Source organism: Amblyomma maculatum, chromosome 5 (genome assembly GCF_055883805.1).
Source record: "Amblyomma maculatum isolate TAMU_Amacu chromosome 5, ASM5588380v1, whole genome shotgun sequence".
NCBI classification, from domain to species: Eukaryota; Metazoa; Arthropoda; class Arachnida; order Ixodida; family Ixodidae; genus Amblyomma; species Amblyomma maculatum.
In genome coordinates, this window is record NC_139348.1 from 18,144,729 (window position 1) to 18,433,086 (window position 288,358).

Below are 288,358 nucleotides of genomic sequence, written 5' to 3' on the forward strand. Positions count from 1 at the left end.
TTCGCGGGTACTTTTTTTTTTTTTTTTTCAGCCACCCGTTTTTCTTTTTTTTTTCTCCTCCTTTCTTGATCCTTATTTAATTTTCTATTTATCTTTCCGGCAAAACCAACTCGCATCCCTTTGTTTGTTTTTAGAGCCAAGCTGTATTGGCTGTATACTCTCCACAGCAACCTCCAAGGACTCAAGGTCATTTAACGCTGTCGGATGATCTTCAAAAGGGGCGGTGTGCTAGACTACCACGTGACTGACACATCAGTGCTGCGGCGCACGCCGCAACAAGAACATTGGCCACAGCCACGGCATCAGTCGTGTCCGACTCTTCAAGACCCTATGGACCATATCACGCCACGTTTTCCGGTCTCTCACTATCTTCCTAACATCACATAACTTCATCTGCAGCGCCTCGAGGATGCCATCAAACCATCGCATTCGCTGCCTACCCCTTCTCCGGTGACCCTCAACCTTTCCCAACATCAAATCTTTCTCCAGCAACTCGATCCTCTCTTCTCATCAGATGACCAAAGTACCTGAGCTTTAACTTTAGAGTTTGACCCTCCAATGAGCAGTCAGGGTTTATGGTCAACAATATCGACTGATTTGATCTTCTGGCCGTCCAAGGAACTCTCGATCAATAGTCTCCACCAGCACCACAATTCAAAAGCGTCAATTCTTCGGCGGTCAGCCTTTTTCACAGTCCAACTCTCGCATCCATACATCACAACTGGAAAGACCATAGCACGAGTTATACGGATCTTGGTTGGCAGTGTAATGTCTCTGCTCTTTACTAGGCGGTCAAGGCTAGCCATGACTACCTTTCGCAGAAGCAGGCGTCTCCTAATTTCATGGCTGCAATCTGCTTCCGAGGTAATCTTGGAGCCCAAGAAGAGAAAATCTGTCACAGCTTCCACTTCTTGTCCCTTGATGCTCCAGGACTTGATAGGGCAAGACGCCATAATTTTTGTCTTCTTGATGTTCAATTTAAGCCCAAACTTCTCACTCTCTTCTTGTACGCGCATCAGAAGTCTCTTAGTTCCACTTCACTGTTTGCCATTAAAGTGGTATATCATCCGCATATCTAATGTTGTTGATACGTTTCCCAGCAATCTTCACTCCAGCTGAAGACTCGTCCAGACCGGCCTTCCTCATGATGCACTCAGCATATAGGTTAAATAGGCAGGGCGACAGTGGGCAGGCTTGTCTCACTCCTTTCTCAATCGAAATCCAATCAGTAAGACCATGCCCAGTTCTGACTGTGGCCTCTTGCCCTTCATAAAGGTTCCTGAGGAGACAGATGAGGTGAATTGGAACTCCCATCTCTTGGAGAGCTTGCCACAATCTGCTGTGATCTACGCAGTCAAACGCTTTTGCATAATCCATAAAGCAGTAGTAGATGGGTTTCTGGAACTCTCTTGCTTTTTCCATGATCCAGCGAAGGTTGGCAATCTGGTCTCTAGTTTCTCTGCCCTTGCGAAACCCAGCTTGCACGTCCGGAAGTTCCCGATCCACATACTGCTGCAGCCTACCTTGGAGGATTTTAAACGTCACCTTGCTAGCATGCGAAATAAGCGCGATCGTGCGGTAGTTGGAACAATCTTTGGCACTGCCTTTCTTTGGAATGGGGATGTAAACTGACCTCCTCCAATCCTGTGCTCATTGCAGGGTTGTCCAAATTTGCTGACATAATGTATATAGAATGTTAACAGCATCGTCATAGTTGAGGTTTTGAAGCAACTCAGCTGGACTGCCACCAATTCCGCTAGCTTTGTTCTTAACAAGGCTGGCTAAGGCCCATTCAACTTCACTCTTCAGGATGCCCAGCTCGAGATCAGGAATCCCAATCGTCTTATGTTGGGTTTGCACATCCAGGTCCTTCTTGTACAGTTCTTCTGTGTATTCCTGCCACCTCTCCTTTATCTCTGAGGCTTCAGTGAGGTCTCTGCCTTGTTTGTCCTTTATCACGCCCAGCTTAGCACAGAAGCTTCCTTTGATATATCTTTGATTATCTTATACAGAGCTCTTGTGTTCCTCAAGTGGCTGTCATCCTCAGCTGCTTGGCACTGTATGTTCAGGAAGGCATTCTTATCTCTTCTTGCTATTTTCTGAAAATCCGCATTGAGAACCTAGTATCTTTCTCTTTCCCCCATAACTTTTGCCGCCCTCCTTTCCCCAGCTATTTGCAAAGCCTCTTCAGATAACAGTTTGCTTTCTTGCATTTCGTTTGCTTTGGAACTGCCTAGCAACTTCTTGTATTATATCACGAACAACAGTCCACATCTCTTCAGGCTCTCTGTCTTCTAGATCTAATTCTTGAAATTTATTCCTCATTTCCACAGCATATTCTGATGGAATTTGATCCAGATCATACCTGAAAGGTCTTCTAGTTTTCTGCGTTTTCCTCAATCGGAGCTTAAATTTGGCAACAAGAAGCTGATGATCGGTGCCACAATCTTCCCCAGGCCTTGTTTTTACTGCTTGTATAGCGCTTCTCCATCTCCGCCGGCAAAGAATATAATCAATCTGATTCCTGTACAGACCGTCCGGTGAAGTCCATGTGTACAGGCGCCTCTTGTGCTGTTGAAACTGAGTATTCACTATGATCAGGTTGTTTTCTTGACAAAACTCTACTAGCCTCTGCCCAGCTTCATTTGGCTCACCAAGACCGAACTTGCCTGTAATTTCGGATATTTCTTCACTCCCCACCTTAGCATTCCAGTCTCCTATGAGAAAAAGGATGTCCGATGATGGAGTGCTGTCTAAAAGGCATTGCACGTCAGCATAAAATCTCTCAACGTCAGCTTCTTTAGCAGTAGTGGTTGGTGCATAGACTTGGATAACTGTTATGTTGAAAGGGTGACCTAGCTTGGATCCGAAGTGAAATCATTCGGTCGTTTTTGGGGTTGTACCCTAGCACTGCTTTGCCCATTCTTCTATTTACTACGAAAGCGACCCCATTCCTTCTCCTGGATTCGTGCCCACAATAAAAGACATAATGGTCGCCGGAATTAAATTCTCCCATTCCGGTCCACATGAGCTCGTTGATACCCAAGATATCAATGTTCAATCTGTCCATTTCTCGCTTGACAACATCCAGTTTACCTTGCGTCATAGATCTTACATTCTATGTTGCTATGTGATATAATCTCCTTGCAACATCGGACTTTCCGGTCACTTTCCGACACATCCACAACTGAGCGTCCTTTTGTCTTTAGCCCAGCCACTTCATTTGTCCTGGATCTACTAGGAATCGCCCTTTGTTCATCCCCAGTAACATGTGCGACGCCTTCCATCTTCCGGCGCCATATCATTAATGCTATTGTGACTGGCCATAGCGTTTTCTTGGCAGGAAATACTGGGGTGGGTTGCCATTACCTTCTCCAGTGAATCACATTTTGTCAAAACTCTCTACTGTGACCTGTCTATCTTGGGTGGCCTACACAGCAGAGCTCACGATTTCATCGGTTTCGCAAGCCCCTCCGCCACAACAAGGCAGTGATCACATGGGTGACGTAACATGCACGTCACGTACGCGTATCCCGCGGAGTCTTTTTTTTCCAAAAGTATCCAAAAGCTCTGGGCTGGTGTTCCTGACACTACTCTGGGCTGGAGTGCAGCGCCCTCAGTTTTCCCTATAGTTAGTGTAAGAAACTCTATTGTTAATACACGGCGCCACGGCCGCTCAATCGAAGCGCACTAGGTGCAGCCTGCTGCGTCGCCCGAGACCGGCGGGAGATCAAGGGGCTTTAGCGGGAGGCGCTTACTTCCAGTCGCCACCGCCGCGGCGCCACTGTCCGGGGAGAGCCGCGCGGAGAGCTGCGCCTGGTGTCGGCATGATCGGAGCACAGCGGCCGTGGTCGGAGCCTGCTATTTTAAGGATTTAAGAGCTCCGTTTCACAAGATTTGGCAAAACGAATTTGTATACTATGTCTGCTGTGAGCATGTCAGCAATTAGTGTTCGCTCGGCAAGAATGCATACTGTACAACGGAAAACTTAATGTGACGATAGTTCAAAAACACTCTATTGGAGTGCATGTGCATTCCATTGTCAGATGAAAATGTCAGCTGCAAACAATTCGAAGCTGTTCAACGGCCATGGTAGCCTAATGCATAACCCTTTAAATCACACTGTGCGTGTCATTTTTCATACCGTTTACTCATTCATCCATACTGCTTGTATACACATAAAGTTGATGTCAACCTGTTCGAAGCTGCTAGCGCTAAAATAATGTAGCTCTACTGTGAGCAACATCTGTAAAAGTGCGACTTATAGCCAACCTTTTTTGGTCTCTCTCTCTATAACAAATGTTAAGATGCTGATAGAAAGGAGTTTATTAGGTAAAATATCTAGCTGATAACCAGGGATCTTCGACTTAGCTGGAGACCTTAAACTTTGCATACTAGAACGCTATCTGGGATGGCTGCTCGCATAGTGCACGACTAGTCAAAGTAAACACCCTTCTGTCGTGCCGGTCTGACTCAAGGTGCTATGTATGTGCGCCCAAAGCTTCTTCTTCCTATATTTATGTTTCTCGCAAACCCATATCATTTGGCTCATTTGTAATTTCAATGGAACGCGCATTGAGTGTTCCAGTTTTGAAACTAACTTAACTGCGATCATGAGAATGGCTCATTGATTCGGTAATATTCAGCATATTTTCGTGGAACATCGATGATGCAAACTGTCATTAGTTAGAAAAAGAATACATTATAGCAAAGTTTTGAAATGTTTCTAAGCGCAACTGCAGCAGAAAAATACCACAAACTGCATCAGCGAGCAGCTAGGTAACTTTATTGCATGGTCACACACAAAAATGGAAGAAAAAATTCAAAGACGGAGAACCTTCCTCGAGAAGGGTTTGTGCCATAGCTTTTTTTAAAACGTCGCTCCATTGTTGAGTTGACATTTCCGGCCCAGTTCTATATCAGGGGGCGCAACAACTTACTTAAAAATATCTTGCATAGCTCCGCAGTGCGGGCACGGTCATTGCTTTCATATATTAGCTGCGGGCACTGTGTAAAGTGCAGAAGCAATAATGAAATTAATGGTTTATATAGCTTGCTGCTTCGCCGGACCTCTTGGAATTTCATTATGCGGTTAATGAAGGTACACTTAAGCAGAAAAAGTCATTGTGGGTGCATCAAGCCTCCATTGTCCATGTTTTTCATTAACCCATAAACTGGTCCGGTTGGCTCTTGTTCCTGCAACAGGGTCTTGCATGAGTGACGTGTCATCTGAAAACAATTAACAACTATAGCATAAAGCAACAATTTAGTATAGTGGTAAACAAAACTAAGGTTAAATCTCTATATACAAATTCTTGTTAGCGTACCCGCTAATTCACCACTGTCTCATAGTAATTAGAATACAGTCATAATTAAGCAACCACATAATTCAAAATAGTACCCGACGTAGATATAAAGTCCCTCTTTACCTAAGCTGTACGAACGTGCCTGCGTGCCTGACTCAGGGTCTAAGGGTCTCGCTTTCAATTTCCATTTCACCCTTCCATCTTTATGAAAGTTGGCAGCTCCTATGAACTTGAACGCGTCATAGGTTCTCAATGCGCCACAGGTGTCTGGCCTTTATCACCACCAAAAATACTTCCTGCCACAGGGGTATATTTACGACTTTTTTATAGAACCTGGCTTTTCACGCTATTGCGCTGGCTCAAACAATTTTGACAGTAAAACAAATATTGTATGCACAGGATTCTTTGCTTTCAAGGTCGTTCAGACCACTAGCAAAATTTACAAGGTGTATGTTAATTTATATTGATAAACTGTTCATGCCTTTTCTTGACATGTCCTCGCAACTTAACCTGCGAGGAAAGCTACTGGTACCACCTCAAAATGCTCGCCTGCTTCAGAATAAATCATTAAAAACCCGAGTTCACTGGCAGTTAAGCTCCCTGGTAGCAAATTCAACCGCAGCTGGCACAGCATATGTTCCAGCATCTGGACAGCGTTGCTTTCATTTCAAAAGACGTGGGTGCATTTCCACTCCTCGCTGCTTGATGCCAACCTGAAAAAAAAAAAAAAAGAGGAATGTGACCTTGATCAGCACATTTTGGAATATTTTTAATCATGTAGTTTGTCTGCCGTAAATATTGCAGTCCTAGCTGGCATCCACCCTGTCGTTGCCGCCTTTGAACTGCCCAGACAGCTAAACGCGACTCCACAGGGTCAATGTTTAGCCCGCATGTTAAGACGTAGCCGAAGCTGCAATTATGAAAGTCATTTGTATAACCTTTTGTAAACAGCTAAAACTGAACCGAGAACAACTTACTTTATGTGGTCAAGAAGGTATTCGATCAGTGCCACTGTTGACCTTCTTGTCAGAAGTGTGGCTTCGTAGGCCTCTTTTGTCATTCTCATAAATTTTCCACCGTTCATTTGGAGATCTTCCACGTAACAGATGAAATCGACCTCCACCTAGGACAGTCGTTTATCGCCTGTTAAAAGGAATGCTTCCTCATGCGGCCTTTTAGCTTTCACTGCATCAATATCATACACGGCATACCATTTCGCGACTATCTGCATGAAACTGATAATAGCCAGACATGCTTCAGGATGGCATTCCAGGTTCTCCTGAAGAAATTGGAGCGTCCCTATTACTGGCGGAGAAAAGATTTGAGTGGCCCTACAAACTTTTATTTTCTCCAGGCTGTTTGGTTTAACACGTGCATGAGGAAGGAACCTGACTGGCTTAACCAGTAGCTGTGACTGAACTTCGAAGAGCTTCTTCAAGTAGAAACCACCTTGGATGAGTACTTCGCGATCCGTTATTTCTCATTCAAGAAAGTTAGTGTGAATGTTCTTTATGAGGTGATTCAGGTCGAATGACAAGAACAGTGGGTGGTCTTTTCGCAAAGGATGAGGCACTGCATGAGCAAGCGTGCTGTCTTCTGAAAATCCTTTGAAAATGGCAACATTTGTCTGGTGGTTGTCAGTGACGATCCTTACCACACGAAAGCCCGCATTTTTGACTATGCAGCTGTGCAGAATGTGCAGCTGTGCAGAATGTGGCCAAACTGGGAGACGCTTGAATGACAGCTTAAGAGAATTCACTTGCAAGAACGTAAAAAATGCCCACTTACTGCCCGACTTGTAAGGTCTGTTTCCCTGAACTTGAGAGCACCTTTATTAGAAAAAACAAAGAACACGATAAATTGTGGTTATTGGAAATGATATGTAATCTGGGGGAAGCATGTGCCAGTTCCGTATCTATCATTCTCTCTGAAAAAGAGCTGGCCTATTTGCGTATGTGTTGAAAATGACACTAGCCCTGTATACATATGGACTCGACAGCACCAGGTTGAGCAAGCGAGGTCACCCTTACTCGACCCGATTGGTGTCTACATGAACTCGCTTCCTAGCAAGTAAGTATCGCAGCAGCGAGTAGCGTTGAGATTCGAAGTTATTGTGCAAGTTTCCTGCTCGTATTTGATTCCATTGCCTTTTACTATCGAGAGCTTTGATTATTATTTTTTATCCTTAATGAGGTCTAGAAAGCATTCAATTTCGCTGACGTTCCTCGCCACCCTAGAGGCTTTTCGATCCCAGACCCCTAACTCGACTCCCTGACTCGACAGCGCCTACATGCTTTTAAACAAGTGGGTCGAGCAAGTTAACTTACCCCGTGCGAGTGAGTTAACTCGACCCGCTCTGCCGCCTATTTTACTCGACCCAACTGCGTATAGATAAATCCAACAACTGATTTTTTATTTGACATGCCTCTTGACCCGACTCCGTCGAGTTCATATATAGAGGGCTACTGGATTGTTCAATGTATATATACATGTGAACCAATCACAATAAAACTTGTTGGAAGTTCAGCGCCGTCCTTGTCATCTCGTCTAAGTTCTTGTACTTTTTGTGCTGCAATCCTTTCAACACATGCACCAACATGTCAAATTTGCCACATTAATGAAGAAAAATGAACTTTCAAACACGATAAACTGAAAAACACAGATTACCACATAAGCAAGGACTATTCACCCAATGCACATACTGCACGAAAACATCTTGTTGAATTTGGCAAGGCACAACCAGAAAAATTCAGGCTCTGTCACGACAAACTCTCTATCGACAAGAAAGCATATTTAACCGTGCTATGCAGAAACTTGTCCCACATACCCTATAATTTGAATGCAAAGGTAACATGATTTCAACCACCAAAGCCATTCCTTTTCTGTAGACCAACATCAGGGGCACAAGCCACCAAAGTTTGACAAACGTTGTAGCCTTATCGACACGACAGATAGCTAACTTATTATATTAAGTGAAACACAGGTAAATTCAACTTAGTCATGACCCCAAAATTTTAACATTTCTTCCTAATTTTAGTATTTTCTGATGCGATTAGGAAAATAGATGCAGCAGTGATATACTAATAGCTACTCATCATAGCCTACATTGCACTGCAATTAACATTCATTGCCCATTAGAAGCCTTCACCCCTTGTCTCATTCTGCCTCATTTTCTAATCACTTCCACGACACTATCTACTTCTTTACTTCAACCTAGCTACAGGCTTCCATGCTTCTTTTTGGGGATTTTGACTTTCCTGGCACAACATGGTCTGATATCATATCAACAGTAGATATACGGTGCAAAATGAACAGGACGAAACAAACAAATAAACACTGGCAAGGCGCTACTGCAACTGAAATAATTATTGTGAGAACTTGCCTCCTAAAGCAAGGTGCGAGCTGAGAAGAGCACGAACAAAATGCATGGCATGACTTAGTTGCGACAGCTTTAGGTCAGGAACAAAATTTTTTTCCGTCAGCAAAACAGAAGGCATGCTAACACAATCTTCACTTCCTTTTTTGATTAGACATGCTTAAATAATTTTGTATCTTTATATCTTTGTGCTTACTGATGACACGCGCATCAAAAAACATATGGGAGAACAATCTTTGCACCCTCAAGCAACTGCAGCTCATTAAGCACGTTCCAGTTTGTCTGATGTATTCCTTGCCGCAAGATAGTGGAGTACTGTGAGCCACTCCCACCTCACACGGTACAAAAGATTTATGGTATTTTATGCGACAACCCTTTCACTGACTCCTTTCCAGAATTTACCTTTGCACACAGTCTACCTGACCAAGCGTGCACGTTGATTTCATAAGCTGTCGCCACAGAGTCATGTCATGTGTTTTGATTGTGCTCTTCGCAATAAATTTCAGTTGCAGTAGTACGTTGTCTGTGTTTATTCCTTTGTTTCGCCCTGGAACTTCAAACATCTATTCTACTTATTACTAACTTCCCACCCTGATGTCTCGCACCTTAAATATCTACCCAGTATTAGCTATAACAAAATAATACACAATTTATTCCAAGGCCATTTATCTCACACGATAAAAGCATATTATTATTATGCTTTTATCATTTATGCTTTATCATAAAGCATAAATGACAAGCTGTCCGAGTTTACTATGCGGTACCAGAGACCTTCTAAAGACTCTTGTGGTACTAAACATATTTCACTACTCACTCTAATGAAAATAACGCCGCTTTTTAAAAACAAAACACAAACTTATCACCACCCACATTCCCATCATAATCGTAATGGTAACTTGGTTCAACGCTGCCCTAAAACCTTTAAACAAAAAGAGACAGCACTACTGTGCTTCAGCTGCCTGGGAAAAACACCATACCGTCGACAAAACATTTGTCACTTGCCGCTAAAACCAAATCAACGATTTATTTAAATATGTTACCTAATTTGTTGATCGATTCACTGGTCACTGACCATGGTCAATTTTAAAACAAATGATGTTTCGGGAGCGCTACGGCTCCCTTGTTCACAATGAACAACCGGCCGGACGTCCCGGACTTTTTGTAGCAGTTAGTACTGTTCTTAGAGATTTCGCGTAGATAGGATGCAGTGTGCCATCATTCTTGTTTATTGTGTTAGATGTTGTCTGGATGATTAGTGACTCGAGATTTCGGCGGGCTGATACGTTCTTTTCCGTTGTCATTATTTCTGCTTCATCCCAGTTAATTTCATGGCCAGTCGCTAAAACCAAATCAACGATTTATTTAAATATGTTACCTAATTTGTTGATCGATTCACTGGTCACTGACCATGGTCAATTTTAAAACAAATGATGTTTCGGGAGCGCTACGGCTCCCTTGTTCACAATGAACAACCGGCCGGACGTCCCGGACTTTTTGTAGCAGTTAGTATCATTCTTGTTTATTGTGTTAGATGTTGTCTGGATGATTAGTGACTCGAGATTTCGGCGGGCTGATACGTTCTTTTCCGTTGTCATTATTTCTGCTTCATCCCAGTTAATTTCATGGCCAGTCTCTTGCGCATGCTCTGCGATTGCGTTCGTTGTCACTTTTCCTTTACGTACATCGTACTGATGATCTTTCAGGCGTCTCGTGAAATCTTTCGTTTCGCCTACGTAAACTGCTGAACAGTCTGCGCAGGAAATTTTGTAAACCACGCCGGGGAACTTCGCACGTGGGAGCTGATCTTTCACATTTACAAGCTCATTTCGATACCACAGTGTCGAGGAACGAAAGGCAGCCGTCGGTCTCTTCCTCAACAGTAAAGTTGATTGAGGGCTCCAAGGCGTTGAGGTGATCGAGGAAAGTGCTCATGTGCTTTCGGTCTATGACACAGAAGCAGTACAGCGAACAAATTGTAAAGTATTGGAAAATTCTTAACCTACCTCCTTGCAATGCTTGATCACCAAAACAATTCTATTCCTGATCCAAATGTACCGAAAGCAATGAATCCCTTTTTTTTCATGTTTTTAACTAACGAACCTGGCAATGAACTTCCATGTTCTATACAATCATTCCGTCATGCCTGCCATGTCTTTTTATGCTAATGGCATTGCGAAGCTAGCCGATTCTTTAAAGGACTTGTCTTCATCTGCGTTTGATGGCATCACTTCCAAACTAGTAAAAATATAGATCATTCAAAGCATCATTCTGTCATGCATATTTCAGCATTCATTATCATCTGGAGTGGTGCCACCGAATTGGAAAGTAGGCAAAGGTGATTCCAGTGCCTAAAAAAGTTTGCCATCTTCATGCGCCACAGTTATTGTCCATATCCCTCACAAGTATTTCTGCAAACCTAAGGGAGCATGTCATTTACACGCACATCACAAATTTTCTTATATAGTTGTAAATTCTTTTCACCTAAGTCAGCACGGTTTTCATGAAAGAAATGTCATGCGACACTGAATTAGCTATATTCATTCATGACATCAGTTCTAACCTTGGCCTTGATCTAAACATACCAGTAGATGTATTCCAAGATTTCAAGAAAGGCCCTGCTGTCGTGGTGCAGAGGTTAGGGCACTGGACTACAGTGCCTAAAGATGCAGGACCAAATCCCAGCCATATGGTAGGCGCTTTTCGATGGGGGCAGAAAGCAAAGTGCCCGTGTGCTGTGCGGTCTGTGCACTTTGAAGAACCCCAGGTGATCCAAAATTTCCAGAGCCCTCCATTAAAGAAACTCTCACAGCCCAAGTTGTTCTGGGACGCTAAACCCCATAAATTAAGACATAAACCTAGATTTTGGGAAAGCTTTTGACAAAGTTCGCCACAAATGGCTTCTACTTAACGTTCATATGTCCGAGCATTGACCCAATCATTCTCATTTGGGCACAAAACTTCCACACTAACCGCAAGCAATTCGTGCATGCCAATGGACATTCTTCTCCCTTAAAGGGTCCATGAAAAGTTATTCATGAAAACTAGAAAATACACACAAGCTATAGGTATTCCATTAATCACTGCCACAACGCAAAAAATTTTAAGTTAACTTTATTAGCACTAAAGATATGGGTGATCAAAAATGATGCCTTTTCTCTCTCCATTCAACTCTACTCAAGCCAGAGCGCAAGAAAAAAAGAAACAAGTTACGGCATGCCCCATCATGCCCCGTCCCTCCCGTGCAACCTGGGAGCATCCAATGAGCGGATGCGCCCAGCAAGCCCATGCAACTTCACATGGAAGGAATGCACGCAGGGATGTTTTCCCCAATCAAGCACCAGGAGCACATTTTAAAAATTATTTGTAAATTATATGCTTTACGCAAAGCTTTCAAACTTGACTCGAATACTTGTAGGAACCACCTTTATCAATTCCTCACATTAGAACGTTTAAGCTTTAAAATTGCAGATTAATAATATTCATTACATGACCAATGTATTGGGAGCATAGTTAACGGGCAAGGGTTTTCAGACAAGTGGGCCTTTAAACCCAGTTTCTGATATGCCACAAGATACAGCATTTGGCCCTTCTCAATTTATATTGATGACCTGCCTGCTAATACGCCTTCTAACATGACAGCCGATTACTGCACAATCTATCATCCTATCACTAACAGCAATGATGCAGAACTATTGCAAACTGACTTGAATTACCTTGCATCCTGGTGCCACAAATGGCCGTTTTTAGACACGAATAAGATGTCACCAATTACATTCCACCACAGACAGTCCTTTCACACAAATAATGCATATATGGCTCCGATACTTCTGCATTTGACTGTTACAGATATCTCGGTGTCACTATTTTCTATTTTAGACTACCATCTCCAATGTTACTAAAGACTCCAAATCTCATGCTTGGTTTTTTACCCTGTTGCTCGAGACTAGCACCTCCTTCCGTAAAACTGGCCACGAATTTGATGCTAGTTGGTCCCAAACTGGAATAAGCATGTGCAGCTTAGGACCCTCACCAGTCTAATCTTTCTATGTCTCAAATCCATCAAGAACTAGGAGGCAATGTTTACTCTCTCAGACCAATAATTTTTTCTAATTTAACAATTTTACCACTCACCACTTCGAAACTGTCATGCCTTTCACTGCATTTCCCATCTACTGAACTGCAGTATTCTTAAATGAATGCTTTCTTCGTCCAGATAGCCACCCTCCTGCCAATGTCCTTCGTCACACATCCAGCAAACTTCAAAGCATTCATTGAAGGATCTATTGTACACTGCATTTGAGGTATAAATAAACACTTTTTTTTTTCTAATTTATCTTTTCTTTAAAAGCAAATATTCATAACTGATACCATAGTGGGCACTGTGTACCCCCTGAAATTTGCCTAAATTTATGCCACTAAATATTGGTATTCCTAATTTGAAAGTTGCAGCAAGAAAGAAGATATTGAGAAAAAGACGGGGAGATGGACCCATCTTACAAGTTTCATCTGACTTACCTAATAGTTTCTGGGCAGGAGAGCCTTTTTTAACACCACTGGTAAGAAGGCAAAGGAAACGAACAAAGTGGAAGCCTTTTATTGACAACAAACCAGTTGAGAACTGGCAAAAACATTTTCTCCCGCTCAGAAAAGAAAAAAAGAAACGAAAATTACTTAGCCAACTACAGTGGCTAAGAAATCCCTCTAGACAGCAAACAATGACTAAAACGCTGACACACACTTGGCTACAGCTCACTGATAAAAATGACAACACCACAAGCATGTTTGAAACCTAAATAACTGAGGAAAGAAAAAAACAATCCACTCTCACCAAACCTCCAAAAATAGACTTCTGCAACAAAATTAGTATGCCAAAGTAAGTACAAAATATCCGCTACAACCCTCTGAATGACAAACCATTCTTTATAAAATATGGCTTTTTAATGTGCTGAACAGTTGCATGTTTGAGGTGTCTGTTGATGAATCATTCAAGCAGACCTTCCCTCTTTTACAGCCTGTGCACCATAACGAAAGCCAGTTGGCCCAAACTTTCCCTAGTTTGATTACCTGGGCTAAAAAAAATGTGAACAAAGTTTTGAATTCTGTGCCGCTGCCCTTGGGAACACCCGAGATTGAAAAAAATGAAAAGGTCGGCAAGAGTGAACATTATTTGTGAGACAGAAGTGCCATATTCCACGTTGCCTGACATGGTTAGGAATGCTCCCTGCTGCTGCTCCATTCTCTCTTCATGCTTGAGCGTGTTATTACCAAAGGTGAAGCAAGATTCTCTGGAGTAAGCAGAAAGGTAGGTTTACAATGCACTTCTGGACATTTTAGCAGTGTGCGTGGACGTTGGCAGTGCTAGAGGAATCGGTGTGACTTGGTTGAAGCCAGTGTAAGTGTGCAAACAAATTATGTCCCTTTCTTGGTTTCAGGTATTTCCAGAAAAAATGATCATCCAGGTGCATTTAAAACTTAGAAATGCAGCTAAAAAGGTGAATTATGCATTAGATGCAAACCCAGGCCTGAAAAGTAAACATGCCCAACTCCTTCGGCCCTTCTGGCATTTGCGGCGAATTTTCCATGGTTTTTCATAACAGCATTGTAAATGACAGCAACACTGGGAGCAAGGAAGAGGCTACATCTCTCTTCAGAGTTGTGTGCGTCAGTGACCAAATCATGATGCACATGTTTTGCAAGTAAACATGCGTTCGAAGGCCACCGATGCTACTTTAGCAGTTTTTGTGATTTGAAAAAAGGTAACGCATTTTGCCCTAGCGTGCCAATATCAGCCTTAAACGGGCACAGAGAAGGAAAGAGTTGCAGTAGAAGCAAAGGAAGTGTAAAAGCAGCCACTAATATCGACACAGAACAGCTCTGCTGGCTCAGGTGGCAATCCGTTGGTGCGCCCACATGGACGGCTGACGTCCGGCGCAGGACCAGACAGTCCTGAAAGAGAAAGTAGAGGCAGATGTCATTTTGCTGATGATGAATTAAAACATACCCAACTGAAAAAAATTAATGCCAAATGCACCCACAGTAATGCAGCAGGTCCAACTTTGACTTCTGCAAATGGTTGCATTTGCTTTTGAATGCTACTGGTATGGATGAGTGGATGACGCTTCTTTTCGTTTTTTCCAGGGTGCAACAAGTGCAGTGGTGGAACTGGCAACTGGCTTCTTGTAACAGCTTTTATAGCAGAAGAAATTGCAGTTTGTAGCAGAAATTTCAAGTTTTGTAGCAGGAAAAATGGCATTTTGTAGTAAATATTTGAGCTTTTGTAGCAGAAAAAAAAAACAACAACATTTTGTAGCAAACTTTCAAATCTCGAGACGCCTAAATAAAGAAGGCTTGTTTTATTTCTGGAACCCAATTGCTCAGGTGTTTATAACGACCATAGCCATGCACAAACAAGTTTCAAGCTAAAATGTAGTCTAAAGTGCTGTTCTTTCTTTCAAAAGCAACAAATTAAGCAAACAGGATGTTCTGCTAAAAACAAAGCCTGTTTTATTCAGAGGAATGACATAACGAGATAACACTATAAACACTGTAGCCTTGGAAAGAAGGTAGCTGTCTTAATATGGAAACTCTCTGTAGGAATTCAGAACTGCAGCTTCTCAAAACTGCAACTTTAAGGCACTCCAATAAACCCTCGTTAACTCGAAGTTGTAAAATCCGGGAAAATTTTCGAGGTAAGCCGAGTTTAGAGTTAAACGAAATGCCAAAAATTTCTGGCGACAATCCCTGGCGATCAGCCGCACGCCGCCGCCGCCAATGCCTGTTGTTGCCGCTGATGCACACCGCACAGAGCGACGGAACTCTGCGACAGAGGCGCGTTTTCAGCATTGCTTTGTTACTGCCGCCTCGTTGTTTGGTCAGGGGGGAGTACAATTACCCTATATCCCGTTTCTAACACTAAATAGCATGACATACGGTAAAACAGTGATAAATTTTTTTGCAACGCATAGCGTGTAAAAAAAAAAAAAAAAAAAGGCCACAGCTCAGCGGTGCGCTACTACACTGCAATACAAGCAGAGACACCTCTTGCTCCTTTTGAAAATTAGCAATATCTAGCCACACTAGCCTTTTTATTTTCCTTTATTACTCTACCAAGCTTTTGCTGTTCTATTGTCTCGATGCGCTCATATATGCACGGATCAGACGAAGTGAGCGTCTGCAGGTTCTTCGCTCAAACTGGACTAGCAAAACCAACTTCGCTCGCGCAATAAAAAAAAAAAGGAAAAAGAAAACAGGACGAAAACTGAGTAGCCCAAAGCCTTCTGCGAATGGCTGCCTAGCGAGCTGCTTCTGGGTGATACGCCAAATTTTCTAAAAACCCAGAATCAGAACCTAAGCGTGACAGCGACGAGCGAAAATGCTTTGGCGGCCTTCGGCCCATCACGTTCGTCGACCCTCCCCTGCACAAAGGGAGCTTCTGTAATAAACTGAAAAGAATTCTCAGAAAAAACTAACTTTATAATTTTTGAAGGAAGAAGTGGGTAATGCTTGCCCACTTCGCGTTGCATTCGGCCTAACAAAAGCTTCCTCGAGCTGCTAAACGCGTCGCATAAGTCGTTGGTCGCCGTCGCTGCATTCAACTTTGTTGCGGACACCACATACACAACAAAAATCAGTCAATGCTTCATGCACATGGCGCAGCGAAACAGAACCACACAATCACTAAATCTCTCTTGCTGGTATGCACGTGCGGAGGGCAGCTGACCGAACCACGCCTAACAAGACTCATCAGCATCCGTGTGCGATTGGCGCTCACGTGACTGCTCCCAAGGTGAAAAACGGCTGCGTCCGTGGGAATTTCGTATTCGCTCTTCGAACGTGACTGCGTTCGGCACTTAGTATAAGAACAAAGCGCTTGCTTGGAGCCCCTATCACCTTTCGGTAATGACCTTTGCCTTCGGTCTTTCCGGTCAAAATTTCGAGATATCTGCATTACGCCCGAAAAATGCTTCAGGATAAACGAGAGCTAATACATAGCACCTATGGGAGGTGAAAGCGTGGCATGGAAAATTTTCAACTTCCCCAATTTTTCGAGATATGCGAGTTTGTGTTAACGAGGGTTTACTATATTTCTTCTCATGCCGCTGTGTGTCTTTCCGGTCCATTCTTCAGAAGGGCTTGTCCACTCTCAAAGTCTGCAAAATTTTTGACCTGACGCCTTTTGAGAAAAGCATATTAAAAGGGTAAACTAGCCAAAGGACTACTACCCGATGACTCTAATCACTCTAAGCTAGTCAAGAGAAGCATTGCGAAAGCCTGTTTTAAAAATGCCGTGGATAAAAGTTGTTGCCATACCGTGTCAACCAGTGTTACTGCACAGACCAACCTGTTGTGTGAAGCTGGCTACCCTAGTGAAGTGACTAGAGCTGTAGCTCTAGTCACTTCATTAGAAAGAAATGAATGGCAGTGTACTGGAACGAAAGAAAGATGATAGTGACCAAAGAAAGAAAACGCAAGTACTTCCATATATCCACAAAGTGGCGCACAATGTTAAAAAGGTCGCCAAAGCGAAAAAATTAAGCGGAACAAGACGAAACATATAATCGTGTATGCGAAATGTGAGACACTTGTCATACACAAGCTTCTTCTGACCTGTGGAAAATTTTACATAGGTCAGACAGTGTTAATGAAAGAATGTGCCAGCACCAAACAAAAGTAGGTGCAGGAGAGGCCGATAATCTTGACTTTCACTGCAGCAGGTGTGCCAGCAAATGTACCCCACGTTTCGATGAAGTGTGTATTCTTGGCCATGGAAAAACACGCAAGGCACGCGAAATCTTCGAGGCCTTTCAAATTGTAAAACATGGCGAGTCGTGTATCAGTACACCATCCTTAGCTCTGATGATTAAGCAACTTGATTTTTTAAATGAAACGTAGATTACGTGTCTTGGCTTGGCGCATGCGTGGACGTTCCTTGGCGGTATGTTTCTTCAATAAAAATTCAGTTGTTAGTCCAGTTCGTGTCCTGTGAAGTTCTCTCTCGTGTTTGCGTCTTTTTTTGGCTGGTTTACCTTTTGAATATAAATTAACAACAGGCCCACCATTCAGCCTTGCTTGAGAAAAGCAGTTCAGCATTGGTGTTCATATTCCTGGCCAGGCTGATCTCTTCCTATACCTTTTCCTGATTCTGGCAGTTTTTCTGGGTGTTCTTGTCCTGTGCATCAGGGTAACGCCGAATCGCCTTTTTCCTTCAAGACCCGTAGTGACTGGAGGGAAAGGAGGAAGAAAATATTTTTGCAGGTTCTAGATGGATATTTTTTTTTTTCCCTCGAGAGAGGCGGACTGCTGGCGCTGCTCAATCAAAAGATGCGATGTGCGGGGATGTAGAGTGAGCCCCGATTCTGTGCGTTTGCAATCTTTGCTTTCATTCTTTTTCTTCCGGTGGTTTAGCTGGTTAATCAAAGCGATGCAGTGACTCACAATCATGAGTCTGCTTCTTCACAGCACACTGCAGGGATTGTGCTTATGCTTTCCTCACTGTAATGAAAATGTCCAAGGGTACTTACTGACCGTATGCGGGGCTGCGCATATGTTATTTGCACGCGCGCGCGCCTACACACATGCAGTTTCGTAGTGGCAGAAAAGAAATACAGTAGACTCCCTTTAAGACGAACTCCAAGGGACCATGAAAATTGTTCGTCTTATCGGAAGTTCGTCTAATCAGGAGTGCTTCCAAAAATGATGTTTGAGCATGCAGAGTGTGTCCAAATACCTCGTAAATGAGAATAAATGAATAAAATGGCCTTTCAGGAAAATAAACTGCAATACAAGCATTTATTGGACTAATGATTGTCTACTACACTTTGCAGTAGTAAGGCATCAGGCATTGTTGACTGCTACCCAGTCTGTTATTTTTTGTTTGTGTGTCGTGAAAATCGACGGCCTGCTACAAAAGCAGACATCTCGCTTAACTTTTGAAGATACCCTTCAGTGCCCTCACACTGTTCAAAAAACTGCACTAAAGTGTCTAGGCAGACATCAGCTGCATCACAGGTAACTAGTGCAGATTCAGGCATAACATTCAAGCTGTCATCTTCAGCAGCAGTTTCCGATGGTAGGTCAAGCACTTCTTCAATCAGAGTGTCCAGTGAGTCAGCCCTACACGTTTCCACACTTTCGTCAATGCTGACATACGCACTGATGTCAATGAACACACCCTTACTGCTCAGCGCAGAAACAATGCTTCTATCCTCCAAGTTTGCAGTGTTGTCCTCATTCATAGTATCGCAGTCATTCTGCACTGAGCAATCCCTAAGCGCCACAAATCCTGCATGGCGGAAGGCGTTGGCAATAGTGGCTTGAGTAACCTGCTCCCAGGCGCTCGTCAGTAAGTGGACAGCACTTAACAGGTTAACTGTGTACTCCTTACTGCGCTCCATGCAAATCAGCATCCTTTGCAGCAGAGAGTGACGATAGTGCCTCTTCAAGCTACTTATCACTCCCTGGTCCATAGGCTGCAGCTTCGCCATTGTATTTGCTGGTAGAAACTCCAGTCGGATGGCATGAAGTCCGGCGACGTGGCCGTGTCCGGGACAGTTGTCAACAACAATGAGAACTTTTCTCTTCTGTCTCTGGAAGTGGCAATCCATCTCTTGAAGCCACTGCTCGAAAAGTGCCTGCGTCATCCACGCTTTTGAATTAGCCATGTACGTGACCAGGAGAGTTTTTATGTTTTTAAAGCAGCGTGGTGCTTTAGATTTGCCAATCACCACCAACTTTAGTTCGTCAGTCCCAGTCATATTTGCGCCCACGAGGACCGTTACTCGAAGCTTGCTCCGTTTGCCCGCCACGCAGTCATCACCAGCAAATGCGAGCGTTTTATTTGGGAGTAGCTGGTAGAAAAGCGCAGTTTCGTCCACATTGTATATGTCTTGAGGGTCATATTCGTCCATGAGTTCATTCATCTTGTTCTGCCTCCAATCGCTGCAGACCGCTTCATCCACTGCAGCGGCCTCGCCGACAACAACGAATGGCCAGTCCAGTCCAGCCACCCATCGCTGCACGCAAACTCGACATTCAGTCGCAGGGCAATTTCTTCTGCCTTAGCTTTCAGTAGCACTCCATTCACTGGCAAATTCGCACTGCGCGCTCTCTTCACACAGGCAAGCAGAACGTCTTCAAGGTCTTTGTGCATAGCTGTGCGCATCCTTTTCCGCTTCGGCGCAAACTCACCATCTTCCAAAGCACTGGTAATCCGCACTTCGCCCTTCACGATACCGCTTACGGTACTTTTCGCGATGCCGAACTTGCACGCTATTTCAGTCTTTGAAAGCCGGCTGGCGCGAACTTCGGTCAAAACTTCGGCCTTCTCACGAAGCTCAAGTGGCTTTTTTCGAGCGGTTGGCCGACTAGCCATAGTAGCAACACGGCGAACACGACGCGCACGAAAAGAAACAGCGCACACCACGAGGTGGCAGCGTACAGCCTGGTAGAAAATTGCGGGACACGACGCGCACACCCGCCACAAACAATGGATCTGTGCACTGCGCAGTAGGCGTCGTTGGCGGTCAGCAAAGGTGCGGAGCTCGGTAGCACTGGCATAACGACACTATCACGTGATCACCATTGGGAGTCGTCATTGGCTGCTTTTTCTTCTCACCGTTTTTTTTCCAATGTTTCGCTAGTTTTGCTGGCCGGGCCGTGCATGCTCCTTTTTTTTTTTTCTCTCTCTCTTCCTCTCTGTGCTCTGTTTCGTCCTTGCCCGAGGTCGTACCAAGACAGCCGGCGCGACGCGAAACGCGAACCTACTTCTACTGCGGGGACAAAAGGAGTGAGCGGGGGAACGGTGGGAGAGGACGAGCAGCGGCACTCTTCCGCCTTCGTAGAATCGCATTTTCGACGCCGATGTGCTTGGGTCTGCGTGCGTCGGCGGCACGGATGGTCGTGGCACTGAAAAGCTTTTTGTTTTTTTCTGCTGAAGCGCTGCTCGGACGGTCGAGTAAGCTGCGCGGGTGGGGTGCGGCCGGCCGTGAAAATTCATCTTAACCGATTAGCGATCAAGCAGATTTTTTTTGCATTGACTCTATGGGGAACCAAACGACCTCCACTGTTCATCTTAACCGAGGGTTCATCTTAAGCGAGTTCGTCTTAACGGGAGTCTACTGTAACTGTGAAGACTGAGATAATCTTCTAAAGGGCGTGTAAATGTAGACATTTGGAATTAAGCTGTGAAATTATACAAGATGTTCCTCATAAGGAGTTGAACTTAAGGTACAAAAGCGGCCAACAGAGTCCAGTGCGTGTGCACCGAAGCAGTGAAATCCTTAGCGCTCCCTCCGCTGTTACTCAGGCCATTGCAGCCCATACCTCACTGGTACGAAAAAAAAAAAAAAAAAAAAAAAAAAAAGAAAAGGAAGCAAGCGTGCATACTGCTCCAGCTGCGATTTGCAGAGGGCAGTTCGAAACAGTCACTCGCTTGAAACCATGCTGTCTGCGTTTGCCAGCCTCCTTGCACATCCTTTGCACACACATGCACGCACGCGCGAGCATGCAGGGCAGCTTGAAGCAGTCACGCATTTGAACGTGCTTCAGCCCTTCGACGGTCAGCCTGCCAGCCCTTCCTTTCACCCTTCCCATGCATTGGACTCGAGAGATATTTTGCAACCCCCCCCCCCCTCTCCCTCCCAGTAGATCAAAAAAAAAAAAAAAAAACCTGGCAGGAGATGAAGAAGTTACATACACAAACGTCAATTTTGTGTCACGTGATTGTCTGCCCAGGACCTGCAAAAATATTCTTCCGCCTTGCACAGTGTTGCCAGCAGATGTAGTTTCGGTTTCGCGACAGTTCAGTTTCGCTGTCGGCAGAGTTACTCAGAGACTTTTAGCGCAGGAATGGCGCAGAAGTAGGCAAAAAATCAATTCTGTAGCAGCATGTAGCAGGATTTCTGACTTGGCGCAGTTTGGCACAATTGGCACAGCAGTTCCACCACTGCAAGTGCTTTATTTATTCATTCCAGATACCTATATCGCCTGTACAGCATTATTGCAGGGGGTTTAAGTACAGCGGATCACACAAACTTTGCAATCATCGAAAAACCAAAACAAACGTCACCCACTCATTTGTGGCAGTAGCCTTCAAAAGCAAATGCAACCATTTGCAGAAGCTAAAGTTGGATGTCAGTAAATCCAAAAACAAGTATGCACTGAAAAACTGCAATAAAGGAAAACAAACTGACAAAGCAGACCAGTAGCATAAGTTCAGAAATCAATAAGGTAAGATAAAGTGCGTCAGAATCTCAAATTTTCAAACACTAGATGCAGCCATCATTTCATTAAGGAGCTCATAATTATTGTGTTAGAAAAAATGTCAATGCATGCATTTTTAATTAAACGTACTGGACCCATCCACAACAAAAGGAGCATTACCGTAATACAATCAGTCCTCGAGGGTGACGTTTCGGAAAAGATAGGACATGGACTCCTTGTGGTGGATGCGGCGGATGGCCTCCGACAGCAGCACACTGATGTCCACAGTCTTGATCTTGTGGCACTGCATCTTCTGCACCTCGTGGGGCACAGTGTTGGTCACCACCACCTGCACCCAAGCTGGGACTGTATGCAACCTCGACAAGCACACATAAGCTCACTTACAAAGTGCATGTATCGTCAATACAAATTTGGTAGCATATTGGTCATATGAACAGTGGATCATCGAAGTGACTTGTTACAATACATGGCTTATGAAGTTAAACATTAACAAGTGTGAAATCATGCAAGTCTCAAGGATAACTATACTCCAACTCCCTGTTAGCTAAACGACAGCCCTTGGAGTTCATATAACCACTATTCTGTCATGGTCGCTTCACATTCAGCACATAATAAGCAATGCTAAGTGCAGTATCTGTGCCCTTAAAGACCTGCATAGGGGTGGCTTCCCAGGATGCCCATGGCATGGCACAACTTAGAAATTCCAGCATCCTGATGTTGTGGAATGCAGACAGCAGAGGTTCGAGCGCCAATAGCAATGTAGAGCCCAGTTTGAGAACCCCTGGTCTACAGCTCTGCCATGTTTCCTAGCAACAAAACAGGTGTTGTAGCTATGATGCATGCAATAGCGCTTCGCTCAATTTGCCTTCTCAAATACCTACATGTAAGCTCTGCAGCTCCTCTTGGCAATCCATGTTCACATACATGCACTCTGCTTCCATATATCTTGCCACTGCATTACGCGAGAGACAAAGATGCTTAACCAAGCTCTGCCTGTGTGGATCCCAAGTTGGCAGCTGCTCCTCCCATGTCCTGACGTCCCAAAGTGGATCAGTAGCCGTCATTATTTTCCACGCCAAACAATGCTGGATGGCCTGAAGCCCTAAGTAAAATCTCATTAAAGGTACCCTGCAACGCTTGTCCATTATGCTTTAGATGAATTCGTTATGTCACATGATAAAGAGTCGAAAAGAATTGCCAGAATGTGTGCACTAAAAGCGGAAGTTATTAAAAAATGAATTTTACAAATCCAAGCAAACCAAAAGTTGTCCTCAACTTAATTTTCCTCGTCTTTCGTTTTACGATACCACTCGCCCACTGACAACATGCAGTGGGGCCAATTGAAAAAGCCTTCATGAGCACTGTTGAATATTAGAGCATGCACTCGCAAGAGGAACAAGCTAGAAGAAGAGGTTTGGACTTTGGGTGTGCAGGGGTGAATGAGCACTGTATCTGACCTTGACAGCAGGGGTACAGCCGGGGATTAAAAGCAGTTAAAGGCAGCCTGGTGTCTGCCCTCCTCCTTATATAAGCATGTCACTAAACATAGCGAAAAATGGCTTCTCAATGTTTGCTGGTCGCTGTGACAGGTTTTTACTAAAGTTGACGACCTCTCTTGCATGACTAAGACCACGTGGGCATCTCGCAGAAATGAAATGAGGAGACCGGGAGCAGACAGGGGAGATATTTCTTAGTCATCATGCACATATACCTCCAAATATTGCACTTCTCTCGTGAGCCCGCTTCTTTACCATTCATTTCCCTCTATTTGCAGGCATCCTACAATAGGGAGGAGCAACTGGCAAGTTTGTTCAATTCTTTCACGGCTAACTTTGGCAGCACAGCAACAGGTAGGTGTCCAAGTGTACAGGTCATAAAATTCTTGTAGTAACCAATGCCTCTGCTGGTGCATTTTGTGTCACTTGCTTTGCAGTGTCTTTATGTAAAACAAAAATGTTGGATCCATTTGCTTAATATAAAATACAACAATGCGACATAGCATATTTTTCCTAATGAACCCAATTTGCATGCCATTTGCTATTATGCAATTGTCACATACTTGCCAGTTGAAGTCACATCCGCTGCAAAGAACCACCACTGTCTGTACCACGATCTGGGTTCTCTAGCAAATTAAAATATTAGCTACGGAAATATGCAACAAACAAATATTACCTACCAAATATGCAACAAACAAGTAAAATTACGTTGCAGGACCCTTTGAAATGACCTTGCACTGAGTGAGCACTTCTTCCCCGTTATGTAGTACTGAGATCCATGTGGTGGACACCACTGGTATATCATAGCACAGCAAACCCCGCACTCACCTCGTCAATGGGCGAGTTCTCGATGAGCTGGGGTGCATCGTTGGACAGGAGGCCATGGGTGGCCAGCACGTAGATCTTGTATGCCCCGCGCTCCTTCAGCACCTCCGCGGCCACCACAAACGAGTGCACGTCATCCACCATGTCATCCTGACGGAGAGGGAAGACGACGAGAGGGCCATTTCTTCTCGTCACTCCTTAGGCGTCACACATCTAGGCTGTGCTTAAATCTTCGAGTACAACAGCGCGGGAACTGTGTCACCTCACTCTGCAGTGCATCAATCCTATCACTACAGGCGTGCACTTTGGAAGACGTCAATGCAGTCTGGCATAGAATTATTGCAATGTCTTTTTCCCTCACTGCTGTTGGATAAGAATGCAGTCAACGTGAATAGGCATGCAAGTCTAGGCAGTGCCCCATGCTCAGTCTGAAGCAAACCACATCAAGTCACTACACTCTTCTGAACATTGCCAAGTTAAATTATCAATAAAATCTTCTGCAAACTAGGGCCAGAAAGAAAGCAAGTTTATTAGAGGTGTGGGAGAAACAAATTTTTATGTGCAAAGTAAACACTACGAATAATGAAAGCTGGTCTAAAACAGAATGTTCTTGAATAATTTCAAGTATCAGTACAGATAACGAAAAATTAGAAATTAGGATAAGAAAATTAGAAGAGAAGAGTGTTCCCACAAAACACAACTATGAAATGAAACAGAGATATTACAAAATCTGCTTTTTCACCCATCATCAGCATAAATATTATACCCGTAAGGACTACCAGGTATACAAGAAGAGAGCAGGAATCATGCAGTCAATATCTTGTTTACAATTACAGTGAAAGCTCGTTAATTCGAATCTCAATAATTCGAGTTTTCGGATAATTCGAACTACACTACTTGGTCTCGCCAAGCTCCATAGAGATCTGTGTACAAAAAAGCCCGTTAATTCGAATGCGAGTCGGTTTCACTACGAATAATTCGAACAACGCGCCGCCGCGTCTGGGCGGCTTGGCGCACATCACGTGGCAAAAAGGAAAAAACACCTAGGCGAAAGAGTGGAATAGTTAGAGACTGTGCACGTCCAAAAAGGGGCAGAAGATGGAACCAGGTAAAACCATGGAAAAGTGGGTAAAACCTACATGGCGCCATGAATGGCGCGGCGGCCGGCAGCGTTCGAGAGAGGGGACCACTGCCGCGGCGGCGACTGCCTGCTCTCCCTTCCGCTCAACCTCAGAAACTCGAAACTAGATACTCGTTAATTCCAGCCCTGCTAATTTGGAAATACGGATAAGTACTGTTGGTGCAGTCCCAGCCAACGCCTATGAAAGGCTGTGATTTCAGACGGGCACTATGGGTTAGACCTTTTTTTTTGCAACAACCATCCATCCTTCCACACCCATCAGCTGTCAATGGAAGCACGCAGTCAGCCACGATCATGATGCCGGCTTTTAGCATTGTTCCTTTCAAAAGGCGTTTGCTGCTATTGTGCGGTTCCAATGATTTGAGTGGCAATAGACGGCGCCCGCCCAAATCGCTCATAGCATGGTAAAGCAAACATACCGAAAAGGAGGCTTGCATAATAGGACGAGCACTGGCACTTTGCCAAGTTCGCTCCCCCCCCACCCCCTCTGCTGGAGCTAACGTCAAAAGGTAAACACACCGTTTTTGCTGCACAGCATGTTGGCGCACTGCCAAGAAATGTGTTGTGGACCGTGACGGCGCGAAATGGAGGAAGGCATTAACAACTGATGCCTTCTTTCTTTCTTTCTTTCTTTTTTTTTTTCAATTTCTCAGGCACAAATTGGGGCTGGGTGGGTTCATTATGCGAGTGGATTCTTTATGCGACTAAATACGGTACATTTACCATAATGCAAATGGTTCTTGTCAGTTTTTTCGTGGCCATTCCATAATTCGAACATCGGATAATTAGAACTTTTTTCCCTGTCCTGTGAAGTTTGAATCAACAAGCTTTTAGTGTATTAATGCAAGTGTATTAATGCGAAAGCATTAATAGGCTATGTTGGTGAGGCCACAGCCTGCACCCAGAAAGATTACTTAAAAAGTAAAAGCCACAATTGTGTACGCCAACCTCCATGGGATAAAAGTAGGGGTGTCCACAAGGAAAGTGCGACCAATACTGCGCCTTTCCTTTCCCATTAACCAATTATTAATGAGAAAACATTAGTAGGCTATGCAAAAACAAATTATGGTAATTAATCAAAACAATGGTAAATAAAAATAGCAAAAATAAATGCAATGACACAAATATAAAATATTAAAAATAAAGATAATGTAAAATAAATAAAAATACACGATAAAGTGCAAAGAGTACAAATGACGAAAAACAGCGCGGTAGCACTAATAGTTTCGCATTCTGCCAATGCAGTTTCTGCAGTGCTCTCGAAGTTTTTTGATAATGTTTGCCACCATGAAAAAAAAAAAAATCTGGGGGTGGACACTAAGCTTTGCCCATAAGAGAGCAAGAACTAGGCCTAGTTGGTTGTAGGTAGTGCTTTTAGTCTTCAGGCTAAACTCTTCATGAAATGGAACAAATTGTACACGAACAAAACCCCACTTCAGCCCTTTCTCTTGTCCATGTCCAGTTTGTTCTGTTTCATGAGGAGTTTAGTGCATTAGAAAGCAGCTTCGCCCATAAGGATATAATGCGACAGTGGCAATGGCTCCCATCTACTGCAGATCTTCTCGTGTACATGCACATTGGTATTTACATTCTCAACAATGCCTTAATTTCCGCCTCTATTACTTTACACTTATTCAATGGCGTACTGCCACAAGCCACCCCATGGGAATACAGCCCCACTTTAACCAAGCTTCCACGTGGCCTAAAAGTAGCGTGCCTGACTTGGCATCCCCACCTGGTCCTGAAGGGTTACATTTCCATATCACCTCTGCCATCTTGGTGATGTCATGTGGTCACTAACCAGTGCCACACGCTCGATTTCTCACTGACAATGTGGACTATCATGGTTCGACTCGTTGCCCACGTCGGAAAGAGTGTTTACAGAGTGCTGACGTGGTAAGCATTGCAGGGTAGACACTGGAAGGGTGACATCCGCGGCTGATCACCGTTGAGGCAGGGCACTGGCAAGTTGCGAAAGGGCATTTCGCAAAATGGATGGAAGGCCCACTACCTGAGCAGCAACAAACAAATTTATTTGTTTTGGGGCCATCCTTTTCCTACTCCCTCACAATGGCCAAAGACAAAGCATCGGTTGTGGAACGCCACCCTAAGCACGGCATTCAGGATGACATGTAGGCTGCCTCGCATCCGGGAGGTACGGGGTTCGATCCCCAGTGCTGCTGGGTACCCACCGGTTTCCAATGGGTACAAGATTTCCCCCGGCCTGGTGCTCGGCTCTTCTGGGGTGAAAAGCTTGAAAAAAGGGGCCATGAACCAAAAATGTTGGTTCAAGAAGAAGAAAAAAGGGCCACATAATGGGCTTTTGCCACACAAGGCGGACTTATTGTTGTCCGATGGCGGAACTGATCACTGCCACATCGGCACAACTATTTGGGACCTATGACCCCTTTCCCAAACATTTCACCCCAAAGAGCCGAGCACTAGGCCGGGGGAAAGCTTGTACCCATTGAAAAGCCGCTGGGTACCCGGCGGCACCAGGGATCGAACCAGGTACCTCCCGAACACGAGGCGGATGCTCTACCACAAGGCCACGCTTCTTCTTGAACCAACATTTTGGTTCATGGCCCCTTTTCCCAAGCATTTCACCCCAGAAGAGCCGAGCACCAGGCCAGGGGAAATCTTGAACCCATTGGAAACCGGTGGGTACCCGGCGGCACTGGGGACCGAACCCCGTGCCTCCCGAATGCGAGGAAGATGCTCCAACAAACATCGTTCTCCTCTACAACACCTAGCACCACATCTTCTTTGCAGCCATTACAGTTTTCCCTGAGCAGCCAAAGCCCACTGGGCGAGTTACACAGTCTCACGAAAGTTCTAGGGCTTCAAGCGCTCAACATGAGAAAATCTTCGACGAATGGTCGCAGTTAGACGCGCAATCTCGTAGGTGACGTCACCGATGGGGGTAATGACGTAAGGTCCATCGTAGTGCGCCAACAGTTTCTGGTGATGGCCACGCCAGCGAAGCGGCCGCCAAAGCAAGACCTCATCACACAGAGCGTAGGTAACATGTCGACGGTGCTCATCGCAGCGTGCCTTGAAGTATTCTTGAGGAGCTACAGTCTGCAAGCGGGCAATTCGCCGAGATTCTTCGACGAGGCACAGGGTCTCTGCAATGCAGGGATCGTCGCTGACTGAGAATGGCAAGATTGTATCCAGGGTATAGCGCGGCGGACGGGCGTATAGAAGAAAGGGCTGTAACCTGCCATTTCATGGGTCGCAGTGTTAAAAGCGTAGGTTACAAAAGGCAGGATGGTGTCCTAGTGTTTGTGATCCGCGGCCACGTACATTGACAGCATATTGGTCAACGTTCGGTTTATGTGCTCAGTCAAGCCATTTGTTTGCGGGTGATAGGGCTTCGAGTGGCGAAAAGTTGTTGCGCAGAGACGCAGGAGTTCTTTGACAACATCGACAGTGAACTGACGGCCGCCCTGACGGTGGCCCGTGGCGTAAGATGACCGAGTGCAGCAGAAACATAGACACGTGATATGCTGTATCCGATGGAATAGCGGCCATTTCGCAGTACCAAGTCAGATAATCGGTACAAGCAACAATCCAGCGATTGCCAAAGCAAGACTTTGGAAACGGACCCAGCAGGTCGATGCAGACTACCTCGAAGGGTGCGCTCGGAGGCGGTACAGGGTGCAGCAGCCAAGCAGAAGCAACTGTAGAACTTCTGTGGTGCTGGCACTGCATGCAACTGGCCATGTAGCGTTCAATGGTCGATCGCACCTTAGGCCAATAAAACCCTTCTTGAGCACGGCGGAGCGTGCGAGCCGATCTGAGATTATCAGATGTGGGGCCGTCATGCAATACGCACAATACAGATGAATAGAGACTTTTAGGAACTATGAGTAGTTGTCGTGGACTCACTAGAGAATAGTTCTTCTTCCACAGGAGACAGTTGCGTACACAAAAACGACCAGTAACCCGACAAATCTGCGGGGAGTTGAAGAGAGGTTGGAGACAGATCTTTTTCCTGTTCCGACGTAAAAACTTGAAGGTCTGGAAACTGTGCAACCAGGACAGAAAAATAATTGCCGAAGTTGTCGGCGTCACACTCGGTGGTGGCTAGGGGAAGCCATGAAAGGCAGTCTGCGTCGGCGTGCCGCCGGCTGCTTTTGTAGACTACATCGAAAGTATACTCTTGGAGGCGAAAGGCCCAGCGCACAAGATGACCACAAGGATCCTGAAGGTTTGTAAGCCAGCAGAGAGTGTGGTGGTCAGTGACAATGGTGAATGGCCATCCATGTAAATATGAGCGGAACCGTTGGATGCCGAAGACCACTGCAAGGCACACCTGCTCCGTGATCGTGTAGTTCCGCTCAGGCTTGCTGAGAGAACAGCTTGCATATGGGATAGCATGTTCTTGTTCGTTGCAGCACTGAACAAAAATAGCCCTAATGCCAACACCACTTGCGTCCGTGTGGACTTCTGTGGGTGCGGCAGGGTCAAAATGGCGTAGAATAGGATGCGACGTCAACAGAAACTTCAGCTGATGAAAAGAAGCTTCACACTCGGTGGTCCATTCGAAAGAAGCGCCCTGTGTAGCAGACTTGTCAGTGGGGCGGCGATGCCAGCAAACCGGTGTATAAAACGACGGAAATAAGAACATAACCCAAGGAAACTGCGAAGCCTTTTGACAGTCTTGGGTAGTTTGAACGACTCGATCGCCGCTGTTCTCTGAGGATCAAGCCATACTCCGTGCTCGTCAGCGAGGTGTCCCAGCATCAATGCCTGGCATTCGCCAAACTGGCACTTCTTGGAATTGAGGACGAGGCCAGCGTTATGTAAACAGTTCAAGACAATAGCTAAGCATTCGTTATGCTCATTGAAGGTCCTTCCAAATATGACAACACATGCCCGACACATGTCGCACACATGTCCCAAATATGTCCCACTTCAAACTGCGCAATACCGTATCCATAAATCTTTCGAAGGTTGCCCGAACGGCATCACACTAAATTCAAAAAGTCCATCCGGCATGACAAACGCAGTTTTTTCCTTGCAATTAGGGTGCACAGGGATCTGCCAGTAACTTGATCTGAGATCGACACACGAGAAGTGAGAGGCAGCAGAAAGGCAGTCAATGGAGTCATCTATACGAGGTAGTAGTTATATGTCCCTTTTAGTGATGGCGTTCAGATGACGATAATCGACGTAGAACCTCCACGTACCATCCTTCTTGCACACTAGGTTTACAGGGGCCGGCCAAGGACTCGAAGACTCCTGAATTACCCCCTTGTGAAGCCTTTCTTGGACTTGCTCAATGATCACCTTGCGCTCGAATGCTGACACTCGATAGGGCTTCTGGCGGATCAGGCGGTAAAAACTGGTGTCTACGGCGTGACGAGTGCGAGATGCAGGGATAGAAGGCGGTCCAGTGGGCAGGGCGAAGTCGAAAACAGATGAGTATTGTAGCAGAAGGTCCACCAGGGCCTGGTGCTGAGTGGTACTGAGGCTAGTGTTGACTATGAGAAAAATTGTGGATGTTGCTGACAGAGCCTTTGGAATAGGGTCGGATGGAGCGACTCCAACCGATGCCAACGCAGAGGGCATACCGTGGCCACAGGAGGCAAGTTTCAAGCCAACTGGCAGAACGGCAGGTGCGGGGGAGGAATTAATTGTCCACAACCAGGCGTGGCCCTTCACCACAGAGAGAAGAAAATGAGGTACAAGGAGATTCTTCTTCTTCACACACGCTGAATAAATAGGTTGTACAACAGCCTCAAACGTGTCACTGCTGCGAGGCGATGAGGGAACTGGGACGCACACTGCAGTCCATGATGGCACGACTGTGTCTTGGGACACGTTAAACACAACTTCCGCATCGTGCAGACTTTCCACGAGACCAGGCACAATGGTGTGCTCGAAATAGACCACCCAACTATGACAGCCAACTGTACCGCCACACATGCTCAAAAACTGCAACCCTAAAATTATGTCATAAGAGGAGCGAGCAATAACAATAAATTCCACTTGGAAAACTGATCCACCCAGTTTGACTGCCACATTGCACACTCCTAAAAACCGTAACGATTCACCACTCACTCCACAGAACATCGCTTTAGACGCACACTGAAACATCACTTTGAGCCCTAGCAACTGTTTAAATACAAAGTTCATTACTGAAACAGCCGCCCCGGTATCGACAAGAGCCAATGTAGAAACACCATCGACGGACACGTTAACTTTGTTCTTAAGCATTAAAACAGGGGGAGGTAGATCGGCGCTGAGCAGACGTCCAGCAACCTCACCTCCATCAGTTGCGCTGGCTAGTTTTCCGGATGAGGTGATAATGAGCGCCGGAGTGGTGATGGCGATCAAAGTGTCCGGGATAGCGGAGGAGGGGGTCATGCTGCGATCTGACGCAGGAAAAGGGTTCCTCAAGTTGGCGTGCCAGTGGTCCGGTGCAGCAATTGGGTTGAAAGGCTGTCCGTTGGAAAGAGGCTGATGGACGGGCCGTACAGTGTAGATCGTGGAGCCATAGAGAGGCGAGTGGAGGCGATGGCAAAACCGCGAGATGTGGCCAGGATTACCGCACCGGTAGCACACCAGGGGCGGACGAACAGAAGGCGGCTCTGGGAAAACATTGGCAATATTGGGGCTTGTAGGGAAAGCATCACGTCGTACTTCTTCCTCGTAGATGATTGGCAGCGGCTCACTAGAGCGCACAGGTGGCTCGTGCTACAGGTGTGGTGCGGTTGGGACCGTCAAGACAGATGGAGCACTGGCTACCCCTCGTAGTCCACTGTGTTGACAGACAAGGGTTGAGGTGAAGCCATCGGATACGCGCATGGCTGCTCGCTGGGATGTCAAGTTATATCCTGCCAGCGGGTTAACTCGTCACATACAATCTGACGAATAGTAGCGGAAAGACCGCTGGCAGCAGAAGTGGAGTCAATGGCTGCCGCTGTTGGCACAGTAGGCAAGCGACCAAATTTCGGCATAATTCACCGCATTGGGTTCTCAAACGTGCGGCAATGCGCAATCCCGTTCGAGACAGATGCCAGGTTTTCCTTGCTGATAAGGTAGGTATAGACATCTTCAGCAAAACCTTTCAGTAGGTGGTCCACCTTGTCCTCGTCGGACATGCGAGGAGAGACAACTTTGCAGAGCTTTAGGACCACCTCGATATACTGAGTGCAGGTCTCTCCATGAAGCTGTGCCTGTTGAGCCCGTGTCTGCTCGGCTCACTTCTTTTTCGCTGCGGAGTCACCATAGCCCTTGGACAGCTCTTCTACAAAGCGTGTCCAGGATGTGAGTCTTCGTGGTTCTCATACCAAGAGCCGTGTCGGTGAGCGTGAACGCCACGTTGGCAAGCTGTGCGCTCACGTCCCACTTGTTATACCGGCTGACATGTTGGTAATGCATCAACCATTCGTCCACGTCCTCTCCGGCGGTATCCGCAAATGAGCGGGGCTTACGGTAATGCGGCCAGGAGCTCGATGCTGACCTGGACGCGGAGTCTCCGTCCAAGGACATCTCTGCGATAGAAGGTGGTAAACCGGCAAGGCGTCGACTGCGGCGAGGTCCGAGCGGTATATCCCGTGGCTGATGAGGTCGATATCCAGCAAGCCTCCACCAAGCTGTTACGCTCGAAGGCCTTCCTGAAGATTGGGGTGTCAGAGACGCCTTGTCAGCTACTAGTCTCTCAGGATCTGCGAGCGTGCCCAATCAACAAACATCGTTCTCCTCTACAGCACCTAGCGCCTCATCTACTTTGCGGCTGTTACAATATATTTATGCGCCCTGCTTTAAACAGTTTCAGCCCCAATTACGAATGTTGCCAAGATGGCTGTTGTAGATGTAGCAGTCATTACAGATTCAAGCGTCAGACAACACGGGGCCTTCTTATAGACAATATATAGATACACCAAGAATGCCTATGATCTGCTTCGTCAGTACCACACTGGGACGCCAATGTGGCTCATGGGGTATCACCTGCCCAACTCACCACCATGATGGCAATGCGGCCGCCCACGTCCCCCACTACGTAGATGGGTGGCTTCTCCTTGGCCGCAGGAACTGCAACAAAAGAGGAACAGAGGCTGCCCTCACAATTCTCCACTAATCAACAGAACATATAGGGGACACCGATATGGGCAAGGCTGTGACTACAATGCAGGCAGAGCAGATGGTGCCATCATGGCTGACGCATGTCTTGGAATGACTCAAGCGGAGTGATACTTGGGTGCACAATGCACAGAGCTTTGGCTGTTCTCCCCCATACCATACCACCGAGAATGATAAAAACATGTGACCCATGACTACACCCTCAAGCACTAAGCATTGCTCACACAAAACATTGCTCACATATAGCCAACGTCCCAACTGCCATGGCACAGTGAAGTCTCATTGGCGTGATTTTCACAGGAAGTGGAAATTAAATCGCATTATCCAAAACAGGTCCCAAAATGTCCTGAATAAAACATGTATGCCACAGAACTTTTCTTCCATGCCTTTAATGACCTGCTATTTTGCACTGGTTTTTGTTTCTCAGTGTTCAGAAGCAAGCTGTTCTGAAATGCATAGAAATAAGTCGCAGTTTCACTGCTTACCTACACACCCACACCAAAACTGTGAAGGCCACCTGAAACTTGGCGCTCTGCCAACTTTGTCAAAATTGTCACCAATGCAGGAGATCCAAAAAAAGTTAATACGCGAGGATGTCTTATCCATGTGCCTCATTTGGGTACACCGCTGACTGTGAGAGTGGCAGAGTCACAGAGGACCACTAAGAAGGTTGGGAAAAGTAAATTCTCAATGACAAAAAGTGGGAGAGGGATGGTTCATTATGCAAGCAAATACCAAAACAGCAGCCAGGAGCATTACTGTTACAGCGTGCTATTGCCCCTACTACTACTTTTTGCCTTCCACTTGGAGGAAGTGGAAGCAAGTTTTGCATATATTTTTGCAATTATATTGTCTAAACCCATGTGGAAGTACCATCACTTTAGCTGTACAAAAAGACACGACCTCTGTAGAGCACTGGACAGAAAAAAAAAAAAAAATTGTATGATGGTAAAAACTGCCGGATTGCATGAATAAGGTTCAACAGTAAATTTGAATTGCGAAGAAGATGGGCCTCTTCGCTGGACGCTGACGAAGAGGAAGCAGTTGTGGAATTGCCATCGTGCAGATTGTGTTGGTCTTGATCGCCCCGTTTCCCCACCGACCTCGACGCCGTCCTCGACGTACTTCTACATTTGGTGGAGGTGCGACCAGATATCCTTGCCTCACGCTGCAGCTTCGCACCCGCATGCTCCCGGTAACTCGCATGGCTGGCGACGAACATCCCCCGGCCCCACCGATGACCCCGCCGGTTGTCTGCTCTGGCTCCTTACGCCAGCGATACCCTGCGCTCTACAGCAGGACCGACGACACAGACTGTGATGACTGGCTTGAGTCGTACGAGCGAGTTCCTACAATAAGTGGGATAAAGCCACAAAGTTAACGAACATCATATTTTATTTGACCGGCGTTGCCAACTTGTGGTATCGTAACCATGAAACCGATATCACGACTTGGGACTCATTAAAGGCCAATCTTAGAGCCGTCTTTGGTCGTCCTGCTGTACGAAAGCTCCGCGCCGAACTACGCCTGCAAGAGCGACAACAGCGCCTTGGCAAAACATTTACAAGTTACATTGAAGATGTGGTCCATCTGTGCAGTCGCGTCAACGCGCAGATGTCCAAGAAAGACAAGATAAAACAGATCCTGAAGGGCATCGAACATGATGCATTTCAAATGTTAACATCCTGCGATTTGACAACTGTTGCCCAAGTCGTTAACCTTTGCCAGAGCTACGATGAGTTGCGCAAGCAGCGCCTCATCACTCGCCCACCTCCCGCGCCTGTCGAATCACTTTCTGGTCTCTAACGAAATCAAAAGCAGCCATCAAGACGAGTGGCACAAAGAGCTACACACAGTGGATGAAGCGCAACTTTTAAGCGTTAATTTCCTGGAACGTAGAACAGCTTACATTATTATACTGTGGTGCACATCAGTTGCAAAAGGTAAATAATGCCCGTCAGGCATATACAGGTCTGTATTTCTACATTTGAAGTTTGTTTATGGCAGAAATTTTAGACTATACGAACAGTTTTTGTGACACTGACGTTTGTATCCTTAAAATGCCAGAGAAAATAAAAAAAAGAGAAAGAAAAAAAAAAAGTCAAGAGTGCAGAGGCAGCAGGGCAAGCGAGAGTCCCATTGTGCCATGCCAGCTGAAAACTGCACAGTTTCACATCCCAAGGAAACACAGGGGCTGTAAGGAACGCCGCAGAGGTGGACTCTGGGTCACCCCATACAGACCAGCTGCGGCACTCCTATTCCGATTGGCAATCGTATGCAGTCCTCTGTGCTTTTGTGCCTCGTATGTTTACAATCTAGTTGCTGTCATCTCTGCTGCCAACCTGTGAGAGTACCTCAGCTTATTAAAGGTGGGTAAAACCTATTTTTTCACCCACCATTTTCACACCAAAGCTTGGGAAAAAAAAAGAAAGCTGCAACCACTTGTGTCCCCATGACAAGAACAGTTATAGCAGAAAAATGAAAAGAGCATGCAGTTACTCGCAGTGGTGCCTGTCTCGGTGCTTCGTAATCTAGTATTTATTTATTTACTACTTACGCTATACGATTACATATGCTGCACCTTGAAAAGGGCCCCAACAGAAGGGGCAGCAACTTTCAATAAGTAATGCTCTCAAAACCACCGTGGTTAGTACATGAGGAGAAAGTTTGTTTCAAACGCTGATTTTAGCTCTATACAATGTTAGTGATTCAGCATGGCTTAATAAATGGATAGGGACACATGAAAAGTCTTATTTTTGAGCCAATAAGGAAATTTCAATCTTTGAACCTTTTTCTGTGCTTGCTGTGACTATATGTGGTACTGTGCCATTAGACTGGAACAGTATTTGCTAAAGATAAATCCAATGCATCATTTATAACGCCTGGATATTATGCTCTCCAAAAGGCTCCTCACCAGACAGTCTTTTCAGCAACTTGTAGCTGTGCTCCCCACACAATGAATAAACTATGGTGCACAGCCAAGCCTTTGGCAACAGTTCCAGCTGGTGTTCCAGCGTAAAGGGCAGCCCCCGGGCATGACAAAATGCATGCATATCTGCCAGAGAGCGATAAAGGCAAGCCAGACCTTAGCAGAATGGAATTTGAAAAATGCCAGACTGCCCACACACAGAGCACAGACTGAGATGAAAGAAGTGCCCTCCCTGTTCTAGTCACACACAGAAATGCCTGCATGCCTGTGGTTTCGAAGGTGGAAGCAGAGTCCAGCCGTCCCGAACAAACACACCCCGTTTATTCACACATATACACATATATATATATAATCAATAACAGAAGCGCCCCTTGAGGAATAAAGAATTCAAACCAAAACCAAAACTGAATACTATAGCAATGACCCCTGCTGCAAGTGTTACAGCACCAGACGCATTTCCATCCTGTCATCTAGGGCAATTCATAAGCAGTTGGAAACCCTTAATTCAAAACCAGTTTCAGGAGCCATTTTTTGGACGCTTGTGTATGGTGGCACCATCTAGAAGCAGGCAACAAAAACTATTCAATGCTGTCTTCAGAAAAACATGCCCTTCTTGATTCTTATGCCTCTTAATTTATCTGTTGGGCTGTTATGTCGGTGAAGTTTTTTTCTCTGTGTCTGTTTAGCTGATCCTGTTGCTAGATGGATTTATGCTTAACTTGGAGACAGCTTACTTCGAATGATCATGGGTGTCGCCACAATCTGTAAGCATCCAAATTTGGCCAACTGAGGCGGCCATTTTTCAACACCCAGAGTTTCAACACCCAGAGGGAGCTTCTGCAGGTGGTGAAATCAAAGAGCGGCAAAGTAGTACTGACCAGGCATGATGTCGAGGCCCACATCCATGGTGCGGGCAGACGAGAGCACTGTGGGGGGCGAGTAGCGGCCATCCACCATGTCCGACTCAGACTCCTTCTGCTCCCCATGGATGACGGCAATACCTGCGCCAAAGCGGGAACCCACTCACACAGAGAAGGTTGGCAACATCCAGCCCCACAACCTTTTGCTCGCGTCCTCTCCCCACAACAACACCTGAGTGTAGCCTTCGGGCCACACACCCAAGTTCCAAAGCAGAGTTGCAACAAATGCTCATACAGTTCACTGTCTCTTCATCCCCGGTTGTCCCATCTAAGACAGCACTATCAATTGCGAAAGAGTGACAAGATTGTTGCTGGGTCAGTTGGTGCACATATTAGAAAGGTGGAGAACAGTGCAAAGGAACATGGATGGGAGGGTAGTGACACTCTACTCGTGATGTATTAAGTGTGTGCTAATATTTTAACTTTGACTACAAACTGAATATACTTGTTAATAGAATCATATTCGAGAGACTGATATTTAGAATTTTACCAATCCTTGAAAACCACCGAATACACTGAAAATATCAGAGTTAACTGCAGTTTCACTGCACTGCATACTACACCACATTAAGAGACCGTGTTGACTGTGTGGTGAAGCATCCTCAAAACGTGATGGGCATTTCTTGACAGTGTGCGCAAAGCCTTGACAAAACACTTGACAAAACCGGGAAAAAAACACTGTTCTCATGTGGGTTCCATATTTCTGAATTCAGACAACCATAGTGCACGTGTTCACCAAATCAAAAAATAAAATCTCGGTGATACGAATACGAATGATACGAATTTGCAAAATTCCCCGGCCAGAGTGCATTGTGTACAATGTGCAAAATTTCGGACGTTCCGAAAACTCTGTCGCGCCACTACAGATGATACGAACGCGTGAACTGTGACCGCAACCTTGAACACTAGCGTACTGCCCGCACATTGTTGACTCAGTGATCGCCAGCTGCGCTGCACGCACGCATCGCAAGCAGTTTGCGGTGACGCGCTGTCCGCATCTCGCCGGCGTCGCAATTGTCTGTCAGGCTTGTTAATAGAATCGTATTCGAGAAACTGACATTCAGAATTTTACTAATCTGGAAACTTTCATGAAAAGCTTTCAGCGATGCTTGGCCGATGTAACTGAAACTGCGGACGTCGCGACTCAGTAGCTGGCAGCAACATACGGTGCAGGAACGCATAGACCACACATCGCTGGCTTCGTGATCGCAATCCGCAAGCAGTTTGCAGCACTGCACAGTCCACATGCCCCCATCGCTTGCCATGCTGCACATGGGGCGAGAAGTAGGCGGAGGTGGGTAGACTGCACATTGCCAACATCGCGATCGCTTTCCACGCCGCGAAAACATTTGCAGCAGTGCAAGCAGCGAGTATGCACGTCATAGACTTCGCAACGCCTAGTCGCGCTGAAACATTGTGAGTAGTCTGCGGCGCCGCGTGGCCATCTCTTGTCATGCTGTACGCGCCACGAGAAGTCCGCGGAGGCACATGGCCCGCATGTCGCCAATATCGCGATCATCTGTTCCGCTGTGTGCGCCGCGAGTGGTGAGCTGCGATTGCGCGACTGTTATAAACCTTCTTGGACATAAACAGATTTGAGCAACTTCCGTTCCCATGCTTCTGCATACTAATTTTCTTTCATTTTGATATGAATGTTTGGATGATATGAACTTTTTCATGACCCCGTGAGATTCTTATCACCGAGGTTCTACTGTACTGTGATGCAAACAGTTTTCGGCAGTTTTTTCAGGACCATTCAATAATTTGAGCTTTCATTTCATTTGGACATTTTTTGAGGTCCTTTGAACACCCAGTTAATGAAAGTACACTGTATTCGGCAGATATATGACAGCTCCACGCAGTTTTATACCAGTCCTTCCTGTACAGAAGGATTTGTCCGTGAGTTAGTTTGGTCACGATACAAGGTATAAAAAGCAGCCAACAAAAAAAGAGACAATACACAGTGAGGAACGGTTCATATACACAGGGCTGACAAACAACTCAGCCCTATTTGAGCAAAACAGGCACATACATACGTAAGTGAAGGAAAGGGAAACATGAAGGTGTGGAATACAATGGTGAACAATCAGATGCACTTGCATCACAAGGTAAAAACATTAACACACAACAGTGTAAAAGGCCAATCCTGAACAGAAGTTGTCGCGTCACTTGGTAAAAACAATAAGAGCCAGGGATGTAGGGCCAACTTCAGAACAACCAACCCAGGGCACAAAACAGGGTAAATACAGTAGAATCTCGGTGATACGAACTCGGCTGATACGAATTCATAAATTTCCCCGGCCAAATTGCATTGCGTTTAGTGGGCAAAAAATCGGATGTTCCAAACACTTTTTCTTTTCGCTACGGGTGATACGAACTTCGGTATCACGACCGGTCGAGGCCCACGCACACACGCACAGCGAGAAAAGCGTGCGCAGCGGCGCAGCACTGATAGCATGGATCACGCACACGCGCGCGAAAGAAGAAAAAAAAATTACAGCGGGAAAAAACCGGCTTGGCAACCTGCGGCAGCAGCGAAGTTGGCGAAGGAAGGCGGCGGTATCTTGCCCCCCCTCCCGCTCTCTCTCTTTCTCTCCCCTCCCCCCGCATTTTGTATTTTTTTTTAGTTGTGCGCACGGCCTTGCGGCCCTCTCCACATTTCTCTGCCGCCCCACAGGCCACGCTCTTCTGCTTTCCGGAGTCTCCGCTGCAGCGGCAATACGTTGCTTCGTTTTCTCGTTTGTTGAGGCTGACACCGCGTTGATAGCGCGTCGTTTTGTGATCATCTCGGCAACGCGAAAAGGTACATCATGCTGCAATGTCACGGAAGAGAAAGGCGCTGACCTTTAAAGACAAATTGGAAATTTTAAATAAGGTGGACAAAGAGCCCAAGAAAAGGCGCACTGACATGGCCAAGGAGCTAGGCCTGCCGCTGTCAACGATCGTTGGTCAGCGCGACCAAATTATGCAGAATGTGCAGCACTTCGCGATGAATTCTAAAGAAGCCAAAACTGCCCACCATGTGAAGTTGGAAGAGGTTCTTCTAATGTGGTTCAGAGAGGTCACGGCGGCCGGCGTTAACATCGACGGAAAAGTGCTTCGTGAGAAGGCAGCGGACATCGCACTCACACTTGGAATTGGCGACTTTCAGGCCTCCGGTGGATGGATTCACCGGTTCGAGGTGCGTCATAATCTTTCCTACAAGACCGTTTGTGGCGAAGGAAAAAATGTCGAGGCCTCCGCCGTGGAAGACTGGATGACAACCACACTGCCGTCTTACATAGCGGGATATGAGGCACGTGATGTTTTTAATGTAGATGAAGCAGGGCTGTTTTACAATCTCCAGCCCGAAAAAGTTTGTGCTTTAAAGGCGATGGGGCGGACAAAAAAGCAAACAACGTATCACAGTTTTGTTTTGTTGCAACGCCGACGGATCGAAAAAGATGCCGCTGACAGTCATTGGCAAATATCAAAAGCCCCGATGCTTTAAGGCAGCCGGTCGATTGCCCTGAGTCTACAAGGCAAACAAAAAAGCATGGATGACGTCTTCTTTGTTTATGGAATTCGTCACGTACCTCGACCGCAAGATGTCTTGCCACAACAGAAAAATAGTTTTGCTGCTGGACCAGTGCACCGCCCATCCAAAGCAAATGACACTACAGAGTGTTAAGGTGGTGTTCCTGACCCCGAACGCAACAAGTCATTTGCAACCACTGGATGCTGGGATTATAAGAAATGTTAAGCACCATTTCAAAGCTTTGTTGGTGCGCCGCCTCCTCGCGAAGATTGAAAGGAAGGACGCGAATCTCCAGATCACTCTTCTGGACGCTGTGCATTTTCTTGCAATTGCCTGGGATCGCGTCGTTCCTATGACCATCGCCAATTGTTTCGCGAAGTGTGGGGTTTTCAAATCCGCTGTGGCTACTGCCTCGCAAGTGCCAGACCAGATTCCCATCGATGTCTGGAATCAACTTGACGTCGACTGTTGCGTCGACGATTTCGTCACCGCGGACGACGACCTCGCCACCTGTGGTCTCTGCACGGTTGAAGATATTGCGGAGGAAGCGTCATCACAGCCTGGCATTCCATGCAGTGACGAAGATGACGACGACCAAAGCGTTGATGACCCACCGCCGACGGCAGTAGAAACGATGCACGCCATCGATGTTCTGCAGCGCGCCGTGACCTCAGAGTCTGTGCGGGAGAAGACAGCGGCCCAATTTTTCAGTTTTCAAAACTCTCCGTTATCAGATCTCACGGAAAAGAAGGTGCAGAAGGATATACGCGATTTCTTTCAACGAAAATAAATATTTCGTACCTGTTGGAAGGCTTGAAAACGAATTTTGCTCGTTTTTTGGTGATACGAAATTTCTGGTGATACGAAAATTTTCGTCTCCCTTTGAATTTCGTATCACCGAGATTCTACTGTAATAAGCAAACGAACATAATAAGAAGCCAAAAAGAAAGCAACCACAGGCACATTTAAAGTGAAAGAAGGCTCAGTTCCAAATACTGTAATAGGGCGTTTATTGACGCTCAGATGGAGAGCTCTGAGAGCAGGACCTTGCAACGGCGAGCCCAGCGTACTTCTTCTTTGTCTTCGTCGCACAACGCACAGGTTCATGTCGATGGCTGAAGTGCTGACTATCACAGTACATTTTCCCCCCGGGTAAAAAAAAGGAGCCATCCTGGCGACTTATGGCGCGGAAAGCACAGCGGGGTCATAGAATGGCTTCAATCGGTTCACGTGAACTGTTTCACGACCACGGCGACGCAAGTCCGCAGAGGGCGTGACGGGCTCAACTACGTAGTTGACTGCAGATGTTTGCTGGAGGACCCTATATGGCCCGTGGTAGCGAGCAAGAAACTTCTTTGAAAGGGCAGGGGTTGTGGAGGGCACCCAGAGCCACACCAGTGTGTTCGGGAGATATGACGAAGCTTCGCCGGTATCACGGAGGTATTTTTGTTGCCACTGATTTTCTGTTGTGAGAGAGCGGGCGAGCTGACGGCATTCTTCTGCGTACGTGACGGCATCGGATAGCGGGGAAGATTCGGAAACGTCAGGGCGGTAGGGAAAAAGTGTGTCCATAGTACAGGGCGGCTCGCGCCCGTAAAGGAGAAAGAAAGGAGAGAATCCAGTAGTGGCCTGTGTCGCGGTGTTATATGCGTAAGTAACAAACGGTAGAACTTGGTCCCAATTGGAATGGTCGGTGTTCACGTACATAGCCAGCATGTCACCGAGAGTGCGGTTAAAACGTTCTGTCAGTCCATTCGTCTGAGGGTGGTACGAGGTAGCGGTGCGGTGTATGATGCGGCATTCATTTCAGGAGAGCCTCAAGAGCGTCTGATAAAAAAACGCGTCCGCGGTCGCTGAGCAGTTCGCGAGGGGCACCATGGCGAAGAACCAGGTTTTTCAGAATAAAGGCAGCCACGTCGCGTGCGGAAGCAGAGGGCAATGATGATGTCTCAGTGTAGCGGGTTAGATGATCCACTGCCACGATAATCCAGCGGTTGCCAGCTGAAGTTGTAGGAAGGGGACCGTATAGATCTATGCCGACACGATCAAACGGACGGGCAGGACATGGCAACGGCTGCAACGAAGCAGGGGACTTGAGAGGAGTTTTTCGGCGTTGGCAAGTCTGGCAAGAGCGGACAAAATGGCGGACAAAGAGGTACATTCCACGCCAGAAGAAGCGTAGACGCAAGCGCGTGTAGGTTTTCAACACTCCGCCGTGGGCGCACTGGGGATCAGTATGGAAAGCAGCACAAATTTCGGCGCGGAGATGACGGGGGATGACTAAAAGCCACTTCCTTCCGTCGTGAAGGAATACTTTATTTTTTCTGGCTGTTTTGTTTACCTTGCTTTCTGTATAAACAACTGGTATGCGGAATCCTGCAATTTACGCTCAATTTTTCTGTAGGGTACGCACTTCTGCGCAATTCTATTTTATTTTACTTGCAAATACCAAGTGAATTGGTAGAGTACCTTTTCCGAAATCCTGCTTGATCCTTTGCTTGATTAAAGTCTAAGGTTGTCATGATCCTATTAGCAATTACCTTTGTAAAAAAACCTTGTACGTAACGGATAGTAAGCTGATAACGGATAGCACAATATCCCCCCGTCCTTCAGCCAATCTGTAGTTACCCGATCCTCCCCACCTGCAGGGTGTTTATTAATAGAATATTCATGGGAGGTTGTGGGCAATTACTGCACCAGGGTGGTCAACTCCAGTTCTGGTGAAGGAGTGCATTGCCGGAGGTGTTCATCGGCATTAGCTCGCACGCTAAATCTGCTTATGCAATTCAGTCGACACAAGGATTTTTACTTTTATGTTAAGGCGATAGCCTTTAATGGCTCATGCTCGCAGATTGTGTTTGTCCGTTCGTCCGTAATGCTTTCGTTACGTGGGAGGCGGCAGCTTGCAGCTGACATGACCGAGCACTAACTGGATGTTGGGATGTCAGACATTACGTTTGACAGGAGCTGCCAACTTGGGCCTCCCCTTTCATATGGAAGGGTGATATCAGAATCAGCCTGCAAAGACCCTTGTATTCAAGTTATCCCTAGGCCACGCAGGCACGTTCATATGGCTCGGTTAAAGCGGAGCTTTGTTGTTGGCTGGTAGCTTATTCTATCGCGTCATCGTGACGGTGGAAGTGAAAACAGAGGGAGGGGTGTTGTAGTGGAAGGTTTCAGACCACCGTGCGATAGAGGCTTTCACCTCATCACAGTTTAGTGATCCAAGTGACCCCTAGAACTTTTTTTTTTAATCCAGTGGAGAATTGTGCGGCACCGGGATTCGAACTACAGTCCACTTGTATGTGAGGCGGATGTTCTACCTCTACGTCACTGCTGCTTCCCTTAAGACCTTAAGAAAGCAGCACAAATGAAGTTGCTAAAACGCGAAATAAGAATGGGAGAGGAAGGAGCACTCTTTCCTGTACTATTTTTGTCTAGCCGTCGAGTAACTTCATTTGCGCGGCTTTGTGCATGTCAGGTACAGAGTGAATCAAATATCTGCACACTCTTACTATCAGGTAAGACAATCCCCCGCATATATTGGCACTCACCCAGTCTTAAGCGCTCGGCATACGATGTGGCCTTGTTCGCTGTAGATGGATTCCGAGCAACGATGACAGCATTCCTGTAGTCTGGGATCTGCACCCACAATCACAGGTCCCTTAGAGCACAACATCAGTGGCACAACCATATGCCAGGGAGGGCATAGTAAAATGAAATATTCATGGAAATGAAATGTCACGCGACTCATCCTTTGAAAGCTCTGTCAATAGTCTTTCTGTGCCAAAAAAGCTGACTGCACTTCTGAGAAAACTGCACACAAGGCATACCCAATGTTCTCCTCACCAGTGCGTGACGTCACTTTTATGCTGTGCACTGTTTGCAATGAATAAGCTGGATGCAGTGCAACATCTGTGTCACTTTTTTTTCTCCAAGTCCACGGCTCTAACTACCACACACTCTGCTGCCACTGTGGTTCAGAAGTAAGCCTGCCTGCAGACTTTGGGGAAGCTTATGTGGCCTTAACCGCACAGTATGAGGTGGTTGAACAAAGGCCCTAAACAATCTCACTGAGCAAACATTCTGCAGTGGCTGAGAAGTAATGGCTCAAATCCACCAGGGTTGACCTCTTTCCTCTTCAGATTTCTTTCTTCACAGGCACTACACATGGTAGTGGAATGACATTACAATGTTGTAGACCCACGACTAATTGTGCACTGGCGTCTGAATTATTGGCGCTAGGTCATGTATGAGAGCTATTTCAGAAAGCGCGTTACGTTGGCACTTCCTAAAAGTGCTTTGTGCCTGGCAATGCTGAGCTTACAATGTGCAGCTTGCCTATGGTAACTTGAAATCGGGGGCAAAATGAGAGTCTGACACCGATTTGATTGTGGGAAGAAGGCAGACAGAGATTGAGAGGACAACACGCACACATTCAGTGATGTACTGCAGCAGGAAAGGTGAGGCTCGCAGGTTGTCCACGGGGATGTCGAAGAAGCCCTGCACCTCCTTCTGGTGCAGGTCCATGGTGATGATGTGTGTCAGCCCTGCAAAAGAGGGGGGACGAACTCACAGACTGTCCTCCCCAGCAGCCATGCTTAAACCCCCAAGCCCTACTCGTTAGCCACTCCTAAGGTGTGCTCCACAGACTACAAATCGCAGTAAGGTGAGCCATAATTAAGGAGTAGTGCAACAGAAGGCACAGAGACAGATGCTCAACCACTGTTTATTCAGAAGAATGTCAGAACAAATGCGATACAACCATATTGTTATGAAAGGGATTTACTGCAAGAGTGCTGAACTGATGGAGAAGGTAGAGAGCTCAGCTGGCTGAACAGCTGCGCCTGCTAACATGAGAGTTCAGCCCAACGTCACTGCCATTTTCCTCCTGGAGAGGTGCAGCAAAGAAAACAAAGACAACAAGGCACAAGGAGAACAGCCCTTTGCACTGCACCTCTCTATGATGCCTCACAGAGTGGCCCACACAAAGGTACTAATCGATGCCCTTTTCCTCCATTTTTCTTTCAACTTTGTCATCAGGGCTGCCACAATATGAACAAACATCAACATGGCCCCTGACAAGCTTATCGCAGTTCACCTTTCCTTATACAGGAATGGAACCTTCTCAGTTCTTTCTTTCTTTGTTTGTTAAGAGAAAAATAGACGAGGTGCAGATGCATGAAGCTCCTGCAAGAGCTATATACAGCTTGGTCTTTGCCATGTTCTCTACAGGCCCCTACAGCCGCAATGCTCAATATGTTTTGAAACAAAAAAACCTTGTGCGTTCTTTGCACAAGTCTCGATTCCTTTTGGCAATGCGACAGCATCAATCGCTGAAGTCCAGTTTGAAGCATCTCTCAGTATGCGACCCAAGTGTTAAGCTCCAATGAATGAGCTTTGGGTGCTTCCTAAAGCACAGGCGTGGCAGCTGTGCTGGCGCTGTGGGGTGTAATATTGCTGTGGCCTTTGCGGTCATGTTCATGCTTTAGCATTATCACATATAAGCAGTCTTAAATCTATACCAAATTTTAGCATCTCGGTCTTGTGGACGTGCTTCACACGACAGCATTTTATCTATTCTTATTTCGAAAAAAAAAACTGCAAAGGTGAACTGTGATTAAGGTTGCCACAAGGTCCACACCTTACATCCCTGCGTGCATCTGTATAGTGGTGCCATTTTTACTCTGACACGCTCCTGAATAAAATTTAGTTGAACGTTTAGCGCTTGTCCCTTCTTTCTGTCTTCTGGTGCGCCACTGCTTAACTGCAGTCTTCTTGACAAGCCACAAAATTGGGTGCCCTCTCTGCTGCTCCTGTGGACAAAGGAAGGTGTTTGCTGCTACCGATGCCAACATGCTTGAGTCAACTTGCAGGGACTCTAGCCAGGTTGCTCTTGGTACATCATAACAGTATGGTAGACTATTTTTCACATTTCCATTGCTGCTTTACTGTGTCAACACAGTTCGCAGCGCCAAAGCAGAACTGCTCAAGAATGGTAAGGGCCTCACCCAGGCATCCCTCATGGTGTGACACAGTAGCAGCGGTACTACCCTCTAACAAGCAGCCTGCATCGTGCGTGAGGCTTCAACACGTGACATTTTTGGAGCAGTTGAAAAAACATGTGAACGAAAGCGCAGAAAATGCACAGTACTCCCAGCGATCATCTAATGATCATCAAAATGCCTTGCAACTGCGATCAGAGAGCTAGCTAATGCACAGCTGATACCCATCATCACTGTTGGCTGGCATGAAAAGTGGAAAGCTCACAAAAACAAAACTCATTATCAGAGGCGAGGCCTCTAGTTTTCATTATGATTGCCATTATGTGCATATAAGAGGTGTGTCAGCAACTCTGAGAAATGCAGTTTTGGTTTGAGGAGCGCTGTTTCGACGACCCCTTAATGTGCTAATCGTACCTGTCTAACCAGTGTGCAACCTACACCGTCAGTCTGACAACTCAGCCTTACAGGGACATTGTAAAGGACCGCACTGAAGTAAGAGTTGTCCAAATTAATTGGGTTCAAATTAAGGTACGTTTAAGTCTCATAGTTCATGCAGAACCGAGGCCAGACAGCGGCCGTCATGACCACACCATTTTGTTTTGTCCATTTTATCATCATTTTACTTGTTTTTATCTTCTTTCCCCATTTTCGGAGGCAATACAGCATCCCGGAAGTATTTTGGCCATATACCGGCCCCAAGCCACCTAGGCGCAGTGGTGCGCAGTTTGAGTGATCCGTGGCAGACTTGTGCTCGAATTAGCAGGCATTTTTTGTGCACTCTTCTAATGGAACTATCATGCTAAATGAGTTCGAAGTATCCACAAATTTTAAAACGAGCTTCACTGCATTGAATTTCCAAGGTCCACAATGTTTAGACACTGGAGACTAGCGTGAAATGCATCGCTTCCTTCAGAGGTGAGAGCACTCTATACACATCATGTGCGCTTAACAATGCACGAGTAAGGTGGCAGCTGACAGCAAGGCACTGAGCAGCGTCCCATGCAGGGTGGCAAAGTGAAGCAGGAGACGCACCAGCCTTGACTAGCATCTGTGCGAGCAGCTTGGAGACAATGCAGCCACGCTTGCGCATCTTGCTCTGCTTGCCGTAGGGCAGGTAGGGGATCACGCCCACAATCTTGCGTGCACAAGAGGTCTTGCAGCAATAGGCCATGATGAGCAGCTCCATGATGCTGTTGTTCACATCTCTGCGCACATCACCACCCGAAAGGGGGGACAAAATATGATGGGTACTCTTAAAAAAGAAAGAAAAAGAGAAAGCAAATAAAGAATATCTGAGAAGTGCGACAAACTGCCTGGATTTAGCCTTCTTAGATGAGCACTATGGTTTCATTTGGCCGGATGCAAGCAAGACAGGGAGCAGCCATGTATAGCTGGCCACAAAGGATGGTAGCACACGAGTGTTGTGCATAACACAGGTCAAGTGCCTTGCCCACGTTTTCGTTTCTGTATCTCCACAATTGTCTGCACCCACTTATTCATCATGAACAGCCTACCCTTTTTTCTACTGCACATACACACACATCTTCCCCTTTGTCTCTGTCCAGCAAATGTCTCATTTTAATTTTTTAGCCTCGCAACACATGTCCACCCTTCCTCACTCACGTGAGAGCATACTGCAAGTGATGTCATACACAAACGGGTGGAAATTTGGGCAAGCTGTATGTGATCCGTGTTCTTGTAGCATCACAAGAACAAACATGTAAGAGAAGCACTTTGGCCTTCCTGTTCTCCCTTTGAGTGTTTGCTCTTGTGGTGCTGCAACAATATCAATCACACACAACTTCTAACATGCACATTGCCAGTAACTAGTACTGGTGAAACTACAGCAGCAAACAGAACACAGCCTGCTTGCAATATGCTAGAATGTTTGCACGTCCAGAGAAAGCCAACAAAGAAGATTCTAAATAAAGAGGGAGAACTCAACCAACCACATCCAGCTGGCCAAGGCGGCCCGAGGGAAGCAAAGTGCAAGAACACCCACCCAAAATTTTGTTGTCATAAGTAGCGCAGACTCTTGGCGAGAACTGAAATGAGCTATGGTGCAAAGAGATGGAACCGAGTAAGTTGAGCTCAGCTCTTCGTCTGCTGCAACCAATGTCTACGGGACTTGAGTGAGCGCAGACGTCGGTAGGTAGAGAAGCCCTCTTAAAAAATGCTGAGCAATGAGTACAGAACAAAGGGCGCACATTCAGCACTTTTGCTGCCCAGTCGACTCAGAGGAAGGAAGTGTCCTCAAGTCAGCCACACAAGTGGAAGCCTGTTTCCCTCCTCGGGAAGATGAAACACGTGCACACGGAATCACTACACAGAGTGAGAACATAACAGGAGAAAAACAAAATACCTTGTTGCCACTTGAAATGACCAGCCGAGCAGTTCATACAGGTCTCTAAGCACTCACTACAGCCCGTTTTACTCAAAGACACCAGGAAGGCAATATTAGGCATATTATCCACCGCATCTTTACGCCATCCTCTGTGCACCTCATACGAAGAGACCAAATGGACAACCTCAGTGGCTTGGCCAGCTTTTCTAGGGCACTTTGTTTCACCAACAGGTGTACATCACTTAGGCTACTTCACTAGGGTGCCGCACAAAATGCCACCTGTGCTTACCAGACAGTCAACCTGAGAGAACATGATCAGCAAAAATTGTGTCAAACGTGCATTTACCAAAGTAAACAAAAGAAAGAAGATGGAAGGGACTCACTTGGAGCCAGTCTGAATGATGTACACATCCCTACACCTCACGGACTCCCCAATGTCCACAAGGGTCTCTGGAAAGTGTGCAAAGACAAACAGTGACTAAACATCACAGAATGTGTCCACACAAAATGTGGCTTCTGTCGGCCACCTGCAAATGAATTAGGCAACAATCAATTAACAAAAACTTTTATTTCCCCACCACTTCTACTGGCTGAGAATTGACCAATGGGAGCAAGGCTAACTGATCGGCTGGTGGCAGATTTGCAACAGTTTTTGCGATTTTATCGTTGCATATTACAGCCCCAGTGTCATAACTATACAGTTTGAGTGATCATGCACACCTGCTGCCTGGAAGTAGTACAAAACATTCAAAATACTGTAAAACAAAAAAAAAATGCAAGCTACGCTAGAATAATAATAATGCAACATATCCATGTTTTGTCAGTAGGACATAATTACAGTGCCATGATGCTGGGTCAGGCTCCTAGATGCAATTAGGCCCATCTGCAAACCAAACCCTGAAATTGCGTCCCAACAATTCTGGTCAGGAATGTGCCCCACTTAAGAATGCTACAGGGACAAGCAAGAGGTGTTACTAGGCCTCTTCGATCATTCAGGCATCGCTCTTCATTCCAAGGCATCAAATCTCGAAACTGTGCTCACATATGTGCGCTATGAATGCCATGTCATGTGAGAAGAAGGAAGATGGACCTCTTCTTTCTCATCTGCTACTAGCACAAGGCCTTTCTAGAGCAATTAACGTCTTTCTTATCCTATCCTATAACTGCCATGTTTCTCTTTTCTTTTTTTTTTTACTGGGTGGAGGGAGGTGATATAATTGGGCTTACTTTACCTATAGCTGTAAGTGGTGACGCGACAGAACAAGCCACAACCAAAACTAGCCACTACAAGTGGGTAAGAAAGTGCCTTGTAATGTAGTGACAAACATATACGATGCTGCGGCTGAGGAGAGCAACGCCTTCACTTGTGGCATGAGCCATGTTTTGAGGACATTCTTTCGAAAATCCTCCCGCTAGCACGTCCCAAGAAAAAATGTACTCTTTAGCATGCCATGGCAGTGATGCTTTTGTTTGTGACCTGAATGCGCTTAATGAAGGCAGAGTGCATGAATGTGGTGCGTCCCATTCTGCATCCACTCTGCTTGCACTGAACTCATTCAAGTTGCAAAACAACAGAGTACCGGTTACCTCCCTTCCACGCTACTGAGAGTAACTTCTTCAAGCACTCTATACGTTCGTCCCCTAACCAGCTCGAAAAACCACCTTAATGAAGATGAAGGAACTCTGATATTCCCACCCATAACAAGGTGCATGCAACATTCATGCCTTCACTGCACACTACGCACAAACAGTGCTAGCATACCAAAGTCTGGCGAGAAAACACAGCAAACCACCAACCACCTTCCCAGCAACACAGCACCGTTCTCTCTCTCTCAGCTTACATGCAGGGAAAGGGAAGCACTGCAGCATGCCACATCACCACACCAAATTGGGAAAGAAAAAAAACAAGGAAAAGTAGCACAGTACAATCTTGATCACTGCATTTCAGTCGGGCAAGCTGATCTGCAAGCTGTGCGACACTTGGATAAAAACAAAACAATAAGAAACACTATTGCAGCCATTGCTGCTGCTCAGCTGCCATGTACAAGATGGCCTCCACACAAAACACGAGTCTCAGATCCCAGAAATTCCTGGCATATCGATACAGGATGCAAGACCACCAATACAGCTTCCATTTCTGTTTCCAGAACTAACTAGGATGATGGCATTTCCTTCAGACTTCACCACTGCCCCACACAAAAAAAGGAGATTTGCAAAAACTACATCTGCTATAAAAATATTTCTTCAAACTGCAGACAATGCCCACAGCCATTGTCACAGATGTAAACAGTCCATTAGATAAAATGCTATGAGAGTGCAAAGGATTCACGACTGCAGATTATGCAAAACACTCAAACAAGAATGGAAGAAGGAAGGCCTGTTCTTGAAACATCTAGGAAGTCTGGAAATTAATGTCTCACTGAACAATGAAAAATAATAAATTGAACAATGTATAAAATACAGTCACTGCAAAACCAGTTATCAAGGATACTCAACCATTAAATGCGTTACACCCCATTAACTAAACCATTAAATGAGAAAAATCTCTCCTGAAAATACAGGGCGATTTTTTCTGCCTTGTACAAAATTACATCTTAAAAATGGAGAAATTCATCTCTAAGATCTGTGCAGCTGTTTTACAGCACAGATGGTACCCCGTACATGATGGAGCATATCAATTAGAAGAGTAATTAACTACAGTTAACTAATTACATATATTTTTTATTTTAAGGGAAAATATTATACTGCGAAATTGAAGGCCGTCGACATTAATCATGAGCCCAGCTTTTCCTCTTTCTTAATCAGCAGTGTAGATCAGAATATTTAATTTTAAGAATGCGCATATGAAAGCTCGCCGACTCAGCATTGCCACACTGCATAATCATATAATGCCATTTAGTGCGGTAATTCCCCCTGCAAAGATGTCAACCTCTCCAACATCACCAATATGCAAAATACGCCTGTATTTGAGATGAAAGAAATGTGATAGAGGCAATTTTATAAAAGTGCGTGAGCACTAAGTGAACCAAACTTCCATTTAAATGGTATTTTTGACTTTCAGTAATTAAAACCTCACTCTAACTTTTAAAAAAATTTAAAAATGGCCTCACCTTTGCTGTTGATAGCCTTTAAGTTCTCAATATAATGTTGGCATTTAAAAATAAAAATGCTGCTAAGCTAATTTCAGTAACCAATCCCTTAATCTTTGAGCTCTATCAAGTACTATTATGATCAATATGAGCTGCAATGCATGCAATGCAGTAGGACCTCAGTTCTAGACGCTTAAAGACTTCAACAGTGCTCAAAATACCTATTTAGCTGTGAAAATAGCAAATAAAGACTATATAATTGAATATATTTTTACCCATTGCATTCCTGGTGTGTAGCGCGTTCATTTTATATACAGCTGAAACCACAGCTGAGCCACTTGGGGCTCGTTACGGCTCATATCTTTCCTAGCTTTGAGAATACAAGTGTTTACACCGTTAAAAAAAATCACCCCGTATATCCTATAAAAAGCTACAAGCTCCTTTAATGAGGTAACAGTTACCCTGTTAATGTATTCAGCTTGTTTACTTCAATGCTGCACAAGTGACTACCTCTTCATTGCTTTTTCTCACAATTTTGTTTTCTGTATTAGTTAATATTCATTAAGGTCTTTACAATGTTTTTATTTGATTCTTGTGCAATGAAGGTCATTATCTGTTAATTTATTAATTTCATTTTTCAAAGGCCTCTGGTGAGACATCCTAATAGTACACACTTGAACATCTCTAACGAGGCTAATCGTACCCTTAGTTTCATACGGTGCACCTACAATTTGCCACCCCATCCATCAAATCATTAGCATACCTAACTTTTGTCCGTCCTAAACTAGAATATGCTTCAGCAATATGGGATCTTCACCAGTCAACCTCTCTTTAACCTTAGAAAAAATAGAAAATCGTGCTATCTGTTACACTTATTTTGATTATTCATACTACCCCAGTGTGTCTGCTTTAATATCTAGAGCCAACTTACCCAGCCCTAAAACGCATCGAAAAATTTCTCGATTGTGCCTTTTTCGTGTGTTTTATCAGACATCCCGGGACTAGAATGATCTACCACAGGGCGCCGTGCAACGGCATCCATTCTAAGAATGCTATCAAGGCCATTGTTGTTTAACTGCCATGCCCATTACTCATGTAATGCCCCATACAAGGAGCCTTTGAGGTATGAAATAAATATTGTTACTTGGATGACGTGATTGTCTTCTCGCCCTCGTTCGAAAGCCATCTTCGCCGCCTTTCTTCCATCTTGGCACTTTTCTGCCGTGCCGGACTTCAACTGAACTCAAAGAAGTTCAGTTTTGGTCGCCGCGAACTTGGCCATTTGGTCAATGCCACCGGCGTGCAACCCGATCCCGACAAAGTTCGCGCTGTCAGTGCTTTTCCATCTCCCCGTTCACCCCGTGATGTCCGCAGCTTTATAGGACTGTGCTCTTATTTTCGCCAGTTCGTCCCAAACTTTGCCACTGTTGCTCGTCCTCTCACCAATCTGCTAAAGAAGGGCGTTCCTTTCTCTTGGGGACCAGAGCAGGCTAACGCTCTAGAGTAGGCGTTACATGGGTGAAAAAGTACAATGAAAGTCACGGTACCGCAAGAATGCTACGGGGCCGGTTAATGTGGCAACTTCGATGGGTAGGCCATTCAATGTGTGGGCATACATCCCATAGCATAATAGCTGTTAAATTTTCTTCCACGATGCTGCGAAATTTCCTGTCTGTGGCCTCATTTGTTAAGCTGTATTCATGAAAGTTTTTTCAGTGGGCCTCCATCATCCTGTATTTGTTACTTGATGCAAAAAAAAAGCAGAAAAACTTTGAAAGCACTGCAGTGAATTGCATTGCAGAAATGCGAAAGCATGGGCATTGGCTGCTATTTAGTAGCTACTAGTGTGTCCATGACTCCGCACTTTTGAGTGTCATGACCGATTGACTTAAACAAGTCATGGACTCCGTAGTCATAGACATTGGATCTCTGACCTGACTGACTCAAGACAAGTGACTGTCTCATGACTACACTATAATGATTCACATGACATTACATGACATGACATTTATGTACGCCTTGTCATTACATAGTATGAAAGAGCACTGAACAAGGAGGGAGCCTCAGTTTGCAAGTCGAGCCAATGTTTTGACAAGTCCACTTGCCGAAACGTTGGCTCGACTTGCGAAATGAGGCTTCCCCTCTACCCTTATTCAGTGCTCTTTCATACTGTGCAGCCATCTTCTTTCTCTTGCTCTACCCTTGTCATTACATACACATTCATGACTACCAGTCTCAGCTTGATGTGATGTCATACTACACATTACATTTTGCTTCCACTCTTTGCAGGCCTGTTTTCGCAAACATAGCCAAGTAAGGCCTTAAAAATAAATGCTTGAATGAACAGTCCTTCACAGCTGCCAAAGACTAGGAGTTGAGGAGGGCAGGTCCGCAGCCATTAATTAACCCATATCACTGCCATCTGTCAAAACATGCCATGACTTGCCACCATGTAACAAGTTCATACACGAGCCAACCGGCTGATGGAGCAAATTAGAATTTTTTTTTTTTTCACTTTTAACATGTGTGCATTATACCGTCCTTGCAAGTTTAGAAATTGAGCTAGGTTTAGTTATGCTCGCAGTGGGGCACAGCACTGGTCCAAGTTAATGTGGAGAAAAGCCGGTGGCATAGGAGGAACGACAGTTCCTCCCAGCAGGTACCAAAAATGAGGGAGCCACAGACTGGTGGCGTTAGAAATAACCAGTGGATACCTCTGCAATGCCAAAATAGACTTTTTCCTAATCGGGTGGAAGCAGGCTCGAGCATTTTGGAGCAGCTTTGGAGCAATGAAATGAGAGTTTTGGAGCATTTTAATTATGTTTTGGAGCACGTTTCTAATAATGGAGCCTTTATAATTGCCATTTTCTTTTTCTGAAATACAAAATCCCCAATCTGATTCCTTTTTATGCAAGTTCAATGCTTTCCCAAATTCGCACTCATCTCTGACAAGACAAACGGCCAAAGCATGTAAATATATATCTTATAACACAAGCTGACCTTAGCAACAACTTCGAACAGACTAACAGTAAACAGAACGCTTGCTGGTACACTTCATATATGAACGCCTAGTCTGACATAATGCGTTTACCTATTTTTAATTGATATTTTCAAATGTCGAGTCTACCACTTAGATGCGCTAGCAGCAATACTAATTTGGAGTTCAGATTAATGGGCACGACATTTCCCCTTCCTATCTTGTGCATATCTATCTATTTATCCAGAATACACCTCAAAGCCCCCTGATATGGGGTATTACATGATCCTTTTTAATCCTATGCCTGGGCTGATAAATTCCTGAGCACTGGTTATTTTCTATGCCAAAAAGGCGCCTTTAGACCACAATAACGTGCCTTGACAAGCTTGGCGTCAGTGCCGCTCTCGTGCTTTCTGCCTACTGTGGGATCGTAGATGACTGCAGCGCCCCCTCGATTGGCTTGTTTGTTTGTAAACATGGAGGAGGTCTACAGGGGTGGAAGCAGGCTCGAGCATTTTGGAGCAGCTTTGGAATACAGACAGATGGCATCTAAGGGTATACAATCCTTCAGCTTTACTTCACTGCCTCCTGCAAATAGTTCATCATTCTTTGCTTGAGCAATACTTGGGCTCATTTTTAATATCTTTGCGATAGGCCATATGCCTTTCCAACATTCTTGAGAAGCTTCCTAGTGACAGACAGCTTTGACGTACCAACCCATAATGCTTCAAGTATGATTTTATCTGAAGTAGACCTGACGTGCTTATCATGGACAAAGGAGCTTGATGTTGAAGTACTGGCTTGTTTTCATAGTAAAAGCATTACAAAGACGTGTATTTTTTGCAGTTGGACAAGTTTTCAAATGGCTCGCTGTAGTTTACGCACTCTATCCACTTCGTTTGCTCTCTCCATGGCGATTCAAAAGGCTGGGAGGAGGTGCTATGTCACATGCACAGTGCATTTTTTCTTCGCAATTAACTATCTCTAATTACCTGTGACTCATACTAAATTTACTTGCGAACAAATATTTTTAATGTTTCATGCTTCCTTCTTTTACAAAAATTTCATTTGTATTAAGCTCAGTGCAAGATGCGTTATATTTTTGCCCCAGTGCTGAGACATTCTTCCGGTGTTTTGCTAAATTTGATGGCAAAACATCAAGGCAGCTAGTTTGGAGCAGTTATGGAGCAATATTGCATTTCGGAGCAGGATGGAGCAGAAAAAGCAGTTTGGAGCAGAATGGAGCAATTGGTGCAGCACTTCCACCCCTGTTTTAAGAATGCACCAGTCTTTACACATTTTTGCAGTGAAAACGCCATTAGTTACAAAATCCCGCAAGTTCATACCTTTTATCCGCCATTTTCAAGGCCTGTGCATTTTAATTCCTTGTCACTACATGGCAAAAACAACTGACCTTACGAATGTCGCAACAGATGCTGAATGTGCCGTCCAGGGCGAATAAAAAAAAAAACCAATGCCTTCTGAGCCACCTGTAGCAAGTCATGTGACCAGCACGACCACAAAGTCCTGAAGAGCGTAGAAACCAACACAAGCTAGGTGCCAGTCATGATCAAGGCACTGTGTGCACTATGTGCTGGAGCCGCCTCCTCTTTTTGAGCCCTTTGCCGCACTGGCCACACAACTCAGTGTGCATCAAGAGTGGAGACAGAAGCTGAGTGCACTGTCCAGCATGCACAGCTGATGGCAAACGGTCCTCAAGACTCAAGTGATGGTGCTGCCATCTTTGAACATTTTCTATTATGCATTATGCACTTTCTACAGAGTATTTCAGTGCATCCATCTTTGAACCATTTCTATAATGCATTAAGTGCTTTTTGCAGTTGGTGACAAGACAGGTTAAAAAAGGACAGCGTTATGTTTCCTTTTTGTTTTCCCTTTGTTCCCTGCACAGCTCAGCTCACATGACCAGATATTTCTCGTACTGTTACTGCTCCCACCTGTGGAGTGCTAGTCAGTGCCCTCCCTAGGGTTGACTCCTGAATAACGGAGAGCGCCACATGACTGCAGCTACGAGCAAGACTCTCAATGAAACCCCCAGCCATGGGTTCTCAGATTTACCCTGCACATTAACTCTACAGCCGAGTGAGTGATTCAGTAAGCCACAGAATCTATGATAACCAGGAAGCTTGCAGCAGGAAAGTTTAAAAATATACGCATTCGGATCCTGCACCTATGCCTCAATCCATGGAACCAAAGACGACTGACTAGAGCTGGTGGTGCCGCTGCAACCCACAGCATCGCACACTGACGTTGCAACTTTGTACAGTGATGAAACACTGCAATGCAATGCCGGAACAGATCACCATCCTTGCACGCACGCGCGCACACACACACACACACACACACACACACACACACGTCACACTCTGTACCGTGAACACAGAAGGGGTGTCACTGAAAACAAAACCCGGTATATCTCCTGTCTGTGTTGTCCTTGGTGCCCTTTAGAACCATGTATCATAAACCCTAGCAAGCAACAGCGTGGCTGTGCAACACCACGGCATCACAGTGCATACAATGGCATCGCTGCATAAATGCGTGGTACAAGATGACCAAAAAGCAGGGCCACTGCTGCTTTACAGCAGCAAATGGGATGCAGATTAGGAACAGGAAACCCCATTATATTAGTACACACCTTGAGCAGCTCAAAGCACGCTACATGCCACTGACCTCCGCAAGCAATGGCCCCTTGGCATATTTTGGCCCTGACTGACGGACAAGCACACGTCCACACCTGAGAGCACCTGTTCTCAATAGAATGGAACAAAGCTGCACACACAGGGTGACTTTCTCCTCTCATGTTCTTGCCACATGGAAACCAATGACACAGCGATGCAACAAATGCTGGAATGATAGAATTACGCCACCACGCAACCAGTGTGGTCAAACACACAGACACCCCTTAGAGGCAGCAAGATAATTCTAAAGCACCACATCTGCAGCTACAGCATCGCTGCTTTGTCGTAGTTAGCTTGTTTGTGCAGAGAAGCAGACGAGAAGCTGACAGCAGAGGCGTCTATGGGAAGGAAGTCCGAGAGCGTCAAAGAGGAAAAGTGGTAACAAACGACTGAGGGACAGAAACAGAAGCGGATGTCTGCGCAAAAGCCCACAAACATTTGCTCACAGAACTCGAGGGGCGCTTACCCACGCAGTTTGTGTGGTCGCCAACTGCAGTAGAGATATGGGATGGGGGAGGAAGAGAGAGAAGGGGAAAAAAAAACGGGGGAACAAAAACAGAACAAAAAGAAGGCTTTAGGAAAAGTCCAGCATGACCAGGGAAAAAAAATAAAAAAAATAAGTGCCCTCTCACCATATTTGCTTATAAAGGTCAATATCAATCAATAATATCAATAATAATAATAAGAATTATAAGGAGCCCATCGTACTGCTATAAATAAAGGCTGACCACAAACCTCTAATTGCCAAAAATTATAGCAGCGTTCTAGATTTGCTTACAACAGAAACAGTATTAAAGTGAAAATGGTACATGTAAGGTGAAGTGGCAGATTGCCACAGTTGCCCACTAGACCAGTGAGCATGATCTATACTGACTCAAGCTGACTTCATTCAGCCCAAAGTAGCCTCTTGTGAGAAGTCAGTTACAAGAACAGAGCAGGGTGGCTGCTTCAAAATGGGTAAATGTTCTGCCCAGAACAGCTCTAGAAGCCACGAAGTAATGAATCTCATGTACGTCCTTAACACATTTCTCTAACACAAAAGCAGTGCATTTAAAGGTGCCCTAGTGGGAATGCATTGAAGCTTGCTTTATATTTATAGCAAGAATGAAGAACATGAGGAAAGTTCTTTTGGAAATACAAGACAGAAGAATGAATTCTTACTTCCCCACACAAAAATATCTCTGGAATGGGAGCAGGCACAAGAAACCCCTCAAAGCACACAATATCCACAAGGTGCAAAAATTTACAAATAGAGACAGCAAGTAACTCCACCCTCCGGAAAAAAACATTAAGTGATGAACATCATGTTTATTGCACACTCCAGCAATATAACTTTCATTATGAGACTTCTGGCATATACCTGACAACATTACAATTCTCCAGCTTAAAGAAACTTCTTATAAACGCTGCAGTATGCCTTCCAAGGTTCACTGACGCTGTCTTATGAACGGCAAGAATCTTCCTAATGCATTTTTTGAAGAGGTGACTTTTAGGTAGTAAAGCTTTTTGCTTTGCTTGCAGTTTCCAGCCTGTTCAAAACTGGAGCTCCACCCAGTGACTGTCTATGCAATCAGGCTTTTTGTTTTGCCCCTATTTCATATTCTGGTGTGGAAGAAGCCACTTCGTGTCATGGCTCATAAAATGGCCATGCTTCATCTCCTCTTCCCCCTAAATTCTGTATTGCTTCAAGTGACAGTTTAACGTGTTCAATGAACAATGGCTTCAAAGCCATCATCATCATCATCAGCCTGACTATACCCACTGCAGGGCGAAGGCCTCTCCCATATTTCTCCACTTAACCTGGGTCTGTGCTAGCTGCATTCACTTGACCCCCGCGAACTTCTTAACCTCATCCGCCCACCTAACTTTCTGCCACTTCCTGCTACGCTTTCCTTCTCTTGGAATCCAGTTTGTTACCCTAAGCGACCATCGGTTATCCTCTCTTCGCACTGCATTTCCTGCCCATGCCCATTTCTTCTTCTTAATTTCCACTAGAATGTGTGACTTCAAAGCCAGTGCACGCCAAGGCACTAAAGTAAAACCTGGCTATAACAAGACTGTAAACTGTCCACAATCTTTCGTTACATCCAGGTTTTCATTACATGAAGACTCAAAACGAAAACCAGATTAAAAACTTATTGCAACCATCTTGAAAGAGTTTACAGTAAACTGCTTCAAACCTAGTTAGCTTGTGTTCATGACCTGAAATACTGTTTTTAACTATGATGGCTATGCCAGCACAAAGCCTGATTGCCTTCTCTGTGTTGCAGTGGAAGACTTTATAGTTTTCAGGATATTCACGTGTCAGTGACCCAGGTTTGTTCCCTGACACGTAAAGCAAGAGGTCCAGCTAATATGTCTTTATGAACACTACTGTATACTTGAAGAGAAACAAACTAGGCCATTTTCAGTTCCATGATTCAGGGCTTCTCTTTTTGTTGGTCAAAGAATTTCCGCCTCCTCTTGGATTACGACAGCACACGACTATAGATAGTAGTGTCCATCTCATCTTCAGTTGCACTGGAAGTCCGTGCAGATCGCATGGATACTTTTGAGTTCAGCTTTCCCGTGCGAGAGAGGCCTTGGGACCGGCTGTCCTGAAGGACTGCGCAGTCTGCTTGATGGGTGATGCAGTAGCTCCTTCCATCTAGGATGTGGACACCCCTGAGACAGCCTCACTATGTGTGCCCAAGGCATGTGCTGAAGTCTGCTGCAGTGCTGTGTCCCGTTGCAACATAACAAAGCATGTAGGATTACGTATAAATGATAACCACTTTCACGCTTTGCATGTCATGTTTCCTGCGACTTTCAGTGTTACAATTTTCTTTTTCTTCTTCCATGTTGAACAAGATCAGGAATAGGCTGCGTGGTTACCATCACATTTATGCACAGGCGTGGTTCAGTTGGACAGTTCTCAGCCACGTATTCATGTGAAGCACACTTGGCACAAGTTACCTGTCCCCAGAAGCTCTGAGACCTGCGGCCATACTTCTGATAGAACAACGACGATAAGAATGCATCATCTACTGCTCAGCTTCACATATCCTACCTCAACCAACGTTGCTAGAACCAGCTTCAATTTAATAACTCCGGAATGCTGCGCAGTTCTACCACTGCCTAGAGTGGCGGTGCAGCCGAATCAAGCTTCAGTGCGCAGGCACGTTTGGCTGCAGTCACTTCAGCGGTGCGAGTTCAAAGCATTAACTTTATGCCATGGAAACTAGCGTCTCCGGAAATATGATGTATTCAGTATTTCTATCGCTTTGAGTTCTTTTTTCATAGTTTGCTGAATTGAGTAACAGATGCCATTCGGTGTGGTGCGCAAAGTTGTCGCTGCATATAACGGCAGCGATGAGAATAGGAAATGAATAACTTTATTATCCTTGCCTACAAGTTCATTTTGAAAGCATGCATATGTCCATATGTAAGACAAATGCTTAAAGGTCCCTCTCCATGATACTATGTACTACAGATGAATAAAGGTGCACTTAAAGACCCAATTCACGCTGTCCAGGAAGTTACTTTCCAACAATTCTGAGAAAAAGGCAGTGCACAGTGTAAAGAACTTAGTGCGGCAAGTTGGAGAGAAAAAAGAAGACGTACACAGTGCGCTCGTCTACACTGACCACGCTTCCATCCCATATTTACAGCAAAATGCAACACTAACTTGCTTGGCAGCGTGTGCTCTCATAAAAACATGGCAGCACATGTGTGCAGGTCCGTGCACGTTTCTTACCTGCATATTTATGTTTTTTGCATTTGTAAGTGAGCAGATTTCAATGGCCCCTAGAAAAACAAGCGCGGGGGTTCGAGATAGCAAAAGGAAAGCAGCGTGTATTGCTTGAGTGCTCAAATGCATGGAAGAGATTTATGAAACTGTCAGTCAGTTTGCTTCGTAAACACAGCATTTTGTGCTCCTTTCTGGTCATTCGTGGTGAGACACCAATGGCAAAATTATGTCTGTTTCTTAGTTGTTTTCATTATACAGGATTTTCAGCTTCATTTGAAGTATTTCTCCCTTCTTTGCCCAAAAGAGCGCCCCTCTACTTCTGTTTATAATTTAAACATTATGCACACAGTACAAATAAGAGAGAGCATAGCTCGATTTGCAGCCGTGATCTGGATCCGCACGGCATCACAGAGCATGCTTAACGCTCATGCCCTAACATAGGCTCGTTATTAGTGCACTCGCTTGGAGGGCACCAGTTGACGCCACATGCTGCATGGACGGGCCTGCCTTGCTTGCCAGCCACATCGGGATCACTCAGCATGTGTGCAACAGTGATGTACAATACTCTGAAGCATCCTTTCAGACCTTTAACGCAGCTGTTAGTTGGAATTGAGGAATTGGCTGCAGAAAGTAGCTAAATCAGAGAAGCTTTTTGGAAATCTCTTTCAGTTAACTGTAGACAAACTCTGCGAGAGCTTATTTGCTCCAATCGGATGTGAAACCAACTATGAGAAATTCACTGTGCAAATCATAAAATACAACTTAGGTTTGCATATGCACTTCTAAACTAGATTTCTGTCAGAAAAAGGTCACTCTACAGTAAGTGAGGAAGTTAAAATCACATGGAAAAAGTCGCTTATTGTGTCCTTAAGTACTATATGCAGCGCAAAAAACAGGGACAGAAGAGGAAGACAGCACCAGTCCTGTTGTTTGTGTCTGCCTCTTCTGTTCCTGTTTTTTTTTTGTGCTGCTATATACGTTTACTTAAGGTGAACCATCGACTAGCCCACACCAAGATTTTGATTATTGTGCTTATTTCTCCGCATTATACAGCTACGTATATATTGTGAATATTTGTGTTCGTGCATAATCACATTCTTTTGCCAGCCCTGTACGTAACACTTTCTCAGTGTGCAATAATGCATGTTTTGCATCACACACTATAAAAGGTGTATTGTATTCCCATTTGCTTTTGCAATCCCCTTGTGCTATTTCTCTTTCTTGCATACATTTCTGAAGGTGTTAATATATTGAAGCATGCCAGTTTATCATGTATTTACAAAATCTGACTTACATGAATATGTGAATAAAAGAACTACTGGGGGCACATAGACCTTCTCATATGCTGTGAATGCAAAAGTGCGTTAAGTGCTCCTGCCTCACTTCTGTTGAGTGTTTTTAGCCTAGTTAAACAAGCGTCAGCTTAGTTAACACTCGGTTTTATATGTTTTTTTGCACGTTTTGTTTGATTTTAGATTCTACTCATCGTGACCTCTTTAGTGATATATGACTTAACCTCGTAGCCAAAGTTAACTACAACCTGAAATTAGTGCAGTGCAATTGTACTTGATATAAGCTATCAAAAGATATATGAGGATTTTGTAGCATAAATTCAGCCTTTATACACAATTAACTAATTATGGGAATTAATAAAGAGATGCAATGATTGAGTACAATTATATCTGCCACAATCGATCCAACAATATAGGACTTGATGCTTAGCATCAATTTAATCCGCGTTCAATTTTAATCACAAATAACTAACTAATGACAACTAAATAAGGCCAGCAATTAGTCTCATGCAAGTATACTTTACATATGAGCTATCATAAATATATGACTTAATGATGCAGTGCAATGTTCAATAATCCCAATTAATGGTTAATAACGAAGAACTGCAATTAGTCCAGTGCAATCATACTCGACATAAGCTACACAGCCACTGTGGACACATTCTGTAGACGCGGTGGGTAAGAAATAAGTAATGCTAAGCATTAACCCTTTTGCTGTCAGGCGTTTCTGGCCGTGACGCATCCCCAGTGTCGGCTCGGTTTCAGGGTACTAGCATATCTGGGAATGAGCATAGAGATTTATTTTTGATTATGTTTGCTATACAAATAACGTAGTCAACGAAATATGGACATCACCTGGAGTTATGTCTGACCATTTCATGTTGTCCACGAATAGTATTCAGAGAGCAGTGTGAACCGACAGGTAAGGTCATTTCTCTGGACAAAGTCCGTAGAGACAGCTTCTCAAATAGATGCTTATGCAGGATTTCCAGTCGCAGATCACCGTTTGGCCCCTTTTCGACTTTGTATGCAGGTATAGTCAGTAAGGGTTCTAGAGACAATAAATGATGATACAATCCGAGCAGCCTTTTCTCGTTCTTCAATGTGAACGGCAGGCCTGGAAAGTTGATTTTGTTGGTTCCAAAGAACCAAACTTAGCATTTCGGTATGGCCACTTTTCAGAGGCATTCAAAAGGAAAGAAGTAGCCATAAAAAAGCATTCAGCCAGGGTGGCAGCCACCTGTCACAAATACCTCTCCACTATAGAGCCTGCATCAACCACACGTGCTTCTTTCAATACGGCATCAAGAAGGTCGAGCTATCACTGACAGAATTAAAACAAGTCACTCTTGAATACTTCCAGGATCACCATACAAATTGTATGCACGTCTACATCGACAGTTCAGTGAATGCCCGAGTTCTTCAGGCTCCATGATCATATCCACAATTACTACAGAAATAAAAGTTAGGACAATTCACCGAACTTCTTCAACAGCCGCAGAGCTAACAGCTCCTTGTGTCGCAATTAGGCATATCAGTCAGCAAAGCCCTCAGCGGTGGTCTATTTTCACAGATTCAAAAGCAGCCCTGCAAGCAGCTATTCGTCGTGGCGCCCATGAGCAACTCGTCGCGGAAATATGACAACTTCATCACTATGCCATAAATGGAGGACATGACGTCATCTACCAATGGCTTCCAGGACACAGCGGTGTAGCGGGCAATCTCTGGGCGGACGAGGTCGCACGAGCAGCCCACCAAGACAGCGATTGTGTGTTGGTCCCCTTTTCCAGGGCAGACGTAGAAGGCAGATTTCGCGCACTTGCACAGGAACACATGCTCTCCTTGTGGAATTCTGGCCAGTTTGTGAACTGCTGCTTAAAATCCCTGGGCCCTGACCTGAAGCTCCGGCTTCCACCTGGCCTACCCCGACATGAAGAAACTTTGCTGTGCCGCCTGTGGGTTGGTGTAGCATTCACAAACTCTTATTCTTTTGTGATAGGTATGGACATGAAGAAACTTTGCTGTGCCGCCTGTGGGTTGGTGTAGCATTCACAAACTCTTATTCTTTTGTGATAGGTATGGCAAATAGCTCTGCATGTACAAACTGCGGGTGCGACGAGACTATAGGCCACATTCTTTGTGAGTGCCCCATATACAGTGAGGAAAGACGGTGTCATGCCGTGCGCTGGAGTGTCTAGATGGACGCCCACCGACTGAAATTAAGATTCTAGGTCCCTGGCCACGGCGATCATCTGCGGTGAAGGCCTCCCAGGCACTGCTTCGCTTTATAAAAAGCACAAGACTGATTGAAAGGCTATGATTTTGCTGTTACGTGATATGACTGTGACGTGATGTAACATGTCAGTGATGTGAATGTACTGACTTCACCCACCCCTCTCTTACCCAGGACTTTTATATCCACTCACCCCCTTCCCCCAGTGCGGAGTAGCAAACCGGTTTCTTTTACCGGTTAACCTCCCTGCCTTTCCTCCTCCTCCTACCAACGAAGGGACATGACAGGAACTTGCAAGCAAGTCCCACCCAAGCTAGCTGTACACCCTCACTACAATCAAATACGACGTAACACAGGGTGGTTTTCTCTGCCCCCTTGCAAAATTGTAGCCCTGCATAATGAATGGAAAAGAAAGACATGTGGGATGTGTGAAGTGTCATGCCAAACCATATGTGGACTGTGCCAACAGGGTTGCGTATGATTGCCTTTTTCGCATGACAGCAAAGACTGGGCAAATGTGTAAATGACAGGGTGAAGCAGCACAAGTGATCAGTTACGAACGATGCCAATCTACACCTACCAGAACACTGCAAAATTTGCAAATGTAAATCAATGTCAACCAAAATATCATGCTACTAGGCGGAGGTCGTGACACTCTGGCACGAAAACTTGTGGAAGCTTTTTACATCAGAAAAAATGCTGATATGTGTACTGGCCTTTTTTCTGACACTTCTGTGTGCCTGAAGCAAGATGACGAGCAGTGAGATGGCAATCGAATGATTACTGAAATGTATGTATGTATGCGCAACCTTTATGAATAAACAGTTGCGAGATAGCGCCAGTCTTCTCCCCTTTAGGTGTTGGATTAAAACAAATTCCACTTTGAAAAGATGAACCAACTAGCTCTAAAACAAACACTGCTGAACTGCCACGTGAATATATGCCAGAAGGACTCCAAGGCAATGGACAATGACGGCACTTGAGGAAAGAGAAGACACAAGAACCAGTAGTGAGAAACATCGAGGAGAAGAGAACAAGTGTGGTACTATACGAATGAACAGTCGGTAGATGACAAACTTACAGAATGGAATGCTTTGGAAAGAATGAGAATGCGGGACAAATCGCGACAGTTGAACAAAACAAACAGTAATTTGGCAAGTTTAGAAAGGCTAACCAGAAATTTCATCTGTGGCTGCAAGAACAGTGGCAAAGCCAATGCAGATTACTACTACATCTCTTCAGGACAGACCTCGACTGTCTCCATACGTCCTTCGTGGCACGGGCAGAGGTATATTTATTACTTTTGGGCAGCCTCACCATAGTATATGTCTTCATATGTGTCTCCTCTCCCTTCTTTTCTTTTGCTGGCGAGATGTCCCGTTAGCCTCAGATAATGCTGACTCAAGCAGTAGCTGAGGCAGGCAAATTAATAGTGGGCAACCAAGTACAAAAGACTGAATTCTCACAGTCACTCTGTCGGTCCTTATTTCCCTTCTGACCAAGCAGTCTGCTTTCAAAGGACGACTCGGGGTGCACGCGCGCATTAAAGTGAAACGCGTACTGATGCAGATGCTTGCCAGATTCATCAAAAAGTTCTCGAACCAAGATGAAGACGAGATTGAACAGGAGATGATAGAAGCCTTTTCTTTAATAAAAATTAATGAGTTACCACACTAGCGGACTGTTCATCACACTTACTGACGCAGGCATTTCTGCTCCTGAGAGTTTTCTTTGTGTTCAGGTTTCAGTGTAAGCACGTGTTCTGCACTTTCTGCCACGGTTTGCCTTTACCTGTAGTTTTTTGTAGACTTTTTTTTTCCTTTTCTTAATGTTTTTTTTTTAATCTATACTTTCAGTGTTTTACACTGACATTGCGTTGTCTCTCCTTGTGAGTTAGGCCACAGGGATCCCATCAACAGCTTTACAAAACTTGTCTACACTGTGCATGCAGATTTTTTTTTGTGCAACATAGTTGTACTGCTTTTAATGCAAAGACATCTTTTTTTAAGGGGATCTACATGCCAGATACATTCTACTGTGTCCTTACTTCCTCACTTTGACAACTGTTGGTACTGTAATATGAAGCTCAACTTTCACGACCATATGATTCTCTGTGGGAAGTTGACAAGGCACTATGTTCCCGCTCAGAGCATAAGAATGCCATAATTCATCTTGTAAACCGAAAAGTCAGCACACAGGACGGAGGACTAGGGAGCATGGACACCACAAGAGGTTGCACTGTCCACTCTTCCTAACCCTTTGGCCGTGTGTGCTATTTCAGTTCAAAATTTAGCCCAAAGCCTCTCCCTTGTTGACTGATGTTAAAGAGGGGCTCTAACCAAACCATGTGCCCTCATGCAGCCAGTTCTACCCTCACTACCTTCACTCAACAGGAACAAGCATCCAGAGACTTCCCCACAGTGCTATCATCACATCTAAAAAATAATGGACTGCAAGATGGGATGAAAACTAGGACAGACACTGTAATGTACTCCCACAAGCACTAATATTCTGCTCACATATTCGATGGCCGCCCCTTTGCCTCTGCCCCCAAGGTGAGGCCCTCCCGAGACAAGAGTGTCATTCAAACCTGCCAGCTGTCTGGTTCTACTTATCAAAGGTGGAGGGCAGTACTGAGACTGAAATTTTGCTGCATTCCAGGACTGTGGGCAATTAACTCCATGGAAATGTAAGCGCGTGCTAAAGAGGCTGCAGCTGCACCTGTAACTTAACGCACACATTCCCAAACGAGTATGACAAGTGAAGAACCTATGATGCAACAAGTCCCATGTTTCCATCAACTTTCATGCGCACTGTTCAAATGCAATGGCTGGCTCTTTCAAGCTGCGACCCAACAGCCACAGCAATCCATGCACAGTTGTCTAGCCAACGTCCCTTAAAAAGGGGCCTTTCTCAGACAATGTGCGGCAGTAGACGCGGCTGATGCTGAAATAAAGAGGAGCAGGTTTCCAGGGGTTCTAGGGGGTGCAAAAAAAGGCCATGCCGATCACCACACAGATGTGGTGGTGTGGAACATTCCCATGCACATGGCATGCTTCTTCCACGGCCAGCTACCTCCAGAACATGCCTCCTTGGAATGGGGCTCACCTCGGTTGGCCGAGTGGACGACGGTGCAGTTCCCGACCCGGATTCCCAGGCGGCTGCCAGAGAGGGGTAGAGTCGAGTGTCAGTGAAATGCATTTTGAACAAACAATAACAGTAGCCCCATGAGTGAACTTGGCACTGTCTGAACCAATGCCATTAGAGCAAAAGTTGCTGCATGGCTGAAAAACATGTGAAAGTGACACGAGGACGAAGAACAGATCGTCACAGGCAGGTAACTCTAACTGAAGTTTATTCGAGAAAGGCACACGAGTAAGTAAAAATCGCAAATGGAACAAAAACCAAAACAAACAAACAAAAGCAGCAACCTTCATCTGACACCCCCACAAAGAACCAAAAGTACAACACATTATCTTTGAAACCCAGGCTAACGATGTAAATTAAAATTTCAAGTTCCCTATCAGCCCCACAGATGGAAGTTTGACTGATGCAATTTCCCCTTCTCAGACGCACATAAAAAGCTTCATGAGCACTCGAACATGTTGGTCATGATGCCTGAAAAGAAAGATAGTTGTCTCAAACGATGGTATGCACTGTTTCGTTTTTCTCGCGTTTTTTCAGCCATGCGTCTCAACCTACTTTTCCCAATTTTCTGCTCTTCTAAGAACAGACACAAAGTTTTGGCTGGAGTTTTCTAATTTCAAATTATGCGTTACACATCTGAATATGAGGCACTCTTCTGCAACCACGTTACAATTTAAAACTGAATTTCTTCCTTGGTGCTGCTTCGGTTTCATCAGCTACATATGCTGTGATGTGTGGCTGATATTTTGATCAAATCAGTCATAAGACAACTAATGCAATTGCTGATATGTAATTTTAATATGCTTACAAGGGCCGGAATGGCAACAAACACCCCATGAGGGCTTGAAAGGCTGTTTTCTACTGTCTCGCGTGACCTAAATATGAATGCAATGTCACATACATTGCTAGCTGATGAAACCGAAACAGTATCAAAAAGAAATTCAAATAGAAATAATTAGCTACTGAACGTCACACTGCTGCTGGCAAGCAGCATTATAAACAAAACTGGTTCATAATTATTTCACGCAGGTGAAAGCTCGTCACCACCCAAATGTGATACTATCTTACAAGTTACATGACAACGCGAGCACTCTCAAATTTTTTTTTCAGAACAGACTTCCAATCGACACAACATGGAGCCCGGCCTTCTGTGGGGCTTATGATAGCAGTGCGCATGTCTTCAGGCACATAGGCTGAATGAAAACACAATAAAATGGATATGCAAATATCTCAATCAGCAGCCGTTGATGGATTCAAAGCATTTCCCACTCAAGCTATGTCGCAGTCCCTTCCACGTTGCTGCAGTGCTCAATCCAAGGACCCCCCCCTTGTGCCTTATATAAATGATGTATTACTTAAAGTAGTACCTCATTTCAAATCTCCCCCAGCAACAGAGTTTTGATGACAATTATGACCACGTCTAGTGATCTCAAAGGCACAGAAAACAATTTAGATAACACAGTTGCTTGGAGCACATGCTTGAGGATAACATTGAAGTGACCATACTATCCCATTCACACAGCTGCCTCAATTACAGTATTAACAAGCACACACACTGCTGCAAGCACGTTCAACAGCCCATTTGAACCGGTGAGGTGTGAAAACAGTCAGCTACACTCTTGGCTGTCTGGATATAAAAACCTGAGGGCAAACACAGAGAAAATGTACCAGCGTCAAGACTGGTTTGGTTTAGAGGTTTAATGTCCCAAAGCGACTCAGGCTAGGAGAGATGGCGTAGTGGAGACCTCCGGAAATTTCAACCACCTGGGGTTATGTGTACTGACATCGAACAGCACACGGGTGCCTAGCTTTTCGCCTCCATCAAAAAGCAGCCGCTGAGGCGGGGATTCGATCCCGCATCCTTGGGCACAGTAGTCGAGCGCCGTAACCACTGCACCGCCCCAGTGAGGTCAGCGTCAAGATTGCACCATAATTTCATGGTCTGCTAGCGTATCAGCGATAAAAGTGTGCCTTCTGGCAACACTGTTCTTTTGTTGCTTTTTCCATTAAAATGTAGTCAACACATCTGGGGCGTGATCCTCTGGCTGCCAACGCCAGGGACGACACAGGATTGAACCCGACAACATTTTGAAGGAGCCAAAATGCAAGAACGTCCGTGTACTTATCTGTGGCCCACATATAAAGTGGTCAAAAGAGTCCACAGCATTCCACTGTAGCAGCTCCCATAGATCAAGTGCAGCTTTGAAACGTCATGAGGGAATGCGGCAGTTAAAATTATTTCAATACAAAAGCATTTCTTGTCTCACGAGTGGCGTCATCCCACCATGTCACAACAGAGTGTCCTCATTAATTACTAATAAGAAAAAAGAATTGTGTCCATGCCAGGACTTGAACCACTGTCCTTCTGTGCCCCAGTTGAGAATACTAGCCACAACTCTATGCCAACTTCCTGCGAATGTGTCCATAATTCTTCTCTAGCTTAAGGACGCTGGAGGGAGTTGAGAGAAATAAAAAAAAAAAAAAAGAATTACATTTTTAATAAAAAACCTAGAAATTAGGCAATAAAGATAAATAAAATAATAAAGACGTTGATTACGCTTTCACATTGCTCCAGTGAAGGTTCTGCTGTGCTCTCCATTTTTTAAAATTGTATCTGTAGGAGAAGAAAACAAACTTGGCACAGTCATGGAGCTTTTAAACCGACAGCATTAGAGACCCCATTCTCCAGAATAATCTGGCACTGCATTGTGAGCAAAAAAAATGATGGGCATGATTGGCAGGTGGCAGTAGCGCGATGTGATGTGGAGGTGTGACTTTGCCAATCTGGCAAAGGCAGGCAACTCAGGGTTCCCAATCCTGTTGGGAGGCTAAGTGTGACCAAACCCACCAGGAACCCTGCATTCTGAGGCCATGCATGTACAGCCTGGTTAAAGCAGGGCTTTATATTTACGTCATGTGGCCTATGAAGGGATCAAACAAGCGCATGTGCACGACCGAGGACCCGCGGGGGAAGCCGCAGACAGAAGGCGTTAACACAGCCACATCGTAAAGTGAAGCTTAAGTGACCCCGCCAATTTTTCTTTCCAGGCTTTTTTCATGGTGACACTAAGATAAATTGTGCTCTGTCTTCGAAACTCCACAGAATTCAGGTTACACCGGGACCATCGGAAGCAAGGTCCACTGACAATGTTCAACAGCCGCACGTAAAAGAACTAATTTTTAAAACTTGTACCCCACATTTTGCTACAATGACGAGACCTAATCCACATTATACATCAGAATAGAAGCAATAATAAATGATAAAAAATGAGAAGCCCACACAGCAGTTCACCAGTCTGCAATGCATTAAAAATTTTGCAAGGGATCTTGTACATAGCTCCTGGATAATGTGGTTGTCATGAACAGTCTTCTACACACATGCTCAATGACTATGTGTTGTGCAGGTTTGTGCACGCCAACCTGCATAACACTGACCAGGACAAGGCTGTGCTTTAGCTGCCACACTCCTTTTTTCTTTCTCACTACAAAAGGATGGTGTCTATCCCATTCACGTTAGCATTATAAAACAGCCAAATCATGTTATTTTCAGGCTGGCTTTCTGTACACTTTTCTCTGACCATCTTAAGTACTGCCAATTAAATAAGAACAATGACCATGCATTTAAAAAAGATCATATCATAATGCCACCATCATTCAAGTGACGGGTGAAGACGTGCACGTTAATTTATTCTCAAGAGGCACAGCTCTACCTAAACAAGAGAATGCTTTTCAGTTTACCTGCTTGTTTCACATTAATGATATGCAACTGAATGGATTTGTAGTTAACAGTGTAAGATGTTTGGTGCCTTTCCAAGTTCTTTATGAATGGTGGACTAAAATTAAAACCCTCCGATAAAAACTGTTAAGCGCTACAGCTGCAATACAGCTTGTGCAGAGTCGGTCGCACTTGTCCAGAGTGCTCGAGCACTGTGCCTGCACTACAGTGCAAGTGTCATCTAAAGTCAGTGTCTTCTTCAGAGTGTCACTTTACCTCCTCCATACAGCACCGCTCAAGTGAGTTACTGACTGTGCAATTACCTTGTTCACTTGCACATTGAACATGCTTGCATAATGTCCACCTCCCCAATTTTGGCTCAAAGACTGCAATTTTCCCTGTCACATAATAAGAACACCCCATTTGTTCTTTGTGTGCGGTCAGCTGATGACGACAGCAAGTGCTAGTTGGCACCATTAGTAAAACATCAAAACAACTGTGCAGTACAAAGTCTGTAAAACACACTCCACTCTACAGGACAAACAGCCAAGAGGAATGTCTTGCATGAAATCCAAGAATCAACAGAACCCACGCCTGGTCAGAAAGGACTTCTCTGCTCAAGAGCCGTGACACCAACATGTTGCAGGTGGGCTTCATGCTTAATGTTATGATATATGTTAGAGTGAACTCCAACAGCACTTTTTTTTGGACAGCATTATGACATGCACAACTTGAATGTGCGTGCGGTAAAAGTTGTTGAATATGTGGAAACTGTGCTGCCAGTAGGCACTTGGGTTAACAATGTGTGTGCTATATGGAGGTGGCAGCATGAACAGCAGCAAATATGATGTGTCAGTGGACAAGCCACTGCATGGCATGGATGATCCATCAATGCACTGTGCCAATGCAATTTCATATTATTCCGGGAGATAGTGCCACGACAAATGTGACATATAAAGTGAAAATGACGATGGATTTGAATAAGTCGGAGCCAAGGGCTATGGTTGCCAGGTATGCAAATAAAGCATTCCAGTGTTTTGTTTTGAGTTATTCATTCAGTTCAACTTTATGTCCATTTTTTGCTGCTTCTGAATATTTTACCCAACGCAACAGATGTTCAGATCCTTTTTAGGAAAAAAGTGCTCTCATGAATATGGCATTTTGAGTGCTGATGTGCAATTATTTCCTTTGCTTTAATGCCATTACATTTCTGTTGTTTGCAAACCCACAGTCCACTTGCCATTTAAGATAGCTTTTTTTTTTTTTTTTTTTTTTTTTTAAAGGAAAAATGTGGGTACTTCCAGTACGAAATGGAACAAAGTACGAGCCTTCCATCGTTGTATGAGCACAGTGTTGGTTAAAATCCCCTAATAACGTATGACAAGCACATTCAAGCTCGTTCTCTAGCTAGTTTTGCTTATAATACCTAAAAGGTGGTTTTCAACAATACCTCAGAAGCAGCAAAAATACGTTATTGCTATTTTTGACAAACTGACTGTTCTTTTTCATACTGGAGGGACTTGCAGTACAGTACGCTGCTGACTTGGTTGTGTCACTCGACGAGTTGCACTTCAAAGGCAACCTCGCATGCCGCAAGCGCTCCTTCCAAGCGCGCTGCTCCGAAAGAACGAATGTTCAAACCGGAGTAACAATTACAATTAGGTTGAACAACTGGTTACAAGAAGAAGGCACAAGAACAACAGAGGGTAATCGCGCAAAGCGATAAACACCGCGCACCGCCAGACGATCGATAAGCGCCTTATCAACAGCGTCGTCTTCTGAGACACACCGGCGCGACATGCGCCTTTATCGCCTCGCGTCTGACCTTCCGAAGGACCCAAAGACGAGAAGTCAGGAAAAATGTCCAGACAATTCAGCGCTACTGAGACGAATAAATTGCAAGAGGGTTCAGCAGGAAATATCGGCGGGGGAAAAAACATCAGCGTCGTCCGGAGAGAAACTTACTCCGCAATCTTCTGTGCCAAGTCCACGTGAGAATTCCCGGCAAGCAGGATAATCTCCGAGGCACGCTCCACTTGTGCCATGCTGATTCTAAGGTTAGACGACGCAGCCCCGAAGCACACGACGCGAAATTCAGTTTCACGCACCGAACGATGACCGCCGTAGGAATAACAAGACAACCACGATGCGCAGCTGACCGCTCCAGTGAACAGCCCGAAACACGACACAACACCAGCTATACGTAGAGGAAATGGCGTAAAGGAAATAGAAGTAGCGAAGTAGTGTGTGGATATATAACAAATAAGGTGTTAGTACTTCTACCATGGTTAGTATGCGTTCTCTAGTAGCTAGTAGTACGTCACAAACTTGAAAGTTTTGCTGGTAAAAAAACAAATAGTAAAAACTTATCTTGCTTTAATAAACAGTCTAAACTTGTTCTGATAAATTGTAATAAACTGGAGCGGCTGCTGAAAACTGTACTCAGGGTGATCTGTCTCGGCTCGTCTTGGTTGCAGTTAGCGGCCAACATGGCAGCTTCCGTGCAGTAATCGTCGAGGATGAGCCACTGCGCGCTCGAAGGGCCAGTAACGAAACTCTGATTAAATGTCACAACCCGGAGGTGCTTATCGCTGCACCGAAGGTGCTCCCTCGGCATGGCAGCCAAGACGCAGGTCTACCTCCAAAACTTCTTCGTCTACAACCCCACGTACGGCAAGCGGGAAGATGAGGTAGTTGCTGGCGGCCTTCACTGGCGCGTCGCGTTCTTGTCTTGGCACCCGGCATGTGTCAACACTGCTCGTTGTGCATGCCCCCCGCGTGGCGAGGCTGTCAGGGCCACACTGTGCTCTGATTTCGAGCCGGAAAGGTGAAGGGATGCCTGACAGAGCCTGACGGAGCCCGACTTGATCGTACCGAGCTGCCGTCAGGTTCGGCTCATTCTCTCTCAGCCTTGGCCCGATCGAGCCTTTTTCACTAGCTTCAGCTGTAGTGATCGCAAATCAACTCGCCCGCTTATCCACCCATATTCGAGCTGTAGGCTTGCGAACGGGCGGGCAATTAAAACGTGCTCGCCCGCGGACATTTTAAACCGTGAGGACTCGTTAGTTTTGTCATGGGAGATCTCCTGGTTCCGTTGGGAAGCAGAGGTAGCTTGTTTCACTACACTCCTGCGCACAGCAGTCTGTTTATTTACTTGCAAGATAACATTGGGAAGTATACTGAGTCATAGCTAGCTTATATTGCAGCTGGCGTTTTCTAGTTAGCAGTATAAGGTTGAAAAGTTATTTTATTGCAAGTGCTCAATACATTAGGAGCTCATGTCTTGCATGTGCTACATTTTGCACTGTGTAGAACGAGAGGAAGAAGACGGCTTACACGGTATGAAGGAGCACAGAACAAGGGTAAAGGGTGGACGCCTCAGTTCGTCGGTCGAGCCAACATTTCGACAAGTGGACTTGCTTTTGTCTGTGCCCAGACGAAGACGAGTCCACTTGTTGAAATGTTGGCTGGACCTGTGAACTGAGGCGTCCCCTCTTTACCCTTGTTCTGTGCTCCTTCATATTTTGCACTGTGGTCATCCTTTCCTCGGAAAAGAGAAACTGACATTTATATATTTCTTTTGCAGGAGCACAAGAAGATAATTTATTACTTTCCGGAAGACGCCGAACAAGATGTGAAACTGCGGAATGTCGGCATTTGCGAGGCACTCGTAAATTTTACCCAGTGAGTGATTGTGATGAACGTCACTCCTTTCCTGTCATGTTATCGCATTGCTAGGGCAGCAGACGGAAGCAGCAGTTTCCATCGCTGGCTAACAAAGTGGTAGCACAGTAGCAGTGGTCCTCTTTGATCCTTTCGGTGGCATCAGTTGATACTAGAACAAAGCGTTTCTGCTAGTGCCTCAGTAACAAAAGAAAAAGCATTTGATATTTTTTTGGCATACCACATGTGCGATGCCTGTTGCTATCGGCCTCCCTGTGCTCACATTTGTACTGAGCTGTAAGGGAGAAGCAGCAGCAGCTAAACAAGCCAAAGTATCAAAAATTTGTATGTTTATATTTCACTAGCCATTACATTTTTTTGTCCAAGATTTTCAGTTATTTCGTGAAATGCCTTTCTTGTAAGCGTGATTGAGCATGTAGAGACTTCGCTGTGTGGCGTTTTTGCCGCATTTTATTTTGCAGGGCTCAGTGGTTCAATGTCAGCCATTGAATGATGACGAGTAAATGTTTTGGAGGAACATCCGCTCACTTTTTTGCAGCTGCACCTATACTGATCAGTTATGGGTTGGTTGGACTGCTGACATGAATATTCCTTGTAACACATAATTTATCTTTTTTGATAACTAAAAAGAAAGTTTTGGTTCTCACAGAAGACTAATGTTGGGCACAAACCAGGCAGTGACAATACAGAGTCAAGGAGCAGCGAATGCGGAATGAAAATAGTACCCCAGCACTGTGCTTTTATCCCTTCTTTTACTGTTTTCTCTGTCATTCACTAAAGCAGTTTATTTAGCACAAGTGGCACATCTGTGATACTGGGAGCAGTACAGCATGCTTGGCTACTTTTTCTTGTGACTGCTAATGTGATATGCTCATCTCATTTTTTCCTGAACAGCAGATAACTATGCTGCATGAGGCTGTGGATGAGGTGGAATTTCTTTTTGGCTGTACAGTATAGCATTTGCATTTGGTCGAGATAATGGGCTTGTTCTCAACTTTACAAGCTCCTGTGTTGTAAAACCCTGACTTGAAAACAGGTACAAGCTAGATGCACTGCTCGTCGGGCCTGCTGAGCACTTGATGTGCTGAGCTCCATGCTGATTGTCACCAAGGTGCTTTGTAAGGCTGGACAGAATAGGGTAAGAGAGGTCTGGGAAAAAGTTGTTGGCACTGCAGCTTTTCAGAAAATTAACATGGCAGATTGAACGTGCTGATATAGCATGACAGGAATGAACAGTTGATGAGGACACACAAAAAGGTGTCTTGATGTGTGTCTCGTTGTTCCTTGTGTCCTCATGTATTGCATGCTGTTCACTTCTGTCTTCCAGATAAGCATGCAAGTTTTGAATGGTTGTGTCATTGATGTGAATTAGCTGAAACCTGTCTATGACAAAAACAAGAAGAAACAATGCGTGATGAACAGGATAGAAGGAAATCTTTTGTGGCAAGCGTATGGTGTACTCCATGAGAAAATACAAATTTTGTACATCTTTTAAAAACTAAAAAAGCCGCTTTAGAGTCCTCCACATTGCAAAAAGGGGTACTTTTTCATTCACTTCTTAGTTGTGAACTGCGGTAACCAAAGTGCTCTCATTCGCATTTCATACCCACTGAGCCCTGTTGTCCTATTTTGACATCAAACCTCTAAACCCATAAATACTTGCACAGCAGAAATGAATTTTTGCTGCCTGGCTAGTTACTGGACCTTAGACAATAAAAGGAAGCACAGAGAAAGGGAATGGGGAAATATGCAACCAAGATTAAGATTGCAGGACTGAAAGGGTAAAGCATGAAGTTCAGGGCCCAGCTGTGACTGTGTCTGAGCTGTGACCATGACCTTGGACATTTAACATGTAATTGCCACTGACGCACAATATGTGGTGCAGTGCCAAATTTGGCCCAGTTTAATTTAATTAAACACCTTGATCTTGACAGGTGGAATGGGCACAGCCTTGCATTTGCATTAAACACAAGAGGATCAGGCTCAGTTGAGTAGCCTTTGGTGCTTAGATTTCCGTACTATAGGAATTCTGTATAAGTGACATCAGCATCGCAGAATCAAAGTGTCAAACTAGAACTGAGCCGATATATTGAGGAACTTTTGTGCAAAACAAAATGGGACGCTAGGAAGAAACGCATACACATGAGCGCAAACTTTTAACGATATTTTCTGAAAACAAAACGCTGCCTTAAGAAAAAGCTAAGTGCATTCATACAGAAAGCAAAGGCACATGTTTAGGAATCGATGGACTAAGATATAACATCATATTCAGATATGTGGCGCAAACAAACACAAACACAGGAAAAGATACACAACACACGCGCTCACTACCAACTGTAAGAAGAACCGGAAACACTTCCTCTTCTACACTCAGGCATGTCTCAACTTCCTCTTCTTCTCATCTTCCTCTTCTTTGCCAAGGGGAAAATGGCACTCTCTTCCTCGCAGACCATAACCTTGTCCAAACATGGCGGTGACCAATCTCTTCTTCCTCTTCTTTACCAAGGGGATAGTGACACTTTCTTCCTTTCAGCCCAAAAACATCACAGTCACAAATTCTATACTGTCTTGTACATCCACACCTCTGCATTGCCCAGTAACTCCTACCACGCTGGACAGGCAAATATCACCACATAGTCACAAGTCATACACTAAAAACACCACCACACAAATACAGTAGGACATGTCCATCTACACCCCATAACTTAAGTAGTCCCTATGTACTGAGAAACTTTATCTTGCCAACATCTAAGAAGCCACGAGGCCCATGTACATGAGGGGAAAAAATTCTGTAAACTCCCATGGCCCCAAAAACGTAAGATGAGTCCAAGAATAACAACTTTAGGCCAAGAATAACAGCTTGAGGCCCGATAATAATCTCGTTCTTTGCATAACTCAAGAGGATTGCTCAATAAAATTAAATTCTTTTCTATGTAAACTCAACGAAGCTTCACTAATGCATCTCTCATCTTTCTTCTGTATCCAATACGCCTCTAAAATTTCGCGTGCCATCTTATCCCTTATCTTATCTTGGCAAAGAAGAGGAAGTTGAGACGTGCCTGAGTGTAGAAGAGGAAGTGTTTCCGGTTCTTCTTACAGTTGGTAGTGTGCGCGTGTGTTGTGTATCTTTTCCTGTGTTTGTGTTTGTTTGCGCCACATATCTGAATACGATGATGCACCAACTAGCCCCTCAAGCCGTTATTTTAAGATATAACAAAGCATGTCAAAATGGTAGGCAGGCAGTCAAGGTATACAGCTTTCCAGCGCAGAAACCCATCAGCAGAAATAACACAATTTCTTCACGTGTGGCTATGCTTTCCGTACATATGTGTTTATTTTCTCCTTGAGGCGGTGTTTTGTTTTCCAAAAATATAGTAGCTGCAAGTTTGTGCTCATGTGCATGTGTTCCTCTACTGTCCCGTTTTGTTTTGCGCAAAGTTTCTTCATTATGTCGATTCACCAACTGGCCCAACAGTCTACACTACTAAGCTCATATTTCTGCACATAGCTGGAACCACACTGAACCCATATATGTTTCCCCCTTCTGGAAACTGAGCCTGGACCAGAATGATTCAGAGAAACCATTTCGAAGAGTTATAGGATGTGGTTCAGCCCCACTTTTGGTACACCAAGGCACAATTATCATTCTGTTTTTTGAGACACAATAAGAAGTCTTTCTGCACATATTTAGCTACCGAGAGCTGCCACTTGACCCCTGCGAGCTACTTAACCTCATCTGCCCACCTAAATTTCGAATTTCGAATCGAATTTGTTACCCTAAACGACCATTGGTTATCATGTCTTCATTCTACATGCCGTGCCCTCTTGATTTCTACTAGAATGTCAGCTCGAGCTATTTCTCTGACCGCAGGCTTCATATCTCATAATGTTACCCCTACCATTTTTCGTTCCATATCTCTCTGCGTTGTCCATAGCTTAAGTATAATCCTTTTTGTTGGCCTCCATGTTTTAGCCCCGTAGGTGTGTACAGGTAAGATGCAACCGTTATATACTTGCTTCTTGAGCGATACTGGTAAGCTGATAGTCATTATCTGCAAGTACTTACCAAATAAGCCCCATTCCAATCTTATTCTCTCAATTATTTCCCTTTCTTGGTTTGGATCTGCAGTTACTACCTGTCCTAAGTAGACATATTCACCTACAACTTCCAGTGCTTCGCTACCTATTGTAAACTGCTGTTTCTTTCCGAGGCTATTGAATGTTACCTTAGTCTTTTGCATGCTAATTTTTAGGCCTCGCTTTCTTCTCCTGCTGCAGAGACAGTAAAGCAAACCCACTGTGGAGTCATGCGAGTGCTGTCTTGAGTCCTCTGCTGACCTAGCTTGCCATGATGGTGTGCATGGGGGAGGGTGTTCAGGATGTACGAGGTGACCAAGCCTGAACTTAGTGGTGCTGCCTCTGACAGGGTTCTGGTGAGGGACATATAGCTGTTGCACACTACACCAGGTGCTGTTTTGACTGTGGTTGGGAGACAAGCATCCCACCACTTGATCAGTTGGGCTCCTTTAAGTGAGGACACCCGTGTGACATGCCTGTGTCCAACCACAGGACGTTCTCCCCTTCCAAGCCTTGTGAGGTGCTGCACACCCAAAAGACGCGCCAGTTCTTCCTGCAGCCCGAGGAAAACTTCTGGATGGTCATGGTATGTTGCCCGCTTCCACTGTCTCATAGGCCTAGCATATGAGTGCTTGTGGGGAGGGGTGCTGTATTCTGCAAGGATTTGTCTTGCATTCTTCATTATGAATCCATTTAGTCCTCCACCATCATTAGTTGCTGGGGTGACCATTGACGACAAGACCTCAGCGTTAGCCGGTGGTTAGCTGGTGCATGCGGCAATGGCTGTTGCCTGCGACGAGACTGCCATGTTGGGATTTCTGTGACTCGCTGTGCGCTGGTTTTGTCTATTGCTGCTGTCATGCTGGCTTCCGGCCAAGTGAAATAGATCCTTATGAAATATGGCCCCGTTTTATGCGAATAATGAAGCAGAGGATGGAGAGATGGCACTTTTGTAGCTTTGTCTGCTGAATAATAATAATAATAATAATAATAACAATAATAATAATAATAATAATAATAATAATAATAATAATAATAATAATAATAATAATTAATAATAGGCTCAGAGGAAGGGAAAGGCGCATTATCTGTCACACTTGTCTCTGTGGACACCTGAACTGTGCCATAAGGGAAGGGAAGAAGGTATGAGAGAAAAGGGAAAGGGAGAAAGAGTAGCCTTAGTGAAAGGCTACGGAGTAATTTCAACCACCTGGGGATCCTTAACCTGCACTGAAATCGCACAGCACACAGACAGCTCTCCGTTTCGCCGCCATCGAAACGCAGCCGCCGGCAGTCTGGATCGAACCCGGAAACTCCAGGACAGTAGTCGGGCATCTTAACCACTGCACCACCACAGCGGGCCTTGTCTTCTGAAGAAATTTCTCTTTTTTTCTTTTTGGTCTCTTTGTTGATGGCGAGATGAAATCGGCAATCCTTGTATTTATCTTTCCCTTTATGTGGTACGGGCGTTAGACCGTATGTAGTGCAATAAATGACTGCATGCATCACTCGGGGTAGCGTTGCTCAAGGGGTAAGCTCTTGGTCAGCATCTTTGGTGTGTGTGCACTTAGTCAGAGTGAGGGGCATGTGTAGCAGCACCCATTATGTTTGAGGGTATCTGTATGGGCTCCCACTTCACTGAGTGAAGATTTTTAGTAGAGGCACGAACAGAAGGGTGAGGCTTTTGCGGAAAGCTCTTCACGCAGAAAAGGGCAGATTTCTATGCATTGATGATGCCTCAGTAAACCTGGACTTTGCCAAGTTTGTCTTGCGAGGGAGCTCACAATGATGGAGTGCAGCGATGTATGTGGTTGGCTATGGCAACCTGTAATTGAAGAAGGAAGGAGCTGAGTTGTATAGGTGACAGTGTACTTTGGTGCAGCATCCCTGTGGTGACAAGTATTTGCTAGTTTTGGAGGTGGTATTTATGTTTATCCTCTGTGCTGTTGACTCTGTTGTTCTAGTTCAGCATGTGTGTGCCTGTGACATGTGGAGCCATCCATGTGAGTCGGAGTCTCTTCATGTGCAGACTATTGGGCTGCCAACGCAGCAGAAAACGCGCAACAACCAGCTGTACGTGGAGCACCTGTCAGATGACATCCAGGACCACGTGTACCAGGCTCTCCTCCAAGGGGTGCATCGCATATTCCAGGTGGGCACATAGCTGGGGTAGTCAAGAGAGTTCCTCCAAAGTTTGTCTCGGTTCTTGTGTCCACCAAGGTCAATCACAGCGTTCTGACAGCAGAAGTTAAAAGCATTTTGTGCTTGAAATAAAACACACTTGGTATTGTGTGTGCATACACAATGCATTGCTTTACAGGAGGTGGAGAGGCAAAATGAGCGACCAGTTTGGTGTGGTCTGGATCTAAACTGAATGTTGAATGGTGAATGGAGTAATGAACATAAACAGGTTTGCTGTAAGAGGGAAGGTTGAAGGATTCAGGATCTTTCTCGAGAATAGATACAGTCGATTCTGGATATAGTGAATTATCGCTTGTATTGAACTCTCAGAATACCCCCTAAAATTGCTGTACTTTAATGCAGCATGTACAAAACAAAAACACATGAGGAGGACTGTACAACTGCTGACTGCTGTGTTTTTGTTTTGTGCGAGCTGCTAGAGTATAGCAATGAACTGTCTAGGCCAACTAACCCAAATGGCTACCCTCCATCCCTTTGAAAACCCTATGCAAAAATGTAGAGGAATGCTGTTCGCATTTATTGAACTCCATTCAGGGGAACATTCAATATATCAACTGCACAGCATTCCCCTGCAAGAGGTGCTTCATTTAGTGGTATGGCCTTAATCATTTTCGCACATGGAGCTGGGTCGGCAGCACAGCCTCGGGCATTTGCTGGCATCACGAATGCTGTGAAGTGCTCTTTTATGTGGCAGGTTCTTTTCAATGCAATACTGCTGTGATGCAACGAAATCAAACTTGGGTGCACTGGTTGTATGGTGAAACCAACCTTGCTGATCGTAGGCTTGCGGCAATTGTCGCATGGCCTGCTTCACTGCTGCAGGAGACAAACAAAAATCAACTGTACCCTATGCTCGCTCCTTTATAGCGTTTATAGTATACCAGTAACAAAATTAGACCTCTTGTGATCAGTGGCAGATTTTTACAAAGTACCATGCACAACAGGTTGATGTCAGCCCCAACCGCAATGGCGTTTCTGCCTGTGGTGCGACACGTGAGATGCGAGCAGCGCAAGGTCCTGTGCCTCGATCTGTTTGCACCAAATATTTGAAGCACATGTTCATGCCCATGGAGTGGCACATGGAGGTGCATTCACTGGGCCCTCTTTTTGACACCTGGATTAAGGTGATGCTCGGCCAGCAGGTGCGTGCACATCCAGATTGCTGCGGTGTGCTGCCAATAGGTCGGTGGCAGTATGCCGCTTTAGGGAACGTGCCACTAGCATATGTACACTGCTATTCATATGTCTGGAGTGAAGATCATCCGATGGCATGATGTTTTAATATTGAATAATTGATATTTCGAATTTTTAGCTATCCCCTTCCAGTCTGATATACATATCTGCGATCGACTGTACTCCAAATTAACAAAGGACATTAACGTTAGTATTGAAGAAGCATGGCTTGTTGGACGAGTTGGGTGCATGATACGTGAAAGAAATCAACAGAAAAGGCACGTTCACAAGAAAAGAAGCACACAGGGCAACGCTTCTAGCGGCATCCCTTGTGAACACATCTTTTCCGCTGCTTTTTTTTTCACGTACCATTTCAACCTTATTGTGCAAGCGATGAATGATGCTGTAGCTGATCAATTTTTTAGACTGCAATAATTCGGACTTTTCAGACTTTGTTTTCTAACTGTCACACACACCATAGGAATGTGTACATGTTCTTGGCCGATATTTCGGGCTCTGTGGAGTTCAAAAGTTTGATATTTCTGGCTAAAATAGGTGCTATCAATACTGTGGAAGTCGTTTTTTGGCCGAAAGCAAATTTTTTTCAGTGTGATATCGACAACTGCGGGTATCACTGTCACAACTTCGCTGTTGTAAAAAGTACCATCTTTTATTAAATGACTCCATTTGACTGACTGGGCGCACTAGTGTGGCTATTTGTTCATAGTTGCCATTTGTGGGGGCAGAAATGACTGTACACTCATTGTCATTGAGGTGGCCTACAAACAGTGTGCGATCGCTCTGAAAATGGGGCAGGTGCAGCGTTTGCTGCTGTATGCAGGGCAAAGATTGGGGGAGTGGGGTGCCTTTGGAGGCGATCGTCCCATTTGCTTTCTTCCCATATTCTGACCCGCAGTTCTTGCAACTATTGTTACTGGTGGAAACAAAGCATTACAGCTTTGTGTGGCGTGTGCATTAATTCGCGGCGTGACTTGGAGCTGCATCGCACTGCTTCATGATATGAAGCATGACGACAGCACAGGGATGGATGTAGCTGTTCTTCAACATAAAGGATACACCACGGGAAACATGGGACGAATCTGAAAAACAAGTCATTAAACTCCGCGAAGAAAAACTTGACATGACCATCCAACCTTCTGATATCGAACGCGCACACAGGCTTGGACAATACCGAAATAAAAAAGAACGATCAATTATTGTAAAATTTACTCATTTCAAAACTAAAGAATCCATCATGTCACGTGCAAAGAACCTGAAGGGCACTTCATATGCAATATTCGAAGATTACTCAACAAGAACACGGCTATTCCGCAAACGTCTTTTTGAATTTGCCAAATCTGAGTACAAAATTTACAAACTGCGTTATAACAAGCTTATCATGGATAACGTCACATACGTTTTCGACCACTCTTCATAGACTGTAGTCCCACTTAATAGTCCCGTCCCACATCAGCCATAACTGCAGGCCAGCTCGCACCCCAAACCCGTTTCTAAGCATGTACCTTTCATATAAACAAACATTAGAAGCATCTTGCCAAAATCAGATTCATTACGCAGCCTTATTGACACCACAAAAAGTAAAATAGTTGTACGAACAGAAACTTGGCTTCATTCATCCATTTCTAATTCTGATTTATCTGCTGCCTTCCCTAATTATGATATTTTTTGTCACAATTGCGTGAACAGGCGTGGCGGTGACATTCTCATTGCCACTCATCAAAGCTTACTTTGCTACCCTATAAACGTCACCTCGTGTTTGGAACTCACGTTCATCGCATCTAAAGCATTTACCCCCCCACCCCCCCCCCGTTATCATCTGCTCGTGTTACAGGCCACCCGACGCCGACTTGTCATTTGTTATGCAGTTTCACAATGCACTCCAATCTATAGCCATATCATATCCGCGTGCACCTTTGCTTATATTTGGTGACTTTAATTTCCCTTTCATATCATGGAGCGACTTGGCAGTGACACTAAGTAAGCATACCACCGAAAGTCATTTCCTGAATACATGCCTCACATTCGGCTTGTGCAAGCTAGTCACCAACTCGAGAAGGCAAGACAGCCATTCTTCTAACGTTCTCGACCTCGTGCTTACAACCCATCCTGAGAACATTTCACCTCTCATTTACTTACCAGGCTTGAGTGACCATTCAATAATCTATGGCACCTATCACAGCAAACTATCACGTCAACGAAAATATTGACTCTACGACAAAGGGGACTATGATGCCATGAATAACAGCCTTACGTAATTCAATAGCTCTTTTCTTTCAAACTTTTTAAATCGCTCTGTCTAATCTAACTGGTTTTTGTTCAGTGATAAAATGCGCGAACTCATCTGCACGCACATCCCCACCAAAACCATCACCATATGGTCATCATCACCATGGTTCAACCAAACACTAAAAAAGCTGCTCAACAAAAAGAAAAGGTTGTTTCGTAATGCGAAACGCTCTAACAATGCGCAAGCATGGGCAAAGTACCATGCTGCCGAAAAAAGCTTTCTTTTCCACACAAAGCAGGCTAAGAAAACTTTTTTCGCATCCACATTACCTGCTATGCTTCATAATAACCCCGGACAATTTTGGAAGGTGATTAATCCCTAACCATCCTCGCCAATATTACTATGCGACGTACATAATTCGCCCATTCCACATAGCGATACGGTCGAAACACTAAATTGTGCTTTTTCATCTAATTTTACAAATGAACCTGAAGACAACATTCCTGACTATTCTTGTTTTGATCATTTCCCCATGCCGGACATACATTTTAACGCTGACGGAATTATAGCGTTAATTGATTCCCTGAAACTAACTTCATCAGCTGGCATAGATGAAATTAACTCAAAAGTTCTCAGGAATATTAAACACACTGTAGCCACCCTTCTTTGCCATATATTCCTGCAGTCACTAGAAACTGGTACAGTGCCTTGCGATTGGAAAGTTGGAAAAATCATCCCCGTACACAAAAAAGGCCCTCCCTCATCTAGTAAGAATTACCGACCTATATCACTGACTAGCGTTTCCTCTGAATTAATGGAGCACGTAATTTACTCGCACATCATGAACTTTTTTCACCCCTGTCAACATGGATTTCTGAAAAACCTATCCTGCTCTAGCCAGCTAGCTCTCTTTACTAACGATATCAGTTCTAGCATGGATACCAACACACCGATAGATTCTTAGATTTTGAAAAAGCTTTCGACAAAGTTGCCCACCAATGCCTCTTAATCCAACTTTCTCGCCTAAACCTTAACCCGCTGGTATTTAATTGGCTTCGCAACTTTCTTACTAATCGCAAACAGTTTGTATTGGCTAACAACAACACATCGTCCATGTCGGACCATATCACGCCACGCTTTTCGGTCTCTAACTATCTTTCTACATCACATAACTTCATCTGCAGCGCCTCGAGGATGCCATCTAACCATCGCGTTCGCTGTCTACCCCTTCTCCGGTGACCTTCAACCTTTCCCAACATCAAATCTTTTTCCAGCGACTCCTCTCTTCTCATCAGATGACCAAAGTAGCTGAGCTTTAACTTTAGAATTTGACCCTCCAATGAGCAGTCAGGGTTTTTGGTTGACAATATCGACTGATTCGGTCTTCTGGCAGTCCAAGGAACTCTCAAGAGTCTCCGCCAGCACCACAATCCGAACGCGTCAATTCTTTGGCGATCAACCTTCTTCACAGTCCAACTCTCGCATCCATACATCACAACTGGAAATGCAATAGCACGAGTTATACGGATCTTGGTTGGCAGTGTAATGTCTCTGCTCTTTACTAGGCGGTCAAGGCTAGCCATGGCTCTTTTTCCCAAAAGCAGGCGTCTCCTAATTTCATGGCTGCAGTCTCCTTCCGGGGTAATCTTGGAGCCCAAGAAGAGAAAATCTGTCGCAGCTTCTACTTCTTGTCCCTTGATGCTCCAGGACTTGATTAGGCAAGACGCCATGATCGTTGTCTTTTTAATGTTCAGTTTAAGCCCAAGCTTCTCACTCTCTTCTCGTACGCGCGTCAGAAGTCTCTTGAGTTCCACTTCACTTTCTGCCATTAAAGTGGTATCATCCGCATATCTAAGGTTGTTGATACGCTTTCCAGCAATCTTCACTCCAGCTGAAGACTCGTCCAGACCAGCCTTCCTTATGATGCACTCAGCATACAGGTTAGATAGGTAGGGTGACAGTATGCAGCCTTGTCTCACTCCTTTCTCAATCGGAAACCGATCAGTAAGACCATGCCCAGTTCTGACTGTGGCCTCTTGCCCTTCATACAGGTTCCGGCAGATGAGGTGAATTGGAACTCCCATTTCTTGGGGAGCTTGCCACAATCTGCTGTGATCTACGCAGTCAAACGCTTTCGCATAATCAATAAAGCAGAAGTAGATGGATTTCTGCAACTCTCTTGCTTTTTCCATGATCCAGCGAAGGTTGGCAATCTGGTCTCTAGTTCCTCTGTCCTTGCGAAACCCAGCTTGCACGTCCGGAAGCTCCCGATCCACATACCTTGGAGGATTTTCAACATCACCTTGCTAGCATGCGAAATAAGCGCGATCGTGCGGTAGTGGAACAATTTTTGGCACTGCCTTTTTTTGGAATGGGGATGTAAACTGACCTCCTCCAATCCTGTGGCCACTGCAGGGTTGTCCAAATTTGCTGATATAATGTATACAGAACGTTAACAGCGTCATGGTTGAGGTTTTGGAGCAACTCGGCTGCAATGCCATCAATTCCGCTAGCTTTCTTCTTAGCAAGGCTGGCTAAGGCCCATTCAACTTCACTCTTCAGGATGCCCGGCTCGAGATCAGTAATCACAACCGTCTTATGTTGGGTTTGCACATCCGGGTCCTTCTTGTACAGTTTTTCTGTGTATTCCTTTCACCTCTTCTTTATCTCCGAGGCTTTAGTGAGGTCCCTGCCTCGTTTGTCCTTTAATACGCCCAGCTTAGCACAGAAGCTGCCTTTGATATCTTTGATTGTCTTATACAAAGCTCTTGTGTTACTCAATTGGCTGTTGTCCTCAACTGCTTGGCACTGTATATTCAGGAAGGCATTCTTATCTCTCTTTGCTATTTTCTGAAAATCCGTATTGAGAACCTTGTATCTTTCTCTTTCCCCCATACCTTTCCTCAGCTATTTGCAAAGCCTCTTCAGATAACCAATTTGCTTTCTTGCATTTCTTTTGCTTTGGAACTACCTTAGTAGCAACTTCTTGTATTATATCATGAACATCAGTCCACATCTCTTCAGGCTCTCTGTCTTCTAGATTTAATTCTTGAAATCGATTCCTCGCTTCCACATCATATTCTGATGGAATTTGATCCAGATCATACCTGAAAGGCCTTCTAGTTTTCTGCATTTTCCTCAATCGAAGCTTAAATTTGGCAACAAGAAGCTGATGATCGGTGCCACAATCGGCCCCAGGCCTTGTTTTTACTGCTTGTATAGCGCTTCTCCATCTCTGCCGGCAAAGAATATAATCAATCTGATTCCTGTACAGACTGTCCGGTGAAGTCCATGCGTACAGGCGCCTCTTGTGCTGTTGAAAATGAGTATTCGCTATGGTCAGGTTGTTTTCTTGACAAAACTCTATTAGCCTCTGCCCAGCTTCATTTGGCTCACCAAGACCGAACTTGCCTGTAATTCAGGATATTTCTTCACTCCCCACCTTAGCATTCCAGTCTCCTATGAAAAACAGGACGTCTGATGATGGAGTGCGGTTTAAAAGGCATTGCAGGTCCGCATAAAATCTCTCAACGTCAGCTTCTTCAGCAGTAGTGATTGGTGCATAGACTTGGATAACTGTTATGTTGAAGGGGTGGCCTTGGATCCGAAGTGGAATCATTCGGTCGTTTTTGGGGTTGTACCCTAGCACTGCTTTGCCCATTCTTCTGTTTACTATAAGAGCGACCCCATTCCTTCTCTTGGATTCGTGCCCACAATAAAAGACATAGTGGTCGCCGCAATTAAATTCTCCCATTCCGGTCCACTTGAGCTCGCTGATACCCCAAATATCAATGTTCAATCTGTCCATTTCTCGCTTGACGACATCCAGTTTACCTTGCGTCATAGATCTTACATTCCATGTTGCTATGTGATATATCTCCTTGCAACATTTGACTTTCCTGTCGCTTCCCGACACATCCACAACTGAGCGTCCTGTTGGCTTTAGCCCAGCCGCTTCATTCGTCCTGGAGCTACTAGGAATCGCCCTTTGTTCATCCCCAGTAACAGTTCATCCCCAGGTACCATATTAGGTCCTCTGTTATTCTTAATCTATAATAATGATCTTCCAAATAATCTATCTTTTACTGTTCGTTTATTCGCTGACGACTGCGTCATTTACCAGAGCATCACTAAAAATAAAGGCGCTGACCATCTGCAATGTGACCTAAAACTTGTGGAAAAGTGGAGCACTAACTGGCTAATGTCTTTAAACGCTAATAAAACAACTATAATCTCATTTCATCGCCGTCAGTCTTACCCTACCCCAAACCACACTATCTGCGGTGAATCCATATCTATTGCATCCACATATAAACATTTAAGAATCAGCATAACACGGGATCTTTCTTGGAACACCCACATTATTAACATAACAAACAATGCTAACCATGTTCTTGGCTTTCTGAAACGCAGCTTGCATCTAGCACCGGCTGCAGTAAAACTTTCCGCGTATTTAATTCTTATCTGCTCTAAACTGGAATACTCATGCTCTATTTGGGACCCCCAACAAAATAACCTTTCTAAAACACTCGAGTTCGTTCAAAACCGCGCCATACGATTCGTTTAATCGGATTACTCATATCATACGAGCATAACATTATTGAAAGCAAAAGCTAACCTTCCCAGCCTAGAATCCCATCGTAAAATAGCCAGACTTTCACTTTTCCACAGGTTTTATCATTCCCCTCTGCGTCATTCCATTATCACCCCTGCTCACCGCTTTTCACTTCGCACCAGTCACCCGAACGCTGTCCACACACCTCGAGCACCCACGTCTGCACATCTCAAATCATTCTTTTCCTAGACTGCAAGAGATTGGAACGACCTGCCAGCTGAAACTTTTGCCCATCCTAACCATGAATTTTTCAAGACATTCATTACCAAATTAATTATATGATTTGTTAGCCCACCCCTCATGAAACGCCCCGAGTGGGTATTTGAGGTACCAATAAATAAACAAAACAAATAAATAGCACGATTCGCTTCCGCGGTTGTGCCACTGCGCATGCGCAGATCGCCTCGAGGGATTGCATGCGGCATGTTCTACTGCGGACCGCCATGTTAGGACGAGTCGGCGCATGCGCATGGTGGTGCATGAACGGTAGCTGATCATGCTGGCTGTAGCTCAAACGAAACATGGTGGGAAGCTGTGAAAATTGTGATTCTTAAAGCGAATTTTTCATAAAAAAGCAGGTTATTTTCTACGCTCATAGATTAAAATTACTTTACTTATTTATTTATTTATGGATACTGCAATCACGATGTAGTGATTTTAGCAGGGTGTACGGAAATGATAATGGCATGTACCAGAAAAAAGAAAGCTCTTAGCACTGGCTATACATTAGAACTCAACAAGAGTTGTTGTCGGGCTAGTTGGCTAGGATCATGTAAAGCCATCATGGCTATGCGCAAAAAGGAGAACACAGAAAACAGAGGCAACGACAAGACGAGCGCAAACTAACAACTAGTTTATTCAGAAGTTTAACCTCTACATATAAAACATATAGGCGCATGCGCAGCGGAAAGACCCACAACATGCCTGATAAACGTGAACCACCGTCATGCCCTACAAAACAGAACTCAACAAGGCAGACTCGCTTCTGTACAAGGTGATATACTTATCGCTGACACAATTGTGCGCTTTTTTTATCAAAATAAACTCAAATATTTCACGTGCCATTGCGTTGCTGCCCCGGGCAAGAATCTTAATCTACTTTAGTCGCGGCCGGCACTTCCAATCTCGGCAATGTTTGGTCAAATTTTTGCTACATTCAGCTTGATCATCGCCAATTTTGTGCTTGCAAGATCCATCTCTTACTGCCTCAGGAAAGGGATCACCCCGTATGACGCGAGTGCCTTTTTGGGGTCATTAAACCATCGGTTGGTCACCGCAACCGGGTGTGTAGATTACTCAGGTCGGAGTTGAGGAGACAGGTTGGCCTATGTCAAGACTGGCTGTGCATTGTGTGCTTGGCTCAGTACTCGTCTAAGCTAGGAGTGCACATGCTGCGTGTCCACAGGCGAAATGCATCGCAACATACGGAGGCCATGTGGAACGTTACAATTAAACAACGGTTAAAGCTGACGGAGAGGCGGAGTGACATTCGAGGAAAGGGGTTTGTCTTTGTGCTCGGAGACGTTCAAGTTCCAGAGTCTGTAATGAGCGTTCTCAAGAAAGGACCCAAGTACAGCGAAGAGCCTGCCGTACAAGCTCATGAACTTCTGGCACTGAATAGAAGAATTGCCAAAAAAGCCGAAAGCGAAAGTCAAGAGCGGTGCCTTTTGGAAGGAGTGGACTGCTTAGCAAAGATCATTCACAAGCTACCGTCAACAAGGAAGAAGCGGGCCACGAAAGAAGTGCTGAACTTTTTTAGAGATAACCACTTGCGCTTATTGCAGGCAGATAAAGATGGTGGATTTGTCAATATACCTGAAGGTGTGTTTAAAGAAAAGGTAGACCAGGCAATGAGTAAAAACTTTAGGTCAGTTAAAAGAAGTGTAACTAGAGTTAAAAGTAAGGCTGTGAAGTTGTGCAATGATTTAGGCCTGGGGCAGATAGGGAAAGGTATAAACAAATGTGTAGGCAGCTCGTAGGTATTTTTCTTGGCAAAGACACATAAAGTGGATGTGCCCTTTAGGACGGTTGTGAGCGAGAAAGGCTCATGGCAGAACCAGGTCAATTTGTTTCTGCAGAAACATTTACAGAAGCTAGATGTGTTTGACCCATTTACTACAAGAAATTCACAGGATGAAAGTGGCTATTTGGAGAAAAACCAGAATGATGGATTTATGTTTTCTGTCGATGTCCAGGACCTCTTTTATTCCATACTTCATGCTGAACTACTTGTTAGATTTTGTATGAAAGAGAATGGTTGTAAGGCCCGTGCTCTGTTCGGCCTCAGCGTTTGTTGGTTTGTCTGTGCGAGTTTCTATGCCGGACCTCCGGTGCATGTACTTGTGTTTTGGGAGCATTCATCAGCTGGGCGTCCTAGTGTTGAACTGCGTGTCACGTTCTAGTTCCTAGAAGGAGAGCATTAGCTCTAAAACTCAAGCTCTTCTTTTGGACCCCCCTCTGAGTTTATTTTTCCTCTGCTACTGGAGACGGGAAAAGCGCTCCTTTTACCTCGTCTCAGACCCTCATTAGCGCGGTCTCCCGCTGTCTCGTCGCCCGATTTGGAGCGGCCGGAGGCCATAAAACCTACGAGAGGGGCCAGGCTTTCGCGTTACACGTGTAGCGGGCATCTGGTGCGCTTTGCGAAGGTTTTGGAGGGAAGTTGCCGTGATTGTGTTTTTATTTTTACTTGTGGAAAGGGGCATTCTCTCGACTCATCTCAGGAGTGCGGGAATGCGCTCGAGTCTCTTTTGCTGCAGCTACTCCTTGCGATAGGGCGCTCGTGCTTGCCGAGCGCTGGGAGCAGCGGTTGCTTTGGAGCGGGGGTGTAAGAGGCGCCAGCTCGACTGCGGGGACGCGGAGTCCCTCGTTTCTCTGCTTTAGCGGTCGACGCGGCCGGTAGCGGCCAGTTGCCGTTCGTCTCTGATTGTTGCTCCCTTGGGCAAGCAAATCCAGCTTGACTCTTGTATCACCTCTTGTATATAGTCTATATAAAGTTCTCCGGTTCATTAAGAAGCTGCTCCACCAAGTGTAATTTGTCTCGAACAGATCCAGCGCGGGAGCTGGGAAGCCCGACTCGTTTTTACTATGGTGATGTTCCTTTTCAAAACGCAACAGGGATGACTGTAGATAATTTTATAACTCTACTTGAATATTATCTTAATAGCACGTTTATTACATTTGATAATGGTTTCTACCGGCAACGACGCGGTATTTGTATAGGTTCATGTGTTGCCCCGGTACTGTGTAACACTTTTTTTCTGTCTTTTATTGACCATACTCTAATGTTCTTGACAGCACTATGGTTTTTAAAGTATTTAGATATGTGGATGGCTTTTTAATTCTTCTAAAAGAACAGGATAACATTGATTACCTTGAAGTGACGAATGAGATTTTAGATGTTCTTAAACTACATGTTAGAGGTCTAACTTTTACGCATGAGGTACCAGATCATAATAGTCTACAGTTTTTGGACATGAAAATGATTCTTTCAGAAAAGCATCTGTGTTGGATGTATCATCCCAGAGTTGCAAAGGATCTTATGCCTTATGGGTCTGCACAATTGAAGATGGTCAAAAGAGGTGTTGCTGCTATGTGTCTTGAGTCTGCACTCATGAGGTCGTGTCCGCACTGAATGGGTTATAGTTTCTTGGCACAAGTGTCTCGGTTGGATGCGGGCTACACCTGCATGATTTTTGAGTGAAACTCTCCTGCAGAAAATGAAAGGTAAAGTGCGTAAAAGGGGCCCAAAGGAAGGTACGAAACCAGTAGTAGTACCTTACTTGCATACGGGGGCACACAACTTGAAGAAGGTGGCTAACAGGTTTGGTGTGCCTGTGGTGTTTTTGGCACCTGTTAAGCTAGGCCGACTCTGCTCGCTCACGGCGAAAGAGAGAAGCAGGCCGGGCGTTTGCACCAAGAAGCATGGCAAGTCCTATGTGAAATGCGCTAAAGGCATTGTTTACGAAATTCCACTAGCATGTGGAAAGGCCTACATTGTCCAAACGGGGAGGTGCGTTAATGATCGTGCAGGGGAGCATGTGCGCACGTTAGGGGATAATGAACGTAGTACAAATTTGACCGAGCATTGCCGAGATTGCAAGTGCCGGCCGCGACTGAAGGAGATTAAGATTCTTGGTCGGGGCAGCAACGCAGTGGCGCGCGAAATATTTGAGTCTTCTTTGATAAACAAAGCGCACAATTGTGTCAGCGATACGTCTATTGCCTCGTACAGAAGTGAGTCTGCCTTGTTGAATTCTGTTTTGTAGGGTATGACAGTGGTTCGCGTTTATCAGGCATGTTGTGGGTCTTTAACCTCTAAATATAAAACATATAGGCGCGCATGCGCCTATATGTTTTATATTTAGAGGTTAAACTTCTGAATAAACTAGTTGTTTGCGCTCATCTTGTCATTGCCTCTGTTTTTTGTGTTGTCCTTTTTGCGCATAGCCATGATGGCTCTACATGATACATTGGAAAGCAAAATACACAAGGCACCGCTGAGCTCAAAAAGGAAATATAAATAAAGCATTCTACAAAGAAAAAAGGTAAATTACACGCAAGCTTACAGCAAAGAAGCGAAATAAACAATACAAAAAATAGCTTTGTTCTATACTTGATAAGAATGTATTGTAAAGGGGAAGAGGTTCATTCGAAGATGAAGAAGTAGCTTCTGTGTGCTGTGTCGCCAGGTACATCGCTATCAGTGTGTGCTCTGGACCTACGCGTACGTTGACTGTTCCTGATGTCCTTCTAGATCGCCAGATCTCCCAGTACCTCTAATAAACCCCCATCCTACATTTGGTGGAGTCACGGGTTAGAAACGTCGATCCTGGAGCTCCGTAGCCACACTATTCCTGCACCTGCCATGCCAGACGTAGTCCAACATTAAGGCACGCAGGCCAGTCCAACTGTCATCTGCCCCGGCTATCTTCAGCGGGATTGATGAGCAGGATGTCGAAGACTACCTCACTTCTTATGAACGGGTGAGCCTCTACAATAAATGGGATGACGAAACTAAATTGAACAACGTCATAATTTATCTCACAGGCGTGGCAAACTTGTGGTACCGTAATCATGAAAGCGACATCCGTACGTGGGCTTCATTTAAAACACCGCTCGCAGAAGTTTTTGGTCGTCCGGCAGTTAGGAAATTGCGTGCTGAGCAGCGCTTGCGTGAGCGGAAGCAGCAGGTCGGCAAAAGCTTTACAAGCTACGTATATCGAAGATATTGCCGACCTGGCAAGCGTGTGGACGCGAATATGTCAGAGGCTGCAAAAATCAAATACGTCTTGATAGGTATTGACGATGACGCCTTCCAGATGTCATCAGCGCGCGACTTGCATACTGTCAATGAGGTCTTTACGCTCTGCCAGAGCTTCGAGGAGCTGCGCAAGCAGAGGGTGTTAACGCATCCGCCCCAAGCACAGGCTGAATCGCTTGCCGGACTGACGTCTGCATCCGACAACCCATCGTTGTTGCAGCAAATTAAAGCATTTATTCGTGAAGAGGTGGCGCGTCAACTTTCCCTACTTCCTAGCCCTCAATAGCAGCCATACCATATGGCTCCGGCATTGCGACAGGCTATCCAGGAGCAGGTTGCTGAGGTGCTTCCACCTGTACATCCGCAATCAATTGTCGCTGCTGCTCCTCTGACTTACGCCAACGTCGCTCCAAGACCTGTCACCGCTCCTATGACATATGACGATGTCACCCCAAAGCCTGTTGCCGGTCCTTTGACTTACGCCGAAATGGTTGCACGACATCGGCCGCCAACTTACACTATACTGTCAGTGCCTGTGCAAGCACCAGCACCCTGTTTTCGACCGGCTCCAAGACCACGCAATCCCTGGCGCACGACAGACAATCGGCCAATTTGCTAGATTCGTGGGCTAGCTGGGCATATTTCCCGCTATTGCCGAAACCGTCTCCCCGTATCACCACCACCTACCCAAGGTTCTGAGTACTGGTCTTCAATGCCTCAGTATTCCGCGCCTACTGAGCCTCCAGCAAGCCGTCATTTCTCACCAGACTGCTCAGCCAACTCCGACCGTCGCTCACCGTCGCCGCGACGCCGCTCTGTCTCTCCAATGTGACGTCAGTCGAATGCTTCTTGTGAGGAAAACTAGAGGCCGCAGTTCCTGAGGCGGGAACTGCGACCCCGTCGAACTTTCCAAGTCCTCATCTATCGCCAGCCAGTCTCATTGAAGTTTTCGTTGAAGGTGTTTCTGTCATGACCCTAATTGACGCTGGTGCTGCGATTTTGGTAATGGACGTAAAACTTTGTAGCTCTTCAAAGAAAGTGAAGGCGCCAATTGCAGGACTTTCGTTGCGAACAGCCAGCTCTCAGCAAATCAAGCCTTTAGCAGCATGCACCGCTCGAGTAGTGATCGAGAATCGCCTTTATATAATTGAGTTCGTTGTGCTGCCAAGTTACTCACACGCTGTAATTTTAGGCTGGGATTTCCTTTCGCATCATGCCGCTATAATCGATTGTGCTCGTGCTGAAGTCGAATTTTCTGCACTGCCCGAGCTCGTGTCAGACAACGCTCCTTCTAGTCTATCCGCTAAAGTTCTCGTCGCCGAAGACATCGACATTCCTCCTTCTTCGTCCCTGCTTGTAAATATCACTTGTGACTCTGTGCGTGATGAAACTGTCCTCTTCATGCCAGCACATACATTTCTGCTTCAAAAGTGTCTTCCATTGCCCTATGCTTTACTCACTATTTCTGCTGGCTCCTCTATGCTCTGACTCTCTAACCCGTTTAACTACCCCACTGCTTAGCGCCACGGTGAATGTCTCGGGAGCCTCCAATCCATTGCATCTCTTCTCCATGAAGAGAATGACGACACGCCGCGCCTTGCCATGGCTGCACTCAGCCCTCCACTTTCTGTATCACCTCCCTCTTCCACAGACCTGTTCCGCCACTCCATCGATGCCAGTCTTCCTGAGCTTCAGCGAGCACAACTTCTTGCCCTCCTTCAACAGTTCAGCTCCTCCTCCGACTCTCATCAAAATTCCTTGGGCCAAAGTGCAACTATCACTCATCGGATCGACACTGGAGACCGCCTCCAGTGTCGATCCGATGAGTGACAGTTGAACGCACCACTGTGACAGCGGCCCTACCGTGTCTCTGCAACAGAGCGCCAGGTTATTGATGAGCAAGTAGACCAAATGCTCCAGAACGGTTTCATTCAGTCCTCAAACAGCCCTTGGGCCTCGCCTGTGGTGCTCGTTAAAAAGAAGGATGGTTCCATCCTTCTGTGGCTTTGGCGAGTATCATATACAAAAGAGAAGTTTATGATTTTAGTTATGCCAGTCTCATAATTCCCATTGCTAATTCATATAAAATCTTCAGTCGTGAGTAGCTGTTTACAATAGGCAGGACAGCAGGTGGTGACCACAGATGCACATTGTGAAAAAGAGTGTTCTGTGCGCATGACATCCTTTTGATGCCAGACTTTTGATGGTGGCAAGGGGAGCAGATACTGCAAACTACCACAAGCCATTGGGAAACATCAGCTGCAAAGAACTGTACGGGTTGCTCGAATGCCTGTAAACAACAGGAGCCATCGCCATTGAGCCTCTTTGGCACATCAAGTCTAGATCACATACTACTTACATACACGTCAAGTCTACTACATCACATACTAGAAATGTAACAGCGGTGACACCACGAAGACGCCAATTACGGGAAATGTCCTCAAGAATGTTCGAAAACCGTACAGTTTATGTCACCAGTGAGTCTAAATTAAGGAAGAAGCCTCTGCGTCACTCAAGTGAAAACATCAGGAGCCACTGGCAGTGAAGTAAAGAATAGGGAAAGGCTACCCTTGATTCCAATCAGTGCCACAAATTTATCAGGATCATAGGATAGGGTGAAAAGGGATATGCGCAAGATAGCAGAAATGTGCTGCTCATTGATGCCACCTCCAAACTAGTGGTAGTGTTTGAGCGCATCAAAGTGGTAGACTGCATGTTTGAATCTGTCAAAATATTCGAAAGCTTTTTGTCGAACCTGACGTTCAGTTATTAAGTGTAGAAACAAGCATTCCATTAGCTGTTGGCCTTCCAAATTGTTGCTCAGGTCAAATAGTTATTTTAAGCATCTGCACATGTTTTGGCTGTTTGTCTTATGTCAGAGATGAAAGCGTTGTCAAGCAAAGCATTGAACTTTGTAAATTAAAAGGAATCAAATTGCAATTTTTTTGTATGACAGGAATAGAGAATTGCAATTATTAGAAGCACTTCGGCCTGCATAACATGCTTCAAAACTTGTTTCAGTGCTTGGAAGCTGCTTCAAAATGCTCAAGCCTGCTTCCACCCTTGCTAATGTCATTTGGCTCTGAAAGGGCCTTTTTTCCAGCCACACTTTGGCAAGGGCTGGCTGGTACTTGTTCTGAATTGGGTTCAAAGGTGGCTTACACAGTCAGATGCCGCTCCTGTGTTTGTGTGTGTCATTCTTGCACTGTTGCCAAAATAGGAGAGCTGCCAAGTCCACCAGCAGATTGTGTTTCATTGTGCTCTGCCCCATTGCCTTTTTCTCATGTTGCATCTTTTCCCCTGGACAGATGTTTGGAGGCTCCCTGTCAGAGGTCCTGGCTGACCCATCCAAAAGGAGCGTCCTCAAGGATTTCTTGGACTGGGTGAGTGCCACCAATCTCCGACAGTTGGCATTTGGAGGGCACAGAGGAAAAGCCGCATTGTGTAGTTCTTCCTCCTTGCCAGAATCATTGACATAACCTGGTGCCTCACGGGGGTGGCCTCAAAAGATTGCAGTGCACTACAGTCAGGATCCTCTAATGCGGGGTGTCGATAACACCTCTGTGTGTTTATCTTTTGACAAGATGTCCTATAGTTGTGGCACTGTCAAGGTTGCAGAGCATCATGTTTTAGGTGCTGCTTTTACCTTTGTCACGGGCGCAGAGCTAAGCAATGAAACTGCGACTCGTTGCTCTGAGTGGCAGAACAGCTTGCTTTTGCACAATCAAACAATATTCAAAGTGTGGTAATAAAAGTAAGTTCTATGCCAAGTATGTTTAATTTGCGTGGCGTGACATGGTCAATAGGGTCACGAAGAGTCGGACACGACTGAACGACTGAACTGAACTGTACTGATGTTTAATTTGCCATGTTTTGGGGCCGGTTTCAGATAATACGATTTTTGGCTTGTACATTTTAATTTTCAATTCCCTTGAGAATTATGTTAATAATATTCGACTGTAAACAATTTTTTTTTTGACGTTTTTCTCACTCAGCTTGGTGTGTGAGTTGAGAGGGGAAACAGGGAGGCTATAACTGCCAGTACCCCTCTGGTCCAGCATATGCCAGGTTGAAAATTTTTTGCAGAAGCGTGACAGCATGATATCTACGAGGTCAGTTGTTGGATGAGTTGGTGACGATGTTTCATATTTACAGCGCGATAAACGAGACAAGAGAGAAAACATATAACGACAAACACTGTGCCACGTGTTTGTAGCTATATGTTTTCTCTCTTGTCTCGTTTATCGCGCTGTAGACATGGAGCGTGATATTTGAGAGTATCATGGGTCCTCTTTTTATTGCGCCTTTGAGCTGAGGCCTTCTTTGTTAATGTCTTTGTTGCCACTGCTGCAAGGTACCAGTCTTTGTGTTCTGCTTTTTTCGTACCATACAAGATTGTCGCTTCTGTTGGGAGAAGACCCTTATTGCCAACACCATAAGGCAAGGGGGGAGGTTACTTGCGTGCCACGCATAATTGTGGTATGTGCTCGTTTTTTTTCTCTTTCCTTGTAACATACCTGCCAACTCTTCCGAATTTTCCGTAAAATGTACGAATTTTGACCAGTCTTACGATTTTACGAATCTTGCGGGAAATTTTACAGAAAATGTTTCATTTTCGGAAAAAAAAAAAAAAGTGCGGACATCTATTAACATCATGGCCTCCAAGATAACACCACACGCGCGGAAGGGTAATCTCGGAGGCCATGTTAACACTATTATGGTACCTTTGGCGACCACGAGAGGGCAACACATATTTGTGATATCATCGTCAGCAGCTGCAAACGTTGTAGTGATTTCTATCGTCTACTCGGGGGAACACGAATCCATATCCAAAACTCGATACCGCCTCCGCCAGGCTAGTGGCTGTGCCTTTGTTCCCGTGTTTGGATAACTTTGGTGTTGGCCTCTGTTTTTGCGTGATCTGCGGCCGCGTCCGACTCAGTGTGACTCTGAAGTTTTAGTAGTAGCGGTTTCGCAGTGCAATGGCGCGCTCAAAGCCGCGACAGCACTTCCAAGTATTTTTGAAGTCGTACGTGGCAGAATTTCCATGCTTCTTGCCGTCTAAGAAAGGAGAAAAGTTCGGATTTTGCACCACGTGTGCCTGTGATGTTAACATTTGCATTTTAGGAAACGTAGCGTAAAGAAGACAAGGACAAAAAAGAAGGAAACACACACGGGCGCTTACTCACAACTGATTTTTTATTAGAAAAGCTAACAGAATATATAGGGTACAAAAAATTATCAAATACATGTAATAAAGGGGTGAAATTGACAAAAATTGACAAAAATGTGGAAAAAGGCAAGTCTGAAAAGATACACACAAAAAAAAAAACACGTGAAAAAACTACTTGGCCACTGATTCAAGGTATGTGATCTCTACTTTTGTTAAGTTAATAGAAGCTTCGCTAACACACTTATCCCCTCCTTTCATGATATGATATGCCTCTATAATTTCTCGTGTACGTTGATTGCGCGATGTGCCAAGAACGATAGTTTTATCGAAAATGGGGCGGCATTTACACTTCGTGCAATGTTTAGGCAAATTGTCTTGTGATGTAGGGGTTAAAGAATTTCTATGTTCGAAGAGCCGGATATTCAAACAACGGCCAGTCTGCCCTATGTAGTATTTTCCACAAGAAAGAGGAATTTTATAAATTACCTGCGTTCTGCACTGTACAAACCTAGATTTATGGTTAACATAGCAGCGATGCTCACTTTTTAACGCGTCTGCCTTTCTTACCAAGGCACACACGCCTGACAATTTCGTGGGGGCTGACATTACTGTGCCTACATCATACCGATTGGCGACATTCCGCAAGCCATGTGAAAAACGGTGCACGTACGGCAGAACCACTGGTTTCCTTTTATTGCTGCAACACTTAGACTTTTTTGTGTCCTTTCCCTTCACCCAAAGCAGGAGTTTATCACATCTGCTACTGATTAAAGGAAGCGGATAACCAGAATTACTCAATCTATTGACTTGATCGAGAAAACTTTTACAAATTTTATGCTCGCAAGATTTAATTAAAGCAGAGCGCGAACAAGACGAGACAATTGCGTTTTTCACCACTTTGGAATGTCCGGAGCGAAAAGTAGTAAAGGCTTAGATGATCTAGGGTGATAACCCCAACACACATGCTTATTCCCAAAATGAAGAGATAAGTCAAGAAATTGCAGAACATCATCATTGGGCAACTCAAAAGTAAAGTTCAAACCATGCGCACTTTCTTTGAAAACCTTTAAAATATTAACAACAGAATGATTGAACCGATTGGAAGGGAGAAGGACTAAATAATCATCAACGTAACGAAAAATACTCAATGAAATGCCATCTAGATTCTTTTGAATAGCTTTGTCTATTTGGCTAAGGAAAATGTCTGAAAGAACTGGCGCTACACGCGAGCCGATGCAAACGCCAGATTTTTGTAAGTATAAAGAACCCTTCCACCCAACAAAAGTTGACTTAAGGTAAAAAGAAACTAATTCTAAAAAAGATTCTACAGGGATGCCACAATGATTTATGAACCGTGCTTCATCATTGTGGCATTGTGGATTTATGAACCGTGCTTAAGTCAACTTTTCTTGGGTGGAAGGGTTCTTTATACTTACAAAAAATCTGGCGTTTGCATCGGTTCACATGTAGCGCCAGTTCTTTCAGACACTTTCCTTAGCCAAATAGACAAAGCTATTCAAAAGAATCTAGATGGCCTTACATTGAGTATTTTTCGTTACGTTGATGATTATTTAGTCCTTCTCCCTTCCAATCGGTTCAATCATTCTGTTGTTAAAGGTTTTCAAAGAAAGAGCTCATGGTTTGAACTTTACTCTTGAGTTGCCCAATGATGATGTTCTACAATTTCTTGACTTATCTCTTCATTTTGGGAATAAGCATGTGTGTTGGGGTTATCACCCTAGATCATCTAAGCCTTTACTACATTTTCGCTCCGGACATTCCAAAGTGGTGAAAAACGCAATTGTCTCGTCTTGTTTGCGCTCTGCTTTAATTAAATCTTGCGAGCATAAAATTTGTAAAAGTTTTCTCGATCAAGTCAATAGATTGAGTAATTCTGGTTATCCGCTTCCTTTAATCAGTAGCAGATGTGATAAACTCCTGCTTTGGGTGAAGGGAAAGGACACAAAAAAGTCTAAGTGTTGCAGCAATAAAAGGAAACCAGTGGTTCTGCCCTACGTGCACCGTTTTTCACATGGCTTGTGGAATGTCGCCAATCGGTATGATGTAGGCACAGTAATGTCAGCCCCCACGAAATTGTCAGGTGTGTGTGCCTTGGTAAGAAGAAAGGCAGATGCGTTAAAAAGTGAGCATCGCTGCTATGTTAACCATAAATCTAGGTTTGTACAGTGCAGAACGCAGGTAATTTATAAAATTCCTCTTTCTTGTGAAAAATACTACATAGGGCAGACTGGCCGTTGTTTGAATATCCGGCTCTTCGAACATAGAAATTATTTAACCCCTACATCACAAGACAATTTGCCTAAACATTGCACGAAGTGTAAATGCCGCCCCATTTTCGATAAAACTATCGTTCTTGGCACATCGCGCAATCAACGTACACGAGAAATTATAGAGGCATATCATATCATGAAAGGAGGGGATAAGTGTGTTAGCGAAGCTTCTATTAACTTAACAAAAGTAGAGATCACATACCTTGAATCAGTGGTCAAGTAGTTTTTTCACGTGTTTTTTTTTTTGTGTATCTTTTCAGACTTGCCTTTTTCCACATTTTTGTTAATTTTTGTCAATTTCACCCCTTTATTACATGTATTTAATAATTTTTTGTACCCTATATATTCTGTTAGCTTTTCTAACAAAAAATCAGTTGTGAGTAAGCGCTCGTGTGTGTTTCCTTCTTTTTTGTCCTTGTCTTCTTTGCGCTACGTTTCCTAAAATGCGAATACACTAACTCGCCCAATTTAGCATTCTTGTGCATGTTAACATTTCACATGGTGGCAAGTCCGACATAAAGATCCACATCGCTTCGAAAAAGCATCAAGGATACGTGCGAGCCGCGGACAGCCAGCCGAGCCTGACAAGTTTTGTTCGCAGTGACAGCGACCTCTGTGTGATTCGTGCAGAATGCCATTTCACGGCGTTTTTAGTTGAACACAACATACCGCTCAGTGTCAGTGATCACGCTGGACCACTTTTCCGGAAAATGTTCCCCAAGTGCGAGGAAGCCAAACGCTACGCCTGTGGACGGACGAAGACGACGGCAATTGTTCGTGAAATGGCCGCGAACGCAGAGACTCTTTTGCTGGATGCCCTAAAAAAGCAGATATTTTCGATTGCTGTCGACGGAAGTAACAATAGGGATACGCAGCTTTACCCTATTGTTGCGACATACTTCGTTAAAGAGACCAGTAGAGTTGAAAGCCGCCTCCTTTGCCTCGGTACAATCCAAGGGGAAGCGACGGGTCAGGAAATTGATGATGATGATGATGATGATGAACTGATTTTTTTTCTGGCGTAAGGGCATCTATGGCCAAAGAGCGCCAAACACAAGGTGAAAGGGTCAGAAAATTGGAAATCTGATTCTGGACTAAATGAAGTCCCGAAGTTTGCCTCTTGAAAACCTGTTGGCATTGTCTTCGGACAATGCCCATGTCGTGATTGCGGAGCTTTTCAAAAATAAATTGTGACACAATGGAGTTTTCGCTCATTACTCTACGGGACACGGATTTTGTTTGTGGTTGAGTGACCAAGGGTGTCGCTAAAGATAAATTCTTGGAAAGTAAAAAAAAAATCCCCCCCCCCCCCCCTTGCGGTCGCGGAGGTTTTACGAATTTTGAAATCTTCAGGTTGGCAGGTATGCTTGTAATCATTGTACCGTGGCTGCCCTTCTGTTTTACATGATCATTATCGAGTGCTTGGGAGGCAGTTGAGTGAATGCGGCGGTGAATAGCATTTACAAAGGAACAGTATTCGAAGAAAATTTAGTTGTCCACTGATTCGTTTGCCAAGGTTTTAGTAGCAGACATGCAGATTACTGAGCAGACACAAAAAGACCAGAAGTGGCACTAGTAGCAGTTGTCTTTCATCCATTGCATTCACCTACGTCAATAGCATGTGAAGAAGGCATCTCCTGGGCATCTTGAGGAGCTAGGACAAGTGGAATAAATCAGAACCATGGTGGTAGAAAGAGGTATTCAAACAGCACTGCCAGTCGTGTGAAGATTACGCTTGGCACGACTGCAACAGGCAGCACCAGTGATAAGGGGTTGATTCTTGTCACTTGTGGCGTAGACACATCTGTGGGCGCAGCTGGCACAGGCGTTTGATTGTGACGCATATGCGACATCGCTTGCTTGCTTCTTGATGCCTGGCAAGATTCTGATTGGCAACATTCCATGTAATAGTCGGACCCAAGGCTGCAATGTGTGACCACCTAATTGATCAGTACAGTAAAATCTTGTTACAAGAGACATGGTTACAAGAGACACCCAGTTATAAGGGACACTTGAAAATGGTTTGGTTGGTTTTCCTGTTTGTCATGTTAACAACATGGTTACAAGAGCCACTCTGTTACTAAGGACAACTTTTGCAGGTCCCTAAAGTAATTTCTTCACTATTTATAAGAGACATAATTAACCCAGGTACACTCATGCAGCTCAGCTGACTCGTACCTACTCGTATGTGCGGCAGTTTAGATTCTCTTATCTAAGTTCCGTTTCATATCAGTGTCCTGTTTTGCTGCAATATGTCAGGAACCGAGAAGGAGTGCCTCCTCTTGACTGGGAAGTCAAAATGTCCCTGTTGTTTCAGTCACACAGGAATGTGATGAAAGTGGCTGAAACAACGGGAACATTTTGACTTCCCAGTCACGAGGAGGCACTCCTTCTTGGTTCCTTACATAGTGCAACAAAACAGGACACTGATATGGAACAGAATTTAGATAAGGGAATCTAAACTGCCACACATACGGCTTGATAGGAATTTTTGGTTACAAGAGACATCTTTTTGGGGTCCCTTGAGTGTCTCTTGTAACGAGGTTTTACTGTATTTGTCAGCACTTGGCTGCGTTGGAATGCATATTTTAGGTTCAAGACATACACAGATACCCCGCCACAGTGACGTAGCGGTTAAGATGCTCGACTAATGTGTCTGAGTAATTGGGCTCGATCCCGACTGCCAGCAGCTGCATTTCAATGGAGGCAAAACTGAGTCTGTGTGCTGTAGGATGTCAGTGTTGCTGTTGCGGCTACAGGAAGAAGGAAAAGAAAATGCACGGGCCTGCTACTGGCTTCGTAGCTGAGCCACCTCCGCTGCCTCATGCGGACAGAGGAGAAAATAGAGAAGAAAGAAAGAAAAAGAGGGAGAGAGAAAGACACGTCGCAACGGCCGTTGTCTACCATTGAAGCTGTGGTAGGTGCAGTGACGGCCTACAACAGATATAACCACCGGAGGCAGGCAAGTCTCCACTGCAAACGGCGGGGGCCTACTATACCCAGCCCCACAGGACCAGGAACAGCCACCCCCTACCCCTGTCAGTGCACGTTAAAGATCCTCAGGTGGTCGAAATTACTCTGTGGCCCTCCACTATGGCTCCGCTTTCTCAATGACAAACAGGCATACGTCAAGGTTGGAGTGCTTAAAGCTGACTGAGGTTTGCTAAATTTCATTAGGTATGCCTCTGTTTCATAGGAACATGAGCAGAATCAGTGGAGGCCACTTGAACACTGGATGTACCTGGTGGCGGCATGTCGCTCTAACTGGCCGCCCTCTCACCACAGTGCGGTTGTGCGGTTGGAGCACCGCTCTTTCTTCCATTGTGATCACAGTTATACTCCTGGGAGGTAATTGCGAGTGCAGTTGTGCCTGTGTGCAGCAAATCCCCCGTGTGCGGGTGCAGCATGCAGACGTGATGGACGTGTTCCGGGGGGTGCAGTTCTTACCCCTGGACAAGCACGCCTTCCTCCGGGTCCAGTGCTTCGTCAACCGCCTCGAGGGACGCTTCAGGTGGGTGGCCTTCTGAAAGGCACACTCTTATGTCTATGGGCTTTTGTTCGGGACATACTGATTCATTGATTCTGTGGCCAAGGGGTCGTGCATTCATCGACAGTGTTGAGACCTGTAACTGTGCATGCTGTTTGCCCTCAACACTGGGGTGGGCATTGCCCCAAGCTGTAAACCACAGTACTGTTCTGGCTCAGCCAGATCTCTATTTTCCATTACGGGGGCCATATGGGAAGTTTTGCAAGTGGTAAGGGCGGGAACTCTTGGCGGGAGTTTGTCAAAAAGCTCCGTTAAAAGTGTGTGAGGCTGCTTGTAAGATGGGTGCTGCTGCCTTTTAGCAGTGCTGCAGCTGCAGGCTATTGGGCAAGCCCATGAAGCCGACAGATAAGCGGCGTAGAAAGCATGTGTTTTGTCATTTATTTATTTTTTATTTTGAGATACTGTCAATCCTAATCAGGGATATTTACAGGAGTGGGATCATTTGCTCATACAGGCATATACACATACATACAGAGGGCATACACACATATGTACTGAAGGGTAAAATCGAAAGCTCTGTAAAGAGGAAGTTCCAATCAGGCGGACAGATCGCCGAGAAAGAGGAAGTGAGAGAAGTTCTGACGCGACTTCTCAGCGCTCACAAAGATCTTTCTGCCTGGTCGCCGGCTTGCGATACTGCTTTTACGAAATTGCGCACGATACTTACCTCACCCCCCGTATTGCGCCATTTTGACCCGGCTGCTCCTACTGAAGTGCACATTGATGCCAGCGACGCCAGCCTCGGCGCTGTTCTTGCCCAACGAAAACCCGGTGTTGATGAATACGTTGTGGCGTACGCAAGTCGAACTTTGACCAAGGCCGAGACCAACTACTCGGTGACAGAAAAGGAATGCTTGGCCATTGTTTGGGCGCTTCAGAAATTTTGGCCATACTTGTATGGGCACCCATTCGATGTTGTTACAGACCACCACGCTTTGTGTTGGTTGTCTTCACTAAAAGACCCCACCGGCCGTCTCGCCCGCTGGTCGCTTAGACTGCAAGAGTGTGCTATCCAAGTTATCCATCGTACAGGGTGCAAGCATTCCGACGCAGACGCTTTATCTCGCTCGCCGGTGCCGCCTGATGCTCCGTTGTCACCTGCCTCCAGCATCGTCCTGTCTTCCCTGTCCATCGATGACATGCCATCAGAACAGCGCAAGGATCCGTGGCTAACATCACTAATCGATCTTCTTACGAACTCGTCACTTTCACCGGCTCCTCGCGCCCTTCGTCGTCAAGCGCAGCATTTCGCCCTTCGTGACCGTCTTCTCTATCGACGCAGTTATATGCCAGATGGCCGTAAGTGGCTGCTCGTCGTACCTCGCCACCTCCGTAGTGATATATGCGCATCTTGCCATAATGATCCGCAGTGTGGTCATTTGGGTGTATTTAAGACTTATGAACGGTTGCGACAGCGGTTTTACTGGCGCGGTATGTACACCTTCGTCAATAAGTATGTGCGTTCATGCATCGATTGCCAGCGTCGCAAGCCTTCTCCTCTCCATCAGCCGGCTCCGCTACAGCATCTTCCGTGCCCGTACAGACCATTCGATCGTGTTGGCATCGATTTGTACGGACCTCTGCCATATACACCCGCAGGGAATCGTTGGATCATCGTGGCCGTCGATCACCTTACTCGCTATGCGGAGACAGCAGCACTTCAGGATGCCACCGGACCCAACATCGCGTCCTTTCTTCTTCATCATTTCATTCTGCGGCACGGGGCCCCTCGTGAACTTCTAAGTGATCGAGGAAAGTCTTTCCTATCCGAGGTTGTCGAAGCGCTCCTACGCGAATGTCAGACCATCCACCGGACAGCCAGCGCGTACCACCCTCAAACCAATGGCCTCACAGAGCGCTTCAACTGCACACTGGGTGACATGATGTCCAAGTACATCGCCTCCGACCACTCCGATTGGGACAAGATTCTCCCATTTATAACCTATGCCTATATGTAACACCGCCGTTCAAGCAACTACTGGATTCTCACCATTTTTTCTGCTGTACGGGCGTGAACCTTTGTCTCCACTCGACACCATTCTCCCCTACCGTCCTGATATCTCAGAGTACACATCACTTTCAGCAGCTGCCAGGCACGCTGAAGAATGTCGCAAGCTGGCTCGCTCGCTTACTTCGGACGAGCAAGCCCAGAAGAAAGCGCACAGCGACAGGAGCCACCCTGTGCATCAATTCTCTCCCGGTGCTCATGTATGGCTCTGGGTCCCATCGACACCACTAGGTCTGACCAGCAAGTTTACTGCCAAATACCACGGACCATATCTAGTGCTCCAACAGACGTCTCCCGTCAATTACCTAGTTGAACCGCTAGCCGCTTCCACCGACCTTCGTCGCCGTGGGTGTGAGATTGTTCACGTGGACCGTTTGAAACCCTATTACGATCCCGCTATCCTTTCGTCTCCTTGAGTCGCCAGGATGGCTCCTCTTTTCTGCGGGGGCAAGATTGTAAAGAGGAAGTTTCAATCACGCGGACAGATCGCCGAGAAAGAGGAAGTGCTTTTTGCGGACAAGCTGCCTACAAGCTGAGCCACCCCCGCTCTGGTCTTACTCGCTACCAGTGCCCACTACCAGTGCCTGGATCCCCGCTTAACAGCCCTTACAATAAAAGGAAAAAAGAAAAGGAGGCAAGCTTATGAAAAATGAAAGATACAGTCATTCACAGGTTGACGTCATCACAGGTTCACATTATACATCGAAAATAAAACAAACGCATTAATGATGTCATCACTTCCTTGTGTTTGAAAATACAGAATTTCCGGCAAGTTCAACTGACTTGTCGATAGTGGACTGTGAGACCACTTCCTGATCTAAAAAGTTCGTCTCGCACAGCTGGCGGGAAAAACGAGAAACTGTATATGTTATTAGCGCAAAAGTATTCTTGAAGTGTGAGTTGATGCTTATGACAGGTTTCTCTGGAAGTACTAAAAGAAATGTAGGTGTCAGAATTTACTTTAATTTTGTTATGCAGGATGAGATACAGAAATTTGAGACGTAGCATCGCACGGCTAGTTAATGTATGAATACCGATCTCAGCCAGCATCTGTGTCGGCGAGTCGGTTCACCTATATCTGTTACAGATAAAACGCGCGGCTTTTCGCTGGACAGCTTTGAGCGTAGATATTTGATTTTGGGTGAATGAAAACCACGCCACATTTGCGTATTCAACTGCTGGGCGTATAATCGTCTCATAAGCCAGAAGCTTGGCTTCCTTTGTAGAGTAGCGCAAGGTCCTTTTCAGGAACATCAGCTTTCGCATCGCTTTGTTTGCCACATATTCTACATGAGCCGCCCATCCTAGATCTGATGATATCACGACGCCAAAATACTTATACTGAGTGACAGAGTTCAGGATTGTGTTGTCGCAACTGTACGAAAAACAAAGCTTGGATTTCTTTTTTGGGATACTGTTTTATTAAGGTTGACGGCCATTTGCCAGTTTGTGCACCATTGGACTATCAAATTAAAATCCTTGTTAAGAGCAATTTGATCTTGGCGCTTCTGCACTTCTCTATATAGGACGGAGTCGTCTGCGAATAACTTAACCTTAGATTCCACCTTGCTAGTTATGTCGTTTATAAACAGAAGGAACAGGATAGGGGCTAAAATGGAGCCCTGAGGTACACCCGAAAGGACAGGTGCGATTTTTGGAAGTGTGGGCACCGTACTGAACAAACTGGTGGCGATCATCAAAGTGGTTGGGAAAAAAAATATGTCTTGCAGAGACAGCTTGTGGTTTTCTCCAGAGATAATCATCATGCCATCTTAAAGTGGGAAAATGCGTCATATAATTAAATGCCCACACGCTGCTCACCTCTGACACTGTGGGATGATGTGCAGAGGTATACTCTAACTCAACTGGTCTGACTTTTGCAGCCCCCACGTTTGGTACCCACAGCTAGAATGGATGCAGTGTGTTGTGACCCGTTGTCAGAGAACCAGGGGCCCTATTCTCGACAATTCGCATTTTGTTCAAATTGTGACGTACACGTGATGTGTGCATCAGGACGGTGCCAGGTTACGTAAGCACACAATTGGGTTACGCGTTTTCAAGAAAAAGAGAAATAAAATGACAGAAAAAAACGCTCTGCCGTCTGCTACTATATATTGGCGCCAAGTATGAAAAACAACGGTGCTCCTGCAGGAACCGATATTTTGCGGTGCATTTTGTGATTCAGAAGCCTCGGGTTGCAGTGAGGCGAGTGAGGTATGTTGTGGCATTGCAGTATTAGTGTGTCATGACATACTTGTGGTCGAGCATTCGGCTACACGCAGAAAAGCTGCGCGAATTTCAGCTGAAGAGCAAGAACGGCAATGGAATATTCGCAGTGGGTTGGTGCAAAATGAGAGCGGAAAATAGCATTGCTGTTCATAAGAGCCGATAACCTCTCACGCTCACTTATCAGCGGCTTTTAAATGCAGGAACTAAAACGTTTAAGGACTTGGTCGTAAAAAGAAGGAATCGACAGATTTCCAAAGTAGCTCCAGCACTGACGAAGAGGCGCCGGCGCAGCCGGTAATGTCCATCTATGAGGACAACGCTGGCAGTCTCAAAGTATCAATTATGGTTAGATACTGGCTGTTGTATCCACCTTTTTCGACAAGCCTCATTATGACCAGCTACCGTCACGTCATCAAGTCTGCTTAAGTTTCTAACATATTGTGTCGGCTTGAGTTGTGTAGAGCGCGGAAAGCAGCGCAGAGAGAGAGATGGAGGGAGAGAGAGAGGGAGATTCTTCCACACACACACACATACACGAAGTGGAAGGCATACGCCGGGCCTTACACCTTGTCAATTAAATTTTCGTGAGCTGGCGTTCGATAAGCTCTTGCAAAATGCAAAAGATGTCCGAGAAAGAGAGCGAAACAGAAGAACAGAGTAGCAGGAAGGTTAATTAGGCGATTCTCAGGTTACCGTACACTTGCAGAGGGGGATAAATGGACAATAAGGAAAGAAAGCAAAAGATGACTGAGGGAATCATGGTATGAAGCTAGGGCGGTGCCGCGCGCATACTCCTTACTGTCGAAACGGTAAAATGCAAATCATTAAAGGGAGATTATTTTCAGGCTGTATTAAAAAAAAGGAATCAACACAAAATGTCCTTCAACTACATCATATGATTAGAGCGTACCATCATAACGGGCTCTGGAGTACTTTTTTTCTTCTAAAAAATAAGCAAATGGTGAGCCCGCATGCATATTAAAAGAAAACTTTATATATGAAACACATCACATGTGGCAAGCAAACATGTGCCATGTACATGAAATATACATTCCTTTATTAAAATAGAAGCTGTGAGTATTTTTGCTTGCTTTGCCCATCGTAGAAAGGCTGTTCAATTCATTGCAGTGAGTGCATAGTGCAAGGCAAAAAAGGCAGTGTTTAGGGCCGACGTTTAAGAAAGGTTTCGGTGATCCCTCGCTGCCTGTCACGCGAAGTTCCTGCACAACCATCAAATCATATGACCTCTCAGGTTGTACTCACGAACCGATCAGACAGATAATTAGAAAGCATGGCGGTGCTCTCTGAAATTCATGGTTTGGTGGGCGCTGTTTAACACAGGGATAAAGAGAAGAAAACACGGGACTGGTGTCTTTATTTCTCTTCTTTTCTTTGTCTCTGTGTTAAAGAGCGCCCACGAAACCGTCACGAACAACCTACAACTCGCCTAACTTCCCCTTCTGTTGCTCTCTGAAATGCTTCGTCTCGCGCAGATCAACCGCTTTAGTTAGTAGGCTGCATTGCTGCGCTTGGCAACAACGGCGTGGATCGATGGTCTCTCTGAGAATAAAAAAAAAGCATTTGCAACGGGAGGTTAGCTACGACCCTCATGGGGCTGTAAAGCTGCGTCTTCATTATCATTCCTCTAAAAGATGACGCATCTGAAAAGTTCCCTAATGACGTCGTTTCAGGGCTTTCTGCAATTACAACAAGATGTGTCAGCTTACTTCACCACCCACCGAACTCTCTACCAAACTGTGGTGAGCTAACAGCTGCCTACACTTCGTGTCGAATTTGCCATGTTTTTTTTGCGGCCGCCTCAAGTGGTTCAAAATGCGGTGCCCAACTTTGGTCACTTACAGCAATGGCAGAACATCCTCTGCGTAATGAAACGTCATTTTGACGTCATCATTAAATGCTTGTGCATGACATATTTCCCGCCACACAACGTCAGCCAATCAAATTTCAGGAGTTGGCTCTTGACAGTGGGCAGTTCATTTCAGCCTATTCGTAATACAAGTGTAAATGCTTCCCTTTCTATCATATATACCTCTGTTTTCCCTCCACCAGTTACTTATATATACCCTCCATGCATCATGAAATGCGCTGATAAAAATCCGTTTTCACGCTCACGTCATTTTTACGTCACCGCAAAAAGCCATTGCGACACACCAAAATTTCGTGCCACATATTTGAAACACGTGACTGTTCTGAGAACCAATCAGAGAAAAAAATGGCGCCGAACGATGGCCATGTGTGTCGAGAATAGGGCCTCAGTTGTGTTGATGTTTGGCCTCTTCTTCAGTGTGGCCTTGCAGGTCAGCTGTGTAGTGTGACAGCTTCAGGTTTGCTATTTGTGTGCTGTCATCAGCAAATAGTGGAATTAAAGGGGAGTATTTATGTGACATTTTGTTGTGCAGCACCTACTTGTCAGGCTGGAGCAACACGTCAAAATGAACAGAACAGAGTATTTTGCTTTCTAACTTTCTGCTGTCATGCACAAATAATGTGATTAGTATTTGTGCATAATAGAGCCAGCGAAGTTATTACATATCCACAAGCTGGTTGCAAAGGAATGTCTCGGCAGAAAAATGTTACTGTGTGCGCATTCTCCTTTCATGTCAGCCTTATAGTAGAGCACCGTTCCACATTTGCAGAGGAATATCTCCCACAGCAAAGATGAGTGCGTGCACTTTGGGCTTTCCAGAGGCTGTGTTATGACACAGTATTGGTTCAGTGGCAGTGATGGCCAATGCGGATGGTTCTCTCTATCGGCAGTTTTCTTTTTAGACCAAAACCTCAACTTGAGAACTGCAAAATCTGTTGTGGGGTGGGAAGTTCGACTCCAAATTGACCTTGTTAGTCTAGCATAGCAACTGTGTTCCTTGGAGTTAAAACCAAAGTAAATATCAAAGTAAATTAAGAACTACCGCCCTATTTCACTCACATCAACTGCTTGTAAACTACTTGAACACATAATTCACAATCACATATCAAACTTTCTCGAAGCTAATAATTTTTTTTACTAAATATCAGCATGGATTCAGGAGGGGTTACTCAACTTGTACACAGTTAGCAGAAACTATACATGATTTCGCCTCGTCAATTAACAATGGAACGCAGATTGATGCCGTATTTATGTACTTCTCGAAAGCTTTTGATAAGGTTACTCACGAAAAGTTAATTTATAAACTGGATACAGTACTTCATAACAAACAATTAGTAAAATGGATTTCAGCCTACCTTTCAAATAGAGAACAATTTGTTGTCTTTAACCATCATTCTTCTGACAGGCTTACAGTTCACTCTGGCGTCCCTCAGGGCTCTGTTCTTGGTCCTCTGCTTTTTTAATATATATTAATGATATTGTCGTTAACATTCCTGTAAAAATTAGACTTTACGCTGATGACTGTGTTATTTATACAGAAGTGAGAAATGTATCTGATCAACAACTACTTAATAGTGCATTACAAACAGTTTTCGCATGGTGTGAAGCATGGCAAATGTCTATTAACTTTGAAAAATCTGTACTAATGAGAATCACTCACAAAAAGAAAGTCTTACCCTTCGATTATTGTATTAACGGCATGACACTAACTGAAGTGGCAGAATATAAATATCTAGGGCTCTGGGTCAGTAACAATCTTAGTTGGAATAAACATGTTGATCTCATAACGTGTAACGCTTTCCGTAAACTCTTTTTCTTGAGGCGGGCATTGCGGTTATCTATCCCATCTGTACGCCTGCTTGCTTACAAATCTATTGTTCTGCCTACCTTAGATTATGCTTCAATCATTTATGACCCATTCACGCAAACTAACATGAATAAATTAGAGAAAGTTCAAAAGAGGGCGGCATGATACATATTGTTACGAAGGGGGTAAGACGTCGGAGCGCTGAACAACAAGACGATAGGGTCGGGAGCTCAGCTGGTCAACGGCAGCGCGTCCGGCACGAGAGTCCTTTTTCAACGTCTTTCTCCTTCACTTGTTTTCTAAACTTCATCTTCTTCCGTACTGTTACATTTTCCCCCTTTGCAGACGAAGCCCCCCGGGCGAGGTAGTTATTCGTTTCCACGAGAGTGACACGGCTTCATCCGGGCGACATGGGCAACTTCAGTTCTGACTGAACGACGACCACTTGCTGTCATACGTGCTATTTGGTAGTTCACTTCACTGACGCGTTCAAGCACAACGTAAGGGCCAGCGTAATGCGCCAACATTTTCTGCGCTAAACCACGCTTTCGGAGAGGTCGCCAAAGCCACACTAAATCTCCAGGGGCGTAAGACACATGGCTATGCCGACTGTCGTACCGAGCTTTTGAACGCTCTTGAGAAGCGAGAATTCGCAAACGGGCGAGACGGCGAGCTTCTTCGGCTCGACAAAGAGTTTCCGCAATGCACGGTTCATCATGGACGGAGTAAGGAAGAATGGTATCTAGACAATACCGAGGAGGACGGGCATATAGCAGGAAGAACGGGCTGTAGCCAGTAGTCTCATGGGTTGCGGTGTTGAATCCAAACGTTATAAATGGCAGTATAGTATCCCAATTCTTGTGGTCAGATGCGATGTACATAGATAGCATGTTTGTGAGTGTGCGGTTTGTGCGCTCCGTCAAGCCGTTGGTTTGAGGGTGATATGGTGTGGAATGCCTAAAATGCGACGCACACAAACGAAGAAGCTCTTCCACAACATCTGCCATAAACTGGCGACCTCGGTCACTGATGATCACTCGCGGAGGTCCATGGCGGAGGATCACAGAACGGAGCAAGAACAAGGACACGTGGTGAGCGGTGGCTGAAGGAAGAGCTGCCGTTTCGCAGTAGCGGGTGAGGTAGTCGGCACAAACCACGATCCAACGATTTCCGTCGGATGACTTCGGGAAGGGACCCATAAGGTCGATTCCGATTTTTTTAAATGCGCCACGTGGTGGAGTCACAGGATGCAGCAAGCCCTGTGGCGTGGACGTAGGGCGTTTGTGTCGTTGGCACTCAGTACAGCTCGCCACATATCGCTCAGTCGTCTGGCGCATCTTTGGCCAATAAAACCGGTCGCGGGCACGATGGAGCGTTCTTGCAGAGCCCAGGTGACCGGAAGTGGGGTCGTCGTGCATGGCGCGTAAGATGCACGAGCGGTAGCTCTCGGGAACCACAAGCAGAAAATTCGTACCGGTGCTTGAGTAAGCCTTTTTGTACAAAAGGCCATCACGGAGACAAAATGGGCTGGAAGCAGTGGAATCCCGCGCCTCCGCAAGCAGGGGCTCGAGGCTTATGTCGGTCTCTTGCGCAGTCCGCAAAGCCGAGGCGTCGGGAAACTCGGGCACGACGGAGGCGATGTAATGATCGAAATCACCAGAGTCACATTCGGTCGTAGGAAGAGGAAGGCGTGAAAGACAGTCTGCATCGGCGTGTTTGCGGCCACTCTTGTACGAAACAGTGAAGTCGTACTCTTGCAGACGAAGGGCCCAGCGTGCCAGACGACCAGATGGATCACGAAGGTTGACAAGCCAACACAGGGCATGATGGTCCGTCACAACCGTGAAATGGCGTCCATATAGGTAGCACCGAAACCGCTGAACAGCGAAAACTACAGCGAGACACTCCTGCTCCGTAACAGTGTAGTTACGCTCAGGTTTGCTGAGGGAACGGCTTGCATACGCAATTACATGCTCGCCTGTTGTCGAACGTTGCACAAGCACAGCGCCAACACCAATCCCACTTGCATCAGTGTGGACTTCAGTCGGGGCGGAGGGGTTGAAGTGCCGTAGTATGGGATGTGACGTTAGCAGAAACTTTAGTTGGCGGAAAGACGCGTCGCAATCTGAGGTCCAGTCGAAAGGGACGTCCTTTTGTAGAAGGGATGTCAGAGGGTAGGCGACGTCGGCAAACCTTGGAATGAATCGTCGAAAGTAGGAACACAGGCCCAGAAAACTGCGGAGCTCCTTTTGAGTCTGTGGTCGTTGGAATGCTGCAACTGCTGCAGTCTTCTGTGGATCTGGCCGAACTCCATCGCGGTCGACGAGATGCCCGAGTACCAGCGCTTGACGTTCACCAAAACGGCACTTTTTAGAATTCAGGACAAGGCCAGCCTTCTGTAGGCAATCTAACACAACAGCGAGTCGCGTGTTATGTTCAGTAAAAGTCCGGCCAAAAATAACAACATCGTCTAAATAGCACATGCAGATCTCCCACTTGAGGCCACGAAGTATTGTGTCCATAAATCTTTCAAATGTGGCCGGCGCATTACATAGACCGAAGGGCATCACGTTAAATTCAAATAGGCTGTCCGGGGTAACAAATGCAGTTTTTTTCTTGTCAGCAGGATCCATCGGAATCTGCCAATAACCCGATCGCAAATCAACTGAAGAGAAATAAGACGCGGAAAAAAGGCAATCTATGGCATCGTCGATGCGTGGTAGAGGATACACATCCTTTTTAGTGATGGAGTTGAGGCGACGATAGTCAATGCAGAACCTCCATGTTCCGTCTTTTTTCTTCACCAATATCACTGGAGCAGCCCAAGGACTTGAGGATTCCTGTATTACGCCCCTGTTCAACATGCCTTGGACTTGCTCGGTGATGATCTTACGCTCTGATGGTGACACACGGTACGGCTTTTGACGGATCGGATGGGCAGATCCCGTGTCAATCCTGTGGCGTGCGCGCGACAGGGGAAAACGTTGCGAGCCGTCGGACTGCGTGAAATCAAAGACGGATAGGTGCTGGCACAAGAGGTTCTTCAATATCTGTCGTTGTGATGTGTTCAACGATGCACTGATCATCGGAAGAAGCTTTTCGTCAGCAGGTGAGTTAGTAGCGGGGTTGTCTAGGGCAGGAGTAACGACAGCTACACAATTCGGGAGAGTTGCGCTACATGAAGCTAGTTTGGAACCCACTGGAAAAACAACTGGTTCCGATGAGCAATTTATAGTCCACAGTCCGGTACGGCCCTCTTTCACGCGAACCAAACAATGAGGCACTAACGCATTTTTCTTTACGCACTGTAAATTAAGAGGCGCCACAGTAGCCTCAAAAGAGTCGTTAATAGGACGGGAGCAGGACACCTGGACACACACTGCTGAATGTGGCGGTATGACGACTTCATCACACACACACAAAACGTCTTCATAATTTGATGTCTCTTCCAAAAGTTCACGAGGAAGAGAACCACTAACACTTAGCTCTCCCGTTCGACAGTCAACTGTAGCGCCGCACATACGCAGGAAGTCAATTCCCAAGATTACGTCGTGCGTAGATCGGGGCAGTACTGCAAACTCCGCCGGAAATACCGTGCCCCCCAAGGAAACTTTAACGCTGCATACCCCAACCGGATACAATAACTCTCCACTTACTCCATAAAAATTTGCAGTTTTGTCCCAAACAAACATAACTTTGTTCTTCAAAAGGTTCTTAAAATTTAAACTCATCACTGAAACTGTAGCACCAGTGTCTACCAACGCCATCGTTGGCAAACCATCAACAATCACATTGACCTTGTTCTTTAACATGAACACAGACGGAGGAATAATAGGTAGCAGCGCACATTGTCCAGCGACCTCACCTCCATTGGCCGCGCTGGCTAGTTTTCCTGCGTTGGTGGTGGAGATCGGCGCTGTGGAGACGGGGAGCGGCGCACACGAAATGATGGAGGTGGTGTGACACTACGGTCAGACGCTGGCGAATGGCTGCGGTGCCCTTCGTTTTGAAAACGGCCCCTCCGGGAAGGATGTTCTGGCCGATAGTTGTCGATGTAGGGCTGGACGATGCGTCGGTTCAGTGCCGTCGGGGGATTCCGGAACGATGTGCGCCGATTGCAGTAGCGGGAAATGTGACCCGCGGCCCCACACCGGTAGCACACCGGAAGAGGTCGCTCAAAAAGTGGCGTGTCAGCTGGTTCCTGCATGGTAGGCCGCGACGAATATCCGGATGGTGGTTCCGGGACGATGTAGTTGTCCGGCGGTCGGCGCGATGTACGACTGGAGTAAGAGCGAGGATCTCTACGCTGATGGCAAGAGAATTGTTGGAAATTGTCTTCAGGCCTTGGTTGCGGAGTGTATAGGTCTTCGCGGCAGACAAAGTCGGTGACATTCGTGGACATCGGCGGGCACGCACCCCCATAAGTTGGACGAGCATATACGTCCCCTCCGAAGCCATTTGGCCGGACAAGCTGCTCACGTCGTGACATCTCATCTCGAACAATCTCACGGATCGCGCACAGGAGGCTTTGAGATGGCGATTCCTCAATGCTAGCCACTGTAGTCACATTTGCGAGCCGTCCAAATTTCGGTGTAATACGGCGAGTCTTTAGGGCCTCGAATGTTCGGCAGTGCCGGATAACGTCAGAGACCGAACTCAAGTTTTCCTTGGCAATGAGGAAGTGGTAGACATCTTCCGCAATGCCCTTGAGCAGATGGCCTACCTTATCATCTTCAGTCATCCTGCTGTCGACGGTCTTGCACAACTTGAGTATGGCCTCTATGTAGGTGGTGCAAGTTTCGCCGGCTGCCTGGGCCCTCTGAGCAAGTGTCTGCTCTGCCTGTTTCTTCTTTGCAGCTAGGTCGCCGAAACATTCCTTGATAGCTTCGACAAAACTTTCCCAAGTTGTCAGGGAGTCCTCGTGGTTCTCATACCACATCAAGGCGGTTCGCGTTAAAAAAAAGACTACATTGGCTAGTTTAGCCACTGAATCCCAGCGGTTATAGCGGCTCACACGTTCATAATGAGTGAGCCAGTCATCAACATCTTCCCCTGCTTGGCCGGCAAAGGAACGAGGCTCGCGAAACGGTAGTGTCGCATTCGTGGTGGTCGGCGGCGCATCGCGAGACGGGGATAGAGGATCCCGTGTTGATGTTCGGGGCTGCTCGGTAGTCTGCTGCATTCTTGTTGGAAAGGGTGGGAGACCAGCGAGGCGACAGCTCCGACGAAGCTCCAGCGATTGAGGATGCGTCTTGAGGGTAGTCGTACCCAGCACCTGACCACCAATTTGTTACGAAGGGGGTAAGACGTCGGAGCGCTGAACAACAAGACGATAGGGTCGGGAGCTCAGCTGGTCAACGGCAGCGCGTCCGGCACGAGAGTCCTTTTTCAACGTCTTTCTCCTTCACTTGTCTTCTAAACTTCATCTTCTTCCGTACTGTTACAATATATAACAATTACCGGCGTACATCAGTAACACACCTTTTAATTCAAGCTGGCCTTCCGACAATAACTGAACGAAATCGTTGTGCACGACTTAAATTTCTGTACCAATTATTTAAAAGACACTCCAGATCAGAACTCACCGATTTGCTTGTTTTTTCGTCCTGATACACAACCCGACAACGACACCAGCTAACTTTAACTCCTTTTCGCGTTCGAAATAACTGCTTTAAATACTCATTCCTTCCACAAACTATTTCCGATTGGAATAACCTCACTAACAATGAAGTGCTGCAGCCATCACTGACATTGTTCTCGCAACATATCACCTAGTTTCTTTTTATTGCTTTTGTTATTTCACTGCTGTGTTGTATATGTTTCGTTTTATGGATGGATGAGACTCCACGCCGAGGTGACGCCGTGGGTGAGCAAAAGGGACTGGTTGCCCTCAGCGACCGCCGTTCCGTCACGTAGTTCATCGCAGTTAAGTCACAAAAATACTAGAACGTGGCGGAATAGAAACGCTCTCGGCAGAAATTCGAAGAGGGGCACGGCTTTGGCGGTCTGCGGTGTCAGTATCATCAGCTTTCTCGGTCGAAAAGGTCACGGTGTGCTTCCGGAGATCGATAATGGCCCCATACTCCCGGAGAAAATCGACACCAAGGATACAGTCGCGGGAGCAGTCAGGTATCACAAGGCAGCTGACAACAAACGTGGAGTTGCGAATTTGGACTCTCGCCGTGCACTGACCGCTCGGAGTTACGACATGTCCGCCAGCGGTTCGAATCTGCGTGCCAGACCATGGCGTCATCACTTTCTTTAGAAGCGCCGCTAGCTTCCCGCTTAAAATCGAAAAATCAGCACCAGTGTCTACCACTGCGCTAACCTTATAGCCGTCGAGGAGCACGGGTATATCGAGCGAGAGTCTATCTTCACGTGTACGAACTGTCGTCGGGGCCGTCAAGTCGCGGTCACTCACAGGTCGCGTTGTTGGGGGGTCTTCGTCGCGTCGATTTGAAGCGGCCTCGCCCCCTGAGGTCGCTGTCTTTAGTTTTCCCGGCTCGGACTAGGCGACCGTCGCTGCGCCATCCCGGAGGAGCTGGGCTGCGAGGATAGTCAGCGTGGAGACGGAGATCGTGACTGTCGTCTAAAACTTGGCGCCATGCGCTGCTGGGCTACGTAGTCCTCAATATCCCGGGGTCGTTGGCCTAAAGGAGGGCTACGCATGTCGATGGGGAAACCCTTCAGTCCCAGTTGTCGATATGGGCACTGTCGATACAGGTGACCAGCTTCTCCGCAGTGGAAGCACAGGCGCTGCCGATTTGGGGCACGCCACAGGTCTGCCTTTCGCTGGGGTGGTCGGCGGTTGTCGATGTACGGCTCGGGGTGGGCAGAATACAGTGAGCCTTGGTCGGGTGGCAGTAATTGTGTGGAATCAGTTGGGGGGACATCGCAAGATGTCCGCATACGTTGGCCGACAGGACTCGGTGGAAAAGGATGGCGGGTTAGCAGATGGTACCGAAGGCCAAAGTGCTTGCTGGAGTTCTTCTCGGACAATACTAGCGACAGAGCCAACCGTCGGCTGGGGAGCACTGAAAAGCTTCTGGAGCTCTTCACGCAAAATGGAGCAGATGATGTCGCGAAGAAGATCCGGACTAGCCCCGAAGGCCGAATGCGGCTCCGTGAGCGAAGCGGCGAGTACCGGCCTGTCGTAGGTCGCAGACCGCTGCTGGAGCATCCTTTCCATCGTGATTGCTTCTGAAAGAAACTCAGCAACTGTGCTCGGCGGGTTGTGCACGAGCCCAGCGAACAGTTGTTTCTTAACGCCGTGCGCACCTTTTTCTCTTCGGGCATGGCCGGGTCAGATCGTCGGGACAGCCTAGTCAAGTCCTCCACGTACATGGTTATGGTCTCGTTCGGCATCTGTATGCGAGAGCGTAAGGCCCTTTCCGCTCGTTCTTGGCGATCCGGGCTGGTGTAGGTGTCCAGGATGCAGCGGCAGAACTCGCGCCACGATGTTAGGGCGCCTTCGCGATTCTCGTACGAAGTACGAGCGCCATCTTCCAGGCTAAAGAAGACGTTCCTGAGCTTTGCGGCATCGTCCCGCTGATTAAATGCGGCGACCCATTCATACTGGGCGAGCCAGTCTTCGACGTCTTCCGTCTGACAGCCGTGGAAAGCCTTAGGCAGTCGTGGGCTCTGTAGAGTGTAGTACATTGGAGTTTGCATGACAGGTCGAGGGGCGGCTGCGGTGGTGAATTCCAACGGCCCGTGCTCAGGTGGTAGGCCTAGGTTCCTCCGGCTAGCGCGGTGAACAGGAGTGTCGATTGGCACAGGACCTGAATCCTGGGTATGCGGAGGAGTGCGGGACATATACTGGGATCGATACCCAGCACCTCTACCAAAATATGTCGCGGACAACAGGGCTAGACTTGACTAAAACGACGGGACGAAGCTGTACCAGCAGGCAAAGTTCGGCGCACAGCACGCGAGAGTCAACTTCAGTGTCCTCTTCTTCCAGGCGCAGCAAGAACATGGGGACACCTGGTGGCATTATTAATTGTTTAGAAGAGCTTCAACTTGCACTGTAATTATTGTTTATTTTTGCCTGTTTTGTTAAACTACATAGTTTGTATTCCCACCCTGCTAAAATCCCAACACTGGGATTGCAGTATCAATAAATAAATAAATAAATAAAAAATATGGTATGCCATGTCCACCCATGAGCCAGCATGGTGACCACTGCCCACAATGGTTGACGACTCAACTCTTTTGACCTTGACTTTTGACCTTAACACCCTAGCTTCCATATTGAGTTGTGAGTGCTAAGCTGAAAAAGCTCTGATGGTGACGCAGGTATCACATAAAGTTACAGCTAGTGTATACAGTCGAACCCGGATTTATTGAACCCGGCTATGTCGAATTTTGGTTATATCGAAATCACGGAATATCCGCTTGAAAATCCCATGCAAAAGTATAGGAAGGCCGCGTCATATATGGAACTCAATTTCACCGGTCGTTCAATATATCGAACTCCGCACCACGCACTCAAAAGTGTGCCTTCCCCAAAGAGGATCGCATCACCCTTGGCCGTTTGCCGCGTGACATTATCAAGCCACGCGCGGAAGGAATGAGAGGGGACAGTTCGGCGACGGCTGATCTAGGGCAGCGCCGCGCCCATTCCTCATAGGCACGCGCATCTGCGGTTATTGTTTCCCGCATGCCAGCACGTGACATTTGCAAGCCATGTGCTTGAATGAACCAGAGAGAACCGGTGGGAACAAGAGGGGAAAAACGCGATAGAGCGAAGCGCAAGTGTGTGCCCATTCTTTTGCCAAGCTATCTCTCCTTGTTCACTCCCGGCCTTCGTTCGCAGTAGCACGCGCTATGCATGCTCCAAGCCAGCTCAGCCCGTTTTCAGACAGAACGTCGAACGCTTTCTCCAGCGTGTGTTGTGAACCCTCTGCGCGTGGTGGCTGACATGGCTATGGCGCCTACTGAAGCGGCAGATATCTTTTTATTTTTTGCAAGAGTCCATTCTTATCGTTGTGCTGTACGCGCGGCGTAGCGTAAGATATGACGGCTGCAGACGTTAAAAATTGGCAGGTTTTTTTTTTTTGCAGGAGTCGTCTATCTCCTTCGCTCCCGGCCTTCGTTCGCAGTAGCACGCGCTACGCATGAGCCAAGCCAGCTCAGCCCGTTTTCTGACAGAACGTCGGACGCTTTCTCCAGCGTGTATTGTGAACCCTCTGCGCGTGGCGGCTGATGTGGCTATGGCGCCTGCGGAAGCAGCAGACATCTTTTTTATTTTTTGCGAGAGTCGTTCATTCTTATTGTTGTGCTGTATGCACGGCGTAGCGCAAGATATGACGGCTGCAGCCGTTAAGAAGCGGCAGCTTTTTTTTTTCGGGGGTCGTTTATCTTTGCATATATGAATCAACGAAAGCATGCGGTCAGCTGTGATCATGACACCGGCTTTTAGCATTTTTCGCTTCAAGCAGCATTTGCAGCTATCATGCTTTCTTTCCAATGATTTTGTGGCAGTGGACTGCACCCGCACTTGGGGCAGGATAAATCGAACCAGGCTTGTGCGATCAAGCCATCACGGGCACTCTTCCAAGTTTGCTCCCTGCCACTGCAGGAGCTATCAAAACATCAACACGTCGTGACGTTATCGCTGCGCAGCATTTTTGCATGCTGCCAAGAAATGAGCTGTGGATGAGACGACCGAAATGGAGTGGCACGCGGCATTGACATGCAAGCGAAAACTCTCGCGATTTCTGCCGCGGCAACACAGAAACCTTGTTTTGAGCTGCCACGATAGCTTGAGCGGCGAGAGGGATGCAGTTCCAACAAGTTTGAAATGTTTTGCTCTGTCGCTGCTGCTCGTCGCTGAGATCGCTCAATCGCTTGCATGTGAGCGAGCTGGCCTTAACACTTTTTTTTTCCAAATTCTTGGGTGCAAAAGTGGAGGGTGGGTTCATTATGCGAGTAGGTTGATTACACGACAAACACGGTATCGTTTTTTTCGCATCGTAAGGGCAGTCACAAGCCGATTTGTGTATATCGAATTATTGATATATAGAACTATTTTGCGATCCCCTTCGAGTTCGATATATCCGGGTTCAACTGCATACAGCTGCAGTTTGTCTCGGATAGACAGTCAGGTTCGGGATAGAGAGTGGGTCTGGTCCATTGCATCAAAACGAGCTAAATAGAACTTTTGGCAATTTGGTCCGACTTACTATGTTTTTATACATGACCTGGCTGGCGTTTCTTTTTTCCTGAATCTTGGCAGTTTGGCAGCCATGTGTGGCCTGTGGGGCACTTGCAACTGTACTATGGCTGTACTCATTGTTTCTGGCCAGTTGTTGGTGTGCCCCCTGTGTGAATGCAGTGAAGCCATGGTTCAGAATAGCACTTTGCAAGAGAATGGTAGCTACTGTGACCTTGGTGAATGCTTCTCTGGAGGAGCCTTGAGACATTCCCATAGAGGAACGGTCAGCCCTTGAAGGGAGAAACAACCTGGATGAACTTGGACATAGCTGAGAGAGTGGTTACCAGTTTGCAAACGCCTGAATCTGGTTAGCGCGTACTGGCGTTAGATAGCTTGTGCACAAGGTGCCAAATACAATGGCTTTTATGGACAAGCATAACTGCGAGGAGTGCTGTTTGTCGGTGGCTTTCTTGTTTCTAGTAACTACTCCCATTGTAGGGCATAGCCTCTTTTATGTCTCACATGAGGTGGATCTGAGTGTTAGCAAAATGCTTCTCCTCCTTGACATAATGCATTCATTTGTTCTGGTGTACTTTATCAAGCGCTGTGGTCTGTGTGCATTTCCGGTCGTTCCTGTCCTTCCGGCCTTTGCCATTGGATAGTGGTCCATTCTTATATGCTGCATTTCCTTTGCAGGGCCATCCAGTCTTCCGTCTTCCTCTGCAACGACCTGCTTGTCTGGTGAGTGCATACCCTCTGCTTGTCAGTGCAGACCGGGTTTCCACTTGTTCACCGCAATATCGGCTACTGTATTCTCCAATGTATGAATTTTGTCCTTTCTTTATTCCTGAATTTTGGAGTGGTGTAGCTTATGCAATATACTTACAAATTATATGCAGTAAAAAAATGACGTCCATGTTTGAAGATAAAGTTGGGACAATGGTTGTGGTATTTTAGCCCCCTGGTAGTTTTTTTTTGGTACATCCATGACACTGGATTTCTGCCGCACAAGATCTTGCTGTACTGGAACTATGCTGGCTTTCTGTTGAAATTTCTAGCTCCATCTAAAGATACATGCTCACTGGCAGATGCTGCCTCCTTAAAGGACTTGCAATAAGCATTATAAATATTGCTTATGGTGTCGTCTTTTGGAGAAAATGAGAAATGATTTTGATCTTTAATGTGTCTCATACTTTATGGGGATCTACTTTTGTACTTTCGACATCTGAGCATGATTGAAGTAGAGGCAAGCAAAGGTTAACCTTTACTTGCACATGCTTCAATGCCCATGAATGTTAATTACATTCTTCATTAGCACTCTTCTGAGTTTCTGTTATTACTGATAGTGACAGGATATGATTGCTGTCCTGTATTACTGAGTTCCTCTTGAGTTGTTCAAATGGCTGGCAACTTGGAACTCTGGCTGGCTTCAGTGTTTCTTCTCCTGACCGCAATGCCTCTTCTGACTTTGGATTTGGGTCCATACACTTAGCCTGAACCATATGACAGCTGGGCTTCGGAGAATGATAGCTAATTTTGTTCAAGCTGTTATTCGTCAGTGACAAACAGCACGTAGCAAAGGGACAAGCGCTGTGTCAAAGGACACGGCGCTTGTGTCTTGTCCCTTTGCTACGTGCTGTTTTCTCCCCCCCCCCCCCCAATCTATGCTCGTTTTGTTTACTCAAAATTAGCAGTAAAAACATATCACCAGCTGGGTTAGTTTTGAAAATGCAACAGTGCTAAAGGGCGCGTTCACAAAACCTGGAGTTGGCCATGTCAGTGTTGGTGTTGTAAGCATATCATGGCTGAGCTTGTGCATTGCTCCTGAGATGAGAGGGTGAGATGAGAATCCCCAGTTAGACGCCCCCAGGTGACAGCTTGGCCAAAGTGGGGCTTTATATGCACGTCTTTCGCACGGTCTGGGTACCTTATGACTGTATGCTGACGAGTATGCCTGGAATTAAAGTGAGTAATGGATGCAAATGAGGATTTGCAAGGAGAGCTGGCAGACTGCAGCCGTTAACGCTGTGGCATCGTACCCACAAAAGCTTAAATGTCCCCGCTGCCTTAAGACGAAAGCCTTTATAGGCTCATGCGTGCCGTTTATACATTCTTTGCGTTGGCACTTGAAGAATTTGTTGTCTCCACCGGAAATCGAACCACTATCCCTTTGATCCCCAACCGAGCACCCAAACTGGTACTACTCCATATTAGGCTCATGAGAAACAGATCAGAATACTCCTCGTCTACCGTAAGGATGACAGTACCAATGACACTGCACTTAGTGATAATGATAATACAATATACAATATACAATTCCGGGACAATATACAGTAAAACCTCGTTGATACATTTTTTAAAAAGGCTGGGAAAAAAATTGGCAGTAGTTTAGCTCTGGCTAAACCTGGTAAGTTGCGCAAGCAATACTGCAATGGTTGCGCTTAAGGTTCGGCATGTAGTGCCATTGTCGCCTTGCTGCATTCCACCGTTCTTGGCTACTCTGTTCAGATTCTTCTCGTCCTGTTGTTGATGCCGAGTCATCACCGTCCAAGGCATTCTGAAGACTCCATGCAGGATCATCACCAGACGTACAAGTGTCTAGAGGTGCACGACGCGCTCGTCTAGCGGCGTCTTGCGCTCGCCGTTTTGCTAGCCGTTGTTTCTTCAGCAGTCTCTTGAGCCCATTCCCAATTTCTGGCTTCGGCGCATCGCCGATGCTTCTCCTTGTAAGACTTCATAGCAACTGATTTTCTCCGACGTGAACTCCTATTTCTCTCTTTTCACTTTCACTCCTGTTAGCGATCATCTTTTTATTACTGTGCAATTCCTTACCCTAGGCGGCGGCCGTCCGCCCCTTGGACCCTGAGTGGTGCGTCCCGACCACTGCTTTGGCGCACGTGCCTAGATTTCGACACGTGCATGCAACGTGAGACCTTGCTCGCATTGCATGCGGTGGGAGAGTGCGATCCGGGGAATGCCAGGAGTTCGAAGTGCGTGAGGACGGGAGTGAGCGGAGCCTTTCGTTCTAACGCTAGCACTCCCCCCTTCCTCCCTTCTCTTATGGCACGGTTCAGGTGTCGACGCAGCTGCGGCTAACGTGGCGTCTGCCGGGGATACGCGACAGCTTGAAACCTGACGCAGTATTGCGTAACAGTATTGCTTACACATTAAAAACATATTATCCGGGAAAACTTATGATCCGAACTGTCTACTATTAAAAAAAATTAACTGTTGAATGAGGTACAAAGGCATTTAAAATTGAGACTTTCACTGTATAATTGTGTAAATTAGCATTTGTAGACATCAAGTATGCACAGCTCCTCTCTCGCTTATCATCTCGCAGAATTCATCTCTCGCAGAATTCAGTCCATATTCGCGTTATCTTAAGGGAAGCGATTTAGCGACAGATCTGGGTCGCAGAAAGAATGACGAGCTGAGATTACTTCCTTAATTTTTTCAGGATGCTTTGCCCCCTTATACCCGTGACATGTAAAGAAGCCGTCACGATTACTTTCAGTCGCCCCCTAGATCGGCCCGCTCGTATGCAAGCGAGTACAGTAAAAGCTCGTTACTTTGAACTTCGCGGGACCGAGAAAGAACCCACTCTCCACTCTTGCCACTGAGAATCTTAAAGAAAAAAAAAAGAAAAAATTGGCTGGGGCTTAGCTAAGGTTAAGCCCGGATATCTCGAAACGAAAAGCTTGGGTGATGCTTATGGTTTAGCTTATGGTTATGCTTTATTATTTAGCCTACGGATGTGCTTACGGTTTAGCTTATGGTTATGCTTTATGATTTTTTAGGCTATGGATATGCTTACGGTTTAACTTATGGATATGCTTACGGTTTAGCTTATGGTTATGCTTTATGATTTAGGCTATGGATATGCTTACGGCTTAACTTATGGATATGCTTACGGTTTAGCTTATGGTTATGCTTTATGATTTAGGCTATGGATATGCTTACGGTTTAACTTATGGATATGCTTATGGTCTAACTTATGGATATGCTTACGGTTTAGCTTATGGTTATGCTTTAGGCGTTTCAGACTCGGCTTTGCTGCGTCCTTTAGCGAGACATTCTTCTCGTTGTTCGGGTGTCTCGGAGGCTCGTTGAGCTTTCAGCCTTTCATTTCTTTGCTTCTTTTCAGCCAGCTCCCTTCGTAGCACTTCTGTATCAGTAGTGTGTATCGGCGGCATGCTAAAGACGCTTCGTGTCTACTCTTATTTCAGTGTCATGTTTATGGCTAGCACAGCGCTATGCTTTCATGCCTAAACACTGTGGATGCTTATGAGTGAAAGTGGAAAGATAGAAAGGGGCAGTTGTAGTGGAGGGCCACGGAGTAATTTCGACCACCTATAGATCTTTAACATGCGTTGATATCCTACAGCACACGTTAAAGATCCCCAGGTGGTCGAAATTACTCCGTGGCCCTCCACTACGACTCCCCTTTCTCTCTTTCATTTTCACTCCCACCTTCCTCCCTTCCCTTACAGTGTGGTTCAGCTGTCCACAGAGCAATTGTGACAGATACTGCGCCTTTCCCTTCTTGTGAGGGAGTCGGCGACGGCCACCTGCGCCATGCGTGACGTCACTCGTACTCTGACATACACCGGCTCGCGCGTAGCGTGGCATTGACTAGCTTAGTGAAGCTTTTCCTTCAAAAAGAAAGCGTTCGTTAGCACGTTCCTCCTGCATTTCCCGCCATCACCGTCGCATTCCACTGTGCATTTTTTGGCAGTGCGCCAAGATGCATCACACCAAGTAACACCACGGTGTGTTTTCCTTTTCACACCAGCTCTATCGGGAAAAAAGAAGGGGGGAGGGGGGGCAAAATGGCAGAGTGCCAGCATTCATCCGGTTGTGCAGGCCTCGTTCTCACGTTTGAGGCGGGTGCCGTCCACTGCCACACTGGAACGCGTGATAGTGCAAACGCGTTTTGAAGAACAGGCGCTTAAAGCTTGTTGCTTAAAACATCTGTTGCTTAAAGCTAGCGTCATGATCGTGGCTGAACGCATGCTTTCGTTTATGACATGGGTGAAAGAATGGACAACTGTCGCAAAAAAAAAAAAAGTTTTCCTGCGTAATGATTTTTTTATTATTCCCCGCATGGGGCACCTGTTAAAGCAAGTGTTTGTGTGTACTATGCAACACCACACACCCCGAGCGCCTACGCTTAGCCGTGCGTGGCATCGCCGTGTCTGGGGAAAAGGGAATCCTGGTGGTAGAGCGGATGCCGAGAGTTTGGACCTTTAAGGCCCCTTGGCGGAGGTAACACGCCACTTTGGACCGCGTTTCCCATAGACGGCACCTCCGGCCTGACCCGACCGGGGGAAACCGGCAGTCGCCTTTTCCTGTCCTCCCCTCAATCTTTCACTTTCCTATCTTCTATCTCAGACCTTCCCTGTCCTCTCTTCTCTTTGGTTTTTCTGCTCTCCTGGCGGCTAGGGTTAACCTTGTATGGTGCAGCTACCCTGAGTTGCTCTATATTTGCTTATAGTGGCGGTGCGGTGTACAGCTGGTGCGGGCAGGACATCTTGGATGTTCCTGTCCCGTCCCCTTGTTGGGCTCGGTAGTGAGTGGCTGGCACCGCTGCCGAACAACAAACATTTTTCATGGCTTCTTCTTCACACCAAAGTGATCGCCTTCTAAAAAAAGGCGGACCGAATGCACTGCCCAGTTCTTCCTGAAAATGAAAGAAATATTTCTCAAATATTATGCCCTACATAGTGAAGAAACAGAGAAAACTGCCAGAACAATCTCTCTATTTCTTGTGTCAAAGTGCCTAACTGATGCCTTGGGACCAGGCTACAAGGTATCAAAAATGACCAGTGGTGACCTTCTGCTAGAAGTCAGACAATGTCCAGTATTCAAAACTGTCCAACATAGTGTCGATCGGAGAGATCCCTATTTCAATCACAGCTCATAGATCCCTCAGCACCGTCCGTGGTGTGATCTCTGAAAATGATTTCCTAAATCTGACTGAAGAAGAAATTTCTTGAAGGCTTGGCCGGTCAGAATGTGATTTCAGCACACAGAATAAAGATCAGAAAGGACAACAAAGAAATTCCTACAAAGTACTTAGTCCTCACTTTTGCATCCAGCGCCCTCCCTGAATCTATTGAAGTGGGCTACTTGAAAATAGATTTGAGACATTCCAGACGCTGCTTCAGTTGTCAAAAATTCAGCCACGGCTCACAGAGTTGTCGCGGCCGTCAAACTTGTGCCAAGTGTGCATCTCAAGGGGATCAGTCAGACAACTGCAGTGCTGTGCAAACTGCCAAGGGGAACATGCAGCATACTCACGGTCATGTCAGAAAAGAGAAAAAGAAATCATAACTGTCAAAACAGAAGAGAACTTAATATATCCAGAGGCATGAAAACGAGTCGAAAATACTACTTTTTCGTTCACAGTGAGAACAGACTTTTCCGACTTCTCCGATGTGGTGCACAGGGGCAGCACACCACACAAGGATGAGGCCGCTGCTCTGGCAAGGCCATCACCGCCCCAGGCAGACGCAGCACGAGCTGCCCTGCCATCTATGAAAAAGGGCCCGCAGGCCTTTAAATCAGCACGCCGCAAGGCTTCCCCACACCGGGAGAGGCCTCAAACACACACACCCGCGGCTTCGCGGACCTCCAGCGCCTCGAGCCAGGTGATGGACACCAGTTCACCTCCACTGGAGGGGCGGCAAGCTGGCTTTGAACAAACAAACAAAAAAGAAAACCCCAATAACGGGTCCAAGAGACCCACTACACTAGGCTTTTACCTCTACTCCTTGAAACTTATAATTATGGCGTTTTTAGTTCATTGGAACTACCGAGGACTTTTAAAAACTACACAGACTTAAAAGACATTTTAAATTCAATTGCCTCTGTAGCACTGTGCCTACAGGAGACCTTAGGACCACAACAAACAAACATTTTAAAAAACTACAAAGTCTTCCGGTGTGACAGGAAACATTCAAGTAAGCTCTCTGGCGGGGCTGCTATCGTGGTTCAGAGTAATAGTGCAACACGAAAGATTGATTTAAAAACCATGTACGAAGCTGTTGCAGTAACTGTGATTGATTTTAAAACAATAACAATATGTTCCATATACCTTGCGCCACAACTAACGGTCACACTTCATAATTTAGAACTTTTAGAACAATTATCAGAACCATATATTTTAGTGGGGGATTTAAGGCTCATTCCACTTTCTGGGGAAGCGAGCAGACAAATACCAGAGGCAAAATTTTAGAAGATTTTATTTTATGCAATGATATCTGCCTGCTAAACACAGGAAAGTTCACATGCTGCTCCTCAAGCACGGGAAAAATGAGCTGCTTGGATTTGTCGTTTAGCTCACCATCAGTTTTTACGGATTTTACACGGGACGTCTTTGACAACCCCCACAGAAGCGATCATATGCCCATTTTAATTAGCCTAACATCTTCACCATCTGTGACCCTAAACAAGCCAAACAGGTGGAAAATTCACCTTGCTGACTGGGAACTATTTAAATCAAAAGCCAACCTTGAAAAAGTTTCTTCCGATGACCTCACCATAGATGATCTGAATGAAAAGTTTACGGCTTGCATTATTACAGCAGCACGCATAGCTATCCCACACTCCTCAGAAGTTATTAAAAAAATCAGATGGTTTGGTATTGGCGTGAATGCAAGGAAGCTAAAAGAAAACAAAACAAAGCCTGGGAGATTTTTCGCAGATATCCAACAAATGAAAACCTTACAAAGTTCAAACAGGCTAGAGCCAAAGCTCGATATGTCCGCCGAACAGCAGAGAAGACTTCCTGGCAAGCCTATGTTTCGTCTATAAACAAGTCAATCACATCGAAAAAAATGTGGGAGCAAGTTCGAAAACTAAATGGCAGCTTCTCCTCTTTCACAATTCCATTTCTAACAGACCCAAGCAAACAAACAACTATAGAGGAGCAAGCAAATATTTTATGTGAACATTTTTTCAGAATTTCAAGCTTCTCGCATTATACAGAATCCTTTAAAATGTTCAAATGCATGGCCGAAAAACAAAACCTCCCAACAACTAGAAGCATAGATGAATCGTATAGTTGAACCCTTTTATAAGAGACACGTACGGGAGAGCAGTTTTTGTCTCTTATATGAGAGGTCTCTTATAAGCAGGGTACCATTTTTTTATTTTCTGATCAGCCCTTATTTCAAAGTAGGTACCTTACGACTAAAAGAAGCACAAAAGACTGGTATAGCCTGTTGCAAAAAGTTTATTATCATTTGAATTCATATTATGATCTGCTAGGTCGACAGCCACACACTGAATACAATCCACATTCCTTCCACCACAACTTTCTCACACTGCTTTGCGGGTGAAATAGTTCTCAATCTTGCTCTGTTTCATGGCTGCATTTACAGTGTTTTTTAGCACAGCTTCTTCCAGCTTCGTGACAAGGCCAAGAGCTTCATGCCCACTGGGCCAAAGCTGTATGCGATGGCGCACTTGCCCGAGTACTGACATGACCTCACCAGAAGTCAGCGGTGGTGCAGAATCAGTTTCATTGTCGGACTCATCCGTTGCACTATCCTCTTGGTCCTCTTCCTGCACCATTCTGACTATGTTCTCATCTGTGAGGTCTGCAACAGGAATATTGTCATCGGCTTCAATAAAGCTTTGAAATGTGCCGCACTCTTCAAATTTACTTTGAATGATTGGCCAAATTTCTGGCTCCTCATCTTTACATTCCATGTCTTCATCTTTAGTGTCCCCTTTCTGCTGCAGATTAAAACCCGCTTTACGGAAGCACCCTCTCACTGTGCTCGTTTTGATGTCACTCCAAGAGCCAGTCAGCATTTCGATTCCTGTCCTCACGTTGATGGTTGTTTCCCGCTTCTGCAGCATGTTAAAGAGCAGTCGTTCAACGAGCCGCTCTCTGTACTTGGCTTTAACAGCTCTTATGACCTCCTGGTCCAGAGGCTGTAGCAGAGAGGTGCAGCCTGGAGGAAAATAGCTGAGCTGAACAGCTTTCAGCGGCGGGGTTTCCATATGTGCCGAACAGCTGTCCAAAAACATCAAGGTCTTCCTGTTTTTTCTCGCCATCTTCTCATCAAAGCTTATCAGCCATTTATTGAAGATGTCTGCCATCATCCATGCAGCCTTATTAGTTGTGTACTCCACATTGATGGAGTAGTTTTTTAAGCATCTTGGGTTTTTAGCTTTGCCAATAACCAAAATTCTTTCTTTCTCAGTTCCGTCCATGTTAGTGCAGAACATAGCTGTAAGGCGCTCTTTGGATTTTTTGCCTCCGCTGCAGTTTTGGTTTGCGAAGGCAAATGTTTTGCCGGGGAGCATTTTGAAAAATATTCATGACTCGTCAAGATTGTACACATCACAAGCCTTCCATCCGCTTAATAAAGACGGCAACGTCTCATTCTTCCATTGCTTTACGGTGTTTTCGTCAGCAGCATTGCTCTCACCGCAAATAGCTTTGTAGCTGATACTATGACAATGCTTGAATCTGTCAAACCATCCTTGACTGGCTTCAAACTCAATGCCAAGACCGAATGCAAGCTGCCTGGCTCTGGCTTGAATTAAAGGCCCGCTGAGTGGAATGTTTTTGCTCCGTGTGTCTTGAATCCAGAGAAGCGCTTCTTCTAGTACGGGATGGGACGACTTACGCAGCTTGGTACTGCTTGCCCCAGTGGGTGCTTCTTTGATGATCTTTTCTCGCTGAGTCCAGATTCCGCTGATCGTCCTGCGTGACAACCCAAACTTTCTGGCGACGTCTGCTTGCTTCATCCCGCAGTTGAGATCCTCTATGATGTCCAACTTTTTCGCGACCGTAAGGCTAGTACGGCGCTTGACTGAGCAGTCCGCCATGCTGACTAGGCGCCCGGTGATGTGGTAACAGTCAAGCAGCCAGGTGGCGATGGTGAACGTTGCACAACGATAACAATGGCAGATAAGCCCAGTTCACGACGTTCCTAAAGCAGCGTCGCGGCGTGGCAGCGCAGTTAGGGTTAAGCACAGTAGCAGGAAAGTTTCATTGATGCTAACTGCGATGCTGCTGTCTAAAAAAAGCACGTGTACAGCCGCTTTCATGCTGCTTGTCTGGGCTTGGCTTGGCTATTGCCTCGCTTTCATGGCTTGTTCGCGCCAACTAAGACACTAGCTGATCGCCTCGCTCGCGTTTGGCAGGTATATTGGTCATTAACGAAATGCAGCACGAGGGATAGCACCCGCTGTGCGCTTTGCCAGGCTTGTGGACATGACACCTGTGATTCTTGATTGGGAGTTGTGTGAACGAGAGTGCCCACCTCGCGCTCCCGGTATTGCTGCCTCGGGCAGACGCCCGCATGCGCGGTCGCACTCGTACCCTTGGCGGTAAGTTTGAAGTGCTTTCCTATGTTGCAATCCCATTGCAAAGGCTTCTCGTCGGTATTTTATAGCTGACCGACCAACTCTGGCTTTGCTGAAGTTATAATAAATAGTGACTGCGCACTTCTATCATCCCCCTTTGCTTCCACAATGGGCGCAACTGCGATTAGCGACCGATGGCACTGCATCGAAAGTTAAAATGTCTGCTACAAGTGAGATTGTTGACCAGAATGCAAGGATAACTTGTCCTTTATACCTGATTGTCTTCTATGTCCAATGTCTGTTACAAAAGAGGTCAAATTAATGGGAGAGATAGGGCAACCAACCAAGTGGGTGAAGAGTGTCTCTTATACCCGATTGTCTCTTACATCCGTGCCTCTTATAACGGGGTTCAACGAGGAAAGTTACTTTCGCCAGCAGTTTCGCGGGAGGCAGAACGCGCAGTACTGATATTAATGCTATAGTTAATGCTTTATTTACAGTCCAAGAAATAAATAGGGTGCTGTCTTCTGGGAAAAGGACAGCACATGGGCCAGACGAAATACATTATGAAATGCTTGCTCATCTGTCCACACCTGCAATAGAAGCAGAGCCCTTCTCTGAAAGCTAAGCAGTTGAACCCGGCCCGATGTGGCTGAAAAAGCTTTCCACTTGGTTTTTTTGTGCAGAAGCCACCACACATGTTCCTTGTTGAAATCTTTGCACAGCTCGTTGACACCCCAGCAAATAAAGATAAAATAGCAGTTTCACAGAGGGAGCATGTGTGACTGCCCAAGAGTGAGCTGAAATTGAAAGTATCCTTTTCTGGGACCACCATTTAAAGTTCCAGGCGGGTATTTCCCTGATTCATCATTTAAGCCGAAGTCACAGCTCATGAAGTTGTCTTGACTGTCTTTGCTACTGCCATCATGTAAAATATCTAGAGCAGTAGCAGCAGAATCACACAAACAGCATTAATTCATAGCACATCCTGAGGTGAGCTCGATGCCATTTGTTCACACTTGAGATCACTATGCTCTGAATGATTAGGTAAGAAGCACACAGAAGTGAAAACTGCAAATGTTATGCTACCTGCCTAATGGGGCTGCTTGTTCCAACACATCGAAATTTGGGTTTACCATCGTATCTTTACCAGTGGTTGTTTTTGCCTTGTGCCTACTGCTGACTTGTAGGGGGGGTGAGGCCCGTCAAGCGGTTATAATTCACTGCTTTTTTCTCACCATCCCCAGTTTGCATGTACAGACTGAAATAAAGATTGATTGATTGATTGAAAACTACTGTTCATATATGAATGATGGCGTATGGGGCCGTCGCGAAAGAGTTAAAGCCTGTTCTCTTGTCGTACTTGGTGTGGCTTGTATGACTTCGTATCACCCAGTCCTGACAGCAGCGTCCTTACAAAGAGATTTCAGGCCTACGTTGAGTTTTTCTAATACGTTGGCTATTGCGGAGATCACGGACATGCAACTGCAATTCTGGTATAGTTAGTTAGCTAAAGGAAAAACATCCTTCCCATGTCAGAGCCAGCCTTTCAGAATGGTGATAAAAAGGTGTGGTCCTTACAAGATAGTACAACTAATGGCAGGCGCTTATTTGCAGTCATCACATTGGCCAAACAAATTCACAATAAAGGAAAGGTTAATAGCGCAACAAAAAGACACTCACAAATAGGCACAAATAAACACACAGGACAGGCGCTGACTCCAGCTTCTATCTCGGAACCTTCTTCAACATCCAAATGCTCCTACGAAGACAGCAACAAAGTCAGCATAGCAATTTAGGCTTACCCTACCTAACAGCATTTAACAGTTGACCTTCACTACTATACAGCGAGAGAGATGATTCACTAATACATTTTGAACCAAGTCTTTTTACATACGAGGCTTCTAGCAGCTCACGGGCAAGATTATCCCTGCTCCTGCCTAAAATCCTAATTTCTTTGAACTTCGGTTCACATTTTGTCTTAAAATCTTGAAATTTTGTCATTTCTCTCGCTGTATAGTAATGAAGGTCGATTGTTAATTGTTGTTAGGTAGGGTAGGCCTAAATTGCTATGCTGACTTTGTTGCTGTCTTTTGGGAGCATTTAGATGTTGAAGTTTGTATGTGGTGTTCCGAGAAAGAAGTTGGAGTCAGCGCCGGTCCTGTGTGTCTATTTGTGCCTATTTGTGAGTGTCTTTTTGTTGCGCACTATTAACCGTTCCTTTATGTGACTATGGTTAGATGGCATCCTCGAGGCGCTGCAGATGAAGTTATGTGATGTTAGGAAGATAGTCAGAGACCGGAAAGCGTGGCGTGACATGGTCCTTAGGATCACGAAGAGTCGGACACGACTGAACGACTGAACTGAACTGAACTTATGTGACTATGCACCAACTAGCCCAGCAATCAGTTTAAATTCACAATAGACTGATGTTCACACAATGGTGGGATCCACCGGCATGCTGCCTTCAGTGATGGTCTCACGAGTGGAACTTCAAAATGGTTGTACTGAGCGTTGGGAACTTTTCAGCTTGGAACTGCCTTGTTGTCCTCTGGGGACTGCTCTAAAGTATGGTCTCCTCCTCCCTGCTTACTTTGGATGAGTGGCTCTGGCTTTGCCAACATGGCTGGTAGCACCTGGCACCTTTTCTGTGCACTGATGTTTGTTCCTGTGAAGAAAGAGAAAGAAGACCAATCTGGGAAAGGGCATCGTGGCATTGTTGAAGACCCATCACCAGGAGTGATGAGCTGCTCCCATGCTGTGGGGGCCAACTGCAGTACTAGTGTGTTTGCCCGTTGCTTCTCTTCTTTTGGGTGGTGAGAGCCCATTTCCATGGCGACCCGCAGGAGTGGCCTGGAGCAGGGGGACATGCAGGTGCTGTACCAGTACCTGGTGCATGACGTGCTGCAGAGCACCGTCGAGAGTGAGCTGCTGCCAGGATGCAGCTTTGCACCACGGCCTACAGCTAGCGCCACTACACAGTGCAGGTGAGGCATGGACCGCTTGGTCTCTGGCGGATTTCATTCTGTGTTGAGCGGGCTGCCCCTTTGGCACTTGGTTGGGGCCGGAGTATTGGAAGAACAGGGGACAACTCTGGCCGAAGAGGTGGTGTTATGTCATCATCATCATCATCATCATCATCATCATCATCAGGCCAACATGGGATGGCTGTCCAGCTCAGTGTAAACTTCACTACGGTGTTTAAACGTTCAGGGGCACCTCTAGCTTAGGCATGTAGTTCTCGCAACCTCTGTGGAGGTGTTGTGTTGCTTCTGGGCTTTCCACTCACCCTTGAGAGCAGAATGCCCATACTTCGTTTTGGGAGAGCAGAATGCCCATACTTTGTTTTGGTTGCCCTCTATATCTCGTGTGCCTTAAGATGACCTGCAGTCTGATGTGTGTTGTTGACACTTTGTGGACCAGGTTCCTCTACGGTGCTGTGGATGAGGAAGAGACCCTCTCCCGCATACAGCGCATCTATGTCTCGGACTCCTTGGGCCAGCGTGAACAGTGCCACCTGCTCATCTTCCGCGCGTACAGCTCAACCATCTGCCTCCTGGTCAATGGTGGGTGTTGTCAGGGGACTCTGACGTGGCAGCGTGGACATGTCGGTGTAGTGTGACAGATACGAACAGCACGCAGTAGACGAGGACACAAGACAAGAAACGATGAGACACACTTTGTCCTTTGCACGCTGTTTATATCTGTCGAGGGGCAGGGAGCAGTGGTTGGGTTTTGGCCCCTTCACAGTATGCAGCCACCATCTAGCCAGCAGACAACAACATTTAGGATGCAATGCATGCAGTCTCAGAAAGCATGGCACACTTTCCAAGATATTTTGTTGGGCGAGTTGGTACATATTCATTATTAATTTAAACAGCGCGAACACGAAGGCAAAGGACAAGATAAAAGGAAGCCGCAGTACAAGCACTGACTCACAACTATGCCTAAGCCAGGACGATGTATTAACAAACAGGATGATGTATTAACAAGAGACTACTGGAAAAATGGCGAGAATTGGGCCTAGTTGGTTATTCATATTGGTTTCACTGCGCTAACACATTGAACGACAGAAAAGACAAACACCACGGAGCGCAAACTAACAACTGGTTTGGTTAGATTGGATTGGTTTGGTTAACAACTGGTTTGGCGTTCCGTGGTGTTTGTCTTTTCTGTCGTTCAATGTGTTAGCGTGGTGAAACCAATAAGACTACTGGAACACCGGAACAACTTGGAAAGTGGCAAGGACAAAACATTTCTGGTCTCACATTGCCATTCATGTGAAACAATGAAGAAGGAGAAGAAGTGCACTCCTATGTTTGACCAGGTTAAGATTTTGTATCGCCACAAAGAAAAGATGACGAGAGAGATAGTTGAATCATAATTTATTTCAACGGACAATAAGTGTGTCAGCAAGACTTCTCTTGCACTTTCAAGCAAAGAGGTGTCTTTTTTGAGTGACTTTTTGTGCAGCAGGTGAACCCAGGGGTTGTTTCACGGGATAGTTTCGTTTTCGCCATGTTAGTTTTTATCTGGGCCTTGGAGTAAAGGCTTAGGCATAATTGAGTCAGCGCTTGTACTGTGGCTTCCTTTTATCTTGTCCTTTGTCTTCGTGTTCGTGCTGTTTAAATTAATAATGGCACACTTTGTTGGAGAGGTCGCTGCCTTTAATAGGGCTGCACATTACTGCGTAGTGGGGACATGAAATCATGCACTGCATTTATTCACATGCTGATCAGCACATAGGAAACTTCCAAACATGTACACCCAGGAAAAGAAAGATAATTGGTTGTCACAGTGCACCACATAATGCTGAGAGCACCAAGGCCTGAACATTTCATTCTGCATTTGCAGCATCAGCTTTGATGCATGGTAATTGGAGTGACTGTGCATGGATTTATGGGAACATTGGCTGCTGCTACTGCGCATTCAAAGACAGCTTTGCTGCTATCTGGTGTACTCTTGGGCAGAACTGCATGCAAGGGAATGGCTGCCCAAAATGACGGCTGATATGGCTCCGTGAGTAGCCAAGCTACTTGGAGCAGTTACTGTTTGTCAATATGGCTCATTGGGTGGCCTCCAAGCATGGCTTGTAATTTGGTCAAGGTGTACTCGAGGCAGGGGCAGGAGGTTGTCTTGGTTCTTACATGCGAGTTTGGTGCTGTGCTTATGTGCCTGCACTGTTCTCGTCTCGGAATCTTCTGTGCGGCTTCTTCCAGAACAAGGTGTGTATAGAGTCTTTGCTCAGCAATCCTGGGAGCAGCCATGTGGTGGGTGGTAGACCACATGATAGCTGTGGTGTTCAACTGCTAATCAAGCCAAGGTTGTCAGACTCAATCCCAGCTGTTTCGATCCAACTGAGGTACAGAAGATGCGCATACAGTTGAGCCTTGCTACAATGAGACTGACGGCATGTGCAAAACAATTTGTTGAGGTGGAAATTTTTTTGGGGGCAAAACCTGCCCAAAACACTTTAGGATTCGACTGCACGCTTACGAGTGTGATTTCTTTCAGAAAAATGTCGGTCATCTTCATTTGCCTCCGTCCTTTCACTTGGTCGGCAGCTGCATCGCGTGTTCGTCGTCATGGGAGCCAGTGAAATTATGAATGATGCCAAGTGCGGTCATTGCATTTTGTGTTTCACTGTCATCGTCCAGTGATGTATCGTTATGGTCGACCTCAAACATTGAAACGGCGAACTTCAAAATTGTCAACCATGTGCTGTTGGAAATGCTTTAATCTTAGTTAAGCATAAAATAAATTTGCAAGCCCAGCTCACTCAGCAAAGATTTCATAAAAGCGAGACAAAGCCTGAAAATGTTGTGGCGAGAACTTTACAGCATTGACTTTTGTGGCTAGCTGACGGGGAAACTAAAAATATTCCGTTGAAGCAAAAATTTCATGAAAGCATTGAAAGGTGCCCGTGCACTGTGCAATGTCGGGGCACGTCAAAGAATCCCAGGTGGTCGAAATTCTCAGTGCCTTCCACTGTGGCATCCCTCTAGCCAGAGTTACTTTGGGGACATTAAACACTGTAAACCAAACCTTGGCATAGTTGAGTTTTGGGCTCTTCCCTCGTCAGTCTATTTGTACCGTGTGATTTCAGAGAAAGTGGTGGACCTGTACGAGAGCGAATGCGCTAGTCGAGTGCCAGTGAGGTCTTCATTGCTCAGTTTTTGACCACTGGCTGCGATGGAGCATTCATCAGAGGAAGTTTTTGGGCTCTTCTCTTGTTTCGTTCGCCCTGTTCATTGTCTGTATTCATGGTCGCTATATCTAGGATTGTCACTCGAGGTGGACACAGTTGGACCAGCACACATCCAAGTCGAAGGGGTTGCAAATATTCTAATATGTTGATAATTTGCATGTATGAGAAATGGCAATAAATGCATTTGTAATGAGCCATTGCCAGACAACGGTTATTTTGGAGCACAATTGGAGCATGCAGGAAATAAGAAGGAGCGGGAAACGAATGCCTGGTGCAGGTTAAGTGTGGCGTGGGGAGAAGGCAGTGCTTGGAGACACTCAGAAAGAAGGGAGCGGTCGGCAACAAAAGATTCTGCTGGGTGTGTCTGCTGGCGCTTAGAGTTTCCAGGCGGCTTAGGCCTCTGCCACAGGCGTCCGGCCTCCAGACCAAGATTGACTATCTTCCTGAGTCACCATACTCAGGCGTAGCTGCCTCCGTTTGGCTTGCAGCTGTTGTGATATGGCCACCACCCTAGTGTCCGAACACCCACATCTCTAACGACACTGCTCTCCAGCTACCTGAGTTACGTGGCCAAGTTGCGTAGTTTACAGACCCAGGGGTCAGTGCTGAGGCCCAGAATTTTTGTTATTATATGATGTGTACCAAGGAATTTGTTATTCACACACTTCTGCCAAACTTTTTCTGGCCATGTAAACGTTCATCCGTAAATTAATTTGATAATTATTTCATTTGTACTTTGTGTTTAATACCGGAATTTACTGTGCATGTAAAATTTTGCTGTTCACACAGTTCTTGTGCAGATGACGAAAATTGGTTGCATTCAGAATTTGTTTTTTATAATAATTGTAAAAATTAGTACCGGTAGATAAAAATGTTTCCACAAAACACGGCCACGGAAAGAAACAGAGGTAATGTGTCCATTCAAGTACTGCAAAAAAATGTTGTTTTCATTCATAATTAGCATAATTTGTTATATGCTGGTAACCCTACCAGACATTAAATAAAAAAGCTGGAATCATACAGGAACACCTTGTTTAGAGTTTATTATTGCTTTCAGTGAATCAAATGTCACAGTGTGACCTGAAAGAGGGAGATGTCTTTCGTAGAAGTAATGTTGGCAGGCTGATGTCAATGATCAGTTAATGGCAGGTCAGGGCAGAGATGAAATTGGAGCAAGCGGGAACATCCCTGGCACACATCCTCGCTACGCCCAAAGACAGCTGCCTACTGTTACCAGAAACAGAGCATTCACAGACAGGTGCAGGAAAATGTTTCTTCTGTGCAAAGATGGCTTGTGCGCTTTGCATTTTCTTTCTCTTTGGGGGTAAAATGGTGAAGAAAGAGTGGTCACATCTGCCTAATTCTGTCATGTGCTGAGCATGTTTTCATGCTCTCCATCAGCGGTGTTTGTTCTCTCTCTCCCAGTGAGCCATGAGCTGTCGGTGGGTTTCCTCAAAGGCTTGGAGAGCTACCTGGCCACAGAGTTTGTGGCGCTCGCCAACGAGATCGGCAAGCAGTGCACCAAGCTGTCCAGCCTGTGAGCACCCCCTTCCTTCTCTGGCTCCAAACAATAAGAGGAAAACATAGGAGTGATATCCATGCACGTGAAAAAGACACGCAAGTTATGCAACATTATCACTTCCTTGTTGATTCTTTCCAGGCAGTTGAAAGCTTCTATGAAGATGTAGAATCGGCAATGCGAAAAGTAAAGACGCAGTATACTGTACTAATGGGCGATTTCAATGCCAAGGTAGAGAAAAAACAGGCAGGAGACAAGGCAGTAGGTGACTATGGCATTGGTTCTAGGAATAGCAGGGGGGAATTACTAGTTGAATTTGCAGAGCGCAATAACTTACGAATCATGAATACCTTCTTCAGCAAACGGAAGAACCGAAAATGGACATGGAAAAGTCCTAACGGAGAGACTAAAAATGAAATCGACTTCATAATGTGTTCAACCCCCGCCATTATGCAAGATGTAGAGGTAATCGGGAAAGTGCGATGCAGTGACCACAGGATGGTGAGGTCCTGAATTAGCCTAAATCTGAAGAAGGAACGCAACAGATTAGTAAGAAAGAAACCCATAAACGAATTAGCGGTGAGGGGGAGGGCAGAAGAGTTCAGGATCTCGCTACAGAATAGGTTTTCAGCTCTAACTGAGGATGGCGACATTACCCTAGAGGCAAGGAACAATAACTTCAGAGATATCATTACTGAGTGTGCGGTAGAAGTAGGCGGTAGGATAGTTAGAGAGGATACCGGCAAGCTGTCTAAGGAGACGAAAGATTTGATTAAGAAACGCCAGAGTATGAAAGCTTCCAATCCAACAGACCAGATCGAATTGGCCGAGATATCAAAGCTAATCAATAAGTGCAAGGTGGCCGATATAAGGAAGTATAACATGGAGAAAATTGAGCATGCTATAAAGAACGGGGGAAGCCTTAAAGCGGTAAAGAAGAAATTGGGCATAGGCAAAAACCAGATGTATGCGATAAGGGACAAGGCGGGCAACGTCATCACTAATATGGAAAAGATAGTCAAAGTAGCCGAGGAGTTCTATGCAGATCTCTACAGTAGCCAAAGTAGTCAGGACCGTAATGAGATTGGCGGTAGGGAAAAACAATCATACGTCCCACCAGTGACGAAGGACGAGGTCAAGAAAGCACTAGAAATTATGAAAAGGGGGAAATCAGCTGGAGAGGACCAGATAACTACAGATTTGCTAAAAGACGGGGGGGATATCGTGCTAGAAAAACTGGCCACCCTGTATACGCAGTGCCTGGTGTCATCGACGGTAATGGAAGAATGCAAACATTATCCTCATTCACAAGAAAGGGGACTCTAAGGACCTTAAAAATTACAGACCAATCAGCTTACTGTCTGTTACGTATAAGGTATTTACTAAGGTAATCGCTAATAGAATCAGGACAACCTTAGACTGCAATCAAGCAAAGGATCAAGCAGGGTTTCGGAAAGGGTACTCTACTATCGATCATATCCATACCATCAATCAGGTGATAGAAAAATGCTCGGAATATAACCAGCCCTTATACATAGCATTCATTGATTACGAAAAAGCATTTGACTCAGTTGCAGGCATTGCGAAATCAGGGGGTAGACGAGCCATACGTGAAAGTGCTGGAAGTTATATATAGTGGCTGCACAGCAACCATAGTTCTGCATAAAGAAAGTAACAAAATTCCCATAAAGAAAGGTGTTAGGCAAGGAGACACAATCTGCCCAGTACTATTCACAGCTTGCTTAGAGGAGGTATTCAGAGACTTGGAATGGGAGCAGTTAGGGATAAGGGTAGACGGAGAATACCTCAGTAATCTGCGATTTGCTGATGACATTGCCTTGCTAAGCAACTCGGGGGATGAACTGCAAATAATGATTGATGACCTAGACAGGAAAAGTAGAAAGGTAGGCTTGAAAATCAATATGCAGAAGACTAAGGTAATGTTCAACAGCCTCGGGAAGGAACAGCAGTTTACATTAGGTAGCGAAGTACTGGAAGTAGTAGACAAATATGTCTACTTAGGACAGGTAGTAACCGCAGATCCGGACCACGAAAAGGAAATAACAAGAAGAATACGATTGGGATGGAGCGCATTTGGATGGAGCGCACTCGCAGATTATGACTAGCAGCTTACCGGTGTCGCTCAAGAGGAAAGTATACAACAGTTGCATCTTGCCTGTACTCACCTATGGGGCTGAAACGTGGAGGCTAACCAAGAGAGTGCTACTTAAGTTGAGGACAACCCAGAGGGCTATGGAACGAAAAATGATAGGGGTAACATTAAGAGATAGAAAGCGTGCAGAGTGGGTCAGAGAAATAACTCAAGTTACCGACATTCTAGTAGAAGTTAAGAAGAAGAAATGGACATGGGCAGGACATGTAGTGCGAAGAGAGGATAACCGATGGTCGCTGAGGGTAACAAACTGGATTCCAAGGGAAGGAAAGCGTAGCAGGGGGCGGCAGAAAGTTAGGTGGGCGGGTGAGATTAAGAAGTTTGCAGGGGCCAAGTGGTTGCAGCTAGCACAGAACCGGGTTAAGTGGAGAAATATGGGAGAGGCCTTTGCCCTGCAGTGGGTATAATCAGGCTGATGATGATGATGATGATGTTGATTCTTTCGCTGACAATGCTAAGGAAGGGCAGATGTCCTTTGACCAGGCGCACGACTTCAATAATTTCTCGAGTTAACTTGTCTCGATGCCTACTTAACACTTTTGTTTAATAGGAATATGGCTGGCAGTCTTTACTTTCACAATCTCTGCAGTGGATGCCAAAGGGCCCTTTAACTGTATGGAAAACGTTGTGTTCTATTGGGCAGTCGTTAAGGCATCTGCCCGTCTGGCCGACATACCGTTTACTGTTTGGAATAGATGACACGTTCTTGACATGCAACAAAATGATTCTCATGCCTTGAGGTGCACTTTTGTGGCGTTAACAAGTCTGCGCAATTTTCCAAGCTTTTTGGGAGCCAACTCTGGCGTAGGCTTACTTGCCTACCTTCCTTAGTCTATGGGAAAAATTTGTGTACAGAGGGAACGGCTGTTATCTTTCCTTTACCTTTGCAGGTTCTGCCAGTTTCTTCTCGTCATTTTTGCTTAAAATTGTGATCATAGATTTTGATACAGACACAAGCAGTTGCTAGGGGTGTCCTGCCTTCACAGGGTGATTGTTTTTGCAGTTGAAACTAATTTCTACAGAACGAAAACAAGTCTTGTTTTAGAGCTGTGCACGGGCTCGGGCCGACCCGAAAGCCTGTACCCGGCCCGGCCTGCGGGCCGGGCTCGGGCCGCTCGGAAGCTCTCTTTCTCGGGCTCAGGCCAGGCCCATGCCAAGGTATATTTCTCTCAGGTGGGCCGGGCCGGACCAAACACCTCGATCAAGAACACATGCAACTTTTCCGAAAGCGTGAATACAGCCATAGTGCGATAAGCGTATAGAACACGCAGCATTTTCCCGCATCTTTCCCACGCCAGAGCTTCAGAGTTCTTTCCCGGTGTCGACACGTCTTTCCTCCCTGCCTCCTCACCACGAACAGATATTTGGTAGCCGTCAGTTACCGAGCAGAAGGGCCGCTTGTGGGCTATATAGTTTCGTGTTTCGCATCTCCGCTTTTTTAACATTGGCACTGATGTTTAGGTATTCGTTTCAAGGTTTTGTGCCATGCTGTCGCCTATCAAACGTTTTCGTTGTGGCTTACTGCTCTATAAAAATAAAATGAACGCAAAGCTGTTCGTTTTATTTTGTCCAAGTATCGTGCGATGCATTCATCAACAAAACTAATGAAGCAACATAACATCCCAACACTCGAATTACGAAGAAAGATTCAAAGACTCAAACTTCTGTTCTTGCTGAAACACAATAAATTGTTAATGAACTCCTGGGCTTACCTGAAACCGTTAAACACCTGTCTGACAAGAAATCGTCACGAACATCAATTAACTCCATACAATTCTAGAGTAAACGCTTTTAAATATTCCTTTTTTTCTCGTACTATAGAAGACTGGAACCGACTGCCACCTCACCTAACAAATAGCATCGACTCGATTGACCTAATTGAGTCTTGAATACCTTAACTAACCTGTTGTTGTGTTGCTGCTTTAAATATTCGTGTGTGTTTTAAATAACAAAAAAAAAATGTTTTCTTTTGTACTGCCGATTTCACTGACGTTTTTCATTTGATTATTGTACCAAATGTTCGATTTTTCTACCCCTGGCTGCCATGATTATTGTGTTCTAGCTGTGTATAATTTTTTCTTTATATATGATGTAATAATATTATTGTTGCCACTCCTGCTTGGGCGCACCAAAGGGCCTGCAGTATATTGTAAATAAAATTAAAATAAATACCTCGACATGTTATCATTTGAAGCAGGACACAGCTCAAACCATCTGCAGTGAAAGAGTTTCCTCTTGCTTCTCTTGTTGCGAAAAGTTCACGTGAAAGGCTCACGATGAGCCAGGCGAGCTCCCCGAGTACTTGACCACAATAAAAAAAACCTTTATTATGTTCAGAGCTAGCATACTCTTGGGGTAGCGAAAAAGCTGCTTGCCGAAAATATAGTGCCTAGAATATAATATTCTGGGCACTATTCCGAAAAATTTCTTTCCTGTCAAAGAACGTTTTAATCATTTCAGCCACTAGTTGTAGCACCAAACGAAACTTCAGCGCTACCGTCGGGTTCATTATCGGGAGCACCGCAAATGCCTAAATTCAATGCATGACTTGTTGTTTTTGCACGATCAAGTTAATTCTACGTACGCACTGTGCCTCTACATATTCAGCAAATTTGCCATTTCAAATGCGTGAGCTCAACATTCCAAGATCTTGGGTAAACTTATCATCCTGAAGATATTTTTGTTGTTAGCAATGATATCACAATGGGCCAGGCCAGGCCCAGGCCTTAAATCTCAGCGCCGGGCTCAGTCCCTTTCAGAGTCGGGCTGGGTCGGGCTTGGGTCTGTAGCGTTGGGCCGAGCTCAGGCTCAAAATCTCGGCCCGCGCGCACCTCTAATTTGTTTAGAGTGTTGTTATTATAGCATGACTTAGCCACAGTGCATTTTACCGGCTTAGAATGCGACGACGCAAACGGAAGCAAATCTAATCGCATCATATTCAGGAACTTCATCAATCAACTTTAGCGGAGGTAGGCAGTGAACAAAAATGTCCTGAATGTGGGTCATAACTGAGTTGAAATCATGGACATGATTTTGTAAAAAACTAATTTGATTGTGTAAGCACCTAGAAGTGCGCAGTGGAGTGTTGTGGGCGGCGTGGCATTGTGGAAGACAATGAAGAAGGAGAGACAGAAGAAAAAGAAGAGGAAGAAAGAGAAGAAGAAAACAGATAACTCGATAATTGGTAGAGGCGAACGACAACAGCGAGTTGCTAGGACAGAAGGTTTGTCTGTTGTGACGGCAGCGCATTAAATCCAGGTGTCCGCCGAAAGATTCGCTGCAGCACTCACAGCTTTCGCTCTGTCACTAGGTTCAAGCCATGCTTAAACCCCCACAATTTTTATTATTTTTTTATTTCAGATATACTGGATTGACGACTGTAATTTTTGGAGATAAACCTGGCAGCTCTGTTCTGTATTGATTCCAATTTTGTTTGCAGATAATCCTGGTATGGTGATCATATTGCAGACTCAGATTTTAGTTTGTGGTGTACATATGTTATGTAAGCAACTTCACGAGCATGAGAGGGGCTTTTTTGAGGTTGCGGTGGACTTAACCAAGTGAGCAGGATGCTTTAGCACATATGGAAGGGATGTGTTTGAACCAGGAAAGATTTAATGTCAAATGAATGCTAGGTGCGTAGATCACAGCAGATTGTGGCAAGCTCTCCAAGAGATGGGAGTTCCAATTCACCTCATCTGTCTCCTCAGGAACCTGTATGAAGGGCAAGAGGCCACAGTCAGAACTGGGCATGGTCTTACTGATTGGTTTTCGATTGAGAAAGGAGTGAGGCAAGGCTGCATGTTGTTGCCCTGCCTATTTAACCTATATGCAGAGTGCATCATGAGGAAGGCCGGTCTGAACGAGTCTTCAGCTGGAGTGAAGATTGCTGGAAAACGTATCAACAACCTTAGATATGCGGATGATACCACTTTAATGGCAGAAAGTGAAATGGAACTCAAGAGACTTCTGATGCACGTACAAGAAGAGAGTGAGAAGTTTGGGCTTAAACTGAACATTAAAAAGACAAAGATCATGGCGTCTTGCCCTATCAAGTCCTGGAGCATCAATGGACAAGAAGTGGAAGCTGTGACAGATTTTCTGTTCTTGGGCTCCAAGATTACCTCGGAAGGAGACTGCAGCCATGAAATTAGGAGACGCCTGCTTCTGGGAAAGAGAGCAATGGTTAGCCTTGACCACCTAGTAAAGAGCAGAGACATTAGTCTGCCAACCAAGATCCGTATAAACTCGTGCTATGGTCTTTCCAGTTGTGATGTATGGTTGCGAGAGTTGGACTGTGAAAAAGGCTGACCGCCGAAGAATTGACGCGTTTGAATTGTGGTGCTGGCGAAGACTCTTGAGAGTGCCTTGGACTGCCAGAAGATCAAATCAGTCGATATTGTCGACCATAAACCCTGACTGCTCATTGGAGGGTCAAATTCTAAAGTTAAAGCTCAGCTACTTTGGTCATCTGATGAGAAGAGAGGAGTCACTGGAGAAGGATTTGATGTTGGGAAAGGTTGAGGGTTGCCGGAGAAGGGGTAGGTAGCAAACGCGATGGTTAGATGGCATCCTCGAGGCACTGCAGATGAAGTTATGTGATGTTAGGAAGATAGTGAGAGACCGGAAAGCGTGGCGTGACATGGTCCATAGGGTCACGAAGAGTCGGACACGACTGAACGACTGAACTGAACTGAATGCTAGGTATATTTAGGATGAGGTCTCAGCCACAAGTACATTATTTAAGAGGTAAGAGAAGTTGTGGTTAGTTTGTTTATTGCTAAAGGTCATTATTCAACATTCGTTAGGGTTAATTGTCATGGGCCAGTTTTCACACCACTCATAAATAAAATTGAGTCCCTGCTCAAGGACAAGATGATCATCAGTAGATTTTATTTTGCGGTAAATGATGTAATCAATCAGCAAACACATACGGGAAAAAGTATTATTTAGTAGATCATCAATATAAATAAGGAATAAGAACGTTTCGAGAACACTGCCCTGTAGAACACCTGAGGTGACATAAGCGGCTGATGAAAATTAACAACTATCATAAACTGCTTGCGAAGGGTAAGGAAATTTTGAATCCATGATAAAGTTGGGGAATGGAGACGAAGGGCTGACAGTTTGGAGATTAGGCGACAATGGGCTAAGGAAGAGGCAGTCAGTCTGTTTGTAATCATCAATATTGAAATTCAGATCATTTGTTAGCTGTGTATCACTCAAGTAATCTGTTATGAAGGCGTGCTGGTTAGGAAAGAAAAAGTGATTAGACTCAAGATGACTGCGGACGTTAGAGGAGACAATGTGCTTGCCGAGTAATTTACAACATAATCATGTGATTGAGATTGGCAAGTAGCTATCAGAGAGCTTCTATTGCCACTCTTAAAAACTGGAATTACTTTAGCCATTTTTCAATGTGCTGGCAATTGATCAGTCTGTAGCAATTGTTGAAATATACGAGAAAGTTTTCACTGGATATAGGCTTTGAATTTTTTAATGTTTTTGAGAGAAAGTTTTCACTGAATATAGGCTTCGAATTTTTCAATGTTTTTGAGTTGATGTTGTTGACTCTAGAAAAGGTAGAAGGGTTGAAGTTATTGATCAGAGGTGATATGCTCTCAGCAGTTATAGTAGTGGGTTCCATAAACGTCCACTCATATTCCGGGACAAACGGCACTTGAAATGGTCTTCCTTTGTAAAAACAGATAAAAAGAATTGGTTGAATTTTGATGGGCAGTCTTCGTCGGGAACAGGTAAATGTGATTTCCCATGTAATGAAATGTTAAAATAATCTTGTTACGGTGCAGTCACCTGCCAAAACTTCTTAGGCATTGATTTTAGTTATGTGGGAAGGTTGTGGCAAATGTCTTCCATTCGGACTGATCACCAGTCAACAAGGCTTTTTGTTTCTAATTTTTTTTAAGGGATTTATTAAACCAAGGTGCTGATTTGTCGTTGCTCACTTGGACTTATGGAACATAAAGGTCGACCAACTCACAGATCTTGTCTCTAAAAATAAGTTTTCATATACTGATCTGCTCTTAGATCATGGTAGGAATGTGTGGGGAAGAAATTTAAAAATAAGTTTTCATATACTGATCTGCTCTTAGATCATGGTAGGAATGTGTGGGGAAGAAATTCATAAAAATCTGCATTCATTTATAAGAATATTTGGCCTTATTATAGTCCCTCATCATCTTGATTTTGTGATCAGAAGGGAATCTTATTGGTAACCACGTTAGTTTGTGAGCACTAAATTCATTGAAATTTACATAATGTCGCTTACCCTGTCAGGAGCGCTGCTGAGAATATAAGATCAAGTGTATTCGAGCCACGTGTCGGATGATTTACACTTTGAGACAGATCCAAATTCGAAAGTCTCGGGATGTGGTGCTAGCAGCAGATGAAGAGAGCCAGTTGATACCTGGAAAATTAAAATCACCGAGAAGGTCGCAAGCATGTGGTCGCACAACAACCTCATTTTATTGCAGAGATGTTGCAAAAGGTCAGGTGGTTGATAGCAGACACCTATCAGTTCCTTTGTTGAAGACGAAGTGCAGGCTGCTCAGACAATTTCGAGTGGTGCAAATGTGTTGACACATAGGATTTGAGTGTATTTTTTTTTATGGTGGTCAAAATATCTCTACCCTTCCTTGAATGGTCATGTCAATATTAATGTCAATGTCTTTCAGGGTGCAGCCAGTATTGTTGTCTCAATGGAAGAGCATGTCTCGTGAAAGCTCACAAGCGGTTCACATTAGTTGAAATGCTTCTTTTGAAATAAAATTTTCGGAGCCGTCCACTACGGCATTTCTCATAGCCTGATTGGCTTTGAGATGTGAAACCTCATATCTAAAATGAAGCCAAACCTTAAAGACCTCTTTTTGGGCATTATGTGAGGGGCAGGGGGTGTAGTAAGAACTAAGTAAATGCAATGTTAGTGGGAAGGAATCCAGCATTAATACAATAAAACACAATGCAATACAATGCAGGAGCACTGATTTTTTAGTATATTATCAAGTATTGTAGGCGGACACGAATCAGCGCCTCCATTTTTGCATGTTGGTGCCTGCACAAGTGCATTTGATTAACCCTGGCGGTACTCGAAGGTTGCGACATGCACTTCTGGTGAAAGTCTACCGTATGCTCTTGAGCAAGGGCACATTTGTTGAAGGGCTGCAGTTGTGTTTTTAGAACACAAATGATCAATGAGTGTCTTCTTCATGCTGTTCAGGATTCCCAGTTATCTCTGTGCACAATATGATATGCGTGCAAAGTATGTGATTGGTGTTAGCTCCTCTTTTCCTCTTCGGAGGCAGCTGTTGTTTGTTCCTGCTTGTTGACTCCGGCAGTGGAATAAAAATATGCTGGTACGACAGCGGCAAAAGAATTTTTTTTGCTGCACAGCAGCATGCAGTTGTCATTTGCGCAAAAGCTTGAACGGCATTTACTCTGGCCTCCGGTGATCATAAAATAGCCACTTTCCACAAGGCAAGCAACAGATGTAGTGGTTAATTAAGACTGATTGCTGGGCTAGTTGGTGCATAGTCACATAAAGGAAAGGTTAATTGCGCAACAAAACGACACTCACAAATAGGCACACAGGGCAGGCGCTGACTCCAGCTTCTTTCTCGGAACACCACATAGAAACTTCTTCAACATCAAAATGCTCCCACAAAGACAGCAACAAAGTCAGCATAGCAATTTGGGCCTACCCTAACTAACAACATTTAACAGTCGATCTTCACTGCTATATAGCGAGAGAGAAGATTCACTAATACATTTTGAATCGTCTTTTTACATATGAGGCTTCTAGCAGCTCACGGGCAAGATGTTCAAAATGTATTAGTGAATCAACTCTCTCGCTATATAGCAGTGAAGGTCAGCTGTTAAATGTTGTTAGTTAGGGTAGGCCTAAATTGCTATGCTGACTTTGTTTTGTTCTTTGTGGGAGCATTTGGATGTTGAAGAAGAAGTTTGTATGTGGTGTTTCGAGGAAGAAGTTGGAGTCAGTGTCTGTCCTCTGTGTGTATTTGTGCCTATTTGTGAGTGTCTTTTTGTCTCGCTACTAACCTTTCCTTGATGTAGTGGTTATTCAAGCTTGAATCGCATCTCCTCTTGCAGTCATGTGGGGTCTGCTGTCACCACAGAATAATGGAGGGAGGGAATCAATGCAGATTTTGGCTTTTGTGAGGCATTCATAAAATCTGTGTTCTTGGCACTCCTTACGCATGCTGCCAGCAGACTTATGCAGCCACAAGAGGCTCTCTGTGGGACTTAAAGCCTAAAAAAAGAAAAGAAACATTGTTGGTGCTCCCAACCTGCTCCAAAAGTGTGTTTTTCTTCCTGGTTGTTGTGGCAGCTCTCCGCTGGAGGGCCAGAGCAAGTACATCTACTTCAACCGCATGAACCTGGCTCAGAAGTCGACGGTGCACTCGGAGCGGAGGACGGGCATTGCCGTGCCACCCGAGCTGGTGCGCTTCCTGGCTGATATCAATGAGGATCTGCAGCAGTGAGTGGCCTCCTCAACACTCCTCTTACTCCTTTTTTTTTTACAATAGAGGGGTTGCGCCACTCACCTTTGCGCAGCTTGGAATGCAGACCATGCTTTGCAAGTGTGGCCCAACTGAAAGCTGGAATTTTGCAAATTGTGCACACTAGCAAAGTGGTGATTATGCAGTCATGCAATTTTTTTATTTTGTGAAATGTTTATTGAAGCTCCATTGAGCATCCTCATACATATCTGCAAGTTGCATTTTTTGTTTTTCAGGATGGCCTGACTAACGCAGCTTGCTGCCTTTAGTAAACAACACCAGGAGTTTAGTTATTTCTATTGTTTCTTTTTGATGGCGTGTAAGAAATGGCTGCATCATTTAAACTAGTGCAGTAAAAAGATGGGACAAAGAGGAAAGGGGAAATGATGGTACAGCATGCCAAAACGCTAGCCTTCTTTCCCATCATTCCCCCTTTTTCACTATCTACTGTCTTTTTACCATGCTACTTGCAATGCTGCGGCCATTTGCTAAAAGCTAGCGTATAGCCCAACTTTATTTGCTAACCTTTGCTGTGATTTTCGGTTGGAGAGGATTCTTTCCTTTTTTTTTTTTTTTTTTTTTTTTAAAGAAAAGCCTTCTTCATGAGAGCCCCACTGTGGTGGTTCGATCAGTGGTTGGGGCGCGATTCTAAAAGCACATCATAGGCGATGCGGTAGCAGCCTTGCTTGTTATTGAAGGGCATACTGGAAAATGAAAAGTATACTAAAAGATAGCAAGCACTCCTTTTGAAAGAAAGATGAACATTGTGCACTTGAGAAATTCAGTGATATTTCATGAGATGCGATCACATGGGTTGCTACACTGATAGTGACAGTGTTTTGGGACAAGAGGTGACCTTGGTTCGTTTAATGCAATTTTTAATGCCAATATAAGGTTCCTATAAACCTGTTTGCTTGAATACTGCAGTGCACAATCTCAACACTATGAGGCAAGGCCTTTTCTACAGTAATCTCGTGACATGTTTTGGTCAGGGTTTAGTTCCCTTAAACAACCCTAGGTGGACGAAATGAGCTGAGGCCCTCCACTGCTGCACCTGTCTTAGCCAGAATTGCATTGGTAGTTTAAACCCCATGAACCATTGAGCAGACCTTTTTCATGACTAAGTTTTGAACTGTCGAATTGTTGTTTTCAATAATGATTGAAAATTAGTGATTGAATTTATGTGGGCACTCGTGTGGTGTACTTTGTCTCGCAATATAACCACGACATTCCTGTGCTTCCTTGCTTTGCTTTAGCTGTTGCCAAGTTCTAAGGACAATGTTAAACACTTGCAGCACAATCTTTAACAGTATAGTTTGCATCATTCCCCTTGAAAGCACTGGCTACTGTACTCCTGCAGGGAATGCATTGCTTGCATCGTTTCTAGAGAGCTCTGTACAGTGTACTCGGAATAGGGGGACGTTTGAGGTGAATGCAGCCAAACAGAGGGAGACTTGGTGTGGGCACACAAGCGGAACTAGCCTATCTGCTTTACAAACCAGGATTGACCTAAAGAGTGTGAAATTGTACCCATTATTTGTGCTACAGTGGGCGTTGATACCGCTACGCCACCGCTGCATGGCGTAGCAGTAGAACATCCCCTTCACATGCCAGAGGATTAGGGCTCAAATTCCGGTGCCGCGCACTTCTCCACTGGACAAAAAAAAAATCTGCGTGCTGATGGAATTGCATAAACAGGCTTGGGGTGTGACCTGATGCCGGTGAACACCTCCAGCAATGCACTCCCTCACCAGAACAGGAGTTGGCCACCCTGGTGCAGTAATTGGCCGCAACCTCTCATGATAAGCTCCACAAAACCCCGGCCTTCAGTCACCAGCGACTGCGGAACAACTGACCACGGCGACGGTCAGACCTGTGACGCAGCAGGGGGTGCAAAGAATTCCTGGCTCCGTTGGACAGGCCACCATTGGAAACTGACCATGGCAACATTTAACGCTAGAACCCTAGCTAGTGAAGCTAGTTTAGCAGTGCAGTTAGAGGAACTAGAGGGCATGAAATGGGATGTCATAGGGCTTAGTGAGGTTAGGAGGCCGAATGAGGCATATACTGTACTGAAGGATGGGCATGTACTGTGTTATCGAGGTTTACCGGAGAGGCGAGAACTAGGAGTAGGTTTCCTTGTCAATAAGTATATTGCTGGTAATATAGATGAATGTTATAGTATTAATGAGAGGGTGGCAGTCATCGTAATTGGGCTTAATAAGCGGTATACACTGAAGGTTGTACAGGCCTATGCACCTACATGTAGTTATGATGACCAGGTAGTTTAAAGCTTCTATGAAGATGTAGAATCGGCAATGCGAAAAGTAAAGACGCAGTATACTGTACTAATGGGCGACTTCAATGCCAAGGTAGGGAAAAAGCAGGCAGCAGACCAGGCAGTAGGTGACTATGGCATTGGGTCTAGGAATAGCAGGGGACAGTTGCTAGTTGAGTTTGCAGAGTGCAATAACTTAAGAATCATGAATACCTTCTTCAGCAAACCGAAGAACCGGAAATGGACACGCAAAAGTCCTAACGAGGAGACTAAAAATGAAATTGATTTCATACTGTGTTCAACATCCGCCATTTTGCAAGATGTAAAGGTAATCGGGAAAGTGCAATGCAGTGACCACAGGATGGTGAAGTCCTGAATTAGTCTAAATCTGAAGAAGGAACACAGCAGATTAGTAAGAAAGAAGTCCATCAACAAATTAGCGGTGAGGGAGAGGGCAGAAGAGTTCAGGATCTTGCTACAGAATAGATCATCATCATCATCATAGCAGCAGCAGCAGCAGCAGCCGCCGCCGCCTGACTATACCCACTGCAGGGCGAATGCCTCTCCCATATTTCTCCAATTAACCGGTTCTGTGCTAGCTGCATCCACTTGACCCCTGCAAACTTCTTAATCTCATCTGCCCACCTAACTTTCTGCCGCCTCCTGCTACGCTTTCCTTCCCTTGGAACCCAGTTTGTTACCCGAAGCGACCATCGGTTATCCTCTCTTCGCACTACATGTCCTGCCCACGCCCATTTCTTCTTCATTTCCACTAGAATGTCAGTAACTTGAGTTATTTCTCTGACCCACTCTGCACGCTTCCTATCTCTTAATGTTACCTCAACCACTTCTCGTTCCATAGCCCTCTGAGTTGTCCCCAGTATTATTCATAGCTTGCTTAGAGGAAGTATTCAGAGACTTGGAATGGGATCATTTAGGGATAAGGGTAGATTGAGAATACCTCAGTAATCTGCGATTTGCTGATGACATAGCCTTGCTAAGTAACTCAGGAGATGAACTGCAAAGAATGATTGATGACCTAGACAGCAAAAGTAGAAAGGTAAGCTTGAAAATCGATATGCAGAAGACTAAGGTAATGTTCAACAGCCTCGGGAAGGAACAGCAGTTTACATTAGGTAGCGAAATACTGGAAGTAGTAGGCGAATATGTCTACTTAGGACAGGTAGTAACAGCAGATCCGGACCACGAAAAGGAAATAACAAGAATACGATTGGGATGGAGTGCATTTGGCAAGCACTCGCAGATTATGACTAGCAGCTTACCGGTATCGCTCAAGAGGAAAGTGTACAACAGTTGCATCTTGCCTGTACTCACCTATGGGGCTGAAACGTGGAGGCTAACCAAGAGAGTTCTACTTAAGTTGAGGACAACCCAGAGGGCTATGGAACGAAAAATGGTAGGGGTAACATTAAGAGATAGAAAGCGTGCAGAGTGGGTCAGAGAAATAACTCAAGTTACCGACGTTCTGGTAGAAATTAAGAAGAAGAAATGGACATGGTCAGGACATGTAGCGCGAAGAGAGGATAACCGATGGTCGCTGAGGGTAACAAACTGGATTCCAAGGGAAGGAAAGCGTAGCGGGGGGCGGCAGAAAGTTAGGTGGGCGGATGAGGTTAAGAAGTTCGCAGGGGTCAAGTGGATGCAGCTAGCATAGAACCGGGTTAATTGGAGAAATATGGGAGGGGCCTTTGCCTTCAATGGGTATATGATGCTGATGCTGATGCTGATGCTGCCATTCCCTTTTGTATCGGGGGATCACGAAGTTCTGGATCAGGCCAGGATAGTCCGGTTGATGATGATGACGATGATGATGGGCATTGATGCCCGATCAGGTGTGCTATAGGGGCCATGGAGTGGCTGCTCTGAAGGTGGCCAGTAAATGTAGTCAATGTCTAGAGGGAACGCTCTTAGGACTTAACTATTACTAATTACTAATAAATAATTAATTACTTATTACTTATTTACTGCTTAGTGGATGTGTCTAGTACTATTTTTTCTAAAGTGTGGCCATGTAATCATAAGTGCTACAAGCACCATGTCACGGCTACACCTCCGATCAGCGGCCAAGTTGAACTCCAGGCAGCTGGTGTGCTGTCAGAAAGTTGTGAGCTCATTTGCTGCTGGCATTCAGCAGTGGAAACTTCCTGCATAAAGCGTATTTGCGTGCTCCCAAGCCAATCATGATGGTTACTTGCGCCTTGTGATGCATGACAACGGTGAGAGGTACAAGGTAATCCACATCTAGCTATAACACTGTCACTGCTTTCAAAGTAACATTGTGTCCGATGCAGGCATATATTGATGCAAATCGATGCAAGCACACAGGAGTCTGGACATGCTACTTCACATGGCCTGCCACGCATCTTTATTGCTTAGCCTGGCCAGACGCAATGACGCTTTGAAAGCAGTGAGCGTGTTACAGCTAGAAGTGGACGAGGCTGTACATTAGCAGTTGTACCATGTGAGTAATCGAGTGCCGATGCATGATGTATTTTGTGTGCAGTCCTTACCGGTTCTCTTGATATTGGGGGGCATTTCAGAGTGTTAAGTTGAAGGGCAAGCGGAAGAGCATCATTTTAATGGCCCATGGTCATTGTGCTGTCAGTAAAGCTGGCTCAAAAATTCCTCTCGTGGTGGAATAGCACTCGCTTATCCGCTTTACCTAATGCCGGGAAATAGTTATGTTTTGCCCGTACAAGTAGTGCTGTACATTGCTTAGGAATGCAGTCCCTTGACAACTCTGGGGTGTGGGGGTATGATAGCACACAGCATGCCAAGATGCACTCATTACCAGGCTCCCCAGTTATGGGGACACTGCACTGTCACATTCCCCAGATGCAGCATTGTTGTGGGCTGACCTATGTAACCTACAGGCCCAGCTGTTACATTGCAGTTTCCACTGCTGTGCAACACCTATTGCCACCTTGTCACTGAGGTGACCACACTGTGGACATATTCATGAAGTGGCAGAAAAGAGCATGCATAATAGGGGGAGCAAGAAAGAGACAATGCGCGTATGCAAGAGAGCACAGTGAAGCCTCCTCGGAAGAACAACAAATAGCATTGAATACTGGCCCAGAACTTGGCCCTTTTTGAGCTTTGAGAAGGGCAGTTTTTTACAAAACATGCCATTCTGCAGGGCTGTGATTTATTTATTTATTTATATATACAAATACTGCAGGCCCTTCTCGGGCCCATGCAGGAGTGGATACAAAGGAGACAATATAGGGAACAAGTTGCGTACATATATAATACAAAATAAACATTCATCATCATGGCGGCACCGTGGTGGTAACGATGCCAATTCAGGGAAAAGAAAATAGCGGGTTCAGCACGGAAACAAGTATAGTTACAAAAAATACAAATGAAAGTCAGCATCGTAGTTTTATCGTGGTGACAGTAGTGGCACTCCCTTGCACACTCTTCTCATCTTGGGTATTTTCTAATATGCTGGAACTGAAGTCTACACTGTGTAGTGTGCAGTGGCCTCCATTGCAGTTCCTGCGATTGGCAGTTTGTCAAATTATATTGTTACTGAGCGGTATTCACTGGTCGTGCTGAGGATAAAGAAGTGCAACAGACTCCCAGAAGAAGAAGACGCAGATGAGTGCTGAGATCTGTGCTGGAATCATCCTCAGTGGTGTGGACAGCTGTCAGACTGTGAATATTCCCTCTAACATTATCTTTGCGACTGGGAGGCAGCTGTGGTTGGCGTGCAGTTCAGTTCGTAGAGCAGTGTGCGCAAGGAATTGGGGTTAGCTCCCCTGTCTGTTTTATTTCCTTCCTTGCACCTGTCTGAATTTCGGCCCAGCTAGTTTCTCTCTTTTGGAAAGGAGAAGATGGTGTATGCTGTAGAACAAAGAAGAGTTTGCTGCTCCATGGTTTGCGTTGCTGCCAGTGAACATGGGTGATAATCACCTGGACGTCAACTGATATGCTGGGTGGTGGCTGCATTTATTGAGCTCGCCTATGGGGCAGAAACACAGAGGCTAATGAAACTTGAAAAAGTAAGAGGGATTGGGCCAAGGAACAGATGTGAGTTAATGACATCCTGTGCGAAATCAAGGAAAGAAATGGAAGAAATGGGGATGTCCACTGAGACTAGATTCCAAGAGAAGACAAGGACTACAGAGTAATACAGGCACAGCCTAGTCAGGCCTATGATGATGTCTATGATTTCGGGAGAGAGTACATTCGTTGGTCTTATTAACAATGCAGAGTGGAGGATGCGGGCGAGATGACGGCCAAGACCACGTCCGAGTGGTGGGTGGTGGGCAAGGTGTCGGACCAGCGTGAGTTCTACGTGGTGCTCAACCAGAAGAGCGCCAACATCATCCAGATACATGGTACGTGCATCCTTCTTTCCTTCCTGATGTCCCACTAGTGGATGAGCAATAACTTTATTGAGTGTCCGACAGAGTTTAGCGCGACTGGGAGTAGGTCTCTTCCATGTGGGCACCGCCATGATGGCCTGCTGGATGGCCCAGAGTTGGCCGCTGAGGCTGGAGCTGCGCAGAGTGGCGGACCACTTCAACGAGAGCGTTTCTAGAGAAACACTGGTTAGCACTGTAAAAGAAAAGGAGGTCACTTCCTTCAGTAGTATTGGCTGGAGGAAGCCCCTGTTGCAGCTTGTGAGCTTTGCAGGTGTTTGCAGCAGGTGCCTCCAGCATGCAATCAGTGATTGTTGGCAGCTCCCCACTCCTCTGGTTACGGTGTCCGAAAGTAACGCTTGCATTCAGTGCAGAAACAATCAAGAAATTGGCCCTTTAGTTTCAGTGTGGTTGTTACTTTTGTTCGTATTAGAGGGGCCTGTCAAAAGTGTTGGAGATTTCCTCAGGGATCAGTTCAATAATTAGGCACATCTACTCTGACCACTGCTGATTCTTATCCCTTGTGTGCTGCCCCAAATTTGCTCTCACTGACCACCAAAAAAACAAGGCTACAGCGCTGAAACTGCACGTTGTTGCTCCACATAGGCATGTATGTAATGCTGCTAGGAGAACCATGTGGACATGTTCTGCTGCATAAATCTCATGAATTGCGGCTAAACTTAAAAAAAACAAACAAACAAAACAAAACAAAAACAAAAAACTGCTAGTATTCCGTCGTTACTGTGTCACGTAGCATTGAGGTGAAGCCAACTAGTGTTTATGAAAGGCATCCATTGACAGGCCTGAGCCCTCAGTGCAACTTGTGGTCTGGCAAGGCTGCCATTTTGAACAGTGAACATGGCTTGATGAGCTGTTAATGGTACACATTTTGTTTTTAACCTTCATTCGCCTGTGGTATTGACATCTGTGCAAATGGTGCTCTCATATTATGCTCTTTGGTAACTCAGTAGCTAAGGATGAATGCAGTTGCTGAGACATAAAAGATGCCTGGGAAATGTTGTCGCACATTAGTGATTCCTGGTTTGTTGGAATCCCACGTACAGTTCTCTCCATTACTGCCTCTCTCGTAGCCCCATATTGGTTGTTTTGGAATGTTAAACTCGCAGCTTTTTACTTAAAAATTGCTAATCTGTGCAAAACATACTGGCCAAGCTGTTTGTCATGGCAACTGAAGAATATTAACTAAAACACCGCTGAAGCACTCATGGGTGCTGTGCACGTGTATTGTGTGCACATTCAGATTAATGTGCAGCCCTCCATCTTTCATACCACATGGACAGCCGAGGGGCCTGAAACATATAACAGTACCCCCCCACCCCACATAATTTTGAGCAGGATTGATAGCCATACACTTGGCACTAATATTTGTCCCATGCCAGATTGCTGTCTATAAGCTTCTTTTGACTGTCCGAAACAATGAGAAGATACCTGGCCTGTACCTTTCCGTCTGTCAGGGGCAACAGCGAGATCTAAATTTTGCTGCCGTTATGGGCAGGTGCATGTGCAGGAAAGCAAAGGCAACGGAAGCTTCCATACACTCTTGTGTGAAGGTGTGCTATGCTCACGTACCTTGGCACGGAGTTACTGGGGTCCATGTGAAGTAACTTGTCATGACGGCATTTGACAACAAAAAGCCATTTATACTATTTTTCTTTTGTGCATATATATATATATATATATATATATATATATATATATACAGTCGAACCCGGATATATCGAATTCGAAGGGGATCGCGAAATAGTTCGATATATCGATAATTCGATATACAAAAATCGGCTTGTGACGGCACTTTCGATGCGAAAAAATGATACCATATTTGTCGCGTAATCAACCCACTCACATAATGAACCCACCCTCCACTTTTGCACCTGAGAATTTGAAAAGAAAAAAAAAAATGCGTTAAGGCTAGTTCGCTCACATGCAAGCGACTGAGCGAGCGATCTCAGGGACGAGCGGCAGCGACAGAGCGAAAATTTTCAAACTTTATTTATTTACTTTTTATTTATACAAGTACCTGCAGCGCCCAGGGGCATTATAGCAGGGGGGGGGGGGGGCAATAACGGAAAAAAAAATACCTAAAATGAGCATGTTACAATACTGAAAGTATACAGTAAAGCACATTTGTTTAACAATAAAAAGAACAACACTGAAAATGTGAGTGCGAGAAACAGGTTTAAAAGGGTGGAAAGCTACTACGACAAATTGGACGCCAAGAAAGACTGAAAATGTTTACCTGTTTTACATTGTGCTATGCTCTTAGGAAGACTATTCCAAAGTGAAGAAGTGTGAGGAAAAAAGGAATTACGGAACACATCAGTTCGACATCGCGTTACAAGAACTTTCAGCTTATTGTCGCGGCGTTCAGAGATAAAATGTGGAGGTAGAATGTACAAGCTCTTGTTTATTCCCGTAAGATCAGAGTATATTTGGTAAAAAAGTTCTAATTTTGCGGTTAGTCTCCGGTGAGCCAATGTTTTCCATCTAAGGTTTTCTTTAATTAATGTGATGCTACTACGGAAGTTATAGTTGCGGGAAACAAACCTGGCAGCGCGGTTTTGGATGCGTTCAAGTTTTTCCACAAGGTAAGAGCTTTGAGGGTCCCATGCCGCACAAGCATACTCGAGTATTGGACGGACGTTAGTTACATATAGCTGTTCTTTTACTTTTGTGGGGGCTTTATAAAAATTTCGTCTAATGAGATTTAGCGTTCTAGATGACTTTAAGGTTAAATATTCTATGTGTCGGTTCCATGTCAAATTTTCTGAAAAATAGACCCCTAGATACTTGTAATGTTGGACCTTTTCAAGTGGTAGCCCGTCCAAATTATAGACTGATCTCACGGGAAGACGTTTACGGGAAAATGACACATACTGGCATTTAGCAGTGTTCAAAGACATGCCCCATTTAGTGCACCAACAATGAATTTTGTTCAGATCACTCTGTATACTACTTACATCAAGATCATTTCGTATATTCCTGTAAATGGCACAATCGTCAGCATATAATCTCACTTTACATTCAAGCCCTTCAACAATGTCATTTATAAAGACTAGAAATAGCAAAGGCCCCAAGACAGACCCTTGGGGCACGCCAGAGGTTACGGTGACATTCTTTGAATTAGTACCATTGATTACAACATTTTGAGTTCGTCCAGATAAGTAACCTCTAATCCAGTCTACTACTTCAGGGTGTATACAGAGAGAAGATAATTTATATAACAATAAAGCATGAGGAACGGTATCAAAGGCTTTGCGGAAATCCAAAAAGATGCAGTCTACCTGAAAACCAAGATCAAAATAATAAAAGAGATCATGAGAAAATTCTACCAGTTGAGTCGTGCACGACAAGCCAGGCCTGAAGCCGTGTTGAGCATTTGAGAAGAAATTATTGTTTTGGAGATGTTTCATCACAGAGCTGTAAATAATGTGTTCTATAGTTTTGCAGCATATGCATGTAAGAGAGATTGGTCTGTAGTTTTGCAATGCCTTTTTGGGACCACTTTTGTGGACTGGGATGACATTTGCTGCCTTCCAGTCTGCAGGTAAAGAAATGCTGTATAGTGATTTATTAAACAAGGCTACTAAGAAATGCGCAATATCTTGTGAGCAAGCTTTCAATACATGCGACGGGATGGCATCAGGCCCACTGGCTGATTTGTTTTTTAGGCTAGAAAGTAACTTGAGGACACCGTTATATGTGACAGTAACCGCGGGCATGTCCTCGTAGGCTTTTTCTTGTGTTTCAGGCAATTCACCAGAGAATGCGGCAGTAAAGACGGATTGAAAATAAAAATTGAAACAGCAGGCCTTTTCGTAATCGTCGGACACTGTCTTCTCGTCAACTAACAAAGTAGGGACAGAGGTCACCTCTTTACTATTGATTTTAATAAATTTCCAAAATTCTTTTGGATTTTCTCTTAACCTTGTATCAAGCGATGAAATATAAATATGTTTATTTACCTTTATTTCTTGCTTAGTTTTGTAGCTTGTTGGAACTTGTTGGAACTGCGTCCCTCTCGCCGCTCGAGCCACCGCGGCAGAAATCGCGATCATTTTCGCTTGCATGTCGATGGCGCGCTTCAGTCCGTTTCGGTCGTCTCATCCACAGCTCATTGGCAGCGTGCCAAGATGCTGCGCAGCGATAACGTCACGGCGCGTTTATCTTTTTATAGCTCCTGCGGTGGCGGGAAGCGAACTTGGCAGAGTGCCCGTGATGGCTTGATTGTACAAAGCCTGGTTCGATTTATCACGCGTCATGATCGCAGTAGCTGACCGCGTGCTTTCGCTGATTCATACATGCAAGGATAAATGATTAAAAAAAAAATAAAAAAAGAAAAAAACATCCCCGCAAAAAAAAAAAAAAAAACTGCCGCTTTTTAACGTCCGCAGCCGCCATATCTTACGCTACACCGCGCGCACAGCCCAACGATAAAAAAAAAAAAAAAAGAAAAAAAAGAAACGGAGCTTTTTTAACATCCGCAGGCGCCATAGCCACGTCCGCCGCCGCGCCGCTGCACGCAGAGGGTTCGCAACACACGCTGGAGAAAGCGTCCGATGTCGGTCTGAAAACGGGCTGAGCTGGCTTGGCGCATGCGATGTTGCGCGTGCTGAAGGAGAGAGATAGCTCAGCACAAGAATGTGTACACCCACATGTGTTGGCGCGCGGGAAACAACTGAAGATGCGCGCGCCTTTGGGGAATGGGCGCGGCGCTGCCCAGACCAGCCGTCGCCGAACTGTCCCCTCTCATTCCTTCCGCGCGTGGCTTGAAAACGTCACGCGGCAAACGGCCAAGGGTGATGCGATCGTCTTTGGGGAAGGCACACTTTCTAGTGCGTGGTGCGTTGTTCAATATATCGAACAACCGGTGAAATTGAGTTCGATATATGACGCGGCTTTCCTATACTTTTACATGGGATTTTCAAGGGGATATTTCGTGAGTTCGATATAACCAAAATTCGATATATCCGGGTTCGATATAACCGGGTTCGACTGTGTGTATATATATATATATATATATATATATATATATATATATATATATATATATATATATATATATATATATAGTATCATCATTATCATCATCATCAGCCTGACTATACTCACTGCAGGGCAAAGGCCTGTCCCATATTCCTCCAATTAACCTGGTCCTGTGCTAGCTGCATCCACTTGACCCCTGCGAACTTCTTAACCTCATCCGCCCGCCTAATTTTCTGGCGCCGCCTGCTCCGTTTTCCTTCCCTTGGAATCCAGTTTGTTACCCTCAGCGACCATCGGTTATCCTCTCTTCGCACTACATGTCCTGACCGTGTCCATTTCTTCTTAATTTCTACTAGAATGTCGGTAACTTGAGTTATTTCTCTGACCCACTCTGCATGTTTCCTATCTCTTAATGTTACCCCTACCATTTTTCATTCCTTAGCCCTCTGCGTTGTCCTCAACTTAAGTAGAACCCTTTTGGTTAGCCTCCACGTTTCAGCACCATAGGTGAGTACAGCTATGATGCAACTGTTGTATACTTTCATCTTGAGCGATACCAGTAAGCTGCTAGTCATAATCTGCGAGTACTTGCCAAATATATATTGCGAAGAAGAAGATGGGCAGTGGCGTGGGCAAGAGCAGAGGTCCGTCAGGGCAAAGGGTGCGGCGGTATAGGATATCATCGTGAAGAACAAAGAGTTGAAATGAGGGGTCTTAGTGGACGCAAGGAGGAGTCTTGCCGCTGCTCATCCGCAATGTTAATCAGATCAGAGATAGTGAACGAGCATGGGCCAAGCTCATTGTCTCCGGGATCTGGCGGCTCCACAGGGTGACAAGACACGCAGTCAGTGTCTTGATGTAGACGCCCTAACTTGTAGACAATGGTGTACGAATACTCTTGGAGGCGCAATGCCCAACGACCAAGCCGGCCTGTAGGGTCCTTCAGTGAAGAAAGCCCACAAAGGAGCTTGGTGATCAGTCACAACCAAGAAAGGACAGCCAAACAGGTAGGGTCGAAATTTAGACACAGCTCAAACAAGGGCAAGGCACTCGCGCTCTGTAATGGAGTAATTGTGCTCGGCGGTGGAAAGAAGGCGGCTGGCATATGCGATGACACGGCCTTGACCTTGGTGATGTTGGGTGAGCACGGTGCTAATACCATATCCGCTGGCATCTGTGTGAACTTTTGTTGGAGCCTGGAGCCGACGGATCGAAATGGGCCAATACAGGTTGTGAGGTGAGCAAGTGGATCAGGGAAGAAAAGGAGTTTTCTTGGGTAGGGCCCCAGGTAAAAAGGGTGTCTTTCTTAAGGAGGTCGGTAAGGCGATGGGCGATGACAGCAAAATTTTGATGAGATGTCGGAAATAGGATAGGATAGGATAGGATAGGAAATACGTTAATTTCTCTAGGAAGGTCTTGTGCTAGTAGCAGAAGAGGTCCATCTTTCATCTCACAGGGTCGGTGCTCCTATTCCAGGGCTCTGCTGAGCTTCGCTGCTCGCTGGGCGTGCTGGATCAGACCTAGTTGGCAATACAGATCGCCGCTGGAGAGCCGGCTCTCACACTGATCCACACTCGGGTCTTTACAAAAGCTATCATTATTTCTACATTGCCATGTGATGTGGTATAACGAACGTTTGCTACCACACCATGGGCAGGTGTCCCGATATTGTGACGGGTAAATTTTGCTTAGGATATGCAGGTTAGGGAATGTTCCTGTCTGCAGTCTTCACCAGTACACTGCCTCTTGTTGTTTTAGATCCTGATGAGGCGGCGGATAGCGGATCCGTACCCCCTTATAGTAGTTCATAATGTCTGAGTACATAGGGCCGACCCGCTCGGGTAGATTGTCCGATTGGGAGGAAGCTTGGCTCGTGTACCCTCGAGCTACCTCATCGGCGCGTTCGTTCCCCACTATGTCGGTGTGTCCTGGCACCCAGTAGATGTTGTGACTTTTGATGGGATCGCGCTCTGGAGGAGCCTGAGCACGGCGCGACCTATGCAGTCGCTCATGTAGTGACGGCACGCTTCTCTCAAATCTGTAAGAATGGTAAGGGATGTGTTGCTTCGATACCCGGCTACCACCGCTAGAGCAACGGCCAGCTCCTCCCCTTCGGTTACTGTGCAATCCCTGACTAAGGCGCTAGCTAGTTCCTTTAGGTTGGAATCAATAGCTACCGCCACTGCGCTGTTATGTGAGCTTCCTGTATACGGAGTCACGTCCGTGTATACCGTTGTGGATTTTGTAGGTAAATTTTGTTGTACATACTTCGCCCGGGCTGCCCTACGGGCCACATGCAAGTTGGGGTCCATGTTCCGGGGAAGGGAGCTAACCTTTAGCGTCTGGCGAGTTGCGTCTGGTATGCTCGCAGTACGATTCTCGATTTCCGCTGTTCCACCTAGCTCCAGTCGCCTAAAAAGCTAACACCCCATAGGAGTCTGCTGGAGCCTGGCTATCTGCGTGACCAGTTGGGCTTCTTTGATCTCTTCAAAGGTGTTGTGAATGCCAAGAGCTAGTAGTCTTGCGTTGGAGGTGTTCATTGGTAGGTGCAGGGCTGTCTTCTAAGCTTTGCAGATGATGATATCTGCACTTTCCACTTCTCCTTTATTGAGGTTGAAATACGGGAGGGCGTAGCCCACGCGACTGAGTACCAGGCTCTGAACCCGGCGCAGGGTATCCCCCTCTCGCATACCGCTCCGCTTCTGCCACACGCGCGTGATCATCCTGGCTACCTGAGTGGTCGATTGCTTGAGAAGGCCGAGCATATGGCTGCATTGCTGATTGCTCTGGAGCCACATTCCTAAGTCTCGTATCTTGTCTTGTTCGGGAAGTAGCTGTCCTTCGAGGGAGACATTGAGGGTCCCTTCTTTGTGTTTCCGTTTGTGAACTCGCAGGAGTTTGGATTTTTCTGTGGAGCAGGCGAGACCTCGTGCACGGACATATTCTTTCACGCAGGTAGCCGCTGCTTGCAGTCGTTCTTCTTTCTGGCCTAGCGACCCGGAGGTAACCCAGACCGTGAAGTCGTCAGCGTACATGGCATGCTGTATGCCTTCGGTCTTCTCGAGTTGTCTAGCGAGTCCGATCATAGCCACGTTGAAAAGTAGTGGTGAGATGACGGACCCTTGAGGTGTGCCTTTGTTGGGGGTTGAGAATTTATCGCTGCGAAGGTCTCCGAGCCCAACCGTTGCAGTTCGGTGGGAGAGAAAGGCCTTCACATAGCTGTGAATCTTCTCGCCACAGTGGAGGTTGTCGAGTCCTTCCATTACAGCCGCGTGGCTAACGTTGTCAAAGGCCCCTTTAATATCGAGGGCCATGACCGCATTCTCGCCTACGCTCGGGACATTGGTGAGGACTTCCACTTTGAGTTGTATGAGGACGTCCTGGGTGAAGAGGTGAGCTCGGAAGCCGAACATGCTGTTGGGCCACAGGTCTTCGTCCTCCATGTAATTTTGGAGCCTCCGAGTAACGACACGCTCGTAGAGCTTGCATATGCAGGAGGTGAGTCGGAAATAGGAGCACAAGCCGATAAAGCTTTGCACATTCGTAAATGATCGAGGAAGACAGAAGTCCTTGACAGCTTGAAGTTTAGCAGGACCAGGGCGGACACCAGAAGCATCAACAAGATGCCCAAGGATTGTGAGTTGGCGGTGCCCTAATTACCATTTCGACGAGTTGAACTGCGGCCCGGCTTTCCGGAAGACAGAGAGAATGCTCGTCAGTCTTTTGAGGTGCGCAGAAAATGTGGATGATAAAACCACAACTTCGTCAAGGCAACACAGGCATGTAATCCATTTAAAGCCTCTAAGCAAGGAGACCAATATTCGCTCGAAGGTAGCTGGCGCATTGCAGAGACCGAATGGCATGATTTTAAGGTGGCGGTTCTACGGTCGCCATCTTGGAAGTAGTTCAGATTCTGCCACCAGGCTACGCTACTAATCCAAGACCAAGGAATTGAGTACCCAGCCACCCAGCTCTCTCGACTTGAGCTGCCTGAACGCTTTTCTTGTGTTGCTGCGTGGACTTTCAAAGGTTTTTGCGGCTCCGCAGCAGTGTCCAGGCAGAGAAGGGGAGGGATTTTGTCCCCGTCCTGCGCAGCATGGGCTGCCCCATTGAACTCCCCTCTTCACCCCACCGCACCCCTACTTCGAACAATACGCGCCCCCCCCCCCCCCGACAATTGGACAAGAGCCTTCCCTCTCTTGCCTATACCTCGTCTCACAAGATGTTTGCAGCTCAGGGAAAGGCAGAGGCACCCCAGCCGGTCCAACCAGGATCACGCGTACAATAGGCAATTGTGCTTCTAAGTGCCTCTCCACCCCCCAAATTTGGCGGGGGTGACAGTAGGAGCACAATTCTCTATTATGCAGTGCTTACAGATATCTTGTGAGACGAAATATAGTTTCCCCTATAGAGCCACGAACCCCATTGCTCCTATCCGCCGAGCGTGAGGGGGTTCGACTGGACTGCAGTAGGCTAGCTTGACTGAACACAAAGAAAACAGGGTGTCAACATGATTGCACAGTGCAATCTTAGTACGAGTAAAAAGGAAAAGCGAATGGCATTATTTCTGCAGACTTCGTCAATGAACCTTAGTTGAAGTTGGCGCCTGTCTTGCGTTCTTTTGATCCTCGTCTTTAGGGCTGTGCAATCGAGTGATCATTAGCAAGCTTTAGAATACGGCAACCCATTCCGTAAGTGGGATAGAGTAATAGTGTGCACTATAATAGAGAATTGTGCTCCTACTGTCACCCCCGGTAGGGGTACCATATTCTAAACCTCCCTATTGTTGATGCCATAGATATAGTAGGGATCGGAACACTCCTTGACTGTAGTGGAAGCTGTCAGCTCTTGCGGTCACCAGAAATTTGCTTTATCAAACGTGATTACAAATATGATAATGTAGCTATAATTAGCTGAACTTCAGTCAACAGTCGCCCTTGTTTATTTTTTGTTCGTGCTTGTCCAATCTTGGAAACTAGAGCTGGTAAGTTACAATGTGCAAATAAGTGAATGTCTGCCAATTTTTTCCTTCTGAGATGAATCAATATTCCGAAATAGATGTGAAATCCACCAAGAGGCTATGTATCACGCAGGAGGCCGGCATGTATTCATGTTCTCTTCGGCACTGAGGAGGCGCATTCACACTAAACTATGTGGGAAATGGGGGAAGGGGAGAAGGGGTTGTAAAGGAAGGTTGCCAGAAGAAAGGACCTAACGGGGACAGTTGTGTAGGCGCTTATAGCGGCCACTTCCCCACTCCCAGTTGGATGCTCCACAGTCTTCATTTTATTTATTCGCTCGCGCGTACGTTTGCGCGCGTGTGTGTGTGTGTGTGTGCGTGTGTGTGTGTGTAATTAAAGGAACACAGTATTTTCAGGCAATTAGAATAAAATTTTAACAATCAATCTCCTAGAAACATTTTTCTCTTGCAGAATTTCACTCGACACTGAAATCTGATGAGAAAAGTAGCATGCTATGGAAGACGCTGACCTGTCCTGCTGCAGCATCCCGTGATGATGCATGCGCTTTCTGAACCAATATATTGGGTAGACTACTGTAGCTTGGAGCCTGACTTTATTGTACTCATTTCATAGGGCACACACACGTATGCAACAAGTATACTTTAGTGTTGAGCCCGCCTTTCGGCTCCATGTGTTGGTAGTAAAAAATTTCGTGATGTGGCACTTGTACATTCACACATTTGCAACATAATAATCAGAGCCCAATTTTTACTCCATGCAAGAGCGTCCATGCTTACCAAATGTTTTCCTGCAAATGCCAAACGATTAGACGCATCGATCAGATCGCGTTCGGTCAGATTTGGCATGTGCTATAATTTGTGAATTTTTCCATGCCAATGCAGTACAGCGGTTTTGCTTCATGTGGTCAAACGGAAGCACATTCTTTGTATGCTTCGAAATTCTCACACGCTTCTATGTCACTTTTGCTAACATGATCGGATACCTTTCAGAGCACAGGAAGTCGAGTTGCTTCAAAACAAGGTTCAAATAAGTCAACAAATTGGGCGTTGAGACGGCGGATGAGTGGACGCCTGGGTGACACGGTATCTACCTTACTCGAGATAAGGGCCCCATTCTTTTGGAAACGCTCTGCCTGCCGACGGGCTTTTAGAGCATTAGCTCTGTTGCTCACTTGCGCGAGTTGCGCGTTTTTCTAAGAATCGTAAACAGTGCCATCACCATAGCAACATCGCCGTCTTCACTGTGCCCGGGCAAACTAGACCGAATGCTCCGCACCCCCGGCCACAGCGGCAAAGCGCGGTAGCAGGCGATGCTAGGCAGGTATAGCATTATAGCAGAATGAACGCCGAACCAGCTTCCCTGCCGAATGCATCAACGGTTTACCCTAGACGCCGTAATGCTTCGGACAATCCGCGGTATATCCCCCTTCACGAAGCGGAATTAGCTGGGAAGAGGACGGGACATCATGCACGTATAAAATAAATAAAATAAGCGCAAATAAAAGCATCAACCGGGAAACCAATTCAGTGTTTTCTCTCACAAATATATATATAGGGCCACTGATCAAGTCAAAGTATTTGAAGAAAATATAAACGAATGCTTTTTGTCTGGTTTCTCCATTGTGAGCAACGAAGCTGTAGGGATGTCGAAACGATAGTACGTTTTCATGAAACTTTGACTTGATCAGTGAGCCTGTATATTTTTTTATGCCACCACCTGATCAGACTGCATTTCGTCGAACTCTTGATTACAGTGGTTTTTCTCATTTGAGCTAAGCTCGACATTCCGTTCAGCAGCGTTGAGCCTCATCGTTTTTTGTTTTTCAATTTTTAGTGAAGGGAATGACGGAAATGCAGCGGCAAAACCCGATTCAACATCACATTTTTGTATTGGAGAAGCTTCACATGGCTGTTTCCTACTTCTCCATTCACCGAAAACATCCCCGGCAGCTACTGCGGCACCTTTACTATCATCACCGGAACGCAACATTCGGGGAAAAAAAAAAAAAAACATGACTGAAACGCCGGTGATTATCTTCGGCTGCCCACTATATCATTTTTTCTCCTTTTCTTTGGAGCCTGCACTGCTTGCGCTATATAGGAAATTCAGTGGGAAGGTTGAAGAGGCATGCTTGTGCATGTTCAGGTTTTCAAGTTGTACATTGCAGACTGTCGAAACGTTTTATCTGTACCAGTAAAGTGGCAGAGAGTACAAGTATTCGTGCAATTTCTTCTAGGGAGACGCTCTTTGAAATTATATTATATTAATTTATGCAGTGTTATAGTTCCGTGCCCTACTATTCATTTTATCGTAGAAAGGGGAAGATATTTTTTCTTCTTGCCACTGAAAAAAGAAAGTCTAAATTCCACACCCTCACAATGTATGCTAACACCGCGAGCATCTGAAGATAGCTTTGTGGCGGAGCTAAGACGAGGTTGAGGGTCGCCGGAGAAGGGGTAGGCAGCGAACGCGATGGTTAGATGGCATCCTCGAGGCACTGCAGATGAAGTTATGTGATGTTAAGAAGATAGTGAGAGACCGGAAAGCGTGGCGTGACATGGTCCATAGGGTCACGAAGAGTCGGACACGACTGAACGCCTGAACTGGACTGAAGACGAGGAATAACCAGCTCCGACAGCGTTCGGGTTCGAACTGTTTTTTTTTTTTTCGCTGCTTGCACTGAGACGCTTAGTGCCAAATTCTTCTTTGTCCAGCGCCGTGCCATTGTTTGTGATAAAAGCGCGGCGCGGGGGGCGCTACAAGACTGCAAAACAAAACCAGAAAAAAAATTCAATGTCTCCGCCACGATTATATCTTGCTGAGTAAGTAGAGTAAATAAGTAGCGCGAGAGCCTTAGCTGGCAACGTTTCGGCACACAAACAGTATGACACACTTAATTCGAGGCGATAAATAAATCTCAAAGCAAGCAAGTGTACATTTGTTAAGGGACCATTTTCAAGTAGCGCTACTGCGCATGCGCGAAGCACCTGAGTGCGCGAAGCACCTGCACCTCAGTTCGACCTGACCACTCGACGCGACTCGCCAGTGTTTACCTCTCCCGCCCGATGGAAAGGAAAGGGCAGAGGGAAAACGTTGTAGAAGCACAATACCCTCTCGTAAATACCCCTCGATTCAGAGTGTTTGTGGCGCCATCCTCGTAATTTTTCTGAACTGTGACATTTTAGTGCACATGAAATTTCATAGATGGCGCTACCTACTACGTTTATCACACGTGGCTCTGTTATTTCACTATTATTTGCTTTTTGTACACTTTTTAGTTGATAATTGTTACCGGTTGAATAAAGGAACGAAAGCCCGAACCTTTAAGTTATATTCGCCAGAAACAAACAAGCCATGGAGCATTTCAATCATGCTTAAAATATTTCATGAAGAGCTCGCGCGCTTCAAGTGAACCACGAAAAAATTAGCTGAAATCATCCTGGCAGTGCACATTCCTCGAGAGTCGTAGAACAAAACCGATGCTTATCCTCTGACAGCGAGGTGTAAAGTTTTTCCACGCGAAGTTTCAACACAGATAAGAGCTTATTACTTGAACAGTTTAGCATTTACTTTTAGCCATTTTGCAAAAAATGCAAACTTTGATCACAAATAATGTTTACACTAAATGAAGCAGACAGATGATATTTTCAGGAAAAAGCGAACTATGTACGACCTTCTACTGTGCAAAAAATCTCCGCAGCAGAATGCGTATCTTAAAAGTTATTGTATGTATAATTACCTGTTTTATACACTTTTCACAGGCGCGTGGCTAATAAACTATGCGATACACAGTAATAAAAATGCTTAACTTTGTTTATTAACATCTAATCTGAAAACATCCCGAACGGTGTTTCCCTAGGTGCAAAATATTTTGCACAATTTTGCTTTTCCCGAGGCAAGTAGAGCTGAAAAGCCGTTTCTTACCTTTGTGTTTTCCTTGACAGCTTAAACATCGTTGCAGCTATTTATAAACCAAATGCACCATTAGAACGGAGAGGAAATAAACTTTACAAATATATTGAAGTTTAATTTATAAACTAAACTAGTGAGGCGCAGTAGGCGTATGAATATCGCCAAAAATGTCGTCTCTTCACCGCTGGAGTGGGACCGCCACCTTAAACTGATACACTCCGTCCGGTGTGACGAATGCGGTTTTTTCACTGTCTTTGTCATCGACAGCAATTTACCAATACCTGGATCGAAAGTTGATCGAAGAGAAAAAATTGGCTCCGTAAAGGCGATCCAAAGTGTCATCGATTCTTGGGAGAGGATACACGTCCTTTTTCGTGATGCCATTGAGGTGCCGGTAATCAATGCAGAATCGCCAACTTCCGTCCTTCTTAACAAGGACGACTGGTGGGGCTTAAGGGCTTGACGAGGCCTCTGTGATGTTTGATGTCTTTAGTAAGCATCTTGTCCACCTCCTGCTTGTTGGAGGTGCGGTGTACGTATTTCCCGTCCTTGCCTTGGAGCATCGATGCCATCCGTACGCCGGGACCATCTGCCTGCCCAGACCTGACCAGCCGCAACTACCGCTGCACCGCCCCTATCCCGGATCTGAAAACAAGGCGCTCAAATGAGCTTACCAGAGATGAGATCAGAGTGAAGAACCAAACTAGAACCTCGGGCAAGTCACAAGCTGCAAAGCTATTGTGGAGTTTCTCAACCATTTTGGAGGTGGTTGTTGACGACATCAGCCACACTTGGACCCATTTAGAAAATGAATTGACTAACACTTGAAACACATGAGAACCCTTGGAGGCAAAATCTACATGCACACGTGACCAACGTTTTACCGTGTAGTTCCAAGGACGCAGTGGTACGAGCTGGGTGGCTGGCTGAACCGCTTGACAGATTTAGCACCTTGCTACGGGTTGCTCAATCGCCAGCTCAATGCTAGGCCACCATTCGAAACTTCTAGCCAGCATCTTCATGTGATTAGTGCCTGGATGTTCCTCATGCAACAAGTTCAGTACGCGATCCCTCATTTCTTCCAGAATCACCACTCTAATACCCCAGGTTAGGTACCCCTTTTCCAGTTGAAAGCTCGTCACGACACCTATAATAGACCAAGAGTTCATCTGTGTGCTGTCTAGGCCAACCGTTCAAAGTGAGCTCTGCCTCACGAGAGAGGGTTTGCCTTATTATCGGCAGTTATTGGAAGGCATTGGAACACCGCGAGACATTCCTGAGTAGTGACAGGCTGCGGTTATCTGGGCGTCGGCCACTTGAACATCTTTTCCCCGGCCGTACGTCAGACAGTACTAGTATGTGGCCAGTATCATAGCCCACTGCTGCATTTGCACTGTGGCTAACATGGGCATTGGTTTCTCGTGCCCAAGAATGCCTAGTAGCGGCTGGTCTGTGTAGATTGTTAGATTGTGAAAATTCTACCATTCAGGTAGCGATGAAACTTTTCAAGCCCAATAATCTAAGCTAATGCTTCACGCTCATACTGCGCATACCTTTTCTCAGCTGCTGTGAGCGTTCTGGATGCGAACGCAATCGGCCTTTCTTCGCTGTCAGCCATTGCATGGAAGATGAACAGCCCCAAACCATATGCTGACGTGTCACAAAGCATTGCTATCGGCTTATCTGTAGCATAAAATGTCAGTAGCTGGCTGCTAGCAAGCAGCTGTTTTGTCGCAGTAAAAGCCCGACTGCATTCCTGCGTCCATGACCGTTTTTGAACCTTCCTTAGTAGCCATTGCAGCGGCTATGCGATGGTGGAGCCATTCTTTAGGAACTTAGAATAGAAGTTCAGCATGCTTAAATAAACCTTCAGTTCCATCACTGTGGTGGGCTGGGGTGCTTTCAAAATGGCCGTCTTGTTGGCCTCTGTGGGATAAATTTTCTCGGCGGTCACGGTGTGGTCCAAGTATGTCACACTGTTTTGAAAGAAACGACATTTGGCTGTTTTCAGCGCGATATCATGCTCACACAACCTGTCCAAGACATGTTCGAGTGTTTGGCAGTCTACTGTATAAGACCCCACCATGATTACATCATTATTGTAGCATCTGACGTGCAGAATGCCCTTCAGCACCACACCAATCATCGACTGCAAAATTGCTGGGGCACTGGCCACCCCATAGGAGAGTTGCTGAAACTCAAAAAGACCCAAGTGGGTATTAATGGTCAAAAATGGCTGACTCGGGTGTGAGAGGCACTTGTTGATCTGCGGGCATGAACACAAAACACTTTGCTCCGGCACTTAATGAATACAGGTCCTCCGACCTGGGTAAGGGATAATGATCGATTTTCATGGCTGGGTTTACGGTCATTTTGTAATCCCCACACAATCTGAGACTACTGTCGCTTTTCAAGACAACCACTAACGCCATTTCTCAGTCACTGTGCGAGACTTGGTAAAGAATTTCCTTTTCTATCATTCCATTCAGCTAGTCTGTTACCTGCTTTCGAAGAGCAAATGGAACAGGTCTAGCATGGCAGAAAATTGGGCCACAATCAGCTTTCAGCACTATCTTTGCTTTAATCTTCTGTATGGTGCCTAGTTCATCCGTAAATATGGAAGGGTAGCTCTGGGCCGTGCAGCAGGTCCTCATGCCGGCGAAGAGGCAAGATCTCGGGGAGACCTAGGTCGCGTTAAACCCTGCCAGACACTAAATAAAGTTATTCCTCCTCCTAGCTCTTTTGCAGCGCTCGCAGCCAATCTTCAGCCGTAGTTTGGCCAATTTCCAGCCAATCAAGCTTTAGGCATTCTAGCCATTTCCACCCCAGGAGCATCGAAACTTTTTGGCTGTTATCCTTGACAGCTATCGATGATGAAGTGATTGTTTGGTTTTCGCACCTCACAAATAGCTCACACTGACCCTTAAAGGAATATAGACACCAATTTTTGAAAGGAATACAGTTGCTTTCCTGGTTATACAGAGATGCTCCCTAAGTAATCCCAATGTCTCATTTTGCAGCGAACATATTTTAATTAGATTTTAAATACAAGCCAGGCGAAGACTGTTTTTCAAAACCCATCGACAGTGACATGTCTGTGACGAAAACGTGTACATAGGTAAACAACATGACGTCATCAAACAACTGTAACGTGGAGACAGCAGAGCAAAGAGCAGTGACGACACAGGATAGCTCACCGTGTCTGCCCTGTCTGTGTCGACTGGGCACCCCAGGGAAAGCTCTGCGCTTCTGCTCGCTTGACTCGATGGCTTTCTACACTGTCTTCGTTGCTGCATGTTACAACTACTTCACTTGGCATCGATTTTGCGGTCGGCGTGTTTTTCAAGCTCATTGCTTGGGTATACTTTGTATGCGCGCACGGACACACAGATCTGACTCCAAAACGGGGAAGCACAATTTATTTACTCGTTTCATTGACGCCGCACTCGTGCAAATTGAACCTGGTGCACAAGTGCGTAGCTTTCGGCAACGGCGCCGCCCGCTGGCGCAACGGGAGACGTGAACTGTGTCGCTGCTCTCCGCCTGCCCTAGACGTCACTGGGCCTAGCTGGTTTCACATCGAAGTGGCAGCGGACGGCGCTTCAGAATGGGCTAACGCTGTAATAAACGTTGGACTTTCGTGCCGCTTTACTGGGAAGCCTATCGCAAAAAATATATTCTTGATTGGCAAGACGCCTTCAGCAGCGGAGCTAGCAGACGCCAGGTGAGTCGCACTGGGCAGCAGCAGCAAATAATAATAATAATAATAATAAATTGGTTCACAGGAAGGGAAAGGCGCAGTAACTGTCACACTTGCTCTGTGGACACCCGAACCGCGCCGTAAGGGAAGGGAGGAAGGTGGGAATGAAAGTGGAAAGAGAGAAAGAGGAGCCGTAGTGGAGGGCTACGGAGTAATTTCGACCACCTGGGGATCTTTAACGTGCGCTGACATCGCACAGCACACGACGCCTCTTCGTTTCGCCTCCATCGAAACGCAGCCGCCGCGGTCGGGTTCGAACCCGGGAACTCCGAACCAAAGTGGATGTGGAAGAAAAAAAAGCTCGCTTGTATCGCTATAATCACTCTACCATCGCCTCCGTATTGGTCAAAGAATCCTCCCAATTTATTCGTTATTCATGGTCCTTTGTACGGAATTGTTATGCACGCGAATAAACAGGGATCCGTGATAGATTACCGATAGCGAAGGCCGTCGGAGCCGATCGTGGTGGCAATGGCTTTGTATGCCCAGATCGCCTTGACAGCGTGCCACATGCTTGGACGACGCCACTCAGGCCAGCCGCATTGAGACCAATCAGCGCGTGAGCAAGCGTGAGCATGGGCATCTTTAGCGCAGTAGCAGGTCACAGTGGCTGATGGTGTCTGATCGGGCATTTTTTAATTTTTTTTACTGCCGAAACAATTTTTTTTTTGACGCCTGCTTGAAGCTCACAGTGCCAGCAAGCTGGGCTGAGAGAGCAGCATCTTCAGAGTAATCAGTACCTTTTTTCAACATGTCTAACCAGCTGATATTTCCTACATGCCAACTGCCAAGCTTTCGTAGCTGTTGTTGGTTCCTGCTGTTTCCCTTGAGTCGCTGGCGAGCAGGTCGAAATCAAAGTGCTCGGCAATGTCAATAACATCCGCGCCTTCGGGCGAAACAACGTCGGAGACGTAATTATGCTACGCTCGACGACGATATTTTCTCGCGCGTGCGATCGCAAGCAGACGAAAAATGCTGCCCGTATACAGTTAAATCCCTATGTAACGAACCTCCATGTAGCGAATTCCTCGACATTACAAAGTTTTTCAATTCCCCGATGCCGCGACATGTTCGTTACATGGAGTTTTCTCCATGTAACGAACATGTCGCGGCGGTTGACCTTGGTATAACGAACTTGCGGCACCGACCGTCTCTTAGCTAGTGCCGAATTAGTGGAAATTTGGTAGAACCTCGCAAGTTTCAGGGTGATAAAACACAAGCTGAAGAGAGGAACGCCTACTATAGCAACGAGCGAGACCGCCGTTGATACAATGTGCCACATCATCGTGGCAGACGCAGCAGTCTCCGCTGCTTTCGCTGTCGGAACATGTCACTACAATAGTTCACGCTGCAAAAAATAACAAAAAAAAAAAAAAAGACAAGGGGCGAGCAGCGCGTGTTCATCACTGCCACGCGACGCGGTTCCTCACGGGCTCCCGAGCGTCAGTAACAGGAACAGTAGAGCGCGCTAGTGACGCAAGGCAGAGTCTGTTTCCTTGGCCATGGCCTCCGAGATCACCCCCGCGCACGTGCTGGTGGGGCGGGTGATCTTGGAAACCATGCCTTGGCCTACAGCGGTGGGCGAGCGTGTACGGCATGGTGCGCGGTGCGAAAGCGGCAACGCGCGCGCTCCTCTAGACTGATTTCTTCTTCCCTGCTTTCTCCGCTCCCTCGTAGATTTGTCGCCGGAGCCGCAGAGGAGGTGGAGGCTGCCTCCGCGGTCACGCTGTGACTTTGCTTCTGTGACTTCAAATAATTCTGATTCATTGTTAATGCTTTCAAGGTGGTTTCCCTTACATCAATTCTTAATTTGGTTTTCGTTCTATATTGTTGTTTTGGGTCTTCACGCGAAAACTGCATCTAACGGAAACCTGAATGTAACGAAAAATCACGGACATTTTACAATTTCGTTATAACCAGTACGCCATTAGATTGTGTACGTACGTGTCACCAGTCTTGCCAGCAGGAGGTGCTCGTGTGGCGCACTCTTGCTCGGAGAGCTCGAAGCCGAAACTGGTCATGAGTAATGCCCTGATAAATAATTTATTGAGGCGTATTGGAGCTTTTTGGGTCGCAGTCCCCCTGTTTTGGACCATCGTGGATCGTTTAAAGCAAAAATCCCGAAACAAAAAACACATGTGTTATACTCCTTTAAAGGGCAACTCCGGTGGTTTTTTTCATCATTTTTTGCTTTTGATCGTACATTCCTCGGTGTGTACTGATTGCAGCACAAAAAAACGTTTTTAGAAATTCCAATTATAGAACTATTTTTAAGAAAAAACAGCAAATCGAAACCGAAACTGCTTTTACGGTCAGATATGACACCCCAGCTGGCAAAATGGTGACGTCACGAATGAGCCTGTCAAGAACCTTGCATTTACGTTATCCTTAGGCCACGCAGGCAGGTTCCTATGGCTCGGTTAAAGCGAGGCTTTATATACTGGCTGGTAGCTTGAGCTATTGCATCATACCAGTCCAGGTGTTCGTGCGGCACCTTTAATTTGGCACTTCCTCCAACTCCGCACCACACAGCCTACAGAAGCAAATGCAGTGAAACCAGTTATCAATGAAGTTTCAAACAAAGGCCTTATCACACTTAGTGGTCCAAAGTGCCACACACATTTTTAGACACCTTTACAGGTTCTGGTCATTTGTCTTATTTCATCATAGAACCGGGTGTAGACAGGAAAGCACTGAATGTTGAATGTTGTTTTGTGCATCACAATTGGAAAATTACAATTATTAAAGGTGTTTGACACAAGGAATATGCTTGAAAACATAATACTCCAATTCTCCTTTTACTGCTTCAAAGCTGCTCCTAGATGGCATGGCTGCTCACTGAGCTGCTCCAGAACGTTCAAGCCTGCTTCCACCCCTTTGTGACATATCACAACAATCATTTCCTTAGCCCATTTCCTCTTCTACTCCCACACCTTTACTCCACCCAGATCCACCAAACTACAACCTACCCTCGATGTCTAGGATCTTCGCAACCTATGAAGGAGTGAGGAAATTGCTCACTGATCTAAAGCTCAACTCAGCCTCTGGTCCAGATTTCATCCCATGTGCGACAAGCATAGCCAGGTTCCTGGTTGTCTTTGAAAACAAGTCACTTGCCTTTAGAATGAAAAACAGTGAGTATAGTGCCAGCATATAAAACGAGTCGTTGTTGCCTTGCATTATAGACCAACGCCCCTTGTGCGAGTTGCAAAGCCTTGGAACACATCATCTACATCAACATAATGCATCACTTGCGGGCTGACTATTTTTTTCCTTACATTTGACATGGTTTCAGGGCTGCTTTTTAAAGCCTGTGTCACCCAACAGCAACATATTTTCTGCGTTCGATTCCGGCATGCAAATCGACTATGTTTTATTAGGTTTTAAAAATGCTTTCGATACCGTATTGCACTCTCTCCTCCTTCTTAAACTTTCATACTTTGGTCTATGTGCCTCTGTTTTTAAGTGGATTGAAGAACATTTACCTGATGACTGCCAGACAGCTTTAATCAACACCTGGGGCACCTCGAGGCTTAGTTTTAGCACTACTTTTTCTAATCTATTTAAATGACATCTTTCATATCCGATTGTGTGCTGATGATTGCGTCCTATACAGAACCAGTATATCCATACAGGCTGATGCTGCTGAACTACAAACAGATATACATCACATCACATCATGGTGCCAGAAATGGAACATGAAACTTTTAAAATGTGACTATATCCTGTTGAGCAGAAAAGGCACAAATATGGAGGCAATATGTTACTTATATGATACCTTGCATTAAATACCTTGGTGTCATTTTTTCTTCAAGCCTAACATGGAATAAACAGAGAATATCTATGAAAGCTGGCCATGCACTTAGTTTCATCAAGCACCATTTCAGGATTGCCCCTCGTGATGTTAAAGAAACTTTGTTTTACATATGCCGCTGCAGTCTGGGACCCTAATTCCACTGCACTTATTAATAAATTAAAACCTGCTCACAATAGTGCTGAACATTTTTTGACTAATTCCTTTTTAATAATTTTGACTAAGAAAGCGCTTTCTTGGCCCCCACTAGAACATGCCATTCCATACCTAGGTTTACATTGCTAAAGTAAATAGCGTGGGAAAAGGTTTCAGTTGATCACAATCTTTATAATCGCCTATATTTATCTCTCCATGAAAAGACCACAGTTGAAAAATATGTGAATTAGCTTGCCATACATTTGTAACCAATTGTCGTTTTTCCGCAAACAATAAAACAGTAGAACAGACTACTAGAAAGTGTCGTCTCAGTGGCTGACAGCATTTTTCCAGTTCTGCTGATGCAGCACCTGTGGGCTGAAGTGTAAAGATTCTATTCCTGCTTTTCTACTCTTTATTTGTTTCAATTTGCTGTTGACAAGTTGTCTGTGTTGAGGCTACATATCTGCTTACTGTCTTCTTACTTGACTTTTCCACATTTACCTTGACGATCATCTTGTCATTGCTGATGACTATTTTGATGATGGTGCCTTGTCATGTCACTTAATGGCCCCTGAATGCAATGGAGGTACATGAATAAATGAAGTCTGCTGGGCAGTGCAAGTACTCCAGAGTGGTGCATGTTCTTTGCATGATGCTGCTTGCATTTCTCTTTAAAGTAATTCTTCGCTTATGTTTTGGCAGATGAAGTGAAGAGGCTATGCGCCAGCCAGTTCCAGAACATCTTTTTCCTCGACTGACCAAGGCTGCCAACCCCTGTAAATAAATATGTTGCCCCAAGTTGTTGCAGTGTTCTGTTGTAGTTACTGTGTATGGGTTAATGTTGAGAAAATGTTGAGAAATGGGATTCAGTCAAGTGTTGCTATAGGGCCAGGCACCGTAAAGTGAGATTAGGAGGTTTAACTGAAGGAACGAAATTGGAGGCGTTCTTCCAGTACACGCAAAAACACGGACAAAATTAGAAGAGACACACGAGCGCCGGCCTTCTCTCTAACTTTGTCCATGTTTTGTAGCGAAAAGCTACACTACGCAAGGCAGAGCAGAGTTTCGCGTGAGTCTTGGAGGTGAGTTATGCGCATGCGCGAAAACCAAGTGATGTCACGCAAAGCGCAGGTGCATCGTCTCTTCGCCACAGCCCGTCGCCGCCGGCGTGCGTGCTCTCTTCTCCGATGCGTGACCTTCAGCCGGAGCCGTGTTTACAGCAGCTGCGTCGCACGCTACTGCGCATGCACGAGGAGGGTGCGCCGCGTGTATAATGCACTCGACAGAGAACAGATGGACGCGCTTGACATGGAAGCCAAGGAGAGTTTAGCTGCTGCTGAACGGCACAGAAGACTGGAGAAATTAACTTCTTCTGATCCTGAGGTAGTCGCCGGGCAGTTGGCCGCTGCGGAAGAAAGATTGAGCCAAGGTGAAACATGCAGTCGAAACACAGAACAACGTGAGGAATGGCTAGCGAAAAGACGTCGCCAAGAAGCTGAACGACGTGCTATGGCCGCCGCTGCAGCCGCTAGTCAGCAGCAGCAGCTTTTTGCTACGTGTATTTAGGCATAGCAGAGCTAAGCCATTAGCCTAATTTTTTGCATGTGTTGGAAGAATGTCTCACAATTGTGCTAGAAACCAACTAGTCCAGCTTTCTACACTTAGAGATTAGAGGTCCTGCAGTGCACGTAATCGGACTGCTGCTGTTGCTCCCTTGTAGCTGTGCTGGGCCCAGGTTGTATACAAAGGCATGGCTAATCGCAACTAGTTTAAGCAAATGCCTGCGTGCCAGTAGGAAAAGGTGTTCCTAATGAATGGAATTTCCAACAGGTCATTAGACTTTTCATCGCTGGGAACTATATATATATATATATATATATGTGTGTGTGTGTGTGTGTGTGTGTGTGTGTGTGTGTGTCAGGCATGCGAACAGAAGAGAACAAGGAAGTGCAAAAAGAGGCTCTCCGGAAAGGGAAGCGGGTTCCACCAGAGCGTCGAAGGCATTGGGAACCGCGCCCGAAGACACAACTGGGACGAAGATGGCGGACATCGCCGGAACGACGGTATCCTCGAAGACAGAGAGCACTTGGACAGCCCGCGGCGATTCTTCTATGAGGGCCGATCGAACGCTGGGGCTTATTGATATCTCGCCACTGTTGAAGTAGAGTTGCGCCACACTGTAAAGTCAACTCCTAGAATAACGTTGTGCGTAGAGCGAGGGAGCACCGTAAATTCAGTTCTAAACTCGTGTCCAGCCATCGCTACATTTACATAACAAATACCAAGCGGAACCAACGATTCTCCCCCTACACCTCGAAATATAACAGTTCTATCCCAACCAAACATAACTTTGCGGCCGAGATGGTTCTTAAAATCTAAGCTCATCACGGAAACTGTAGCACCCGTATCCACTAAGGCCATAACACAAACACCATCCACTAACACTTCCAAGCGGTTCTTCAGCATAGCGACCGGTAGAGGAATTGGCAATATCGATGACCTGGCGACCGCACCTCCATCGGCCGCACACGCTAGTTTCCCGGTGGCGGAGAAGAACGGCGGGGAGAAGGCGATTGTCGGGAGCGGCGGGCAGGAGGAGTCGGGCTGCGATCAGAAACTGGCGAGTCGTTGCGTGGTGGTACGTAACGGTAGGAGCCCGAAGGAGGTGGATAGGTCGGGTCACGGACTTCTGGACTCACGGTAGAACGGCGATTCCACCATTGGCGCTGGTAGCGTGGTGGCGGGTTCAGGCGGCGGCAGAATCTGGATATGTGGCCAAGCATACCACAGCGGTAACAGACAGGTGGTTTACGAGCACGGTCCAAATAATAGTCCTCGCGGTAACAGGATCGCAGCGATCAGCAAAGTCCAGCCGCTGGGGTTGTTGCGGAGGAGGTGCACACTAAACAGAATCTCACCTTTAGGGGTGCAAAAAAGGGTGCGGCATGGGTTTCCACCCCATAGCGCTCCCTTAGAGCACCCTATTTGGCAGTATCTCACCCTAAAGGGTGGAAAAAAGGGTGAGGCACTGTATTGCACCCTATTTGGGCAGGCACACCCTATGGTAAGGGTGCATTTACAAGAAGGGTGCAAAGGACACTGTAGGAAAGGTGCGAAAAAAAATGGGTGCACATGCTGCAAGTATATGCATTAAGAAAGCATCTTTGTTAGCATGTATAACAATAACTAAGCAGAAATGAATTGGCACAGTGAGAGGAACAAGTATTCAGCATTTGAACAGGATATTTATTCTCTTAGAAAGTTCATTGTTTTCAAATGCATTGGAATTTATAGCATGCACATATCACGCACATAGACATTTGCAGTGGCAAAATACAATCAATAAATGTTTACACAGAGCATGATAGTTTATTTTCAGACTCGAGACATCCAAGAAATCTGACTTAACATAGAGCCATTGTTTCACAGCTTGTATAAAAAATGATGATTCACCAAAGTAAAAATAGTCTATACGCACTTGAAACTGTTTACACATGGCGCCCTGTAGTGGGAACGAGCTAGGGGAGTAGGGCCATATGAGTCGTTTCGGTGGTCACGGACGGGAGGAGGAGCGGTAAACACCAAGAAGAGCGCTGGATGGGAGCTGCCTGCAGGGAGCAGCTATCACAGGGGGTTGCACTGCGGTTCACATCTTGATGGCGGGAGAGCTCATCACGGACAATTTGGCGAATCATGTCGGCCAAATGCGGAGGCTCATGTGAATGCTCGTGAGAATCCACGCTTGCAACAGTGGTCACGTTAGGCAGACGGCCGAATTTCGGGGTTATGCGACGCAGCTTTAAAGTTTCGAACGTACGATAGTGCTTGATAATCTAAGTTTTCTTTTGTAATTAAAAAGTTATATACGTCCACCGCGATGCCCTTTAAGAGGTGGTCAACTCTGTCTTCGTCAGACATGATCGATTCACCGCTTTGCAGAGTTTTAGGACCTCTTCTATGTACATTGTGCATGTTTCACCAGGCCCTTGGGCTCGCTGGAATAAAGTCTGCTCAGCGCATTTCCGTTTTGCCGTGGTATCCCCGAAACAATTTCGAATCTCCTCTTAAAAACGATCCCAGCTCGTTATGGACGCTTCATGGTACTCAAACCATGTCAGGGCTGTGGAGTCCAAGAAAAAAAAAAAAAAACATTTGCCAGCATTATACAGTGGCATTCCAGCGATTGTACTTGCTCACCCGCTGGTAAATGGTGAGCCAGTTATCCACGTCTTCGCCAGCCTTGCCAGAAAAGGTCCGCGGCTCACGGTAATGCTGCCATGCGGGTGCCGCTGCTGCCGTGCGTCGCCGTCTTGGATCATTGTGGCGGTCAAAGGGGGAAGCCCAGCGAGTCGTCGGTTCGAACGAGGTAGAGAGGAATCCGTGGTGATCGTTGCACCACCTTCCACCACACTGTTAAGGTTTATTTACAGGGTGGTTCTGCAGGCATGCGAATGTCAGGAATGTCAGGCATGTGAATAGAAGAGAACAACGAAGTGCAAAAAGAGGCTCTCCGGAATAGAAGTGGAAGAAGAGGAAGCTCACCATCTATTGGTTAACACATCAGACTAAGGTGGAGAACCGCCCTGTAAATAAACCTTAACAATATCAGTCACATATTTATCTCGGAATTCCTGCCACCTGCACCCCCCCCCCCCCCCCCCACACATCTTTTCTCAGCAAAGCTTTACTGAGAGCAGCAACCCAATTCTCCTGTACGAATCAATTACAAGCTTGATCAATGCAATTCTTCCATGTGCACCATGCATGCATCTTTGCGAGAGCCGTCAGCCCGGTGCTCTTTGCTCTGTTTCCGGTCTGTAAAAGCGGAGGAAATGGGGGAGGGTATTTTTGCCGGTCGTGAACGCGCAATCACGTGACACAAAAGTGACGTAGAGCTACTACGTCACTTCTGCGTGTCCTGGCGACGTTTTTTTTTTGTTTTGTTTTTTGTTGTTGTTTTTCATTTTATTTTACTGGGGCAGCGAGAAAAGCGCTTGGCCGTCGGAGCGCGGCTTCGAGCTGGCGGAGGGAGAGCATCTAGCCGTCCGCATGCTTTCTTCTGTATTTTTTTTTCCTATTAGTAGAGAGAGGTTGAAAGGAGGGGCGGGTAAAGCCCCTCAATAAAGGGGCTTTAGGGGCGGGCAGGCTAGACAACGTAGACAGCGTGGTTTCAAACGAGTGACGGCTTGGAGCTGCCCTCGGTAAAGCAGTATGCACGCTTGCTTCCTTTTTCCTTTTCACTAGCTGTGAGGTATGGGCTGGTTTGGCTTGAGAGGCAGCGAAGGGAGTGCTGAAGATTTGCTGTCGTTTACCTGGCTCAATCAGCCGCTTTTGCACCTTAAGAGTTGCGCCTCAATTATGTACATACAACAACTATATATATATATATATATATATATATATATATATATATATATATATATATATATATATATATATATATATATAATGTGACGTATCCGTAAGCTAAGTAACATCTTGTATAATTTCACTGCTTAATTCCAAACATCAACGTTTACGCGCCGCAAGATGCTGTAAAGTTATTTGCTTTTTGCCACTAAAAAACTGCATGTGTGTGGGCGCGCGTGTGTGCAAATAACTCATGCGCAGGTAATCAATATATCTGAGGCCCCGCATAAAGTCAGTACTCTTGCACGTTTTCATTGTAGTGAGGAAGCAAACTCACAATCCCTGCAGCGCGCTGGGAAGAAGCAGACTCGCGACTCGGAAGTCCCTGCGTCGCTTCGAATACCAGCTCTAACCCCGCCAGACCACCGGAAGAAAGATAACGAAAGCAAAAGACTGCGAACGCACAAAATCTGCGCTCACTCATTCCCCCGGGGGAGTAAAATTCTGTTTACTGCTTGAAGCCATGGGGGAGGGGAGAAGACTGTGTTGGAGGAGGAGCCATGGCGTGGACAAAACTAAAGCCCCTCAACAAAACTGCCGCGAGCGCTTCCTCTTACAAGGAAAAAAAAAAAGAAAGAAAGACTCCGCGAGATATGCGTACGTGACGTGTAGGCTACGTCACCCATGTGTCACGTGATTGCGCATCGTCGATCTGCAAAAACATTCTCCCAGGAAATGGCATTGCGAAGCTTCGGGGCGTACTCATAACAACCAAAAATGCGCGCGCCAAAAAAGTAAAAAACAAATGTAGATATTCAACTATCGATCCTTGAACTAAGTTTCACGAGAGTCGAAGCCATCAGACAGTCGCTGCTGCCGCTTCAAACTCGGCCCGTTTCCCCGCTCGTCCAAAGGCAATCGCTGGGTCATCGTGTGCGTTGATCATCTCACGCGTTACTGTGAAACTGCCGCCATCCCTTCCGCCACCGTCGCTGACGTCTCGTTCTTTCTTCTTCACGCGGTCGTCCTCCGTCATGGGCCTCCTCGTGTAATTATCAGTGACCGAGGCCGCCAGTTTACGGCAGATGTTGTGGAACAGCTCCTGCGCTATTGTACCTGCCAGTTGCATCACTCTACGCCGTACCATCCCCAGACAAATGGCTTCGTTGAACGTACAAACCGGACACTGACGAACATGCTTGCGATGTATGTTGACTCGCGCCATAAGAACTGGGATGACGTGCTGCCTTTCATTACTTACGCCTATAACACCTCGAAGCATATATGAGACAACTTCTTATAGTTTATTTTTCCTCCTCTACGCCCGTCTGCCTCGACGTTCTCAAGACAACATTTTGCCGTTCTCTCTCGACACCGAGCTTTTAAAACCCCTCAATAGACTAAAAGTAGCGCCAACATGTGAAGTTTGCCGCCCGCCTCCTCTCCGGCGCTCTCCTTTGTCGTTTGACCCTCTCATTGGCCGAGCGCCGTCACGTGCTCGCGCGCGCTTTTTTTTTTGCTGGGCGTGCGGCTTCCTCCTTTCCAGCGGGGCGGGCGGCGCGCGCGCGGCACATATCGCCGTGTGTTTTGCTGTATTTTGCTGCGGTTCGCACTTCTTTTTCGCTGGCCTTTGAAGTCTTTTGTTTCAAATGCCGACTTGCTGCGCATTCGGGTGCAGCACAACTGAGCGGGATGGCAAGAGGTTATTTAGAATACCATCCGGTAATCGCAATGCTGCTGGGAGGAAGGTCTGGCTTCATCGAATAGGCCGGAGGCTTCATCGAATGCTTCGGAGAGCGCGCGCGCTGGTCGCGCCCCGCGTAGGTGGAGCCACGGTCGAAATGCGAGAGGAGGAGCGGCGCCGCCGGAGGAGGAGAGAGGAGATGGCGCTACTTTTATTTTATTGAGGGGTTTTACGAGCTTTCTGTTTCGAGCACCCTCTGCCGCGCTGAAGAGGCTCATCGGGTCGCCCGATTACGCACTCTGGCCTCGCAGGACCGCTCTAAGCAGCACTACGATCGTCGGCATCAGGATGTCTCCTACCTTCCCGGCGACTTAGTGTGGCTCTGGACACCTCTCCGCACGCGTGGTTTGTCCCAGAAGCTGTTGTCGCTAAAGTCCCCCAATAAACTAAAAGTAGCGCCATCTCCTCTCTCCTCCTCCGGCGGCGCCGCTCCTCCTCTCGCATTTCGACCGTGGTTCCACCTACGGGGTGCGCGACTAGCGCGCGCTCTCCGGAGCAGGCGCCCTTCACAGCCGTCTCGATCAGCGCCGCGCGCGCGCCGATCGAGGCGGCCGTGCGCCAGGTCTCACCAGAGCCTTGCATTTCGTCGCAATGTGTTCAGGTTAAAATATTACTCACTGCTGAAACATAATTAGCGAATGTTGACAGGGATTTCCTGCCAGAATAGTTTCTGCTGTGAGTGTCATACACCACATATACGCGATTTCGGCTTTGGTTCCACTCGCCGTCATCTCTGTGTGTCCGTAGTTCGTCACATTTGGCCAATCAGCGGCATGCTTTATAAAATTTGTTACTAGGCGGCGGACAGGAACAATTTTGGAACAGTCTGTGTATGGTTTCTTCGCAGCGTTGACTAGATTGCGAGCTGCCGGTAAACTTGAGAAGTGTGGCAGCAGCTGTCTTCCATGTATTTTCAACTTCAGCTGCAGATCAAATTAACTATAGGCGGCGGAAGCTGCAGTCTGTGTGGAGTCTTTGCAGCTTTGATTGACTTGTGAGCTACCGGTAAACTTGGGGAGGGAGGTAGCAGTTATTTTTTTTTATATTTGGCGTTGAGACGGTGCCGTGTTCAGCTGCCATGGTGTGTCACCATACGTACACGATTTTGGCGTAGATTTAACTCGCCTTCACATCCTTGAGTCCGTCAGCCATTGACAAAAGTGCGCAACATGCTTGAAAAAAAAATTAACTAGGCTGCGGAAGCTGCAGTCTGTGTGGTTTCTTTGCAGGTTGGACTGAATTGTAAGCTACCGTGAAACTTGAGAAGCGTGGTAGCAGTTTTTTTTTATATTTTGTGCTGAAACGGTTCCGTTTTCAACTGTCAGTGCGTGACACCATTTGTACGCGATGTCTGCGTTGGTTGAACTCGCCTTCACCACCTTGCTTCTATCAGCCGCCGGCCAAAGAGCGCAACATGCTTGAAAAAAAAAAAATTAAATAGCCAGCAGGAACGATTTAGTAGCAGTCCGCGTGGCAGCAAAACACTCGGCGATATGTGCCGCGCGCGCGCCGCCCGCCCCGCTGGAAAGGAGGAAGCTGCACGCCCAGCAAAAAAAAAAAAGCGCGCGCGCGCACGTGACGGCGCTCGGCCAATGAGAGGGTCGAACGACGACGGAGAGCGCAGGAGAGGAGGCGGCCGGCAAACTTCACATGTTGGCGCTACTTTTAGTTTATTGAGGGGCTTTAGTTGTCGCACTACACAGGGCCATTTATTGTGCTCACACGCATCAATGAGTTGAATTACGTCGTGTCTCGCCAATGTTCCCAAGGTCGCCCCTCTCGGAAAACACAGGTTCATGTCGCAAGAATGAAGCGCTGCCACTCTCGCTCGGCACTCTGACTGACAGCCCAGGGGCTTCGTCTGCGAAGGGGGAAATGTTATGCATGCGAACAGAAGAGAACAAGGAAGTGCAAAAAGAGGATCTCCGGAATAGAAGTGGAAAAAGAGGAAGCTCACCATCTATTGGTTAACACATCAGACTAAGGTGCGGAACCGCCCTGTAAATAAACCTTAACAATATATATATACCCTCACCAGAACAGGATTTGGCCACCCTGGTGCAGTAATTGGCCGCAACCTCTCATGATAAGCTCCATAAAACCCCGGCCCTCAGTCACCCGCGGCTGCGGAACAATTCTGATCACGGCGGCGGTCAGACCTGTGACGCAGCAGGGGGTGCTAAGAAATTCTGGCTCCGCTGGACAGGCCGCCATTGGAAACCGACCCTGGTAACGTTTAACGTTAGAACCCTAGCTAGTGAAGCTAGCTTAGCAGTGCTGTTAGAGGAACTAGAAGGTATGCAATGGGATGCCATAGGGCTTAGTCAGGTTAGGAGGCCGAATGAGGCATATACTGTACTGAAGGATGGACATGTACTGTGTTATCGAGGCTTACCAGAGAGGCGACAACTAGGAGTAGGTTTCCTTGTCAATAGGTATATAGCGGATAATATAGATGAATTCTATAGTATTAATGAGAGGGTGGCAGTCATCGTAATTAGGCTTAATAAGCGGTATAAACTGAAGGTTGTACAGGCCTATGCACCTACAGGTAGTTATGATGACCAGGCAGTTGAAAGCTTTTACGAAGATGTAGAATCGGCAATGCGAAAAATAAAGACGCAGTATACTGTACTAATGGGCGACTTCAATCAAAGCCACCTAGACTGGACAAGGCCTGCGCGCTCCTCCTCTCCACAGGGGTCTACGTCACACTAGTTGCCCGACCGCGAACGATAGTAGGAGTTCTGTGCAGCGCAGGGGGAGGCAACGCATGCAGGTGCATCACACCTGGAAGACAGCACAGGTGGATCTTTCCACTCTATCTGCCTATGGTTATGTTAGGCAGCGAACGTTCTGGCATTTCTCTTTTCCGACGTCTCTGTTTTCGAGCTTCAGGAAGTCAAACTGCTTTACCTTGGCTTTATTGTGCGCGTTGATACCATGATAAACGTGGTGCTGAAGACGAGCAGGCGCTTTTTGCAACCGCCACGACATGGGACAATAGTGTGTGCCTGGATTATGACGGGAGCCCATAAGTCATTAGCGTTTGGTTTTCCCAGCAATGAAGCTCACAGAAAAGCTTGGAGCTCCTGCAAGGAATTTACTACAACCGTATACATTCCAAGCTAAGTAAATAAAATTTAACCCATTTCGATAGATTTAGCTTAGGCACGCACCATAAAACCCAACACACAACAAAAAACTTTTGTAAATTTAAAAGGTGTTTGATAGTGGTTACGAGAGGATGATATTATATTTAAGTGTCGGCATGCTGGTATTCGCACTCAATTTTCATGAGCAAGACTTCATCACCAAGTTATCATATCCTTATAAACAAATGGTAAGAACCATGTCGCTCAAGCGCGGTCTCAGTGTCTTCGAAGTTCCCTAATTGGTCATCGTACAGTTCTTCTACACATTCTTTTACAAGACCCCAGCAAGAAAGAGGGCGCGTCGGGAAAATTACACCATCAAGGAAATCCTTAATGATTCCTACAGAGGCAAGTGGAGAAAAAAATGCAAAAATTCACCAAGCTAGTAAATGTTTGCGACACCAAGTTCTCGACAGTCACTGGAAACTAAAATAACTCTTCGGGAAGGCAGCTGTCAGCAATTTGAAAACATTAAAGAATTGAAATATTTTAATGAAAAGCACAGAGCAATATAATGTTCATTATGACTGCATGCTACTGTTTTGTACGGCTTCATGAGTTTTGTTTATTTCGATATTTAACAAGGCATCCGCTTTCGAAGTGTACAAAAAAAAAAAAAAAAAAAAACGCACGCCTCCTTAAAAAGCTGCAAAATGCATTTGCACATTGATCTCATATATTCTTGTGCTATATGCTGTCTGGTAAATAATGCTTGTGGTAATGTGATCTGCAGTAAACTCAAGTTCAGTAAATATAGCAGCGCAATGGTTATTCCCAAGTTTTCGCATGAAACTATAAAAACGAAGCACTTAGCTGCAATAGGAAGAGTATCGCGAGGAATACGAAAGAAAGCGCGAATTATAAATTAACGCGGAAAATACATAAACTATGCAAGTGGTTAAAAAAACATTCTTTAGAAGCGTTGCTATAGCCATTGTACCTCAGATAGTACAATAATGCGCTGAAAACTGCCGCCGAACCCTCCCAGCCGCGAGCGGAGGCCAGCGGCGGACGGGCAACTATCGTGACGTCGCGGAGCAAGCGGAGAGGCCTTGAGTAGTCTAGGTGGCTTTGCTTCAATGCCAAGGTAGGGAAAAAGCAGGCAGGAGACCAGGCAGTAGGTGACTATGGCATCGGTTCTAGGAATGACAGGGAGGAGTTAGTAGTTGAGTTTGCAGAGCGCAGTAACTTAAGAATCATGAATACCTTAAGCTTCAGCAAACGGAAGAACTGGAAATGGACATGGAAAAGTCCTAACGGCGAGACTAAAAATGAAATTGACTTCATAATGTGTTCAACCCCCGCCATTGTGCAAGATGTAGAGGTAATCGGGAAAGTGCGCTGCAGTGACCACGGGATGGTGAGGTCCCGAATTAGCCTAAATCTGAAGAAGGAACGCAACAGATTAGTAAGAAAGAAACCCATCAACGAATTAGTGGTGAGGGGGAGGGCAGAAGAATTCAGGATCTCGCTACAGAATAGATATTCAGCTGTAACCGAGGATGGCGACATTACCCTAGAAGCAATGAACAATAATTTCAGAGATATCATTACTGAGTGTGCGGTAGAAGTAGGCGGAAGGGTAGTTAGAGAGGATACCGGTAAGCTGTCTAAAGAGACGAAAGATTTGATTAAGAAATGCCAGAGTATGAAAGCTTCCAATCGAACAGACCAGATCAAATTGGCCGAGATATCAAAGCTAATCAATAAGCGCAAGGTGGCTGATATAAGGAAGTATAACATGGAGAAAATTGAACATGTTGTAAAGGACGGGGGAAGCCTTAAAGCGGTAAAGAGGAAATTGGGCATAGGCAAAAACCAGATGTATACGATAAGGGACAAAGCGGGCAACGCCATCACGAATATGGACAAGATAGTCAAAGTAGCCGAGGAGTTCTCTACAGCAGTCAAAGTAGTCAGGATTGTAACGAGATTGGCGGCAGGGAAACACAGTCGGATGTTCCACCAGTGACGAAGGACGAGGTCAAGAAAGCATTAGAAACTATGAAAAGGGGGAAATCAGCTGGAGAGGATCAGATAACTACAGATTTGCTAAAGGACGGGGGGGGGGGGGGGGATATCGTGCTAGAGAAACTGGCCACCCTGTATACGCAGTGCCTGGTGTCATCGACGGTACCGGAACCATGGAAGAATGCAAACATTATCCTCATTCATAAGAAAGGGGACTCTAAGGACCTTAAAAAATACAGACCAATCAGCTTACTGCCTGTTACGTTTAAGGTATTTACTAAGGTAATCGCTAATAGAATCAGGGCAACCTTAGACTGCAATCAAGCAAAGGATCAAGCAGGTTTTCGGAAACGGTACCCAACTATCGATCATATCCATACCATCAATCAGGTGATAGAAAAATGCTCGGAATATAATCAGCCTTTATACATAGCATTCATTGATTACGAAAAAGCATTTGACTCAGTTGAAACATCGGTGGTGATGCAGGCATTGCGAAATCAGGGGGTAGACGAGCCATACCTGAAAGTGCTGGAAGATATATATAGTGGCTGCGCAGCAACCATAGTTCTGCATAAAGAAAGTAACAAAGTTCCCATAAAGAAAGGTGTTAGGCAAGCATACACAATCTCCCCAGTACTATTCACAGCTTGCTTAGAGGAGGTATTCAGAGACTTAGAATGGGAGCAGTTAGGGATAAGGGTAGATGGAGAATACCTCAGTAATCTGCGATTTGCTGATGACATTGCCTTGCTAAGCAACTCGGGAGATGAACTGCAAATAATGATTGATGACCTAGACAGGAAAAGTAGAAAGATAGGCTTGAAAATCAATATGCAGAAGACTAAGGTAATGTTGAACAGCCTCGGGAAGGAACAGCAGTTTACAATAGGTAGCGAAGTACTGGAAGTAATTATGTCTACTTAGGACAGGTAGTAACCGCAGATCCGGACCATGAAAAGGAAATAACAAGAATAAGATTGGGATGGAGCGCATTTGGCAAGCACTCGCAGATTATGACTAGCAGCTTACCGGTATCGCTCAAGAGGAAAGTATACAACAGTTTCATCTTACCTGTACTCACCTATGGGGCTGAAACGTGGAGGCTAACCAAGTGAGTTCTAAGATGAGGACAACCCAGAGGGCTATGGAACGAAAAATGGTAGGGGTAACATTAAGAGATAGGAAGCGTGCAGAGTGGGTCAGAGAAATAACTCAAGTTACCGACATTCTAGTGGAAATTAAGAAGAAGAAATGGGCATGGGCAGGACATGTAGTGCGAGGACAGGATAACCGATGGTCGCTTAGGGTAACAAACTGGATTCCAAGGGAAGGAAAGCGTAGCAGGGGGCAGCAGAAAGTTAGGTGGGCGGATGAGATTAGGAAGTTCGCAGGGGTCAAGTGGAAGCAGCTAGCACAGAACCGGGTTAAGTGGAGAAATATGGGAATGGCCTTCGCCCTGCAGTGGGTATAGTCAGGCTGATAATGATGATGATGAGACATATACAGGGTGTCCCAGCTAACCTGGATGAAGATTTTAAAAAATACGGTTAGCCCTAGCACAGTGAATTCAATTCAGAGCTGTTCAGTTGCCTATGCTAACCTCCAGTATTTTTTGGGTCGCTAAAGTTAATTAGTAAAGACTGATTACCTATATTTGTAATTATTGGTTTAAGAGAAAAAGTGTCGATGCAAGAGGTGTAGATCTCTAAAAACAGGTAGCTGTGTTGTTTCCATGCCGGCCTATTTATAGGCCTTCCAAAAAATGCTGTCACGTGACCAGCTGTTACTTTAAGCCATTTGCCAAGTGTGTACTACCAGTTTGATGGAAACAACGCAGCTACCTGTTTTTCGAGAAGATCTACAACTTTTGCATTGACACCTTTTTTCTCAAGCCAATAATTACAAAAATAGCTATTCAGTCTTCACTAATTAAAGGGGCGCCGTGACGTTCGCCAGATCACTAATTTCAGCCGGCCGCTATAGTTCTTTACACCTTCGATGCCCCAAGGCCCAATCATAGCAGCAAAATCGTAGCGCGTAATATTTGAATCCGCTTCGATAACTGGCGTTTTGGCACTGATGTGAGCGGCACACGACGGCAAGGACAGTTGGATAACTTCTTGCTTGCATAAGGAAAGGTTGCAGCCGAATCCACTCCCCTCTAGTTTAGCCTCTAATCCTTGCAGGTATAGCATGAACAACAAAGGTGACAGGGGAGCCCCCTAGGCTTCGACACCTTTTTTTCCCATTTTATTAGCACCTGGTTATCCTTATAAATATCTTTTAAAAGATTGATTAGTCCACTTTCCACACCTAATACATCCAGAAAACTCCTTAAGTATTCTTGAAGTACACTGTCATAGGCTCTTTTGATGTCCAAAAAAGCTAGCCATAGTGGTCGGTGTTCCTTTTCTGCTACCTCAATACACTGTGTCAATGAGAACAGATTGTCCTCTAACCTCCTTTGTTTCCGGAAGCCGTTCTGCAGCTTTCCCAGCACCCCCTTGCTCTCTACCCATGCCTGCAGTCTGTCCTTTAAAATCTGCATCACCACCCTATAGACCACTGATGTTACTTTTATAGGACGGTAGTTGTTTATGTCAGCTTTGTTCCCCTTTCCCTTATATATCATGCTCATCCTACTTAATCTCCATTTATCAGGAACTGTGCCATCCAGTAACATTTTGCTCACCACCTCTCTTAATGTTTTCTTAGACTTTGGGCCCAATGTCTTCAATAACATAATAAGAATACCATCTGGGCCTGCTGATGTGCTACTTGGTACTCTCTTCTCAGCACTTTCCCGCTCTTTTTGTCCAATTGAAACAATTGCACTAACCGGTCTATCCTCCTCTACTAAGGCACCTGCGACATTTCTTTGTTCTTTAAACTTTTCTGACATCCTTAGTCGTATAAGTTCTATTGCCTTTTCCCCTTCTAGCCAGATACCTTGATCGGTGACAATAGACCTCTGCTCTAGGCTAGTCTTATTACTAAGGGAATTCAGATGTTAATTGCCAGAATTTTTTAGCTGCATTTTTATCCTTTTTGTTTACTTCTGACAGCCACTGGGACCCCTGTCTTCTAATTTTTTCATTGAATAAGTGAGATGCCTCCCTTCTACATTTTGTGTATTTATCCAATTTTCTCTCAACGTCTGCTTCTGGTTCTCCCTTAAGCTTAGAATATCTGTGTTTCCTGGAGGCTTCCTGATGTTTTTCTAAGGCCTTCTTAACCTCCCCGTTCCATCAGCTCTATGGTTTTCGTCTTTTCCCTTTTTTTTTTCCTGACTCTCACCTTAGCCAGCACTAGCTCAGTCTCATTAACTTTGTGTATGTCCACTCTGCTTTATTATCCTCAGAGATTACTGCTTCAATTTGGTTGCTTGCTGTTTCCGTTTGCTGCTCCGAGTAAAAGATCTCATCTGGCTGGTCATCATGTTTCATTCCTGCATCAGGTTTTATTCCAAAACTCTGCTTGATACGTTTGTGATCACTGCCTAGACTCCTGGCGCCATGTTCATCTATGTTCATGACCCCTAGCCTATCGTACATCCTGTGTGGCATTATCGCATAATCTATTGTCAAATGCAGACTCCCCACCTCCCACGTTATAACCACGTCACACTTCTCAGTATTGTTACAGACAACTAAGTCGAGTCTTTCACACATATCCAGCAGCATGGTACCTGTCGAGTCTGTGCATCCATCTATATCTTCTATATGAGCATTCATGTTCCCTACTGTAATTATTTTGCATCTTTTTCCTAGCTCATTAATGTTACCTGCTATACATTCTACCATTTTCTTGTTTTCCTTTTTGGCGGTTGCTCCTCTCCACAGATATACAAAGCCAAGGAGCGTTTGCTCCCCTGCCACTTTTCCTTTTAGCCATAGATGTTCCTTACATTCCTGTTTGACTCTTTGCCAATTTGTACTTTTATGGATAAATGCCCCAGTTCCCCCTCCCTTTCTGCTGCCCTCTGTTCTGTTGTAGTATTCCCATGCATAATCAGAGTTACAGAGTGGTTGCTCCATGTCCCGAAGATGCATCTCCACAAATCCATAAACCATTAACCTCTCCTGGTTGCCTTTGTTTACACTGGTGGCTTCAGGGCCCTGGGCCCTCCCAAAAAAGCTGTTGCCCGGGGACCTATCCTGCCTCCTACCCTCCCACCAATATTCCGGCTGTAGTCAATGCCTTCTTGTGCAAATGGGTGGAAGCTGGCCTCGTACACATCCCTGTTAATCTCCATTGTGTTGTACCCAAGTCGTTGGCTTAGGCTCTATAATGACTCGGTTGGCCTCGACTACTCTCCCCTCAGTTCTGCTGGACTGCCCTTCTACTTCCGGGATTGTGCATATAGTCAGTGCACTTTCTCAGAGGCCTCCTTTATGTTATTTAAACCTACTTCTAACTGCCTCCCGAGATTCCGGCTCGTCCCCTTCAAGACATCATTGAGTCCAGCATGGATGATGACCAGGATTTCTACATCCTTGCTTTTCCCTACCACCTCCTGGGCTTTGGCCATCGCTTCTACCATACCTTTCTCCGATTGGGCCTCCACCTTCAAACGCCTGTCACCCTTCACTGTTGCTAGGACAGTCTCCTCAAACCTCGCTACATTGGAGTCCCCCACTACCAGAACTCTTACGTTCTAGCCTTTTAATTCCAGCTTGCGCCAACTGCCGCCCGGTTCGCTCTCGTTGGCCCTCCTGTCGTAGCAGCATTTCACCCTTGTCGCGCGTTTCCGGGCTTGTCGTTAGCTCTCCCAAAAACTGTTTTGTTACCTCGCGGTAGCATCGTGGAGCCCCCGCCGTGTTACTGTTTGTCTTCGCTTATTGCGACTCCACCGCCACTGGGCGATTTTCCCTGTTCGCCTCCTTCCCATCTCCATCTTGAGGGGACTTCACGCTGGCCTCACTCCCACCTGACTTTGTTCCGACCCGGGGTCTCCAGCTGCCCGCGCCATAAGCGCCTTCACCTGACCTTCCAGTTCGGCTAGCTTTTTTTTTGTTCTTCCCTGAGCTGAGATCTTATCTCCTCCAGCTGGTCAGTCTTTGCCCCTTCCATCCTAACCAGGTCTACTGCCTGTGCCTCCAGCGCCATCCTTTTCTCCCTCTCTATACCTTTAGGTTCCGCCCGAGCTCCTGAATCTTGACGGCCCATTCACCTTCCAGCCTCAGAATGGTCTCCTCAAACCCCGAGAAACTAGTCTCCCCCGCGTCGTCTAAGCTATCAAAACCGGTTTCATCCATGTAGCCTCAGCGCCTCGCCTCCCACGTCTTAACTTTGCGACCCATAGGCAGCCCGCCCAACTACCTAGGGAAAATCGGTTACCTCCGCTTTCCCTGGTCCTAAGATTTGAAGTTAGCGCTTTAACTCATGCAGGAGAATACGCTTTTAATGCTAAACAATAAATATAAAAGCGCACTTAGCTTCGGACGACGTCGCTGGCAAATTCCTGGATGGATGGAAGGATGGAATATATGAGCGTCCCCTTTGAAACGGGGTGGTAGCAGGGTAGCAGTAGCTATCATGCTCATTTTTCTCCCTATGTCTTAATTATTGATTTAGATTGGTTAACTAATCCATCATTCTATTTATTAAATTTTTGTTTCTACATCACTAACATTATGCCACTTCTCTGCTTTTAAGCCACCAATCTTCCACTCGTTTTTTGCTAGTTTCCACCGCCGGTTTATTCACCCGGCCACTGGTATCTCTAAACCCCGGAGCTTCAGGAACAGTGATTGCGCCTGCATCAACTTCCTTCGGAGAGTTTGCAGCACTCATGGCGGCGGCCGCCGGCATTTATCGCTCGTGGTGCCACCCGGGAGGCCACGGTCTTCACACTAGCCAATATATTCTAGACACTATAACAGTTGGGAGAGGGGGGCATGTCAGTTGCGGACGTGACGGCCGTCACTGGGCAGCGTTGCAGAAACGTGTGTTCACAATGGTTGCTCCCCACTCTTGATAGGCAAGATCCGAAGGGCAGGCAGTTATGGGAAGATTTTCACGAATTAAACCTCACCCTGCAACAGACTCTGGCTGCCCGACCAGGGTGGGAAACAGTGTGAGCAAAGATACAACCCCAGACTTAACATTCACCAAAAATATAGAGGAGCTTAGGTGGAAGAACACAGAGCTCAACTTTGGAAGCGATCATTACGTCCTTGAAATAACGCTTAAGCTGCTTAAACGGGGAGTCAAAGTAAGACGAGAAGAGATCATCAGCGCAATCGAATGGGAGAAATTCAGACAAATTAGGGAATCTGCAAACATGGACGAAAATATTGAAAATAGCGACGATTGGGCAGAAACCCTCATGCACCACGTTAAATCCGCTACCATTACCCTAGAGGGGGACGATGCACCGAAAACAGTCGACAGGAAACTCCTACACATGTGGGAAGCAAAAAAAAAAAGGTATGGAAAGACGCCTCCGGTGTCAGAGATGGAACCGAAACCTAAGGCGAAAAATAGCCAGGCACAATAAGGAAATTGAGGATTATGCAATTAAAATCTGCGAGCAAAACTGGTGTAACAGGTGCGATGAAATGGAGGGCAACATGAGCCTTTCAAAGACGTGGAGCTTGCTACGATATCTTCTTGATCCCGACAGTTCGAAAACACAGTCAAACACAACAATAGCAAAGGCAAGACACGCGTTCGAGGGGACTGACGCGGAACTAATAACTAAACTCGTAGACACATATGTCGGCGATACAACATACCTCCCTCTTAGAGGGCGCGTATAACGACGGAACGATAAAAAAAACTCACTACCTACGCGACGCAAGTAACGGGGATATTTAGGAGGATTGCATTTAAAGGCAGAGGCCTCAAAGAGAGAAGCCTTTTGAGACTGATGCAGGCGTACATAATAAGTAGATTATGCTATGCCACACCGTTATTCAACATCAGGACCAATGAAAATGATAAGATAGACGCACTCATCAGGCGTTGCGTCAAGAGGGCGCTGGGTCTACTCACCTCCTCTTCTACGGAACGCCTGATAGAAATGGGAGTGCATAATAGCTGGACGGAACTTGCTGAAGCGGTGAGAATCGCCCAACATGAGAGATTAAGTAGGTCGAGCACGGGTCGAACCATCTTAGAATGGGTGGGTCGAAAAATAGATAGGGGCACAGCCGACAAGGTTGCCCTACCACCACAATGTCGCGAGAACATCATTGTCCGTCCTCTCCCCCGCAACATGCACTCAGAATACCACAAGGAGAGACGGGAGAAGAGAGCAGAAGCACTGGTTAAAAGTGCAAAAGAATTCAGAGTAAAAGAAGTTGCCTACGTAGACGCTGCAAGCGGCCGATCAGGGGCGGCAGTCACCGCGGTAGTCGATGGTAGCGGCGCACCAGTCGTCTCCGCCACCATCCGAAGCAGAAACTTAGACACGTCTGAAGAGGTCGCAATAACGCTCGCTTGCGTCAGAACGAAGGCTAGACTGATCTTTAGCGACAGTAAAACTGCTCTCTGGAATATCGGAAAAGGCAGGGTCTCGCAAGAATCCGCCCGAATTCTAAAAGCTGCAACTAAAATCGATCGCAAAATCACCCTAATTTGGGTCCCAGCACACACCTCTGTCCCCGGCAACGAGGCGGCCCATGATTTAGCCCGAGATCTCTACTTCCGGGCAAACGCGGAGCCGCCCGACTGCCAGGCGATGGACGAAAGTTTGCAAACCTATAAAGAAATAATCGAAAATTATAGATTAGGAAGACGTCTGATGCCGCCACCGGATCCTAGCTTAAATAATAAAGAGGCCATAGCTTGGCGGCGATTACAAGCCGGAAATTTCCCGAACCCTGTTTGGTTGTTTCACACCCAGATAGATGAGAGAAAAAATGACAAATGTAAAGCTTGCGAAGCGAGGGGGACCCTCGACCATATACTTTGGGAATGCCCTAAGTCTCCGGGCGTGAGGACAACATTAAAAGTAGAGACGCCTGGGTAACCCTGCTGCGAAGCGATGTCCCCGCTGACCAGCAGAAAGCCGTCCGCCTGGCGGCTGAGGCCGCGAATAACCAATGTATATTCGCCAGTCCTTAGTCGCGGAGGTTCCAGCCCCCGTTCCTCAGGCTTACGTGCCAGGAGCGGGGAGTAAGGGGCCTCCTAAATCGGTGGAAATTAAAGTTTTAATCAATCAATCCGTGGTTGCTCCGGAGTGAGCAGTCGTGTGTCGCTCGCGCGTCCTCAACTTCTTCGCCAATTGCCTGCCCTCGGCCCAAGCTTCACCTCCCAGTGACCTCTGAAGGTGAGCGCCGCTCGCCCATCAATTTCTGGCCTGCTTACGCCATTTTAGGCCGCCCACGGCGCTTTCGTCCCCGTGTCGCCGGAGCTACTCCTCACTCCCTTAGGCCTACTCCGATGGAGGCTTCTGCTGCCAACGCCAAAATGCAGGTGCGCCAAAATGCAGGTGCAGGAGAGACCCTACACCACCATGATTATGATCCAAGGGACTGGAATCACACTCTCAATGTGCCTGTGTGGCTGCGCAACGCTCGCGTCAGCAGCCGCCGCGTCCGGTGGCGGACTACAAGTGGTCTACAGATCCCAAGGCGGGCTGCAGCTCGCCCTAATTCCGCCCAGATAGCTGCGGGAGGCCATCTTGAAATCAGCGTCCCAGTTTCAGGAGCTCATGCGTATCCAAATCAGGGTACACCCACTCAACAGTACGTACACTGTGAGCACGCCTTTACGAGCCGATGCACTCTCGCTGGTTCGTATTACCTCCATCCAGTTTGACGCCAAAGAGTTTGCAGTGCCAGCCTACATAGCCCCACCGAACGAATATCATTGCGCGGAGTTATCTTCAATGCGTATTGGAATGAGACCCCAGAAGCGCTCCTGTAAGACCTCATCGTCGGCAACCCCGAAGCACCCATACTTGACGCACGCCAGATGGGCGCTACGCGTTCCATACTGATTACCTTCCGTGCCGGCCCTGTCCCACGTGCCATCCTCTATGAAGGAGCCCTCCACAGATGTACACCTTATCGAGGGTATATAGACGCGTGCACGATCTGCCGAACTCCCGGACACCGAGCCGACGTGTGCGTACACCCCAGATCACACAAGTGCCCTCGCTGTGGAGCGCCCCATCCCCGGGAAGATGCCCCCACATGCGCCCCAGCTGCATTCTTTGTGGAGGCCCGCATATGACGGACTGGAACCTGCAAAGCACGGGGCCGTAAACTAACATCTCCCCGGAAAATGATCTCTCCACCATCGATGCCGCGGCAGTCCCGCAGCGATCAGTCGGAGCGCAATACCAACAGACGCAACTCCACAACTTCGAGACGCCGGCAAGAGAGCTGCAAGAACGCACAACTGAGCTGGCCTGACCGCGTTTCCGGCAACGCCACCGCCCATCTCCCGCCAGCCCAGCCCTTGCAAGATCCCAGGGACCGGGAACTCCGGGCCTTGCGGGACGAGGTAATCCGCCTTTCCTCCCTCCTAAGTACCCCCTCCACAGCCTCTCAATCCGACCAACTCCTCGTTGATCCCACCTCCTCCTCCATAGAATCTTCGAGTATCCCCCTACAAAGAAACAACGCACCTCACATGCCACACCTACCCTCACGTCCCCAGAAATAGACACATTCCTGCACACAAGAGAGATAAAATTCTTGTACCGGACAGGAGTTTTATTCCTCAGTAGTATACTTTCGATATTTTTTTCCTATTGTTTGCGCGCTTTAAGTGCGTGAGTGACGTTCGGTGCTGTTTACGTTACTACTGCTATTCTTCAGTCATTGCGCTTCTGCATATATTTCTCCTTGCCTTTGAGTGCGTGCTTCTCTCGAGCTCAACTTGTTAGGCCTACAGCGCTACGTAAACGCGGAAGTGATGTGTGCGAGCGTTTCCGAAATGGAGCCAAACAAGAAAAGAATAAGGCTTACTCTGGACGAGAAGGTTTACGTAATTCTTCAAGCGGGTTGCTTGTTACTTGCCATGCGGCCGATCTTCGCGCTGTAATAAGTCGACCTCTCTCACACTACTCGAAGCAGGCCGCTCTCACTGCCGTATGTAGCAATGGAATGTTGTATTTCGGTCAAAAGACATTTTGTAGAGAAGGAAATGAAATGCAAAAATGTGCAGATTATTTTCCAGGAAGCTTGCTAGCCGAAGTTAGCATTTCGCCAACATGTAAAATTATCTTGCTTTCAGCATGAAGACGTTTAGCAACCTTGGCACAACACAGCATGGTGTTGAAACAATACCTGCTTAGTCGGATCGGGGAATAGTAACGCCGTCGGAAACATAGTATCCGCATTGCGCGGTAAAACCGCACAGTGGTATTTTCTTCGTTTTGGCATAGCGTTACGGGAATGGAGATGCATCGGGACTTTTTCAAGATTGCGCTGGTGTCCCAAACTACCCGGTATGGTGGCAACCGTAGTGCCAGAAATGAAGTTCGAACATTTCTAGTTAAGCCATTCCGCTTTTTGGGAACCATTCAAGAACGGGACGTGCTGCTCTCAAACAGTGGGTTTTCGTATTGTCAGCTCTCGATTGGGATCAGAGACTCCTCGACTATCCAAAGCAAACCAATAGACACCCGTCGAAGATGTTTACATTTTAAGCGCAGAACTGCGATTCAAGTTCACACATAGCGGCTAACACAAGTGAATCCACTCAACGCCTTACAGGCACTTTGGCGCATGACCCAACTGATGGGTGCAGCTATTGGATTCGAGTAAAGTGATCCAAACAGCTTGACGTACTGAGGATATATGGTATTGGGGAGTTAACATCAGAGCGGCACATGGCACGTGATACGCGGGACGCCTAAGTGGAGGGCTCCGGATTCATTTTACACCCCGAGGTTGTCCGACGTGCAACGCCTGCGGAGCCGTGATGATATTCGCACCGATAATCTTTGGATATTGTCTGGTTCAGTGAATGGCGCATTCCTCTTGGGTGGGACTCTGGGTAGTTGCCACTTGGGCGTTCTGCCAAGGCCTTGTTGAGAGTCACGGTTCTGAAAAGTTCTACGGTCAGAATGGTAAAAAAAGTTAGGTGAACAAAAAATGTTGTTTTTATCGGCAACGTTGCATTTTATTTTTGGAAGGCGGCTATGGAGACTACACACTCGCCTGCCGGACATAGTGTAGTGAGTTCCCCAAACTCACTCCGCGCTGAGTGCGTTCAGCAGCGTATGTCATTAAAGTTTATAGTGTGGCACGATACGAATGACGCTAAAGGCGAGTGCACTCGTTGAAAGTGACGCTAAACTTGCTCGTCTGACCGGGGTATAAGATGGTCACAGAAATAACACTTCCCGTTCATCGTAGCTCAGTTTGGAATTTGAGTATTGAGCGATTCTAAATTCAACAGCTTTTTTTCGCGCTTGACGCGTCAAAAAAAAAAAAAAATCCTCTCTAACACTGACGTGCTCTTGTTTAAGTTTTATAAATAAATAAATTAAATATTTATTTATTTCCATTGAACATGGTGGAGACGAGATAAAAAGCCGCTTTTCGCAGCTTGACTGGACCTCGTCCCCTACAAACAGCAGCGTGTCACGCTGTACAAAATACCCAGGGGAACTGGCAAAGAAAATTGCTTGCCTCGTTTTGAAGAATGAGAAATTCGCAATAACTGGTAAGATTTTAACAAGTTTGTATTCAGTTTTATACAAAGACTCAGAATCGGCGTCAGGGAAGCCATAGAACAAGGAATTATCACGGCGCTGCCAGTCTTTGAGCTCCGCCTGACTAGCCTCAGTTTACAGTTTTCACTGGCTAGATTCTCAGTTAAGCTTTTCAGCAGTCGCCATTCTTGCTGAAAGATTCATCACCAGCATTTTTGCTTTCGACCACAGTCAGGCTTTTGCCGATTTATTCTATGGCTTTCACAGCATGTCAATAGTTATTCAATTCAATTCAATTCAGTTTATTTCCGTCAAAGCGGCAGAGGCTCGAACAAAAGTGAAAAACACTATCACTTGACGAGGTTCAGGCGCCTGTGTACAAGGCATACATATAGTGGTCGATGTAGCCCTGCCAGTTTCGGGGACTTTACAACAACGAATGTTACAGTGGTTAATATTGTGCACTGAATTTGGACAGCTGGAAAAACATTGCACATATCATGACATGTGTTGGCCGGAATTGGCTTGCATATATTAACGATCAGTTCTGAACCTATATATCCTGATATATTTTTAACGTCCCGAACAATACTGCCACACCTACCCTCACGTCCCCAGAAATAGACGCTAGATTTGCAGCAATAGATGCCAAATTCGACCATAGACTAAAAGAACTAGACGCCCGTCTTGAGGCTAAATTCAGTCACCTTGCCGCAGCCCTTACCGAAAAGCTGGAGCAGCGCATGGACGCGATTCTCAATAAAATGGTCAAAGTAATGGAAAATCGCTTCACTCATCTTCTAACCCCTCCCACACCCCACATCCTCCCTCCGCAAGCTCAGCCGACCTTTTCCCCCGAAGAACAAATGCCAGTAGATGCCTGTCTCCTTCCCCTCCTTCTACCTCCTTTACTCTCCTCCCCACCCCTAACATACTTCTTCTACAAGAGACTGCACACCAGGCAACACTCCATGGCTACACATCGACACACTCTGACAGCACCAACACACCCACGGCGTCCACACTCATTCATCGCAATATCACGTACAAAACTCATTACATCACGTCGGAGAGGCCATGCGTGATCACAGAACTTATATACATCACACACATACTCTCCCACCAATCTTCATAGCAAACATATACCACCCACCATCCATGCCGATGACCTCGTTAGAAACATTTCTCCGAGAGCTGCATCAGCTAGCAGGGAAACACCCGCTGCTGATAGGCGGAGATTTCAATAGTCAGCATATTGACTGGGGTTACACAAAAACCACAAATCGAGGTCGCAAGGCTCTGGCTGCTCCTGCAAAACCTCCAACTCACTGTGCACAACACATTCCATACTCCCTACTATGTGAAGCAAAAGCGCGTGGACTCATGGACTAGTAGGGGACCACCCTGGAAGACTTTTTTTTATTAAATAAAGTTGTTTCCATCCATCCATCCATACTCCCAAGAGGATTGGCAACAGTGTCAGCATGGACACTAGCCCAGATCTGACGCTGAGCCGCTATCTACGCAGTGTTACCTGGAACAGAACACAACATACACTAGGTAGTGATCACTACATTATACAGATCACTGTCCCGTACAAACCTCCCCGTCACACGTACACTGCACACAAACTCATTAACTGGGATGCCTTTCGCGCTTCGCGAACCGCCAATTCAGACGCTCCCATCAAAGACATCGACACATAGGTGCAATCACTTACGGATGATGTTCATTACAGCACGCGACGCATAGAAACTACAACCTAAACCCCTACCCAATTGACTCACGCCTATAACCCACCTCTGGGAGGCTTATCATGGCATCCTGGGACGCTGGAAAAACAATAAACACAACAGACGCGGCTGACCGCGCTTCAGACAAATAGAACAATAATCTGAGGAGCTGTGCAGATCCAGTCGGGGGACAAGTATGTGATTACATTGCCGGAAAGCTGTCCACCAAACACGCATGACAACTTCTCCGACATCTCATTGACCCTACACGCACCCCGTCAACAACACGACACCACATGACATGCCTCATACACGAACATATTGAAGATCCCAACGCCCTCCTAGACACACTTCAAAACACATACACCTCTCGGGAAGCCGCCACACCTCTACCCCCGTATACAAGACAGCCCAATTCGACACTGGACACAGAGTTCACGGAGACGGAAGTCAGAGCAGCCCTTCTTAGTCTCCGAACAAACTCCGCATCTGGTCTGGACCAAATCACAAACACCATGCTTCGTAATCTGGAAGACCAGTCGATCACCAAAATTACGGCATACTTTAACCAGTGCTGGGTGGAGGGTGTCCTCCCGCAGTTCTGGCGTCGTGCGAAGGTTATATCTATACCCAAACCTAACAAACCACTTACACTCAAAAACCTTCGCCCTGTTTCGCTAACCTCTTGCCTTGGGAAGCTCTTCGAACATGTTGTGTTAGCGAGACTTACAGCACATAATGCAGACAACAATCTATATCCGCACAGCATGGTGGGATTCCGACCCCATCTGTCCACACAGGACGCCATGCTGCAACTCACCCACGACATTTTTGACCCGCTTCTTCCTTGTCACATCTAGGCAGTCTTAGCTTTGGATCTTTCCAAAGCTTTTGATCGCATCAAACATCAGGCGATCATGACTGTCCTATCCACATTGAATGTAGGTGCACAAACGGACACTTATATTCGAGCATTCCTCACTGACCGCACGGCTGAGGTACACTTCGGCCCTCTTTCTTCCTTCTCCTACGCGCTTCAAAGTGTCGGCTCCCCGCAAGGGTCCGTCCTCTCCCCCTTTTTGTTTAACGTCACCCTAATCCCCCTCGCCCGAAAACTGTCAGGCATCCCGCGCCTGAAACACACCCTCTATGCCGACGACATCACGCTGTAGATCGCTCATGGCAGTGATGGCGGTATAGAAGACACCTTACAGGAAGCAGCCACCTAGACCGAAAATACGCAAGGAGCATCGGACTGTCTTGCTCCCCAGATAAGTCCGAACTGCTGCTCATCCGCCCCAAGAACCGCCATTCCCCACCTCCCCTATTACTATTGAACTGAATGGGAGCCCAGTACCGGAGGTTGAAACCCTCCGCGTATTGGGCCTGCGCATCCAGAGCAATGGTAAAAAAACCACCACCCTAAAGAAACTCAGGCAGGTTGTAGGTGCGATATCGCACCTCATCCGCAGAGTTTCGGGCCACCATAGGGGCATGAAGGAGCGCGACCTTTGTCGCCTCATCCATGCCTTCGTCCTCAGCCGTGTGCTTTACACCACTCACCTACAACTGTCCAAACATGACATAAACGCTTTGGATGTCTTGATCCGCAAGGCATACAAGGTCGCTCTTCACCTTCCCCTCAACACACCCACAGACAGATTGCTAGGCCTGGGTCTCCACAACACGATTGGGGAGCTCATGGAGGCCTACCGACAGGCCCAATACATCAGACTCACGTAAACACCCACTGGACAGTATATCCTAGACTCCCTTGGAATCAGGATACCGGCTAACGACCCAACCCTTCTCTCCATCCCTCGACACATCCACCTAGGACTATACTTAACAAGCCACTCCCGAAAAATATGCATCCATCCTACCGTGATCAACGCCGCAGAGCCCGTGCAAAGGCGCTCCACTGATATTATGGCGGTGAGTCGAACGCCGTATGGGTGGACACTGCAGGCACGGGTGATGAAGCGATCAGCAGCCATGGTGGATTCCTCCTCATCCCCTCTCATCACATTACCTCTCCCCCCAGACACCTTCCCAGAAGCTGCAGGGGAAGCTGCCATTGCATTAGCCATAACCCGCATGAAAGCCCAGTACATTTTAACTTATTCAAAAGCAGCAATTCTAAATTTTGCACGTGGCCGAGTCCATGTCCCTGCTTTTAACATACTGGACTCGCCCGATCACCCCCGCCTCGCCATGTGGAGCTGATATGGGTGCCTGCGCATTCAGGAATCCCGGAAACGAGGCTGCCAACCTTTTAGCTCGAGGTTCTTCAAACCGAGCTCAGGTGGCCTCTAATCTGGGATTTACGAAGGAGCGCATGCACTCGTCCAGCGAGCTGACGCAGGCATACAGAGCCTCGCGCCAGCTCTACCCCCATCCCACCCCTCCCTAGACAATAATCACGCGCAGACTGCAAACACACTGTTCCTTCACCCCTTACCCTTTCCCACTACCATCCCTCCTTCCACACTCCTGCTTGTACCCTTTGCTCAGAACCCTTTGCCTCTTCAATCCACATCCTCTCCATCTGCCCGGCAGACCCTCCACACGGGGATTAGAGCAACTGAAGACCTGGGAGGACTGGGAGACCCTCCTGCGTTCGGCGGACCCGGCCGTGCAGACTATCGCCACCGGCCGGGCTGCCAGTGTTATGATCCTGAGGGACATAAACACTTGAATTTCAGTGGTGTCGTGCGGGGGCCCAGGGGTCTGCGCGCCCTGAATTCCTACGTGTAATAAAGGTTTTTTTTTTCTCTCTCTCTCGGCATATCTCCCCTCGCATCAGTCACTCCTCAGCCTTCACGGACAGCAGACGGGCACGCGCGATGCTCCCTGGACCTCGGCTCCGAGCTGCTCGCCGCGTCGTGAAGCAGCTTGTGTTTACCCGCGCCCAAGCAGTGCTACGCACCTACTTCGCATTTGATTGACTATGTAAATCGGCCGTAATTTTTATGCGAAGCATACTAGCCGCACAACCGAGCTCTTCCTTGCTGCGCCGCGCGCGGCCGCGTAGCTACCACTTGACCTACATCGGCGCACCATGTGATATGACGTCACAACAGCTGTGAAAGCCGGGGCTCATTGGCTCAACTCGTGCGCTCGCTTGCGGACGCGCAGCCTCCGCCGGCGGCCTAACTCCCGCTCCTACCGCTAGGAGATACTGACGTCACGCAATTGTATAAAAGGCGACGCACTCGTTGAGTCAGTTGAGCAGCGAGATGTCGGCCAGGGAGAGAACGGCTCGCCAGACCGAAAAGCGCAAGTTACAAACAGCCACGCAAACGGGAGAAGAACGAGAAGTACGGCTTGCCAAGCGACGTGCACAGTATGCAGCTAGACGGCAGCGTTCGACAACCGATGCCGAGGTGAAGGATGAAGCTTCGAGTACTTCTACTCGGTTCGAGCGGCGACCAAACGGAAAATGCGTGCTGAAGACTGATCATCATAGTGTATTTATTGGTTTGAGAAAAATAAAGGAAGAAGCAGAGTAACACATGAGTTGTTCTTGTCTATGAAATGGCTAACCAGGTATAGCCAGGTAATGTCTTGTCTATGAATGGCTAACCAGGTATAGCCAGGTAATGTTTAATTTTTTAGGCTAGTATGCTTCGCATCCTAGGCTTAACCATAAGCTAAGCCACACCAATTTTTTTTTTGTAAAGGGGCAGGCCACCAATACATCCTCGTCATCCTTGGCAGAAGCAGTAATCACAGCCCACTAATGCTTTCAGTGAGGAGGTGTAAGTTTCTGTTCTGTGACAGCCTTGAGAGTGGAAACTCGAATAGCTTCCCTATATGAATGAATAAATGAATGATTGAATAAATGAATGAATGAAGCCTTTATTTAAAGGAAGGGACGGCTCTCGGCCGCTGTTTGGGTACATAGGGAGTTAGGAGGGATGGGAGAGTAGCTTCGTCTTCACGGTTCTTCAAGCTGTTGCTTGTTGCTTGCCATGCGGCCGATCTTCGCGCTATAATAAGTCGACCTCTCTCACACTACTCGAAGCAGGCCGCTCTCACTGCCGTATGTATTAATGGAATGTTTTATTTCGGTGCTTGATAGAATCTGATCTGCTAGGGTGGCCATGTGGTTGTGTGGAATATGCGTAATGTCTTCCTCGTGAAAACGATGGACATTGCCATATAAGGGGTTTAAGGTCTGCTGTACACTGTTCCCGACAATGGGTGCATATTTTATGCTTGAGTGTTTCGTGCCTGTAGGGCCGCGCACGAGGATCGCTTGCAGGTTCGCGTCTCTGCACAACGCCGCCACCCGCCTGTCTGCTTCTAGTATTGTAGAAGCGGTCCCCCTTCTACAAGCGTGCCGCGGGTGGGGAGAGCCGACCGGACCGTCGGCGCCGGATTTGCGGGACCGTTTTAGCTCGAAGGTCATTCATGGGAACATGCGTAGCGGAACGTGCTGCCGGGTGCTCGCATGTATGGCACCCTTCGTACTGGCCGGTAGCGAGCACCCAAATGACCCTTCGGCCTTTTTTTTTTTGCACTGCGACTTTGAGCAGTGCGAAAGGAAGTTTATCCTGTCTGCAGATGCGACACAAGAGCGCCCGATGAAGAATTCAGGAGTTGACTCGGGTATTGTGCTCAGAGCGGGCAAGCCAGAAGCTCCCCTTTAATCCGGCGCCAGGCCTGCAGAATGGCGGCTGGTTGATCTTTCCCTTTCCATGTCGTTGCTCGTAGTTGTTGGGAATTTTGGGATATTCACGGGGGGTGGGGGGGTGGGGGGCAACCGGACACGGGTTATGCCGGCCTAATGTAGCGGCGGCACTCTTGGCATCCGGGGGATGGGGAAGTGGGACGTGGGGAGGGGTGGGGGAGGGGAGGCCGTCTTGGCCCGCACCAAGCAAACAGCCCGGTGAACGTCGGCAGGTCGGTAGTCCGGTGTGCAGCCTCCGGTGCAGCAGCGCTTATTGTTGTTCCAGGCGAAGCCTGGTACTGCGCCTCTGCGAGGCACAGGAAGGACTGCTGGTGACAGCAGGACGCCACGGCGATTGGGGCAACCGCCGCAGCAGGAGGGGACCGCAAGAGACTGCTGCCGCAATAGACCGTCGGTAGACAGCGCGCCGAGGCCCGCGAGCAGGGAGCCCACGGGAAGCTGTCCCGGAGTATCCGGGTAGCAGCAGGAGGGGGCGCCAGGATTCACGGAAACACGTGGTTTATGGCGGCGAGGTGGAGCCGTCTCAGTGCACACCACTGGTGCTGCGAAGACGGCGGGTGACTTGCGCGTGGCAAGCGTGCTGGCTTGGCAAGAAGCACGAGCGCAGCGAGGACTGCGGCATCACAAAGATGTCAGTAGGGAGTCACCGCGACGACGAGGTCAGGCGGCAACTGGTGATGCCGCCGGGAACTGCTGCAGCAGCAGAAGCGCGGTGGGTAGGTCGCCAGGATCCACAGCAACACGTGGTCCGTGGCGATGGGGGAGGCAGGGTTCTCGCGTCACCAGGGTGCAGCGAGAGTTGGCCAGGGTGTGTCCCAGGTCCGAGGAGCTGCAGGAAGCCGCGGGTGGTTCTGCAGGCTGCTGTCCATGAACCGTTTGCTCGTAGTGATAAACACGGGTGGCGCGGGGCAGTGCACTGTGGAAAGGATTCAGCCAGCAGCGGCAGCGTGGATGAGGCGGCGGTGTGCGGGAGACAAGTGAGAAGAGTCTCCCGAGAGGAGAGGGTTCGACACCCTCGCAGGGGAAAGAAATGCGCTGTGCTTTGTTTGTTGTAATTTGTATTGCTAGTGAGGCTCTGGGTTAGAGGATAAGGCCAACCCATAGGGCTGTGCTCTAGCATATTTCCTTATTGGACAGTTGATGTGTGGGGCTGGCCTCTGAAAATGACCGCCCCTATTTCTTTGTTTTGTGAAGGTGTAAAATGAGACGTGATCCAAGTGAGTTCAGTCCAGTCTGAGCTGGGGCTCCATGCGTAGGCATGTAACGCGGCTGTTCTGCTTAGGCTCTAACCAGTTAGGTCGAAGGGTAAAGTAGCGCAGAGTGTTCTTTTATGTACATTCATTTCATGTTCCAGTTTTACTTTGTATATATATATGTCATGCTGTAAATATATATTCTACCATCATCACCTTCAAGTACGCCTCCTGGGCTTCTCTACGCCGAACTACATAACAGGAAGGGTTTAAAGAACCTTCCTAAAAGGAACGAACGACATAAATTCTACTGGCGCAGCTCGACAGGGTTCGGCACGTCTCACCTACAAGGTCAAGCATCGCACCGGCAGCCACAGGCCATTCGACACGGAGCAGCGAGGAACCGTCAAGGGACGACTCTACCTCGGATGCCGCCGCCGCTGTTGGAGCGGACGCATCATCCGGGCTCTGGGCGGCAGACAGCAAAAGATCTGCGCCGGGTGAGTGGGATTTCTTGCGTTTGTTGAAGCTGGTATGGTGGTTGGTTTGTGGCGCTTATGGTTGAGACGAGGAGAATGCTAGCCGCTAAAGAAAGCGAATCTAATCCTGAGAGTGAATCGAGGTCAAATCCTCAACAGGAACAGCAATCGCTAGAGGGCGGAGTAGAAATGGTTACTGATCAGAGTGAGGTAGTGACTATGGAGGGTGATTACAATGTGGAGAGCAGGGGACAGGCCGGTGACCAGAGGCCAACATTGTCACTAGACGCGACAGGAGCTGAGGCAGAGAGGATGGCTATTCGCCGTATGGAGTTAAAGATGGAAAGGAAGCTACGAATGCGTGAAATTGAATCTCGGGAGCGACTAGCCTTAAAGCAGATGGATCTTGGGCTGTCAAGTGGTCGACTGTCACCGCTTGGGTTTGGACGGACTGATGAGCGAGGTATAGGCCCAGATTCAATAGCACAGTGTGCGAAAGTCCTTAAGGGCTACAAAATGCCATGTGATGCTGATGTGCCACTGTGGTTTGAGCAGGTGGAGAAGCATTTCGCTACATTCAGTGTGCCGTACAGTAGCCGAGTGCATTTAATTATGCCGGCACTGACAGAGCGAGTCCGGCATTTGCTTCGTAACCTCGACGGAGCAGAATGTACGGACTATGAGGCCGTAAAATCAGCGGTTCTAAGTGAACTAAAGCTAACCCCGACTGAGTACCTGGAAAGATTTGAGAAAGCTGTGAAAATGAAGGAGGAGACATGGGCTCAGTTTGTATCACGCGTGAAAACGTACCTAGCATACTACATCCAGGCTAGAGAGGTGGACTCAAAAGAGGCGATGACCGATCTAATGGTGTCCGATCGCATTAAGGCAGGTCTCAGCACGGAGGGCATTGAATATGTGCGCCTTCGCGAAGGAGAGAGTTGGCTGAAGCCTAAAGAGCTATCAAAGGCTCTAAAAATCTTTGAGCAGGCAAAAGGTAAAGGCCAGGCTACAAAGCAGGTTACGGTGCCAGTACAGCAAGTGAGCCAAAAACAGATTAATGCTGAAAAGCGCACAGTAAAATGTCACCTATGCCATGGGCACGGGAACATTGCTAGGAATTGCCCGCAAGCAACGGGAAATGAACCGCGCCAGAAACAAGAAAATGGGCACGGGCAGAGGGTGCAGAAGGTCGCGCTGGTCGATCAGACAGAGGTAAAAGAACCAGTGGTTAACCAAATTACGGGTTTAACTGCTAGAGTTGAAGTGCCGATGCAAAGTTCGAAGGCAGCCTCATCAAAACTTCAGTTTGTAGACTAGGTGTGTATAGACGTTCGCACAGAGGCAGTTCTTGATACGGGTAGTGAAATAACCGTAATACGAGAGAGCATACTACCACAGGAGCTGACGCAACCATCAGGGACAGTGAAGCTAATTTCGGCTTTCGGCAGCTCAATTCAGGCGAAGTTGGCGACAATTCCTATCAAACTATCTAAGCCAGGAACAGTTGCAAATAAAAAAATAGGCATAGTATGTGCCCTCACTGATGAGCTGACCGATGGGGTGAACTGTTTGCTGTCGTTAGTGGAAACTGCTAAATGAGACCAGTGAGGCGGCGTGCACAAATACCCGTACTGAAGTCGGTGGTCCGCCGGTTGCAGAAGTTGCAAACGCAAAAAATCATAATTCTGAGGCACTGGTATGCGAAGTAAGCGAGGCACTGAACGTCGACTATTCACGAGAGGAAGCTGATTCAAGTGAGAGAGAAGATGCAATTTCGTTGTCTAGCCAGCTTGAAAGGTTTCGAACAGTGCAGGTCGGCAATGAGAGCTCGAGAAATGCATGTGAGAATGTGCCTGGGCATGCTAAAATAGCTGGCCCACTGACGGCGCTGACAAAGCGAGGAGTCTCCAACTTGATTCCGCGGTCGGATTATGCGCAGTGCGTATTAGAACGGCCGACGGACTCGCTCTGCAGAACAGTGGCGTCGCAACCTCCCGAGCCATACTGGCTGCTCACTGATGCATCAGCAACGGTTGCTGGGACTTGTTTGGCACAGGTGACGGAAAAGTGCGATGAGAGGCCTATAGCGTTCGCAAGTCATCGTTTCGGCGCGGCTCAGGCGAGGTGGTCGACCAGAGAGAGCGAGGCGTTCGCTATTATTTGCGCTCTAAAGAAAATCGATCACAGGCTCTTTGGCGCTGAGGCCAGTGTCTTCTATGACAACCGCCTGATGACGTGCACTCCACACGGGGCTAAATTAGATACGTGGGCGCTGGCGCTCCAGCGTGGCAACATAACGGTGAAACACAGAAAAGGCATCGGGAATGGAAATGCAGATGCGCTATCCATGGCTCCTCAGATTGACCCGAGTCTCAGAACTAGCGATGCCACCATGCCAACCTAGACAAGCGTGAACGTTCCTACTCAGCCGACGCTGGGTGCGGTGGGCTGTGTATGTGATATATCGGACACGTGGAAGAGAGTTCTCGCTGATATTCAGCTAGTGTCGTCAGTGTTGTGTGCGCGGACTTGCGAGCCGCGACGAACAATATGACTTCGTTTGTACACCTGTGTACATGAATGTGGACTCCCTGCAGAGTGATATTGCTGACTGCTTAGCAGACCTGGACAACAGCATGCACCAATGTTGTGCTTTGTGATTTGCTTACTTCGGTGTATGTGTTTTTCTCTGAGTGTCGCGGTGACGTATAGACATTGGCGTCCCAGCAGGAATGACATTGCTGCCGTGAAGGCAGTGCGGCCCTTGTGAAGAGTTAGTATGAAAGAGCTGATAGCAAGCTCGGTTATACTCTTAGAAGGGGCGTGTAGGGCTGCGCCCGAGGATAACCACTTGCAGGTGCGCGTCTCTACATGGCGCCGCCACCCGCCTGTCTGCTTCTGGTATTGTAGAAGCGGTCCCCTTTCTACAAGCGTGCCGCGGGTGGGGAGAGCCGACCGGACCGTCGGCGCCGGAATCGCGGGACCGTTTTAGCCCGAAGGTTATTCATGGAACACGTGTAGCGGAATGTGCTGCCGGGTGCTCGCATGTATGGCACCCTTCGTACTGGCCGGTAGCGAGCACCCAAATGACCCTTCGGCCTTGTTTTTTTACACTGCGACTTTGAGCAGTGCGAAAGGAAGTTTATCCTGTCTGCAGATGCGACACAAGAGCGCCCGAAGAAGCATTCAGGAGTTGACTCGGGTATTGTGCTCAGAGCGGGCAAGCCAGAAGCTCCCCTTTAATCCGGCGTCAGGCCTGCAGAATGGCGGCTGGTTGCTCTTTCCCTTTCCATGTCTTTGCTCGTAGTGGTAAACACGGGTGGCGCTGGGCAATGCACTGTGGAAAGGATTCAACCGGCAGCGTGGATGAGGCGGCGGTGTGCGGGAGACAAGTGGGAAGAAAGTCTCCCGAGAGGAGAGGGGTCGACACCCTCACTAGGGAAAGAGTTTCGCTGTGCTTTGTTTGTTGTCATTTGTATTGCTAGTGCACGGCCCTGGGTTAAAGACTAAGGCCAACCCATGGGGCTGTGCCCATCTAGCATTTTTCCTTATTGGACAGTTGATGTGTGGGGCTGGCCTCTGAAAATGACCGCCCCTATTTCTTTGTTTTGTGAAGGTGCAAAATAAGGCGTGATCCAAGAGAGTTCAGTCCAGTCTGAGCTGGGGCTCCATGCGTAGGCATGTAACGCGGCTGTTCTGCTTAGGCTCTAACTAGTTAGGTCGAAGAGTAAAGTAGCGCAGAGTGTTGTTTTTGTAAATTCATTTCATGTTCCAGTTTTACTCTGTATATATATGTCATGCTGTAAATATATGCTCTACCATCATCACCTTCAAGTACGCCTCCTGGTCTTCTCTACGCCGAACTACATAACAGGAAGGATTTAAAGAACCTTCCAAAAAAGAACGAACGACATAAATTCTACTGTGTCTTCGGAGAAACCACTTGTCAAGTATGTGTGGTGTGTAAGCAGCGTTTTTATTACTTTGTTGAGAAATATCTCTTGTGGTCGAGTGAGCCCTTTCGTGTTATCAAATATCGGTGTCGCTTCATATAATATAAGCTTGCTGCCACGTTTTATTTTGGTGCGTACATAGTGCATCATCGATGTGCCAGGGGAGCCTTTAGTGAACATTGTTTGGTATAAGGATTTAAGACTATCGGATTAGGCATGGAGTTGGGGTGTGGGGCTTTGTACCTTTCAGCAAGCCCACCCGCTTGCGCGGCTGCGTTTCCCCCGTCCGTGCCAGTATGTCTCGGTGTCCATATAATTTGAATTTATATTCCAACTTCCCCCATTTCCTCCCTATATAAAATGTCCCATTACTGTCTTGCAGGTGAGATTTATATTTGATGTTGGTACGTCATTTTTTGCCGACGCTGAATGCTTGGACATCGTGGTCACTGCTCATGGTTTCCAGCATCAGAAATAAAAAAAAGACGCATGCACTGATAGAAAATTCCTCGGTGATATTTTTCTAAACCTTGTCTAACAAAATTGCTATAGCATCTATCACTTTAGACTAGAAAGTTTCAATTATGCCAAAAAAAATTTAATTCTAAATGGCAGTGTTCTGTTTCGTTAAGCTGCAGTGACTGAGGGGGGGCAACGCTGTCCCTTATTCCAAATAAAGAAATCTGGCAGTAATACCCTATGTCCATGTTGTGTCCCACAATTTGAAGAAAATAGGTAAGGCTGACCTGAGACTGAGCGGCTTGTGTGCGAGGGTAAATGGCCCGTATAAAAGATCAGAATCTGGTCATGAATGCAAGACAAACCACAAATGAAGTATGTGTCATGCCAAGAAAACGTGGTGTATTCAGTACCATTGACATGTGGTGGTTCATAAGCCAAACTGGCCGTTGTCTAAATGATAGACTTAGGGAGCATGGAAACAACGTTAAGAACGCAGCCCGCCACATAGGTATTCACTGTCGTGATTGTTCACGTTTTCCTGTTTTCAAAAACAGCCAGGTAGTTACCAAACACAAAGATAAACTTAACCGAGACATTATCGAAGCATCTGAAATCACGAAGCTGGGTGATAATTGTATCAGCACCCCTTCCGTAGCCATCTCGTTGAAAGAGCATAACTATTTGATATCGTATAATCGATGTACACGCGAAACAGCTGCATGCGCATAGTGACTGGGTTGAAGCGTTCCCCTCTTCTCGGTTTCTTTTGTTTTTTTTTTTCTATGGTGCTAAAGTATATATATGCTGATAGCATCCGGAATAAATATTTGTTGTCAGTTCAGCGCTATGTTTGTCCCTTTCTTCCTATGGCCTTGTGCCGTCGCGCTGCTTCACTAGATATGTCAGACCAACTCACTCACCAGTTCATGTTGAGCAGTGACTTGGTCTTCCATACAGCATGGTTGGATTTGAGTGTATGGGCGGCGCAATATTTTGTTCAAGTTTGAAATTATTCATCCTGTATTTTTTTCTCTTCTCTTTGGAGTTCCCCAAGGAAGCATGTTGGGACCATTGTTATTTTTTATTTGTATAAGGGATTTAATGTGTTAGACGATGTTTCATCAGGTTATCTGCAGAAATTTGTTTTGTTTTTTTCGAAAAGATCTCATGCGCGGAAGACCACGCAGGCATCTCCTAAGGTGGCTGAAGGTTGGTGTGCATGCAAAGTGGCGTATGGAACTAAACAGGGAAAAATTAGTTCAACGCTGCTGAACCGAATGTGGAGCGAATGCTGGCTGTGGGTGACCGAACGTTGCATTGAACACAATTAGCATTTTCTTTGACCATCAAAGTTCACCGGCGTTCTCTGCAGAACAAACTTTCACGCCGTGCTGTCAGCAGACTCTTTCGAACTCCACTCGGTCTGCTCTTCGCGACGGCGCGCGCATGCGCAGTGCGGAAACTACCCTTCTCAGCGCCGGGCCGACGCGCGCATCTGCTGGGACGCTGGGATGCCGCTACTATAGTGTACTAGAATCACCGTGACTAGAATACTCTCTAGTGGCGCGAGCGGCGGGGCCCAGACGAGCCATGTTCTAACTGACGCCATGAGATGGCACCACCGCAACGTTTCATAGAAGCAGACGTCGAGGTCTACACGGCGGCATGGCAGCAATACCTCGCCCTCAAACATGAGGTACAGAGGTTAGTACAGGCCAAATTTGCTGCACATAACCTCCGTCTCATGCAGTCCATACGAGCTGAAGGGCAGACAGCCGCACAGAAATTCTGGAGGTATGTCGGCTCGCTGGACAGACGCCATCCACCACCTGTCCAGCTCACGGATAGGCAAACAGGGCAGCCGGTCACCGAGGTCAAGGCATACCTCATACGGTTCTTTGCCCAGATGTACGCCTCGGCGACATAAATGTAGGTACTGCTTCCACAAGCCTCCCACCCACTAGTAGCCCCGCAAAAGAGCACACCCATGGCGAGACAAGACCACAATGGGCAGTCTCCTCGCGCACTGTCGATCAGGCCATGGCTCGCATCAGTAATAGAACAGCTACAGGACCAGATGGCGTGCTAGCTCATTTGGTCAATTTGCTTGGCGTGGGCTCGAGGGATCAGCTGGCCGTGTTGTTGACCGAGATCATCAACGGGGCCCCCATTCCAGAAGATTGGCACTGCGGACGAGTTGTGCTTATTCTAAAGAGGGGAGGTGCAGCAGATAAGCTGCAAGACTACCGCCCGATCACTGTCACGAGCGTACTCTACCGCCTGTGTGCACGGATAGTGAAAGAGTGGCTAAGTGGATGGGCAGAAGCAAACATTCTCCTAACAGAGCTACAGGGCGGGTTTCGCCCTGGGCGCCGGCTCGACGACAGCCCGTTCGTCCTGACGCAGTGCGCGGAAATCGCAAAGAGAGAGGGGCGGTCCCTGCTATGTTGTTTCTTGGACGTTGAAAAAGCTTATGATAATGTGCCACATACAGCCCTCTTTGAGCGCCTTGAAGCCTTGAATATGCCTAGCGTGTTGCGGATTACTCTCCGGAGATTGTATGCTAACAGCACGGTAACGGCGCGGTTGGATCCGTGGATTCAGAGTGAATTAGCATCACCAAAGGCCTTCGACAGGGGTGTCCGCTATGTACATACTCTATGTGGTGGGTCTTGAGCGGGAGCTCATCAGGTCCGGCATTGGCTTCAGCCTGAAGTTCACCACAGAGGGCGTAGATGAAAGCCGCCGCCTGTCAGGTGTAGCATTTGCAGATGAACTCGTGCTGATGGCGGAGTGTCGGAGGGACCTGCAGACTTTGCTGGACATTTGCTACGATGAGATCACCAGCCTTGGTGTCAGGCTCGGCGCCAAAAAGTCGGCCGTGGTGCAACTTGCGGGTGAAAGTGAGGGTAACGTGGATTTGACCCTTGGCGGAGGGTGTCTGAGCGTGTGTACAGAATACCAAAACCTCGGCGTGCTGCTCTGCGCACAGCCAGAGATGTACAGCCTGCACGAACGCAAGCTCCGACAGGCTGCGGTCCGCGTCCAGTGCATCCTCCGGCGCAGAAGCTGGTGGGAGTGTAATCGATACCACATGGTGCGCGAGTTGTGGAAGCTGGTTTATGTGCCCTCGTTGACGTTCGCAAACGCGGTGATCTGCATCTCGGCTGGCACACGTGACTACTTGGAGCGTCGACAGCGGCAAGTGGGACGTGTTGCGCTCGGAGGCCATGGCCGAGTCGCCAACGAGGCTGTGCAAGGAGATATGGGCTGGTCGTGCTCTGAGGCCTGAGAGGCCTCTAGCAAACTAGCGTATCACGCCCGTCTCCGTTTCTTGCATCGCGACAGGTTGGCACGCCGCGTCTTCGACTACATGGCCGACGTGCATCCGCACCTCCTGGACTCGCCGGATTTACAACCTAGAGGTGAAGTACGGGTTCTTCAAAGAGCCTGTTGTAGCAGACACCAGCTCGCGATGGAGTGCTGAGGTGCGTAGTCGAGTAGCGGCAGCTGAGGAAGCCATGTGGCTCTCAGATCCCAAGGAGAAATCCTGCCTCACAGAATACGTGCAGTACAAATAGTCTATTAGCTCCATCGGGTGGCACGGTAACACTGTCGGCAGCAGCCTCCTCTGAGGCACGAGCAGGTGCTCTCCGGACCCTGGAGTACTGCAGCAAGCATGACCCGTCAGTGCAGTGTGTGTTATGTAGGGCGTGCGGCAAGGAACCCGAAACAATGACGCACATCGTGCAACAGTGCACGAGCCTCCCGACGCCGCCGCTGGAGACCGCCACGTTACCGCAGTCATTGGGTTTTTGCCCACGTAATGGTATCCATCGAATGTAATGGTATCCATCCGGAAGTTGGTGCAGGCGCAATCACTGTTCCTGAAGCGCTGGGGTTTAGAGATAACAGTGGCCGGGTGAATAAACCAGCGGTGGAAACTAGCAAAAAACGACTGGAAGATTGGTGGCTTAAAAGCAGAGAAGTGACATAATGTTAGTAATGTAGGAACAAAATTTAATAAATAGAATGATGAGCTAGTTAACCATTCTAAATCAATAATTAAGATATAGGGAAAAAAATGAGCATGATAGCTACTGCTACCACCCCGTTTCAAAGGGGACGCTCCTATATTCCATCCATCCATCCATCCATCCATCCATCCATCCATCCATCCATCCATCCATCCATCCATCCATCCATCCATCCATCCATCCATCCATCCATCCATCCATCCATCCATCCATCCATCCATCCATCCATCCATCCATCCATCCATCCATCCATCCATCCGTCCGTCCGTCCGTCCGTCCGTCCGTCCGTCCGTCCGTCCGTCCGTCCGTCCGTCCGTCCATCCATCCATCCATCCATCCATCCATCCATCCATCCATCCATCCATCCATCCATCCATCCATCCATCCATCCATCCATCCATCCATCCATCCATCCGTCCACTGGGTTTTTGCCCGCGCTCGGCGCCCAACTTCGCCACTGCAGAAGGTGGTTCAAGTCCAGTGGCAGTGACAAGAAGGCGACTAACTGAGTGGATGACTGTGGTGCGGCGTGATGTAGGAGTGTAGTGCGGAGCCAGCTACCCCCCCACCCCGAACTTCACCTGGGAAGGTGTGGCATCATCCTGTTCGTGCTTCTCTTCTCCCAGTCCTCTGTCTTTTGTTTGTTTGTTCTTCCTTTTTTTTAAACTTTCTTCTTTCTCCCTTTCACTTTTGGCCTGCGCACAGTTTTGGTGCCGACCCGTTTCAAAGGGTATGGCCCTGAGCATCATCATCATCATCATCATAGGCACAGGAATTCGCGGAATTTTGAAAAGTTCGTCTGTTATCCTGTTTTTTAAAATCTCATTTACTAATTAGAATCGCACATTTATTCCTTCTTGGTGCTCTCCGCGGCGAGTTACAATGACTTGCCTTGTTAAAGATCAAAACGCTTGTCCGAAAACCACGCCTATAGTAACTAATCGAAGATACAACATTCCTACTGTCACGTCATCGGCTTTTCCTTGCAGAGTGATTTTTTGGAGGGAAACGCCATCGCACAACGACAAGCCGTCAGCATGACATGCAGAGCAAATTATCTGCGCGACTATTACTATGGTTTGAAGGTCAAGAACCGCAAGCAATATTATTTACAGTGTGTACCCGCAGCCATTTAATATTCACACACTTTCAGAAGTAAAGCGTTTAAGCCAAATTTTGTGCGGCATTTTGAGCTCATAAATGGTTCAGTCAAGTTAATGCACTTGTAATTATGATCTATGTACCGCTAGACTACAGCAGCGACAACGCACTGCATAGTGTTACACGCAGTCCAGTTACTGTGGACGGACTTAGAAAGCCCCGTTGCCCATTCGCGTGGCATTGCCACTCTGACAAAAACGACAGAAAAGAATTCTTGTCGACTAATGCAGAGTTGGGACGCAGTGCTATAGCTGGAAATCGTGATTTCATTACTAGTATAACACCATGAATGGTCCTGCAAGAGCAGTGTTACAATGAGATGCACGTACAGCTAAGAATCATTCAAAGTGTTACGCCAATACAACATTTAGCTAAAATACAAAGTGGAAGTGGTTTAATTAGGGTTCAACCGAGGTAGATGAGAGACGGCTGTTTAGCGTCTGTTTTTGGATTCTACTCGATTTGGCCTTTTAAACGAGTTGCTAGTATTAATATTTTTTTAGTTACAATTAATTAACGGCACCTAATTAGGGCCTGCAATTAGCGCAGTTCAATCGTAATTGATATAAGCTATCCATTGATATATGACGTGAAACTACAGCATGAAGTTCAATATCGAATTACAAGTAACTTTTTATTGGCAACTAATTAAGACTTGCAGTTTGCCCGCAGCAGTGATACTCAACAGAAGCTATCCAACATATATGACTTGATGTTGTGGCACAAAGTTAAGTATTTATTCGTAACTAACGAATTAAAGGTATTTGAATTAAACCTGCACTAATTGTAGTGCAATCGTACTTTGATAAGCTATGCAATGATATTGTTACATTAGGCGGTGCATGCACTGATATGCGCATAAGGAAAGAAGAAGACGCTCGTGAGTTTGAGAAAAGACGACGTTCGAGAAGAGTCGGCTGGTGCCTCCAGAAAAGAAAAAGAAGGAAGGAAGAAGGAAGGAAATTTCTATACGCACAGGTCTGATTTGGCGCTTTCTCCTGTCTGCGCATTCTGCGGGGAACCGGAAACAATAGATCATTTCTTGATATTTTGCCGCCGTTTTACCACGATGAGAAAACGGTTTTAGAGAAGCCGTTACAACAGCTGGGTCTTAATTTGAGCAGCCAAATTTTATTATCGGTAGGTGCCACCATGCTTGGGTACAGCCACAGGCCTGTTTTTAACGCCATTCAAAACTTCTTAATAGAAACAAAACGTCTACCTTGCTAATATGCTTTGAAGTTTTAATCTGTACATATGAATCTTACTATTCTCCTACTGCGTGCGTTAGTATTTACTCTTTTTTATTTTTGTTTTTCATATTTACATTTCCTTCTCTATTCCCTAGCATTTATTTTTATTTATTTTTGCGATGTAGTTATACTTCTCAAAATCTAATATCTCTGCACCCCAATTCTTGGCCGATCCCCCTGTGTGGGTATGTGCAATCAAATTAGAGGAGAACAACAACAACAACAACAGCAAGGAAGGCTAATCCCCACTCGTGGAAGAAGCTTGGCCGCTCGCTGCTGGTGGTCCGTTGTTCTAACGTATTAGGGCACCGCTACGAGCAGAAGGCGTGAATCGGCTAAGTATTGGGCGGCTGTTCCTCTTTTTCTGTTTTCCCCTGCGCACTTGCGCTTTTCACCGTGTTTTTAACTCTCGCAGAGAGATTGTAACTGTAAAGTGATGTCTACGCAGTCTCCCGGCCAGGGGCGCTCCCCCTGGTCGGCTTTCATTATGCCTCACGATCTACCTCTGGAAGCTTTCCAACGATCTGGCGTTCCAAACATTCCTGTGGCGCTGGTGCCCAAGGATGGCGGATTTATCAAAATGAATAACCATGGGACTGTTCGAGCTGCTCTCCAGGCAGCCTCTTCCCTGTATGACTCGATCACAGAAGTGAGGCAGTTTGGGCGTGGCGAGTAATCAGGAACAACCCCTTTCATAGCAAATATGCCCTCTGAAAGGTCTCAACTGCTTGAAAGCACTACTGTTGCTTCGCCTCACAGGACTACTCCTCCAGATGAGGATGGAGACATTAATGACGCAGAGATGGTGGAATCAGATGTAAGAATTCTAAAACAGTGAGGGTTTCTCATGTCCAACCATTCTTCTCCGCGGTCCCAACCAAAATCAAAGAAACGTCAGCATGCTTCAAAGCCAAAGGATAATATTTTGGGGCAGGCAGTTGCGGCTGCCCAGATTTCGCAATCATAGGGGCACTAAAAGTTATCCAGTGGAACTGTCGTTCAACTCTAACAGCTTCAACAGATTTAGATTACATTTCTTCTCAATATAATCCACATATAATTATTTTGAAGAAACGTGGCTAACAGCCGAAAAGCATTTCTATTTACGAAATTATCACTAATTCCGACAAGATCCCCAATCAAAAGGAGGAGGTTTAATTATATTTGTTTGTACAAAATTCTGTCACAGGGCTAAGATTTCTTTCCAGCTATCTTCTATAGATTGTGAGTTATTGGCCCTAGACTTTGAAATTCCAGGGCACTGTCCGTTTTCCTTAGTGAATGCTTATTTGTATAGCGGTGTGCAGGATACAAAACCTCTAAATCTACTATTAATTAATTGTCGAAACTCAGTTCTTCTGGCTGGTGATTTTGATTCGCATCATGTGTCATGGGGCTACAAGACAGATAGTTGTGGCAAGCGTCTTTGGGATTGGGTAACACAACTTTTCCTGTGGAAATTCGGGTTCGGCCACTTTAGTAAGAAAACACACTGAATCTGCATTAGATATAACTTTTATTGCGAAAGCAATACTACTTTCACTTTTCAGCCCTTCGCGTAGCGAAGCGGTAGCTACTATTAGAGAGTTTTAGTACTGCGTAGTGAGCGCTACGTACGCACAGCCCACGTACTTTGCGGAACGCTACGCCACGGTCGCGTACATGCCACAGAAAGACTTTTAGTAGGGCGGAAGCGTATACGTACGCAGGGGTCTGAAAGCTAACGCGGCAAGCGCAGTGGCCTGTACAGTGCCATCTCGCAGCCATTCAAAAACTGAATTTTCCAGCGCAGGAACTCCTGCTTCCTTGTTTTTCCGACAGGCGAGAGATGGAACCCATGCTACAAAGGTGCTGATTTGGTTCGTCGTTGTTACAGAGGATGAGGATATAATTAATAACTTTAACCGAATCGGAGCACTACCTCCAGCAAACGTAGTAGAAAACAAAAATTAACAATACAACCGCGTGCAAATTTTAAATCCGAAGTCGCAAACCGTTTTTCCGAAAGAAACAATGTCATGCCAAAGCAGTTTTCCGAGTTAACAGTGCGCCTATGATGTCATCATTCAGTGCAAAGTAACTATGAACCTCGGAGAATACACTATACGAAGTCTCATTAGAGAGGCGGAGTATATTTAAAATGCCACGAAACGTATGCCGTAAAAGTCGACACCATGGCCCATAGGCAAAGAAAACTTACCAAAATAATGTTCCGGTTTAGGCCAGCCCCAATGAACACAGCAGATGGTTAACAGTCAGCGAATGTTTTGAAGAAAAAGTATGACAAAATATGCTACGGCGTTTTTGGAGCCAAACAATATTTAACGCGCCTCGATAAATCTGCGTTGTAAAAACCTACATACGCCTGAAATTTAGCTGTCTGCTCTTCCGAAAGTTTCAACGTTCCCTCTTAAAGGCGGCCGCTCAAATGATACAAGCTTTTACGCTAAAAGTAGTCATCGCTTGGCACGAAAAACGAACCGTTCACAACAGCAGACGACGAACAGTCCGTCTGCTCACCCGAATGTCATTCGCGGTCGTCGGCGTCGTCTGCGATCGAATAGAGCGTCGGCTGCGTCGCCGTCTGCTGCAATGGACCGTTCCCCATCGAAGTTTAAAAATGCCTTTTGAATGTAGTTTTGTCTACGGGCAGCTTAATTTGAATGAAAGGTATTAAGAAAATTTAGTACATACGGCAGCTGTATACGAGAAGCTTCCGCGATTGGGAGAAGCACCCAGCGCATAGCGAGCGTGTGTGCGGTATGTACGGCTTCACAACATATAATTTAGCGGCGTTTATAAATAGATTACCCGCGGAATGACTCAGCATACTTTGTCACACATTTATTCAAAGCACTCGCTAACATTTAATGATAAGCAGCTTCCATTGTTACTGTACTAAACAAGAAAGATACTGCGGTAAGTTGTGTTTATATGTATTCTAAGGGCCCTACCAGCTCGTACCCCTATAAGTCAAGCAGCGTTATATAGATACTCCGCCTTTGAAATGGCATTTCATATTTTCTCAGTCTGTTCTAGGATGTTTGTTGTTGCTCTATACCAAAAACAAAATCATAGGTGCCCCCGTGAAGACATACAATGGCTTTGAAATCTTTCGCTTCCACATATTCTCATAGGTGGTAAGCCTATACATTTCAACCCCAGTCTGCGGTGGAGTCGCGAGCGCTCCATTTGTTTGTGAATACGGCGTTTGTCTATAGGTGTAAAGCCCACAGGAAACTTGGTACTAACTGCTTCAAGTTACAGATATCCTGGAGACGAAATACATCAGCTAGAAATTGGAGCGTTCGCGCAGCGCATTCATAGAAAACAATTTGTGCGTCGCATAAGGCAATCCACGCCCTCTACTGCGGAGCAACAAAAGAATTAGAAGATTTTACTTCTTGCGAAACATCAAACCGCCTGCAATGAAAAGAAAAGAAACGAACACGCGCTGCGTGTTTGCTGCTTATCATGCGCGGCCATATAGCCAAACGTGTCTATCGAGCTTTCTCATACGCGAGAGCAACGTGCAGACGGTTCAGCGAACGCACGCAGAGGTAGGGATTTCTGCGTACGCGAGCAACGTATACGCAGTACGCAAGAATCGTGATGCGTATGACGCATGCGCAATAAGCAGCACGCAGGCCGCCTACGTACGCAAGGGTTCTGCGTATGCTTACGTACGCAGTACTAAAACTCTCTATTGACCTTTAGCGTGACCTTTGGCGCGCCGCCAAGCACAGCTGCGCAAAGACAGGGGCCCCAACTCGCGCCGTCAACTCGCGAGGCGGTAGCTACCAACCGCGGCCTAACTCCCGCTCCCTCCGTGAGGGAGCGCTACAGCCGGAGTGACGTCATCCCATCTGCCGCAAAAACAGGGGCGCCAAATCGTGCCGTCGGCGCGCGAGGCGGTAGCTACTGACCGCGGCCTAACTACCGCTTCTTCCACGAGGGGCGCTACAGCCGGAGTGACGTCATCCCATCTGCGGCAAAAACAGGGGCCCCAACTCGCGCCGTCGGCTCGCGAGGCGGTAGCTGCCAGCCGCGTTCTAACTCCCGCTCCTTCCGTGAGGGAGCGCTACAGCCGGAGTGACGTCATCCCATCTGCCGCAAAAACAGTGGCCCCAAATCGTGCCGTCGGCGCGCGAGGCGGTAGCTACTGACCGCGGCCTAACTACCGCTTCTTCCGGCGCTACAGCCGGAGTGACGTCATCCCATCTGCGGCAAAAACAGGGGCCCCAACTCGCGCCGTCGGCTCGCGAGGCGGTAGCTACCAACCGCGGAGCTGTAGCTGTGCGACATGCTCCTAAAGCTAAGAAGAATTATGGGGCTGCAGCCGCAGCTACCGCCGAGGGTGCAACGTTGGATACTATAGGAGGTGGCCTAGCGGCAGGTGGAACCAACGCAGTCTCCAGGGATGCTTTCATTTCTGCTGGCGTAAAGAATGCCGTTGCAGCCGGTGCCGGAGCGGCATTTGTACATTCTGCCTTAACCTCATCCACAACCAAGTATATCGTTGCAGCCACGGCACTCCTTGTCTCGCTACTAGTTATACATAGAATAACCAGGTAGCACCCCGCAATAAACAATAGTTGAACCATATGCCGTGGCCAGAGTGAATCACTGCATAACCATAAGCATAACCACAAGCACCACAACCAGCTACACCACCAGCTGAACCTAGGCTTAGCCATAGCTATTGCGTTCGCAATTCCCAGGCTTAACCAAGCTAAGCCACTGCCAATTTTTACCTCTCCCAGTCGTTTCGTTATTAATTGGTCGACACTTGATTGTGGCACCTCTAGTGACCACATACCGATTTCGTTTGATGTTCATCATCATCATCATCATCATCATCATCATCATCATCATCATCATCATCAGCCTGACTATACCCACTGCAGGGCGAAGGCCTCTCCCATATTTCTCCACTTAACCCGGTTCTGTGCTAGCTGCATCCACTTCACCCCTGCGAACTTCTTAACCTTATCCGCCCACCTAACTTTCTGCCGCCCCCTGCTACGCTTTCCTTTCATTGGAATCCAATTTGTTACCCTAAGCGACCATCTGTTATCCTCTCTTCGCACTACATGTCCTGCCCATATCCATTTCTTAATTTCCGCTAGAATGTCGGTAACCTAAGTTATTTCTCTGACCCACTCTGCACGCTTCCTATCTCTTAATGTTACCCCTACCATTTTTCGTTCCATAACCCTCTGAGTTGTCCCCAACTTAAGTAGAACTCTCTTGGTTAGCCTCCACGTTTCAGCCCCATAGGTGAGTACAGGTAAGATGCAACTGTTATACCGGGATGTGAACCCCGGTCCTCTTGCATGCGAGGCGGATGTTGTACCGCTACGCCACCGCTGCACCCATCGCCCTGTAATTCCAGCGACTTCTCAGTTGAAGTCATTTATTAACTATAATAACTTTCAGTTAACGTTACGCTTTAATCTTGAGTCAGTGACTTACACGGATGAAGAACGTAAATCAAAACGGTTATGCTCGGTGACTGAGGATTGCCGTAAGAATTCGGAGATGTTGGTACGGAGCTCAAAGGGGAATACTTCAGCTGTTTGGTGGAATGCTGATTGTTCCCGAGATTACAGACGCAGAAAGGCGGCATGGAAAAAGCTTCTCCACAACCAGTGCCCGAAAAACTGGCAGGATTACAAGTTCATTTCATCTACTTTTAAACGTACAGTTGTAAAAGCGAAGGACGAGTATGATGCTAAGCATTTTGATTTCCTCTCTAAATCTGGCAACCGAACTGCTCTTTTTGGTTTTTTACGCTCGCGGAAAAAGATTCCGCAAGCACAAAATCTACATTCCTTAATTTTGACTCCCCATGAAGCGATAGACACAATTGAAACAATTGCCAAAGGACTGGAGAAGCGTTTTTCGTCTGTACTTCCTTCGTGCTCGATATCTGTAATGCCAATGGAACCAGTTATTTATGATTCTCAAATTTCCGTTTCTGAGCTTTCTCCTATAGTTATGAGATTACCAGCCGCTGCTCCCGGTCCTGATAACGTAACTTCAAAAATGTTAAAAATGCTTTTTGACGAGTCACCTGAGACGTTATTAGAGCTAGTAAATTATTCCATCAAACATGCTTGGATACACCTAGAATGGAAACTTGCCAAAATAATTCCTTTACATAAGAACAAAGACGGTGCCTTGTCTATAGATAATATTAGACCAATTGCATTAACATCAAACATTGTAAAATAATTGAAAGAGTCATACTTATACTTATTTCGGACTTTTTCTCTTCCTTATCTATAATAATGACTTGCCAAAATGCCTCAACTACTCTAGTTCAATTCTATACGCTGACGATACTACCATTTTTTCTCACGCTAGTGATGTTTCTGTACTAACCGCCAATTTGAACGCTGACCTTATGAGTATTCACCTTTGGGGCCAAAATAACCAACTACTAATTAATCCAAAAAAGACCACCTATATGATTTTTCACTCACGCAATAAAGAGGCAGTTCCTGCTCTTCAGGTACATTTAGGCACGGACACAATTTATTCGTCAGAATCTACTACATTTCTTGGTGTCGTCCTAGATAATCAACTAAAGTTTCATCAGCATACCAAATTCATTAAATATAAACCAGCCTTCGGTATTCAAGTAATAATTAATGCCCGACATTACTTTGACCTACCTACACTTCGCATGTTGTACTTCTCCTTCATACATAGCCACCTTTCGTATTGCATATCATCATGGGGTAACACATACAACACTCACCTTTCATGTGATCGCCACCTTCAAAATCAAGCACTCCGCATACTTACCTTCAGCCCTTACCGTGCATCCGTTTTCAATTATTATCGCACACTTAACATACTGCCATTATCGGTACAGCTTAATTTTAGGTTGGCATCAATCATCTTTAAAACGCTTAATAAACATGTCGTCCTTAGTGGTTTTGAGCCATCCAAGCTTTTTAACAAAAATAACACCAGATTTGCTGAACATCATAATCTACTACTGCCAAAAATCAGGGCCACTTATGGGAAACAAACTGTATACTTCTCAGGCATATCTCTTTGGAATTCACTGCCTCCTGAAATTAAAGCACAGCGTACTATTCATTCATTTCATCGTTCAATAAAGACCTATTTATTTTCTACCTTGTTTTGTTCCACCGACTAAAGATGTTTGTCTGGATCATAGTTTCCGTGTTTACATTTTATTTATTCTTTTCGTAATAATGCGCTATTTTCTGCAATTCGTGCATTTTTTGTTTGAAGTTCCTGTTTATTTAGAATTTATTTGCGCTGTTTCTCGTTAGTATTGTATTATAGTTTTTCTCTGCACGCCTGTATATCCTTTTCTTCACTGCCTAGTATGTTACCTGCTAATCTTATCCATTCTGTCATAGGAGGTCCCCCGGACAGTTTATACTTCGGGACCTCCTTCTTTATTACTGATAATCCATGCACATGTACCTCACAGTGAAAATAAAGATGAAAGATAAAGAAAGATGAAGATGAAAGAAAATATCCCCAGTCCTTGTCAAATTGGTTTCCGTCAAGTGTTCCATCTGGAATGCGCATGCTGACCTCGAGAGTCGAGTTCTTTTAGCGCGGCGCCAAAAAATGCACGCTGCCTTGATAACGCTAGATATAGCCAAAGCCTATGATAGTGTTGAACGTACCATTCAATTGCAAAAATTAAAATCTCTTCAGTTTCCACATTATTTATAGTAGCCTGGATATCTGAATTCCTCCAAAACCGAGAGTTTTACTGTGTATTAAATGGCGTTCATTCTGGCAGATATAAGCAAGCCAGGGGAGTGCCGCTAGGAGCAGTCCTTTCACCAGTGCTTTTCAACATACTCCTACCAGTTAATCATGACGTTCGCATTTACGTATACGCAGATGATATTGCGTTTTTGCAACTGCATCGGATATTCAATCCCTTTATCTCCGCTTGCAAACGTACCTAAACTCTATTGAGAATTGGTTGTGTGGCTTGCGTCTCACATAAACTGTGAACAAAAGCGCGGTCCTCGTATTCAATATAAAAGATTCTGTAAGTTATTTCTGTAATGTATCAGCGACAAATAATACCACAGGTTAAATCATTAAGGTATTTAGGGGTCACTTATGATGATAATCTTTCATGGCAGCCCCACATTAACCATATTGCTACGAAAGGGGCTCGGGCCGTGGGCATGTTGCGCCGAATTAGTCGTCCCCGGTCTGGAATGCGGAGAGATGTGCTTTTAATGATTTATGCTATGTATGTGCGTCCAATTTTAGAGTTCGGTTCAGCCTTGTTTTCTGGTTTAGCAGCTTATAAAATTCGACCGCTTGTTCTCTTGGAGCGAGAAGCGCTTCGGTTGTCTTGAACTTCCAAACTTTGTTGCCAACAATGTGCTCTACCTTGAAGCCCGGATTCCTCCCTTGATATATAGATTGTAAATTCTAACTGTTCAGACGTACCTAAGGATATATGAATCAGAGTTTCATTTTTTTTTTTTTTGCTGTCAACCGACTTCCTTTTTCGGTGTCCATTGCCTAAATTTCACACCCCGCAGGTTGCTATTGTCAAAAATTTGCTGGACCCTTTAAATGTTTCCCTTCCTAATATTCTACCCATACAAACCATCGGTTCATCTGTTGAAATTGTTTTTGACGACATATTCCCGAATAATGCTAAACACTTATCATCCGTTATTCTAAACGGATTATTAGAAGATCATTTAAGAAGCCTTTCTGCTAGTTTAGTAGTAGCTACTGACGCATCTCAAAGTAATGAAAAGGTGGGTGTGGGTCTATATTGTCCGCATTTAGACTGGTCTTTTTCTGTCCGGCTTCCGGACTTCACCCCAATTTTTTTAGCGGAGTTTCTGGCGGTGGTACTCGCTTTACGGAAATTAGACTCCTCTTTTTCTAAAGTGGCTGTAATTTTCGACTCTTTATCCTTTTGTTCATCCCTCTCTTCGTCGGTGTATTCTGCAATAGTAAAAACCTTTCTCTCCCTGATCCCTAAACTTTTGAAAATTGTACATATGGTATGGGTACTAGGCCACAGCAATGTGACTTTAAATGAATATGCTGATAGTTTAGCAAACGAGTCCCTCAATGGCGCCGCATTATCTATCCTTCCGGTGACAGCGTACATCACCGCAGCGAGGTTTCGGAGAAACGTTCTATTAAATATGAAAAATGGACATCTTTTAAGATCTGATGACTACCTGCATCTAAATTATTCTTGGAATAGCAAATTATGTCATTCACGGCAACTTGAGATTTTTCTAACAAGGCTGCGATGCCGTATCCCACCTTTCAATTTCTATCTTTACAGGTCTGGTTAGGCACTGTCTCCAGTCCGCGCGTTTTGCGGTGAACAGGATTCATTAGATCACTTTTTATTGTTTTGCCGCCGCTTCACTACGTTGAGAAGACAGTTGATGGAAAGGCAATTGCAACAGCTTGGCCTCAGTTTAAGTAGCCCGATATTGTTATCATTTGGCGCCGCCATCCATGGGCACAGTCACAGGTCTGTTTTCACCGCGATGCAAAATTTTTTACTGGAGTCAAATCGTTTGTCTTGTTAAATATTTCAACATCACTTGTTCTACAATTGCAGTGTCAATCACCCGTGTGTGTTACCACTTTTGATTTTATATTTCACTTATTTCCCGTTTTGTTTCCTTTCCTATACCCCTCAAATCACTTTTTTTATGCAAGTATACTTTAAAAATTTTCTTTGCTACCCAATTCTTGGCCGATCCCCCTCTGTAGGTATGTACCATAAGTTATTTGGACATCATGAACAACAACAACGTCTGTTGTTTGAGAGCCTTGTCTTCCGTGTTCGCCCTCTGCTCCAAGCTGAACTACCCCGTAACACCTTGGTGGAGGTACTTTCGATCCCCCTTGCTCCTCGTATTTCCGCTCCAGAAATCTGGATTTGCGCAGTGGACGCCATCTTCCAGACCTCACCCACCGATTACCACAGTAAGCATGGCATCCCAGGACGCATCACCCGCTACGGAAACTCCAGCTGCCCCCATGGTTTTAACCAAAATCCGCCATCCGCCTATTTCTAACGGCGAAGACAAGAAGGATGTTGAAGATTGGCTCGACGAATACGTAAGGTACAGCAAGAATAACCGGTGGGATGCTGACATAATGCTTGCAAACATAATCTTCTATCTAGCGGGAACGGCGAAGACCATGGTTTACCAACCACGAATAGGAGATGCCTACGTGGGACATCTGCAAACAAAAACTGCAGGACTTATTCGGAAAACCAACTGGGCGAGCTCTGGCAGCCAAAAAAGACTTGGCTACTCGTGCTCAGTCGTCAACCGAGTCATACCTCGCTTACATACAGGACGCTCTTGCACTGTGTCGAAAGGTGAACACCTCCATGACCGAAGATGACAAAGTGGGCCATATACTTAAGGGTATCGCTAATGACGCATTCAATATATTTCTCTGCAAAGACTGCTCTACAGTGGACTCAGTCCTGCAAGTCTGTCGCCGTTTCGAACAGGCGAAGCAGCGTCGCATCGTCCATCAGTTTGAGCGCCTTCCCAACACGGCGACTACATCCTCATGTGACGATTTGCCCACGTTACAGCAGCCTTCAAGTCAGAATAACCTCACTACCATCGTCCGCAGGGAAATCGAGGCCTTGACTCGTGTTACACTTACGTCACCTCCTGCAGAGGCAACAATAGCTATGATTCCGGCTGTTGTCCGCCAAGAATTCGCAAATGTGGGCCTCGTTTCAAATCCTACCACTCCACCCGCTGGACCACAGCCAATCCCAGTGGTTGCTGCTGCTACCACAGCCCTGCCCTACACACCGTGCTACACTACCTGCAATCCTGAGGAGTGGCGCACATCTGACGATAGACCTATTTGCTTCGTCTGCTGTCGGGCTGGCCATAAGTCCCGCTATTGCCGCAGCCGTCCGGCTCCCCCCTCTCGCCCCTATTACAGCCCTGTCCGCCATGACTATTATGCGCCATGACGCGTTTCTGTCACCCCAGCACATCTTCGCACCGAGAACATTGAGCAAGCCCGTAGTCCTAGCCGTTCGCCATCGCCTCAAGCCCGCCGTTCCCGATCACCTACTTCTCGCCGTAGCTTGTCCCCAAAGTACCAAGGCCCCTAGGCAACGCAGCGCCCGGACGTGACGCTGCGTTACCCACCAGGACAGCCAACTGTGTTTCGACCATCGCACCACGCCGCAACCTGATCAATGTCCTCGTAGATAGAGTCCCTGTGCCCGCTCTCATTGACACTGGAGCCCATATTTCAGTCCTTAGTTTGTCGTTCCGCCAGCGCCTCAAAATGTTCTTACGCCCGCTAACACCTCTACAGTTCGTGTTGCTGATGGAAACACTGCTACCATCATCGGAATGTGCACTGTGCGCGTTAGCATCGCCGGCCACCACGTCCCTGTGCTCTTGGCCGTCCTTACTACTTGCCCTCAAGACGTGATTTTAGGCCTAGACTTCTTAAACAGCCCATTCCGCTCTCATTGACTGTTCCTCCGGACGTTTGCGCCTAGACCTGCCCCATTGTGTTCACGACCCCAGTGCTGACCATTCCCAGCCTCGCCTTCGCTCCAGTACATTTACTCGCCTACCTCCCGAGGCGGTAGTATACGTACCCATGTCACCTTTTCCCTCCCTTCCTGACGGCGACTACGTTGTCAACCCCATCACCGACGTCACTCTATAGCGCAACATTGTCCTACCTCATAACATAGTACACGTCGAGAATAACCTCAAATTGTGGGCGATTCCTCTGCCCGAGGGATGCGCACGACAAATACACAGCGGGCCGTGTAACAAACATCTTTAATCTCACAGGGGGTCGTCCAAGACGGTGCGGGGTCGTCGTTCGGGGGGCTGCAGCCTGCGGGGCGTCTTCCGTGGAGAAGTGCCAGGAGCGAAGAAGCAGGAACGAAGAGCAGGAGCGAAGAGAGGGCGAGACGGCGGCGCGTGCCTTCCTTTATAGCCCCCTCGCGCGGGACCGGTTATCCCCGAACGGGCGGGGAGAAGGAAACAGGCACCGCGCACGGCCTTCGAATGCGCGGCGCGCCACGGACCTTACATATATGTGGCGCAGGGCCCCACATCTCACCCCCCCCCCCCCCCCCCCCTCAGCATCCGACCCGGGCTCCGCCAACAGCCGGTCCATGTCCATGTTCGAGCCCGGGTCGGCGTAAAATATGAAGGCTTGTCGCCTGGCTCTGGCGGGATGCCATCTCTGCTGGTCCGTGGGACGGGAGAAGCAGCATTCTTGGCGGGACTGTTCCGGCTGGTCCCTCTCGGGCAGCGGCCACATCCTCGGGGTCACAGCGCAGCTGGGCTCGGCCACGGATACGCCTGGCAGGGGCCCTGAGCTGCTACTCTACATTGCTGACCCCTTTACACGTGGCGCCGTGCTGGATGCACTGGGACCCCTTTGCAGCAGTCGTTTCCGCCCCGGGCACACCTGGCTTCCTGAGGCCCGTACTCCAGGTCTGGGCAGCGGGCTCCAATCCAGACTCATTGAAGAGGGCCAGCATGGCCGCGCTGGTCACAATGATGGGCCACAAACGACTACAAACTAGGGGGGTACCCCCTGTTTAAGTGGCCCCTCCTTGAACCATGCGCTGGGTGCGTGTCCCGCCCCAGCGACGGTGGTTCATCTGGCTGCTGTAAAATCTTATCAGAATGCATTCTGAAAGAAGCAAAGACGTTAGATAAAGTAGTGCACTACCTTGGCTTTAGGTTATAGCGTCGGTTGCGAACTGGGTTGCTACCTGCATGCCTTACTTTGGGGGAGATCGCTGCATCGCTTTGAGCTTCCCCCGCTTCGCAGTTATCGTCCTTGCGAAGGTGGTAAACTTTCAGGTCTGCGACGTGCACCGGACCAGCGGTTTCACCGCTCGCCAACAACCGCAGCTGGTAGGTGAGTGGCGTAGTCCGTGCCGTAACGTCGAACGGTCCAACCCACTTGTGCGCTAGCGACGCGGCGAAACCACGCGCTGCGTTACTAAGCGGGTGCGTTCTTTTCAGTACCAAGTCGCCCGTGTTGAAAACGACGTGACGACGACCTTTGTTGTACTGATCCGCTTGCTCCATGCGCGCGACATCGAGGTTTTCACGAGCCTCGCGCTGCGCTGCCTCAAGGCGCTCGCGGAGCTTTGCCGCGTACTGCGTAAGCGGAGGGGGCGCGGGCCCCGCCGCGTCAAATAGGGCGTTCTCTAGCGGAAAAACAATCTCTTTCCCAAAATTCAAGTAAGCAGGTGTCATACCCACCGACCTGTTCACGGTTGTTCTAGTGGCGAAAACCAGTTCGGACAGCCGTGCGTCCCAATCTCTGTGCTGCTCGGTCGTCGCGACCAGCATACTCTTAACATTCCGACTCACTCTCTCGGTTATGTTGCTCTGAGCGTGGTAGGGACTCGTTTTCCTGTGGCGGATTTGAAGCGCCCGACAGGAATCAACAAAGACTTTGTTTGTGAAATACGAAGCATTGTCTGTAATCAGGTCGGAAGGGAAACCGAAACGAGTGAATGTCTCCAACAGTTTCTCCCAAATCCGTTCTGACACAAGCTTCCTAAGGGGGAAAACCTCAACCCACTTGGAATAGTGGTCCGTTATTACCAGGATATATTGGTGTCCGCGCGAGGAGCGAGGGAGGGGTCCCATGATATCGCACGCGACCACTTGCCACGGATAGTTGCTAACTACCGGCTTCATCATGCCAGCGGGTTTCCCCGCCCGAGGCTTGGCTACCTGGCAAACAGGACATGTACGGGCGTAACCCAGCCCATCCTTTCTCATACCTGGCAAGGTCGCGACACGGCATAACTTGTCGTAAGTCTTACTGCCGCTGCCATGGCCTGCCAGCGCTGAGTCATGGAAGTACTGGAGGAATCGTTTCCGCAACTTCTCGGGACCACGACTCGGAAGGGGGATGCAATCGCCTCTTCCTCGTCAAGTTGGGGGATGTAGTGGAGCAGTAAGCCATCATCGCCCAGCAGATACGCGTCGTACTTGCCCTCAGCGTTCCCGGTGCAAGCTGCACTACACGCAAGCTCTGTCAGCACCCGATGGCATAGACCGTCTGCTTTCTGGGCCTCAATTAGCTCTTCCCTACTGACCGCTACTCCCCAAGACAGATTTCTCTCTGCCTCGCTTCTTGGCAAGCGAGTAGTCGCCGCCACCAGCTGCTGCACCTTCTCTCTCTCGCAGCACCGCGCGGCAACTTTGTCCGCCTCCTTTCTCTTTTTAACTACGCAGGGCGCGACACTCGCGTCCGCCCTCTCCTCTTCTCCACTAGCGGCGACGCCGCTTTCAGCAATGCTGGTCTGCGCCTCTTCTGCGCTTCTGCCAGCCTTCAACGGTGCGCGCGATAAAGCATCGGCCACCTTATTCACGCTGCCCCGGCGGTACTCAATGGCGTACGCGTAACGTTGCAACGTCAGCGTCCATCTCGCGAGTCTGCCTGCGGGGTTTTTCAGCCTCTTTAACCATGAAAGTGCCTGGTGATCTGTCTGCACGGTGAAAACCGCTCCGTCTAGGTACATGTCGAACTTTGACAATGCGAACATTATCGCCAGGCATTATTTTTCGGTCACGGAGTAATTCCGCTCCGCCGATGTGAGCGTGCGGCTAGCGAACGCGACAGGGCGCAGCTTGCCCTCGTGTTCCTGCAACAAAACAGCTCCTACACCGGCATCGCTAGCATCTGTCTGCACGACAAACGGCTTGTTCAGGTCGGGGAGGCGTAAACCAGCGGTGTTCGCTATTGCGCGAGCCAAGGCAACAAAAGCGTCGTTCTGTTCCTTGCCCCAGACCCACTTCGAACCTTTCCGCAACAATTGGTTCAACAGCCTACCGAGCTCTGAACAACTAGGGATGAATTGTCTGTAGAAGGCAACCATTCCCAAAAACCTCTGCAAGCTTTTCACGTCCGTCGGGCAGGGGTAGTTCAGAATTGCCTGCAGAGTGTCATCGCTCGGTCTCAAAGTGCCATCATCAACCATAAATCCCAAGAAGAGGTTCGCTCTCTTTGATGCCAACTGCACTTTCTTTGGATTGATCGTTGTACCCGCACGTCTCATTCTTTCAAGAACGGAATTGAGGTGAATGAGATGCTCTTCGAGCGACTGTGAGAATATCACGACGTCGTCGAGGTACGCCATCGCGTAGTTGAACCTTGCATCGCCCAGCACGATGTCCATCAATCGCATGAACGTGCTCGGTGCATTAGACAAACCAAACGGCAGTCGAGTAAATTCGAAGAGCCCGCGGTGACAGGTGAATGCGGTTTTCTGAATGTCACCTTCCGCCACCTCAATCTGCAGGTACCCTCTGCTTGCATCCAGGACTCTGAAGAACCTTGCGTTCCCTAACGCGTACATCACAGCCTCGATCGACTGGAAAGGGTACGCAACCGTAGGCGTCAGTGAGTTGAGCTTTCGATAATAACACACAGCCTGACCGAACCATCTTTCTTTGGCGCTAGAACCACTGGGGACGCCCAGGGACTTTGTGAGGGTCTCACCGCGCCGGTATCAATCATCTCGTCAAGGGCGCTGTCGAGAAGCTGTCTCTTATGCGCGCTTAACGACCGCGGGTTACATCTGAAAGGGCGCGCATCACCCGTTTCGATCTCGTGCTGAAGCAAGTCGGTTCTGCCTGGTTTCTCTGTGAAGCAATCCGAAAACGGGAGTAATGTTTCCACGAGCCTTCGGCGCTGACTACAGGTTCCTGACAAGGGAGCGATAATTGCTTCTATTGGGCTACCATTCAGTGTCGCGGGGGAGCCGTCTGCCACACAAGCGTTGACGCTCGCCCGCTGGGCGACGATTTCCTGTTTGGGTGCGCTAACAAAGGGAATGAGGGGGGTGAAGGGGCTGTAGCGATAGCCGTTCTCCCCCATGTCAAGCACAATGCCTTCGCTCGAAAGAAAATCTCTTCCCAGAATAACTGGTATGGCTAAGCCGGGCAGATAGACGAAGCGATGTCTCCGCTTCCTGCCATCAAAACGCAGGACCAGACGTACCGCTCCCTCCGCTTTTGCCGTCCCTGCTGCTAAGCTCAAAGGGGTTTCGGCTGGCCTGACACGGATGTTACATCTACGGCAGGCCTCGAACACATCATCACCGACCAGTGACAGAGTTGAGCCCGTGTCAACGAGTGCCAAGTAGCTTTGACCAGCTAACCGCACTAGCATAAAAGGGCTCGAGCGCGACAACATTCCTTGCTCTCTACAGGCGAGGGGGACAAAAACCTCTGCGCCCCCGGGGCGGTCGCCCGGTGACGCGGCGTGGGAGTACATTTCCCATTTTCCGCCGTGGCTACCACAAAATTCTCCCGCCGACGGCGACAGGCTGGTGTTACCAATTATGGCCGCCGGCGGTCCGCGTTTCCCTGCCTACTCCTTGCTTGACACTCTCGTGCCACGTAGCCCGGCTAGTTGCAATTCCAGCAAAGCCGATCGTTCACCTGCCGCGCGGTCGGGGGATGCCGCGTTCCACGAAGCGGTTGGAGACGTCTTTCCCCTCTCTCCGCGCCTATGCGGACGTCGCTGGCGAGCCCAGCTCGACGCCGCTGCTCGAACGCGTACGGGTCAAGAGCGCGAGGAATAGCGGAGCCTTCCGCTGGCCCTTCCTGCCCAACCGTCATTACGTCTGCGCCTCTGGCGCGCGGCGCGGTGTCTTGGCCTCCGGCCCAGGCGCATCACGGCTCTAGCGATTCGGCTGGCCTGGGGGGCGGCTGGTAGCGCAATTCAGCGAGTAAATCCGCCTGTACTACCTTCGCTTCCTGTGCTAGGGCCTCGAGGTTTGCAAAACCACGTCCCCGCAAATACGGCTTGAAGCGCGGATGGCATTGCCTGATCACGCGCGCGACCTGTTCAAGATCGGTTGCCGTGGGATCTGCCCTTTTGTAGAGCTCCTGCATTGCGCGTACATACGCGAGGAGGCTCTCCTCTGGGTGCTGTGTGCGCAACGCTAGCTCCTCAAGCATCCGGCGCTCATAATCGGGCGGCAAGAACTCGGCGCGGAAGCGATCTGTGAAGTCTGCCATCGACTGGAAGGCCGGCTGGCAGCGTCTCCATCGCGCCGCGCTCTCAACCTTACGGGAATTACCTGCGCTAGCATCACGTCGTCTGGGGAACCCAGTGCCGTCTGATAATCCTCGAGTTCTTGCAAGAACTCGTGGACTGACTTCACGTCCGTGTAGCAGGAAAAGGAGGGAACCTCTACATTTATCCGCAGACGCAAGACTGACGCCGCAACTGCGGCTTGGTTGGCACTAGCCACCGAACCGAGCTGACTGGTGAACACAGACAACATTTCGTTCATCTGCCTCATCAGGGCGGCCGCATCGGTAACCTGCCCAGACTCTACCGCGTCCCTTACCTCACTTCCGGACGCACTGGCGTCCGAAGCGGCGGCCCTATCTGGCACGTCTTTTCTCGGAGGCATTGCACTCAACAACGAAGGCCGGCCGGGAGCCTACACGCGCACGACTACCACCTAGCCCGCATCAAGAGGCTAGTCACAAAGGCTAATCGCGGCGACAACACTTCATAAAACTAACATAGGCAAAAAAATTAAAACACAAACCGCCCGACACTAAAAAACACGTACATAACTTAAACAAAATTAAAACACTGTACAAACACTACTATACTACACTCCGTGTCATCTGCACACACGATAGCCCTAAACTCAAAATGGCGTCGCACCTATCATACAAAGGACCGGCCCGTCGTGTTGCCGTGCGCTTCCACGTCGGCAGAAAAATCGTCCACATGGGTGCTAATTCAGCCCCAGTTGGATGCCAGTTGTGGGCGATTCCTCTGCCCGAGGGATGCGCACGACAAATACACAGCGGGCCGTGTAACACATCTTTAATCTCACAAGGGGTCGTCCAAGACGGTGCGGGGTCGTCGTTCGGGGGGCTGCAGCCTGCGGGGCGTCTTCCGTGGAGAAGTGCCAGGAGCGAAGAAGCAGGAACGAAGAGCGGTAGCGAAGAGAGGGCGAGACGGCGGCGCGTGCCTTCCTTTATAGCCCCCTCGCGCGGGACCGGTTATCCCCGAACGGGCGGGGAGAGGGAAACAGGCACCGCGCAGGGAGCATTGGGAAGTGGCGCGGGCTTCGAATGCGCGGCGCGCCACGGGCCTTACAGATATGTGGCGCAAGACCCCAAAACCTACATTCCCGTACTCAACTCCAGCATGTCTTCGCAAGTCCTCCCGGAGGGCATTTTCCTTCTCGAGCTGTCACCTTTGTCCAGCTTTACTATTTCTGCTGTGCTGTCCGACCGTCACGCCGATGTACCTGCACAACCTCTCCCGTCACATAGTCCGGAGGACCTCAAGCTGCCACCCTTCTCCAGCTTTACTATTTCTGCTGTGCTGTCCGACCGTGCCGCCGAGGTACCCGCACAACCTGTCCCGTCGCATAGACCGGAGGACCGCCTCTCAGCCATGGTTGCCTCTGACCTGCGTCCCGAATATGCCAGTGCCCTTGCCGGGCATTTGCAGTCATACAGCGACATTTTTGATTTCGGTCACGGATCCCTGGGCCAAACGTCCGTCGTCACACATCGCATCGATACTGGAGATGCCCGACCTATTCACGGACGGCCTTACAGCGTTGCTCTTTCCGCACGCCGGATCATTCAGGAAGAAGTGGAGAAAATGTTGGCCAGCAGTATTATTGAGCCGTCGAGCAGCCCCTGGGCGTCTCCGGTAGTGCTAGTCAAAAATAAAGACAACAGCTGGAGGTCGTGCGTAGATTATCCACACCAAACAAGATAACAAAGAAAGACGTGTACCCTCTTCGAAGGATCGATGACGCTTTCCACTGAGTGCGTGGTGCCAACTACTTCTCCTCCATCGATCTCCGTTCTGGATATTGGCAGATCTCTGTTGACGAAAGAGATCGTGAAAAGCCGGCTTTTGTCACCCCGGAGGGCCTCTACCAATCCAAGGTGATGCTTTTCGGCTGTGATGCCCCTGCGACCTTCGAGCGCATGATGGACTCCTTATTACGCGGGCGCAAATGAACCACATGTCTTGCTACCTCAATGACGTCATCGTATTTTCATCAACCTTTGAGGGCCACCTCCATCGTGTTTCTGCTATTCTTGGCGTCTTCCGACGAGCTGGCCTTCAGTTGAACTCCAGGAAGTGTAGCTTTGGTCGCCGGGAACTCAAGGTCCTAGGGCATTTAGTCAACACCCATGGCATCCAGCCGGACCCCGACAAATTCGTGCTGTAAGGGATTTCCCTATAGCGAAATCTAGCAGCGACGTGCGTAACTTCCTCGGACTTTGCTCATATTTCCGGCGATTCCAACTTCGCGGAAATCACCCGTCCGCTCACGCCGCTTCTTAAAATCTCCTTTTCCTGGAGCCACGAACAATCGGGCGCCTTCGTCGCTCTTATTGCCCACCTCACCGGTCCGCCAGTGTTGGCTCACTTCAATCCCTCAGCGCCCACAGAAGTACACACCGACGCAAGTGGGGATGAAATTGGTGCCGTTCTCGCACAACGTCAGCTCGGTTCCCCTCGCGTCATCGCCTATGCCAGCCGACTCCCCTCTGCGGCAGAACAAAATTCCCAGGTAGCACCGAAACATTAGAGCATTGTTACATTTTTGTTTTAGTCGAACATTATTTTGATGTTGCTAATGTCCTTTTTTTTCTAATGTTTCAGCCATGTTACATACAAATATGGGTATAATGTTTCCATAAACATTTGAACAACATAAATCTAATATTTATGCAACATAAATGTAACATTCGTGAAAAAGTAGAGCAACCTTACATGAGCATATAAACACACTGTTCGTGATGGCACACAGCTTCCACACTTTACAAAGCCCACACAGCACAACTTCATTCCTACACTCGCCTCTGAAAACATAGCATACAGCCAACCTTTTATATCCATCGCCGACTGATGTTCCATGAGTGATAGTAGCGAATGGATAATAAGCAATACGTTTTTGTAAAATATTAGGGCTGCGCTTGCATTCTACGTTTGGCATCATCTCAAAGCTCTAGTTGCAAAGAAGTGTTATTGAAAAAACAGTGTTACTGGAAGAAAAAGGGCATAGTGCAGGGTCTCAGTGTTTGAAATATATATGCTATGTTGTTATATAGTTATGAGCGAACATTACTTTAAAGTTTAGGAAACTAGACAATATTAGAACATTTGTTTGTAACATTAAAATATTGTTTACAATGTAACATAAACATTGAGTAACATTATCATAACATTCAAAAGTCAGTATTAGTAAAACGTTTCTTTTAAATGTCCTACTAACGTTACTTTTATGTCACAGAATGTTAAGCAACATTCAGGCAACTTAGATAACAAATTTATAACATTATTCTAATGTTCGGTGCTACCTGGCTTATTCCATCACTGAACGTGAGTGCGTAGCCCTAGTTTGGGCCATTACGAAGTTCCGCCCTTACTTGTATGGGCGGCCATTCACAGTACAGTCCAGCCCACTTATAACGAACTTGATCGTCACGTGGCATTTGTTCGTTGTATTCAAAGTTCGTAGTAAGTGGATCAGCTATAATACGGGCAAAAAGAGCAAGCGAGACGAAAGTTAACTTTATTTTTGAAAAAAGTCCGTTATACATGTCTGCTTCTTCAAAGCTGATCGCATCACTGCCGTTTCTAATTTTTCCAGCGCGGTAATATGTTCATCGCCAAGGCCTCTGCTGCACACGAGTTCCTTAAGCGACGCGATGTAACCGATCGTGGTTGAAGCATTCACAGCAACCGGCGGTAGAGCAGCATCCTCGTCATCGTCCTCGTCGGTCTCTGGCAGCCAGGAAGGGCTCGCACTTCACGCACAATAGCTTCGTCAGTGCATGGCTCCGCAATGTCGGCATCGTCATCAGCAGAAACGAAATCGTCCCAGGCAACGTCAGGTCCGGCCAGCTGCGTGTCAACGACGCGTTGCCACAAGTCCTCGCGCGACCGGCCTTCCGGTGGGTGATCTATGGCGTCCTCGGTGCCTGGGCCCATAAAACCCGCCTTGCGGAAGCAATTTGCTATGCACTCCGCGGTGAGTTCCATCATAGCCTTGATATACCACTTCTAGCGTGGAAAACGTGCAACTAAGTTTTTCTGTACCCCTTCGTGTTGATGCAGAGGTGAAACGCGTCCTCTCGGAGTTGTTTAGTGACTGGGAACTTGTGTCGACGTTCTTCCGTAGCTCTTTGGACTGCCATGCGAGTCGCGCTGGCTTCGTCGGCTTGAGGTGAGCTTGAACATTTTCGCCATTCTTTTGCGCGGGTGCTTTGCTATGATACGTCTCTCATGTATTAACCGGTGAATGCAGTAAAAAAAAATAATAGTACGCGGAACGTAGTGATGCTCTTCATCACCGTTTTGTTTGTGCTATGATACCGGGCGATGCAGAATAATTGATGGTGCGTTTCCGAAACCATTTCTTGGTTGCCGTATTTGTCGTCGTAGTTGTTGCGACGCACATATTTTTTTTCCCGCTTTCCCTGTTGTGTTTACTGGCACCGTATATCCCACGGGGGCCTTTAGTGGTGTGAATACGTCTAAACGTGGCACGAGCTGCCGGTTTCAAACCTCGCATGAGTCTCGCCTGTTTCTTTCCGCTCAGTGTATAAAATGGGGCGTGCAGCTCAAACGTGCGTTCGTACCGCTGCATGTAGGTTCCAAATCAAGAGCAATTGAAACGTGTGTCACAAGTGAAACCCGTACGTCTTGTTTCCAGCCGTCATTCTCCGGAGGATGGGCCTGGCGTGAATACATCAAAGCTTTGGAAGGCTTCCAACGCGTCGGGGGCGCCATCCATTGCACTCTCTTCAAGATCCTAGTGCTGGGCTGCATCTTAGAGCGTGCACAAACCAATTGATCGTCTTCGAATTAGTGCATCAGTGATTTTGCGCTGTTCAAACAGCGCTTGTTCTGCCATCTCAGGTAGTAGCTCGCAAGTAGCCCGTTGATGGTTGGATGATATACGTCCCCGCTGCTTTTGGTGTCAACGCTGTGTGCTTATTGTGTGGAGCCGGGACGTTCACAGCATCACCAGAAGTGAGACTAGCTGCAGATTGTTTTGATTGCTCATGTGTGCTTGGTGTCAGCACTATGTGTTCAGTGTGTGCAACTTGGATGTTCACAGTGCCACTAGAGAAGTGAGACCCGTTGCACCTGTGCTGTTAGTGTCAGCCTTGTCAGCTTTGTGTGGTGCCGAAACGTTCAGTGTCAACACATGTGAAGCTGCAGCTGCCAATGTTGGACTTCTAACGTATCTAGCAAACCTTAAAGGTTGCTGTATCAGGCTCCAGCATATTTAAGCACTCACTTTTGTGGAGAAAATTGGTGGAGTCCTGACCGGCTTGCTTTTAAAGCGTGATTCACAAGAATGCAGATGTTTGAAAAGTGTTTATTCTGTAGTAATCCCGATCGCCATCAGCTCGCGCGCCAACCCGAAGAGGTAGACGAAGTGGAGCCGGAGCCTTGTTGGCACTGCACTGTTGGTTTGAACGCTACCCCTGTCGCTTTGGTTTGCGGACGTTGCCTACGGTCTTGGTGCTCCAATAAACACATTACACTTGGTGGACGTGTCTCGGTCGTCGCCCCAGTCCTCCTCGCGAATTTCACCCTGGAACTTCGGAACCGCACGCTACCGCCTTCGGTCACAACCATGCAGGACGCTCCGAGCCAACCATCGGCGCCTATCCCTGCCACTCCTGCCACCATCTTCTGTCCCGGGGCACAGCGCCCCCGTGACCCACCTTTCTTCAGTGGCATCAACGACCATGACGTTGACGACTGGCTGGCCTCTTTCGAGCGCGTCAGCACTTACAACCGCTGGGACGATTCCATAAAACTGAGCAACGTCCTCTTCTACCTCACGGACGTGGCAAATCTGTGGTTTAGAAACCACGAAGCCGATCTTTCGACGTGGTCTGTCTTCAAGAAGAACTTCGCGGATTCTTCGGCCGTCCTGCGGTACGCAAACTCCGCGCCGAACAACGCCTCCATGCACGGCTTCAACTTCCCGAGGAAATGTTTACCAGCTACATTGAGGACGTGGTTGACCTCTGCAAGCGGGTCAATCCGTCCATGCCCGAGCCCGAAAGAGTCACACATGTTATAAAAGGTCTCACTGATGATGCGTACTATATAATGTCGGCCAGGGGACAATACTTCCGTATCCGACATTATAACCCTGTGCCAGAGGTTTGACGAAAGCAACGCGCTTCTACGCGGCGGGCTGCCGCACCTGCCGGCATTGCTGGCTTGGCACTGGCTACGTCGTCTGCGGAACTGTCTCAATTTATGCAGAATATCCAAGACTTCATCCGCGAAGAAGTTGTACGCCAGCTGTCCCTCCTCCATCAAGTTCAGCCGACCGTCTGCACTTCGCAATTAGCGCCGGCCAACGCGCCATTCATCTCTCCGGCTATCCGCCAAGTTATCGTGGAGAAAGTCGCCGAAGCGCTGCCTTCTAGTGTTCCCATCGCTCCTGTGCAAGCCCCACTCACCCACGCTCAAGTAACCGCTGGAACGCGCGGTCCGCTTCTTATATCGTCTTACCAGAACGGCCCTACATTTTATACTCCACCTCGTTTCATGGCCCCCCAGTCTCCGATCCCTCGACCGCGACGCCGCATTACGAACCCATGGCGAACCGCCGACAATCGCCCAATTTGCCATGCTAGCGGGCTCCCGGGTCACGTCACTCGCATTTGCCGTCAGCGCCCGCTTCATCCTGAGAACGCAGTCCGTCAGTACCACTACGATCCCGAGCCGCCCTTGAGCAACGTCTCTTCTGGATCGTCTCCACCTCGGGCTCAGTACTCGACACGCCGTTCGCCTTCGCCTCGCCGACGTTCCATTTCGCCGATGCTCCGGCGACAGGGCCCTACGCAAGGGGAAAACTAAATGCCGCAGTTCCGGGGGCAAGAACTGCGCGTTTGACGAACTCGTTAAGTCCTCCGCCTTCTCCCGGCAACGTCATTGATGTGTTCGTAGAAGGTTTTCCCATTCTTGCGCTGGTGGATACAGGTTTTATTTATTTACTTATCTACCAAATACTGCAGGCCCTAACTGGGCCCTAGCAGGAGGGGCGAAAAGAATACAATGCAATAAAATATGAATTCATCAAAAGTAACATACTAAACACAAGTGACAAGCAAATTACGATAAGACATGTTCAACACTAACAAGAAAATATACACCAATATGAAACACGACTATAGTTAAAACGCCAGCAATTTATCAATAGATTCAATGGACATTGTTACATCAGAAGGCAGCTTGTTTCATTCTTCAACAGTACGAGGGAAAAAAGAATACTTAAATGCATTGATTTTGGCTTGATACGGAGTTACACATTGTGCATGGTGATGTCTTGTTGGACGTGTTGTAAGGGGCGTAAGGTAAGGTTCAGGGCTCATAGCAAGTTTGTTGTTTTTAGCAAAAATAGATACTTTAGTCTCTGAATTTTTCTTCGTATTTGCAATTGTGGGATGGAGTTCTCATTCATTAAAATGGAGGGAGAGTCAGATGTGCGGTACTTTGAAAATATGAAGCGTACGGCTTTCCGCTGGATAGCCTCCAATGCCACAATATTCTTCTTGGTGTAAGGATCCCAGACTGTACAAGCATACTCTAGTTTGGGTCTGATGAGGCTGTAGTATGCTAACTGCTTTACTTTGGCAGGGACATTTTTAAGTTTGTGGCGAAGAAGGCCAAGTTTTCTGTAGGAGGATGAGCATGTATTGGCAATATGACTGTTCCAACTTAGATTGTTAGTTATGGTAACACCAAGGTATTTATATTCTGTAACTTCTACAAGAGGATGCGATGGGAGGGTGTATGGAAATGAATGTACTAGTTTTTTGTTGGTTATTTTCATAAAAACAGATTTTGCGGCATTAAGCTGCACATACCAACTACTGCACCATGTGTGAATTTTCTGGAGGTTAGAGTTGAGGAGAATTTGATCTTTAGGGCTATTTATTTCGTTGAACAAAATGCAATCATCAGCAAAGAGCCTTATTTGGACTGGTTCAGATATGACAGTAACGATATCATTTATATAAATGAGAAATAGCAACGGCCCTAGTACACTTCCTTGTGGAACGCCTGAGGTAACTGGTAATGGATTTGAGTGATAACCATCAATGTTAACAAACTGTACACGGTTGGTGAGATATGACGAAACCAACGTGACTACAAATTTAGGTAGACCAATTAGTTCAAGTTTATAGATTAGTTTTGCATGTGGTACAACATCAAAAGCTTTTTGAAAATCTAAAAAAACGGCATCGACCTGCCCTGAGCGGTTAAGGACTGTTGCAAAGCTGTGGATAACCGATATTAGTTGGGTCACAGTGGATAAACCTTTCCTAAAACCATGTTGAGCAGAAGAGAGTACACCATTGTCATCAAGAAATTTGGTTATATAATTAGCTAAAATATGCTCTGCGAATTTACAACATGTGGAAGTGAGTGAAATGGGACGATAGTTAGCAACAAATGCCATGTCACCCTTTTTAGGAACAGGCACAACGCAAGCTGCTCTCCAGTCGGGAGGTAGCCTTCCTGTGGCAAATGAGGTGCGAAATATTATTGCAAGAAATTTAGAAATAATTTCTGCATAACGACGCAGAAAGATGTTGGGGATTTTATCCGGACCAGAAGATTTAGTCATGAGATTCAACAACAGTGAAGTTAATCCTTGCAAAGATACTATGTCTGAATCAGGGGAAAAAAATGCATCACTGCGCAATCTGCATGGATTTGGAATTGAAAATACACTATGGAAGTGCCTGTTAAAGTGTTCAGCGATGTTAGTTTTGTCAACAAGAATAGCACCCTCATGTATAGTACGGTTAATAGGCTTTTTCTTTTCTGCTAGATAATTCCAAAACTTTTGAGGGGAGTCATGAATAAATCCTGGTAGTGTGTGCTCAAAATAGTACCGTTTTGCTTTCTGAATTTTTTCAGTGAGGTTCAATTTGAGAGTTTGAATTATAGGTAAGCAGGCTCCTCTCCGTTTCAACCGTTTAATTTTCCTCGTAAGATGCACTATGTTTCGATTGATCCAAGGATTTGTTTTACGTATTTTCTTCATTTTCGTCGGAACAAAATTGTCTATGCAGTGGAAACATATTTTTTTAAACTTTTCCCATAATACAACAACGTCAGATTCATCAAAAAGGTCAAGACAATATTCAAAATAATCCAGTACACTTTCATCATTTGCATGTGAAAAATCCTTGAAAGGAATTGTTATAGCGATAGGATTTTTGTTCATATCACGCACAGGAAATGAAATGTGGACCATACTGTGATCAGACAAGCCGCATTCAACTGATACTGATAAATTCTGGGTGGAACGACTCAAGAATACAAGATCAAGCACAGACGCGGAATCGCCTTGCACACATGTTGGTTCTCTGATAACTTGTTGCAGGTCATGAAAAAGCATTATGTCACATAACTTATCAGCATGTGCACCAAAGCCTGAAACAAGAGATGGGCAATCCCAGTCGATTCCTGGCAGGTTGAAGTCTCCCGCCAATATAATCCTGTCACCCTTAAATCTAGACATATGATCAGCAAGTTCGTTTAAGAATGTTACTGGTGAATCTGGAGGTCGATAAACTGCAAAAACTAGGAAAGACTGACCGCAACAGGATGCTTTTAAAGAAATACTTTCATGGCCAACGATTTGCTTTAGATTAATAGCGCAACAGCCGTTTTTTACAAGAACCGCTACCCCACCCCCACGAGAAGGCCTGTCACAACGAAATACTTGATAACCGGGTGGAAAAACGTCTGTGTCATCAATCTCATCTCGTAGCCAAGTTTCCGTAATTACAGCTATGTGCGGGTCATATTCAAGTAATATAGCCTCAAGTTTTTCTGTTTTGTTTAGAACACTGCGTGCATTAAGGTTTATTAGTCTGAATATGTGATCACTCGGAGCCGCAAGTCAAGGTGTTTGCGAGCCGCTCTGATGATCTGACCTGCCAGATTCTCGCCTGGAAGCCTGGCCTGGCAGCTTCACTCGTGCACTCTTGGCGTCATCCCATGCGTACAGCGTTCCATTCATAAGAAGCTTATCGTTCAGTAGAATTACTTTTTTGGCGCCTTTCTTTTCTTGTTTGGCACTTTCCCACAAGAGCTTGCGTTTTCTCAGTGTGTTACGAGAATAATCACATTGCAGCGATATGTCTTCGCCTTTAAGTTTATGCGCATTCTTCAAGACTTTCTGTTTTTCGTTATAGTCCTGGAAAAAGACAATGACAGGTCTTGTTTTCCCCGGCTTACCAATCCTGTGCATCCTTCCTACAGAAGAACATGAGACTCCAAGTTTCTCGGAAAAAATATCCTGAAGTACTTTTTGCTTAAGATCGTCGTCGTTTTCATCGGATTCTTCTTTTACTCCGAACACTAGCAGATTTGATCGTCTACTTCGATCTTCTAAGTCGTCAATTTTGTTCTGAAGAGAACGCACAGTGTTTTCAAGGGTGTCTATACGTGTTATTTGTTTTTCAAATTCAAAAAATTTAGAGCACAGATCATTGACTGTTTTTTGAGCATTAGCCTGCTGTTCCCTAAGGGCTGTTATCTCAGATGTTAATTTATCGTGACCTTCCACCAATTTCTCCAAAAGTTCCCGAGTGCCTTGTTTATCGGGGCCAGGATTCAACTCGACATCGCCACAGAGCAATAATTCGCACACACAATATGCATCACACGCAATTTCTAAGCACTTTTTTGGGCACGGCAAAACCAAAAGGAATAGGTGGTCGCTCTTAATGGTAGAATAATAGCCACAAACCTGCACAAGGCAGAAGAAGGGCCTGTTAGGCAACATGCCCATTGTCGATGCGCCGTGCCCACTGAAGAGGAATTCTTGCGGGACGTCTTTTAAAGCAAGATCTCTTGATGTCACGTGGAAGGTCGACGGTAGCGCTCCAGTCGTGAAGTTGATGTGCAGGGGACGATGCGTCATCAGCGGCAACTGTTGACAGAAGCACGTGTCGACAGCTGGTTCCTCGAAAATGCCTGGCGATCCGGCAAAACTGAGCAGTAGAACCTGCACAAGGCAGAAGAAGGGCCTGTTAGGCAACATGCCCATTGTCGATGCGCAGTGCCCACTGCCGTTTCCGTAATTGGTGATGCTCTTCGCCGCAAAATTCGCAAGGTCACGACGCCGCTTTCTGCCTTTTCGCTTCGTACGGCCAGTTCAGAGTGCATCACCCCTGTGGCAGCGTGCACGGTACGAGTTTGCATCAAAGATATTACGTACCTCGTCGAGATGGTGGTGCTTTACGCCTGCTCCCACGACATCATCCTCGGCTACGACTTTCTGTCGACTCACAGTGCTGTGATTGATTGTGCCCGTACTGAAGATGAGCTTTACCCTGTGTGTAATGTTTCCCTGTGTGACCCGCCTGTGCGCCCTGCTAAACTCCTTGTAGCTGCAGACACCGACATTCCTCCCTTTTTTTTCTGTTCTCGTTCCCCTTATTTCGACATCTGCCCTCCCTAGTCCTGTTCTCTTTACGCCCAAACTCGCCTCCGTTCACCATAACCGCCTCTTTCTTCCTTTCGCCGTTCTAACGATTTCTGATGGCAGCTGTGCCATCTATGCTCCCAACCCTTTTCCCTGCCCGACGGTTGTTCTTAGCGGGGAGTTCCTCGGCTACATTGAAGAGCTGGGCCCTGATCGCACTTACATGTTGCCCGAACCTGAAGTTTTTCCTCACGTCGCTGCCCTGACGTCTTGTGCTGCTACGAGTGATGAGCTTCCTGTCGACGCCCTTCATCGAGCTATCGCGACCGACCTTCCGTCCGCCCAACGGGACCAAATAGTCGCCCTCCTTCAGCGCTTCAGTGCATCTTTTGACGTGTCCCAGCCTTCCTTGGGCCGCGCCTTGATCGTTTCTCATGCAATCGACACTGGTCCTCATGCTCCCCTGCGGCAGCGACTATATCGCGTGTCGCCTACTGAGCGCCGCGTCATTCGTGACAATGTCGCCGATATGCTTCAACGGGGCATCATACGACTATCACATAGCTCTTGGGCCTCCCTCGTAGTGTTGGTGACGAAGAACGATGGCACGATCCGCTTCTGTGTGGACTACCGGCGTCTGAATAAGATAAACCGCAAAGATGTTTACCCACTACCAATTGACGACGCGCTAGATTGTTTGCAAGGAGCGAAGTTCTTTTCGTAGCTAGATTTGCGCTCTGGCTATTGTCATGCACCGATGGCTTCCGCTGACCGCCCGAAAACAGCCTTAATCACTCCCGATGGCTTGTATGAATTCAATGTATGCCGTTCGGACTGTGCAACGCCCCCGCCACCTTCGAGAGAATGATAGATAACATTCTCAGTGGGCTCAAATGGGAAACCTGTCTTTGTTATCTAGATGACATTGTCGTTTTCTCGAAAGATTTCCCTTCCCACCTTCTGCGCCTTCAGCGTGTCCTTACGTGCCTTACTGAAGCCGGCCTACAGCTCAACTTGAAGAAATGTCACTTTGCCGCTACCAAGCTCACAATACTTGGTCATGTCATATCCAAGAATGGCGTTCTACCGGATCCCACCAAACTTCGTGCCGTCGCAGACTTCCCCAAGCCCACAACCTTGAAAGAACTTTGCAGTTTTGTCGGTCTATGTTGTTTTATCCGCAACTTCGCCAGTATCATCGCCCCTTAAACGCAACTTCTCGCCGGAGGCCCAAACCTCTCTTCTTGGTCACCAGCCTGTGATGCTGCGTTCAGTACACTACGCCGTCTACTGGCCTCTCCCCCTATACTCCGCCATTTTGACCCTGCCTGCTCGACCGAAATACACACTGATGCAAGCGGCGTAGGTCTTGGCGCTGTTCTTGCTCAACGGAAACCTGGATATTCCGAGTATGTCGTCGCGTACGCTAGTCGTACCCTCACGAAAGCGGAATCGAACTATTCTGCGACCGAAAATGAGTGTCTGGCCATCATATGGGCCATTACCAAGTTTCGTCCTTATATTTACGGTCGCCCATTCTACGTTGTTACCGACCACCACGCGCTCTGTTGGCTATCCTCCCTCAAAGACCCCTCCGGCCGCCTCGCCCGCTGGGCGTTACGTTTTCAGGAGTACGATATCCACGTCATCTATCGATCTGGACGCAAGCGCACCGACGCTGATGCCCTTTCCCGTTCACCGCTTCCTAACGACTCGACGGCTGGCTTCGTTTGTGCCTACGATATGTCGCCGCTCAACATTACCAACATGAAATCTGAGCAGCAGAAGGATCCATGGATATTCTCCATCTTAACATTCCTGTCTACGCCGGCAGAGCTGTCTCCGTCACGTGCACTTCGTCGTCAGGCCCACCACTTCGCCACTCGTGATGGACTTTTGTACCGCCGCAATTACCATCCTACAGGGCGAAAGTGGCTCCTCGTGATTCCGCGACATCTCCGTGCTGAAATCTGCGCCTCTTTATACACCGATCCCCAATGCGGCCATGCAGGTGTCATGAAAACCTTTTCTCGACTGCGTATGAGATATTACTGGCGCGGCATGTACCGCTTCATTCGTCAATACATCCGATCCTGTACCGCCTGCCAACGTCGCAAGAATCCACCCCCTCAGCCAGCCGCTCCGTTGCAGTCATTGCCTTGCCCCAGCCGCCCTTTTGACCACGTCGGTATCGATCTGTATGGCCCGCTTCCGACCACTTCGGCTAACAACCGCTGGGTCATCGTAGCCGTTGACCACCTAACCCGTTACGTGGAAACATCGGCCTTGCAGTCTGCCACCGCACGGGATGTTGCTTCGTTCCTTCTGCACGCTTCGTTCTTCGTCACGGCGCACCGAAAGAATTGATCAGTGACCGTGGACGTGCTTTTATTTCCGACACTGTCGAAGCCCTCCTCAAACAGTGCCAGATCAATCACCCCCAAACGAACGGCATGACTGAGCGATTTAATCGTACTCTTAGTGACATGCTAGCCATGTACGTTGATAGCGCTCACTCTAATTGGGACCAAGTGCTGCCTTTCGTAACATACGCCTACAATACGGCTACGCAGACTACGACTGGGTTCTCCCCCTTCTTTCTTTTATATGGTCGTGAACCCACGTCTACCATGGATACTATCCTGCCCTACCACCCCGACGCTTCAGAGATCACTCTACTGTCTGAAGCGCACACATTTGCTGAAGAATGCCGACAATTGGCGCGCTCCTTCACAACGGAGAACCAGGCTCAACAAAAGCATAACCGGGACCCTACAAATCCAGCGTCTTCATATCCCTCAGGTGCCCTCGTTTGGCTCTGGGTGCCTTCCTCTGCACCCGGCCTCTCATACAAACTCCTATCGCGCTATCATGGACCTTACCGCATTCTCGAACAATCTTCTCCCGTCAATTACGTAGTAGAGCCCTTTAACCCATCTCCAGATCATCGCCGCCGCGGCCGAGAAACTGTACATGTCGACCGCCTCAAGTCGTATTATGATCCCCCTACCGTTTCCTCACCATGAGTCGCCAGGATGGCTCCTTTTCCTACGAGGGGTATTGTAGTAATCCCGATCGCCATCAGCTCGCGCGCCAACCCGAAGAGGTAGACGAAGTGGAGCCGGAGCCTTGTTGGCACTGCACTGTTGGTTTGAACGCTACCCCCGTCGCTTTGGTTTGCGGACGTTGCCTACGGTCTTGGTGCTCTAATAAACACCTTACAATGCAATTAAAACGGCAATTACATTAATTTATAGCAAAGTATCAATACACTACTGCATTTGCAACTTTTGGAACCCTTTCATTATCCCGCAGAGTTCACATACTCATACTCCTGTATCCAATGTGAGCAATGTGTTTTGAATACTGATACTACCTGCTGCTGCAAGCAGGTACGTTATGTGTTTGCCAAGAATGTGAGAGATGTTTCCAACTCCCTTGAATATTCTGTCCCCTGTCTTGAAGACCTTTTTCTCAGGCTGCATTACCACGATAAAAGTGTGCTGTAGCAAAATCCAGCTCTGAACCACGGCTCGTCCTTTATGTATTATTTATTTATGTATTATGTTACTGTGAAAGCTACTGGGGCAATCAGCAAAAGACGATAAAGACGCAGGCGCAAAAGTTAAACTTATCCGTGACAAACTGACAATAAATGGTGTAGCCTATACCTAGCACATGGAAACTAACAGTCGTGTTAAGCTGAACAGCACTCGCGGCAGCTCATGCGATAAAGACCATTGACAAATATTCAATAAGGATCTCAATCTGCTAAATTTTAATGCCCGCAGTATTGTTAATAAGCCTGAACTATTCGAAATTTTGTCAGTGTTGCACGAACCGAACCTAATTGCTGGCACAGAAACTTGGTTGCACGACGACGTACAGGACAATGAATTTTTTCCACCCTACTATCATGTCCCCAGGAAAGACCCCAAAACAAGAGGTGGTGGCGTCGCCTTGTTAATTAAGAAAAGTTTAACCTACAAACATCCTCTGCCAATAGATGACCATGAATGTGTATGGTGCACGTTATTTCTTAGGGATACCGCATTGATAATTGGCGTATTGTACAGGCCCCCTGCAAGCTCTGTTGAACTTTTTCAGAGGACGGATGATTATATTGCCAATAAGCGTAGCAGAATAGTACTGTTGGGTGACTTCAACCTGCCAGGTGTAGACTGGGAATTTTGAATCCCAGGAACAGTAGAAAAATTGAATGCTGATTACATGTTAGAAATAATGGCTAAGCATGGTCTAATCAGGTGGTTCTAATCCAGCAACTCAAGTGCAAGGGCAGAGCAGCGGAATACTGGACATACTTCTACCAGACGGGAATTTCGAGTACGACGTAACTATAGAGGACGGAATTCCTAATCACAGTTGTGGCGAACATTTGGTTGGATAACAACATTACACGCAACAAAAGAGTAACTGCTTATAACTTTAATCAGGCTGATGATGCCGCAATACTTGACAATTTAGAGTTTGCGCTCGGCCGAATCCCCAATACTAGAGATGTAGGCACTTTATGGACATATTTTAAAACTGTTGTTCATGACAGTATGGTTCAATTTACACCCGCTAAAATACGACGAGTAGAAAGACCCAGTCCATTAATAACGCGTAACTTAATTCACTTAAAACAAAAACTACGGCGTGCACGGCAAAAAATTCCAATAGACCCAGTTCTTATTGCTAAGTTTAGTATGCCGGTGCGAGAACAGCTACACAAAGCTAGAAGATTGTATTTTTTTACCACATTACATGCATATTTGCAAAGTTCTCATAAGTTCTGGCGTTACCTATCCGGCTCTAAACCTGATTTGAATGGTGTCGAGGTGAATGGAAATATCTGCATTACTCCATCCATAATTGCTAACGCGTTTAAGAGTTTCTTCAGCTCTGTCGTTGTCCCAAGGCTTGACGACAGTAGAACGGTAGCAATGGGGAAGGCCAACACTGATTGTAATAAGGATCAAAACATTGTTATCTCGAAAGAAGGAGTGTTGTCTTTGTTACTAAAGATGGACCCGAAGAAGCCGTCAGGTCCCGATATGATACCTAATGAATTCCTCAGGCATTATTGCAAATGGGTCTCAGAGTTCTTGGTGAAGGTTTTTACTGTATCTCTGCGTGAATGTTCTGTTCCGAGTGATTGGCTGCTTGCGAGGGTTACGCCAGTTCATAAATCGGGTAAAGTTATCCTTTTATATCTATTATATCTACTTGTGCAAACTACTCGATCATGTTATAGCTAAACATTTAATGGACTTTCTCGAAAATAACAATCTGTTTTACCCCAGGCAACATGGTTTTCGACGTCGCTTATCGACAGTAACTCAACTTATTGAATCTGTTCGTACCTTCGCAGCAAAGAAACAGATAGATGTTATTGCATTAGACCTACGTAAAGCATTTGAAAAAGTGTGTCGTGATAAACTGCTTAAAGAAATGCATGCATATGGCGTTGATTTGCAGATTATTAACTGGGTACGCACTTACTTTTCCGACAGGAAACAATTTGTCGAAGTAGCCAGCGAACATTCATCCACCTCTCATGTATCATCCGGTGTATCACATGGTTCTGTTTTAGGTTCGGTGTTATTTTTAATATACATAACGACATTGCTGAAGATATAGACGGTCATGTGGAAGTGCGGCTGTTCGCACACGATTGTCTCTTGTTTTGCACGTAAGAACTGATGATGATCAAATGTTGCTGAATTAGTCTGAAAAAAGTCTGTGATTAGTGTATGAAATGGGATAGGCAAATCAACCCAATGAACTTTTTGCCATAGCCAGCAAGAAATCTCCCCTACTGTTTACCTATACTATTAACAACAAATTAACATACTTAGGCGTCACAATTACTGAAACTTTAAATTGAGGCGTACACATTGATCAGATAATTGGTTCAGCTCAACGAAACCTTGGCTTCTTAAAACGTAAACTGAAACACTCAACACCTGATGTTAAACTTCAAGCATTTAAAAGTATTGTCCGACCTAAGTTACAGTATGCAAGTATTATATGGGACCCACATTGCCAGTATCAGATCAATAAACTCGAGAGGGTGCAACGATTAGCCTTAAGATATATAATTTCCGCTTACCAGAAAACACAGTCAGTGACTGCTCTATGCATCCAAGCTTAACTACCTGAACTAGCCACATGTAGAAAAAGTAGCGCGCCTCAAGTTTCTTTATATGCTCCGTGAAAATAAGCTTAACTTAGACTCTACTTTGTATATCCAGACCCCAGGAAGATTATCAGCCCGTACTAATCACTCATTTGCCATCATGCCGTACACACCTAGAATTGGCCTTTTAAGCACTCGTTCCTTCCGAAAACCATTGTTGAATTTAACAACCTGAACCTCCAACATTTTTTATAACACTAGCTCAGCTGAGGCTATCGAGTAAAAACTAGAATTGTATTTCTTGTAGTAATGTTCGTGCCCTTCTGTGTTTTGTCTTTATTTCCAACCCTGTAACAGCCTGTAAAGACTTACAGTGTTGTAAATAAATAAATGAATAAAAATAAATGTCAGTGTTGGCCAAGAAAGTGTAGCAAAATGAGGGACTTGTAATGGCACACACATGATTGGTTTGCTTCGTGGGGTTTTGTGTCCCACAGTGACTCAAGCTATGAGAGACGTAGTGAAGGCCTCCAGAAATTTCGACCACCTGGGGTTCTTTAGCATGCTCTGACGTCGCACAACACACAGGCAGTGTTTGACACTTTAGGCAAGTGTCCTCCCTTATCCCCTTCATGGATCACTGCCTTGTAATGGCGGAGGGGCTTGCGAAACTCGATGAAGTTGTGAGCTCTGCTGTGTAGGGCCACCCAAGATAGACAGGTCACGGCAGAGAGTTCTGACAAAATGTGATTCACTGGAGAAGGTAATGGCAATCCACTCCAGTATTTCCTGCCAAGAAAACCCTATGACCAGTCACAGCCAGAAGATCAAATCAGTCGATATTGTCGACCATAAACCCTGACTGCTCGTTGGAGGGTCAAATTCTAAAGTTAAAGCTCAGCTACTTCGGTCATCTGATGAGAAGAGAGGAGTCGCTGGAGAAAGATTTGATGTTGGGAAAGGTTGAGGGTCACCGAAGAAGGAGTAGGCAGCGGACGCGATAGTTAGATGGCATCCTCGAGGCGCTGCAGATGAAGTTATGTGATGTTAGGAAGATAGTGAGAGACCGGAAAGCGTGGCGTGATATGGTCCATAGGGTCACGAAGAGTTGGACACGACTGAACTGAACTGAACTCTCCCTCATAGGGGAGACACAGGACAATTACCTAATGAAATGTGAACACAGTGTGAGACTGGGAGCTATGCAAGAACCCCTCTATGATACATCAAGACAACCAGTATAGCAGGGTAGCTAAATCACTCTTACAATTCCATAATAGGCAACAATTCATTGCTATACAGGTTGGACATAAAAGTTACCAAGTTTTACATGGCTATTCATTCTGATGAAGGAATTGATGATCAAAGGTATGAGTTGTGCTCACAGCACAGAAGTGAAGAAAAGCTCTTCAATCACAATACATAAGGCAACATATTTCATTTCCACGATCATCGCCCTCACAAAATGGTGCTTCATAAGGTGCTACCGTACATTGCATCGGAGGCTTTGCTTTTCAGTTGCATTTTTTATATTAAAGCAATTGTTTTTATGGAAGGTGCTGGTACTACCCATGACTTCATGTACTCCTGCTCGGCCTGCGCCATGTACAGAACGCTGAAAACCGTCTCATCTTTATTTGCCGTTGGCTCAGGCTTTTTCAGATAGTAGCATCACAATATTTTACATGACAAACTACAATCCTTCAACCTTCAACCCTTTAAGGCTCATGATCATTTTAAATTGCTTAGTTTTTCTTTAGGTTATTAAGCAGGCTGAGTGCATGGAAACAATGTGCACAACAAGCTATTTTGCTAAGATTCTGCATCATGATATATTAATTGTTTGTACACATTTCCTTGTGGTTGTGCTATGCCGAACTTCACTTCCAAATGGTCATCATTGAAATATTTGTGTGAATCACAAAAGGCCAACAATTGAGTGTAATGACTGCACTATGCCAAGTTTGAAAGCATTTTGTTCCAACACATTCCTGCTTACAGAAATTTAAATATTTCAACAGAAAAATAGCTCGATTGTGGTACAGCAGAACAAAATTGTATACTGTTCGTCACGTCAGCTCTATAAGTGCAGTATCGTCACTTGTCTAGCATCTTAATCTTTGCTTTTGCTGTAAGTGAAAGCCTCCAACAAAGCCTCCAGGCATGAGGTTTTCAGTGGTTTTCAGCCTCCAGGCAGAGGTTTTCAATACCTATAATAATTAGAGCAGGCAAAGTAGGTCACGGTCACAACACCCAGCACCAATAAATGGTTGTTGACGTATTTATGCACTCTCCTTTCTACCTGATTTCATTAAGGATGTTAAATACCGTTAATGAAAATATGTTCTTTGTCCTTGCTAATATCCGAACACTGTGGTTCTTTAACTGCATGTGCACTAACAGCTCATATTGACAATGGTTAACCTATTACTTGAAAGCAGATGGGATGCTACAATTGTAATGGGGTGTTTGGCTGGGTTTAAACGAAATTTCAGGAAAAAAAAGGGGGTGGGGGGTGGGAACATACCCACTAATATGGTATACAGAGAAATATCGCAAGACAGTCTTTTAGGCCCCCTTCTTTTTATTCTCTACATTAAGGATCTTGTTTCCATAGATTCATCTGCAAAACACAATATTTACACTGATGATACAAGTCTGTTTTCCTCTGGTCACTCAGGCATATAGCTATCCAGTCGGGCTAACATAACCTAGGGAAAAATTGAACACTGGGCGTGCCAAAAGAGTCTAAAACTCACTGACAATAAAACAAAAGCAGTTCTCTTCTATCCCTAGAAATAAAGCAATCGAGCTTTATCAATAGTACTCATCATCATCATCATCATCATCATCATCATCATCATCATCATCATCATCATCATCATCATCATCATCATCATCATCATCATCATCATCCCGATTATACCCACTGCAGGGCGAAGGCCTCTCCCATATTTCTCCACTTTCAGCGACTGCCCACTGAAAATGCGGAAGACTGGATGGAACTTCTCGACCGTGTTGCAGAATTGAACGGCTGGAACTACGAAGTGAAAGCCAGGCAGGCATGTTTTGCTCTTGAAGGATGTGCTCGAATATGGTTCGAAAACCAAGAGGCAGTTTTGGAGGACTCGGGGACTTTAAAGAAAACGTTTTTGTTTTTGACGGCCTTTACAAGTGTCGTTTAGAAGGAAAGAGCCGAGGCCATCCTTCAATCAAGACTTCATCTCCCAAATGAGCATTTTCTGGTTTACATTGAGGAGATGACGCGCCTGTATCGTCGCGCCTACCCTAACACGACTGAAGGTGAGAGAGTGAATTTTTTAATGCGAGGAGTTAAAGAGTCGCTTTTTGCAGGACTTGTCCGGAATCCGCCGTAAACTGTGGACAAAGTTGAAAGTGAAGCGTCGGTCTTCGAGAAGACGATGGACAATCGGATGCGCCACTACGATCGGCCACTGCAACCGGTCAGTGGAAGCCTCTACAATATTGCATTTACGAGCGAGGAAAGCTTTCGAGACCTCATCTGTGAGATCGTCCGAGAGGAACTTCGCCGGTTGCTGCCATCATTTCAACAACCCGAGGTGGCGACGCTCGCGGACGTCGTCTGTGAAGAAGTCCAGAAGCCGCTGGGTGTTCCTCACGCTACAGCTCCGACAGCTCCAGCACAAGAAACGACAGCGGTGAATTACGCTGCTGCATTACATCGTCCTGCGCCCTGACGTGACTTTCCAAACCCCCGCCGCTATCGTCCTGTTCCTGAAAGCCGCCCGTTGGCCCGCGCCCGCCAAGCCTACCAACGACCCCCAAGTCCCAGGAAGTGTGATGCCTGGAGGGCTGCGGACAACCGGCCATTATGCTTCCATTGCGGTGAGGCCGGCCACATTCTACGCCACTGACCGTACCGACGAATCGGCCTCCGCGGATTTGCAGTCGACGCCCCACAACCCCGGCCCGGTGAACGACCGCAATAAATTCAGAACTACCTGAGTAGCGGTGAGTTTGCGATACCAAGCCGTCGGTTCAGGTCCCATCGCCGTACAGGGCCTGCTTGCCAGGCCGCAGTTGTGCGAGGAAGGTCCGATAATGTGCGAGGAAGGTCCTCAAGCCTCCGTAGGGGAAACTAAAGGAGGTGAAGTTGCTATACGACAAACTAACGAAGATCCTCCGCCGCTGACGACGAGTAACGACGATGTCGCTATTCATCATCATCATCAGCCTGACTATACCCACTGCAGGGCGAAGGCCTCTCCCATATTTCTCCACTTAATCCGGTTCTGTGCTAGCTGCATCCACTTGACCCATGCGAACGTCTGAACCTCATCCGCCCACCTAACTTTCTGCCGCCCCCTGCTACGCTTTCCTTCCCTTGGAGTCCAGTTTGTTACCCTAAGCGACCATCGATTATCCTCTCTTCGCACTACATGTCCTGCCATTGCCCATTTCGTCTTCTTAATTTCCACTAGAATGTCGGTAACCTGAGGTATTTCTCTGACCCACTCTGCACGCTTCCTATCTCTTAATGTTACCCCTACCATTTTTCGTTCCATAGCCCTCTGGGTTGTCCTCAACTTGAATAGAACTCTCTTGGTTAGCCTCTACTTTTCAGCCCCATAGGTGATACAGGTAAGATGCAACTGTTACATACTTTCCTCTTGAGCGATACCGGTAAGCTGCTAGTCATAATCTGTGAGTGCTTTCCAAATGCGCTTCAACCCAATCTTATTCTTACGCAGACATTACTTGTGAAAACTCCTTTGACATGCCCAGACTTCAAAGGTACACCGCCGCTACGCACGGCGTCAACATCCAAGACGACGCGATCAGGCTCCAAGCTAACACCGCCCCCCAGCGAAGTGACGACGGTGTGCCTCGGCCGCGACCTCAGCACAAGACGAAGCAGAGATCGAACACTGAAGCTAACATGCAATATGAGGACGCGAACGAGTGACCTCAAAGTTGCTGTTGACGGTCGCACGGTTACCGCCTTAGTGGACACCGGAGCTTACTGTTCTGTCATCAGTGGAGCCTTCGCCGCCCAGCTCAAGAAGGTGAAGACCACTTGAGATGGCCCGCTAATCTGTACCGCTGGCGGTAATCTTATTACGCCGTCGGGGCGATGCACCGCAATGGTTACAGTAAAAGGACGTACCTCCCCTACCAGTTCGTCATCCTACAGTAATGCTCGCGCGACGTGATTTTGGGCATAGACTTCCGAAATGATCATGGAGCGATCATCGACCTCCGATCTAAGCTCATCAAGCTGTCGGCGGATAAAGCCATACCTATTACGACGACTTCGACGTAACGCGTTTCTCTAAACGTCCTCGACGGAAACTTGACCGTGCCACCCCAACAAGCGTCATCGCCTGCGTGGGCAACGCAGATATCGAAACTGCCGAAGGCGTCGTCGAAGAAAACACACAGTTGCTCTTGGAGCGTGGGCTGGGAATCGCGAGAGGCGTCGCCCATTTCCGTCATGGACAAGCTCAAGTGCTGGTGACGAACTTCACTGAAGAATACGGGCACTTGAACAAGGGCACAACGATCACTTTCCCAGAGGAGCTAGCGGACACCCGAGATTTCTTCGCCCTCCCCAGCCAACCTGAAGACGGTGCACCCAACCGAGCACAGCAGCCCACGTTCGACATCAATACAGCTCTACCCCAAGACAGACAAGACCGATTTGCATGCTGCTTGAAAGCTAGAGCGAGTGTTTTTCTTCAGCGTCGAAGGTGCGGCAACCTCCGTTAGCAAATCAGCGCACCATCACGGAAGAACACGCTCGACCGCTACGTCAAAGCCCCTACCGTGTATCGCCCCGAGAACTCCAAGCCATACGCGATCAAGTTGAAGAAATGCTTCGTCTCTACGTGATCCAGCCATCGAAGAGCCCCTGAGCGCACCAGTCGTTTTGGTGAAGAAGAAAGACAGGACACTTCGTTGCTGCGTCAATTACCGGCGCCTAAACAGCATAACGAAGAAGGATGTGTACCCTCTCCCTCGCATAGAGGACACACTGGGCCGGCTCTCCAATGCAAGGTACTTCTCATCGATGGGCTTGAAGAGCGGCTATTGGCAAATCGAGGTCGAGGAAAAAGGTCGCGAGAAGACTCCATTCATCACCCCGGACGGCCTATTCGAGTTCAAGGGATGCCATTTGCCTCTGCTCCGCACCAGCCAAGTTTCAACGAGTAATGGACACAGTCCTGGCTGACTTGAAGCTTCAAATTTGTTTGGTATTTGTACGACGTCGTTCTCTTCTCGTAAAACTTTGAAGACCAACAAAAATGGCTGCAGACAGTGCTGGATGCCATCAAGTCATCAGGACTAACGTTAAACCAGAGAAGTCCCACTTCTCCTACGAGAAATTGTGATTCCTAGGTCACATGTCGTTAGCAAGGATGGTGATCGCCCAGTCCCAGAGAAAAGAGCTGCAATCGCACAATTTCCACCGCCTGCCGGCAAGAAAAGTGTGCGTAGATGGGCTGTGTGCTTATTATCGACGATTTGTCAGAAACCTTTCGCTCATCGCCGAGTAATTGACGCAGCTTACAAAGGCTGATATACTTTTTAAATAGGAAGCGCCGCAAGGGGAAGTCTTCGACGAACTTACGCGCCACCTGCAGTGCTCTCGAGTACTTGGCCACTGATGAAAACGCCGAGATCGACATTCATACCGCCGCGAGCAGTGTGGACCTAGGAGCCTCTCTCGTCCAGAAGAGTGCCAGACAAGAGAAACTAATCGCCTACGCTAGCAGGTCCCTCACAAACGCCGAATTCAATTACTCGACGACCGAGAAGGAGTGCCTCGCGATCATTTGGGCCACTTCTAAGTTCCGTTCATATCTATACAGTTCAAGGTGGTAAGCGATCACCACGCGCTCTGCTGGCAGGCTAATTTGAAAGACCCCTCCGGCCGTCTTACCCGATGGAGCCTACGACTTCAAGAATTTGACGTCCCTGTAGTCTATAAGTCGGGCCGCAAGTCTTCCGATGCACACTGCTTACCCCGCGCTCCCGTCGACGCTCCCCCGAAGAACGATGACGACGATGGCTTTCCTTGATCAGTAAGCGTCAGCAGTTTTGCACAACATCAGCGATCAGATCCTCAACTTAAAGACCTAGTCGATTACTTGGAAGGCAAGACCGCTTCCCCTCCTGCTGTGTTTAGGCGTCAGTTGTTGTCGTTCGCCTTGAGCAATGACGTCCTCGTAAAGAAGAACTTCGCTCCCAACAAGGCCGTGCAGCTTCTTCTCGTGCCCAAAAGCCTCAGGCAGGAAATTCTTCATGCGTTACACGACGAGCTAACAGCAGGGCATCTCGAGTTTGCGCGCGCGTTGCATGGAATCCAGGAGACTGGCCGCGACTGCCTGCCGACGTTTCCCATTACGTGAAAACGTGCCGTGAGTGCCAGAGACGCAAGACGCCGCTGATCAGACCAGCTGGGCTACTGAACCCGATATCGTCCCCAACCCTGCCCTTTGAACAAATTGGGATGGATCTCCTCGGCCCCTTTCGATCTTCATCTGCGGGTAACAAGGGGATCATCGTGGCCACCGGCTACCTTGCCCGCTACGCCGAAGCAAAAGCACTGCGGAAGAAGTCGCTAAGCTTTTTTTAAAACAAATTTTCTTGCGACACGGCGCTCCAGAAGTGCTCATTATGGACAGAGGAACGGCATTTAAGGCAGAGCTGACGCACGTCATCTGGAATAGAGTCATAAAATGCATCGATAACGTATACTCTGTACAATCTTCAGACAAATCCATCTGCAGAGGATGCCCATTTGCAGAGGTTGCAAATCCATCTGTACCAGCTGCAGAGGAAGCCCGATGACTCGCCCGAATGCGCATTAAAGGTCAGCAACGAACCGACGCCCGACGTTACAACTTAGGACAACGCGATTGTGAGTCGGGATATCAAGTCTGGGTTTGGACGCCGATTCGCCGCCGCCCATTGAGCGGAAAGCATTTACCCCGATACTTCGGTCCCTACAAGGTGCTTCGCAGACTAGGACAATTGAACTACGAGGTCATTCCCGACGGCGTGACAGCATCTCAGCGGCGCCGAGTGCACTCAGAAATTGTGCATGCTGTACGCCTTAAGCCATATTACGCGCGCTAGGCTATTCATGTTTGCTTCGCAATGTTTATGTTAATCCATGTCTATTTTGAAATATCGGGGCTATGCTTTTTAAGGGGAGAGTAATGCCGCGAACTATTTATATCTCTATTTGTTTTTATTCGATAGCTGCTGACATGCGGCCTTATCATTGTGATTCTTGCGCGGTTATCGATTCTGTATTCCGTGTTTGTTCATGCTCGGTATCGCGAGACGACGCTTTATCATTTTCTTTGTCGCGAAAGATGCTTCAGGACGTATCTCGAAGACTCCAGCCGCTCGCGTGTGTTTCTGCAATGTTCCAGGTCGTGCTAGTAGCAGTTTGCAACTTTATCTAGGTATTTCTTCGCCGCCTTTAAATTCAGTGCTAAGAAGTGAAACGGGCCGTTCTTCGTTCAGCGACCGCCGAGCACGATTGTTGCTATCATCGCCGCCGAATCGCTTAGTTCTTTTGCGGGTGCAAGTCAGCCCAATAAAGAGTTTCTTCAGTGCACTCACAGACTCTTCATTCGTGTCGTCGACGTTGCCACCACCACGGGACACTATTCTGTACGAAAGACATAACTTATTCAAATCAATCAAGAACTTCACTGTGCGCTAGGAAGCAGACGACACCGTCGGTGCGCGACACTATCTTGCGCTGAAAAAGGATCTCCTGAGCCAAGAAAATTGCGCAGCAGTTGCTAACAGGAAGTTTTCAACAACTCTTCAGTCTGTTACTGAATAGTCTGCATTACTCTGTAATTATTACATTTATTTTGTGCTTAAAAGCACTTCGTTACACGTATTCGGTCCCAGAAAAAGCCACACTCTGGTGATGGACACGCCTACGCTTTGGCCCCCGCTGTCTCGCCGACGTCAAATTGGTGTCATCCTGAACGGTTCCCGAAAGGAACCTCCGCTGGACACTGTCGCAGTTTATCAGTATTGAGGGGGACATAAGGCTCAGGTATTGGTCCTTTGCTTTCCTGGTGTATGTGAACGACCTGAATAATAATTCTCGCTTAAAAGCAAAGGGTGGAATCTGTAGCCGGCCAGATTAGACTTAACGAGCAGTTATTAAGAATAACCAACTGGTGTAGATATTGGCAAATGTCTTTGAACTTGAAAAAAAAAAACAGTATATATGACAATTTTCCATAAACACTAGCATGAGCAATATACGCACACGTTACAGAACACTCCCTTAGCAAAGGTCACAGAATATAGCTACCTAGGTGTTACAATTAATTTCAACTTTGACAGGGCTACGCATACTAGTAACGTAACATGGAATGCAAATAAAAATTTAGGATACTTGAGACGATTGCTCAGACTTGCAATATCAGAAACAAAAATAATAGCTTAAAAATGATAGTGCGGCCAGTGTTAAAATATGCGTGTCCAATCTGGGGCCCTCAAATTAAGTGTCTAATATCAAAACTAGAACACATTTAAACACGTGCGTAGCATTCTATTTTTTTTTCGAAGTACCGAAGACAGGAAGAAATTTCCTCATTGTATAGCAGAGCTGACTTACCCCCATTAGAGGTCCGAAGAGAGATAAAAAGTCTGGGGCCCTCAAATTAAGTGTCTAATATCAAAACTAGAACACATTTAAACACGTGCGTAGCATTCTATTTTTTTTTCGAAGTACCGAAGACAGGAAGAAATTTCCTCATTGTATAGCAGAGCTGACTTACCCCCATTAGAGGTCCGAAGAGAGATAAAAAGTTTGAATCTGTTTTATAGTATTATAAAGAACAAGACGCTTATTGACGAACAGAAATACGTCGATGAAACTCTGTGACGTATAACTGAAGCACTCTGGAACCGTAAAAGAGCAGAAGTTTTCCAAGAAGTGTTTTAAACACTCACTTTTTCTGCTAATAGCGCACGATTGGAATAGTTTCCCAGGACAAGCAGGCAGAGCTGAGAGTCGTGAAGCGTTCTCATCGTTGAATCTCAGTGCTGTTAAAAGCGACTATATTGCTGGTTATTGAGGTATAATGAACGAGAGTTTGCTGCATTGCTTTGCAATTGTTTTCCCCTTATATTCTCATATTTGGTTGCAAGAAAAGTTTTCTCAGACACATATATCGTGTATGTTGTACTGCTGTTGCCTTTACGTTTCTAATTAGGGTTTAGGAGACCACTCCTGTTGAAGCTTTGTTTGTGGTATTTTTACAGTGTTTTGTTCCTTGCCTCTTCCATATTAGGCTGTACGTAACCACTCCTATCATGTATCTCTAAATAGTATCTCTAAACAAACAAACAAACAAACAAACAAACAAACAAACAAACAAACAAACAAACAAACAAACAAACAAACAAACAAACAAACAAACAAACAAACAAACAAACAAACAAACAAACAAACAAACAAACAAACAAACAAACAAACAAACAAATAAATAAATAAATAAATAAATAAATAAATAAATAAATAAATAAATAAATAAATAAATAAATAAATAAATAAATAAATAAATAAATAAATAAATAAATAAATAACGGCGCGTGGCGTCCGCTCTGGAGTTTGAGGAAACTGGCACACGAAAAATGGCGCTTCTCCGCCACCACATCGAGCCCCTGAGGAGCCTACTCCTGCTTCCGACAGCTGTTGTTTTACGAAGACAGCTACCAGCAAGAGCTGCATCGTCTACGAAAGCAGCTTTACCGAATGAATTTTTCACTACTTCTAGGAAGGAGAACGTGACTGCGCACAAGGTAGCGACGGGCCTGATCTGCCCATCCAGCGGAGCCCAGCTTACAACGACTGTAGAGTGCAACTGACTTTGGGAAAACAACGTATGCATTTAGATGTCGTTCACTGGAAAGGTAGAAAGCTACGAGAAAAGTTTCAAAGGAGTACTGCAGCGTAGGGAGTATTTATGAAATGGTCCGAAGGAAGACTTCGAGTCGTTTAAGACGACATCAGCCACAGAGCCTCTCCTGGCTGCCTGAATTACTTTTTCATCGCTTGAGCAAAACATTGGCGGTGCACCTCATGGCCACTCGTACCACGTGCTTGCCTCCCGCCTCAAGCCCTTTCTAGGGGATGGACTGCGCCAAATAATGCAAGTCAACTGTTATGCAAAAATGACGAAAGTGAAGAGGAGGAAAAAATTGGAAATGCCAAAAGAAGAAGAGGGAGACGACCGACGCTTGGTTAGACAACAACGCTCTGTAAGTATAATCTTGATGGCTTTTCAAGTAGCGCGCTTACGCAGCCATTTAGGCCCGGAGAGCCTTCTTATGTTCGACAGAACCGGCCGGGGTAGGGACCTCGATTCGGGAGATCCGTGTCAATCCAGGCCGGGGCGGCCGCGTTTCGTGTCGTACGCAACGTAGGTATCCGAACCTATCTAGATCGTTAGACTAGGAATTCTGGAATTCTTGATAGCATAAATGGCTTTGGGACCCCATAAACAGTTCGTATACCTTATGTTCGAAAGCGGTAGCTTGCAAAGGGGATCACGACTAGATGCAAGGCAAATATGGGGGCGAGGCGCTATACTTGCAACTGTATAATACTGTGTGAGAATAAGAGGGGGGAGGTCGCGTGGCGTCATCAGTACGCGCTATGTAAAGTTTTCGCAATGCTTCTCTATCATGGCAGCGCAACGCTGCCCTAAGCCACGCAGGCATGAATGAGGGGGTATGTATTCTTACGTACAGCCGTGCGAAATCATGATGATGTAGTGGTGGCCATCTCCTTTACAACGAACGGGCAGAAACGATGTGCCCTGGCCTGGATAAATATATACAGAAAGAAAGCATTGCGAGTTCTCTCATGGCGTATGGGGACCTGTGGATTTGGCTGACCCTACGCTAGCGGATCTTGGCTGCTCTTGGCCGGGTGGCGCATGTGTGTGGTGTATTTACCTAGGTTGAATGAAGGAGTAACCTGACCATGGCCCGGATTCGGGCAGTCACGGTGTACGTCAGTGACGCCCTCTTGGGGAAAAGAAAGTGCAATCTCAACTGAGCGGAAACACTCCGATATAGCATTATTTCCCAAACCAGAGAAACCATCTCCCCTGGAGACTATGAGATCCATTTCTCTCACCAGTTTGGGAAAACTGTACGAACGAGTAACTTGCCTCGAAAACTCCAAGAAGATGACATATTCCGCCATGTTCGGTTTCCAGCACGGCCGCTCTACGTAAAATACTTTTCTCCGCCTTAGAGAAGAAGTCGTCCCGAACATTCCACGAGGCGCAAAACACCGCATTATGGTCCTGGATTTAAAAGGCGCCTTCGACAATTTCTCCCTTGATGCCATCCTTAGTGCGCTAAATACCATGGGATGCGGCGCGAAGACTTTCAACTACGTTAACACCTTTCTCACTGGCCGCACGCCCACAACTGGAATCGATGATGTTCTCATAAGGACAGAACAGATGCCAAAGACACCTCAAGTAATCGATTATCTCCCCACTACTTTACAGCGTCGCTATAATCGGTATGGCCACAGCTCTCGGAGAAATCCCAGATAATAAATATACGATTATGCGGACGCTATCATCAACTGGGCCACTAGAGGCTCTTTTGGCACCAAAAAAAGGAACCCTGCAAGCAGCGCCCCATGCCTCCTCTGCGTGCCGAAAAAATAACAAATAATCCACACACAGAGGTATGCTTACAAAGCACCGACAACTATCGCGGTATAACCTGAGGTCACCAAATTCAGATAGGTCCCACTGGTTCGTATATTAGGACTATGCATCCGAACCCCTTACCACGCCACATGGAGAGGCGAGAAATGGCCAGGCGTCAGACCCGAACGAAGGTACAGTGGCAGAAACATTTCGGATACGAGCATTTTAGTTTCTACGGTGTGTCAGATAGACATAAAAAAAAAGTGTGCGTATTTTTACAAGTTGAAATTAGGAATGTGAATAGAACTTCTTAAGAAGTACCCAAATCATCTGAAGAACGCAATAAAAACTTTTAAGATAGACCTAAACATAAAAAAATCTGTTATTCACAAACAATCGAACAGATATTGCAACGTCGACTGCCCTCGCATTTCCAATGAGCCGCGGAACTTTCCAAGACCATTGGGTTATATGCACAATTCGACGTCGCATCACTGGCAGAGGGTACAATGGGAAAAAAGAAACATCCCGCGGCAGTACGTGGCAAATCGAAAAGAAACGGGTGCATAACAGCAGCATAAAGTAATGATGATTAAAAAATGCACTTTCTTTCCTAAGGCGGTCAAATGCGTACTGGGAGGTGCAGTGGTTCTTAGAGGATATATTCATGGGAAATGCCTCGATGATTTCACATTCTTTTCGGTGCTTTGCTACAGGCGTATAGCTTTAGTGTTATCAGAGTGTGCTCATTTGTGTTGTAGGTATTCAGGTGCTAGATTTTCCAGATGTGTAACCTGCCTCATGCTCGCTCGCGCTTTCGTAGATTGTCACTGATCTCTCATCATGCATGTTAGTAGCTTAATGAAAGTTTATACTCTTTTGCGTACTCTTTATAAGTTTTTTATGTGTTATGTCATATTCGACTTCTTCCTTTGTTTTTCTGGCTCATTCATCCTTTCTCTCCATCCCAATCCGCTTTTACAGAGCCAGAAAACGGCCCGATGGCCATACGTACCTGCTAGTTTCTTTAACTTGCGTGATATCTTATGAGAGCATGGAACCATCACTGGGCGCCATTCGTAACGAGCATTCTTTGCCTTGGCATAGCTACGAAATTTCTTGGCAGTTCTCCGGCAACGCAAGCTAGGAACGGACCTGCATTTTCCTAGACCATGATGTGAAGACTCAGATCGAGACTTTATTTCATCGTGTAGGGATACTTCTTAATTGTTTGTTGTTAGCTAGACTATAACACGCGTCATTTAACTACATCTTGCTGGGAGCAGAATCAAAATTTGACAGATATTTTTAAGTATGCAGCGCATTTAGCTGCCGTTGTTTTCGGGCAGCTGGTGAGCTTGCTAATAGAACAAAGGGAGGACAGGGCTTCGAGCAGCACCACACTGAAAGGAGAACTCGAAGGGGAACCTAAAAATCAGGGGAACCTAAAAATTAGAGTGTTGCACTCAAGTCTCCTCACATGCGGAGATGCGAAAGCATTGCGAGATTCGGCATAATTTTTCTCATGAGCTTGATGTTCGCTTCGTTGCTTTTCCGACGTGAAAATGTTTTCTTTTAGTTCACTTACTCGTATTACTTTAGTGTTTTTAAATTTTCTTATCTTTGTTTAGTTTGGTATTTTTGTTTTCCGATCTTATTCGCGTTTTGTGTTTCTTGCGTTCCGAATTGTATTTTTATTTTTTACTTACATACACGAATTAACACCATTCGGGAATCGAGGTGAACAAATGGGCAGGACATGTAGTGCGAAGAGAGGATAATCGATGGCCGCTAAGGGCAACAAATTGGATTCCAAGGAAAGAAAAGCTGCAGGCAGCAGCGGAAAGTCAGATGAGCGGATGGGGTTAAGATGTTCGCAGGGGTAAAGTGGATGCAGCCGGCACAGGATCAGGATAGCAGCAGCCGGGCTGCCCTGCACTAAGTGTAGTTCGGCTGATGGTGATGACTTTCTTTACCGGCATCTTGTTTTCTCCTTTCCCTCAATGCACTCCAGAATCCATAGGATAGACCATGAAAACATAGATGCGTTCGTATGAAGTGGTGGTTAGCGCCCTCGATTGGGGCGCGTAAGGATATTGGCTGTACTCATGGCGTGGACAGGGCTTTTTTATTATTAACGAATGACAGCAGACCGTGGACACGCTTTTTCCGCAGCTTGGCGTGACACGCTCTAATGACACCATTTTCCGCCCCAGGAGGGATGAAAGGTTTTCGCCTTAAAATACTTTCATGGGCCGCCCCCTGGAGCATATTGCGCTGCCGCTGAGCAGTGCGTGCGTCACCGTATTCACATTCCAGTGGCAAGCGAAGGTAGCGTGCGGCGCAAAGTAGACTACACTCTGTCCTGCATTCTAATCAACACACGCGCATTCCTGATGGCGTTTCAGAATGTTCAGGCTGGACAAAACTATATATAGCGCAGATCCCGCGGCGCCATTCATTGGCATGGTGTCGTGACGCTGGGACTAAGTCGACCCGGCCTTCACTTGGTAGCGTGCAGAGACTCCGGGTTGATGAAGGATTGAATCTTCGAAGTTGGTAAAATATATACAAGCAGGTTTAATGCCACTTTGAGAAAACTTATTTACATGAAAAAAGGGGTATATCAGCAAAATGGCAAGCGTTAAGAGTTCATAGCGAGAAGCGTCAGGATGAGCCGTTTACCCAGGGCTCAGAGCGTCATTTCGTGCTCTGCAACGTCCTTAAATCCCTTATGTCCAGCTCCTCTCTGAAGATGCTGACCAATCAGTTCCAGGGCACACCCCTCAGATATCGGCAACCAATCGAACACATCACTGCACTGATGGTCTGATGCACTGACTGGTCCAGTATTGTTTAGTCGGGCGTGGTCACTTGTTGTCGGGTAGAGCTTGGGAACGGCGAGGAGGTAAATTTCGATTCTTCTGCAAATATCCGCTATGTTGGTTCCGGCAAGTGGATTTCCTTCTCAAAAACCAAGTGTACGTGCGCGCCACGAATACTGCTCCCAGCATTCTCCCTTTCCGGCAATTGCAACTCTTTCCGGCATTCACGGGATATCCTCTAATGGCCGTAATCCTCATGCTCCTTTCTTCTCCTGTACGTCAGCGGACGTGTCACTCCGATCGTCTCCTTTGGACAATAGGCATTCCTCACTTGACAATAGCGCCTCTCGACGGGAAGGGTGAACAGTTGAACAAAAGCACTTCCGGCTATTTCTCACAGGGCGACGTTTCTTTGTATTTTTCTTGACGTTCCCTTGACAGGGCCAACATGGCAGTTGTAGGGTCACGACAAAGCAAAGCATGCTCACACAAAGAGATTCGTGTGAACGCGCTCACTTAGAGCCCTTGCACAAAGAGCACATATCAATACCAGGCCCACAGGCTCACAATAGTGCGCACAAGCGCGGATAATGCACGGTCACAACAGCCTCCTCCCCCCCCCCCCCCCCAGAAGAGTCACGAAAGGCAGCGGTTGCAGCTGCTGCATGAAGAGACGACTTAGTGGCCTGCACGTGAACGCTTGAAGCTCGCTTTCGCTTGTCGCGTTGTCTTGATTGTCGTAGGCCAAATTGCTTGAGCTGTCTCTGAAACTCAACCACATGTCTAAGCAAGCACTCGGCTCCCGTCTGAAGAGACCAGGTCAAAAGAAAACTGCCATCGTTGTCCGAGAAAAGCCCACATTCAAGACGCTCAGGACCCACGTATGCCTAGAAAACCAAACGTGCTGCTTTACATAGTCACATATATACAAGCGCACGAAGAAAAAGAACCTGAGTATCAATTTGGATACATGGTGAGGAGAACTTCGGACAACTTAGAAACAGCGGCTAAGCGCGTCCGCATTCCCATTTAACTTCCCCTTTTTGTATCTTATTTCAAAATTGTACTGCTGTAAAATCAAGCTCCACCTCAGAAGGCGACTGTTCTTCGATGTCGCAGTTTGCAGCCAAGCCAGGGGACAATGGTCTGTCTCTACGGTGAATTTGGCCCCTCCAAGATAGCACTGCAATTCTTGAATGGCTCATACAATGCAAGCGCACTCTTTCACTGACGCGCAATAAGCCCTCTCTCTAGAGCTCAGTTTTCTGCTCAGGTAGAGCACGGGGTGCTCATTACCGTCGTCATCTCTCTGGCAGAGAACAGCACCTAGCCCTCGATCACTTGCATCACACTGGACCGTGAATTCTCGGTCGTAGTCTGGAGCTCGCAATACCGGATGGCTAATCAGCACAGCCTTCAGGTTTAAGAAGGAGGCTTCCTTTTGTTCGCCCCAGACTACATTTGTCGGTTCTGGCCTGCGGATAGCGTCGGTCAGGGGGCTAGCCAAAGCTGAATAGTTAGGGATGTAGTGATTGTAGTATCCCGTCAGCCCCAAGAATGCCCGAATTTCCGTCTTCGTGCTCGGCCGCGGGTAGTCTGCTACCGCAGAAATCTTAATCTCGCTGGAGTTCCTGAAACCTTGACCTACATTGTGACCAAAGTAGTCCACGGTCGCCCCTGCCAGGCAACATTTCTCGGCCTTTACGGTTAGCGCAGCTTGGCGCAAAAGGCTCAGTACAGCTCTTAGATGTAGCATATGGTCCGCCCATGAGTCGGAAAAAACCGCAATGTCATCTAAATAGGGCACCGCGAATATTTTACACCCGTTTAAAACCCTAGCCATGAGCAGGGAAAACAAAATGGAGCATGTGTGAGCCAGAAACGCATCATTGTTGGTTGGTAGCTGCCCGTCGGAGTGACGAAAGTCGCGTATCTGCTGGCGCATTCAGTGAGCGGTACTTGCCAGTATCCTCGTGTAAGGTCCAGTGTAGTCACATATTCCGCTCGACTGACCTGTTCTACTCTCTCCTCGATATTCAGAATAGGATACACTTGATCCCTGGTGAGAGAATATAGCTTTCGGTAGTCTACCACAGGCCTAGGGTCTTTACCTGGAGCTTCTACCAAGATCATAGGCGAAGCATATTCGCTTTCAGAGGGTTTTATTACTCCCAATTCCAGCATGCGAGTTACTTCCCTATCCAGAATTTCTCTTTGCCTTGGAGAAAATCGGTAGCACCTTGATCGCACTGGCACGTCTGAAGTCAGCTCAATATCGTGCTCAGTCAAATAAGTCCTGCCTGGCCTGTCCACGAAGCAGGCCTCAAACTCTCTTATTAGCTCGCCCTCTTATTAGCTGATATTTCTTTAGTTCTCCTCTCCGCTCCGTCTTTTTGAGAAGCTCTTGAGCGTTGCTTTCTTCTCCGCTGAGGCAAATCCAGTTGTCACCCATCTCCTCGGGAAGGTTTAACGTTGATTTACCACGGCTTCCCTCTGCACATAAGGCTTCATAAGATTTCAATGATAAATGCGCACTTCTTTATAACTACCGGGGATTTTCACTGCGTAGTAAGTGTTAGAAAGCTTTGCAACGACTTCAGCAGGTCCTTCCCACTGTACTTCGAGCTTATTCTGCCTTGAACCTCTCAGCAACATCACCTGGTCCCCGATACGAAACGTCCTTTGACGGGCTGACTTATCATAGTACACTTTGGAACGAGCCTGGGCTGACTTTATGCTGGCCTCAACGAGTTCCTTAGTGTTATGTAAGGGATTCAGGAGGTTCAGAATGAATTCTACTACGGTTGGGTCTTCTCCGCGCCCCTCCCAGGCTTCGCGCACCATTCGGAAAGGTGAGCGCAGTGACCGTCCGTACACCAACTCGACTGGGCTAAATCCAGTGGATTCGTGCGGCACTGACCACAAAGCGAAAAGTGCTGCAGGCAGGCAGGTATCCCATTCGCGCTTATTTTCATAGCACAGTCCCCTCAGGACGCGTTTGAGAACAGAATGCCATCTTTCTACGCTGTTGATCTGCGGATGGTGGGTCGAGCTGTGCACTACCTTAATGCCGCATCGCTCGAGAAAAGAGGTGGTGAGGACACTTGTGAAAACGCCACTCTGATCACTTTGGACCTCGGAAGGCAATCCAACTCGTGCAAACACTGACAGCAGCGAATCCACTGCACTCTCGGACGTCACCTCGCGCAGCGGAACAGCCTCTGGAAACTTTGTGGCTGGGCATAACATAGTGAGTATATAACGGTACCCTGACTCTGTCACAGGAAGTGGCTCAACTACATATATTGCTAACCGGTGAAACTGCTCGGTAATGATTGGTACTAACACCATCGGAGCTTTCCACTTATCTTGCGCCTTTCCAACCCGCTGGCACGTGTCGCATGACCGTACAAAATTTTCCGTGTCCTTAAAACATCCAGACCAATAGTATTCTTGCAACAGCCTCTGCTTTGTTTTCCTTATTACAAGGTGACATGACCACGAGCTGCCATGGGAAAGTCGCAGTAAGTCTTCGCGGTACTTTTGGGGAACGACTAATTGGTCCCGCTCTACTCCGCGCTTATCCTTGAATAAGCGATACAGCACTCCCTTTCTCATCTCGAAAGAAATATTCTTTGCTGTCTTAGTGAAGCGGTGGCGCTCCCTTATCTCCTGTATCTTGGGAGCATTGGCTTGCTCCATAGCTGAGTCCTCTCGGGTTCCACTTAGAAGTCTCGTGAGATTACTAGACACTGGCGGCAAGAGGTTACTCTCAAGAACGTCCTCATTCCGCGTCTCATCAAGCTCACTTTCAAATTGACTTATCTGAGATGCCTCGCTCTCAAAGTTTTCTGACCCGCTATCTTCCACATTGACCACTGTTTTAACTGCCGTTTCCTCCGCTGTGGATTTTTCTGGAATGAGCAGTGTAGCTAGTTCTCGCGCCTTTGAACGTGTTAAGGCTTGCACAACTCTGTCTCCGAAAAGGAGCAGCATGTCCGATTTGTTGGAAAACAAATACCGATAGCACTTAGGAAGCTTTCCTGAAACGGCAGCCTCGGTTGTTAACTCGCTGAAAGGGCCCTCAATGACCACGTTCGCGATTGGCAAGCACACACTCTGTTCCTCCACTACTTGGCGGATCCATGCACACTGTCCTGTATAGTCGGAAGGCGACACATACGCCGGATGGACAACATCCATCGTTGCGGCCGAATCGCGCAGTACCTTGCAAGGCTTCCCGTTGACTACTAGGTCATGCATGTAGGGTTCCAAAAGCTTCATGTTGTCATCGCAGTCACTGACATACGAGAAAGCAATATTTTCTTTCCGGCAGTTGACGGCAATGTGACCCTGCTCATTACACCTAAAGCATGTGAGCGGCTTCCTAGCCTCAAGCTTGTTCTTTGTGTTCTGCGCGTTGGTCACTTCCCCACTTTTCTCACTGTCGTCCCTTCTAGGGAGTTTGCTTGAAGAAGCCTTCCTTTCTTCGTTTGCAACTCTAGCAAAGTGCCTTTCCTGACGGTTATTCTAACTCAACTTGGGATTGCGGGGCCTATCCACTGCTGGGTAACTGAATTGTCGGCGCGAAGCGTACTCCTCAATGAGTTCGGCAGCTTCAGTTGCCGACTTAATGTCGCCTCGGTCCTGTAACCAATTTCTATATTTTTCTGGGAGGCAGTTATAAAACTGCTCCAAAAGAATTCGCTCGACTACAGTGTCCCTATCACTGTAGGAATCAGTGCTCTTTAGCCACTCGTCCAAATTGACTCTTAAATTGTACAGGAATTCAGGGTAACTCTCGTTTCTGGACTTAGTAGCGTTCCGAAAACGTTGTCTGAACGCCTCGGCGCTAAGCCTATACTTTGTCAGAAGGCAAGCCTTGACCTTCTCGTAGTTTTCCGCGTCCTCCTTGCTTAGCCGCGCGACAACCTCCGCTGCCTCGCAGGGCAGAACTGTCAATAATCTCTGAGACCAAGTGTCTCGCTGGAAGGACAGTTTTTCGCAGGTTCGCTCAAAGTTAGCCAGATACAGACCGATATCCCCTGATATCACATATGGGTGCGTGTACTTTTACATCTTGAAATCTGCCTCCTTGTTGAGAAGAGGTACCGCTAGCTGGGGACAATTGCCCGACCTCTTGCTCAACTCTACTTCTAATTTCCGGAGCTTAATTTCTTGCTCCAGCCTTTTTGCTTCTCTCTCCATTTAACGCTCACGCCTCTTTTCCTCTTTTTCCCGCTCTTTCTGCTGTCTGAGCGGCTCCTCCTTTTTCTTTGGCCGATGAGGTTCCATGCTTCACTGAGCTCCTCATCATCGGTTCCCAAATCAGTGATTGCATTTAAAATCAAGGGTTTTCGTGCCAAACAACTTGTATCAGTTCCCGATTCCTCACACAATAGCAACAGTTCCGGTTTCTGCAGCTTTTGTAGGTCCATGATCGCTCCGAGTGTCGGCTACTTCCAAAACAACTGTGCAAACTACCAAACCTAAAGGCGTTTCAACACTCTTTACCAGTTCTAAAATATAACCCTGTTCTAGAACCTTGTCCACATCACAAGAAAAGCCAAGCACTCACCTACACATGCGATCGATGTTCCGAGCTGCTCTCTTGTTGGCCGATTGTTGCTACTGCTTGTTGCTTGAGATGCCACCTCCGATCACCATATGTTGTGGCCTGTAGCTTCAGATGCCACCTCCGATCACCAGATGTTGTGGCTTGTAGATTCTGATCCACCTCCAATCACCAGATGTTGTGGCTTGTAGATTCAGATCCCAACGCTGGTCACCAGTTGTCGTGACGCTGGGACTAAGTCAACCCGGCCTTCACTTGGTAGCGTGCAGAGACTCCGGGTTGATGAAGGATTGAATCTTCGAAGTTGGTAAAATATATACAAGCAGGTTTAATGGCACTTTGAGAAAACTTATTTACATGAAAAAAAGGGTATATCAGCAAAATGGCAAGCGTTAAGAGTTCATAGCGAGAAGCGTCTGGATGAGCCGTTTACCCAGGGCTCAGAGCGTCATTTCGTGCTCTGCAACGTCCTTAAATCCCCTATGTCCAGCCCCTCTCTGAAGATGCTGACCAATCAGTTCCAGGGCACACCCCTCAGATTTCGGCAACCAATCGAACACATCACTGCACTGATGGTCTGATGCACTGACTGGTCCAGTTTTGTTTCGTCGGGCGTGGTCACTTGTTGTCGGGTAGAGCTTGGGAACGGCGAGGAGGTAAATTTCGATTCTTCTGCAAAGATCCGCTATGTTGGTTCCGGCAAGTGGATTTCCTTCTCAGAAACCCAAGTGTACGTGCGCGCCACGAATACTGCTCCCAGCATTGTCCCTTTCCGGCAATTACAACTCTTTCCTGCATTCACGGGAAATCCCCTAATGGCCGTAATCCTCATGCTCCTTTCTTCTCCTGTACGTCAGCGGACGTGTCACTCCGATCGTCTCCTTTGGACAATATGCATTCCTCACTTGACAATAGCGCCTCTCGACGGGAAGGTTGAACTGTTGAACAAAAGCACTTCCGGCTATTTCTCACAGGGTGACGTTTCTTTGTATTTTTCTTGACGTTCCCTTGACATGGCCAACTTGGCAGTTGTAGGGTCACGACAAAGCAAAGCATGCTCACACAAAAAGATTCATGTGAACACGCTCACTTAGAGCCCTTGCACAAACAGCACATATCAATACCATGCCCACAGGCGCACAATAGTGCGCGCAAGCGCGGACCATGCATGGTTTCAACAATGGCCAGTAACGCGCTCTAATTTGTTCCCCCTGTCAACGCTCGGCATCGATGCCGGTCTAGTTGTGCCCACGCATTGAAATGCGGTTGACCGGGTTTCAGCCAGTCAGCTTTGTATGCCGGAAATGAAGACATTTCGTGCTCATACTATTACAGGCGAGGCAGCATTGACCCGCAAGTCAAAAACCTCAGTTGAAGATCAGGTTTTGGGACCTGCAGGTCAGCACCAATGTGAATCATACTTATTGAACGCACCTTAAAATTAGTTTTGATGACTTCTTGTGGGCCGATCAGCCATCACTTATGGCAAATGGCGTGTTTTTGGTATATTTGGCGAAGTGTCGTTAGGGTGGGGCACACTGAACATTCGGACGTAGATGTAACAGACACATCACCTGCCTTTCAGCTGTAATGAATGCAAATGAAAGCAAGAAGTATAATATGCACAATCAGCAATTATGGCGAGGTGTTATGCGTATGAAAAATAACATAGATCAGGAGGCTAGAAGGAGGAAGAGCAGATAATTCGATAGTCGACACCATGAGTTCGTAAAAAAATTAGTTGTGGTTTAGCTCTAGTTTACCCTAATTGAATTGCGAAAGCAACGGCGGAAGAATTTTTTTTGCCTGCTACATTATTCCTCTATCCCGCCCTATCAGTGTATGGTGCTACATTATTGGGGACCATTAAGCTCATCTTTTAAAGGCATGACCCGAGAGCGTATGCGACCAACCCAAAAATAAAGTCACGCTTCAACCAAGCCCTATGGACGTGCCTGCGTGTCGTAGGGGTAACGAAAATGCAAACGGTTCTGGCAGGTTGATTCTGATATCATTCTCCCTTATGAAAGGAGCGACCCGAGTTTGCAGCTCCTGCCCGTGGCATAGGGGTAACGTGAATTCAAAGGTCATGGCAGGCTGACTTTTGTTTTATGTGGAGACCGTAGCTACGCCTATTCACGATGTAGCTGCGGCCTCCCGAGGTTTTGAGAACCTACCGCTATGTAGCTTTCGCTACAAAACGAACGCAGAATAAAATCATATTCGATTGATTTTGAGAGAGTCAGAAAGCATACACTTTTTCGCCCCTGCTTTTTTCGCAACAAGTAGCAATGTTAACAATACTTTAGAAAATCTTATTTGACTCTCTGCAGTTGCTACGCCCATCATCGTATACATATGGCGTCATCTACAGGCAGCGTTTTCATCTAAAGTGCGAAGTATATCCTCAGTTCAGTTCGGTTCTGTCGTGTCCGACTCTTCGTGACCCTATGGACCATACCACTCCTCGCTTTACGGTCTGTCACTATCTTCCTAACAACACATAACTTCATCTGCAGCGCCTCGAGAATGCCATCTAACCATCGCGATCGCTGCGTACCCCTTCTCCGGTAACCCACAATTTTTCCCAACATCAAAGCGCTCTCTAGGGACTCCTCTCTTCTCCTCAGATGACCAAAGTAGCTAAGCTTTAACTTTAGAATTTGACCCTCCTATAAGCAGTCAGGGTTTATGGTCGACTATATCGACTGATTTGATCTTCTGGCAGTCCAAGGAACTCTCAAGAGTCTCCGCCAGCACCACAATTCAAACGCGTCAATTCTTCGGCGGTCAGCCTTTTTCACAGTCCAACTCTCGCATCCATACATCACAACTGGAAAGACCATAGCACGAGTTATACGGATCTTGGTTGGCAGTCTGATGTCTCTGCTCTTAAGTAGGCGGTCAAGCCTAACCATTGCTCTCTTTCCCAAAAGCAGGCGTCTCCTAATTTCATGGCTGCAGTCCCCTTCCGGGGTAATCTTGGAGCCCAAGAAGAGAAAATTTGTCATAGCTTCCACTTCTTGTCCCTTGATGCTCCAGAACTCGATAGGGCAAGACGGCATGATCTTTGTCTTTTTAAGGTTCAGTTTAAGCCCAAACGTCTCACTCTCTTCTTGTACGCGCATCAGAAGTCTCTTGAGTTCCACTTCATTTCCTGCCATTAAAGTGGTATCATCAGCATCTCTAAGGTTGTTATACGTTTTCCAGCAATCTTCACTCCAGCTGAAGACTCGTGCAGACCGGCCTTCCTCATGATGCACTCGGCCTATAGGTTAAATAGGCAGGGCGATAATATGCAGCCTTGTGTCACTCCTTTCTCTATCGGGAACGAATCATTAAGACCATGCTGAGTTCTGACTGTGGCCTCTTGTCCTTCATACAGGTTCCTGAGGAGGCAGATGAGGTGAATTGGAACTCCCATCTCTTGGAGAGCTTGCCACAATCTGTAGTGATTTACGCAGTCAAACGCTTTCGCATAATCAATAAAGCAGAAGTAGATGGGCTTCTGTACCTCTCTTGCTTTTTCCATGATCCAGCGAAGGTTGGCAATCTGGTCTCTAGTTCCTCTTCCCTTGCGAAACCCAGCTTGCACGTCCGGAAGCTCCCAATCCACATACTGCCGCAGCCTACCTTGGAGGATTTTCAGCATCAACTTGCTAGCATGCGAAATAAGCGCGATCGTGCGGTAGTTGGAACAATCTTTGGCACTGCCTTTGTTTGGAATGGGGATGTAAACTGACCTCCTCCAATCCTGTGGCCACTGCAGGGTGGTCCAAATTTGCTGACATAAGTTAAGCAGAACGTTAACAGCGTCATCGTTAAGGTTTTGGAGCACCTCCGCTGGAATGCCATCAATTCTGCTAGCTTGGTTCTTAGCAAGGCTGGCTAAGGCCCATTCAACTTCACTCTTCAGGATGCCCGGCTCGAGATCAGCGATCACAACCGTCTCATGTTGGGTTTGCACATTCGGGTCCTTCTTGTACAGTTCTTCTGCGTATTCTCGCCACCTCTTATTTGTCTGACGCTTCAGTGAGGTCCCTGCCTTGTTTGTCCTTTATCACGCCCGGCTTAGCACAGAAGCTTCCTTTGATATCTTTGATTATCTTATACAGAGCTCTTGGGTACCTCAATTGGCTGTTGTTCTCAACTTCTTGGCACTGTGTGTTCAGGAAGGAATTCTTATACTCTCCTTGCTATTCTCTGAAAACCCGCATTGAGAGCCTTGTATCTTTCTCTTTCACCCATAACTTTTTTCATCCTCCTTTCCTCAGCTATTTGCAAAACCTCTTCAGACAACCAGTTTGCTTTCTTGCATTTCGTTTTCTTTGGAACTACTTGAGTAGCAACTTCTTGTATTATATCACGAACATCAGCCCACAAATATTCAGGCTCTCGCTCTTCTAGATCTAATTCTTGAAATCGATTCCTCACTTCCACAGCATATTCTGATGGAATTTGATCCAGATCATACCTGAAAGACCTTCTAGGTTTCTGCGTTTTCCTCAATCGAAGCTTAAATTTGGCAACAAGAAACTGATAATCGGTGCCATAATCGGCCCCAGGCCTTGTTTTTACTGCTTGTATAGCGCTTCTCCTCCATCTCTGCCGGCAAAGGATATAATCAATATCATTCCTGTACAGACCGTCTGATGAAGTCCATGTGTACAGGCGCCTCTTGTGCTGTTGAAAATAAGTATTCGCTATGGCCAGGTTGTTTTCTTGACAAAACTCTACTAGCTTCTGCCCAGCTTCATTTGACTCGCCAAGACCGAATTTGCCTGTAATTCTGGATATTTCCTAACTGCCCGCCTTAGCATTCCAGTCTCCGATGAGAAAAAGGACGTCTTATGATGGAGTGCGGTCTAAAAGGCATTGCAGGTCAGTATAAAATCTCTCAACATCAGCTTCTTCAGCCGTAGTGGTTGGTGCATAGACTTGGAGAACTGTTACGTTGAAAGGGTGACCTTGGATCCGAAGTGAAATCATTCGGTCGTTTTACGGGTTGTACCCTAGCACTGCTTTGCCCATTCTTCTGTTTACTATGAGAGCGACCCCATTCCTGCTCCTAGATTTGTGCCCACAATAAAATACATAATGTTCACCGGAATAGAATTATCTCATTCCGGTCCACCTGAGCTCGCTGATACCCAAGATATCAATGTTCAATCTTTCCATTTCTCGCTTGACGACATCCAGTTTACCTTGCGTCATAGACCTTACATTCCATGTTGCTATGTGATATATCTCCTTGCAACATCGGACTTTCCGGTCGCTTCCCTACACATCCACAACTGAGCGTCCTTTTGGCTTTAGCCCAGCCGCTTCATTCGTCCTGGAGTTACAAGGAATCGCCCTTTGTTCATCCCCAGTAACATGTGGGTCGCCTTCCAACCTGGGGGGGGGGGGGGGGGGAGGGGGGCTCATCTTCCGGCGCCCTATCAATAATGCTATTGTGAATGGCGATAGGGTTTTCTTGGCAGAAAATATTGGATTGGGCTGCCATTACCTTCTCCAGTGGATCACAGTTTGTCAGAACTCTCTGATATGACCAGTATGTCTTGGTGGCCCTACACAACAGAGCTCACGACTTCATCGAGTTTCGCAAGCCCCTCCACCACGACAAGGCAGTGATCCATGAAAGGGAAGTATATCCTAGTCATCTGTAATTTGCTTGGTCGTTATTATTTGTATTTTATTTGACTATTCGGGTTTGATAATCCTTATTTTGCCGGGTTATGCTTGGTTGCAATACTATGAGTAACTGTTGGCTTAGTTATCATCCGAATAATTATCTGCTACCAGTCATATTGCTCGACAAAGGCTGGGGTCATAGTAGCTGTGGCAATGTGATGCGAGTGAAAGATTCGCTAAAACTGTTATTCCTATCTGAACTTGCTCTGTTACAGTATACACATATTTACAAATATTATCCACCTAGAATTCAGACGACTGACGCTGCGGATAGTTCTCTCTTTCATGCCACTCCTGATGCCTTTGCTTTAGAATGACGTGGAAGCCAGGGCGCCATTTTTATTAAGAGGCATTGTTGCCCTTCTCTGTTCATCATTTCGATACACATAGCCTTTCCTTGCCATCACCTGGTGTGTGTATATCTGCTCGATTTTCTCAGTATTCAATAGAGATATTCAAGCTGGCCCACCCAAACTCCACAACAGAAAGCACTCGGTAACTTTGGAAAAAATTTGGTTCATATTGGCTTTCGTTCCAGCAATATAAATAGCTCGGATGTTAAAGCGCAACTCTTTGCCGCCCGTTCCTGCGTTTCGCGTGGTTGTCGGCGTCGTGCCTCGTAACCAGCTCGGCCCCCATCTCAGCCCCCTTCTTCCTCCATGGCGGCGACCGCGCGTGTTCTCCGAATGCTGCGCGCGCCCCTGGCACCGCCGTCCGCCGTTGTGTATACCCCCCCCTTCCCCCCCCCCCCCCCCCCGCGCTTTTTCTACGTGGCTGCGACGGTCTTCTCCGGTTGCCGAAGCACCGGCTAGCTATCAGCGGATTACGGTGCGTGCATGCCATGCCGAAACGCAGAGCCACGTTGTCTTGACTCGCTAGCGGCGTCAGCGGCATCAGTCAGTGGCTGCTATCTCTTCGCCGCACAACATTCCTATGGGCCCACGCGCTGACTCCCGCAACTTCCCGATAACGTAACTGCTCTCTTCATTTCTCCAACCACAAAGCTCTCTTCATGACAGTAAATAAATGTTATTGGAGTGTTTTTGAAAGAAATATGTGTGAAAAATAAAAAAAAAAGTCTGCAATTGTACATACATGTCTTGCTCGAAATTTTTGTCTCAATCTATCGAAAAGGTGAAAGAGCTGATGAGATGCGCTCAAATTTTGCATTAGGAAGTAACGTAATCGCCAATCGCCATTAAACTTTTTGGTCCCCTTTTCACATGCATCAGATTAATGTCTGTATGTTATATATATATATATATATAGGGAAGGACGCTACATGTAAATGTGTAGCTTCTTAATGAAGCAATAACTTAATTCAAGAACATGTTTACGACAGGTGGAAGCAACATCTCTCAGGCAGTTCCTGCACTGCTCACAGCAAGGACGGTTTCCACGGCGTGTGCAGCGGAGGTCGCCGGTCGCCGCATAGAAAAGCTCGTGCATGGATCTCACCACGGCGAAGCCCGGACATTTTGCTTCTGAGCTGCCGCCAGAGTTGGAGAGATCACTGATCGCTTTAAGAGAGACAAGTGGATGCACAGGCGGAGCAGATTTCCTTGTCGCCTGCACAGACACTCCGCACGTAACTTGCCAGATAGTTCACCACCTGTCCGTTCTTAATGAACTGCTCTTCCCAGCCAGACTAGAGCTCCGCTCGGCGCAATGCGGCCAGATGGATCTATTGAGCTTCGACGAGCACGTCCTCTACCTGCCGGATTCGAAGGATGCGCCACTTCGCCGAGCTGTGGCGCTTCTATGCTGGCTGCTCAGGACGCACCGCTGTGTGTGCTCTCTCTACATCACAGGTCATACGCTAATTAACCACAGATCGCAGTTGTCTGAAGCCGTCAGATGCAGTTCGTCCATAACGTCACTCAAGTTTCACTCATGGAGCGTAGGCACGCTGAAGGCCCTTTTCAACGCCGCCTCGTCCACGAGAAATCTGAGTGAGCTGGAGTGCACGGCATTTGCTCATTGTACCGACGACCTGTCAAACACAATTTCCCATATTCTCCGGATGTCAGCTTCCCTGAAGAGCTTCAAGATTCCTTCTCTGATAATGACAAGCCGTGGAGCGAAAATGTTTTTTGAGGATCTAAACTCGACCAGTGCCCTAGAAGAATTATCCATACACGAATCCGCCATAAATGAAGCTGGCCACGACCTCTTTGTGAAATATATGAGCAACACTGCAGCTTTGACTTCAATGAGCGTGGTCGCCAGGGTTAAAAACAAGCCGGGTCTGTTTCGGAGCATCGCAGAAGGCCTTCTTGCAAACAGGAGCGTTCGCAGCGTGTACCTTAGACAGGTGTGCATTGATTCAACGAGCGTCCTTACAGCCAAGAAGATGTTCGAGAAAAATGAAGTCCTGCGCTCTTTTTCCATAACATCCACACCCAAATATTCACGAATGCAACCTAGTAACCAGTGGGATTCTTTGGTAACGGCGCTCGCAAGTAATACAACCCTAAAAGAGCTGAGGCTGCCAGTACACGTCTGGAATCTCGATCAATGGACAGATTTCGTCACCATAGTGGCAGCAAAGCAGGATCTTGAAAAGATTATCATCGATGTAGATGTAACAGCTTCGGAAAT

The 288,358-nt window shown here is 46.6% G+C and overlaps 2 protein-coding genes and 1 pseudogene across 7 annotated transcripts; 2 read left to right on the forward strand and 1 right to left on the reverse strand.

Moving 5' to 3' along the window:
• Window positions 1-13,258: 13,258 nt before the first annotated feature.
• On the reverse strand, window positions 13,259-74,268 carry LOC146187826 (phosphoribosyl pyrophosphate synthase-associated protein 2). Of its 2 annotated transcripts, XM_084603540.1 has the most exons (12): window positions 74,022-74,268; window positions 68,303-68,355; window positions 58,406-58,429; window positions 49,558-49,624; window positions 47,863-48,035; window positions 45,260-45,375; window positions 44,380-44,467; window positions 37,267-37,389; window positions 33,341-33,411; window positions 24,228-24,374; window positions 22,063-22,231; window positions 13,259-14,628 (listed from the first exon to the last, which is right to left on the reverse strand). In XM_084603540.1, exons 1-11 carry the CDS (start codon window positions 74,099-74,101, stop codon window positions 22,073-22,075), a joined length of 1,101 nt encoding a protein of 366 aa, XP_084459666.1. In that variant the 5' UTR covers window positions 74,102-74,268; the 3' UTR covers window positions 13,259-14,628; window positions 22,063-22,072. The 2 variants fall into 2 exon arrangements, with proteins under 2 accessions (XP_084459666.1, XP_084459667.1); XM_084603541.1 differs by lacking the exon at window positions 58,406-58,429.
• Window positions 74,269-74,515: 247 nt separating this feature from the next.
• Window positions 74,516-182,260, forward strand: Ccz1 (vacuolar fusion protein CCZ1). Of its 5 annotated transcripts, none has more exons than XM_084603542.1 (14): window positions 74,516-74,746; window positions 75,643-75,740; window positions 80,310-80,403; window positions 81,847-81,969; window positions 98,624-98,698; window positions 106,160-106,290; window positions 112,255-112,323; window positions 125,114-125,158; window positions 137,593-137,733; window positions 138,170-138,312; window positions 142,380-142,491; window positions 153,012-153,161; window positions 159,701-159,828; window positions 170,289-170,431. In XM_084603542.1, exons 1-14 carry the CDS (start codon window positions 74,672-74,674, stop codon window positions 170,387-170,389), a joined length of 1,485 nt encoding a protein of 494 aa, XP_084459668.1. In that variant the 5' UTR covers window positions 74,516-74,671; the 3' UTR covers window positions 170,390-170,431. The 5 variants fall into 5 exon arrangements, with proteins under 5 accessions (XP_084459668.1, XP_084459669.1, XP_084459670.1 ...); XM_084603543.1 differs by lacking the exon at window positions 170,289-170,431 and adding an exon at window positions 182,165-182,260 and having other exon boundaries at window positions 74,517-74,746; XM_084603545.1 differs by lacking the exon at window positions 74,516-74,746 and adding an exon at window positions 74,861-74,944 and having other exon boundaries at window positions 170,289-170,432.
• Window positions 182,261-213,624: 31,364 nt separating this feature from the next.
• LOC146187828 (uncharacterized) lies at window positions 213,625-215,007 on the forward strand (annotated as a pseudogene).
• The last annotated feature ends 73,351 nt before the right edge of the window (window positions 215,008-288,358 follow it).

What these genes read in the sequence shown, in the direction of transcription:
- Ccz1 (XM_084603542.1), top strand. Translation starts at nt 74,672, where the DNA reads ATGGCAGCCAAGACGCAGGTCTACCTCCAAAACTTCTTCGTCTACAAC. An exon ending in AAAACTTCTGGATGGTCATG is followed by an intron (nt 80,404 to 81,846) that starts GTATGTTGCCCG and finishes CTTCATGTGCAG; the next exon opens with ACTATTGGGCTGCCAACGCA. An exon ending in CGCCTCGAGGGACGCTTCAG is followed by an intron (nt 106,291 to 112,254) that starts GTGGGTGGCCTT and finishes ACGTCGTTTCAG; the next exon opens with GGCTTTCTGCAATTACAACA.
- LOC146187826 (XM_084603540.1), bottom strand. Translation starts at nt 74,101, where the DNA reads ATGGCACAAGTGGAGCGTGCCTCGGAGATTATCCTGCTTGCCGGGAAT. An exon ending in ATCATTCAGACTGGCTCCAA is followed by an intron (nt 48,036 to 49,557) that starts GTGAGTCCCTTC and finishes TGATGTGCGCAG; the next exon opens with AGATGTGAACAACAGCATCA. An exon ending in ACAGATGCTAGTCAAGGCTG is followed by an intron (nt 45,376 to 47,862) that starts GTGCGTCTCCTG and finishes CCTCTTTTGCAG; the next exon opens with GGCTGACACACATCATCACC.